Source organism: Enhydra lutris, unplaced genomic scaffold (genome assembly GCF_002288905.1).
Source record: "Enhydra lutris kenyoni isolate GAN:26980312 unplaced genomic scaffold, ASM228890v2 scaffoldscaffold13, whole genome shotgun sequence".
NCBI lineage: Eukaryota > Metazoa > Chordata > Mammalia > Carnivora > Mustelidae > Enhydra > Enhydra lutris.
The window spans coordinates 46,477,246-46,708,716 of record NW_019154097.1 but is presented as its reverse complement, the minus strand read 5'-3'; the positions used below and the strand labels follow the sequence as shown (position 1 = coordinate 46,708,716).

Here is a 231,471-nt window from a genome sequence, read left to right as displayed (position 1 = left end):
TTTTTTTTTTTTTTTTTTTTTTTTTTTTTGGTCTTGATTTTTTAAAGCTAGCTTTGCCGAATATAAGCTTCTTGGTTGACAAGTTTTTTTGTGTGAGAATTTTGAATATGTTACCCCAGCACCTTCTGGCCCCATCTTTTCTGATGAAAAGTCAGCTGTCACTCTAATTGATGTTCCCTCGTAAGTGACAAGCTGTTCTCCTCCTGCTATTTTCAAGATTCTCTCCTGTTTCGACTTTCAGCATTTTTACTGCAATGTGTCTATGTATGAATCCACAGTGTTCATACTATTTGAAATTTGTTGAGATTCCTGGATGTGTAGATTAGGTTTTTGGTTTTTGGTGTTTTTTTTTTTTTCAATTTAGGAAGTTCTCAGCCATTATTTCTTTGAATATTTTTTCTGCTCATTTCTCTCTCTTCTCTTATCTAGTGCTCCCATTATACGTATGTTGGTGTGTTAAATGATGTCCCACATTTCTCTAAGGATCTGTTCATTCTTCTTTGTTCCTTTTAAATCTCTGTCCTTCAAACAGCACTCTCTCTATCAATCTATCTTCAAGTTTACTGATTCTTTTTCCTACCAGTTCAAGTCTACTGTTCTGTCTCTCTAGTGATTTTTTTTTCATTTTAATTATTATAATTTTCATTTTAATTATTATACTTCATAACTCCAGAATTTCCATTTGATTCTGTGTATAATTTCTCTTTATTGATATACTCTATTTGATGCGACTTTATCATCACATCTTGCTTCACCTCTTTTGTTGTGGTTCCCTTTATTTTTTTGGATATATTTATAAAATGGCTCCATTGAGGGTTTCATCTATTAGATCCAATACCTGGTCATTCTCATAGACAGTTTCTGTTACCTGATTTTTTTCCTGATACCTGAGTCATACTTTCCTGCTTCTTTGAATGTTTCATTTTTTTTTTCTTGGAGGCTGCATAATTATAGAGAATAGACATTAGATTTTAGATAATATACTGTAGGATCTCCATATGGTCTCCTCCCCCGGGGTTTGTTACTGTTATCTGCCTATTTATGTGTATAGTGGCTGAATGGATTATTTGTTCCATCCTTTCTCATTCTCAGTGTTTACACTCTGCTGATGCTCCTAAGTGGGTCCAACCATGGATATGCCCACAGTCACCCTAGAATGACAGCAGTTTTGGCAGGGTTCCCTTTGACTGTCTCGTTCCCTGACCACACCTGTCTATTAAGCTCCACTGATTGCTGGCTAATTATTATTTGCAACAATGTGCTATGGCATAAGTTGTTCCCAGACTGATCCAAGCCCAATTTGGGCTCATTTGAAGGGCTAGTTCCGAGGTCAATGCTTGAGGTTTTTTCCTGACCCCAGTAGGGCTCTTTCCAGGTATCTCTTTCCCAGATTCCCTCTGACAAACTAGCCAGCCTACAGTTTAGCCTAATTGCTAACTAGGGAATTAGTAGTTCCCTTTCAAATACATTTTACCACCCCCCCCACTGTTTTTTAGAGCACTCTAGGCTTGAACTTCTTCATACTAAATGAAGTCAGCTCCTTTGGGAAGCGACTGGGGATGCTCTGTTCTACAGTCTGCCTCTTCCTCTAGGTAGAACCTCTGGGCCATGACTCTGGAGCTGGGGATAGGGATGGGGTGTGCTTCTCTCTGACAGGCAGTTGTGCTTTAGGAGTTGAGTGCTTGGGAGAGGGGAAGGGCAGTGGCCTCAGGTCTTCCTGGTCTTCCTCTTGCACGTTGGAACCTCTGCCTTACCAGCCAAGGGAAGGGGATTGGGACCTAGAATTCTCAGTGGTCTCATGCTCATGGCAGAGTGGGGACTGGGCAGAAGTGGCCCCAGAGCAAAGTCTGTGCAACAGATAGCTGGGGGTGGGCTGAGAAGAGCTGGTGTCCTGCCCCTTCCGGGAAGATAGCCCTCTCCCTGGAAGCTGGAGGGAAAGGGACTTCAGTATTCTGGACTGCACTGGTCTGGAGTGGAATTACCATCTGGATGAGCTGGAGGTGGGGGAAGTGTTAGTTCCAATACCATAGACTCTCACTCTTCTCACCAACTTTTAGTAGATTTTCTTGAAGGGATGTTTCTTCATTCATTATATGCCTGTAGGACCATTTCCAAAGGGTCCCTGGGTGGAGTGATGAGCAAAGTCCCCCTCCCACCCCCGGGTGGGCAAGGAGTGTGAGGGAGAAATGTTCTTTTGCTGTTTTAAGCCCCTGAGAGTAGGGAGTTTCATTACCACAGCAAATCTGGCTTTGCAGTTTTCGAACGTGAGCATGCACTGGAATTACCCAGAAGGCTTACTAAACCAGAGTGCCTTACCTCCGGAGTTTCTGATTTAGCAGATCTGGACCGGTGCTAACGAATTCTCATTTCTAATAAGTTCCCAGGCAAAGATGATCCAGGACTCACACTTTGAGAACTGCTGTTCCAGCCATCCTTTCTGACACGCGGAGATAAACAGTAGGACAGCAGTACCGGCCTCCTTGACGAGTTGTAGGGATTACTGCACTAACATCTGTAAGTCATTTAGAATAGTGTCTGGCACACAGGCAGCCTTAGAACTGTTATTAATGTGTCCCAAGGTTTTCTTAATATAAAGATATTCTCAGGTGTTTAAGTTTTAATACTCTTTGGCCTTTTACTGAGAGAGTCCAGATGACTAGACTTCCCAGGATTTTCAGCGGTCTCTTTCTATTCCTTCTTGATCCACACTCATAGCTACCCCAGCTGCTAGGAAAGATAGTCATCGAGGCCAGATTGTTCAGTAGACAGCACGGCTCGCCATGCGCAAAGGTGCTCCAGCTTTGTGACTGTGGTCCTCCTCCGTCCCCATCGGGCCAGGACTCGGTGCTCTCCTTTCTGTTGAACCCAGTACAAGTGATGCTGAGATGTCGTCCCTGTGAGCAGATGGTGCAAAAAGAAAGACAAGAACTGCGCCAAGTCCAGGAGAAGGGGGCATACGTTGCTTCTGCTCTGCCCCCGTGTCCTCCTTCCAGCTGCAGGAGGCATCAGAAGGTTCGCCATCATTCAGGAGGCTGCGGTCCAATAGAAGAAGGTCAGAGCAGAGCCCTTGGCCCTCCTCAGAGGGAAAGAATCGTGGGACTCCCCTAGAACGGACGATGGCACTCCGTACTTTGATGCCCAGGACGGAGCCTGTGCCAGTAACTCAATTCACCCTCCCGGTGGCAAAACCAGTACCACTATTACCCTCCATCTACAGTCCAGGGAGCTGAGGCACAGAGAGGTTAGGTGATTTGTCCAAGGCCACACAGCGAGGTAAGAGAACCAGACTCAAACCCAGACGGTTCTAGAGTTTCTGCTGCTACCGAGTCCCTGCAATGTAAGTGGCGTGTGGACAGGAGGGCGGACAGGCTCCGTCTTGCCGTACCCACTGCTGTCGCCCCAGCCCCCGATGGCTGCCTTACCTGTGGGAGGTTCCCCATAAACATATGTAGGGTGAGTGAGCAAATTCCCGGTTGGAGCTGGGGCGACGGTTGAGTATGTGCTCACCGCCTGCACAAAGGAGGCTCAGAGAAGAGAAAGTCCTCTGAGGTCTTCTGGGGCGTGGTGTGGCCAGAAGCAGTGCCCTTAGGCTAATTAGATGAATTAAGTGCCTGCCAGTCTCTGCCAAAGCAAGAACCGGGGGCGGCGGGGAGGCCGCCAGGCAGGGAGGCAGTGCCTGGCGAGGGGGGGCGGGGCACACATTCCCTCCACTCCCCCACCCACATCCCGAGAGACAGACACCGAAGGCAGCTCTGCAATCATCTGAGCTCAGACACAAGGAAGAATCCGGGCTTTTCCACCATGACCTCGCCAGTGGGCTGTGGCCAGAGACCCAGGTTCAAATCCCAGCTCCAGGGAATCCGCCGTTAGGCAGAGCTCACTATGCAGAGGGAGGGCTGTGAGTGTGCCTAGTTCCCAGCCCTGGCCCCAGGGCCTCAGCCCCCAGAAAGCTGCCTCTCCTCTCCCCAGCCCGAGCCAGGAGTGGGTTTCCCAAAGAGCGGCTGGGACCCTGGTAGGGTGTGATCTTGCCTCAAATAGGTCACTTTTCCAGCCGGTCACTTTTTCCCGCTGTTGCTGACCCAGAGACAGCTGGCAAACCGGCTTGCCCGAGGAGAGGAGGTGGACGGGAGGGCAGTGAGCAGACCGCCTTCCCCCTGCCCTGCCTTCTACCTCCCAGAGCCTCAGTCCTATGCCGGGGTGGGGCCTCGGAGGAGGCCTGGGCTGCCGGCAGAGACAGTGGGCCCGAGACCGCGGGGTCCTTGCTTAAAATGCACTCCCGCCCCACTCCCAGGAGTCCAGGACCTGGCGTCTCCACGGTGAGGAGCTCCCCAAACTGCCTTTGGGACCCCCTGCCCGAGGAGTCTCACCCCAATACCCAACCTGGTTAACGGTCACCCTAAGTTCCTCCTTCCCATTCTGTGTCTCCGTTTCACGGGAGGCCCTGATGGTGTAGCGGGGTGTCCTGACTCGGGATTTTCTGTGGACGGATGGCAGCCCAGCCCCGACCCTTATTCCTCACCAACTCTGATCTTTCCCCAACTTTCCTTGGCCGAGGGTTTGTACTGACCCCTCAGCAGCGGACCTGAGCCAGCCCGGAAGTCAGCAGTCTTGGCCTAGTGGCCGGGGCTGCAGGGGACCCACCCAGCGGCTCCGTCTGGGAGGTGCTCCCCCACCCCCGCCGCCCCCGTGGGGATGAGGGGCAGGTGGCCAGCCTGGTGCCCGGTGGGGAGGAGGAGGTGGAAACTTTGTCCTGATGGTCAAATGAGGCATGACCGGAGGGCGGGGCCTAGGGGCGGAGGGCTTGGCTGGGCCAGCTCTGTTCCACGCACAAGCGTGTGCCCAATGCCATGTGGCTATTTTTACTCCTGCCAAGGAAACAGCGTGATTTATGGGAGGCCTGGTCCCCTTCAGGGCTGTGTTATAAATACACCTGGCCCCACACTCGTTCACTTGGAGAGGAAGCTCGGGCCCTGTCCTGTGTGGCCTCCCTCCTGTCTCCCTCCCGGGCCTCCCTGGGTCGTGCCCACATGGGGCCTTTCTGGGGGGTGTCCTCCCCCTCCCCGCCAGCCCGTGGTAGCTCAGCTTTCGGTCACCTGGCCTCAGTATGAGTGGGTTTATCAAATGCTTTCAGAAGTGAGAGTTGTGGGGCACCTGGGTGGCTCAGTGTGTTAAAGCCTTTGCCTTCGGCTCAGGTCATGATCTCGGGGTCCTGGGATCGAGTCCCGCATCAGACTCTGCTCAGCAGAAAGCCTGCTTCCTCCTCTCTCTCTGCCTGCCTCTCTGCCTACTTGTGATCTCTGTCTGTCAAATAAATAAATAAAATCTTAAAAAAAAAAAAGAAGTGAGAGTTGCCTGGCTCCGATGGGTCAAAGAGGAGAAAGGTTTTGTACTGGGGGTTCGCACTGCCTTCACAGGCCAGCCCAGGTCACAAGAAGGAGAGAGGGGTGCAGGCAGGAGGGAGACAGGCTTAGGAAACGCTCTGCCCCCTCTCCAACTGTGCCCCTCTGACCAGAGCCCCATCCCGGAGAGGAGCGGCCAGACAGAGAGGGCATCCACGTATCTGCCCCTCCCCAGAGAGGGGCCTCTCTGGGCCTGGACCGGTCCCCGGAGAGATCCTGCCTCGGGAGCGTCATCTGGGCTGTTCCATGTGTCAGGTCCTGGGCAAGTCCCTTGAGTTCTCTGACCCTCCAGGTTTTCTTCTGAAAATGGGCACCAAGATGCCTACATCCTGGGTGGACGTGCATGAGATTCAGGCCAGGCCGGACGCACAGGGAGGTGCTCAGGGCCGGCAGCCCAGGTCTGACATCATCATCTTCCTCTGAGAAGCCCTGGCCTCAGGGACCAGAGCCTCGCCCCTCCGCTGTGCCCCGGCGGGAGGCAGGGCTGCCTCCCCTTCGCTCCCTTGGGAACATAGCTCCGTTGCTCCCGGGAGGGGGTCGCTCTGTGTGGCGGCCGCTTAGGAGAAGTCCGTGTCCAAACCCGGCCGAGCAAGGGTGGGTGGGGTCCCATCCCAGTTGCTAGAAGTCACAAGGGGTCCCCGGGGTCACCGCAGGGTGCCAGTCCGCTATGGCTACAGCATTGCTGCCTGACAAGCCCCTCAAAAACCCAGAAGCTTGAAGTAGCGAACATTTTAGCCGAGTCAGCAGTCCAGGGGCAGCCGGGTCACACAAGCCCTTTCCCAGGCTCTGCTCACCTCCCATCTATCTGCACGGATCCCTTTGGCCATAGCAAGTCTCGACCAAGGCCAACTTAAATGGGGTGGGAGGCACACTCCTCCCATGGAGGGGGTCGCCGGGGAGGGAGTGACCCAACGATCTCCTGGACTAACTTTGCCATCTGCCTTGGACCAAGATAGAGGATCCTGGAGATACTCAGGGGCGAGCAGAGGGAGAAGGGACAGATGTTGCGACATCCCTGTGCCCCAGCTCCTTCGAGAGCCTTTGGGCTTCGGTCTTGAGGGTGGGAGGTGGGGGGAAATGCTTGGCTATTCCTATGCTCTGCTCTTCTGCAGTTCTGAGCCTTGTGTGGGGACAGGCCCTGCAAAGAGGAAGAGGAGAGGGGAGGGGATGTCTGATGCCCAACCCCACAGTTGTACCATCTTGAAAAGGAATGAACTTTCCTTCTAGTACCTCCCACCGTAACTGACCAAGGTCTGGACTTGGAGAATGACTCTGAACCGTAGAGTTTCTGATGAGGAAAACAACCCAGACAGGAGGAAAGAGGGCAGGGGTGGGGTCCTCTACTCCCTGTCCCTGGGAATTATGGGAAAGGAAGGGACTGTGGCGTGTGACCCCACCTGGGCCTCCAGGTAGATGGAGAGGGGCTCTCTCGCCCTGCTGCTTTTTGGGACCATGAACGAAACCCCCTGGGCCTAGCCACATCAAAGCAGATACAGTGGCCAACATGGTGAGGCGGGAGAAGCCTGACATAGAGCTCTCCAAGGCCCATCTGAGTGTGTCCTGTGGGAGAGTCCTGGGTTAGAAGCCAGGGGTCAGCTCCGGGGACGGCTGTGATGGTCAAGGTGCCGCTCAGCTGAGGGCGACCAGGCCCAACCCAGGCCTGCATCCTGGGGACCTGCTGACACCAGCAGGGGGCAGCACAGTCCCCTGGGCAAGCAGGAACCCGGACCCTCATCCCTCGCTCCCTGTGCATCCTGGCCGCCCTCTCTGAGCGCAGGGAGGTGTGTGCTACCGTTGGCACCACTGTCCCCCAGAAGAGGTCAGAGCAGTTCACTCTCTTGCTTAACATTCATGGCCAGCCCCTCGCCCGGGGGGCAGGGGTCCACTCTCAGCCTTCTCTGACTCTCTATCCCCCCCAGCCCACAGCTGGCTCCAGCCACGCCAAAGCTGGCAGAGACCTCTAGCTGTCCCTTGATATGCTTCCTCCCCTTTTTCCGTGGCATTTGAACCCCTGAGTTCGAGCTGGACATGTGGCCACCCAGAATAATCTCTTGGCTGTCCTTGTGGCTAGGGTGGTTACAAACCAAGTTCTGGCCAACAGGTTATAAACAGTGTCACCTGTCAGCTTCTGAAAGCCTTCCTTCAAAAAACACTGACATGTATATTTGCTCCCCTTCTTCTTCACCTCCTTCATGCCATTGCCTGGAATGTGGGTGCAATGGCTGGGACTCTAACTGCCATCTTGGGCCAAGAGGTCAAAACCCACATTCCAGGGATGTGTGGTGAGAGCTGGCAAGAGCCTGGGTCCCTGAAGAATTCATGGAGCCGAGCCACCACGTCAGCCCTGACTGCCTCCCTCTGGACTTTTCCATGAGAAGGGGGGCAGAGGACGGGGAGAGAAGCTTCTATCTTGTTGAAGCCACTGCCTTTCTATCCCTGTCACTAACACACTGAAATTCTCACTGTTTCCGGAATGAGCCACATCCTTCCACACCACCAGATCTTTGCACCCACCTTTCTCTTTCCCTGCATTTTCTTGTCCCCACTACCACCTGACAGCCTGAGAAACTCCCATTTACCTTTAAAAACACCCCAGATGTCCTCTTCCCTGTGAAGAAATCTAAAACTACACTGATTTTAGGTCATTCATAAGCCATTTCTTCTCTTTTTACTTGCATTTTATTCTTAAACTCTCAGAGTTAGCTGCTCCCAGTGGCGGGTTCCCCCACTGGGGCTCACCCCAGCCTCAGTGCCCCAGTGCCCCCCGATGCCTGTCTCTCCAGCCCAGCAGCACGCTCCTGGGCAACTTCGTGCCTTTACTCTCCTGGTCCTTCAGGAAGTGCGATTCATCCGTGGGGTCTGGGGGGCGGAAGCAGGGCCAGGGTGATTCTGAGTCCCAATCCAGCCCTTCCTGTCATTCTGTCCCCCTCACACCCACCCTGGGCTGGCAAGAGGGTGGCAGATGGTGAAGGTCAACCCAAGCTGAGGGCAGACCAGGAGGCCACACACCCGGGCTGTGCTGGGAACAGTGCTAGGCGATGGGGGCTTCAGCCAGCGCCGTGGGGGATGGTCCAGGTGTCAGGGCTACAGAGGGGAGGAAAAGGGCACTCCTGGAAAGCACAGATTCCGTCCCAGAACCTTACACAGCCCAGCTCTGGTGGACAGTCTGGGCGTTATTGTTCCAGCCGGCAAAGGGCCTCAGGCAGGTCTACGTCTGCTCCCAGATCTCTGGGACACTGACTTCCAGGGGACCCTCCCTGGAGCCAGCCTTGTTCCTAGCAGGGACGTTGTCAGAGTGCTGGACCCCTCCTGGACAGAGCTCTCCTGCCTCCTCGTGCTGTGCCCAAAGACCAGGTGACCCCGCTTAGAGGACGGGCCCCTGCTCCCAGGGGACAGGAGGGCTGGGCCATGCACAGTGGGCACCCAGCCCGGCCTCAGAGCCACATGTCTTGAGAATAGACAGAGCCCCAGCTCCAGACTGAACTCTGCCCTCTGACTGTGTCTGCATGGGACCGCGCCCAAGTCAGTATGTCGGAGAGAAAACCCATCTGTCCCTAAAGGTTCTTTGTTGTCCAGTTCTTTTTTTTTTTTTTTTTAATTTCAATTTATTTATTTGACAGACAGAGATCACAAGTAGGCAGAGGCAGGGAAAGAGAGAGGAGGAAGCAGGCTCCCTGCCGAGCAGAGAGCCCGATGCGGGGCTCAATCCCAGGACCCTGGGACCATGACCTGAGCCAAAGACAGAGGCTTTATTTAACCCACTAAGCCACCCAGGCACCCCTGTTGTCCAGTTCTTACAGAGAAAGGCGCTGGGAGGACGAGTGTGATGACAACAGGCAGGACGGATTCAGGATCGTCCCCCGACTGGCCGATGAACGGGGCTGTGGGAACCCAAGGTATGCCCAGGTTTCTAAGCACCAAGCCCGGGCAGATGTGATGTCCCCCGTACAGTGAGGACAGAGCAGAGGCAGTGGGGCCGGCAGGGGTGGGAGCCCACAGGAAGCCAGTTCCGGCCCCGGTCAGCCAGAGATGTCTGTGGGACTGACAGGGGGGCAGACAGACGGCCAAGTGGAGACCAAGGTCAGGCTCTCAGGGGGGATGCCCAAGCTCAGAGGCAGGCCAGGTCAGAGGCCTACAAATGACAGAGGTCCTTGTTGGGAAAACCCGTGCTGCCTTGTCAGCGCTCGGAGCGTAAGGGGAAGTTGAGGCACACCAGCAAGGTACAGTCAAGGTCAGGGAACCAGAGGCCTTTTCCGAGGATCTAAAATGTAAGCTCCACACAGGCAGGAGCCCTGTCCCTTATTTTCTTTTTTTTTTTTTTAAGATTTTATTTATTTATTTGACAGAGAGAGAGAGATCCCAAGTAGGCAGAGAGGCAGGCGCAGAGAGAGGGGGAAGCAGGCTCCCCACTGAGCAGAGAGCCCGATGCAGGGCTCGATCCCAGGACCCTGGGATCATGACCTGAGTCAAAGGCAGAGGCTTCCCAGGCGCCCCATGGGACCCTGTCCCTTGTCTACTTCCCTCACCTTGGCCTCCTGGGGAGACTCCTAGATGCTCCCAGGGGGCGCTGGCGACGCCTCCCCCACCCCGAAGTTTCCCCTGTGGCATCAGACCCGCTTTGCCGGCGGGTGCACTGCTTTTAAGGGAAGACAAGTGAAGGCAGCAGGACTTGAGGCTGGAGGAGGTAGGAAGTGGGCGCGCCTGCCCGGCCTTGGAGGGGGGAGGCGGGTAGGAGTGGGGGGGGTGGGAGAACCAAGCAGAAGATGAGGGGGTGGGGGGGGCAAATGCCAGGGGCTACGTGCACCCCCCCACCGCATCCCCGCAGGGCAGGGTGGGCTCAGTCTGCACCCGGAGGGGGGATGGGGCCCCGGAGGACATGGAGGGCCTGACCTTACTCACTCCCCTCCAGGTATGGACAAGCGGGGTGCAGGCCCAGAGTCTCCTACTCCCCAACTCAGGGAGCCGAAGGGACTTGTCCAGGTCAGGCAGCCTGGCAAGGGGCGTGCGGCCCTCCAGGCACCAGCTCCTCCCCAGCACTTTCTGCAGCTGGAGGCCATTTCCTTCCCTGAGATCACAGCCCCCCAAGGTGACACAGCTGGGACGGAGCCCGGGTACTGCCATCCGCCCCAGAACCCTTTCCGCCCGTCAGCTTCTGCGTCCTGTGCCTGGGATCCCCTGCCGGGGGTCCCTGGCTCCTTGCTTCCTCTCTGGGGGCAGGCCTGGGTGAGAGTGGGGACCCGGAGCGGGGTGGGCCTGCGCGGCCTAAACCATCCATGGGGCCTGTTCTCTCGGGGGCCAACGAAACCAGGATGGGGACCCCGCCTTCCGTTCTGCCCCCGTGGTAACACAGCGACTATGGCCATGGGGTTGGGGTTGGGGGAAAAGAAAACCCCAACACCCCGCTTTCCACCCCAGGCCCCAAATTCTCTGTATTTGTTTATTTACCTTGGAAAAGGCCCCACGGCCCAGGCAGGAAATGGGCCAATTTCAGGAGGCTCGGCCAGGCTGGGGAACAAGGAACTACATTGTGCTCCGGGCCGGGCTGCTCCCCACCCTGGGCCTGCCGCGGGAGCCCAGAGAGGGGGATCTGCGTGGGGGCCCGGCAGGAAGGAGGCATGGGGCGGAGGGGCTGCCAGCGCTCCGAGCCAGCCGTCCATGAAAGGGCTTCTGTGCGGGGGCGGGACGGGGGCTGCCGCGTGCCCACCCCTCCTGGGAGAGGACGAGGCAAGCATTTGAGACAGGGGCGGCCCCTTGCTGCGGCCTGGGGCCCTCCTGGCATGACCTGCTGGCTCAGCTTGTAGGGCTTCTGGACGAGCTGCCCACCCCACATCTCCTCCCAGGCAGATGCCACCCTTCAGTGGGGGGATGTCCTGCCCTCAGCCTCCCCTCGTGGTCCCGACTCCTGCCAGGCAGCTGGCCCGACGTCAGGCCTCCCCGCACAGGAGACCGCAGGCCGGAGCGTCCTGTGGTCAGAGCCCTGCCCGGCTGACGAGGGCCAAGCCGGTGAGCAGCCTGATGTCACCAGGGGGGCAGTTGGGGAGGGCTGGCCCTTCCGCAGCTCTGGACTTTTCTACCAGCAGGCTGTGTGCAGACAGGCTGACCCTTCATTCATTCATCCATTCAACACATGGCACACTCCCTTCTTCTCTATCCCTGCAGCCCTGACTTAGGCAGCGGCCCCTTTCCGGGTCCCAGAGCACTGCCGGGAAATGCAGACCTGAGCATGGCACCCCGTCTCTAGGGGTCTTCTTCAGACACTTCCTACTGCTGCCCCCCCCGCCGTGCTCAGGCCCCGGCATACCAGTGACCGGGTGCGGGGGTGCCACGTGGGGTCGGGGTGAGACGGACTTCTCCCACCCAGCACTCGGTGTGGCTTCGGGATGCACATGTCCTTCCGGCGGGAAGAGTCTGAGAGGTCTCAGAATTGAGATGAAAACCTGGAATCTGGGACGGCCCCTCCCACCCCCACGCCATGCCCCCACCCCTCCTGCCCATCGGCGTTGGTCTCCACCTGGGTGGGCAGCCCCACCGGCAGGGACCGGCTCTGTCTCCTCACTGCGTCCACAGAGGCGGGCCGTAGCAGGTGCTCAGCAAACGGGTACGGGGTAAGGAAGCAGGAAAGGAAGGGACGACGAGCAAAGGAAGGGAACGACCAGAATACAAGGAGAGATCACACGGTTCCAGAAGCCTGGGCTCGGTGTTTAAATGTATCCGTTCTCCTGGGGGGCGCCTGGGTGGCTCAGTGGGTTGGGCCGCTGCCTTCGGCTCAGGTCGTAATCTCGGGGTCCTGGGATCGAGCCCCGCATCGGGCTCTCTGCTCAGCAGGGAGCCTGCTTCCCTCTCTCTCTCTCTCTGCCTGCCTCTCTGTCTACCTGTGATCTCTCTCTGTCAAATAAATAAATAAAATCTTAAAAAAAAAAATAAATGTATCCGTTCTCCAGAATCAATCTAGAACTTCAACAGACGAATCTCTAAATCCAATAGGGTTATTTATGGAAGTGGATGACAGAGCTTGTCTAGAGGACAATCAAACAAGAGCCAAGACCATGGCCCACATAAACTGCAAAGACAAGGACCTGCCCTTCCAGCTGTGAAAGCTGAAGTCCACGTTCACAGTCATGAAGCCCACGGGTCCCGCCCATTCCCTGTGCGTGCAGCCGCCGGGGGCACAGCCATGCGTCCCGCTCTGCCAGGAGCAGCTCTTCCCGGGGGGACCCACCAGAACGTCTCATGAGTCCCTTTTCACAGCGCCTGCCATTTCCATCGAAGGAAACTGAGGCCAAAGGAGTTAGGGCTCTGTCTGGCTCAGGGCTCACCTGCTGTATCCCAGGCCCGGTTCTAAGCGCTTGGATCTGACAACCCACGCCGCGGGCACCGTTACTTGCCAGTCCCGCAGGAATACCCCCGCGCCGTGTGAAATGCTGGCCCGTGCTTATAAAGGAGGCTTTGAAAGGGTCCGAGACCCATCACGTGAGAAGAAGCTACCGAATGATCCATGCGCTGAGAGGAGACACAGGGAAACTCCCATTCTGCACACATGTGCGCATGTGGAGGAATGTGAGGGCACGGAAGTTTCTGGAAACGAACAAAATGAGACCCGCAGGGTCATCTCCGCACAGGGGGAAAGGATGGGGACCTTTGGATTTGGCCCTATACTTCATGCACCCCTTTCCTTCTTCGGTGATGAAAGAAAACACAGAGAAACGTGCACAAAATCAAAGTGTCCCCACGGAGACTTGTCATCACAAGAGCACCTGCGTGGGGCGCCTGGGTGGCTCAGTGGGTTAAAGCTTCTGCCTTCGGCTCAGGTCATGATGCCAGGGTCCTGGGATCGAGCCCCACATCAGGCTCTCTGCTCAGCAGGGAGCCTGCTTCCTCCTCTCTCTCTGCCTGCCTCTCTGCCTACTTGTAATCTCTGTCTGTCAAATAAATAAATAAAATCTTAAAAAAAAAAAAAAAAATAAGATGCACGTCTCCTTCGTGGGGCCACACCCTTGTGACCTGTTGCCTGCCAGAGGTCCCACCACCTCATGCCATCACCCTGGCTTTCCGCCTAGGAATTTTGGGGGGACGGACACAGCCTATAAGAAAGCCCCAAACTGGAGACAGCCCAAATGTCCATCAACAGGAGGACACAACTGTGCCAGGCCCGTACGATGGGGCCCCACCCGGCAACGAGAGCAAACGCATCGCGGAGCGGAGCCTCGCAGCCCGGCAGAGGAGTGGCCCAGACGCCATGCCGAGCCCAAGCAGCCAGACACAAAGAGCGAGCACCGCCCAGTTCCATTTATACCCGGGGCAGGAACAGGTGCCGCTAAGCTGGGCAGCGGGGCGGTGGGAACCTCGGAGTGTCTGGCTAGGGGGGACCCGAGGCAGCGCTGGGGGATAGCCCGCCCGCTCCGTTTCTTGAGCTGGGAAGTGGTCACGTGGCCTTATTTGCTTTGTTAATAATTGGTCGAGCAGGACCCACAAGACTTGTGCATTTTGGGGCGCCTGGGTGGCTCAGTGGGTTAAGCCGCTGCCTTCGGCTCAGGTCATGATCTCAGGGTCCTGGGATCGAGTCCCACATCAGGCTCTCTGCTCGGCAGGGAGCCTGCTTCCTCCTCTCTCTATGCCTGCCTCTCTGCCTGCTTGTGATCTCTCTCTGTCAAATAAATAAATAAAATCTTTAAAAAAAAAAAAAAAAGACTTGTGCATTTTAACACAAATTCTATTGCAATAAAGAAAAAAACTATCTGCATGCATCACCTTAATTCCAGTGGGGCCCCCCAGACAGCTCAGTATGTAGAGCTTCTCGATTCATTGTTTTTTTTTTAAGACTTTATTTATTTATTTGACACAGAGAGATCACAACTAGGCAGAGAGGCAGGCAGAGAGAGAGGGCGAAGCAGGCTCCCCGCTGAGCAGAGAGCCCGATGTGGGGCTCAATCCCAGGACCCCGGGATCATGACCTGAGCCGAAGGCAGAGGCTTTAACCCACTGAGCCACCCAGGCGCCCCCCCATTTCACTTTTTATTATAGACTCATGTCTACTCAAAGTTTGCACAGAGCATAATGCTAGGGTTTTTTTCTTAATATATGTGATTATAAATTATATATATATTATGTTCCTTTCTCTTTAAAAAGAGTAAGTCAGGTGCGCTTGTGTGCTCTCTTTCTCTCTCTCTCTCTCTCTCTCTGACAAATAAATAAATACATAAAATCTTTTTAAAAAATACATAAACAACAATAAATACATAAAATCTTTAAAAAAACAGAATTAGGGGTGTCAGTCGTTAAGCATCTGCCTTCAGCTCAGGTCATGATCCCGGGGTCCTGGAATCGAGCCCCACATCGGGCTCTCTGCTCAGCGGGGAGCCTGCTTCTCCCTCTCCCTTTGGCTTGTGTTCCCTCTCTTGCTGTGTCTCTCTCTGTCAAACAAATAAATAAAATCTTAAAAATAAATAATAAAATAAAATAAAAACAGAATTAAAAAGCTCTGCAGGTCAAAAAGTATTTTCATATAGAATATTAGTATACTCATCTTTACGCTCACATAGCTGTCAAACGTAATCTTTAATACTGTTTTTACTGGAGGAAGGGGCCCTGGAAGGCCAAAACGTGTAAGTCACATGGAGCGGTGGTGGCACCTGGAGACAAGAGCTTGGTAGCCCAGAGTCCTGGAGAGAGTGCCCGAGGCCTGTGCACGCATGTGCTGAGTGCGGGGAGGGTGGCATGTGAGCCAAACTGAGCTCCGGCCCTGGGCTGTGCACCACAGGGGAGCCGTCCCAGCACCCCAGAGCACCCGTGTGGCAGCCACCGGGCACGGTTTGCACACATGCCGCTGCATCCAGAGACCGTGTTCTGATCCCTCCTGCGACAGGGCTGCGAGGGGCCTGGAGGCCTCCAAGATGCACTTGGGGTCTACCCTGGGCCGGTGCCTGCAGAAGTGGTAGCACAGGCCCCCGGAGGAGACATGTGGGAGGGGGCGCTCCTGTCCTTCACATGCAATCACCCTGCCCTTTGCCTCTCCGCAGCAGTGAGCCCCTGGGAAGGGCCAGGACCCCGCAAGAACCCCGGGAGGGACGGGGAGGAGGGACGAGCTCCCTGCCTGCGCGGCAGCCCTCCGTGGAAGTGACAGCAGGACGGGGCCTGTCTGGTGGGATGACCTAGGCAGAGAGGTAAGGTGGGACACAGGCGAAGGGCAGGCCTGAGGCCCAGCTCAGCTCTCGGCCTCGATCCACTTGTCTTCAAATGGGGCCAACAAGGTCATGGGTAGGAAAGGGCCTCACCAGACCCAGGGAGCATCGCGACGGGAATCCGAAAGCCCTGGAGCCTGAGCGGGGAGGTGGTCTGGGCCCTGAAGAGGTGGGAGGCCTTCTCTGGGCTGTTGGTGGCGGGGAGCCTGGCCTTTTCCTCCACCCCTAGCTGAGGGAGGCCACGGTCTGCAGTGGCTAAAGTCACGCCTCGGCATCTGACAGGCCTTGTTAGGCTTCTGCCCTCACAGCTGGTGGGGCCTGGAGCCAGGCTCCTGCGTGGGCCGCAGGCCGGGCTGGGGCGGGGCGGGAGACCCAAGACCATCCAGCCTGGAGTCTCCCCAGGCAGGGGCCGCGGAAGGTTGAGGTGAGCCCCTTGGCCGGGAACAGGCTTCTCTCGTCCCGTCCCGGGAGAAGCCCCAGAGGGCTCCCCCGCACCCCTCCCCGCAGACAGCAGCCTGAGAGAGGGTGGGGGTCCCCCGAGCCCCAGGACCCCCTCCACCCCCTCACCGCCCCACCCCCATCTGCGCGGGGCAGGGCGGCAGAGGCGGCAGCGGAGGCCAGGCTGGGGCCTCCTTCCTCCCCGCTCCGCAGCTGAGGTTACTTTTTTCCCCTCTGCTGCTGCTGAATTTCCCCTCGAGTTGGATAAATAACCAGCAGGTTCCAACGTCAACGAAACAGGAGCTCGCGCTGCCGCACAAAAGCGGCTTTCAGTCGCGGCCGGCGCCTCCGGGCCCGTCCTGGCCGCAGCGCAGTGCAGCGGCCCCGGCCCGGTTGGGAATGGACTCGGGACGGGGGCTCCCTGGAGGTGGCGCGCCCCTGTCCCCCCCCCCCCCCCGTGCACTCGCAGACGCCGTGCCCCTTCCTGGCAACACCCCCAAATGGCCTGCTTCCTGCTGCTGGCTTGGTACCCCTCTGCCTCAGGGGCCTTCCTCCTTCCCTCGACCCCAGAAGGCGACCCCCACTTCCAGCACTCACACACGGGTCCCCTCTTTGGATTCTGGCCTGCCCGCAGCAGAGCCCAAGCTTGTCCTTTGCCCCCATAGCTCTCAGCACAGACCCAGTAGTGCACACCCTCCCTCAAAACCATCCCAGGCTCCCCATGGCCTGAGGGTAAATCCCCATCTCCCCTAGGACCCAGAGCCCTGCAGGCTGCCTCCTTTCTCCCTCCAAAGCTTTTGCAAAGGCTGTGCCCTCTGTCTAGAACACCCTTCCCTCTCTTCTCCCTAGACTCCCACTTGGCTTTGAGACCCAGGTCCCGCACCACCTTTGGACGCAGGCCCTGGGGCCTCTCTGTAACCACAGATGTCAGCTGACATCACAGGGGTGCCCTTCTCTCCCTGACTCCCCCCTCCCGTGAGCAACAGGACAACAGGCGCCCAGTCTGGCCCATCCTGTGTCCCCAGCATCTAGCCCAGTATGAGTTGTGTGTGCAAGGAGGCGGTCAGTGAAGGCTTGTTACCAAATATTGCTGCAAAATCACATTAACATTCCACTAACACAAACTGAATGCAAACTACACTGTATTAACCACAGTCCAGCACCTGGGGACTGGGGGACTGGGGAAGGGGGGTGGGGGAGGCGAGGGAGAAAGTACAAGACAACTTTTAAGATTTTATTTATTTACTTATTTGCCAGAGAGAGAGAGAGAGAGCACAAGTAGGCAGAGAGGCAGGCAGAGGCAGAGGGAGAAGCAGGCTCCCTACTGAGCAAGGAGCCTGATGCCAGACTTGATCCCAGGACCCTGGAATCCCTCATTAGCATTATTTTTTAACCCTGGCATTGTTGCTTGCCCTTTGGTCAGTAGCTTGAACTGTCTCTAGGCCCGTTTCTTCACCTAAAAATTAAAATAAATAATAACCAGCTTGTGGGCACCTGGGTGGCTCAGTGGGTTAAAGCCTCTGCCTTCAGCTCAGGTCATGGTCTCAGGGTCCTGGGATCGAGCCCCGCATCGGGCTCTCTGCTCAGCGGGGAGCCTGCTTCCCCCCTCTCTCTCTGCCTGCCTCTCTGCCTACTTGTGATCGCTCTCTCTCTCTCTTTCTGTTAAATAAATAACTAAAATATTAAAAATAATAATAATAACCAGCTCGTAAGGTGTTAAGAGGACTAAATAAAATATAAATTAATACTTAATAAATGATACTTATCTTTAACCGCCTTTTGCACAGTACCGGCCAGTTATTATCTATAGCAGTCACATATGTACGAGTTACTAATATTTTAATGTGTTGCTTCCCAGTAAGACATTTGCACTTTAACCAGAAGACATCATTATCTGCATCGATCGTGGCGATGATCTCACAAGTATGTCCACATGTCGGAACTCACCAACTTGTACACTTCAAATATGGAAACTCTATGTCAATGGTGTACCTCAATCATGCTGTAAAAACTTCACACACCCATTGATCCGTCAAGTTCGTGGGCTCTACGCTATAAAAATAAAACCACAAGCACATTCAGGACTTGACAAACATTTTCTGTAAAGAGCCAAAAAGTAAAAGTTTTCCGTTTTGTGGCCCATGTGGTCTCGGTCGCAATGACTCACCTCTGCCATCATAGCTCAAAGACCAGAGACTCTGTGTCAACCAGTGAGCGTGGTTTTGTTCCAATAAAACTTTATTTACAGAAACAGGCTGCAGGCCAGGTTTGGCCTGTGGAGCACAGTTTGTAGACCTGGAACATAAATACAGACACTCATGGATTCGTGCGGTGATAGAAATTGTAATAGAAGCACCTAAATGTCTATCTAAAGGGGGTTACTGAGTAATTGATAATAATTCCACCCTGTGGGAATCAGAGTGACAATTAAAAAGAATGGGTTGGGGGCACCTGGGTGGCTCAGTGGGTTAAGCCGCTGCCTTTGGCTCGGGTCATGATTTCGGGGTCCTGGGATCGAGCCCCGCGTCGGGCTCTCTGCTCAGCGGGGAGCCTGCTTCCTCCTCTCTCTCTGCCTGCCTCTCTGCCTGATTGTGATCTCTGTCTGTCAAATAAATAAATAAAATCTTTAAAAAAAAATAAAAATAAAATAAAAAGAATGGGTTGGATCCCATGTGTTGACATGGAAAGACATTCGTGACAGATTTTTTTGTTTCAACTATTTTATTATAAGAATTTAAAAATAGAAAAGCAGGGGCACCTGGGTGGCTCAGTGGGTTAAAGCCTCTGCCTTCAGCTCAGGTCGTGATCCCAGGGTCCTGGGATCCAGCCCCGCATCGGCTCTCTGCTCAGCAGGGAGCCTGCTTCCTCCTCTCTCTCTGCCTGCCTCTCTGCCTACTTGTGATCGGTCAAATAAATAAATAAAATCTTTAAAAAAATAATTATTTTAAGTCCAGCAAAATGTTAATGATTGAATCTACACAGTGAGCCTTCAGGTGCTCAACTATAAATTTGGCTTAACTTTTCTGTATACTTTATTTATTTATTTTTTAAAGATTTTATTTATTTATTTGACAGACAGAGATCACAAGTAGGCAGAGAGGCAGGCAGAGAGAGAGGAGGAAGCAGGCTCCCCGCTGAGCAGAGAGCCCGATGCAGGCCTCGATCCCAGGACCCTGAGATCATGACCTGAGCTGAAGGCAGAGGCTTAACCCACTGAGCCACCCAGGCGCCCGGGAGGTACAACTTTAAAAAAAAAATCTCCCAACCCAGAAAACCTCTCCGTAAAGAGAGCAGAGAAAGAAAATGGGAGAGAGAGGAGGAAGCAGGCTCCCCGCTGAGCAGAGAGCCCGATGCAGGCCTCGATCCCAGGACCCTGAGATCATGACCTGAGCTGAAGGCAGAGGCTTAACCCACTGAGCCACCCAGGCGCCCCCCTGTACTTATTTTCATCATTTCTCCATCCATCTACCCATGACCGATTTTTAGGTGAGAGAAACGAGGTATAAAATATATGATATCAGGGCGCCTGGGTGGCTCAGTCAGTTGAGCGCCAAACTTTTGATTTCGGCTCAGGTCATGATCTCAGGGTCATGAGATCGAACCCCCTGGTGGGCTCCGCACTGAGCGTGGAGCCTGCTTGAGATTCTCCCTCTCTCCCTCTGCCCCTCCCTCCCACTCCACTCTCCCATTCTTTCTCCCTCAAAAAAGAAAAGTACAATATTAATTCCATTTTAGTAAAATAAAAAGCAATAAAGACTGCACTGAGCATGTATGTGTTTGCAAAGTCTAGGAGAAAGTATCAAAAGAGGTGTCTGAACTCCTTTTATTTTTCCTTGATTTTATTTATCTAGCAGAGAGAGAAGGGGGCTTGTCACAAGCAGGAGGAGCAGCAGAGGGAGAGGGAGAGGCTGGCTCCCCGCTGAGCAGGGAACCCGATGCGGGACTCAATGCCATGACCCTGGGATCATGACCTTAGCCAAAGGCAGACGCTTAATGACTGAGCCCCCAGGGGCCCAAGAGGCACCTGAACTCTTAATGCCCATTCCCCGAGGGCCGGGTTTGTAAGGAGAAGGCGGACATGATCGTCTTGCTTCTCTCCTCACCTCTAATGCTGATGAGTGGTGAACATGGGGAATGCCCTAACAAGGAATTTTAAAAATTCTTCTTTATGAAGAATGGAACAGTCTCGTCCAGCCCTTGACATCGTCATCAAGGGAAACGGACTCAGAACCAGGGTTCAAGTTTTGGGGAGGTGGGCCCATTCCCCCATTCCCAGAGCCCCGGCAAGCATGTCAGCCAGCCCTGCCCTGTGCACAGGGGTGTGTGCACACACAGGAATGACCGGGCAGGCCCCTGAGTGTCCCTGCAGATGCGTGCGCCTACCTCACCCCTGCCGCCCAGTCCCAGCGCTCAGAAGCAGGTGCATCTGTGGACCTTCCAGCCCCCCCCCACCCCCGACCCCCACTGCCCGCACCAGCAGCAGCCCTCCTGCCGGGCGTCCTGGGCACCTGGAGAAGGGGTGGGCTGAGCCTGCTTCCTCACACAAACACCGTGCTCAGGCTCCAATCGCTACACTTCCCCAGCCATAGGCCCCACCAGCATTCAGGCTCTTCCAGAAAGATCTAGGGGCGCCTTCTCATCGCAGCATGTTTTTCATTCAACAAACATTTATGGGAACTCGCTCCGGGCCGGGCACCCAAGACACCCAGGTGCTTCCAGGCTTGTGGGGAAGATAGGCACAGGTGTGGTGGCCACAGGGCACAGAGGCGGGCACCAGGGCCATCAGGCGGGCGGTCGTCCTGGAGAACGCAGGATCAGAGCCAAGTGAGGGCAGGGCAGCAAGTGTCCAGTGGGGGAGACAGGGGGCCATAGGGAGGACGTGGTGAGAAGGGCCTCCGGGAGTGCAAGCCAGGGAGACGAGGGGTGGGGGGATGAGGAGGAAGGGGTATCCCTTCCCATATGTGCAGGACCCCCAGGAAGGAGCCGAGAGGGGTTCATGACCACCTCGCCTCTGTCTCCGGCCCCTCTGCCCAGCGAAGCAGGAGTAGGGGGTGGGCACCGATGGTAATCCCCCTCCTCCGTCTATCGTCTCCCTTTCAGCGAGCCCTGGGGTATTGTTCCGCCTTTGTAAAGACAGAGATCGAGTGACAAAGCCGGGTGGGTGGGCAGGCGGCCCAAGAGGCCTCTTCTCTCCAGGCAGCATCTGCATGGGGGGAGGGGCCCTTCCACAGCCCCCACCTCTGGCTTCCCAGGAGCAACTGTTGCCATGGTGACAGGCCTGGCATTCCCCCCTACCCCACCCCAGGAGCGCCCTCCCCATTGCCGCTGACAGAAGAAGGGCCCCCAGCCTCCTCTCCGCCCTGCTGGGGGGCAGGGGCACAAAACCCCCTGCTCTTGGGTCCCATGCGGGTAGTGGGAAGCCTTCACCGTCCTCGGCCTCCGCACCCGGCTGGAGCCCCCACTTCCTACCGGCACCCTGACATGGGGCCCTGCTGTCATTCATACACCTCTGCCTCCCCGGGGCGCCAGGCGCACAGAGAAATAAAATGTCCCCGTGGCCCCTGAGCTGCTGCTGGTATTGGAGTGCAGCAGGGGCGGAGGGAGGGCTAACAGCTCCTGAGTCACAGGGAGGGGACAGTGGGTAGGCAAGGACCCTGGGCCGCCGGAGCAGAGCCTCCAGGAGAGCTGGGGGTGGGGGGGTCCCTTGAGAGGTGATGCTGGAGACTGGTGTGCCCAGCAGAGCAGAAGACAAGAGCCTCCTGGGTGCCGGAGATTGGCAGCGTGACCGAGGGACTTGGCATGGTGCTCCCATGGGCCGGGGGAGTCATGGCAGGAGATGGGGGCTATGGCTCAAAGGCCATCCGCTGTCCTCCCCAGGAGCACAAGCTTCACCGCGGGCAATGGGGAACCACTGCTGGAATTCTGGAAAACTCTTATCCCGACCAGGCGGTCAACGCCGGATCTTTTTTGGCAAGATACCCGACATCCTTGGGAAGTTCAGGATCTCGCAGCCGTACTTCTCACGGCTCCGGTGGGCCGGGTGTGAACGAGGCGCTGGGCACCGAGCTGCACGCATCTCCAAGGACGCCCAGTCTTGTGGGGCCCCTCGGAGAGCACAGGCTGGGTGCAGGCAGAGCATGCGCCTTTCCTTCTCCCTTCCCTGCCTCAGCGTGGCTCTGGGTGGCGGGAGTTGGGGGGGGTGCTGCTGAGCACGCCATCCTGAGTCCCCACCACGGGGCAGGTGCCCTTCCTCTGGTGGTGACAGGCAGCCCCACGCAGGGGTAGAGCCTGAAGGCCCACCCTGCCCCTGTCGAGCTGTGTAATCCAAGCAAATATCTTGAGTTTTCCACACCTCAATTTCTCTTCTATAAAATGATGACAGAATCCCTTAGCAGGACCATTATGAGGGGTTAGAATGGTCACGGTGGGAAGTGCCTGGCCCAGGGTCTGTGTAGCTCGTGGGAGGTTCTGGGTCCATCTCTTAGACCCCCTGCGGGGCAGGCCTCTCCTGTGGCCCCTTGTGCTTTAGGTGCCCTGAGCAGCAGCTAGGGCGGCTGGACCGCTGGGGTCTGAGTCTGGGTCTTCCAGGTACCCCTTCCAGGGGTGAAAGCAGACGTGAGGACAGTATGAGGTGGACTCCTAAGGTATCTGTGGGACGTCGCTGTGCAGGCCCCTCTGCTCTGAGGCACAGGAAGGAGAATGGGGCTCTCCAGGTGCTGCTGGGGCGGTGGCTACAGGTTCTCCAGCCAGAGAGGACTCCCAGGGAAAATCCTGTGCCCAGGGAGCTCAGGGGAGGGGTGAAGAAAGTGGGGGGACACTGGGATGTTAAAATGAAGTCCTCCAAATACTATATGATTTCACTTATATGTGCAATCTAAAGACAAAACTCACAGATACAGAGAGCAGATTGGGGGGGGGTACGCAAAATGGGTGAAGGGGGCCAAGAGGTACAAACTTCCAGTGATAAGTAAGTCCGGGGGATGCCACGTACATGCTGGTGACTACAGTCCGTAACGCTGTATCGTACGCCTGAGAGCTGTTAGAACACTGAATCCTGGAAGTCCTCATCGCAAGTGAAAACAAATGTGTAACTATGTACGGTGACAGATGGTGAGGAGACTTAACTGGTGATTAGTTCCCAGTGTAGACACATAGCAAATCACATTGTACACCTGAAACTAATGTTGTGTGTCAATTACACTCTGATTTAAAAAGCCAGGTCCTGGGGCACTTGGCTGGCGGAACCGGAGGAACCTGCAGCTCTAGATCTCGGTGTTGTGAGTTTGAGCCCCACCTTGGGTATAGAGATTACTTAAAAAAAAAAATCTTGGGGCGCCTGGGTGGCTCAGTGGGTTAAAGCCTCTGCCTTCAGCTCAGGTCATGATCTCAGGGTCCTGGGATGGAGCCCCGCATCGGGCTCTCTGCTCAACAGGGAGCCTGCTTCCCTTCCTCTCTCTCTACCTGCCTCTCTGCCTATTTGTGATCTTTGTCTGTCAAATAAATAAATAAAATCTTTAAAAAAAAAATCTTAAAGAATAAATAAATAAAAAGTCAAGTCCTTTACTTTTGAGGGAAGCACTTCTTAAGTCCCTCCCAAAAGTGTCAAGGTGGCAAGCTAGAGAGCAGAGCCTCCCAGGAGACAGGGTGACACCACGTGTCCCCCCACCCCAGCCCAGAGGAGTACAGCAACCTTATGGACCCAGTATAGGGGTGGGGGACGCCTGGCTGGCTCAGTCGGTAAAGTAAGTGATCCTTGAGCCGCCCCCCCACGCCCCAGGTTGCAAGTTCGAGTGTGGGGTCCGGAGTCAGACAGTCATAGATGCTGCACTTAGTATCTCCGGGTTCCTGGGTATGTCCCTCCTCTCTGAGACTCAGGCTCCCCACCTGGATGGAGACGAGGAGGTCATGGGCGCAGTGTGACCCATAAGCCGGACACGTGCAACAAATGAGTTGCTCGTTTTCATAGGATCCTCTGCCTGTGTTGCAGGAAAGGAAACTGAGGCTGAGGGAGGGGAGACAAGTCGCAGGCTGCACTTGAGCTGTCACTGAGTCCAAGGCCCAGGTTTCCCAACGCGTGGAGGCCTCAGGAATGGTCTGCCGCCTGAGGTAAGGAGAGGCGACCCGGGATGAAGGGCAGGGGAACCTTGCAGCTGTCTTGTCGCGGGGAGAGCAGGGTAACACGGGAAGGGGAAGCACCGAGTGTGAGCACGCGGCCAGACGCGGCGCCTTTAAAGCCCGGCGGGGGGGGGCGTGCCCGGCGCGCGGAGGGCCCGCCCCTGGGCGTGTCCGCCCGGCGCCCCGCCCCGAGGCTTGTAGCGGCCGCCCGGGGAGGAGGCGCCGGCTCTGGCTCCGCGGCCGCTCGGCTGGCAGTGGCGGTGGCGGCTCGGCGGGCTCGGCGCCTCCTCTCCCTCAGGCGGCTTCCCTGCGCGCTGCCGGGGCGCCCGGACGCACGCGGGCGGCTCGGCGATGGCCCGCGCCCCGCGACGTGGCGGGCGGGCACGGGGCCGCCGGACGGCGCGGCCCGAGTGAGCCGGGGCCGCCCTCCCGCCCTCGGCCGGGGCCGCCCGGGATGGCCGTGCCGCCGCTCGGCCGGGCGCTGCTGCTGCTGCTGTGGCAGCTGCTGGCGGCGGGCGGCGCGGCGCTGGAGATCGGCCGCTTCGACCCGGAGCGCGGGCGCGGGCCGGCGCCCTGCCAGGCGGTGGAGATCCCCATGTGCCGCGGCATCGGCTACAACCTGACCCGCATGCCCAACCTGCTGGGCCACACGTCGCAGGGCGAGGCGGCCGCGGAGCTGGCGGAGTTCGCGCCGCTCGTGCAGTACGGCTGCCACAGCCACCTGCGCTTCTTCCTGTGCTCGCTGTACGCGCCCATGTGCACTGACCAGGTGTCGACGCCCATCCCCGCCTGCCGGCCCATGTGCGAGCAGGCGCGCCTCCGCTGCGCGCCCATCATGGAGCAGTTCCACTTCGGCTGGCCCGACTCGCTGGACTGCGCCCGGCTGCCCACGCGCAACGACCCGCACGCGCTCTGCATGGAGGCGCCCGAGAACGCCACGGCCGGCCCCACCGAGCCCCACAAGGGCCTGGGCATGCTGCCCGTGGCCCCCCGGCCCGCGCGGCCCCCCGGCGACCCGGCCTCGGGCCCCGGCCCCGGCGGCGGCGGCGGCAGCGGCGGCACCTGCGAGAACCCCGAGAAGTTCCAGTACGTGGAGAAGAGCCGCTCGTGCGCGCCGCGCTGCGGGCCCGGCGTCGAGGTGTTCTGGTCGCGGCGCGACAAGGACTTCGCGCTCGTCTGGATGGCCGTGTGGTCGGCGCTGTGCTTCTTCTCCACGGCCTTCACCGTGCTCACCTTCCTGCTGGAGCCGCACCGCTTCCAGTACCCCGAGCGCCCCATCATCTTCCTGTCCATGTGCTACAACGTCTACTCGCTGGCCTTCCTCATCCGCGCGGTGGCCGGCGCGCAGAGCGTGGCCTGCGACCAGGAGGCGGGCGCCCTGTACGTGATCCAGGAGGGCCTGGAGAACACGGGCTGCACCCTCGTCTTCCTGCTGCTCTACTACTTCGGCATGGCCAGCTCGCTGTGGTGGGTGGTGCTGACGCTCACCTGGTTCCTGGCCGCCGGCAAGAAGTGGGGCCACGAGGCCATCGAGGCCCATGGCAGCTACTTCCACATGGCGGCCTGGGGCCTGCCGGCCCTCAAGACCATCGTCATCCTGACACTGCGCAAGGTGGCCGGGGACGAGCTCACGGGGCTCTGCTACGTGGCCAGCATGGATGCGGCCGCACTGACGGGCTTCGTGCTGGTGCCCCTCTCCTGCTACCTGGTGCTGGGCACCAGCTTCCTCCTGACCGGCTTCGTGGCCCTCTTCCACATCCGCAAGATCATGAAGACGGGCGGCACCAACACGGAGAAGCTGGAGAAACTCATGGTCAAGATTGGGGTCTTCTCCATCCTCTACACGGTGCCCGCCACCTGCGTCATCGTGTGCTACGTCTACGAGCGCCTCAACATGGACTTCTGGCGCCTTCGGGCCACAGAGCAGCCCTGCTCAGCCGCCAGCATGCCCGGGGGCCGGAGGGACTGCTCGCTCCCAGGGGGCTCGGTGCCCACCGTGGCTGTCTTTATGCTCAAAATCTTCATGTCGCTGGTGGTGGGCATCACCAGTGGTGTCTGGGTGTGGAGCTCCAAGACTTTCCAGACCTGGCAGAGCCTGTGCCACCGTAAGATGGCAGCTGGCCGGGCCCGGGCCAAGGCCTGCCGGGCTCCAGGGGGCTACGGCCGTGGCACCCACTGCCACTACAAGGCCCCCACCGTGGTCTTGCACATGACTAAGACAGACCCTTCTCTGGAGAACCCCACGCACCTCTAGGGACCCAGGCCTGCGCGGGGCGGCTGTTGCCTGCCCCCCGCCCCCCTCTGGAGGAGACAGCTGACTAGCAGCTGCCCAGCTGTCAAGGTCAGGCAAGTGAGTTCGAGGGGCCAAGGACCAGGGCGGGGAGACTCTCCTGCTGCCACCCTCAGTTGCCGGGACCAAGTGAGGCTCACTCCCCAGCGGCGGCCAAGGGCAGGGAGTGGGCCTGGCCAGGTCCCCACAGGGTCCTGGGGGAGCATGTGGCAAGGAGGAGGGGCAAAAGGGGGCGTGGTCCAGCAGGGAGTTTATTTAATGATGTAATTTATTGTTGAGTTTCTCTGGAAGCTGTGACTGGAATTAAACCCCCCCACCCCGTGTGGCACTGCTGAGTCCTCCGTGGGCCGGGCAGAGGGAAGATCGGAGGGTGAGGGCCCTGTGGGAGTCTCCCCGGTGGGCAGAGCTGGGTGGGTGCTGGCCTCCTGTGCTGGGCCCAGTTCTCGGGCTCCCAACCGGTCAGGAGGGCGTCCCTGTGGAGCAGCAGTTTCTGCAGAGGTCCCCGTGTATGTGCGTGTGTGTGTACGTGTGTGTTTTCCCCATTTGCCTGTCTCTGCTCCTTTGCCTGAGTCCTGAGTTCCTGTTTTGCAAAGTGTGCCTGGGACGCCTGCTGGAGCCCTCCAGGAATCCCCTGGGAGGACACCTGTGGCCTCAGGGACTCTAACCTGTCTGGGGGCTGTGAGTGGGGCTGCTTTCTTCACTCGTATGGAAATCAGGGCATCGACCTGTCTCCAAGGTTCCCTTGGAGGCTCAGGACCTGATCCCACCTATTTGGGTCCCGCTGTCCCTTCCCAGGGCCTGAGGGCTGACGCTGCAGTACTGTCCTCATTCCATGCCAGGTGTGCTGGCGGCCCCCTCACTCCCTGGGGTCCTCGTCAGGGCACCCCAACACCTCCCCTCAATTCTTTGGGGGGAGTGGAGATGGGGCCAGACTGGTGTGTGGGCATCTTGGTGGCTCAGACAGGGGACATGGGAAGCCCTGGAGTCTAGTGGGAATGGGGCCCCCAGCTCTGGAGGCTGCGGAAGGATTTGAGGTGTGGAGAGCTGCTGTGAGAGATGGAGCAGGTGCAGGGGCGCGCGCACGGCTGCTCCAGGGCACCTCGCACACCCGTGTGTCAGGGGATGGGGAAAGGTACATGTGTGTCTGCGCACCAGGGAAGCCCAGAGCGGCGGGGACCTGCCATCTCTGCCCACTGTAAGGAGTGTGTGGCCATCCCACGGAGACCCTCATCAACCTGGGGCCGCAGGTGGGGGTCAGACCCCAGAGCCCCATCTTGGCCTCTGCTCTAGCCACTGTGACTTCAGCCAGGTGAGGGTCTTTGTCACCATCCCGAGCGAGTCACCATCCCGAGCGAGCACTCTGTGTCACTGCCGGGAGGCCCCAAGGCTCCAGCCTGTCCTCCGAGGACGCCTGCTCCCTGTCAGTAGTAGGGCTGAGTTCCCGAAGCCGGGAGGCTCTCAGGCTGGAGCTCTTTGCCCAGCACCAGCCACCAGTCTCAGCGGGGCAGCGGGACAAGAAAGACACCAACTGAAGATCAAACAGGCGGTGTCAAGTTCCCATGGGGAGTTGAGAGTAAAGGGCTGTCCCTCCCCGCAAGGACTGGCCTTGACCCCCAGGGGAACTCTGGGGGGGGGCGGCGCTGGGCACCTGTGCTTATGCATTTCCTGCATAGCCCGCCCCCCCCCCCCCCCCAAGCCCTCCCCCCCACGGAGCACACAGGAAGTCCTCTGGACTTTTTTTTTTTTTTAAATCAGCAAAGCCAAGCCTCGTCACTCCCTGTGAAGGTCCTTGACTGAGTGATTGCGCTTGTTAAAGGCGACAGGGGCCCGGGGCAGATGGGGGGCAAAGTGGCTGCATTAAACTGGGCTGGTGGGCCGGGTCTGCACGAGCAAAGCTGAAGCTGTCGAGGGGGCAGGGGCAGCAGAAGCCAAAGGAGAAGATTCTGGAGACCAGGGAAGAGAGAGGCAGTGACATGTGTATCAGGAGTGGCACCAGTCCACCCCTGTCCCTTGCCAGTCAGTGGCCAGGGAGCGGTGGTGGTCAGCTAGGTCCTGCCCAGCAGAAACAAGATTTGGGTTTCCAGAACAACAGGGAGGGGAGAGGTGGCCGGTGGCTTCTCAGCACTGGGGGACACTGGAAAAGTCCCAGAGCCTGGAGGGGAGGGAAGAAGGAAACATTGCTTAGAGAACTTTTACAGAAGGCTTCCATTGGATCCTTCTCTGCCGTTTTACAGACAGGGGGAGGCGTGGAGAGCTTGGGGCTGGAGCTCACACGGCCAGGCAGCCTGCGGCCTCCAGAGCCTCTGACCTCCACTGCACCCCGGATGCCAGCGGGAAGGCAGGTGTTAGAACCTAGGGCGGTTTTGTCCAGAGAAACCCCTCCCACAGCAGGGCCTCCCCCAAGCTCCGCAAAGGAAATTCCAGAACCCAGGGGAAGTGCCTCAGAAAACAACACCTGCTGGCCTGTGCACGGGGTGCCCCTGGCCTCTCCTAGCCACGGCCCTGGCGCACATCTGCACACTTGCCCCTGCGGCCTACGCCCAGCCCGCCGGCTGAGCCTGTGTGTGGGAGGCCCGAGGTAAGGGGACTTCTTAGCCCTGACCTCGGTATTAGTTCCACGGAAACGGGGCGAAGTTCCCAGGAGGCAGCGGTGGTCCCTGGCGGTCAGTAGCGGCTCTCCCTGCCTGCTCTCAGCCGCATCCCTGCGTAGTCACGGAAGCAGCACCCTCCCTTCCTGCCCGGCTTGAGTTTCTCACTCAGCGGCCTGCCTGAGGATGCCCCGGCTCCGTGACAATCCAGACCCCACCTCACCGCCACCCCTGACACAGTTCGACGGCCTCCCCAGCGACAGGGTCTGAGAGGGAGGCGCATGGGCAGGACGAGGGGGAGGGCTCCGCTCAGGCCCCCATCTGCAGGGAAAAGTACTCTTTCCCCGTTTGCAGGAGTCAGCCCAGGTCAGGTGGCTCCCGTAAGGTCACACCCTTGGCAGGGAGGCTGATGGTTTAACAGGACCAGGGCGCCCTAGATGAGGAGACATGGCCCCATGGGTGCCATCCTGGGGCACCCTGAGAAACCCATTGGGGAACGTGACTTCGCGGACGTGGCCGGACCCTCATGTCCGGCTGTGACCGTGTAGGAAATGCTCAGAGGTCGCACAGCTCCCTTCCCCAGAGCCAGAGCGCTGGCCACATTGGAGCTGACCTTGGGACAGGTGCCCCCCACCCCACCCCGCTGCCAGCCCCCCGGAGAACTGAAACTCCCCAGTGCTTGGCGCAGGCCTGGCTCCAGGCCCACACTCAGCAAGGCCACAGAGCAGCGGGGGCAGAACCCACACCCAGGGCTTCGGGCTCGCCTCTGGTTTCTTTTGGTTTTACTCACCGCCACCCCAGGTTTGGGTGGCCCGGAGCCAGAGTTCCACTTCTCGGGGGATGGGGCCACACAGTGGGCTCTGTACCATCTCTGAGTTCCACAAGCCGGTGGCCGCCTAGCAGTGACCTACTGCGATTAAGCACTCAGACTTTAACAATTCTCAGCACAGAAAACAAATGAAGACGTAAGTTAAGACTGGCCGTGTGGGGAACGGCTGCAGGGCATGGGAGTTCATGGTTGTCACTTTTCGTGTTGTATGCTTGAAATTTTCCTTCAGGGGTTGTAAAATGTCAGGAGTTGCCCCCAAATTAAGTCCTCAAGCGCTATACCAATGCCCACAGTGAAGTCTTTATGAGCATTTTGCCTGAATTCCTAGAATTCTAATGAAAATTTTGGTGGGAGGGGGTTAAGGACAAGGCCAGGAGAAGCTTGAAGGTCACACGTCAGGTGTCCTCTTGCTCCAAGGGGCAGCTGGACCAGCACTCCGGACTCTGCACGATCCACTCCCTCCCCCCAAAGCAAAGATTGACCAGAAGCGTTTCTTCTTTATAAACACAAGTACATAATGTTTATTTGAAATTCCAATTTATTACAAGTTTACCCTTTAATGGGGCCCTTCCTCCTTAAAGACAATTAGAAAAAAAAAAACAAACAAAAAACAAAACAACCACAAATAGTTCAGGTGTCACTGAAGTGGGAACACAGGAGTCTCACTGCCAACAAGAACAGACCGGCTCTGGGGTCAGAGGCGGCACGCAGTGCCGGCGGCTGGGATAATGGAACTGGAGCATCAGTGCTAAGCCCGAACCTGTGGGAGAAGGGACCGGAACCCCATCCAGCAGCCACTGGAGCAGATCCCCAGCCTCCAGGCAGGGCAGGCGGGGTGAGGCAGGGACCACACCTTGAAGTTCCGCATTAAGAGGCTTCATTCTCAAGTTCTCAGAGCTGCAATCCCCTTGGTGGACATCTTTACCCTTAACTTAAATAGGTACAGAGGAGCTGAGGTGCTCCCATTTTCTAAATTCAAAGCTGATAGAAAAGAAAATTAAACCCTGTTTTGCATTTTTATCAAAATCTGCCATAAAAGGGAAAGACTACGAAGTCCCGCCTAACAGAACGACTAGCGCCAGCAGAAGGGGCCCCGCCGAGCCCCTCTTCCGCCCCCACCGCCCCGGACCGTGCAAGATTCAGCTTCTCGCTCGGGGAGCTCCACATCTGCATCCGCATCCGAGTCCAGAACAGGCTCAGATCAGGCTCGGGAGGAGGGAGGAGGGAGGAGGCGGCTGGAGATGGAGGAGGCAGAAATGGCTGGCAGGGCAGGCAGAGGGACGTCCCCGCCCCGCCGGGTCCCACCACTTGCCCTGCGGAGCCTCCACCCCCACGTCTCCGAAGGCAAGAGGACGGGCTGGGGAGGAGACGGGGAAGTAAAGCAAACACGTCATCATATAAACTGTACTGTACATGTGCCAAGGCAAGGTGACAGGAGTATTTTACAAGATGTTCTTTATACAATATCACTGCTGAAACAAGCAACTTTCGGTAACTAGAAAAGTCAATTTAAAAAAAATTAAACATTTAAATTCTTCCTGCTTTTCTTCTGCTCCCCTAAGAGCTTGTGTCTGGTATGTGGGTGGGCTGGGCTCCAACACCCTCTGGCCAGATCCATCCAGGTGAAGGTCACGTGCACGACGATAAGCAGGGCTCCAGTCTCTACATGAAGTGCCTTAGGTTCTCTGCGGGTTTTTTAGGGGTTTTTTTTTTTTTTTTTTTCAGTTTTTTTTTTGTTTTTGATTTTGAAGGGGTGAGGTGGGGCGGGAGAGGAGCGAGAGCTGTCACAAAGAAGGGGAGGGGTATTCAGGAATGGCTCCAGGACATGTCCCTTTACTCTGCCAAGAGCAACAACTCGAAGAGCACGAGTGTCTCCTGATGCTGGTGAACACAGAACGCGGTACAGCACTCACGGCTGCCGTCACCTGAAGGGGGAGGGGGCAGGACCGGCTTCAAGAAACAAGACTGTGTGTAAATAGAAATTAAAAAATCAACACCGCCTCCCCGTTTGGCCTGATTACCCCGATCCTTCCGTGACATGCTGTCATCCCTCCCCTCGAGACCAGAGGCTTGGCGCTGTCGTGGCGGCCAGAGCAGGAGGGGCCGCAGGAAAGAAGAAAGTTAAAGGATGTGGGCCCACAAGAAAGCCATACCCTTGGCCTCTCCCTGGAAGCTCTCAGCAGGGTTAAGGCGGCCCCCTGCCCACGGGAGCCCTGGCACAGACCACCAGCCCAAGAGCGGGTTCTGCGAAGAGCTCGGCCTGCTTAGGGCCCTCTGGAGAGCTGGGCAAGGCAGCACGAGCCTGGGATGACGGGCATTTCTGGACTCCCTGTGATCTCCTCCCTTCCACATTCTTCTCCATCTTCCTCTCCCACTCCCTCCCACCCTCCCCGGCTCTCTCCGGTCCCCCACCTCCCTTACCAGGGCCCTGCCTCTCTATTTCTTCTGCCTTCGTCCCCTGGACTGTCCAATGGTCTCTGACTCACTGTCCCCTTCATCTTCAGCAAGCCGATCGGGAAACTTCTTGCGTTTCCTGCGGACGTACGGGTGGCCGGGAAGGTGTTTATGCAGCAGAGCCACCAGACACTGTTCTGTCTTCACCGTGCAGGTCAGCACGTGGCTGCCTCGGCAGTTGTAAAGCTCGGCATTGGCAAACACTTGCTTCATGTCGGAGAGAAACTCCTGCACGGAGCGGTAGCTCCCACAGGAACACTTGTTCTGCATTGTCTGGAAGTCCATGGGGTGAGTGATGACGTCGTAGTAATCCTCAGCCTCGTCTCTGGTCACGGGCTCCCTGTGGAGAGGCAGCGAACGGAGATCTGAGCACAGCCTCCAGGACAGACCGAAACCTGTTCTGGGGCCACCACTCCCGCAACGCCCACCCCGCCGCGCATGGGCCAGCCGGCGGCAGAAAAGGCGTGCTGACCCCGGCTGACGTGTGGTCTCTGCCGCTCTGGGGCGGGACTCCCCCGACACTCAGACGCGACCTAAAGGAAGGATCAGGGCCGTCCCTAGGACCTCTGCTCGGCGCCCCCCAGCAGCTGCCTGTCTGCACGCGCGGGGCACCCCCAAGGCCGGTCCTGCTTCCCGGGCCCGAGCACGCCACGCGCACCTGAAGGGCCAGCTGAAGCGGTACTTGACGATCTTGTGGAGGATCTCCTCACACTTCTGCAGCTCGAGGCTCTGCCTCCGCGAGCTCCGCTTGGTCTGAAGGACCTGGCACCCAAGAAAGAGACGCATTATTACAGGTCTAAGGGAAGAGTGGACAGAACAGAAAACTATGTATCGTTTGAAAAGAAGAAAAACGAAAGTTCGACCACTGTCTCGGAGCAGAGATGGTCAAAATCATCCGGCATTCAAGGCAGGGAGCGCGCTCAGCCGGGGGGCAGCCATCGCCCCATCAGCCCCCCGCCGCCCCCGCGGACACGGCAGCGGCTGCCCTGCCCGAGGTCGGCCAGAGAGGCCACCGTCACCAGCTCGCCGGTGAGAGACGGACCTGGGTTACAGGGACCACCGGCAGCCGATTCCGTGGGGCTGCGGCTCTCAGGAAAGCAAGGCCAGAGGTGCGACTCCTCTCCCGCAGCCTCCTGCTTAGCACGTGACCGCTACGCGGCGGAGGAGGAAAGGGTGGGCGACCCCTTCAGGGAGCCATCGATGCTGCGACTCAGCGGTCGGAGCCCCAGGCCTGAAGGGTCGACGAGGTCTGGGCCAGCGCAAGGATCCCGCAAGGCCCTGGAGCTGCCTCACAGCTCGCCCCAGCCCACCCCCAAGCCCAGTTCGCTCGGCCAAAGTCAGTCCGTTTCCAGGAGCTCTTACTGCTCTCTAAAGCCCCAGTGAGATCCAAGGAAATCCACTGAAACTACGCCGGCCGCCGAGCAGAGGGGAGGCGAACACCCGTCCCGCAACAACTGTGGGCAAAAGACCCGAGAGTGCTGAGGCGCCAACATTGCTGACATTCCCACAGGGGAGACCCAGCCCCTCGGAGCTGCGGGAGACACATGGATACTATTTTAAAATCCTTAACGAGTCACAGGCTGCCCATTAACTCGGGGAGACGATGTCCGCGGGCTGAGCGGGGGATGCCGGACATAGCTGCTCCTGGGGGGCTGGGGCCGCCTCCGAAGGGGGGGCCCCAGCTGTTGCCGGCCGGACGCCCGGCACCGGAGTGGGGACTGACCGACCGCCGCGGGGAGGACGGGAATCACTCACCAGCTCCTCGACCTCTGCGTCGTCCACAGGCGGCGCCTTTGGCCGAGACTTCCTGGCGGGATGCGGCTTCTTACCCGGCCGGCGCCCCGGCCTCGCCGCAGCGGGGAGGACGCCCTGCTTGGCCCGGGCCGTCTTTCGAGGTCTCACTAGAACAGAAAACACGGACTTCAGAGCCGACAGGGGATGGGGGAGCACATCTGCGGGACGCAGAGAGCATCTGGCTGAGCAGGGCGACAGCTCCCTTTGGTTGTCCGGCGCTCCTGCCCTTTCTCTCCTACCCCAAGGGGACACTTGAAAGGTGGAGAAGCAGACGCACGGACACCTCTCGGCTGCTGAGGCCCTTCCACGAGCCCCTTGGGAAGGCCAGTCCCTTCGGAACGGCACCTCCCCGCCCCGCACTGCTCACAGCTAGTCCCGCGAACACGGCCTCTGAAGGAGCCCACGGTGAGGCGGCGCAGGCCGGGAGAGGCCGCGTGCTGACCGCTCTGCTGGACCCCGCAGAGCCCGAGTGGGCCTGCGAGTGCGTATGCTCACATGTGAGGTGGCATCTGGCTGGAGGGCAGTTCCCGCCTCCTAGTTCCCCCAAGGAATCCTACACTTGCCACCACCATCTTCTGAGAGCAAAACCAATACCTATTCGAAGTCGTTCTCCGTGAACCCAATTTAAGCTCGGCCCAGTCCTGCTTTCTTGCATTTCTGAAAACCAGACAGTGGGCCAGACCACTGCCATAAGAGCTTTGCCCGGCACCCCCAAAGGGAGAATAAGGAATACAAAGGTCCCCCAGATGACCCGTGTCTCAGGCTGACAACGGGTAGTCCACGTCAGACAAACCAACATTTCTCAATACGTCCCCAGGGAGTGACACTCCATTAGGATTAGCTCAGGGGCGCCTGGGGTGCTCAATCATTAAGGGTCTGCCTTCGGCTCAGGTCATGATCCCAGGGTCTGGAGATCGAACCCTGTATTGGGTTCCCTGCTCAGCGGGAAGCCTGCTTCTCCCCCTCCCACTTCCCCCTGCTTGTGTTCCCTCTCCCGCTATGTCTCTGTCAAATAAATAAATAAAATCTTTAAAAAAAAAAAAAAAAAAAGCTTCTCCACTGAACACATTTTCCCTTCAAAGTAGGGAGGTGATATTTGTACAAAAACAGAAGTATACAGAGCCAGTGACGGAAAGAATCAATAAACAATGTTTCACTCTACTTCTAGACCCTGATAACCCTTCACTGGCTATTTTAAGGTCTCCAAGCTCAAGGCCAGGCAGGAAGAGAGAAGCTGACACCGAGGATGAGACTCAGAATGCTAGAGACAGCCACCAACCTAGGGTCTTGAGGTGGGACCCAGGGAACACCACATCCCCGGTAGCCTAAGCGGTGGAGAAGACAAAGTACTCTCAAGTACCAACACTTCCCGGACTCCTTTGGCAGGTAAGACCCTAGAAACCTTGAGAAAACGATTTCTTAGAAAGAAAACAGTTAACTTGCAATAGGAAAGCATCCACGACTCTGAAAACCAACACAATGAGCACACTGTGACATTCGGGATCTAGTCCCGAACAGGCCTGCACCCCAATCGCTCCCTCCAGCTAGCAGACGAGGTCCCTCCGTAATCTGGGGTTCAGGGACTACGTGTCTCCTGACCCTGGACAACTGCGACATCATGCCAGTGAACAAACGGAAGGAGCCCTCAGGAACGAGAGAAAGGAAGGTGTTCCCAACGGAGAGCCCTGCATGACTGCGAGGACGGTGGCGAGCGTGCAAACCCAGACCGCTCCGGGCTTTAGCGGCGCCCCTGCTGCAAGACTGGTCACGCCAAGCATCTTCTCAGGCTCCCAACGCTCCGAGTGCTATGACCTAGGGACTGTACCATCTCTTCAAAAGCTCATCAAAATCTTGATCTGTGATCTCTTCCCACTAACCCACAAGGAAGGGTCTGGTCTGTTCTGCAGAGGCGGCTGTAAAAGGCCGGGCTACAGAGCTTTAGGTTTACCCAAGAAAATGACTCCTGAAGAATGGCCATTAGAGAGTGAGAGTCAGGGCGCCTGGGTGGCTCAGTGAGTTAAGCCACTGCCTTTGGCTCAGGTCATGATTTCAGGGTCCTGGGATCGAGTCCCGCATCGGGCTCTCTGCTCTGCAGGGAGCCTGCCTCCACCTCTCTCTCTGCCTGCCTCTCTGCCTACTTGTGATCTCTGTCAAATAAATAAATAAAATCTTTAAAAAAAAAAAAAAGAGAGAGAGAGTGAGAGTCAAAGAGGTTAAGTGTAAAGAAGAGCCCCCCACGTCCCCCACGGGCATCTAGTGAGAAACGGATCTGAACCTTCCTAACAACCACCCGAAGCCATGAAGAAACTAGTCTTCTCTTTTCAAACTAGCCAAGCTAGCACCCTGCACACGATGACAAAGAGGAAAGATCACTTCTCTGAAAGCAGCGCTGCAGCAGAAGCCAAGCCCACTGTTAGGAGAGGACAGCAGGCCTAGGCCTTCCTTACCCCCAGTCCCCACTGTCCCCACACCCTGAGTGGCCTGCCCCAGCAGACTCTGCATAGACACATCTGGGGCTTTGAATTCCACTAAATCTCGGCCCGAATGTTCTTAAGACCAAGCCATCCAACCTCCCACAAGGAAGGTGGTTACGTGGCACCTTAAAAATCCTTTTAAAACCACAGCAGTGGAGTCACCCCACAGCCACGACACATGAGAGAGAAGACAGCCCGAAGGCAGAGCTGGGTGGGCGACTACTGCCAACCCGGTCCTCCCAAGCCAGCCTGGAAAACCATGAAGGCAAACGGGACACTTACATCGCAGCCCGGCCACCTCGTAGTCTGCCTCCTCCTCCTCTTCCTCCTCCTCCTCATCATCGCTCTCATCATCTTCGCTGTCCTCAGAGGCAGACTCTTCTGTGTAATTCCTGTAGGGAGGGAAACACATATAGGGAACGTGGTTCCAGGCCCAAGTGGTCCTAAGAAAGGACGCAGTCCCACGGGGAACCCTCGTCACAGACCGGGCAGAGCTGATGGCGAGGAGAGTGAACCTGACTCGAGGCCAGGACTCGGGCCATGGCACGAGCGCCCAAGCGTCAGCAGCAGGCCTCCCCCACCAGGCTCCAAACGCTTTCCCACCTCTCCTCTCATCAACTGATACAAAAACCTATTCCTTTTGTCTCACAAAATCACCCGGATAATGTGACATTTCAGCTATTAAAAGCTGTTCCCAACTCTGGGTGGACTGAAAGGATCAACGGCCTAGACAGGTGTTCCGCCACCTTGATGGCCCCCTTCCAGGAGTGGAACAGCTTGCGGATGACCGTCACATCAAAGCTGTGGTAATCCCAGCTCAGAACAGCTGGTGCAGAGCCCCACCATCTCAGGGCAGTGCGCCTTACTTGGCTCCAAGTGCAGCTGGGGGGGGTAACGAGAGTAACCGGGGAACACTGTTAGATGGGGTCAGGGTCACACAGCTCTGCCCCCTCAGAGACCACGCCAGAGCGCCTACGAGCTGCCCTTTCACCACCTCAAACTGCAACATGGAAACAACGGTACTAACTCGGCAAGTCTCAGGCATCTTTACGAGGCCTCACTGGGATGAAGATGAAGAACAAAGCACGACCCCTACCCTCAGGACACTAACACCCTCGCGGGGAGACAGTCCCATGTCAGGCAAGGTGCACGGAAAGACTGAGAGATGGACGCTTGGCTGGAACAGAGAAAGGATCAACCCGAAGAATGTAAAAACATTTCACAAAAGCAGTGCCATTTTAGGTAGGCCACGGGCCGGTCCCTCAGTTCTAGGGAGAGGGACTACTCCCAGCCAGGAGGCAAGCCCAGCAGGCAAGGATACCCGGGGGAGGGCCTGCAGAGAGCACACGGCAGCGGATAAGGGCTCACAAAAACGGAGACCGGTATCGTGTAAGTCTCAGAAATGAGGCCAGGCAGTCTGGACTTTTCTAGAGGCGATGGAAAGCCTTAAATTTCAGGATAGTGACATGAGCTTATCTTTATGCCTAAACTGTTCTGGTTGCCCCCTCCACAGCTGGATGAACAGGACGGGCAAGCGCTGAGGTAAGGAGCTGAGAAGCCTCCAAAGGAGCCCGGAGGAGAGATGGAGGCGGGCGACCGACAGCGGGGACCACGGAGAGTGGGCAACAGGAGATGGACTCCTGAGATGTCTGGACACGGAACCGGCGTCAACAGAGCATGGAAGCTGAGGGAGAGGAAGATGTCCAAGCCGACCCCAGAGCTCTAACCATGATAAAGAAGGGAAAACAACAGGCATAGGTAAGGAAGGTCATGAGTTCCAGGACTCTGAGCAGGGGTGACTGCAGAAGTCACCGCGAAGCGGGCAAAGTAGAAGCAACGGGAGAGAAATGTTATCTGAGAAGAAGGGATGATGCCGAGATACAGCTCACGTCTGGTAGTGAAAACAGCGAAAACCAGGAATGTCGACACTGAGCTGAAATGAAGTCAGAGCCCTGTGAGCTCCTACCGTAGTAACTCCAATGATCAGGCTCCGTGTGCAAAAGATGAACTTCAACTCCTTAGAATCATTCTGTTTGAATAACTACAGCTTAACTGTGAACCGCCATCTCACGGACTGTTTCCGAGAGAAGAAATTCTCACCGGCCGCGGGAGTTGCGCCTGGCGGTCGCAGGCTGGCAAGCAGGGCACTGCCACTCGCCGTCTGGGACCTCGTAGAGGGCGGGCCTCAGGCAGAACAGGTGGAAGGCTTTGTTGCATTCGTCGCACAAGACCAGCTTGTCGTCCTCACCTGCACGGAGAAAGCCTGTATGACGGCGCTGCCGGGGGCGGCGGCCAGCGAGCTGCAATGAAGAGCCACTCGCCCTCGATTAGCACCACGGGGGAGCAAACGGTCCAGCAGAGTGTTATCCCATTTTTTTCCTAATGCAGTCACTTCTGAAAAGAAATGCAGCACAGGGATGCCTGGTGGCTCAGCTGGTTGAGCGTCTACCTTTGGCTCGGGTCATGATCTCAGGGTGCTGGGATCGAGCCCCGTGTCAGGCTCTCTGCTCGGCGGCAAGGAGTCTGTTTTCCCTACCCCTGCTCGTGCTCTCTCTCACATACACAAAATAAAATCTTTAAAAAAAAAAAAGTCTTAAAAAAAAGAGAGAAGGAAATGTAGCATAAACGAGGCTACTGGTAATTTAAACTCAGGCTTTCTGACTTACATCCCCAAACCCAGCTCGGCCTAGGAGAGGACAGTTCCAACATTTATGAAGCAGCAGCAAAAACCAAGTCACGGCAAGAACGGTCGCTGCTCACCTCCCACTAAGAAATGAACCCCCGTGAAGCATTACATTTACTGCCCGTCCTCTTCCTCCACCCCCGGTGCTTCCCAACTTCTATCTGACATGGTTTCTCTTAAACCACCTGGTGCCAAAAAGGCACAGAACTGACACGACATGGTCACCTCCCTCTCCAACCTTCACTCTAAAACAGCGTTTAGAGCAATGAACAGGTTTTTCACGGGTTTTTCTATCCTTGCGAATTAAACCCTAACCTACCTCACAAAATAACGTTAGCCACCGAGGAGTCAATAGCTCGAGGGCTATTAGTCATGAAGTTTCTTTCACACGGGTTCTAGAAGCTGTGACCATTAAAGAGTCCCAAATGCCCTGCTCTGCAGGACTCGGGCAGTGGGCCCGGCGGGAGTGTGGAAATACTGCCCTCTGCTGGCAGATGTCTTACTTCATGGATGACTACAAACTCCAGGAGATGAGAAAAGAGATTTAAAATTTTGGGTTGGGGGCGCCTGGGTGGTTCAGTGGGTTGGGCCTCTGCCTTCGGCCTAGGTCATGATCTCGGGTCCTGGGATCGAGCCCCGCGTTGGGCTCTCTGCTTGGCGGGGACCCTGTTTCCCCCCACCCTCTCTGCCTGCTTCTCTGCCTACTTGTGATCTCTCTGTCAAATAAATAAAATCTAAAAAATAAATAAAAAATAAAATTTTAGGTTGATTTGTCCCCTGCATAAAATTTAAAGATTGGAGAGATAAACTGCTCTTATCCTCAAACTTAAGGAACAAGGCGCTTGCTTTGATTTACTTCATGTAAAAGAGCATTTTATAGACCTCCGGAAGAGGGTAAATCTGTCCCACTGTACTTCAAAGTTAGGTGCCCGGAATTCTTCAGGGGAGAAAATATCTTTGGAATGGAAATTCTAGTCCCTACTGCACTCAGATAAGCAACACTGATCTGAACATACCTTTCTTTCGACAAACTTTGCATCGAGCATTTTCTGCTGACATATCCCACTTAATACAGGCATCCAGCATCCCAAGCAGAACGTGCATCCGGGAGAAAGTCTGAGCCTCACGGATCGCGGTCTTCCACTTTTCCAGAGCAGATGCGACCTGAACAGAGACCAAACCAGGTCAGCATTACTACAATGACCTCAAGAACATGACACACAGATTTTTCACATAGTACTGACACAGAGCATGCACTGAGCACTAGAGCAGAAGAAGAGGCGAGAGAATGCTGAGTACGCTCCCCTCCTAGAGCCTCTCCACCCCTCACGCATTTATTTTACAGCAAAAATCAAGGCTCATAAGAGTGAGAAAACTTGCCAAAGGTTACACAAAGAATGAAGGCAGGGGTGAGGGGTGATGAGAGACCCGTCTGTACCAATTAAATCCACTTCAGTACCATTTAAAAGCGGGAACACTTACGGAACCCTGTCCTGAGCTAACACAACTCTGGTTAACAAGATGACAGGTCTCTGCAGTACATGCCACAATCCCAGATTACAGGGCCTGGACATTACAGTAAATACCATCTATAATGCATTCGACAACACTTAAAAATATTAAGTACCGATACAAAGCATTCCTTTTGACTTTATCACCAACTTCTAACTAAGTGAAACTTTCAGAGGGCCAGGGCTTAGGCTGACTTCCTTCTGGGCAGTTACTCTCAGCATAATAGACACTTGCCTCCTCCCATCGTGAGAAAATCTAAATTAATTTAGAATGACCCAGGAAAACATAGTTAGAACACAGGAAATATAATCAGGAATTTCAATGATAAAACACAACCCTCACTTCTATATAAAACAGACATTCTAAGGAAAAACAGAAATGCCATTTTAGGATAATTCACTTATTTCTATTACTGTTTCTTTAGTCAAAAGGTGTTTTTTTTAGGTGTTCAAAGTATTTCTTGCCTCAATGATCAGATAAGCATCCGCAGAGACAAATGCCTCCACAGGTGATCATTCTCAGACAGGCAGAAACCACCACAGAGGGGGTGCCGGGGGGGCTCCGTCAGTTCAGCATCTGCCTTCACCTTGGGTCACGATCCCAGGGTCCTAGGATGGAGCCCCACATCTGGCTCCCTGCTCAGCAGAGAGCCTGCTTCTCTCTCTGCCTGCCGCTGCCCCTGCTTCTGCTCTGTCCCTCTCTCCCTCTGACAAATAAAATCCTTAAACAAAAGAAAGAAAGAAAGAAAGAAAAAGAAACCACCACAGAGAAGGGCAAAGGTAAGGGTCAGGCCCTCCCTATAGCAGAGGCTGAGAGAGGAGATCATTCCACCATCATCCACCCTGTGGGGGCCATATGCCTTAACCCGGTCGTGCGTGCAGTGAAGTCCAGGGAGCAGTGCACTGCTTGGGCAACTGGACTAGCTCTAGCTAGCTGACCACCCCGCTGCTGCACTGCCCTGCCCCACGCCAGGCAAAGGCGTCTATCTGAAGTGAGTCTTCCTCCTACAGGAAGGGCTAGTTATGCTGAAGGCCATCGGCTGTAAAACAGAGCTGCCAAGGGACACTGAGCTATTTCTGAAGCTGTGGTGCGAGGGTTGACAGACGGGAACAAAGGCTGCCCCCTCTCTTTCTTCTGGAAACAGAGAACCACAGAGAGCCCTGTGTGCATAAACTCATAAACAACGAGAATACGTAACATAAACACAACAAAAATGAGAGGCTGCTACAACTCTAGTACAATCGGGCCCATTCCTCAACCCTCAGTGCAGCTAGTTCAACACTTGCCCTCAAAACACAGCACAACTGCCTTCCTCCCCGCTCAGAGATCCTCCATCATCTGTGAGGTCCACACCACAGCTGGCCTCAGGGCAGTGGAGAGCCGACATACGCCACCACCCAGGTCCTCTTACTATGTGAACAACCCACATCCCGCCGATGGAACGTGGATTTAGGAATTTTAAGTCCAGTCCCTACACAGAGTGCCTATTTGGAACAGGTGCGCGCGCGCGCAGCTAAAATGAGCTTTGCTGTCCTCTAGTGGACACTCGGATGCACACACATAGGAAAAAGTCCTATCAGCAGACAGTATTGCCTTTTACTTATTTCCTATGAACCATAAGATCTGAGCCCTCAGTAGGGCATCCAGCCTCATTAAAACACAAGCAAACCACCACCAGCACCCGGAGCAGCCAGCGGCTCAGAAGGCTGAGCGCCCAACTCCCCGCTTCAGCCCAGGCCACCACGTAGGCCGTGGGACTGAGCCCAGGTCAGGCTCAACGCGGGTCTGCCGGAGACTCTCTCTCCCTTGGCCCTCCTTCTACACTCACACTCTCTCTCAAATAAATCTTTTTTAAAAACCCTGAAAGGTCTTAGAAGTAAGTTACTTAATCTCATTTTAATGCATATATAGTTTCTATGTTAACAAGTTCAGCTTGTAAAGAAAAACAGTGGTTTTACGTGTATCTGCAGAGCTATACAACTATCAACATAACCTTAATTCAAACACTTTCATCACCCCCAAAAGAAAACCTGCACCCCCACTAGCAGTCACTCCCCACTCTCCACCCCAGCCTACCACTTGCCCAGCCTTAGACAACCACTAATCTACTTTTGGTCTGGAGATTTTCTTCTTCTGGACATTTCATATAACGTGTGGCTTTTTGTGACTGCCTTCTTGGAGCATAATTTTTCTAGGGCACATAATAGTAGCATGTAACAGTACTTTATTTAAGAGTACTTTTCTCCATTGTAAGTGCTGAATATTCTTCCACTGTATGGATCAATCAGTCACATTCTGCTTATCCATTCATCAGGTGATGGAATCTTGGTTGTTTCCTTTTTCTGGCTATCATAAATCACACTGCTATGAATATTTGTGCACATCTGTATAACTTTCATTTATTAATTCTGCCCAAGGTCTCCCAGCAATTTGGGACCAGGTCTCCTTCACATCTCCACAACAGCAATGCTCCTGACATTACAGATACTGGATAATCACTAGCAGTCGGTTAAACCCACCAAGTTATCCACCCAGACCAGCCTAGATTCCAAACAACCTCTAATTTTGAGGGCAAAACATTAGGCACTCAAGATTTAAAAGACCATCCTGGTTTCCCATCATTGGAAAAAAATTCCAAACAGGCTAACACATTAAAACAAAAACCCCACCAAAACAAACAAACAAACAAAACCCACACCATTTTCAAATTCACGGGTTTTTTTTGGTTTTTTGTTTGTTTTTTTAAGACACAGCTTTTAGGAACAGATGAACAGTGGCAACTAAGTTTTGACACTCAACACTAGTGGCATCCAGTAAAATCCTGTGTCTGACAATGCTCCTGGATGGCTAAACACATTATCCTGATGAAAAATTCAAATGCTCCAGCATGTTTAAGTAAAGGCGGTTCCTAGGTAGAAGTGGGTACGACAGAATGAAAGCGAAGCCGCCTTGTATGCAAAGTCACCATGAATCCCTTTACTAACAGGAAAAAGGCAATATCCCATCTTGAAAGGACAGGACAAGGCTTCCGACCATATTCTTCCACAAAACAACATTTAAAATGAAGAAGAGATAATCAGGCTGTCGGGACAAATGCATCCAAAGTAGACAGACAGCCTAACGGAACCCAGGATTTTACCAAATTATACAAGGTCTTTCCCACTTAATGCAAAAAGAAAGAAACAAACATTAAATATTTGAAATCATCTGGACTATTACAAAAGGGGATTCAAGAAACAATCTGCTTCTTTAAGTAAGGAAACGGAGACCCCTGCTGAAGACGGATACTAACGGACTCGCAACCACCTGCCGCCACATGACGCGGGCTGGCCGGGGCCACACAGAACCCTCCAAAGCAACGGCCGGCAGAAAACTTCAGAGCGGTGGCAACGCCAACCTTCGGTCGGGAACTGCAGGCAGGGCATAATGCCACTTTAACAGAGAACATTGTTGAACTACTTAGTAGGCAACCTAATTGATTTTCCAAGAAACTTGTCCATGCTTTCCGTTGGTGTACTACAGGCCTGGGCCCCAACGGTCAACCTGCGCAGCGCTCAGACTTTCCTCCCAATCATACTAAGAATGAAGTCTCCTATGATAGGCTAAAAAGAGGTTACTCTGCTACAGCGGAAAGTACTGAAGAAGAACTTGAGAATTCTATAGCTACTACTTCCCAAGAGAAGAAAATGTTACTGGTAAAGAAATGCCAAGGAAAGATCACATCAAGAAAGAGACTCTTCCAGCAGAGTTAACAACAAAGCCCATGGAGTACTTGGCGAGGCTAAAACTGGTGCCTAACGAGAAGAGACTGAGCAGAGGAGACGATACACCACTGTCTCGGACTCCACCCGGAAGGTGACCCACACGCTACATGCAGCCATTAAACGGAGCACACGGCAGTGAGAAACCAGTCCCAGGAAGGCGCTGACACGTGTCCAGTCTCTGGATCTATGCCAGGAACTACAGACCTTGATCTAACTAAATACTCGCTCTCTGCTCCTTACCTCCCCCTCCAGGACGCTCCTTTCATCATCACGCATCAACCTGGCCTTGGGAAGAAAGGGAACAGGACAACAGTGTACACAGATCTGAGGCGCTTCTGAGGGCGCACTCACTCTGTGTAAACGCCGAGGGCAGGACAAGGAGCAGCTATCAGCGGGGAGAAAGCCAACTTCAGCTCAATCCAACCAGGTCTATGCCCCCTTCCATGACTGGATTAACTCCTGCTTATTCTCCAAACCCCGGCTGACACATCTACCCCTCTGGGGAGTTCTCCCTCCCCTGCCCAGGTGTCCCTCACAGGTAGGCTGAGTCCTGCGCTTTCTCGCCAGGACCTGTCACTCCACCACAATCATCCCTCCCACTCAAACAGGACTCTTGGAGGGCAAGGACTCCTGGCTCCTCCTCATCGCTACAACCTCCAGACTCACCACAGGACTGCCCAAGACAAGCCTTTACCAGCTGGGTGCAAAAAGAAGGAAATAAGGAAAAGGGAGAGAGAAATCACACACAAAGGAAAGGATTCTATGGGATAATGCCTGGGACCTCTCTTAACGCAGTGGTTTCATGTTCTTTTCTTTGAAAGTAATCTTATGCAAAAAGCTAACAGACAAAACAGAAAAAAATGGAGCTGCTAATTATTCTAATAAAGACAAACCAGAGAAGACGTAACGTTCATCAGTAAGGAATCAAGGAGCTGAGAAAACACGGTATCACATAGATCTACATGGACTGAGTGGGGGGAGACACACAGAATATGTTGATGGGTAAGAGACTGCAGAACACGACGCAGATGATTCCATTCTGTAAAATTCCAGTAAAACTATCTTCATAGGTGCCTGGGTAGCTCAGTGGGTTAAAGCCTCTGCCTTCGGCTCAGGTCATGACCCCAGAGTCCTGGGATCAAGCCCCGCATTGGGCTCCTGCTCAGCAGGGAGCCTGCTTCCCCCTCTCTCTGTCTCTGCCTGCCTCTCTGCCTACTTGCGATCTCTGTCAAATAAATAAATAAAATCTTTTTTTTTTTTTAAGATTTTATTTATTTGACAGAGAGGGAGTGATCACGAAGCAGGCAGAGAGAGAGGGGGAAGCAGGCTCCCCGCTGAGCAGAGAGCCTGATGCGGGGCTTGATCCCAGGACCCCGGGGTCATGACCTAAGCCAAAGGCAGAGGCTCAACCCACCCAGGCGCCCCAAATAAATAAAATCTTAAAACAAAACTGTCTTCGTGTGCATATAGAAAACACAGTGAACTATGAAAAGTGAGATTCCTGGGGAGCAAAACTAGGATGGCAGTTGTTTCATATCTTACCTACCTCTCACACTGGATTTACTTACAACGAGCATGTTACTTTTAAAACTTAAAAACCAGGGGCGCCTGGGTGGCTCAGTGGGTTAAGCCGCTGCCTTCGGCTCAGGTCATGATCTCAGGGTCCTGGGATCGAGTCCCGCATCGGGCTCTCTGCTTGGCAGGGAGCCTGCTTCCCTCCCTCTCTCTGCCTGCCTCTCTGCCTACTTGTGATCTCTCTCTGTCAAATAAATAAATAAAATCTTTAAAAATAAATAAAACTTAAAAACCAGAAAACTGGATATCCACTTGCAAAACACTGAATTTAGACACTTAGTCGACAAATACTAATTCAAAATGGATCAAAGATTTAAACGTAAAAGCTAAAAGTTCTAGGACAGGTAGAAAAAAGAGAGGGAAAGACACTGGATGTGTGGCGCTGAATTTGGCAAGGATCTCCTGGATACGACATTGCAAGCAGAAGCAACAGAAGAAAACTGGTGCGGCGGAATTCACCAAACTGGAAAACTTTTGTGCATCAGAGGATGGCATCAACAGGATGAAAAGGCAGCTCACAGGATGGGAGAATGTAGTTGCAAATCATACAACTGATAAAGGATTAATGCCCAGAACATATGAAGAACCTACATAACTCAGTGACAGAAAGACACAATTCAATTAAAAGACCGCTGACTACTCCAAGACACATTTCCCCCAAAGAAGACAAACGGCCGACAAGCACACTGCCCCTCACTAATTATTAGGGAAATGCAGATCAAAACCGTGAACTACCACCTCGCACCCGTCAGCATGCCTGCAATCAGAGAAAGACAGAAAGAGAACGTGACGGGCGCTGGCAAGAATGTAGAGAAGCGAGAACCCCGTGCACCACCGTCGGGCACTGAAAATGGTGTGGCCGCCGCAGAAACAAGGCGGTTCTTGAAGAAGCTAAAGAGAATTACTACACGATGCAGCAGCTCTACCTCTGGGTATAGAGCCAGAAGAACTGAAAGTAAGAACTGGAACAGACAGCCGTACGCCCGTGCTCCCAGCAGCATTACTGGACGTGAGGGCCATCTGGCTGTGACACCGGTCACCCCACAGTTCTCCAGGACGCCTGGCTGGTGCGGCTGGCTGGCTGGCAGTCTCCTCCCTCCCTCACTGCGCAGCCCTCCTGAGGCCATGCACCTGCCACAAAGGACAACCTTCTCCAACACACAGGATCATCCTTCGTCCTTCAACTAAGGGCACACAGCGGCATCCCCTGCTAGAGGTTCCAAACTAACTCTCAAGGCCCACAGCACCGCATCCACAACAGCCAGGAGGTGGAAGGGACCCAAGTGTGCACCACTGGATGAACACACAACGAGGCATATACACAGAGTGGAACATTACTAGGTCCTAAAGGGAAATTCTAGCACATAACGCAACAGAGATGAGCTTTGCAAACATTACGCTAAGTTAAACAAACTAGTCACGAAAAGACATATACGGTGATTCCACTTCTATGTAACACTATTCAGAGTTAGTTGAACCCACAGACCCAGAAAGAAAATGGGGTTGCCAGGGGTCAAGGGGACAGCGAAACGGGTAGTGTAGTCTTTGGTGGGGACAGTTTCAGTCTGGGAAGATGAGAACATTCTGGAGATGGATGGCGGTGACAGGTGCACAACACCGTGAATGTACATAACAACACACGACATACAACAGTTAAGATGCCACATTGCTCCTTATGTGATTTTACCACCATTTTTAAAAATTTATAAACTGCTACCGCCTTTTAAAAAGCCATCAGCCCCGGTAAAAGGGGATGGGACCCTCGGAGACATTGTCCAGCTGTGCTCCACAGACCAGTGTGAAAACCAGAGCATTTAGTAGAAGTGAGGAAAATGAACACCTGCTCAGGACACGGGGCTTTAAGGAGGCACAAGCGCCGGGTGAGCCCATTTAGAATCACAGCCATGCCCCCAGGCACAAAACCCATCTTCGCGAACAACGTACCTCCGCCTCCTCCGCCAGCTTCTTCTCTTCGTCCACCTCCTCCATCTTTGCTGAATCTTCGCTTTGGAGCTTTCTCCTCTTCTGCCTGGGAGCCATGAAGCCTTGGAGAAACTTCTTTATGACGCTGGCTTGTAGGGCAATCACACACTCACCAAAATCCTTCAGTTTCTCTAACGAGATCACCTACAGGAAACGACAGAAACAACAGAATGAACGAAAGGCTGAGGTGACAGGAGACTCTCCCCTCCTCCCCACACCGGGACTCCGGTCACCTCTGCACTACTCTTGACGTGCATTGTGGGGGAAGTTAATCGTAAGGCTGTCCGGTGGCAACTCCCCACCAGTTTCAGCATAAGTTTATCCAAAAGCAACTTCACAGGGGGTTTTCCTAGGAGGTAAAGGTCTTTCACTGAAGCTAACCCCTCCCCACATGTGGTAATAAAATTCTGTATTTACTCAAAATAACGAATGCTGTCTGATAGGGGGAAAAAAGAAGGAAACCATCCTTGACTAAATTCAGATCAATCTGGGCCCCAAACGGGTCACACCACATGAATTTACCTTGGTCCTCTCAGTTCAGTGGGTGGTTTATAGGTTTAAAAGAAGCTGACTACTTCCATTTCCCCAACAATGAGACCCACGGGATGCTGAAACTCACTCTACTTAATTTAGGAAGTTAGGGAGCTCATTCATTCACTCAGCAACCGAGTGCTTACTACGTGCGAACGACAGACTCAGGGGAAAGAAAAACTGAGAAGGAAAATAAACATTTACTGACCCACTACATAGCTCACACACTGTAAGCCAGGTAATCCACTTTCCATACTCGGTGTCATCTAAGCCTCGCATCTATTTTATGCATAAGGACAGAAGCTAAATCACTTTGATCCAAGTCACACTCTTGAATGAACGTTACCTTCTCAGACATGCAAAACATGTCAATTAAAAAAATACCATTTTGTAACTACAAAGAGAAACAAAAAATGATGATAACCCAATGTTAGCAGGGTGTGTGAGCCTGGGTTCGGCACAAAGTAGGCAAATGGTAAATATCTGCTAAATAAACAAAAAAGTAGGGGACCTGGGTGGCTCAGTTGGTTAAGTGACTACCTTTGGCTCAGATCATGATCCTGGAGTCCCAGGATCGAGTCGCCCATCAGGCTCCCTACTCAGAGGGGAGTCTGCTTCTCCCTCTGACACTCCCCCTTCTCATGCGCTCTCTCTCTCTCAAACAAAATCTTTAAATAAATGAATAAACAACAAAAAAAAGTTAAGTATTATATTTAAAACTGGCAAAAATACTTAGTGTTGAATAATTCCTTAAAAGATCATTAGAACAGGAACACCTGGGTGGCTCAGTGGGTTAAGCAGCTGCCTTCAGCTCAGGTCATGATCCCAGGATGCTGGGCTCGAGTCCTGTATGGGGCTCCCTGATCAGCAGAGAGCCTGCTTTTCCCTATGCCTGCTCTGCCTGCTGCTACCCCTGCTAGTGCTCTCTCTCTCTGACAAATAAATACAACCTTTAAAAAAATAAAGTAAAAAATCATTAGAACAATACAGATATTTATATCCTTTTTCTTACAAAATGTACCATGAATTCATAACCAGACTAGTTTAAAAAAAAAAAAAAAAAGAGTGAGGGTGCCTGGCTGGCTCACTTTGTAGAGCCCATGACTCTAAATCTCAGGACTGTGAGATTAAGCCCCACAGTGGGTACTGAGGTTACTTTAAAAAAATAAATAAATAAAAATAAAGGAGAAAGAGGGCGCCTGGGTGGCTCAGTGAGATAGGCCGCTGCCTTCAGCTCAGGTCATGATCTCAGGGTCCTGGGATCGAGTCTCGCATCGGGTTCTCTGCTCGGCAGGGATCCTGCTTCCCTCTCTCTCTCTGCCTGCCTCTCCATCTACTTGTGATCTCTCTCTGTCAAATAAATAAATAAAATCTTTAAAAAAATTAAATAAAAAAATAAAGGAGAAAGAGAAAGCTACATACATAAAATGCATATATAATATGCTAATTCTAATAGCAAAGAAATAAAAATACAAAAGTCTTAACAGTAGAAGATTTATCCTATCAACTCCATGGGCTATTTTATGTACCCCAAAGTGATATAAAGATTGAAAAAAATGGAATGTACTTCTATAAATTGAGAAAAAAGATGCAACCGCTCAAAACATAGGACTAATACACATGGTGTAATGCATATGAGTGATCTGAAAAGACCCATAATTATTAGCGTCCTCCGAGTTACGTGGACTTTATTATTTAAAATTAGGGGCGCCTGGGTGGCTCAGTGGGTTGAGCCTCTGCCTTCGGCTCAGGTCAGATCCCAGGGTCCTGGGATAGAGCCCCACATCGGGCTCTCTGCTCAGTGGGGAGCCTGTCCCCACCCCCCCCGCCTGCCTCTCTGCCAACTTGTGATCTGTCAAATAAATAAAATCTTTTTAAAAAATAAAAAATAAAAATAAAAAAAATAAAATAAATCTTAGAGGCGCCTGGGTGGCTCAGCTGATGAAGGGTCTGACTTCAGATCAGGTCATAATCTCAGGGTCCTAGGATCAGCCCTGTGTTGGGCTCCCTGCTCAAGTGGGAAGTCTGCTTCTCCCCTCTCCCTTTCCCCTACTCCCCCGGCTCGTGCTCACTTGCTCTCAAATAGTCTTTTTAAAAAATAATAAAATCTTAAAAAAACAAAACCAGAAAAGCTCTTTTTGAATAAAGGATCCAAGCCACTTAGATTTTTCTGAATATCAAAGGAAAAGTATCAAATGTACATGGAGAATTTTTGGTTCCACAGGTCTTTTAAAACAAACCCACACATGATTTCCAGGGTCATACGGGGAAGTCAAGAACAATATCAGGGAATAATTCCAGCTGGAGTTTCCATGAGTTACAGATCTCCTAAGGGTGTTTGCTTATGTTCTTACCCGGGCTTCAAATTCCGATGTTTCTTCCACATAACCAAGTCCCCCCTTTTGTAACCTAGTTGCAACTTCAATGAGATCACTACGAAGAAAGTTTAAAAGCTCCTGGTTGCCATCACAGGATTTTAGACCCAAATTTGGCTTCCGGGCCAGATGAATAGAGTGAATTATGTCCTGGTACCTAGAAAAGTTGGGGAGCAAGAAGGGAAAATAAAGAAACTCTGAATGACAGGTCTCATTTCTAGAAGACTTACTCAGATCTTCATTTCTCCTTGGTGATCTCTTTAGTTTTGTGTTTCTTGTACAAATTTTCAAATTTGTCTTATTCTTGATTCATTTGAAAAACACGCTTCTTATTTTTGGTATTTGATAATCCCAGTACCTGAAGTGTCCTGCTTAACACCTAGCTCTCATTCATGGTTCCTGGTCTGTGTGTTTTTTTTTTTTTAACCTTTTCACCATGTATTTCTCGGGATTTTATCTGTGGAAATTCTTTTGAGGCCTGGTTTGAAGCTGGGCTCCTCCAGAGAGAATAACCATTTGCTCATGTCAGCTACAGGAAATGCTGCCAACATGAGACAACTTTAAATCACCTGCCAGAATGCCTCATAACATAGTAAAAATGTCAAAACGGCTGAAATTCTACACAAGGACCTCCAAGTTCACTCTCACATTAAAGACTGACCCGCTGAGTTCCCAGCCACACACTCTGGTGAGACCATAAGCTTCACTGTTGGTTTCTTACAACAAAATGCAAACTTGAGCTCAAGGTCATCTCAGCTGAAGTATACTAAGTTCCCATTTCATTCTTTTTTTTTTTTTTTTTTTTAAGATCTATTTATTTATTTGACAGAGAGAGAGAGAGACCGCAAGAGATGAAACACAAGCTGGGGGAGTGGGAGAGGGAGAAGCAGGCTCCCCACAGAGCGGGGAGCCCAATGAGGGACTCGATCTCAGGACCATGGGATCATGACCCAAACCGAAGGCAGATACTCAATGACTGAGCCACCCAGGCGCCCCTCCCATTTCGTTCTTTTTTTTTTTTTTTTTTCATTTGACAGAGAGAGATCACAAGTAGGCAGAGAGGCAGGCAGAGAGAGAGAGGAAGGGAAGCAGGCTCCCTGCTGAGCTGAGAGCCCGATGCAGGGCTCAATCCCAAGACCCTGGGATCATGACTTGAGCTGAAGGCAGAGGCTTTAACCCACTGAGCCACCCAGGCGCCCCTAAATAAGCATTTTTAATATTATTTTCCTCTGAATACAGCTTCATTGTGTCCCACTGGTTTTCTTGCAAAGGATTTACCTTGCTTTGCAGAATTCGCTTTATTTTCTTCTTTGACGTTATCTATGAATGTGTTTAACTGCCTGTCAGTTAAGATCTCTTTGGACATGTTTAAGGAATTTGTTTCTAATTTTATTGCAATCTGATCAGAGAACATATCCTGAAACTCTCTATTTTTAAAATCCGTTGAGACTGCTTTTGTGGCTAAGTATATGGTTAATTTTTATAAATGTTCAATGGATAGAAAAAACTTTACTTCTCTGTTTCCAACTGGCTTGGTATCATTTTGTTTTTAAATTCCTTTTTTACTGAGGGGCACTGGGGTGGCTCAGCTGGTTAAGCGTCTGCTTTCAGCTCAGTTCGCGATCCTGGAGTCATGGGCCTAAGCCCCCAACATCGGGCTCCCTGCTCAGAGGAGAGTCAGCTTCTCCTTCTCTCTCTGCCCATCACCCTGCTCACGTCTGCTTTTTTCTTTCTCCTTACCCAGCTTGTAGTCTCTCTCAAATAAATAAAATCTTAAAAAAAATAAACTCCTTTTTTTATTGAAATGAGTAACTGAGTGCACACCCTGTAATTTACATCCTTCATCACTTACTTTCTTGTAAAGAGCATATATAACTGTTTTATAAATGTGAACTTCAAATGGTCTATGATACAGTATCCTATCCCCTTGGCTACCCAAAGGAAATACAAATAAGCACCAGCAAGAGAAGAGATAAATAAAGTAGAATCACAAAGATTATACAAATTCCCAGAACAGTATATAGAAAGGAAAATGACAGAACTCGGTTATAAAAATCATGGATGAAACCTGAAATCACCAGTATTTTGCATATTAACTATACTTCAATTAAACACAAAACAAAACAGTATGAAACATGGATGGCTCTATAGTAAAATAATGCTAAGGAAGGAACATTAATTCTCCAAGATTATGTATGCTTGACAGCCTCTATAAAGTTCAAACCCAGAAAAGCAAGATATGTGTTTGGGGTTTTTTTTAATGCTCAACAAAACCAAACAAAGTGTAAGTTTTGTTTTTAACCCTGACAATCAAATATGTTAACAAACAGAAGGCACATCATAGAACCACACTATTTTGTCACTGATATACTGACATTTTCCCTTGTCTTTCTTAATTTACCTGTTCATCTCAATAAGACACCATGATTCTGAATACAATTTTAATTAATTTATGCATTAAGCAGTGGACTAGTATCATGTACCCATCCATTATCATTCACAAAAGTCTAGAAAACTTGCAACTGTAGACTAAATGATACATTACTTCTTCCTTCAATCAAACCCAAATTCAACTATGAAAGCATGCAGTCAGATACTAAAGGTGGCCTTAAACCAAAACCTTGCCCTGGCTTTGACTGGAGCAATGCCTAGAACAGGAAGGACACCAGCAAATCTAGATGTAGATAGTATTTGTTTGGAGCTTTCTAAAAATACAATTCAGTCTTAAACTCACCACTTTAAAGCATACATTTGCAGTGGTTTTAAATGTTGTGGAACCATCAAAACTACCTAATTCCAAAACTTTCATCACCCCAGAAGAAACCCCATACCTCAATCCCAATTCTCCCCTTCCCCCAGCCCATGGAAACCACAAGTCTACTTTCTTTCTGTCCCTGTGGATGTGCCTACTCTGAAAGTCTTACATAAATGGAATCCTACTGGGGACACCTGGGTGGCTCAGTTGGTTGAGTGTCTGCCTTCGGCTCAGGTCACGATCCCAGAGTCCTGGGCTGGAGCCCTGCGTTGGGCTCCCTGCGCAGTGGGGAGCCTGTTTCTCCCTCAGTCCTTGTGCCTCCCCCGCAACTCATGCTCTCTCTCTCTCTGCAATCTCTCTCTCAAATAAATAATAAAAATAAATAAACAGAACCATACGATATGGGCCTTTGTCTAGCTTCTTTGATTCAGTCCGGTTTTTCGTTTCAGCCCTGTTACAGCTATAGCACGTGTCGGTACTTGGTTCCGTGTCGTGGCTGAATTTATGGATGTGCCACGTTTTGTTTATCCGTCAGCTGACGGACATTCAGGGAGTTTTCATTTTCTGGCTGTTTCCAATACTGACAATACTTCTGAATGCCAACTGCCGTGGAACGGCCCTTGTAAGGCTGCCTAACTCTAATGAGGGTCTAGCTCAGTGCATGACACACAGGCATCACTGAACAATCCTGCTGCACTGTATCTACGTGGCTTAAAAATATGCTTTTCCACGAAATAAGTCAATCGGAGAAAGACAACTATCGTAAGATCTCTCTGATATGAGGAAGATGCAAGGTGTAGGGTTTGGGGGGTAGGAAAAGAATAAATGAAACAAGATGAGATCAGGAGGGAGACAAACCATAAGAGACTCTTAATGTCACAAAACAAACTGAGAGTGGCCCGGGAAAGGGGGGTAAGGATAGGGTGGTGGGGTTATGGACACTGGGGAGGGTATGTGCTATGCTGTGAGTGCTGTGAAGTGTGTAAACCTGGCGATTCACAGACCTGTACCCCTGGGGCTAATAATACATTATATGTTTATTTAAAAATTAAAATAAACAAATAATTAATTGATTAAAATTTTAAAAAAATACATTTAAAAATATGCTTTTCCAAATAAGCATGAGTCAAGAAACTCCCAAGCAATAAGAACATAAAAGGGTTACAGATACTTTTTTAAAATTTAAATTTACTGCTTTTACGGATAAACAAATAAGCCCTAAGACATTTATAATACATCTGTTGAAGAGAAGCCGTGAAGAGCAAGATGAAAATCCTTACCTCTTCTCGAGTCTCTCTTTAAGTTGACTTTCTCTTATTCCCTGAGGGTGAAGGCAATTTAGCAACTCATCCAGTTCCTTCTGACTATCACATAAAAACCTAAAAGGAGCAACACAGAATCAGTAACTCTGAAAAATAATTAAATACTAAGAACGGGTCTAAGATTGTTGGTGGAAGTTGGGAGAACAGAATTCCAATCTTGCTCACAAGCAGAACAGATAATTTATTATTTTAATGAGACCTAACGCTAACTTTGTCCTAGGATACCAGAGCCAACGTTTCCTACTAAAATACGAGACAGGGCGCCTGGGTGGCTCAGTGGGTTAAAGCCTCTGCCCTCGGCTTGGGTCATGATCTCGGGGTCCTGGGATCGAGCCCCGCATCAGGTCTCTGCTCAGCGGGGAGCCTGCTTCCCTTCCTCTCTCCCTGCCTGCCTCTCTGCCTACTTGTGATCTCTGTCAGTCAAATAAATAAATAAAATCTTTAAAAAAATAATAAAATAAAATACGAGACAAATTTTATAAAGTCAACTGACACACTTGTCCATATACCTGAGAAGAGTAAACCTACATCTAAAAATTAAAGATAGAAGGTCATTAAACCAAAAGGAATCATAGGCAAAACAGTTAATGCAATCACAAAATAAAAGGGACCCTCTCAAAACCTGTTTCCCTGCCTAAAAGAATATGGACATAAAAGCAAATCAATGGCTATGTATACAATTTATATTCTTCAATTAATAAAGATGAAAATCCTGGGGCGCCTGGGTGGCTCAGTGGGTTAATCCTCTGCCTTTGGCTCAGGTCATGATCTCAGGGTCCTGGGATCGAGCCCCACATGAGGTTCTCTGCTCAGGAGGGAGCCTGCTTCCTCCTCTCTGTCTCTGCCTGCCTCTCTGCCTACTTGTGATCTCTATCTGCCAAATAAATAAACAAAATCTTTTAAAAAATAATAAATAAAGATGAAAATCCTGTATCTACCCCAAGAACATAGACAAACTTATGTTATAACAGGGAAATAAAATTCCAAAGCTTAGAATATATTCTTATAAAAAAAAAAAAACCAACAAAACAAAACTCAAACCTGCTTTTAAAGCAGTAAGTTTACATATCTAAGAAATCAAAATCATACAAAATGATCTTAAAAGATGTAAAGACTGGTGTCACTAGATTAAACATTTTCTTAACATGAAAAAGGAAAAAGAAAGAGCAACCCAATGAATGCTCACGTTACCATAGATTCTGGCCTTGTTTGGGTATGGTGGTCTCTACAGCAACTTCTGTTGCTGGTCCAGGTTGTGCATTCACATTTGCATTTTTGCCTAGGTTTGCTTTCTTACCTAAAAAAAAATGTAAACATTAGGTTAATACAGTAAATACCCAATTCCACATTTTTTAAAAGATTTTATTTATAATTATTTGATAGAGAGAGAAGGAAAACAAGCAGGGGGAGTGGGAGAGGGAGAAGCAGGCTTCCCACTGAGGGGCAGAGCCTGATGTGGGGCTCCATCCCAGGACCCCGGGATCAGGACCTGAGCCAAAGGCAGACGCTTATCAACGGAGCCACCCAGGCGCCCCCCAATCCCGCATTTCAAACCTAAGCAGGACGCAGTGCCAATCCAACAACCAGTTACACAGATACTGCCTATCCAAGCCATCCAGTGTGCGACAGGCGCTGCCTCTCTTAAACAGCTTACACACAGCACCTTCTTTGAGATGCCTGCTGGCTACACAGCTGAACAGCTGCACAGTTCAAAGTTCAGAGTATCACAACTCAGAATCGAGCAGGATGACTGAATAACTTTCTATCAAAGCAAATAATCCATTTGCTCTTTGTACGTGAGGCTTAGCACAAAGGCACAAATGAAACACATAAACTACTATAGACTTACCCCTGGAGACTTCAAAAAGTCAAACACGATAAACTTTTTTCTAAGTCAGCTCCCACACAGTAGGACATGAATACAGATGGATCTTAAGCCAATCTCTGAGGCCTCACCTAACACTGTAACTGGTTCTGTCCCCTGCTCCCTCCCTCTCCCCTTTAACCCTCTGCACCTTCCCTGCACTACAAACACATCACCCTGTTAGTCTTCTGAGTCAAGTGATTTTGAAGACACCGGGCCCTGCCGGGATGAGAACACGAAGCAACAATGCCCACCAGGATGCGCCAGGAGTGCGGGCCCGGAACGCCCATCTTCTCCTGGGAGCTACAACTATGGAGACCTGATTTCTAAGGACACCCATTAAGCTTCTGGAAAACATCATAAAATCAGTGTCTCCTCCGGCTGGAAACTCTCCCCCAGGTCTAAAGGTCCTGACTGTACATTTACCACTCTCAAACATAACTGCCCTTATGTAAGTATTTATGAGCTCTACCAAAACTAGATTTTTCTAACAAAGTGCTGCAACGTAACACTTACTATTATTAACACAGTATAAAAAGGCCTTAACTGTGAAACTTTGGGCTACATATTAATTTCCTTATTTAACAATTTTGTGAGTTTTAAGTTTAGGATAGGAGCGTCTCTAAAATGAAGGAAAACTGCCTTTAAAAAGATTTCTGAAAGAAACTAACGATCTGGGGCGCCTGGGTGGCTCAGTGGGTTAGGCCTCTACCTTCGGCTCAGGTCATGATCTCAGGGTCCTGGGATCGAGCCCCACATCAGGCTCTCTGCACAGCAGGGAGCCTGCTTCCCCCTCTCTCTCTGCCTGCTTCTCTGCCTACTTGTGATCTCTCTCTCTCTCTCTCTGTTGAATAAATCAATAAAATCTTTAAAAAAAAAAAAAAAGAAACTAACGATCTAATACTTGAGAAGCAATCTTCATTAGGTCACAGAAAGCAGAGCTAGCAGGAAGCCTGCAGATCATTTAACCCAGTGGTTCTCCACAGGGAGCCAGGCTGCCTCCCAGTAGACACGTGGCAATGTCTGGAGACACATTTAATTGTGACTATTAGCACTTATTCCACTGAGGCCAGGGACGCTGCTAAATGTGTGACAACGCACAGGACCAGCCCCACCTATGAAGAATGACCTGAGGGTGTCTGCGTGGCTTAGTCACTTAAGCGTCCAATTCTTGATTTCGCTCAAGTTATGATCCCAGTATCATGGGACCGGGCCCTGCGTCGCATTCCCTCTCTCTCCCTCTACCCTGCCCCAACTCTTAAAACAAAAAAAAAAAAGATCTGACCCAAAATGTCAATAATGCTGAGGATGAGGGAAACTGATCTAACCTGACCACTTGGGTTTTCTTAATTAAAAAAAAATTTTTATTTTATTTTTTTTTAAGATTTTATTTATTTGACAGAGAGATAGAGACACAGGGAACACAAGCAGGGGGAGTGGGAGAGAGAAGCAGGCACCCTGCTGAGCATGCAGCCCCGATGCAGGGCTCAACCCCAGGACCTCAGGTTCATGACCTGAGCTGAAGGCAGACGCTTAAGGACTGAACCACCCAGGCAGCCCCCCTTTTTACTTCTTTCTTGAAACAGCATATGCAAATGTTACAATGTTACAAATGTTACACATAATCTATGTTCAATGTATATATGCGCCTCAAAAAAATACATATGCACATTTATAAAATTATACTTATTTATTTTACAAATCAAACACACCCATGTAATCAGAACCCAGGCCAAGAAAAAGAACATCAGTGCCCCTTTATGACTCTTTCTCAGTCACTTATTTTTAGTTATTTGCTGTGTTCCCCCCTCACTAGAACTTTAATTAAATGACATTTAGGACCGTATCTGTCTTGTTTGCTTTCTGGTACCACAAAACATGAAAAACTGGTTGGCACAGATGAGATGCTCCGTACATACTGAATAAATAAATTATGAAGTTGTCTTCTTAGCCCTTTGCCTCAATTCCAGCCATTAAGGTACCTACAGAGAGACTTCCAAGGAAGAGAGATTGGAGACTACTTGTATAAAATCTAATACCCAGGGGTGCGTGGGTGGCTCAGTCATTAAACGCCTGCCTTTGGCTCAAGGTCATGATCCTAGGGTCCTGGGATCGAGCCCCATATCGGGCTCCCTGCTCAGCGGGAAGCCTGCTTCTCTCTCTCCCACTCCCCCTGCTTGTATTCCCTCTCTTGCTCTCTCTGTGTCAAACAAATAAATAAAATCTTTAAAAAAAAATCTAATACCCTAATAACCTAATGTTCAAGCTCGTTATCTTTCCACACTACACCTGGAACAAAGCTCATAACCAAATGTTAGTTTCCTTCCTTCTTCAATGCATTTCATATCTTCCCACCCCACTCAAATACATCTACCTAAGGAGAAAATAAACTTTGCAAAAAGAAAAAGTGACCAAGGAAAGACAGTCCTTACTAATGAGTCTACTCGAGCAGGGTATAAGAACTGATAGATACACATACTCCGGGGACAGTAATCTTCATCAGCAGGGTCCGCACGATCTTTGCGGTGACTGAATCGATAGTCGATGCTGTCATGCACCCAGCCTTTTTCAATGAACAATCCCGGAACTTCATCTGAGAAGAGCCAGTACCTATAAATCACAACCATATGTTAATAAAATAATGACAGATCACGAGCATGGGATGACTTTACTGTTGGGGGAGATGATTACAGAGTATCACTGAACGTTCAGACCCATACAACTGATAAAGTAAGGCACAGAATACCAACATTTTTGAAATATGAGGTTCGCTTCGTATCTATAATTTTTATAACTTCTAGTATTTTCTACTTCAGGTTCCACACAATACACACATGTAAAATGTATTACCATTTCCAATGACCTCTGTTTGGGTTACGTTTCACCCATCATAATAATTTAGGTTTCCTATTTGTGGTATCTTCAAAAACAGGGTTGTGTCTTTTTTTTTTTTTTTTTTTTTTTTTTTGGACACAGAGGGAGAGAGAGAGATCACAAGTAGTCAGAGAGGCAGGCAGAGAGAGAGGGGGAAGCAGGCTCTCCGCCGAGCAGAGAGCCCGATTCAGGACTCGATCCCAGGACCCTGAGATCATGACCTGGGCTGAAGGCAGAGGCTTAAACCCACTGAGCCACCCAGGCACCCCTTCTCTTTTTTTTTTTTTTTTTAAAGAATAGCTTTGTGTCTGGGACACCTGGGTGGCTCAGTGGGTTAAGCCTCTGCCTTCGGCTCAGGTCATCTCAGGGTCCTGGGATCGAGCTCCTCATCGGGCTCCCTGCTCGTTGGGGAGCCTGCTTCCCCCTCCCCTTGCCTGCCTCTCTGCCTACTTGTGATCTCTGTCAAATAAATAAATAAAATCTTAAAAAAAAAAAAAAAAAAAAAAAGAACAGGTTGGTGTCTTATTTAACTGTGTAACTCCAGCATGTGGCATAGAAAACATTCAATAAATGTGTGATAAGCGAGGGTTTCCAAAATCCATAAAAGGAATAGCTTATTTATTCTAAAACTTTAGCGTTTCAAAACTAGGAACAATATAATAACCCTAAAAGGTGACAAAAATTAAGTCTAATAAGTTACCTGTTATGGTTTCGATCTGTACCAATAGGAGTCCTACGCATGACTAGCTTTGCCTTGGCAATTCCCTCCTGGAAAGCCTTCTCAGCAGCTGCCTTGTGCCTTCGTATTCGTTCTTCTTCAGCTTCGCGTTCTAGTTTCACTGATAAAGATCAAAAGAATTAACTAGACTTTATTTCATAATAAGTTCTATTAGAAGTTTTTAAATGGAATTAATTGATCCTCAAAATGACCAGAATGAATAAAACCAGAACAGCCATTTCAAAATAAAACCTATTTCAGTCCTGAGGAATGTGACCGTAATTAAGCTTAGTAGCCTTGGTGGCAAGAAAAAAGACCAGAGGGAGAGCAAAGGCAGGCAAGCACTTGTGCATAAAAGCAATCACTACGTACTGAATACTATCTGGGGAGTTATTCAGCAAGTCACTACTGTTAATGATGAAAAAAAGTGTGGGGGTGCCTGGGTGGCTCAGGTTAAGCACCCGACTCTTGGTTTCAGTTCAGGTCGTAGAATCAAGCCCTGCACCAACTCTCTCTGCTTGAGATTCTCTCTCTCCCGTCCTTGCCCATGCTTGTGCAATCTAAAATAAATAAAATCTCAAAAAGAAAATTTTATTAATTTATTTCTGATCATTCATTATATGGGTTTATTTCATCCAGACAGAAATTTCTCTCAACAAGAATAGCCCAGTAATCTTGCCTTTTAAATTTTTCTATAACTGTAAAAAATTCTGAAACCCAGCACTACTATTTACAACACCAGAATGTGTAATACTGATACTCTACTGATGAGAGAACATCTACATTAATTATGCTGAGAATCTGGAAAATACATCAGTCTAAAGAGGCTACTTTAAAAAATTAAGACACATCTCATTTATTCAAAACCGACATGATACTCACTTCCTTTAACAAAGTTTGCTCTCCTGAATGGAACAAAATGTTCTCAACAGTGCTTACAGCAGAAGTCAGTACAAAGCTAAACAATACAAACAGTAATGGCCAAATCACAATCAAGGAAAAGTTCTTTCTCTTAGGGCCACAAACAAAAAGCCACCTTGGGCAAGTCATCAAAAGACCAAGCTGGGTTCCAGAGGTTACAGCACTGAACTAGATACAAATGAAGTGAACTGACCCTTGGCAAAATATTAACTTTCTTTGTCCCTTATTTCTCTGTATCAATTTAAGAGTATCACATGACCTTTCCTTTGTCCTGTGTTAAAACACACACAGGAACACTTCAGAAACTCAAGGAGAAGTCATTACATTTCAGGTAACATACAGCGGCAGTGTTACATATATACAAAGTTGATCTACATGCTATTTTACTTGGAATGCAATATATGGTCCTTAAAACTGAAACGTATGTATATACAGATGCACAGTGTACCTGTATCCATGTGAAGACATTTCAGTGGACTTAGGTAGTATAAACTAGAATCGGTTTTAAAAGAAATTATTATATATTCAGAAAGTGCTACTAAAGTTATTTCTAGGTATCTAGGATCCAACTTTGACAAATAAATGGTTTTTACCATCTTCACTTTATAAGCTGGAATCACTGATACGGTTGGAAACTACAGCACCGAATAAAATAGTTTAAAGAGGGGTGCCTAGGTGGCTCAGTGGGTTAAAGCCTCTGCCTTCAGCTCAGGTCATGATCCCAGGGTCCTGGGATCGAGCCCCGCATCAGGCTCTCTGCTCAGCAGGGAGCGTGCTTCCTCCTCTCTCTCTCTCTGCCTGCCTCTCTGCCTACTTGTGATCTCTGTCAAATAAATAAATAAAATCTTTAAAAAAAAATAAAATAAAATAGTTTAAAGACCAAAAACCCCAATAAGGGCGCCTGGGTGGCTCAGGTTAAGCCTCTGCCTTCAGCTCAGGTCATGATCTCAGGGTCCTGGGACTGAGCCCCACATCGGGCTCTCTGCTCATCGGGGAGTCTGCTTCCTCCTCTCTCTCTGCCTGCCTTTCTGCCTACCTGTGATCCCTGTCTGTCAAATAAATAAATAAATAAATAAATAAATCTTTTTTTTTTTTTTTTAAGATTTTATTTATTTATTTGACAGACAGAAATCATAAGTAGGCAGAGAAGCAGGCAGAGAGAGAGGGGGAAGCAGACTCCCCGCTGAGCAGAGAGCCCGATGCGGGGCTTGATCCCAGGACCCCGGGATCATGACCTGAGCCGAAGGCAGAGGATTTAACCCACTGAGCCACCCAGGCGCCCCTAAATAAATAAATCTTGAAAAAAAAAAAAAAAAAGAATTTAGGTTTTGTTTTTGAGAAGATGAGTATGTTCTAAAATTGTTCTAAAGTTGCACATACCTGTGAATATATTAAAAAACAATGAGTTATATGTTATAAATAGACGAGTTGTATGGTATATGAACTATTTAATAAAGCGGTTTTAAAAATGTTCAGCTTTGGGGCACCTGGGTGGCACAGTCGGTCGAACATCCAACTCTTGGTTTCGTCTCAGGTCGTGATCTCAGGGTCATGAGACCAAGCCCCACAACGGGCTCTGCACTCAGCACAGAGTCTGTGTTTCTCTCTCCCTTTCCCTCTGCCCCACTGTCTACACTCTCTCTCTTTATCAAATAAATAAATCTTTAAAAAAAAAAATTCAGATCTAATGGTGCTATCAAAGCCCCAAATGTTTATAATCGTACATCGTAATAAGGGAAAGATCCGTATCTCAGTTGGCGACTGCACTGAGGGCTTCAAACACCTTGTCACTCAATTGTTAAAACAATCTTAACGGCACAGGAGGACACTGAGGCACAGAGAGTAACTTGCCCAAAAAACTACAACGTAGTCAGAGGCAGGGTTTGAAACCAGGCCAGCAATTCCCAAGCCCTGTAGTCTTTCCACGATGTCTACTTGTGACTTTGGTCCTTTACCAAATCCAGAGAAGATGCCACCGTCACATCAATCCAAGTCAAACCATCATTAGCTGCAGAAGGCCAGGCTGCACACTCCCACCAAGCATCACACACCCAGTGGGGTCTGGGCTGCCGCATACCAAGATAACTGAAGAGTTACGACAAACAGAGCCTCTACCGTCACCCTGGCAACTTCCTTCCTTCTACGGTCTTCTAAAGGGTCTCCCTTCTGCTCTCAACACAAGCCCTTACCTTTCATCTCTCTCTCCTGGATCTCACGCTCCTTCTTGGCCTGGATGGCGAGCAGCCGCCGGCTCTTCACAGCACTGATCATGTCTTCGGCTCCCAGGTCCACGTGGGGCTCAAACTTCACCACCTCTTTTTTCCTATCCGGTTTGCCTAGGCCGTTCTCCTCTTTCCCGTTTTCCTTGTTTCTGGCTTCCATTTCTTTCCTTTTCTGTTTCTCTGCTCTCTTCTTATCATTCTCTTCCTTCAGGACAGCGAGCCGCTCTTTCCACAGCTCTGCCGACATCTGCTGTCTGGTTTCCATGTGGTCCTGCACCGAGTACGTCATGAGGATGCGGTGGCAGAGAGCAGTCAAGATCTGCAGCTTCTCCTCTGACGTTAGTTCAAAAAACTCCGAGGTCTCCAGCTTCTCTAGGAACTCATCTTGTACCTCATTGTCCTCAAATGGCGCCGAATCCTTATTGTCATCTGCGTCGGAGCCCTCGCTTTCTTCCTGAACGTCAGATCTGCGCAGGCAGAGCCGCACCAGCTCTGAAACAGAATGGAGAGTCAGCGGGATCTCCGACAGCTTCATTCCCAGTTCACCATAGTCTTCTGCTATTTCGTCCTGTAATAAGGTCTGTAAGAGGATGACCAACACCCTGTTGAGGTATAAAAAGCCGCCTTTTTCTGCACTCAAGGCCTCCATGAGGGACACAGCAGTAATGGGGTACTGAGCATCTGGTAAGAGCAGCCCGGAGTAACAGCTCAAGAACTCCACCACCATGGCCACATCCCCAAAGAGCGTGTTGGGCAGCCCTTCAGGGGTATCCACCAGTCTAAATGCTGGAAGGCTTTTGCCAGATAACTCCTGGTCCTCGTACCTCTTCTGTTTTTCTAGCTTCTCAAGCATTTCCTTCTCTCTCCGCTCCTTGGCTTTCTCCTTCAACTTCTCTTTCAGCTCCTCTCGTTTCTTTTTCAAATATTCTTTCCGTTGCTCCTCAGACATCGAGGCCCACCGCTTTTTGTGCTCGAGAAGCTCAAAGCGTTTTTGAACAAGACTTCGCAGCTCTTCTGGGAGACGGGCTCTATCTTCGCTGGAGAGAAGGCGAGCTGTTTTGGAGATAACACAGGACAGGGCACTCTTCTTGTCCTCCCTGTCTTTGTTTTCTTTGTAGTAAGCAATAAGGTGTAGGGCAGCAGGAGGCAGATGTTTGTGGGGTTTACTAGAGGACCTGGCTGTACCCCCAGAGTTCCGTGGGGCACGTGTCATCTTCTGAGTGCCTTTGGCCATATCCAACAGAGTCATCTGCTTCATTTTGGTTTTAGGAGTCTTCAAGCCCTTTTTGGGAGACTTGGAATTACCTGTAGATTTCTGTCCATTAAGGATGCCTTTGCTTCTGCCCTTTGCTTTCAAAGGTTTATCGTTGTGCTTGCCCGACTTCCTGGCAGGAGGGCCCTTCTTGGGGATGTGAAAGTTACTATGGAGCTTGGCGGGCGACATCATCTTCATCACTTCTTCCAAATGTTCTTCTGGAGATCTGGAATTTTTGGAGTTCTTCACTTTGAGCGGCGAGCCATTCAGGGACTTCTTCAAGTGTACATGACACCATAACTTGGGATTTAGGGGTGAACTCAGAGAAGAGTTGTCTGTCTTGGATTTTTTTGAGGGCTTCCTGTCTGGGGATCCAGTATTCTTCCTCTTAGTAGAAGGGTTGAGAGTCATGTACTAGAATTTAAGAACAAGAGCAAAATTAATAAAAAAAAAAAAAAAAAAAAAAACTAATTTGAAGAAGCAACATTAAAGCATCATGTAGGCCCTCTTCCCCAGCTATCCAGGTAAAGCTACAGATTCATTTCTGCCCACAGACACTATGCCCCTGAAGAAACAAAGACATGAATGTTAGCTAATGTTTTGGCCACATCAATACAAAATTCTCTTAATACCCAGACTTAAAAATGTATACTGTAAAATTAGACCTTTCTGCTATGTAACTGGTTTTCTGTTAATATACAGTGCTAGCGATTCTTATACACTTTTATGAAATCTTTGCACCCTTTCCCCAGAAGAAACACACAAAAATTATGCATACAATTTCAGAGTGTGTCCGTGGATCCCAGACTGAGGATACCTGATCTAAATAATGGCAACATCTAAGAAGTTAATCAAGAATTACTCTGATTTGTAAGCCTTTAAACCTCTGTTCCAAGGAACAGTATATCCTTTTAAGTAAAAAGTATATGAAGTTTTTTTGTCCAAATGAAGAAGCATATTTTATTAAAAATACCACAACAAAAAAAATCACTGCTGACAAACAGGGAGCCCTCCTGCCCCTGGTTCCTCAAACTTCCCTTTCTCTCCCCACGCATCAAGAACTCATCCCCATGAATACGTTATTAACTCTAAGCCCTCTACACTCTCAATCTCATACTCTTCTCTTTCATCATCCCTCCCAGCTTTCAAATTCACTCCCTCTAGTAGCCCAACTATAATCCTTCAATCCCGCCAGGACCTTAAACCCATTACTTCAACCACACTTTCCCTACACTCACTTCCTTGTCCTTCCTACCCGCGTGAAACTCCAGTCCATTATTATAATCTGTCTTGCATAAACCTACGCTTCCCTGGTCTCTCCTGCTCTACTACACCGAGCTACCTTTGGCATGCACATGTTCAGCTTACCCATGACTGCAACAAAAGATACAAAGACAGTGTGTGGTCTCCCTTTAAATTCAGAAGCGGGTACCTCAAATGCATCTTAAATGCCACCCAGTGATGACATGGTATGTCCCTTTCTCCATTCACTTCCCTTTCCCCTGGACACACATCTTCTGTCCTCTTATGGAGAATTAGTTAACAGGCTAGAACCAGTCAACTTGTCATAATACCGTTGTTTCTGTTGAAGTGTGTGTTTTAAAAAAAACCCCAACTGCTGATTTTGGAACTTTCAAGAATGTAATTACCAAGAAAAAAAGCTGAACTGCACACTAAATTAAATACTGAAGCAATGAAAAGGTACAGCCAATTTCACAAAAATTCAAAGGAGTAGGATGGAAACTAGATAACCTCCAGAAGATGTGATTTCTGTTACCAAAAGCAACTAAGCACAGAAGGCACTTGGAGACTTGAACCTAACTCGAGGATTCTAAGTGGGAAGGATGAACATCAGAGAAACAACATGGAAGCAGCAGGTCAGCATGAGAGACACTGCAGGCAAGGAAGCAGCTACAGACTATGGAAGACAAAATCGTGAGACCCTTGAGAAAGATGAGGGAAGCAGCACAGCGACAGCGATCCCAGAGAGGACATGGAGGAACACCAACACTGTTGTCAGGCGTGACCAGACAGGCATGGCAAAATTTAGTAAGCTGTACTGCGATGTCAAGGAAGACCGCAACAGTACGGACATGACCACCAGACAAACTCACAGAACCCAGGCAGCACCAATAGGAGAGACCTGGTCTGTGAAGAATGAGCGGGCTACCCCTAACATCCTTCTCCTGGCCAAGTCTCCAACTTCAAAGGCCAATCTGCCTTTTAAGGACTAAGGGAATTACAGGTTATTTTCCTCCAGCTGGCTATTTCTGTTCCCCAATTATCGTCCTGCGTCTTAGCTGACGAAGAGGTTTCATAGTTTACGGAATATAAACAGTATCCATCCATAACTTGGGGGATACTTTCCCCAGAAGCAGAATTTCCTAGTTCTGTTTCGCCACAACTAGATTTCAAAATGTTAAAATGAGTAAGCGAAAATGACTTACGTTGGACTCTCCCTGAAGGGCAATAATGGTAGCAATACCCCAAAGAGACCAGTGTTTCAGGAATCACCCTACAAATCACAGGAGGAGGCCCAAAGCAACCCTGGCAGAAATCAACGACAAATATGTGCCTCTACTAGCCTTGGAACATCTTCAGAGTATAAAGCTGATACTTCTTCTAATGCTCCGGATAACAGACTATATTTGAAGTCATTCTAAAATGAAATTTATCACTAAAAAGGAGACTAGTGTGAGTATGTTTCAATTTTACCACTTATCTCTTAATAGGGTCTATTATAAGGGCCACTTCATAATTTGCTTTTTTTTTCCTGTTTAAAAGTCACTCAAATTATCGTAAGGTTCTTTCAATTTCTTCTACTTAAAGACCATATTATGCAGAAATGATGTAAGAAAAAGCTGGGATGTCTCAGCTACGAGAGGGTCCAGCAACCTATTTTTATGTATAAGGTGTGTTTTTCTTGCCAAACCACACCGCATCATTTTTTTTTCTTAAAAATGAAAGAAATTAACTCACCCAACCCCCTCCCAACAGGCCGGCTCCCCGCTTGAGCAGTCCTTCAGTAACGGGATCATCTCAGCATAGGGCATGCTGGGCGGTCACAGCCAAATGGGAGCCGGCATGGCTGGACTCAGGGGGATCTGAAAAAGTATAAAACCGCTTATGTGCTAAGGGTCTCCCCTATCCCCCAGCACAGGTAATCTACCAGCGTAGTGCACAGGGAGGGAGAAAAGAATGGACATCAAAATAGCAGTACTGTATGTAGGTTTTAGGCAAAGGCCCTTCCTAAATGCTAAACAGGAACAAAATATTTACGAATGACTCAGCAACATGAAAGCCGTTAAGAAAAACAGAGTATACGATTCTATACCTGGCTCCCTGTCACACCTGAAAACAAACCACCACCACAAATAAGGAAAGGAAATCTATTAAGATAAAAATGAAGAAACTTTATTTACAGCAGCTCATTCAGACGCTAAATTTAACTTAACAGTAAGCAGAAAAAACCATGAACTGGAAAACTTAGGCCATCTATTACTCTGATTTTTACCGCACTCTTCTCAGTCACCCAAGGAGCCATGGCAGGAGTTTCAAGGCAACACGGCACAGTGGACTGGCTTCAATCTCCAGGTATCTTTATCAGCCAATATGCAAAAGCTGTTGCCGTAAATCAGGTTTTAAGTGCTTTTAAAGTTAACATAATTTCTTTTTTAAAGTGCTTCTCTAACTCATAAATAAAAATCAAAAGGCAATTTAAAGAAAAAATCTAAACCATGAACACTTGCTTGAAACAACTAGAAGAGATAAACATCTTTAAAAATATAGAATTAACGGGGCACCTGGGTGGCTCAGTGGGTTAAGCCGCTGCCTTCGGCTCGGGTCATGATCTCAGGGTCCTGGGATCAAGCCCCACATCGGGCTCTCTGCTCAGCAGGAAGCCTGCTTCCCTTCCTCTCTCTGCCTGCCTCTCTCTGCCTACTTGTGATCTCTCTCTGTCAAATAAGTAAAAAATAAAATCTTTAAAAAAATATATATATATAGAATTAACATCACTAGTAATGAGGCAAAATTACATCATGTGCCTTCTGATATGATTCACTAAGAAAAACACATCAGTTCTGTGGCATTTCTACCCAAAATCCATAGCCTGAATATAATCATATGGAAATAGCCACAAATTGAGAAGCATCACACAAAAGTCATTGGCTTGTATTCTTAAAAAAATGTCAAGGTTCTTGAAAGACAAAGAAAAGCTGAGAGATGGCTCCAGATCAGAGATCAATCTCCTAACAAAACAAAACAAGGAAACATCATACATGATACTGTATTGGATCCTACTAAAACCAAACCAATATTTTTTTTTGGCTAAAAGGGCAGGGCTGGGACAGTTTTCAAAATTTGTGTAAGGACTACAGATAATTGTTTCAATGTTAACTTCCTGATTTTGCCAACTGTACTATAGTTACATTAGAAAATAGCCTTGTGCTTGGGCTCCCTACGTGACTCAGTCAGTTAAGCATCTGACTCTTGGTTTTGGCTCAGATCATGATCTCAGGGTCATGAGACTTGAGTCCCGCAATGGGCTCTGGGCTCAGCTTGAAGTCTGCTTGAGATTCTCTCCCTTTCCTTCATGTCCCTCCTCCTGCTGATGCTCTCACTCTCTCAAATAAGTAAAATAAAAAAATAAAAAACCAAGAAAAAGAAAATATCCCATATATTCAAATGAAAGGGCCTTCTCGGTGGCTCAGAAAAAAATAATTTGTGTGTTTGAAAAGAGAGAAAATAATTAAACAAATGTGGTAAATGTTAACATCTGGGAAATTCACTTGAAGGTATACAGAAGAAATTCTTCACAGTAATTTGTCTACTTTCGGTATGAAATTATTTCAAAATAAGATGTTCTTAAAGTGCATTTAAAAACCCTATTAAAGCAGTCCAAATTATGACAGGATTCCAAAGCTCTTTAAAAAAAAGTAGTATTTAGTTGTTACATCTCTATCCAAAAGCCTCCCTACTAAGCATTCAGCAACCTGAAATTAAGAGCTCAAACACTGTGGCATGAGTAACAAAACACTGGAGTTGCAATATATTCCACCGAAGAGCAATGAGCCAAAATGGCACATTTCACCTTACATGACAGTTACCACACAAATTCCTTGTAGGTCATTCCCCCAAGTCATTATCCCTAAACTCAACTGTTTTTGCATTTTTTTCTCAACAAATGATACTTAAAGAGATGAATTCACCAGCCACTTACCTATTACACCTATGCTAAACATTACAGAACACAAAATGAATAAGCTCGTTCTCATTTTCAAGTAATTTATGTTCTAAAATTTACAACACCACAAACACACTCTCATCATCACATCAGGCCCTACTCAGGTAACACTCCAACTTCCAAATCTCTAACTTTCTTCTCTCCCAACCTAGGATCCCCTTCGGTCCTTTCCCTAAACTACTGCTCAGAACTTGCTTCCTGAACTCCACGTCTCCTCTCTCTTCACAGGAGCTGCACCTGGCTGAAAACCAAAGGAGATTCTATGAAAACCAAAGAGAAGATGAAGAGAGAAAAAAATTTTTTAAACTTATTGCCTTTGGGAAAGGCAGATTTTATGTGATTAACTTGAATCCTCAATGCATGACTTAAAATTTCCTTTAGATGAGGAAAAAATCCGAAACACTGTTTCATGGTCTACTTATCTGTTTCTTCACTATATTCTGTACTGGCAGAGATACTCCAAGTTCTTTAAGAAAACTACAAATAGGGTGCGTGGGTGGCTCAGTCAGTTAAGCATCTGCCTCTGGCTCAGGTCATGATCCTGGAGTCCCAGGACTGAGTCCCACATGTGGCTCCCCAGGGAGCCCGCTTCTCCCCCTGCCTGCCGCTTCCCTTTTGTGCTTTCTCTCTCTCTGTCTCTGACAAATAAATGAAATCTTAGGAAGGAAAGAAGGAAGGAAGGGAGGGAGGGAGGAAGGAAGGAAACTACAAACAGGAAAAACACAACTTATGTGCAAAACTCAGGTGACAAAATCAGGGAAATGTCAAATAGTACTGGGGAATAAGATTTATTACGTAGAGTGGTATTTTACAAGTTCTCAAGTTCTCTAAACAGAATCACTGTCTTCTTACAGCACTGTAGTCCAAACAAGCTAATACTTCCTAGTCTCAACCTTAATTATAGCCAAATTCTATTAAGTATCTTAAGCCCTCAGTAGAAAATTTGAGAGTAGCTGATTTCTTCAGAAACTCCTTTTCAAGATACAAGTTCCTAAAATTCTAGTCTCTGGCTCCTACAAAAAGTGTGGATCAGCTTTTTTGTTCCAGTAAGCCCCAAAGACCTTTTACCCATAAATAATATTTGGCCTTTCTCTTTTTATTCTTTTTTTTTTTTTCCATGTTATTCATATACTTAAATCCCTAAACTAAAATACATAAAAGCTGTAAGATTTAAAAAGAGGAAAATATGTAAGGACTCAAATGATCCAACAGTCTGAAACTCATTCAGAGATGATTCTGCATGGGATTTTCGTACACTAATCATCATCATCTTATGATAAGATAATAATCATCATCTTATGTTGTAACCACTGAAAGCCGTTATCACAGCTCCAAAACTCTAGAGCAATAAAATGACAAAGAATTAAAATTTTCCCTCAGTGAATAAACAAAATTTAGGTTTACCGAAGTTCCACAGAAACTTTAGTCCTAATCCAGAAAAAAGCCTATTAATTTCTAAATTTTTCCTTTTATGCAAATAAAAATTTAAAGAGCACAGAAAGAAAACGCTTGGTCATGCTGGTCTGGAATAAGAAAACATGCTAAGTGCTAAACTATGGTTGGAGAAATAAAAAATTATTTCTCATTATACTTTTTTTTTTTTTTTAAGATTTTATTTATTTGACACAGAGAGCGCACAGGTAGGCAGAGAGGCAGACAGAGAGAGAGGGGGAAGCAGGTTCCCTGCCGAGCAGAGAGCCTGATGCAGGGCTCGATCCCAGGACCCTGGGATCATGACCTGAACTGAAGGCGGAGGCTTAACTCACTGAGCCACCCAAGCGCCCCTCATATACTTTTTTCAGCAAAATGAACCTAAAATAATTGAGGCAACTTAGTTGTAGGACACCAGATGTGCTTAGTTTTTTTCAAAATGAAAAGGAAAGGGAAAAAACAATCATGGAACTCTGACTTGGTCTTAAGGAATCAGTGGCTCTGGCCCCCATTCCTGCCCTAAGATCAAGGTGAACTATCAGTATGCAAATCAGTAAACTTGCCACAAAGAACAAAAATACTCTCAAAACCTACATAAAAAAAATCTTGGGGCCCCTGGGTGACTCAGTGGGTTAAAAGCCTCTGCCTTCAGCTCAGGTCACGATCTTGGGGTCCTGGGATTGAGCCCTGCATCGGGCTCTCTGCCCGGCAGGGAGCCTGCTTCCTCCTCTCTCTCTGCCCGCCTCTCTGCCTACTTGTGATCTCTGTCTGTCAAATAAATAAATAAAATCTTATTTTATTTCTTACTGAAATAAAAAAGATCTTATGGGAGAAACCCTGAGATGAAAAAGACAATCAGAAATCTGAGGCCAATGTCTTGGCTTTTGTCAGTTTACTTTCTGTTGGTTCTAATTAGACTAGCCTCAGCTTGTGCATCTGGAAAATAAGATTATACTCACACATACACACACTCGGCCCACCCCCACGACCTCGTAAGAAATGTTTTGAAGATCAAATGAGCTGATTGACGGAAAAAAGTCCAACGCATTCTCAAGAGGGAAATGCTAGATTTTCTACTAATCTATCACACAAAGTAATACTCATTTCAAGTCTTTTTAAGGCTGCTGGTGTCTTTGATCATTTTATCTGATATTTAAATTCAGGTTTTTTTTTTTTTCTATTTATACCATACCTCATTCCAAGAAGAATGAAGCAAAAAAGTATGAATTTTTTTTTTAATTATGCAACCACAACTTAAAAAACCATATATTGAAGTAGGGGAGATATTCAATACCAACCCCACATCATCACCTACATAAAACAGACAGATGTGAAAATTTCTGAATCCATTTTCTGTTTTAAAAGCTCACAATCTAATCTAAATGGAGCTACCAGAGAAAACAAACTCATCTAAAAGTATTCTATCTTGCTGTTCAAAAATTAGAGTGACCTTACCTTGTATGGATCAAGTAAAAAGTCACTGAACTTGCTAGGGAGGGAGTATTTCTTCACCAATTCATCTTCCACCACCCACGGTGCATTTTCACCAGTACCGGCCCGTAACGCGTTATGCCGTATAAAGTATCGAAGTATCTCCTTATTTGGCGGGCGTTCTGTGCGAATCAAGCTGTCTGCTGGCACATTACTGATGATCTAGGTGAACAAATACAAATAACTTACCACTGGGTAACAAGCAATTAACTACTGAGAACAAAGATTTATGTTCTCTCCAGAAAAATCAGAATCCCCTCTATAAAATACGGCTACTATAAGCTAGATGAAACAAAAAGAGGAATTTTCTGAGACAGAATGTTAAACACATCCCTACGCAATTTATCAGTATGTATCAAAGTCCTAAAAATGTGCATATCCACTGAACCAGCAATTCCTTTTTTTTTTTTTTTTTAAAGATCTCATTTATTTGAGAGTGAGAGCATGAGTGGGGTGGAGGGGCACCGGGAGAAGGAGAAGCAGACTCTGAGCACATAGTCTGATGTGGGGCTTGATCCCAGGGTCCTGGGATGGAGCCCCACATCAGGCTCTCTGCTTGGCAGGGGGCCTGCTTCTCCCTCTCCCACTCCCCCTGCTTGTGTTTCCTCTCTCACAGTTTCTGTCAAATAAATAACACCTTAAAAAAAACACAACAATTTAGAAGTAAATGGACAGTCATCACCGACTGCTTATAAAATGAAAAAAAAAAACCCCCCCCCAAAAAAAAAAAAAAAACAAAACAGAAGGGAAAATTACGTAAAGGTACATCAGCAATGGAATCATTTTTTAAATTAAAATACATCCATATAATGAAGGCAACCATTATATACATATAAATATATGTAATATACTGCACGTAACATATATAACCATAAAATATATTACCTATAATATATACAACCTTAGAGGAAAAACATTTCTTAATCAGGACAAATTTATCAGAATCATCTAGGGTGTTATTAAAATGCAGATGTTTGGGCCCCAAACTTATTGAATCAGAAGTATCTCCGGCAGCACAGCCTAGGCATCTACATCCTTAGTAAATTCCCTTGGTCACTATCATACACCCTACAACCTGAAAACACTGTTTTGGGAAAAATTTAATGACATCACAGATGTTTACTGCATACTAAATGAAAAAAACCAAGCTACAAAATAGTACATACAGAATACTCCTATTTTTATTTAAAAGCTAACCACCGGGGGCACCTGGGTGGGTCAGTCAGTTAAGCATGCAACTCTTGGTTTCAACTCAGGTCACGATTGCAGGGTCATGAAACTGAGCCCCATGTTGGGCTCTGAGCTCAGTGTAGAGTCTGCTTGGGACTCTCTCCCTCTTCCTCTGTGCCCCCCCAACTCCACCTCTCTAAAATAAATAAATAAATAAATATTTCTTAGAGGTGTGCACCTAGCATACTGCCTTCCCAGGCCCTTCGCAGACCCTTTTTTCTAGTTGGATTTTGTTATTCTGTGCTTTTCTGTCTCATCTCTGCAACTGTGTCTCCCAGGGGACAGATGGACTTCTTTGTCATCTTCACTCTCCACCCCCAGAGAGGAGTCAGAGCCATAACTCAATCACCCAGCCCCCTCCAAAGAGTTGAAGTGCCATGTGATAGTCTCAGAATGTAGAGGACTCTGATGACCCAGATAGTGTCCTCCCCATCCTCTGATGCCTTTGGGGCCAAGGCAACCATTTTTGCTACTCTCTATCCCCTCTATGGCTTCCACACTTTAACATAAAGATGAGCACTAGCAACTGGCCTGTGGGGATACAAGGATTCTTTGTATCTAGGTGGACTGATCTGTCTCACAAGAAGTCATATAGTCATAAAGGAGAATTCCTCTCTCCTCTCCATCTTTTGCTCCAAAGGAAGTAACAAGAGGAGTCCACAATTAAGGATTAGAGCCCCTATAATATCTTCCTATCAGAGGCCTGCTCATCTTTTTCATTCCAACCATCTACCTTTCCCCTGTTGAATGCAATAAAACTCCATGACACCAGCAGCTGTCGCTCTTTAGAAATTGGTTTTCTGACCATGTGGCTGATGTATCATGAGCAGTATGGTCTTCATTTTGTTGCTTCTGTTTTCCTCTTTTTTGTTTTATTAATTAATAAAGATCTTGTGTATTTAAAATATATATATATATATATATATATTTTTTTTTAAGGTGTATCATGACTCTGGATCAATAAATCAGTAAAACAAAGCACTAAGTCATTTTAAAGGTATTTACTATTTTAGATTAGTAGCTTCACAAATTCCTTGTAAAAGCACTGATTAGAACTGACTCAGTTTCTGAGTTTAAGTATATTACAAATTGCTTTATTTTTAACTGGGAAGAGCTATTACCTGGGGAAAAGTCCTTAACTGCTGGGAACTGATTCTTATTTTTCAAACTCAGCTTGAAGCTCAAATGCAAATAATTTTTATACCCTAATAATTCATATTAAAAGAAAAAAAGCATGCTATCTCCTAGAGAAAAAATACAATTTAACTTAAGGTCATAATTACAAAGACTAGAAAAACCCTCAGAATTGGTCGTAAAAACACATTCACTCATATTTTTTTTAGCACATTTTCTCCGAGAAAACTAGCCCTACATTTTCTGAAGTTTAACATTTACTACGTGTAAAAGGTTTAATACAAAGTACCAACTAACCTTATCTTCATTTTGTAATTTCACATCGTATTTGTGAGGCAGAAATTTTGGTGGAGCCCATTTCCTTTCTCCTTTTTTTAATGAAGTAGGGAGTTTTCGTGGAGATCTACGTGCTCTGTCATCTAATCAAATCAATAGAAAATTAGTGAAAAAAACAAGTCTTTAATTTCATCCATTCATTCATTACTCATAATCTTAACGAACACCTACTCTATGAATTATAAAATCCTTACCTCAAGCAGATAGTCTATGAGTCTACAAAAATTACAGTACAATGTGATAAACTACTATGACAGACTGATACAGAAAAATACAGTGAGAGGAAAGAGAAGCAATGTCTAACTTGGTCTGGAAGAAAAAGTAAGACTCGTTTATAGACTATAAGCAACGAGATGAGTGACTATGATCTAGACTGCAGTAAAAACTTCAAACCAAAGAGTTAAGAAGGGGCCAAATTACAAGTAATTTGTTTTTGTTTTGTTTTGTCTTAAAGTAGGCTCCATGTCCAATGTGGGGGCTTGAACTTGAACTCACAACCCTAAGATCAAGAGTCACATGCTCTACTGACTAAGGCAGCCAGGAGCCCCAACAATGAATGCCATTTAAAGAGATGAATGTGTCTCGTGGGCACTAAGGAAACAAAGGATTTCCGTCTAACTATGGTGTGAAAGATCACTACTATGAAAAAATTAAACACTTTCTGCAGTTAGAAAATGAATGAAAAGGTCAGCTGAGACTAAAGATTGGGAATCACAAGAAGCAGCACTAAACATCTGAATGAATTTAACTGGAATGGAGGTTCAAGAGGTTCAAGTGGAGAGTCAAAAGGCATTTAGAAGATAGATTGGTAACCAACCAGATGTGGAAATGCTAACAACTTCCAAGTTTTCTGCTTTAGGGACCAAGATGAGGGGGATCATTAACTGAGTAAGAGAATGTTGAAAGAAAAGCAGGACACGGGGCACCCGGGTGGCTCAGTGGGTTAGGGCCTCTGCCTTCAGCTCAGGTCATGATCCCGGGGTCCTGGGATCGAGCCCTGCATCGGGCTCTCTGCTCAGCAGGGAGCCTGCTTCTTCCTTTCTCTCTGCCTGCCTCTCTGCCTACTTGTGATCTCTGTCTGGCAAAGAAAGAAAGAAAGAAAAGCAGGACAATTCTTGTTGAGGTACCTTGGGAAGATAACATAAAGAGTAAGATGAACAATTTAGCCTTACAGGTGTTAAATTTAAACTGCCCAGGATATACACGTGAAGTCTGGGTCTAGAGGTAAGAAGCTAAGCTGACGTGGGTCTGGGAATCATCAGCCTTTATAGAGATTAAGAATTTAAACTATGGGCAGGAATGAAATAGAACAATACCCCTGTACAAAAAAATTAAAAGGAGGCAGAACAAAATCCTATGAAAAATAATTTAATGTCGGAAAAAAGTGTGTAACTCTTGATCTCGAGGTCATGAGCTGGGAGTCCCACGTTAGGCAGAAGACACTTAAAAACAAAAAACAAATAACTCCTCCTCCCAGAAAAGTAGTTAGGAAACCCAGGGAGACTATGGTATCAAATAAGCTGAAAGATACAAGAGTGACCAACAGTGTTGGTCTGTGTTGGTCTGCTGGAACAATAACGTAAAACACAAAGGAGAAATTAGTGAATTCTACAATTAGGGAGGTCACCTATTAATCTTGTTGGGAACAGTTTGAGGAGTAAAGACGCAGAAGGTACATTGTAACAGCATAAGACATAAACTTATGGTCAGAAAGTGGAGACGACATTCTCAAGAATCTTACCTTGAATAAGAAAGACAGAAATGGAAAAGGATCAAGGGAAGATATGCTTTTGTTTATAGAAAATGAGACTTTGTTTATAATCTGAGAAGAACCATTAGAAAGAGAGTTTAAAACACTGTATAGTAGAGGGGCACTTGGGTGGCTCAGCTGGTTAAGAGTCCGACTCTTGGTATCAGCTCAGGTCTTGATCTCAGGGTCGTGTCTTCATGCCCTGCATTGGGCTCCATGCTGGGCATGGAGCCTACTTTAAAAAAAACAGCGTATGGTAGAATGATAAAAGTTTACCCAGCCCTTGAGAAACTAAGAGGGAACGGTATTCACTTTTTTTTTAAAGAGTTATTATTTATTTATAAAAAAGAGAGAAAGAAAGAAAAAGCGCCCAAGCAGGGGAACTGGCAGGCTTCCCGCTGAGCAAGAAGTCAGATGCGGGGCTAGGTCCCAGGACCCTGGAATCATGACCTGTGCTGAAGGCAGATGCTTAACTGACTGAACCACCCAGGTACCCCAGAGGGAATGGTATTCAAAGCACAAGTATCTTGGCCAAGAGAAAAGAGTGCTCCCATCTAAGAGGGAGAACAGAGTCCTACGAGGGAGGTTAGGAACACAAACCTGAAAAATTCTTGCTTCCCTCCACAAAGTAAAAGAAAAGGTCACATGATTAAGAAAATATTTTGCATAGTAGAATTTGCCTCTCATATTTCTATGGAAATTCTAATGAATTTTCCCCTGAAGAAATGCAAATATACCATAACATTAATTCTAGTAGCCCACCTACTACTCTTATCAACATAGTAGCAATAACATTACATCCCAGTAATTAAAACCTGCACTTAGGGCACACACTCTAAAAAATAAGCCAAAGCCTAAAACCAGCAGATCCTGGTACACAATGCTTAAGGTGTAAAACTAACAGCTGTACCACATCACGGGTATTCCAATGATCCTCATTCTAGAAGAAAAGAAGTGTTAGAAGACAGATCTGCTAACACCTACCCAAAACAACCAAGCCAAAACAGGAAATGTAACACACATATTATAAAGCTTCAGTGTCAAAAGGAGAGAGAAACTGAAAAACGCAGACATTAGCATTCGTAACACAGTAGAGAAGAAAACAAAACTGCAGCATCAACGGCGAGAAGGGAGCGGCTACACGATCTCCAAAGCATCCTTGGGACTGGGTAAGGACGGCCCTCTAAGACCATCTGCACATATCCCAGACCCCCGGAGACACAAAACAGAATGGAAGGCACACAGCAGAACATTTTAATGTAATATTCTAATTCAAACTTTGTGACAGTTAAAGAATGAGGGAAAACTGTTTAATCCTCGAACAGTCACAGAGAAAGGGACTGATAAACACACACTCTGAGTGCTCCTATTTTTGGAGAGAGAAGGGATCTAGTCAAATTCCTTATTTACACAAATTTAAAAAAATAATTATAACAACGAAGCCCTCAGAGGCTGAAAAGTCTCCCCAGTAAGCAACGTTTCAGTTTCTCAACTTTGAAAACATCACTGGTTAAGTCTCCAGGTCCCTAAAAATTATTTTTAGTGTTTCACAATTCTGGCAGATCCCGTCTGAGAAGGACCTGAATTACAGAATATAGACAAAAGAAGTATCTTAAAAGCACCACACTGGCTTATAATATGAAAAGAAACAGAAATTAGAATGAGCCCCTCCTACGCCAATCCCCCCGCTTCCACACTTACTTCCATATATCCAACTTAGAGAAAAGGAAAGTAAACCTTTCTTTCCCATCCTGGGTAGACAGGTGCGTGCACAGATTTCTAAACAGCCAGAGGTAATGACTTCCCAATGGTCTTAACTGTACAGGGAGATTTAAATATTTTGTGTGTGGGGGGGGTGGATTTAAAATCTTAATTCACTTGCTGAATATTTTGCTTTCTGAATCATAAATGAACAAAAACATGTCTAGCTATCTACAAAACTCAAATCCTAATCTAAGTGCAGGAGAACTCAGAAAGATTTGTGTATAAAATAAACAGAGTAGCACAACTCACTAAGGAAAGCTAGCATCATACATACTAATACTCTCTCTCCTTCCTTCATCCTCTTTTACAATCGCTTCCTTCTTCTGATGATCCTGAGGAATCTGACCCGAGTTCTCTTTGTCGCTGGAGGGAGAGTCACAGGCACCATCCGATTTCTTCTCAGCGGCCTCTTCATCTACTTTTTCCAAAGGATGAATCTTCACAATCCTCACCTTGAGCATTTTTTCCTTCCCAACCTATAAAGGAGACGGGCAAGAATCAATGATAGTAAGAACCAGAAAGCTAAAGATGTTTAGAATTTATTATCTAATATCCATCCCACTTCACCTGACAAAAATTCACTGAAACTCTGAAGTAGCCAAGTAGTGAATTTTTTCAACTTCATTTCTAAGACTTCTAAATTGAAACAGGATACCTTAAGAAATAAAATGACCACCATCTAGTTCATGATTCACACACCAATGTCCTAAGGCCAAAAGGCAATCACTACACTAACCTGACATATATGTAAAATACAGTTCAAGAATTTCCATTTTTAAGAAAACCAACTCTACAGGAGCATCTGGCTGGCTCAGTAGGAAGAGCACACGAATCGTGAGTCTGAGCCCCATGTTTGGTGCAGACTGCTTAAAAATAAAATCTCGAAAAAATTAATAAATTTCAACTATACATATGGCTATCCAATTATTCTAGAATCACGTTTTGAAAAGACAATCTTCACTTAATTATCTTTCTACCTCTATCAAAAATCAGTAGTTGAGGGCACCTGGGTGGCTCAGTCGGTTAAGCATCCGACTCTTGATCTCAGCTCAGGTCTTTATCTCAGGGTTGGGAGTATCAGCCCCATGCTGGGTTCCACATCAGTAGTGTGTGTATGGATGGATACGAGTCTATTTCTGAATGCTACTCTGTTAGTCTATTTCTGAATGCTACTCTGTTTCACTGATCTATCAGTCTATCTTTATACCAACTGCATATAATCTTAACCAAAATCAGACAGTATTATACCTAACTTTGTTGTTCTTTGTCAAAGTTCTTTTTGGCTGGGCTCTGCATTTCCACACTAATTTTTTTTTTTTAAGATTTATGTATCGGGGGGCCCCTGGGTGGCTCAGTGGTTTAAGCCTCTGCCTTCAGCTCAGGTCATGATCTCAGGGCCCTGGAATCGAGCCCTACATCGGGCTCTCTAATCAGCAAGGAGCCTGCCTCCCCCCCCATCTCTGCCTGCCTCTCTGCCTACTTGTGATCTCTGTTTAATAAATAAATAAAATCTTAAAAAAAAAAAAAAAAAAAGATTTATGTATGGGGCGCCTGGGGCTCAGGTCATAACCCCAGCGTCCTGGGATAGAGACCTGCATCAGGAGTTCCCTGCTCAATGGAGAATCTGCTTCTCCCTCTCTTTCTGCCCTTTCCCCCAACTCATGCTCTCTCTCTCACACACACAAATAAATATACAAGATCTTTTTCTTTTTAAGATTTTATTTATTTATTTGACAGACAGAGATCATAAGTAGGCAGAGAGGCAGGCAGAGAGAGAGGAGGAAGCAGGCTCTCTGCCAAGCAGAGAGCCCGATGTAGGACTCGATCCCATGACCCTGGGATCATGACCCAAGCCAAAGGCAGAGGCTTTAACCCACTGAGCCACCCAGGCACCCCAATATATAAAATCTTTTAAAAATAATAAAATGAAGATTTATTTCAAAGAGAGAGAGAATGCAAGCCAAGGAGAAGGGGCGGTGGAAGAGGAAAGTCAGAGGAAGCAAACTCCCCCCCCCACTGAGCAGGGAACCTGGCGGAGGGTTCCATCTCCCCACCTAGAGATCACAACCTGAGTCAAAAACCAAGAGTTGGGGGCGCCTGGGTTGCTCAGTGGGTTAAGCCTCTGCCTTCGGCTCAGGTGATGGTCTCAGGGTCCTGGGATCGAGCCCCGCATCAGGCTCTCTGCTCAGCAGGGAGCCTGCTTCCCTCTCTTTCTGCCTGTCTCTCTGCCTGCTTGTGATCTCTGTCAAATAAATAAATAAATAAATAAATCTTTAAGGGGGGGACCAAGAGTTGGACCAAGCCACCCAGGCACCCTTCCACAGGAACTTTACAATCAGCTTGACAATTCCTACAGAAGAGCTGCTGGCATTTTATTATTATTTTTTGAGCATAGTTGAAAAGCTGCTGGGATTTTATTGCAATTGTGGTGAATCTACACATCAATTTAGGAAGAACTGATATTTTAACAATACTGAGTTTTCCAGCCCACGAGCAAAGATGTATCTATCATTTAAGGCCCTCTTAAATTTCTCTCAGGAACATTTTATACTTTTTAGTGTATGGATCTTGTGTATCTCTTGTCAAATCACTCCCAGAATATTTCACGTGTTTTGACATTACCATGAATGGTTGACCTTTCTGGGAGCCAGCGTGGCTCAGTCGGTTAAGTGTCTGCCCTCAGCTTGGGGCATGACCCTGGGTCCTGGTTCAAGTCCCACATCGAGTTTCCTACTTAGCAGGGAGTCTGCTTCTCCCTCTGCGCTTCGCCCTTGCTCATGCTCCCTCTCTCTCAAAAACATACAAACAAAAAATCTTTAAAGATACTGATCTTTCTAAATTTTAATTTCCAATTGTTTGGTTTTTCTATTATTTATCTTGTATCCTGCTACCCTGCTCATAAACTCACTTATTAGCTCTAGTAGCTTTTATGGGAGATTCTAGGAGATTTTCTACATAGACAATCATGCTGTCTGCAAATAAAGATAACTTTATTTCTTCCTTCCCAATATAGATGCCCTTTATTTCCTTTTCTGGACATACTTACTGACTAAAACCACCAATACAATGTTAAATGGAGTGGAACAGCAGACATTCACTCTTTTACCATTAGATATGTTGTTAGCTAGAGATTATTGTGTAAACACCCTTTATTAGACTGACGGCTTTTCTATTTGCAGTTTGTTGCGTTTTTATTAGAAACTGATGCTGGATTTTGTTGAACGCTTTTTGTGTATAAAATGAGATGACCATATGGTTTTTCATCCTGTTTATAAGGAGAATTATAAATTTATAACAACTTTGCATTTGTAGAATAAACCCCACTGAATTATGATAAACTGTCCTTTTCCTAGTGCTGGATTTCATTTGCTAAAATTTTGATTAGAAAATTTTGCATCTGGGGCACCTGGGTGGCTCAGTGGGTTAAAGCCTCTGCCTTCGGCTCAGGTCATGATCTCAGGGTCCTGGGATGGAGCCCCGCATCAGGTTCTCTGCTCAGCGGGGAGCCTGCTTCCGTTCCTCTCCCTTTGCCTGCCTCTCTGCCTACTTATGATCTCTGTCAAATAAATAAATAAAATCTTTAAAAAAAAAAAAAAAAGAAAGAAAATTTTGCATCTGTGTTCACAATGGGGTTTTGTGAACACAGACTTTTTTTCTTAATGCATAGTTTTTTCTCTTTAATGTGCTTATACAGTTTTGGTATCAGGGTAATGCTGACCTTACATAATGAGTTCCAAAGAATTCACACCTCCCTCTCCTCTTCTATTTTCTGATAACACTTGTATAGAATTGGTATTGTATCTTCCTTAAATGTTTGACAGAATTCACCAACGAAGAAGACATTTGGGCATGGAGTTTCATCAAGTTTTTTGTTTTTGCTTTTTTAATATTTTATTTATTTATTTGACAGACAGTTCACAAGAGCACCTATTAAGGTTTGTATTATTTGTTGTTGAATGGGTTTTGGTAGTTTGTATCTTTCAAGGGATTTGTCCACTTTAGTTGTCAAATTTATTGGTGTCAAAAATGTTCTTAATATTCCCTTATTACCCTGTCAATATCTGTAGACTATATGTATCACCTAATTCTTCATGTTGGTTAACTTGTGTCCCTTTTTTTCCTGGAATTTTGGTTGGAGGTTTATTAATTTTATTGAATTAGCAGGTTCTGGTATCGCTGATTTTCCTGTTTTCTATTTTACTAATTTCTACTTTGATCTTTACTAAATCCTTTCTTCTTCTGTTTTCTTTGATTTAATTTGCTCTTCTCTTTCTTATCTCTTAAGGTAGAATCCAAGGTCAAACGCTTCGAGACCTATTTTTTCTAAAAAAAAGTTGTCTGGTTGTTTAGCGCTATACATTTCTCCTAACTTCTACCGTAGGCAGCATCTCATAAATTCTAACACCAAAGGGCTCCCTTGCCATCTAGATTTTGTTGAGTTCAACCCACAGGAAGCAAGAGCAGAAAATCAGATGGATGGTAGAGGAAAAGTGATGTTGGGGTATTTATTCCCTTGACTGTCTCCCTAGAAAATTGGTTACATCTTACTACAAAAGTACTCTTCTATAACTACACACTCTCTTCTCGTTGCATACCCACTTGCTCCCTTGTTTCTTTGGGGTTTACAAGTGGTGGGCTCTCTACTGTTGGAAACAATCAGGTACTTAACCTGTCCTTGACAGTCTTCCTTAACTGAGATCACACTGTTGTCTATCATCCATAGTCCCTTAATTCAATTCAGTTCAATTCCACCATTTGAATATGCCATCTGTTTCCTGCCAGGACTCTGACTAATGTGAAGTATGTGATTAAAACCCACAGACGTTACAAATAGAAAAAGAACTAGCTAGGAGCTCCAGAGAGTCAAAGTAAATTAGGGAAAAGAACAAGAACTTTGGAACCACACAAACAGACAAAAGTTTGAATCCTTGTCCCAACATGTAATTACTGGCTACTGTTAAGCTACTAAGCCATTCCCCTCCCTACTTTCTCTTGCCAGGCTGCCTTTTTCTGAGGCTTTTAAAAAAAATCAGGGGGAGGCCTGGGTGGCTCAGTCAGTTAAACGTCTGCCTTCAGCTCAGGTCATGATCTCGGGGTCCTGGGATGGAGTCCATATCACACTCCCTGCTTGGCAGGGAGCCTGCTTTCCCCTCTCCCTCAGTCCCTCCCTACAGCTCATGCTCTCTCTTGTGCTCTCTCCCAAATAAGTAAAACCTCAAAGGAAAAAGAAAAGGCGATATTCACTTTCCCAGCCCCCGTGCAGCTCGGGACGGCTACACAGACACAGTCTAGCCACACCACAGTAAGGGTGAGGGTCAAGTGCATGCTTCTGGTGAAGTTTTCTTACGACACTCAGGTAGGCACTTTCTCACTCTGAACACAGTCGCGAGTTCACAACTGAGAGGCAACAAAGCTAAGGACACAACTCAAAACCCTGAACAGAGCAGAGCAGAAAGACAAGAAGTACAGGTCCTTGACAATACTACCCAGCCTCTATCCCAAACCTGGTACCACCTGCCCCTACGACTTGCTATGTGAGACAATTAAAGGTCTTCACTGCTCAAGCCAAGACTACTCAAAGTATGTCCCCAGAGTGTCGTCATCACACCCCGCAGCTGGTCAGAACTGCATACTTTGGGGCCCTACCTCTGACCTTCTGAACCAAACTGTCAGGGAATGGTGCCCAAGAATGTATCTTCAGAAGTCCTCCAAGTGATTTCATTGAGGCTCAAGTCTGAGAAGTACTTGACACTGCTAGTCGGCTATTTCGTTACATACAGCTGAAACCATTCTTAACTAAAACATATCAATCTGGTGACACCTGGGTGGGTGACTCAGTCTGGTTAAGGGGCTGCCTCCAGCTCAGGTCATGATCCTAGGGTCCAGGGATCGAGTCCCGCATCGGGCTCCCCGCTCAGCAGAAAACCTGCTTCCCCCTCTGCCTGCCACTCCCCCATTTGTGCTGGCTCGCTCTCTCTGACACATAAAATCTTTAAAAAAGAAAAAAATCAATCTGAACAAGATATTTTAAGTTTTTGTTTTGGTTTTTTTTGAGTGATCTCTACACCCAACAGAGGGCATAAACTCATGGCCCCAAGATGAAGAGTCACATGCTCCACCAACTGAGCCAGCCAGGAGCCTTACCTAAACAAGCTATTTAAATATTTGAGCCTGACATGCAACATGCACCCAGTGTTCACAGCAGCAACAGCCACAACAGCCAAACTATGGAAAGAGCTGAGATGTCCATCGACAGATGAATTAAGATGTGGTGTGTACACACACACACACACACGCACACACACACAATGGAGTATATTACTCAGGCATCAAAAAAGAATGAAATCTTGCCATTTGCAATGACGTGGCTGGAACTAGAGGATTAAGTGAAATTAAGTCAGAGAAAGGTAAATATCCTATGATTTCACTCACATGTGGAATTTCAGAAACGAAACAAATGAACATGGGGGAAGGGAAGGAAAAATAAACTCAGACAAAATCAGAGAGGGAGACAAACCATAAGAGACTGTTAACTACAGGAAACAAACTGAAGGTTCCTGGCAGGGCGGTAGGTGGAGGGATGGGGTAACTGGGTGATGGGCACTGAGGAGGGCATGCGATGGAATGAGCACTGCGTGCTCTATGCAACTGATGAATCACAAAAGTACCTCTGAAATTAATGATACACTATATGTTCATTAAATTGAATTTAAATTAAAAAAGAAAAATAAATTTAAAAAACTGATAAATAGGTGAGCTTGTTTACCACCTCGACATTTTTTGTGCACATTCTGCAAGATATTATGGCAAAGCAATCAGCCCGATTTCCAGTACATACAAATATTTAACAAATGTTAGTCCCCTTCCTCCTGAATCTTACTTTAAGCTTTCAAAGGATTATACAGGGATTTCTTTAGTGTTAGGTTTTCACTTTAATCATTGCTACCCTGGTACTATCTGGACTAGAAAATTAAAAAACAAATTTAGTTTAAAAAAAAAAAAAAAAAGAGGAGCACATGGTAGCTCGGTAGGTTAAGCCTCTGCCTTTAGCTCAGGTCATGATCTCAGTGTCCTAGGATCGAGCCCCACCTTGGGCTCTTTGCTCAGCGGGGAGCCTGCTTCCCCCCCTCTCTCTGCCACCTCTCTGCCTACTTGTAATCTCTGTCAAATAAATAATAAAAATTTTTTAAAAAAGATTTTATTTGTGAGAGATAGAGCATGTGAGCAAGAAAGAGTGCACAAGCGGGGGGAGGGGCAGGGGGGCAAAGGGAGAGGGACAAGCAGACTCCTCACTAAGCAGGGAGCTGGACTGGGGACTTGATCCCAGGACCTTGGGATCATGACCTGAGCCAAAGGCAGACGATTAAATGACTGAGCCACCCAGGTGCCCCAACAATTACCATAATACTAACATAATGTTAAACATTCCCAACAATGAATACAGTTCTAAAATTTGTTATATTCCTACACTATAGTTCTAACAGTTCCTTACAATATCTGATACTAAGTAAAGCAGACTTCAAACGTAACAGTTTTACAAACAGAACCACACTCTGTGATCTATGCTGGAAGCTCTAATCTTAATGTATGGCTAGTGAGTCAAATCGTACCCCCAAAAAAATGGGCTTACCTCAAAATCACACTCTTCTCCCACAGCGTATTTTGTCATGATCTCCAACCAAGCAGTATCTACTAATTTCTCTAAAGAGGCTGTGTTATGGTGAACCATTTCCAGAACAAGTTTCTCATACCAGGCCGGGAACTCCTCCTTCAAACTAAACAAACATGTTATTAGTTACCAAGAAAATGCAGAAAAACCTATCTAGAGAATTAATTCAAGTTAGTGCAAACACTTCTTTGGCAAATATAAGCAAGCACTGGGGAATACAAAGCTTTAAAACCATGTGGCATGCAGGACGAAGGCGGAACTGCTAGGAAGCTCTGTCAGATGGGCCTATCCAGGTTAATTTTCTCATCTGGAAAATAAAATTAATAGGCACATCATCTGTAAGGCTGAACATTTTCCCATTTGTTTATATAGGAGATTTTCCTTTTTAGGTGTGAATTATTTACTTGTATCCTTACCCCCACCCTTTTTTTTTTGCTAGAAGCCCAAATCTTGATTCTATTTGTGTTAAGTCTCAGTCAATTTTTTCCTATGTATTCACATTCATTAAAAGGTCTCACAATACCTTGTGAGGTATCTAGAATTTCCACTTTATGAATAAGGGAAATAAATCAGGAAGGGTTAACATGATGGAACCAAAACTTGAACCCAAAGTCCTTGCAAAAGTAAAACAATGAAGTACTACTTTTCACTTAATAAACTAAAAGAAGAATTTTAATTAACATACCCAACAGCAACAAATGAGGAGTGCGATGTGGCACTCATGCACTGCAGACAGCCTATCAGGCTCACAATCGTAATACTCCCAGTCTTCTGTGCTGTTTATACCCAAAAATGTTCCTCGAACTGACTGCTAGCCTTAAAAATCTCTTATCATACTGCCTTACAATTTACCTATGGAGTTAGCTGCCATTCCCCAGTCCAATCAACAGAAGTCTCTCTGCCTTCATTAAGGCTGTTACCTTTGTCCTTTCCCTACCATGCTCCCTCCCAGCTTAATCACCGCCCCAAGATGCCCTCAGACTTCGCTAACTCCATGAGGCCTCTCCTGGCCCTTATAAAAGCCCGCTCTCCATCAAGCCTCCCAGTCACCAGGATTCGAAGGTCACTATCCACAGTTACTTCTGGGCAGGGAGGCTGGACAGTGATGTTCAGATCTTTAGATCAACTCTGTATCGCGCACATTCTTTTTTTTTTTTAATATTTTATTTATTTATTTATTTGACAGCGAGAGCAGGGGGAGAAGCAGGCTCCCTGTGGAGCCACCCAGGGGTCCCTGTATATTGCTTACATTCTTATAAAAAGTACGCATAACTTTTATAAATGGAAAAAACGTGATTTCTACTTTGAATAAAAACTGTAAAACCATACATTTTCAGTAATCCCTCCCATTACACCCTATATTCTGTTCACTATCAAATCACATAAAACATACCCCAAATGTGTTCTTTAGAACGTCCCTCTGCTGTAATGGCTTCTAAGGTCAAGTGAATTTGAAACCCACAAGGTTAAACCAAGCTACAGTTTCTTTACTGGAAATCTTCTGAAAACCTTTAATATGCTCACGTGTTTTATGATTTTTCAAGAACAAAGTTAGTAGAGTTTTTCCAAAGTTAGGGCTAAAAACCCTCTTTTCAAGAACAATTACAGAAGCCATCTTATTAGTTCTATTCCCAATAATGCCATGACTCTCTATTTGAATATTATCCCAAGGAAGCCTGCATCAACTTCCATCTGCTCGTCCTTCTCTAACTCACCCTATACACTGCTTCTAGATTAATCTCAAAGCCTTACTCCAATCTTATATTTCTCTCCTGTCCAAAAATTATTGTTGTCCTACTATTCACTAAATTAAATACAAATATTTGTATTTATGTCTCATCCTGTCTTCTATAATTTGGCACAAACTATCCTGTCAAGTTCACCTTCCTCAAGAAGCCCCAAGAAGGGGTGCCTGGGTAGCTCAGTCGTTAAGCATCTGCCTTTGGCTCAGGTCATGATCCCAGGGACCTGGCATCGAGCCCCACATCAGGCTCTCTGCTCTGGGGGAGGCCTACTTCTCCCTCTCCCATTACCCCTGCTTGTGTTCCTGCTCTCACCATCTCTTTCTCTGTCAAATAAATAAAATCTTAAAAAAAAAAAAAAAAGGCAGCCCCATGAAGTTTTCCCTAACAACTCCAGGTTGGTCCCTAGCCTCTAAATTCCCATCGTTTGTCTGCATATAGAAAAGCCTACATTATTCACATTTTGAAACTGAATTCTCTTACTTATTCCTAACAGTGTTTCACTTGATTCTCTTTGGGTTTTCTGGTACACAATCATATTACAAGTAACAATCACTGACTTGCTCCTTAGTACTCTTCATACTCTCTATCGTAGGTCACTGGTCACCATTTTTTTATTTACCATGAATTTTCATCACACACATCTTTTTGTCTCAAAAAGACACCCAGAAAAGGCAGCATTATCTCTATTTGCAAAGAGCAAGCCGTAAATGCTTATATAGTGCAGAGGATAGTGCCTAAACACCATAACCAATTCCTGAATAAGTCAAACATGAGACCTGCCCTCAAGAAGTCTACAAGCTACTATGAGGGCCGGCAACAGCCCATGGGCCAAACTCAGCTACCCACTAGTTTTTGTACATAAAATTCTCTTCTATTTACAGCCATTCACATTCATTTACATTTTCCCTATGGCTGTTTTCACTGTACTATGTCAGAGATGAACAGCTGAGACAGAAATCACGCGACCCACAGACCCTAAAATATTTACTAACTGGCACTTTACAGATAAGGCAGGCTAACCCCTGGTCTAATGTACAAAACAAAATATATACATAAATTACACTAATCCAAAATGGAACAATGTAAGTGACCAAGCAAAGAAGGAACAAACACCAGGTTAACGGACCAACAATTACTAGTCAGTTATGAAGCCATTACTAGAACCAGGTGTCAACTGAACCTAGGGCCTTCACACCAGCAGAAGAGTAGAACAGTATCAGATTACTCAACCGTATGCTCTCTGTTTATCTGCTATCAAGAGAAGTCAATGAAAAATCCACAGAAAAAGCTTCTCTTCCCAATTACTAGAAGAGTTGTTTTATTATCACCCCTGGTTTCATGTATCTTTTGCATGCTCCTATGCCCCAAATTGTTTTCTTTGAGGGAACACCCAGATGGGTAGGTACTCTGAACACAGACAGGATTTTTTTTTTTTTTAAGATCTTGTTTATTTATTTGACAGAGAGAGACCACAAGCAGGCAGAGAGGCAGGCAGAGAGAGAAAGAGGAGGAAGCAGGTTCCCCGCTGAGCAGAGAGCCCGATGTGGGGCTCATTCCCAGGACCCTGGGATCATGACCTGAGCCGAAGGCAGAGGCTTTAACCCACTGAGCCACCCAGGTGCCCCATGGATTTTTTTTTTTTTTTAAGATTTTATTTCTTTATTTGACAGAGAGAGATCACAAGTAGGCAGAGAAGCAGGCAGAGAGAGAAGGGGAAGCAGGCTCCCGCCAAGCAAAAAGCCAGATATGGGGCTGGATCCCAGGACCCCGGGGATCATGACCTGAGCCGAAGGCAGAGGCTTAACCCATTTAGATAAACTGTCTTCAAACCATGTATTTATTTTTGATAGCTACTGAAAGATTGTCCTAAAATTTCAAATGACCACAAAATAAAGAAATCTTTCTAAATGGCTGACTCTGTATTACTTCTAGATTATTATCAACTTCCTTTGCTCAGAACCACATTTCCAGGGGTGCCTGAGTAGCTCAGCTGGTTAAGTGCCTGACTCTTGATTTCGGCTCAGGTCAGGATCTCAGGGTTGTGAGATCGGGCCCCGCCAGCCCCACACTGGGCTGTGCAGAGCATGTAGCCTGCTTAAGATTCTCTCCTTCTCCCTCTGCCCTTCTATACCCCTCATGCATGTACTCGCTCTCTTTAAAAAAACAAAGCAAAACAAAACCTACATTTCCAGAGTATTGTCAAGGTAAAAGAATAGAGCAAGAACACGCAAGAGCCTGGTAAACAGCTAAGTAAGTGTATACAACTATATATTCCATGTACTTTGTTACCAGCAAAATGCCACTAGGCAAGGGCACTAAGACACCAACACACTGTACTCGTCTAATACAGTCCAATGTATGCCCATAATTTTAAGTATGGTTTTACTGTCAATACTCCCCCCTTCCTAGTAATATGAAGATGGTGCTAGAAGAGCAATGCTTTTATTACTTACAGTTCAGCAACTTCCTGTTCCTCCTCCCAGGCCTCCTTGTGTGTTAGCTGACTGCTTCCGGTACTCTTACATGTCCAAATGCGCTCACTGTACCTTTCCAGGCGGGCCTCATACTCTCTGTTAGCGGTGGCTCAGGAAAACGATATTCAAGCAACAGAGACAACTTATCCACATCCATAAAATACTTTATAACATAAAGAAAAAACTACAGCATCCTTTCTATAACATACAGCATAAAAAGCTAAAATTGAAATTCGAGTTTTCAAGTGGCAAATCCAAATAAAATGATTAAAGCTAAAGAATGACTAAAATGGTTTGTCATGGTTTTGTTTTACAAATAAAATATTAGTATTGTAGGGGCACCCGGATGGCTCAGTCGGCAGAGCACGCAACTCCTGACCCTGGGATTGCTGGTTCGAGCCCCACACCGGATGTAGAAATTACTTAAAAATAAATTTAAAAAATTAGTATTTTGTTATGAGATTTCTTCACTTCACCTGTTTCATCTTAATAAGACTCCCACAGCACTGAAAATTTATAATATAAAGGTAAATTAAACACAAGTCGTAAGGAATAAGAATTTAAGGTATGTGGAATTGTTACACAACTGAGATGGTCAGCAAGCTTGAGTCTGCTCCATGGAAAGATGAGAGACAGGACTGCCCCAGTCTCACAGGCAGTCTGGAATAATCCTGCGCATATACTAATGATCCATTTACTAGAAGCCATCCAGTCTACCTCAGAATCACCTGTTGGTTGGTCCTCAGAGTTTTGTTTTTGTTGTTGTTTTTTTTTTTTAAGATTTATTTATTTATTTGAGAGTGGGAGAGAGTGTGAGAGGAGAGAGGTCAGCAGGAGAAGCAGACTCCCTGCTGAGCAGGGAGCAGGATGCAGGACTCGATCCCGGGACTTCAGGATCAGGACCTGAGCTAAAGGCAGTCGCTTAACCAACTGAGCCACCCAGGCGCCCGGTCCTTAGAGTTTAAAAAATAAATTCCATAAAGCCCTAAAAATAATTTTGATACCATATTTACCCAGTCTTTACGTTGTCTCCAATAACACTACACTCACAAGTCGCTTAAGAAACGCTTGTTCAGTCTTTCTAAGGCAGATGAAGAGATCGGCCTTTAGTTAGCGCCATATAAATGGTAACTTTCCACACCCATCCCGACTAGAATTCACTCTCAGCCAGCCACATTCAAATTCAAATGACAACTAACTAATCAGGCACAGCAACAGACGCTACCAAGAAAATAAACTGATACCACAACTACGGAATTAGCCGCCAATCTCTGTACTTTCCAAGTGACGCTTTTTATAGTAGTTGACATAAATGTATTTAAACAGCCGGTCTGCAATATTACCTTACAACTAAACAAGTAATTCATTGTTTATATATGAAGATTCTTTGTTTTCCAGGGTTAATGATCAGTGAAAAGACAGAGGACAGGGAAAAATCCAGAAGTAATCCAGAAACAGTAGTTTTAGCCAAGAGTATAGCACCTTCCCTTACTGTACCTTTCTCTGGGTCTGCCAAAAGCAAAACAGTAAGTCTATTTTCCTGGGGGCGGGGGGTACTATTATTTAAATGACTGAACAAAAGAGCAGTACCACCAAAAGCCAGGAGGCAAGCATCCATATAATATTACGTAAATTCAATCTCACTGAAAATTTATAAAAACTTACAGGCAGGAAACAGCATGCCTTCCACAGCGACATGATCGTAACTGATCAACAAGAGAAGTTTGTTTTCTGGTTTTGTCTATTTCCACTGGGGACGGGGAGGTAAAATAATGACAGAAACAATCATTAAGCAGACTGAAACATTCAAAACGTCTGATAACACTAACGCAGTATTTACTTACACTGAAGAAATTCACTGGGTGATCACAGAGAATGTGAGACAAACATGTCCTAAAGAAAGAATTTTAGCTTTTGTTATTAGCTGTTATTTTTAAAGGCAGGAATAATGTGCCCAGTCATCCTCCTTTGATCTAGACCTACAGGGCCAGCTACGTGGTATCACCCGGATGCCTCAATGATACCTCCAATCCAACCTTTTCTTATTACCCCTTCCCTCCCTCCTAAGCTTGCTCCGTAACAGTGATTCCCACTGAAAGACCCTGGTGTCCAAGTCAGAAACCAAGGAATCCTCCTCAGTTCTTCAGTCCCTAAGTGCAACCGCGCACTTACTGCTCAGTTCAGTCCTTCCTCTTCCACAACAGAGCCATTATTCAAATTCAGCTTCTGAACCTCACTTCTCAGCTAGCCAAAACATTTTTAAACATTTTAATTGGCCTCACTGGTAATCCTCCTCTGGTCTTTTATGCTTCTCACCCAAACATCCTTCTTCTCAAATGTATTTGTTTTTAAACCCAGTTCTTCTTCCTTTAAAATCTCATTTGCCCGCCGGCCCCTGAAATGCAAATATATTCACACTGGGAAGCAAGCCTCTGGCTCCTACAGGACTGAAAATCACTCCACCAATCAAGATTTTGTTGAGCAAGTTCCATGATTTTTATTCTTTTTTTTTTTTTTAAGATTTTATTTATTTATTTGTCAGAGAGAGACAGGGAGAGAGAGCAAGCACAGGCAGACAGAATGGCAGGCAGAGGCAGAAGCAGGCTCCCCGATGAGCAAGGAGCCCGATGTGGGACTCGATCCCAGGACACTGGGATCATGACCCGAGCCGAAGGCAGCTGCCCAACCAACTGAGCCACCCAGGCGTCCCGATTTTTATTCTTTTAAGAAAAAAAAGGGAGAAGCTTTTTTCCTCAAATACGTATTTAAATACCAAATTTTTTTAAGGATTTTTTTTTTTAAGATTTATTTATTTGTCAGAGAGAGTGAGCACAGGCAGACAGAGTGGCAGGCAGAGGCAGAGGGAGAAGCAGGCTCCCTGCCGAGCAAGGAGCCTGATGTGGGGATGTGGGGCTCGATCCCAGGACCCTGAGACCATGACCTGAGCTGAAGGCAGTTGCTTAACCAACTGAGCCACCCAGGCGTCCCTTTTTTAAAGATTTCAATCACCCAGGCGCCCCTCAAGGCAGTTTATTATTATTATTATTTTGAGATTTTACTTATTTATTTGACAGACACAGATCACAAGTAGGCAGAGACACAGGCAGAGAGGGGGAGAAAGCAGGCTCCCTCCCGAGCAGAGAGCCCGATGGGGGGCTCGATCCCAGGACCCTGAGACCATGACCTGAGCTGAAGGCAGAGGCTTTATTTAACCCACTGAGCCACGCAGGCGCCCCTTAAATACCAAATAATTTTTTACTGATTACGCTTTTGCAAACCATAAAAGAGCTTCCTACTCTGAGACTTATCTTTCTCACCTTCCTTTGAAAATTCACTATCAGAAGAGCATTCTCATTCTGGGGGACTGACTGCATCCATTCCCCTAACTTCAACTATTACCTATCTGCCAAGAATTTCTATCACCAGCTCAGTCTCCTCTCTGAACTCCAGGCCCCTAGAATACACCAGCAATACAGACACCTCCATTCCGATATATGCACAGCAACTCAACAGAAGAACTTCCAAACTAAACACTCACTTCCTACCCTCCCCACCCATTCCCAGGCAAAACTAAAAGGAAAAAAACGACTAGCCCCTCTTCCAGCCCCCTCTTCCAGCGTTTCTCTTCTTATCTGAGAATGACCCACTAACCAAATGACAACCACAACATTATCCTTGTTTCCTCCCCAGTCACCAAATCCTATCAAATCTACCTAACTTGGGCGCCTGGGTGGCTCAGTGGGTTGAGCTGCTGCCTTCGGCTCAGGTCATGATCTCAGGGTCCTGGGACTGGGATCGAGTCCCTTGTCGGGCTCTCTGCTCAGCGGGGAGCCTGCTTCCCTTCCTCTCTCTCTGCCTACTTGTGATCTGTCTGTCAAATAAATAAATAAAATCTTTAAAAAAAAAAAAAATCTCCCTAACTTATTTCTGAAATCTACTGTACTCCTCAAGGGGTAGTAAATTTGTGCAGACCTCCAGACCTGTGGCCTGGTTTACTGCATAATGGCCTCCCTAGTTTCATGGCCGCTTGTCTTCAGGCTGCAGATCCATGCTCAACACGGCAGCCACAGACAGCTTCCTAAGAGTCAGCGTCTACCCTGCTCGGATTTATAAACCACTTCCCATAAACTTAAGACAAAGACCAAATTCCTCAACCTGTCTGCCAAGGATCTATGTCCAACCCCACTTGGCAGTTCTATCTCCATTCCCACTTCTTCACTCCAGCTACAGAAAACCTCTTCCAAGTATTAAAATTCAAGAACCTTCAAATTCACAAACTCTTCAAAAAGCACAGTCCTCTATTCTTTATCCAACTACAACATTCTGCTTATACTGTAGATCTCAACTGAGAAGTAACTTCCCCCAGGAAACACTCCCTGAACCCTGAAATAGGGTAGATTGTACTCTTCTTTCCACACAGTCACCTCTGTTCCAGAAAAAGGATTCTACTTCATCCTCTGCCCTGTGGCTTGCAAGGCCTCAGACAGGAGTAGTGCCCATCCCCCACCCCCTCCCCACTGATGCTAGGCTCGGCCACATGACTTGCTTCGGTGAACAGATGTGGACAGACAGGAGAGATGCCACCACCAAGCAGCTGAAAAAGCCATCCTGGTGTTCTCCAGGTCTTTTGGCCACTAGAAAAGCACGTTGAGAGACAAGGACTGCTCCTTCAGCCTGGGTCCTGGAATAAGAAAAGTTATGTCTGTCCTCTTTTTCACCTTTTTTTCCACATGTGGCCACTAGAAAACCTTTAATCCCACATGGCTCACATTGTATTTCCTTTTTTTTTTTTTTTTAAGATTTTATTTATTTATTTTTCAGAGGGAGAGCGTGCATGCACAAGCAGAGGGAGCAGCAGGCTCTCTGCTGAGCAAGGAGCGTGATGCGGGCCTCGATCCCAGGACCCATCAGGACGGTGCTAAAGGCAAACATTTAACCAACAGGGCCACCCAGGCGTCCCCCACCTTTTTTTCTTAATTTTATTTATTTATTTGGCACATTATGTTTCTATTGGACAACACTATCTACCTAATAAGGTTTACATCTAGGAATCAATGAATGCCCTCTAACAATAAAAATTTTAATTGACTAGTCATCTAAGATTAATCTCAAAAGTTCAAAACTAGAATTCCTACAACCTCAACATTGGGTATTTTTAAGTTTATGTAACTCTGTTCTGGTTATTACCGGAGAAAGAACGAAAAAAAGTCAAAATCAAGAGGAAAAAAAGCCCATTACAAGGATATTCGGTCAGCTGCCTCTAAATCCTATTTCAGATTTTAGGTTACCAAAATAAGTCACTTACTCTCAAATAACTACTCAGAGCAAATGCCAATTGAGGTTTTCATGTTCCAGCCACTGTTGCACATATAATTGCAGAGAAAATGTCAAAGCAATTCTCCAAAGGTTGTGTAAGTTATAAACGACAAGATATTCTCAAATCCTATATATCTCATTATGCACCTACTTTTTCGTGATTTCAAGAGCTATCTCCTTACCACAATATGCTGCTTCTTTGTTCTCTTTAGCCTTGTAAGGACTGTTTCTTTCAATAAAGTACTTGATAGCCTGAAAGGAAGTGGCCCAGAAAAGTATGGAGGTTAAACAAGTATAACTATAACCCTCAGAGTTCCATGTGAAATGACAAAGCACCAACTCAAAATCTGCTTTTTATTTTGTCTTTGGAACAGTCTTCATCAAGTGAAAAGCAACTCTCACTTAGTGTAACTTTAAAGAAATTAAATTATAAAAATCAACATACAAACTCACTATTCCAACGTCCAGTAAAAAATCCTGGCTAGCAACTACAATTTAACTCCAACTCTTAAAACATGCTCTACTCACTCTTGCCTACTGCCAGATTAACTGGGTTCTTACAACCCCTCCTCATCACACCTTTTAAAAGCTCTCATATATTGAGGCTACAAAGATTACTTGAAGCAGTTGTTTCTAAGCTTTAGGGAGGAGGACAGTTAAAGCTATACAACAAAAACACCAGCCTACAGCAGGCTGCGTGTAGCTTCCGTTCCCCCTCAAAACCCATCTTGCTTTAGCCACTGTGATTATCCTGTTGTCAGATAATCTCATCAAGAATGATTCTGATAAAGTTAATCTCACCAAGGAAGATCCAGTGTTCTGCCTTAGGACTAACCCAGGAAGCAACTTTTGTACCATAGATTCAAAGCTGTAATATAATAAACATAATCATCAATGTATAAAAAACTCAGTCATTAAATGTGTGCATCATTCCTAGCTACCACTGTAAGTTTAATGAGGAGGGACAATAATGCCTTCAAAGAACATACCAACACTCACAGCGTTAAGTTAATAAAACATCTCACTGATTTGCTATTGCATATACATGCAATCAAAAGTAAATGTTAGGAGAAAATTAAAGTATCAAATTCTATTAAAAACAGAATTGTAAATATAAATTAAGAAGCAGAAAGAACATACTTCAAATGCAGCTGTTAACCAACCACATACCTGTTCTCTGTGAAATCACTAAGAGCCTAATAAATATAATAACCTGCGAACCACACAGTACAATTGTTTAAAAGCATCCTTGAAGTGCGTGCACTTGTAGAAATTCCCAAGGAAGCAATTTCCCCCTCATTATGCAACGCAATTTAAGAACTCCTTTGTTAAAAAGGGTTCTAAATACCAGCATAGGAGATTTTTTTTAATGAAGAATTTTTTTTTTTAAATACCTAACTCTTAAAAAGTTTCAGGTTTCCATTTTCTATTGTCATTGTTAACAGAACCTCCTCCAATACAGGACTACATTTCAATGATTTCAGTAAAGAATACAAAAAGGCCAGGGCTGCCAGTTCTAAATTAACCACCTATAACCATTTTTTACATGGCTCAATACCTACCAGACTCTGAACTTGTCTCTACCGCGTGTTTCACATGCTACACTAGAACCAGACATGAAAAATAAACATCTGATAGTATTAGTGAGTACCCATCAAGTGTTCAAAAAATGGTATTTAAATAATGTTTTAAAAGGATATGGCAGATTCCTACAGTAACTTTTTTACCCCACCGATGTTTTTAAATATCTCAAAAAATTAAAATAAGGGGCGCCTGGGTGGCTCAGTCGTTAAGCGTCTGCCTTTGGTTCAGGTCCTGATCTCAGCGTCCTGGGATGGAGCCCCGCATCCGCGCCCTGCTCCATGGGAAGCCTGCTTCTCCCTCTCCCACTCCCCTTGCTTGTGTTCCCTCTCTTGCTGTGTCTGTCTCTGCCAACTAAATAAATAAAATCTTTAAAAAAAAAAATAAACAAAAATAAAAATAAAAAAGGAGGACACCCTTAGAATAATGCTGTGCTCAGCAGAGGTGCAGTACTTCTCCAAAGCTTTCTGAAAGTCCTAACAGGACAAGAAAAAGAACCGCATTACCACCTGAACCCGTCCCTGAAAGGCACCTCCCCTCAAACCACCACAAGGAACTTGCCTTCTTTTCTGGATCTACTTATAGGGATAAGGTAGAAAATGCACTGCATCCTACCCCTGACTTTCATCGTTTCAGTGTCTGACCTTTAACAAGTCAACCTCAACCCTCTGGGCCCACCTGGCAAAGGAGGCAGGAGAACCTGACCATCCCCGAGATCCATTTCAGCTACAAGATGCTACTGCGGCTGTCTTTCTCCAAGAGCCTTCCTAACAGCACGGGCCCACTTTCCGGGTCCTTTTGTACGTAAACATCCAACTCCACAAACCGCACTGGAACAAGAATGAGGTTATCTTGTACAAGACTGCATTAAAGAGAGGATCAAAGAGACATGAAATCAAATGACATCGCTCGCATGGGCGCCTCCTCCCATACGGAGGGCAAGGAAGCAGAGAGAAACTAAAAAACCCAACGCTTCCCAAGGAAAGGGCTGATGAAACTCCGTAATACAGTGGCCTTCGGCCTTGAAGCTTTGTCTAAAAAAAGCGTGATTCGGGAATCTACTTTTTTTACACTGAAGCTTCAAATCCGGCATCCATAAAAGAAAAAAAGTAAATCAAAGTCATACAACGGAAAGACCGAGCTTGTGCAAGGAACCTTCAGCCATCAGAAGAGGGTGCGTCTTCTGGAAAACACCAGTCTCCCATTCCTGAAATGCAACATGAAAACTTGAAGCATGCCTCGGTGTTTGTCCAATGCGTGCCGATCGCCTCTTCGGCCGTCAGCATTTCAGACCTGGGCGAGCCGGGGAAGGCAGGCTCCTCCGAGACAACTTTTCCTTGCCCTTCCCCTAAGTCTGGGAATCCGCTCTTGGTGACGCGCCTCACGGTCTTGTCAGCTCATCACCAGCCTCAGGTCTCCACTCCGGAGGAGGGGAGAAAACAAAACACAACACAAGAGCCCCCGCGGAGATCCGGGTAAAAACGTACAAAAAAAAAAAAAAATCTTGCACAAGCCGGATCACGAGGCCGCGTGGGTACAATTTCAAAAACTTAAGTTGAAGGTTTAATTTAAAAGGAAAGAAAAACGCAGCAGAAGGAAAGCCGTCTCCCGTCCGTGCTTCGGGCCTAAAGCCACCCGGGGGCAGGGGCGCCGCTGGTCGAAAGCGAGGCCCGGGGACAAAGTGCGGAGCCAGGGGAAAGGATGGAGGGCGCGGGGCTCCGGGCCGGCCCGCGCCCCCACCCCCGCGGAACGGCGGGCTCGAGCTCCGGCTCGGGATGCAGGCCCGCCGGCGCCCGGCGCGCTGACAGCTGCCACCGGCGCTGGCTGCGCGGCCCGCCCGGCCCCGGCGAGCCCCCCGGCCCACCCCGCCCCACCCCGCCCCACCCCGCGGGCGGCCCGGCGGCCGCGCTGGAAAGGATACTCCCGGGTGCGGAAGGCCTCCTGAGTGTGCGCGATGGTGAAGAGCGGCTCCTCGCCGGGAAGGGGCTTCACCAGCGGGAAGGGCTTGCGGCCCAGAAGCGGCGCCATCGCGGCGGTGGCAACGGCGGAGACTGCGGCCCGGAAGGCGGCGGCTCCTCGGCGAGCCCGCGGCGCAGCACTAGGCCCCGCGGCCCGGAGCGAGCGCCTGGTTCCCGGGGGTGGGGTGGGGGAGGGGAGGGGTGAGAGGGCGGCGCGAACTCGGCTCCCTCAGTGCTGGCGCGGCCGCGCGAGGGCCATGCAACGGGACGCGAGGACACGGAACTCCCACGCACACCGCTGCGCCGCCCGGCAGCCTCCGGCCCAACCTTCGCTGCGGGTCCCCGCGTTCGGCAGTCACGACTCCTCCTCAGCTGCACCGGAGGAAATTATTGAAAAATGGCGGGAGATTCCCCTCCTCCCCCCCGCCCGGCCAGCGCACACACTAACTTGCTCCCCTGTGGCGCCGGTGGCGAATGCTCCAATAGGCGGAGAGCTGATCAGGGCTCACAGTCTATTGGCTCAGGGGAGCTGCCGCTCTGGCGCTTGAGTCCCGCCCCCTTTCCCGGCCGTGTAGTTGGGTTGCAGCGCACTAGAGGGCAGTATGAAGAGGTGAAAGGTCACGTTATGTAAGCGCTGTTGTGAGGCCTAAGGGCCTCCAGCGGCGGAGTTGAAAATGGGGGACAGCGGGGGACTGAAAGGCCTGGAATTCAAAGAGGTCAGGCTAGAGAAGCCCCTTAACATATACAGACACTGCGCCATCTGTCACCGACGGCGACACCGACATCCGGGCACTACTGTCCGTGTGGTGCGCCGGAGGGGGAGGGGGAGCGCGCGGCCAGGGGCTTTGTCTTTCCACTTGTGCTCCGCCCCCTCCTTAAAGGCGCCGCGCTCGGCCACGCCCGGGGATGCGCGGGTGGGGCGGAAGGGAGGAGGCGTTGGCGGGAAGAAACCCAGGACCGTATCCCCGCGAAGGTTCTGCTGAAGGACCGCTGGAGCCTCAGTATTGCTCACCCCAAAGTTAACTTCTGGAAGAGAGTGAGGTTGAGACCTGGGTATGAGTATGATGCTTGTTTTTAGGAGCTTGGCGGAAAAAGATAATAGACAAGCTTCTTTGGAAAAATATATTCAAGGGCGTACCTATTAAAAATATACCCATTAATTCGGGTAGCCTTTGCTGGCACTTCCAGCGTTCAGGGCCCTGTACTGGGAGCTGCAGAGGAGAGAAAATGAGAGCCTGCCCTGAGCAAATAAGAGGCCCAAGTAGGACAGGACTGTGATCCTGGCTCTGCAAAGTGCACAGTAGGAAGTCAGCACTGAAGGCCGGGAGAGTGAGGACATTCCAGCCGTTTCTCCAAGCAGACTGCACCACGTAGTGCTCCATAATTCTCTCTCTAGTAAATCCTCCCCTTTGGTGCAAAGATCACTGACCTCAGAATGTACCTACCTTCCAGCCTGTCCTTGAACAGAGCTAGACTTTGAGGTGTCCCTGAAAGCCGTGGCACATGCCAGTGCCAGGCCCTTCTCTCCTTCTCATTTTGAGGTGAGAGTATCCCCCCTCCCCCAACCCCAGTAAAGTGTTAAGTTCCAGGTCAGACACCATCGCTATGGAGGCGCCTCTGAACCCTTAGCAGAGATGGGAGAAATGTCCTTCTTCAGTAGTCTTTTCTTCTAGGAGGATTAGGAGCAACCTCAGAAGACAGAGCATTTGAGTTGATTGTGAAAAGATAAGTAGCGCTTTCCCTAGGCAGAGAAATGAGAGATGTATGTTCTCGGCAGAAGGAGCAGCAGGGCCGAGTTGGTAAATTCAGGACAACAGACCTAAAACTTCAGAGGTGTTGAGGTGGAAAGTATCAAGAGATCAGAGTGGCAAAGGAAGAGATCACCGTGGTCACAGCGTGTGATGCTTGGAGTGACCACTTAGAAGGAACCCAAATGTAATAAGATCATGGGAGACAGATTCGAGAGGCACATACTAGGTGACAAATGGGATGGACACTTGTAGGACCAGGTACCTAACAGGAGATGACACACAGAGTAAGGACTCCAAAACATTAAGAAACACATTTTGGAAAATTTTGTTATTTCAAAAAAAGCTCCTAATTGCACATGAGAATAGGGACTGTAATCATTTCAGGGCTTGGGGCCACCATAGGCTAGAACCCAGCCCTGGTGTTGGTGAGACAGAGATCTAAAATGGGAGAATCGGGGGGTACCTAGCTGGCTCAGTTAGTAGAGCATGCAACTCTTGATCGCAGGGGGGTCATGAGTTCAAGTCCCACCTTGGGCGTAAAACTTACTTAAAAATAATAAACAAATTTAAAAAGAAAGAAAAAAGTTGAACAGACTAAGTTAATGTAACTATCAGTTTCCTGCTCTGATATTTTTGTTGACTCCTCTTGTAGACAAAACTCTACTGAGGGGCGCCTGGGTGGCTCAGTGGGTTAAGGCCTCTGCCTTCGGCTCAGTTCATGGTCTCAGGGTCTCAGGGTCCTGGGATCCAGCCCCGCATCGGGCTCTCTGCTCAGCGGAGAGCCTGCTTCCTCCTCTCTCTCTCTCTGCCTTCCTTTCTGACTACTTGTAATCTGTCAAATAAATAAATAAAAATCTTTAAACAACAACAACAAAAACTCTACTCAGTTTGCTCTTCCTGTTCAGTCTTCAAGCTCTTGACCGAGCAAGGCCCAAGTTGACTACTTCCTTCTAATTCCCCAACTGCCGGAAATGTACTTTTTTCTCCTCTGGGCATCTAAATCCCACACTTCCTAATGCCTTTTCCCGATTGTTCCAGCCCGCATCCGCTTTCACTAAATGCTCAAGGCTTCTTAAAATTGTAATTGTAGCGAAATTCGTTGTTTTCTTTCCCAACATTTGAATAAACAAGTTAATAAAAAGGGGGCAGAGATTAAAATGTGTCGTTTCCGGGTATCTGCACCAAAGCTTCCACTGCTCCAAGTCAGCTGTGGGTGCTTTGCTGGAAGAATAAGACTGTCTAGAGAAGCACAGCTCATTTCTCTACGTGGATCTCCGCTGGGTAGTTTTAGGACATGAGCTCAGTCAGCAAGATCTGTTTCTGTGGTCTGTGTCATGGGGACTTGTGCCCTGCCACATAACCCTCCGCCATTGATTCAGACACAAACCCTTGCTCAGACAGTTCCAGCTGGTCTTTTCCTCCCTGTCCCGTTGGATCTTCAAACTCAAAACATCCCAAACCCACAATCTCACCATCTTCTTTCCCTCCATCATCTGCTTTATCTGGATGGTTTTCATTTCTGTTTAGTGCCCCACTCACAACCTCACAGGCTCAGGCTTGACTTCTCCAGCTCCACAGCTACAGGGTCAACCAGATAATGTCTATTCTACCTGCACGAAATCTTGAACTATCCTTTTCTTGCCATCCCCACAACATCCTACTTCAGGCCTTTATTATTTCTGGCCCAACCTTACTACTATAATGACTTTCTTCTTTTAAAATGTCTTAATTTATTTTTTTTAAGATTTTATTTATTTATTTGACAGAGTGAGATCGCAGGTAGGCAGAGAGAGAGAGAGGAGGAAGCAGGCTCCCTGTGGAGCAGAGAGCCAGATGCGGGGCTCGATCCCAGGACCCTGGGATCATGACCTGAGCCAAAGGCAGAGGCTTTAACCCATCGAGCCACCCAGGTGCCCCTAAAATGTCTTAATTTATTTTTAAGTAGGCTCTATGCACAACTGAGCCAGCCAGGTGCCCCTCTTCTTTTAAAATGTTTTAAACTACATTGAAATTATATCTTTATAATGGTAAAATGAGCATAGTTCCCAAAAGGAAACATGTAAGTGTACTTTAAACAACATATGCTTCTACAAAAAGCAGCCATGGGGAACTCTCCCCCATGCACTTCCTGCTCCCTCAAGCATCCATTTTCAAATTGTTAAGCTGTGTTAAAATTGGTAAAAGGTGGGCACCTGGGTGGCTCAGTGTGTTAAAGCCTCTGCCTTCGGCTCAGGACATGATCCCAGAGTCCTGGGATTGAGCCCCACATCGGGCTCTCTGCTCAGTGGGGAGCCTGCTTCCCCGTCTCTCTCTGCCTGCCCCTCTGCCTACTTGTGATCTCTGTCAAATAAATAAATAAAATCTTTTTTAAAAAAATGGTAAAAGGTAACTTCATTTAAAATGGAACCAGAAGGCCAGAAGGGGGAGCTCTCACAATTTAAGACTGGTAAATTGCTTCTTCTATAGGAAGAAGCCCATACTTCACTACCCCGTCAACAGGAAGAAAGCTTTCCTACTCCCCCAGCAACAGCCAAGCCAATGAGAGAGTCAGCATTCAGCCAATGAGAAGCCACCACACTTCCAACTCCCAGTTTCCACCAATGGGCTTGATCCTAATAGCCTTCCCAACTTCTCCCTTTTCTCCATCAAGGTTTCCTCTTTGTTCTGTAGACATGCCTATGGTTTTGCTGTAACCTGTGGGTTCTGAATTGTGATTTTCTATTCCTGAATTAACCCATTTTGCTGGTGAAATAAAGGACAGTTTTGTTTTTAAGGTTAAAAGCTATTTCCACTAATTTTTTGCCTCCATTTTCTGAATATTTCTGAACATATATGTTGCTGTTTTTTTAGCTGCTCAGTTTTAGTATTAGCTGCCGACTTTTCTTTAATGGAAGATGAGGACATAACCCTCTTACATTCCCCCAAACCTCACACACGCGATCACATTCCAAAAATAATTGTTGCAATTGGTTAAATCACTATTCACTGTAAAACTTATGATTATGTATTATTCAGATGATCCACATGGTGGACGGATCACATTTCCTTTCTTTTGTCTTTGCGGGTTTGCTTCAGCCTATTTTTCAATTCATTTTCTATGTACCGATCACCACTCTCTCCCTGAACTGGTACAACTCTAAGTGTCCTCTCAGTACGTGCACACCTATCATATGTTCCAATTTGTCCCCCCCATGCTCTTTCCTCACAGTGGCATCTGCACACTACAATCACTCCCCTGCTCTTGGCTTTCAGTGGTTGGCTCCCTAAAGCCCACAGAGTAAAACCAAACTCTTTGGTCTGGTCTTCAAGCTCCCCCCAACCCTGCCCCAGGATCTGTTTTCAATCTTTCTACCACTTCCCTTGAACCCCCTACTCCAGTAAATTAGGTTTATTGAGGTTTCTAACCAACTGAGCCCCCCAGGTGCCCAGGTTTATGTAGGTTTCTAAATACATTCTCCAGTAAAAGGATCCAGGGCTCCTGGGAAAAGGACTGGGGCTGGCAAAGGTCAAGGTGAGCCAGGAACATTGTCCCTGAAAGTAAGGAAGTGCTCAAATAGTGATGGGGACACATCAAAAGGACACAGGAGCCAGCAGGAAGGGATTCCTGCTGAATCTGGGACAATTTGAACATTTTTAAAAAATGACAGCAACAGATTGTGAACACATTGAATGTAAAGGGAAACCATGAGCCTGTAGTAATATTCAGAGAGAAAGGAAGGGAGGCAGAGAGGGAGAGAGAGAAGTGTAGAGAAGGGAAATCTGTTATCTACTGAAGGCTGCCAGTGAATGAATGTAGAAAGATTTAGAAAACTCACCACTTTGCAAACTCCAGTGAAGTAACTGATTCAGAAATAGATCATCAGTGGATACTGAAATCACTGGTCTAAATGAACGGTCTAAAATTATCACCCCCCAACAGATTATTTATGTAAAAGTGCCCTGAAGGTGGGAAGGTGTGACAGACACCTTAGCCAAATGATCAATCTTGGCATTATCAAAAATGAGAGAAGAGGACAATGTTTCTCTTGATACAGGCAATGAAAAAATACGTATCGCCTCTGCAGTATTCTAACCAAAAAAATTTCACCTGAAATCCTTAGGGAAAAAAATAGTTAAAAGCAATTTGTGAGACATTTTACAAATAACTGCCTAGACCCTTCAAAAATATCAATGACGAGAGACACCTATCCACCCACTTCCAAAGGAAGGCTCTAAAAGGAGACTAGGGGCGTCTGGGTGGCTCAGTTGAGCATCCAACTCTTGGTTTCGGCTCAGGTCACGATCTCAGGGTTCTGGGATGGAGACTAGCATCTGGCTCCCTACTCAGCAGGGAATCTGCTTGTCCCTCTCCCGCTATCCCTCCCCCTGCTCATGTCCTCTAAAATAAATAAAATCTTCAGAAATAAATAAAGAGGGGCGCCTGGGTGGCTCAGTTGGTTAAGTGTCTCCCTTGGGCTCAGGTTATGATCTCAGAGTCCTGGGATCGAGCCCTGTGTAGGGCTCCCTGCTCAGCAGGGGGTCTGCTTCTTCTCCCTCTCGCTCTGCTGTTCCCCTCGGTTGTGCGCTCACTCTATCAGATAAGTATCTTGAAGGGAAGAAGGAAAAAAAGGAAGGAAGGAAGAAGGACGGACAGATGGACGAAAGAGATGTGAGAGCTGGATGCAACGGATTGGATTCCGGGTCTGGGGATAGGGGCTAGAAGGAACTACTACTATTATTGGGAGAGTTGGGGCAATTTAAATATGTTCATATTAAATACGATGGTTGTATCACTGTTAAATTTCTTGAGTGTGATGGTGATACTCTGGTCCTCTTGAGGAATGTCCTTGTTCTTCGGACATACGGGCTCAAGTATTCGCGGCCTCAATTGTGAGAATGGCAGCCAGCTATTTTCAGGTTAATTCACCCACCTCACCCCACCCCAAAAAAGAGAAAGAAAAAAAGTGTATTGAGATGTAAATGTGCCAAATGTTAATCATTGGTGAGTCTAGATGAAGGGCAGAGTTTACTGAACTATCTTTTTCAGCTCTCTGTAGTTTTGAAAAGTCTCAAAAAGTTGGAGAAAGGGGCGCCTGGGTGGCTCAGTGGGTTAAAGCCTCTGCCTTCGGCTCGGGTCATGATCTCAGGGTCCTGGGATCGAGCCCCGCATCGGGCTCTCTGCTCCGCAGGGAGCCTGCTTCCTCCCCTCAAAAAAAAAAAAAAAAAAAAAAAAAGTTGGAGAAAATAGAAACCCAACTCCCTGGTGACTCCCTACACATAATCCCGTGCTTCCTGGACTCCATTCGTTAGGTTAGCCCGTGCTAACCTGCCCCGAGTGGTCTTTCCTCATAACCAGAGAACAGTTTTCAAGGCCCAGCCACCTCTTCTGTAAGCCTTCTGTGATCTCAAAGCCTCCAGGTTTTCCTCTGGACCCTCAGAGTCCTCTACCTTCTCCGCCCTTGCCGTGGCACATGCTCCTGTCTCTTTTCTCTACCTCACCAGACTGTAAGCTCCGGAAAGGCAGACACCTGTCTACCAGTTGTATTTTACATACAGAGAACCCAGACTACACTTGCAACAAATATTTGTAAAAAAGATGCCGTTTCTCAGGATGGCCCGAAACCGAGGCGTGGAGGTCTGCTCCGGCGGCCTCAACTTTTCCGAACTCCCACATTCTCCTGGGCAAAATCCGAGCTCTGCTGCTCTTCTGTGCTTACTCGTATTCAGTGAATTTAGTTCGTGGGCTCGTATCTATTTTTCTTAATAATCGAATGTGCCTATGCATCGGGCCTACTGATTTTCAGAGAGAGTTTTCTGAATTATTTGCAAATAATCTGCAGTCATTGCTTGACGCTTCCTCTTCTCTTTTTCTTCTCTAACCCTTACTTACTCCCATCAAGATTCTGGGATGCTGCTGGAGACTGCTAGCCTGGTTTCTTAGAGTATCAGTGAGGGGCGGTGCTAAAGTGGAAGTCAGCCAGAGAAGAGGATGGTTTCCGGAACATCTTTTTCATCATCCCACATGCTCCTTTGTGGGCTTCACGCCAGCACCTATACTCCACTGCGCTCTAGGAGGTTCTAGGCAGGTCTACTCCCTCGCCAGGTGGTCTCCCGAGGAACAGGATTCCTGGCCTCTGTGTGATGACTGCACAGTATCGTGAATGTACTTAGTGCCACTGAGCTGTGTACTTCCAAGTGGTTAAAATGGTAAATTTTATGTTACGTACATTTTACCACAATATAAAAAAAGTAAAAAAAAACATTCATGAGTGCCTCCTGAGGACCTGGAGACACAGCAAACATTGGCTGAATTCACTGTACACAGGGACAGAAATATAAATCAAGACTGCATGACCACTTCAAAGCGGGTCTCCAAATCATTTCTACCAGAAGATCCCTTTGTGGGGCGCCTGGGTGGCTCAGTGGGTTAAAGCCTCTGCCTTCAGCTCAGGTCATGATCCCAGGGTCCTGGGATCGAGCCCCGCATCAGGCTCTCTCCTGCTTACCCCTCCCCTCTCTCTCTTTGCCTGCCTCTCTGCCTGCTTGTGATCTCTGTCAAATAAATAAAATCTTAAAAAAAAAAAAAAAAAAGAAGATCCCTTTGTGGGAGTAAGACAATTGGCAGGCCCTCAGCCATCCCCCCACTAGCTCCTGCCCCCAAGAATGAAGCACTCAAATACCAACAAAACATATTTCAAATAGTTTAATTTTAAAAATATTCTATTCAGTGCTAAAATATGTCTTCACTCACTGTTGCCCATTTCCATTTTCTTAAACTTTTTTGAACAAAAAATAAAATCACAAAGTTCAATTAAACATGCAAATTTCAAAGAAGAGGGAACTTTCTAGAAAGTCTGAGCTGAAGGAGTACTGTTGGTGGGGGATGGGTACTGTTCTCAGAACTTCAAATCCTCGCTGGGGCAGAGTCTGTGGCAGGAGGCAGGGGACCGCAGCAGGAGCAGGGGATGCTGGAATGCAATGTACAGGTGAGAACCGGGGAAAGCTCGGTGTGTGTTGGGGGAAGAGGATGGTTACAGCAGGGCACAAAGGACTGTCAGCAGCTGGAGAGCCCATGAGAGGCAGGACAACTCAGGAATGGGCAGAAGTGCCAGGACAGCAGGAAACTTATACAGACTTTCCTGCCCTCGTGTAGAGCCCATCCCTTCCCTCCAAAGTCTCTACCAGGCCTTCTCCAATGGCAGCTTACAGGCCCCTAGCCGAATGGGAAAGTTCATGAAAGTACAGTCTCCACTCAAGTTCAAGTAACCTAGGCACTCTCTTCTCTAGAGGGCACCTTCCACATCTCTTTCCTCCTGTAGAAGCGCCAGCAGCTCAGTCCAGAGGTCCTGGAGCAGAGACTGCTTGCTACCTGGAGGTGACAGATGGACCTTGGGATGGCTGACGGTCCAGCCTGCTTGGGGTGCAAAAAAGACATGAGTGCTCCTCTTCTCAGGAGCAAGCGGACACAGGTGCCAGGGACGGGAAGATGATGCTATAACCCCAAGTCCCACCTTCCAGCCCTGAAGGCTCCTATGTGCAGGCTCTGGACCCCAGTGCTTGCCCTTACCCCAGCAACAAAGCACGGCCAGAACCAGAACGCAATAAATAGAGGCAGGGGGCCCGGAGGCGGAGCGCGCTGGGGTGGTGCTAGCTATCTGATACTGTCTGCGGCGCTGTGGGCTGGTCCCCACAGAAGCGTTTCAGGGGCGGGGCACCGGAGTCTTCCTCTTCCTCCGCAACCTAGGAGCAGAGCATGCAATTAAAATAGGGCCTCCCCTCTCTACTAGAACCTCCCATCCACCCTAACTGCAGCTCAGAAGCCCACCCGCAACCTTCCTGCAGACAAACTTCTTCTCCACCTCATAAGCGGACACACCAGTTTCCCTTGCTGCCTCCGCACCCTATGTTCGATGCTATAAAGTCTAATTCATATCAACAGAGTCCCTTTTTTTAAAAAAACTGGAAAACCCGGAGCGCCTGGGTGGCTCAGTGGGTCAAAGCCTCTGCCTTTGGCTCAGGTCATGATCTCAGGGTTCTGGGATCGAGCCCCGCATCGGACTCTCTGCTCAGCGGGGAGCCTGCTTCCCCCCTCTCTCTGCGTTCCTCTCCCCCTACTTGTGATCTCTGTCAAATAAATAAATAAAATCTTTTTTAAAAAAAGCAAAAAAGCTGGAAAACCCAAAGTGCTCCTTACCTGTGTCTCTAGTGGAACTGGTTCTTCCTTCGTGAGGGTGGGAGGTTCATCAGCGACTTCTGAGGCAGGCAGGGAGGGCTCTGAAAAAGCAGCAAGGTGAGGGGGGCCTGGCTGGCCCAATCGGTTAAGCATCTGACTCTTGATTTCGGCTCAGGTTGTGACCTTGAGGTTGTGAGATCAAGACCCATGTCAAGCTCCACATGGAGCCTGCTGAAGATTCTCTGTCTTGGGATGCCTGGGTGGCTCAGGTGGTTAAGCCACTGCCTTCAGCTCAGGTCATGATCCAGGGTCCTGGGATCAAGTCCCACATCGGGCTCCTTGCTCAGCAAGGAGCCCGCTTCTCCCTCTGCCTGCTTGTGTGCTCTCTCTCTCTGACAAATACACAAATAAAATCTTTAAAAAAAAAAAAAAGTTCTGTGTCTCCCTCTCCCTCACCCGCCCCTCTAAAAAAAAACAAAACAAAAACAAAAAAGGCAGCAAGATCAGTCCAACTGCACCAGCAAGATCAGTCCAACTGCACGGCCTCCTGCCTCAGGCTGAGGGAGCTTCCCTAAGCACCACGCTGGTGGAGGCCAGCACTGGCTGGGGAGTCAACACATGTTATCAGAAGAAATGCGCAGGATACAGTGGGAAAAGCATCATTTCCGAAGTCAGGAGGCATGAATCTGGAGACCTCGGTTCCACCAATTACTGGCTATGCGACCCTGGACAAGCCATTTAACCTTTCTAAGACTCCACTTCCTCATCCGCACAGCAGAGGTTACACCTGCTATGCCCCAGGGTTTCAGCGCAATACACCAGGCATCGATGGGAAAAGTGCCTCGCACAGAGCCGGCTGCTCGGGCATGCTGCTTGTTCCCTTCTTTCATCCCGCGAGTAGGGAAGACACAACCATCCCCCCCAAAAGCCCACACTGTTAACAAATGGCTCAAGGCTGCCAGGCCAGAGGCACCTTCTCTAACCTCTTCCTCCAAAGAAAAGAAACTTCAAGAGTACAGGCCCCTCCAAGACACTCGTCCTGGGCCAACTGCGACTCACCCTCGAGGATCTCCTGGCCCAGCGTCGGGGGCTGGGAGTCGTCTGTGCGGAAGTCAGAGGTGTGTGCTGGGCTCAGGGACTCACTCTGCTGGGGGCTGGGGCTCGAGTTGGTGCTGCTATCCACCTTGAGTTGATAGACATCGGACACCGAACTCTGGTTGCTGTTTTCATCTGAAAACCAAACACAACAAAGGCAACAGCTGAGAGCAGTCATTTTTCTTGGGAGGAACAGTTCGCAGCAGGGGGCCTGGTGCCTCCTCAGGCAGCCATGGGCACAACCAAATGGAATGATCACTGCCTGGATGCCCCCTGAGCCAAAGGCAGACAGACAAAGGTAGGGCAAACGGTCACCAGTCTGAGTTGAATAATCTAAACATTTTCTCTTTCACAACATACATTCTAAGCACCAGAGGCAGCCAGAATCTTTAGGGTTATGCAACATTTATATTTCAGGAAGGTCAGGATGGGCTTGGTAATCCCTTCTTTATTACCCACCAATTAGAGTCTGGACGTGGTATTTTCTTACGTCCAGTGGAAGGGAGGGACGCAGCTGTGCCCTCAACCTTTCTCAACACGGGGTGTGTAGAAAACGCTAAAGTCTGCGCAGCCTTCTTGGCTATCTCAAGGAAGGTGGTGGTACCGGCAGGTGGTCACACAGGCCCTTCAGCGGCCCGGGCGCCACCTGACCTCCTCGAGGACCGAGAAATTCCCACCTGGGAAGGTCTGTCTGAAGGCTGCAAGTCACCACCTGACGTCAATACTTAGGAGGCAAAAACTCCCTGCCCTCCCTCCCCTCCCTCCCCTGCAGCAGCTGGTCCCCGGAGCTGACCCATCCTACTGCTCTGACATCACCTCCGTTCATTCCTTCCACTCCTGCCACCTTAGGGCAGGCCTCCGGCTCTCGCCACACCCCGACCGCCCTTCCTTCAGTCTCCTATCCTCCCACCTGTACTTCACACCGTCACCAGGGTGATCACTCTAAATCCTTCCGTGGCTCCCTGCTGCCCGAAGGTTACAATCCAAACTCCGGGGCTTCCCCAGGGCGGGCACAGATGGCCCTATCACAACCTACAAAATCTCCTCTGACCTCCAGGCTCACTGCCCACTGATCGTCCACACTCGAGCCTGGGCTCCAGCTGCGCAGACTCACGGAGACCCGCTTCACACACAGGTGTCCAGCAGGACTTGCTCTCTCCAGTCTTCCCGGAAAGCGCCAATACAGAGCACTGTTCAGCTCAAGCACCACGTCCTCTGTGAGCCCTGTGTCCCAGGCTCCCTTGGGTAGAAATGACCACCTCCTCTATCACATTCCTGTTGTATCGCACGCACACCCACACTCATTATTTTACACGCTAATTTCCTTCTATTACATGCTGTGCAGGCAGGCTTTGTGGCTCGCTCGTCCTGGGATCTCCAGTGTGCTACCCAGTACCTGGCACACAGTAGGAGTTCATCAAATGTTCAACGAATGAAAGGAATGGGATGGTGGCCAAATTGCGGAAACGGTGCTTCATACATCTCCCAGAGCTTTGTGATTACTGGACACCCCAAACATAGCTAGAAAACCGTTCCCTTACATTCCCCTTCCTCTATCATACTCGCTGACCTTGGGGGCCTGGGGGAGAGCCGGGGAGTGGATACCTGCAGGCTCCCAGTCTTGTTCCAAAGGGAAAATCGTAAGCCCTTTCTAGTCTTACTCCCACAAAGACCAGGATCTTCTACGCTAAAACAGAAGCAGCATTTTACTAGAAAGAGAATAAAGCTCTGTCACTTTTGAGCTTAGGCAAACACTTCTTCCCTGAGCATCAGCTTCCTTCGACAGGGCTGATGATAAGCGCCTGCTTTACGTCACAGGCTGAGGTAAGGATAAAAACAAGAAGCTCAAGGGCAAGTCCTTCTGAACAGCAGCCACCACCCAGGTGTGAAGGTAGTACGGGACCCGCAGGGCCAGCACAGGCGGGACATTTACTGAAGACTGATTCAGAAGGTGGAACTTGGCTGAAAGTGGACAGGAGAGGCCCTGGCTTCGGGCGGCCTACTCCAAGGCACTATTGTAATAAAACACACCATCTGAAGAAGAGAGCTTCTGAGCCAGAAAACCTAACACGGGGTCTGTCACTTACTGGTTATGTACCCTGAGATACAGAACTTCACCCCTCTGAGCCTCGGTTTCCCCAAATGGAACACGAAGCTCCGATCATCTGCCTTGCACGGTTGTTGTGAGGCTTCAAGGAAAAGACTTGATGTAAAGTGCCAGCAAGATATCAGCAGAGCAGCAGGCACTGAAGGGACACGTGGAACTATTCTTCCCGTCATTAATGGGTTCAGATCTAAGTGCTGCTTTTCCTGCAAGGAAGACATATGGATGCAACTCACCCTGGAATTCAAGAAGAAGAGAGGAATTGGCTGAGGCATCAGAGGGAAAGCCATTAGGTTCCCGGGCTGCTGAACTGTTCGATTTTGACTTTTCTTTCTAGAAAAGGAAAAAAAGAGGAATGTGACAGAGCCAAGCAGGAGACCCACAGAGAGGGAGAAGGGTGCTGTGTGAGACACCACAGAGGTCTGGATTAGGACTGAACAGGAGTAACGACAACAGTGTGAGAATTTAGGACCCAAGGAATAACAGAATCCTGGATAAGGTGTCCCCAAGCCTCAGGGTCTCTGCTCTTTCTTGTAAAACGGATCCTGCCGGTGCTAATATCATGACTCAGAAGGGAGAGGCAGACACACGGGCTTCCACTAGCGCTCCCTGTGGTTCTCTTCTGCTTTCTGCCCTGAGCAGAATGCTCTATCCCACCCATCCTCATGTGGATGGAAGAGAAATACAGAGAACCCATTTGAGAAGGATTCCTGTTCTGGTAGCACAGCAGGAAAAAGGAAAAATGGGTCTCTGATTGGACCCAGGAAGGAGTCGCTTTATACGTAAGGCAAGTAGGGACAGGACGAAGAGGCCCCACTAGCCTGATTACTGACCAGTGAAGCCATCCACCCGGAATGACCACCCCATGGGCGCCTCTGCCTCTAACACCATTTCCGCCAAGCACGATGTAAGTTACAGACGTGGGGAAACACAGGGCAAAGGTAAGCACTAGCTTGCGAGGAGTGAGCCCTAAGGAAAGGAAATGAATCCATCCAAACATTTCCAAACGAGAGCACCCCCAACAGCCCGAAGTTGAAATCTGGGAGAAATCTCAAATTTACTAATTTATACTTTTTATACATGTCTATTTATTATACATGAATCTAATTTTTGTTACTCTCAAACCTGCCGTCAATCAGCTGCACATTCACGAACCACTTTCCCTTTACTTTTTTCATATGCAGACATGATTTTAATGCAATTACACTTCACACTTAACCACAGAAACTACAAAAACACAATTTAAAAAAAATTATCTATTTAGAGAGAGCACGTGCTTGAGCGGGGCAGGGGTCAGTAGGAGAGGGAGAAAGAATCCCAAGCAGACTCCACACTGAGCAGCAGAGCCCAAAGTGGGGCTCAAACCCACGATACTGCAATCATGACCCAAGCCGAAATCAAGAGTCGGACACCCAACCAGCTGAGCCACCCAGGCGTCCCGCTGAAAACTCTGAAATATACACTACGTGGAGTTTGTGTCAATCTGCTCTCTGGTCAGTGATGTCCCATTCCCTCGGATCCTTCCCACTTCTTCACCAATTTGATTGTCATTTCCCATTTTCCTAATCTGGCAGGTCTATACTAATTCCTTACAGGATGGCCCTCTACCACGGACTGCTGGAGGGACGATAAACTCAGAGGCCTGAGCAAAAACTGGGAGAAGCCCTTGGGAGACAAAGGGAGCTGGGTCCCAGGCAGGGAGAACTGGAATTAGGCAAGGGCCAGGGGCTTACATGTGAGAACTGGGTTAGGGAGGGGAAGGACTTTCTACCAGTGCCCGCGACTCCCCATTCACAAGCCCAAGAGATTTAACTGCCTGACCTTTGGCCCCTGTGGGTAATGGCACCACTAGAGCCAGGACTGGATGATAAATCAAGGGTGGTAGCGGAGTTGCCCTAACTTCCACCCACCAGCTCCCTGGGGCTGGCAGGGACAAGGAAGGACGGCAGCTCCCAGATAAAGGCAGCACCTGGAAGACTGGTACTAGGGAGCTCCCTGGGAGGGAGGGGAAGAGGGAGTAGGGGTGAGGGAAAGGCTGAATCCTAAAGCTCACCCAGTGACCTAAATTCACCAGGAGGAAGGAAAACCACAGCCCGGGCTTACATCCTCCCTCAGCTACATATCGCTAACCAAGGCAGCTCAGAGTCCCCAGGGAATAAGTAATAAGTGCACAGATACTGGGTATTTACCCGAAAGATACAAACGTAGTGATCCGAAGGGGCACGTGCACCCGAATGTTTATAGCAGCAATGTCCACAATAGCCAAACTATGGAAAGAACCTAGATGTCCATCAACAGATGAATGGATAAAGAAGATGTGGTATATATACACAATGGAATACTATGCAGCCATCAAAAGAAATGAAATCTTGCCATTTGCGACGACATGGATGGAACTAGAGGGTATCATGCTTAGCGAAATAAGTCAATCGGAGAAAGACAACTATCATATGATCTCCCTGATATGAGGGAGAGGAGATGCAACATGGGGGGTTAAGGGGGTAGGAGAAGAGTAAATGAAACAAGATGGGATCGGGAGGGAGACAAACCATAAGTGACTCTTCATCTCACAAAACAAACTGAGGGTTGCTGGGGGGAGGGGGGTGGGGTTATGGACATTGGGGAGGGTAAGTGCTATGATGAGTGCTGTGAAGTGTGTAAACCTGGCGATTCATAGACCTGTACACCTGGGGATAAAAATATATGTTTACAAAAATAAAATAAAAAAAAAAAAAAAGAAAGAAAGAAAGAAAGAAAGAAGTGCACAGAAAACACTAGCCAGACACTGGAAGAAACAAGCTCCATTAAAGACAATAAATAGAAGAAGCTATACTAGAAGAAGGAGGCTAGGAAGACATGAGAATTTAAATAAAACAGTAAGTCTCGGGGCGCCTGGGTGGCTCGGGTGGTTGAGCGTCTGACTACTGATTTTGGCTCAGGTCATGACCGCCGGGTGATGAGACTGAGCCCCTCACTGGGCTCGGGGCCAAGTGTGGAGCCTGCTTAGGATTCTTTCTCTCCCTCTTCCTCTGCCCCCTAAACCCCACTCCCCCCCAACTCAGGTGTGGCACTCTCTCTCTCTCAAAAAAAATGAAAAAAAAAATTAAAACATAATCTCCTCAGAAAGATAAGGATGCTGGAAAGTTGTTTTGAAGAACCACCAGTTGAGGAAATTTGGTATGGTTAATGTAATTGTTGAAAATAAAAATTAAGTGACCGAGTCTAGTAGCAGAAATAGGTACAGCTGAAAACAAGCAAAACCTTGGTTGAGAAATCAAGAGTACATGAGAAAGAATGAAGAGATGAAACAAATGAGAAGAAAGGGAAAAATAAAGAAGCTAGATATCAACATCACAGGATAGTCTTACAGAAGTCCTGGGAGAGCAAAGACAGGGAAGAAATTCTAGAAGTTTCCAGGAATGCAAGACCACCTAGGAAGAATCCAGAAGAATTAGTGTGACGCTAGATTGTTCAATAGCAACACCAGAAGCACAACAATTGAGCAATAGTTTCAAAATGCTGAAGGAAAACCTAGAACTTCAGACGTGGGTAAAATGATCAGTTAAACATAAAAGTGAAACAAAGATATTTTCAGAAGTAAAAAGATATTTTCAGAAAGTTTTCCCCACAAAAGCTCTCTCTGACAAAACTCTTGGAGGATATGTTGCAGCAAGAAAAATGAATCTAGGAGAAAGCAATGATAAAATAGGTGCAAAGAGTACATAATACGTAACATTTACTTTGTCTAAGCAGTGACTAAAACAAGAAACTTCTCTAAGAACTGAAATATCTGATCTGAAATTTCAGTCAAAACTGAGGACAGGGGGCACCTGAGTGGCTCAGTGGGTTAAAGCCTCTGCCTTCGGCTCAGGTCATGATCCCAGCGTCCTGGGATCGGGTCCCACATCGGGCTCTCTGCTCAGCGGGGAGCCTGCTTCCTCCTCTCTCTCCGCCTGCCTCTCTGCCTACTTGTGATCTCTGTCTGTCAAATAAATAAATAAAATCTTTAAAAACAAAAAACAGATAACAAGATAACAATGACATAATCGTGTAAATACATCAAAAACAGTTTCAAACAAAACATGACAAGTGACTCATCAGCCGTCAAGCAGCAAATATATCAACGATTCCACACACCCTTCTCAGAAACATAATAGGACAAACACACAAAAAAATAAGCAAAGATACACAAGATTTGGGTTAACATAATAAATGCTTCAATTGTTTAATTCATACCTAGAGAATATATTTGTTTTAATCACAAGTGAATGGTCTGAAAACCAATCATGTACCAGATGAGATCACAAAAAAAGTCCCAATAATCCAAAAGAATATCCTATTAATTCAATAAAATCAGTACACCAATTTTAAAAAGATAGTTAAAACATCTCACATATCTAGAAATTAAAAATCATTCTATTAGTGCTTGCCTTGGCAGCACATATACTCAAAAAAATAGAAAAATCATTCTATTAAATAAACTTTTGGGGGCGCCTGGGTGGCTCAGTGGGTTGAGCCTCTGCCTTCAGCTCAGGTCATGATCAAAGGGTCCTGGGATCGAGTCCTGCATCGGGCTCTCTGCTCAGCGGGGAGCCTGCTTCCCCCTCTCTCTCTGTCTCTCTGCCTACTTGTGATCTCTGCTTGTAAAATAAATAAATAAAATCTTTAAAAAAAAAAAGAGTATCACAAATAACTACACACCAGCACACGTGAAAACTCTTGATCAGTGTTCAAGGTGTCACCGGCATTGGAACGGGCCAACTAATTCCTCGTTATACAAGACTGAGCCATCCACTGCCAAAAGTTTAGCTCACTGGCCAACTAAAAAGTGCCCTGCCTCATTTCTAAATATAACTGCAGAAATGAAGAAAGGGGAGGACCTAGCACTGAACCTTATTAAAGAACCAATGGCCTATTTGCAATGGATAAATTTGTAGGAATACATACAAGGCAAAATAAGTACCAAAACCAGAGAAAACCAAAACGCATCAATCACCATTAAAACTACCATGATGGTAATGAAGGTACCAGAAAGTACTAAAGATGACTTCTACCAAACTTTCTCATTTTACACCAGTTGTTCTAGAAATCAAGAGGGGAAATTGCCTAATTTGTTTCAGGAGGCGAATGTAATCTTAATACTATAAAAAGGTAAATAAAGATAGGATAATAAAAGAAAATCTAGACCAATTTCACTTATGAACCAGATGTAAATATCTTAAATGAAATATCTGTGAATTGAACACTGCATTCTACGAGGGGGAAAGAAAGCCTATCCAAGTAGAATTTCTCTTATGCATACAAGAATGTAAAAGTTTCAACATCAGAAACTTTATTAATATAATTCACCCTACTAAAAGATAACAGATTAGAGGAGGAAAATGGCATGGACATTTCAGTAAATGCAGGAAAGGCAGCTAGATAAAGTCCAACATCTATTCATAATTTTTTTTTAAGATTTTATTTATTTATTTGACAGAGATCACAAGTAGGCAGAGAGGCAGGCAGAGAGAGAGGAGGAAGCAGGCTCCCTGCCGAGCAGAAAGCCCCATGTGGGGCTCAATCCCAGGACCCTGGGACCATGACCTGAGCCGAAGGCAGAGGCTTTAACCCACTGAGCCACCCAGGCGCCCCTCTATTGATAATTTTTAATAAATTTAGGAAACTAAAATGAGAAGGGAATTTTTATTTTGATAAAGGCTATTTTCCAAAAAACCTACAGCAAGAGAGAAAATTTGTCCTAGTTAGTATTAGTAAATACTAAATTTAGTATAATTTAGTATAAAATATATACAAATCAATATAATTTGGTATAATTTAGTAGAATAGTATAAATAAAAATCTCTCTAGCCCAGGACAAAATAAGTAACAAAAAAGAGAATGGAGAGCTCAAAAACAGATCTAGATATGAATATGGCATACAACAGAGATGACATCACAAATCGAGAGAGAAAGTGAATAGTAATAGTAAACAGTATTAGGGCAAATAGCCATCTGTGTAACGGAAAATTAAAATTAGATTCATATCTCCACCATTAAAAAAAGAAATACAGGGACGCCTGGGTGGCTCAGTTGGTTAAGCAGCTGCCTTCGGCTCAGGTCATGATCCCAGCGTCTTGGGATCGAGTCCCGCATCGGGCTCCTTGCTCGGCAGGGAGCCTGCTTCTCCCTCTGTGTCTGCCTGTGCTCACTCTCTCTCCCTCTCTCTCTGACAAATAAATAAAATCTTTTAAAAAAATTTAAAAAATTAAAAAAGAAAAAAAGAAATACAAAACATAACAGGAGATGGAGATGTTCTTTATGACCACGCAATGTAGAATAATTCTGAAACAAGACTCAAAACGCAAAAACCTTAACAAAAAATTGACTAATCTGACACAAAAAAATGAAAGGCCTATTACTGATAAAGTTATCAGACAGGCGACATGTCAGAGATACCTGCAGGGTAACAATCTGACCCGAGCTTTCTGTATCTAGGATATCAACGAATCCATGCAAATCACAAAGGTAAAGACAGGAAACCCAATACAAAAGTAAGCAAAAGAAATCAGAGAAGAGGATATGTAAGTGGATAAAAAGGAAATCTGAAGAGATGAAATCATCCACCTCATGACAAGTAATCAGGAATACGGGAAATAAAAAAGACAACTAACGGGATGGCAGGACTGATCGTACCATATGCCCGTGAAGTCGTAGAAGCGGGAAGGCCCTGGCACTCCTGGGGAAGTGTACTAACTACACTGGTGCAGCCCTTCTGGGGCGAGATAGGGCAACAGCTGTGTTTTTGTTTTGTTTTGAAGATTTTATTTTTTTATTTGACACAGAGAGAGCACAAGCAGGGGCAGCAGCAGGCAGAGACAGAGGGAGAAGCAGACTCCCCATTGAGCAGGGAGCCCAACATTGGACTTGATCCCAGGACCCCAGGATCATGACCTGAGCAGAAGGCAGACGCTTAGCCAACTGAGCCACTTTGGGCAGCAGTTATTAAAAACAATTGGTATATACACCCTTCATAGCACTCCCACTCCTGGGCATTTACCCCACAAGTCATCCAGAAGAATGCTGTAAGGTTTGGCCACTCTAGTCATCTGTGCTCCCAAAAAGCTGGAGGCAACACACAAAAACAGACCCACGCTCAGACACTTGAAATATGGCAAAGGGGCGGGTGGTGGCTGGGTGGCTCCGTTGGCTGGGCATCTGCCTTTGGCTCAGATCATGATCTTAGGGCCCTGGGACTGACCCCCATGTTTGGCTCCCTGCTCAGTGGCGAGCCTGCTTCTTCACCTGCCGCCTCCCCGGCTTGTGCTCTCCCTCTCTCTCTCTCTCTCTCTCAGATAAATAAATAAAATCTTAAAAAAAGAAAGAAAGATGACAAAGGTGGCTCTGTAGAGTGGGAGGAAAAGAACAGTCTTTTCAATAAATGGCACTGGGACAAATGCACATCCAGGTGGGAAAAAATGAAATCGGGCTCCTACTTCAAAATACACAAAAATCAATGCCAGGTGTGTTGTAAAGGGAAACTGAATAATGAGCTTGTAGAAGACTATATGGAAGATTAACTCTGTGGCCTCGAAGGAGGAGGAGAATTTAAAACATTTCAAAGTATTAACTGTAACAGAGAAGATTAATTATTTTGTCTACATTGAAATTAGCAACTTCCGTGACTCAAGGCAGCCTAAAGAAAGTGCAAAGGCAGCCGTGGAATGGAAAAAGGTCTGCCTAGTACAGGATCAATAAAGACTTTGTGTCTAGAACACAGAGAATTCCTACAAGTCATAAGGAAGAAACAAGCAAATGGATGAAAGAGGCACTTCCTGAAACAGGAAATTGGAGAGGTTCAATCCTAAACGTTGAAAAGGTGCTCAATGTTGTTAGTAATTACATACTTAGTCACCAAGTTAAAAGCACAAGTTCTTTACATATAAAAAACAATACCAACTGTTCATGAGGATGCGGAGTCATGCAAACTCTCCTATTTCTGGTGGGAACAGACTGGTGCCATCACTTTGAGAGTTTGGCATGAACTACTATAGGTCGACACAGGCAGACTCCGAGACCCAGCAATTCCACTGCCAGGAACACATCCTAGGAAAACCCACATATCTGCTGACCCACATACTGAATAAGAGTGTTCACAGGAGCATGATTCCTGCTACCCCAAAATGGGAACAACCCAAATATCCATCTACAGGAGGACCTGAGAGGTAAATCATGGTACAGGCCTATAATAAAATTCCACCCAGCACTGGAGAGGGACAAATGGCTCCAAGGACAACATCGATCAATTTTACAAACATTACACTGTGCAGAAAAAGCAAGACACACGAAACAGATCATTTATGATGCTGTTTATATAAAGTTAAAGAAGTGTTTATAGGGACCCCTGGGTGGCTCAGCTGGTTAAGCGGCTGCCTTCGGCTCAGGTCATGATCCCAGCGTCCTCGGATCGAGTCCCACATCGGGCTCTCTGCTTGGCGGGGAGCCTGCTTCTCCCTCTGCCTCTGCCTGCCACTCTGTCTGCCTGTGCTCTCTCTCTCTCTCTCTCTCTGACCAATAAATAAATAAAATCTTTAAAAAAAAAAAAAAAGAAAGAAAGAAAGAAGTGTTTACAAATGAGTAGAGAAGTGGTAAGAGAAGCAAAAGTAGGAGAAAGACCCTTGGGCCAGGGAGGGGAAGCTGGGACGAGTCCAGCAGAGGTCTCTGGGGAAGTTGGCAATGCTCTATGTTTTGACCTGCGTGATTTTTACCAGGGTACTAGCTTTATGTTTCTTCCTTATGCCATATATTTACGACTTACGTTCTTTTCTGTATGTGTTTTATTTATTTTTAAAATGTATTTATTTAAGAGAGAGAGAGAGAAAGTGAGAGAGCACGGGAGGAGAGAAGGTCAGAGGGAGAAGCAGACTCCCCATGGAGCTGGGAGCCCGATGTGGGACTCGATCCTGGGGCTCCGGGATCATGACCTAAGCCGAAGGCAGTCGATTAACCAACTGAGCCACCCAGGTGCCCTCTGTATGTGTTTTAAATTTGAGCTTTTTGAAAACAATTTGGGAACACATGTTGGAGACAATCTGGGTGTTTACCACGCAGGGAAGGTGTAGGTAAATGTGGTCACTGCATGTAAGAGAACACAATGCAAGATGCAAAGGCAGTAACTCTATTTACAGTTACAGAAACTCGGACGGTTCTCAAAAACAAGGCTGAGCAAAAGAAAAGAAACAAGTTTTCAGCACAATGCTCTATAAATTTTAAAATACAAATACCATGCAATGCTACGTGTTTTTCTTTCCTTCTCTTTTTTAAAGATTTATTTATTTGAGAGAGAGAGAGAGAACACGTAAGAGCGCACGAGCAGGAGGGGCAGAAGGAAAGGGAGAGAGAATCTGAAGCAGACTCCACAATGAGTGCAGAGCCCAAGGGGCTCTATCCTCCCCACCCCGGGGTCCTATCTCACCACCCTGAGCTCACGACCCAAGCAGAAACCAAGAGTTGGACGCTCAACTGACTTCTGCACCCATGTGCCCCAGCACTATGTAGCTTTCAAGAATACACTGCTATCCACAAAAACCCAGGGAAGAGGGATTAGAAAAGTATATACACACATAAAGCACGTATGATACACTATAGCGGATAGCTAGTCAGGTAAGAGCAGGAGTCAGCAAACTTTTTCTTACAGTGCCAGATCAGAAATATTTTTGGCTTTGCAGGAGTTTAGGTCTTATGGCAACTATTCGACTCTGCCGTTACGACTCAAAAGCGGACACAGACGATGAGGAAACCACTGGGCATAGCTGTGTTCCAATAAAACCATATTGACAATCACAAGGAGCAGGCCTGGGCTGTGGTTCAACAAGCCTTGGAAAAAAAGGAAGGGGTTAAGAAAAGGGAATAAAGGGGGGAAATAATACAGAAAGAGAGGCTTTGCATGGATCAACCACCTTCAAGGGTGCCTTGAAGTACTTTCAACTCAATTTTGGGAAATAAATTCCTTTATAATTAAGAGACAACCAAGGAAAGAACCAAAGGAAATAAACGGTACCTTTTTATTGTTTTGATTTTCTTCCACACTTACCTCCTTGCTGTCTGTCACAGGAACCCATTTAAATATCCTAAGGGACGTGTCACCCACGGTCACCCACTTTTTCTCCCTGAAAGAAAAACACTTCTTAAAACCGATAATGAAACAGATTTTTTGCTCATAATGTGATTTGCTACTTCTCAGTGGATCATTCCTTCAATCTTTTTAATATTTTTTTAAATTTAAGTTTATTTTATTTCAGTCATGTCTACACTCAATGTGGGGCTCAAACTCACAAGCCCAACATCAAGGGGCACATCCTCTCCAACTGGGCCAGTTAGGTGCCCCAACTTCCTTCAATCTTAAACATCTTCTAAACTTCTTTCCATCGAATTATACCTATATCCTACCTTGCAAATCATCCCTTCCAGCAGACTTCCCTATCAAATTCCTTTAGCTCTGAACCCACTACTTGCCTTTTCTCAGTGTACCAAAGCCCTTTTTACCTCACACACTACATCTGTACTGAGTACCAGCACATTTTCACACTCAGGTATCTACCTGGCATTATTTCTTTATTTTTCAAAAAATAATTCAGGGGCACCTGGGTGGCTCAGTCTGTTAAGCCGCTACCTTCCGCCCAGGTCATGATCCCAGGGTCCTGGGACTGAACCCTGCATGGGCTCCTTGCTCAGTTGGAACCCTGCTTCACCCTCTCCTCCCCACTCATGCTCTCTCTCACTACCTCTTTCTCTCTCTCTCAAATAAATAAAATCTTGAAAAAAAATTAATTTAATTCCACTAATATTTATAAAACCCTATTACACAAGGCCCTATAGGAGATAAAGAATGTATTAGATACGGTCCCACATAGCAGCACATAGGAATAAAAAACTAAGTAAGGACATCATTGTGATACATGGTGATAAGGAATTTAAGAAGAGGGGCCCCTGGGTGGCTCAGCGGGTTAAAGCCTCTGCCTTCAGCTCAGGTCATGATCCCAAGATCCTGGGATCAAGCCCTGCATCGGGCTCTCTGCTCGGCAGGGAACCAGCTTCCCTTCCTCTCTCTGCCTGCCTTTCTACCTACTTGTGATCTCTGTCAAATAAATAAAATAAAAATCTTTAAAAAAAAAGGGGGGGGTGGAGTGAGAGAAACTTTAAAGCATCAAATCATTATAGCACTTATTAAAAAAAAAAAAAAGGAAGTTGAGAAGAAGGCTGAAAGACTGGGCTATGGCATGGAAGGAGAGTTCCCAGGACCTCTGTGAAACTGTGGTGGAAACAGGATTCCACTTAGAAATAATTGCAGCGGGGCACCTGGGTGGCTCAGTGGGTGAAGCCTCTGCCTTCGGCTCAGGTCATGATCTCAGGGTCCTGGAATCAAGCCCCGCATCGGGCTCTCTGCTCAACGGGAAGCCTGCTTCCTCCTCTCTCTCTGCCTGCCTCTCTGCCTACTTGTGATCTGTCAAATAAGTAAATAAAACCTTAAAAAAGAAAAAAAAAAGAAAGAATTGCAGGCACAGGACGGGGTGCTTCCAAGTCTTACACTGGTTTCTGAAACCTTAAAGCAAAGACTGCTTTAAGGTTTTATCTTACAGAGAAAGCTACATTTGAGATAAGCCTTAAAAAAATTAAGGCTAAAAGAAATTTCCCCCATTTGGGGACATGCAAGTGACATTCTTGAGTAAGGACCAGATAATGGGACAAGCAGAGTTGGGGAGCCAAAATGTTTCAAGTCCAAATGTGAGGTTACAAAAAAGGAAAGAAAAAAAAAAAAAGAAAAGAAAAAGTAACTGTTGTGAATGCGGATATTGATTATGCTGTTCAGCAAATAGAAAGAAGAATGAACTACAGACTTAGGAAATCAAAATCAATTCCTGGACAGACCATTTCACTTCATCCTTTACTCAGCGAATACTACACATGACCCTGTGCTAGACCCTGGGCACACAGGCAGCAAGGTAGACAGACCCTAGCTTCACAGAGCCTCACTCCAATCGGAAACAGACATCAAACAACTCATTTTGTAGTCACTTAATCATTAGGTCTGACCACATCAAACTGCCCCTTCTGTTAAGTTAAAAAGTCAAATACAGGAAATGTCTTACAATTCAATCTAATACAATTGTGGAAAATTCTATGAAGGGGACCTGATTTAGATTAGGGATCTTGAAAGGTGTCCCTTGAGAAAGCAAGTTTTATGCAGAGCCAGGAGTTAACTAGGCAAGGAGGAAAAAAGGGTAGAGGATGTCAGGCAGCATGTGGCTCCAGCTGAAAGATGACAAGAAACTCCCAGAAAGAGGGCAGTTTGAGGCCAGTCTGGTGAGATGGCAAGGACCATCTGGTCTTTAACCTAAGATCAAGAAGAGTCACTGAAGCCTTGTTTCTACAGCAGGGGAGTGCTATGATAATATTTACTCTGGAGAAAAGTGAAATCACTCTGGGGGCTCCTGGGTGGCTTAGTGGGTTAAAGCCTCTGCCTTCAGCTCAGGTCATGATCTCAGGGTCCTGGGATCCAGCCCCGCATTGGGCTCTCTGCTCAGCGGGGAGCCTGCTTCCTCCTCTCTCTGCCTGCCTCTCCGCCTACTTGTGATCTCTGTCAAATAAATAAATAAAATCTTAAAAAAAAAAAAAAAAAAGGTGAAATCACTCTGTGCAGTGTGAGGAATGGACTGGGTAATGGCGCAAGAGCTGAGCTCCCCAAGCAACCTAAGAGTTCCAGGAGAGAGAGGATGGTCATCTGGCCTAGGCGGCTGGGGGCTGGGGGCTGGGGGCTGGGGGGGGGGGGGATCCGCGGGTAGAGATTGCCAAAAGAGAAAGGTGTGGTGGTTCTTAGGTTTCACCAAAAAATCCTAGAAGGATTAGATTTGAAGGTAGAAAAAGAAATCATTAATTATTTAACTAATATAAAACCCTTATATACGAGATAAGGAACTTGTGGGGAATTGAACAAATAAACAACCCCCCCTCAAAAAACCAAGGTAATGATGCCCCCACAGGGGGTGGAGGTCTTGGAAAGGAAGGCTTCCTGGAGGGAGCTAACCCCTAACTGGGCTTTAAAGCTATGACTCGGAGTCAGCCAGAGAAAAGGGACTGGAGAAGTCGGCGCAAACAGCGGGCTGTTAGACGTGAACGTCATAAATCGTCGGAGTTCCTGGTCCAAGACAGGCGGGCAATCAGCCCGGCAAGGAACACGACAAAAGCCGTTTCCAAGTGAGGGCAGCTCTCGACTCCCTCACCAGCTCGCAGCACGAGCCTGCCCCGCAGGCTCCGTGCGGCCCAGCACCGGGGGAAGACAGGGGCTCCGAGGCCGACGGCCACGCCGGCTCTCGGGGCAAATTCCGCGAGCCGCTCTCGCCAAACTTAGAACTGATACGTAGAGTGCCCGGTCCGGCCGGCGGGAACCCCCCCGGACATGTCAGCTACTACAGCGGGCAGCTCGGAACGCGAAGGGCTCCGGAGACCCGCGACGGCGGGGAGGAAGCAGCGGGGTCCTGCGTGCGGTCGAAGCCCCGCAACCCCTCGCGCAGCCGGAAGCCCGCAGCCCCGCCGGGAGACGCGCGGCCCGCGGGCAGGTGGGCGGGCCCGCGAGCCGGGCGACCCCCTGATTGGTGGGAGCCGGCGCGCCCTCTGACCTCACGCCGACGCGAGCTGCGCCCTCCTCCCGCCCTCTCGCGCTCCCCCCTCCCCCCAAGCGTCCGCCAGTCGGCTCCCACCCCGCCAACCAGTCCTGCGCTCCTGTGGGCCTGGGCCGGCGACCCCGCCGGCACCCTGGGGTCCGACCCCTCACCATTTCCGCACTTTCTCGATGGCCGCCATCACCTTCTTGATGTCGTCCTTGGCCCGACTGCGGGTCTCGGCTCGGACCGACCGGCCCGACATGGCGGCAGCGGGAGCGGCGGGGGCCGGGACACTGCTCCCAAGACACCGGGAATCGCGCGCCTCACGCGCCGCCGCCCGCCCGCCGCAGCAGCGTCACCGCGGCCGTCGCCCCCTCCGTGCGCGCGTGCGCGAGGAAGCGCGCGCACCCGCCCGCCTCTTGGGGCTCGAGGCCTCAGCGCGCCTGCGCGTCCCGCCCCGGGCGGCGCTCCCTGGGCACCCTGGGAGTCCCCTTGGTCCCCAAGCAGGCAGGGGTGCGCGGCCGGCGGGCGGCACGTGCTGCGGGCAAGGCGAGGTGCGAGGCGCTCCCAGTGGGGTCCCTAGCTCTCGGGGGTTTGGGGGTTGGCACCTTGGTCCTCTGGCCATGGTTGCTGCCTTGACTTACGTTTTATGCCCTTGACCGTAACGGGTGCGCGGTTCTGTTGCGTCTGGTCTCCAGCACCCTCGCTTTCCAGATAACACTGCTGGGCTCCAACCGCAGAATTTCACACCTTTCTCAAGAATGCCTCCCGAACTTTGCACACACCTGTTCCACAGCTGGAGTTCTCGCATCGCTTTACCTGGTGAACCGACCACTGACCCTTGTAACGTCCAGATCCGACTCAGAGAAGCCCTGCCCTGATCTCCTCGGGTTCCACTTCGCTCTCTACGTCCTGGTCTGATTTAATCCGGTGCCTGCGTTGTCCAGGGCGATGTGGTCAATGCTGAGGACAAAATCTGGGGTTTTGCCTTCAGAGAGCTTCCAGTTTGGAAGAACACGCCGACCAGAAAACGGGCGTTTAAAATGTCGTTTTATAAATGATAGGGTCAAGTAAGTTCAAGGTGCTATGATAACCCTAATCCACATGAAGGGGGGGGGGGTCCAGGGGCTTTTGGGAGAATAGAACCTTAAAGCTGACCTCTGAAACTAGGGTACGTGCGGGGCCTGTGTCCACACGTTGTAGAACATGCTCAATAAATATTTGGGTGAATGTTTCATTTTGAGTGCAGCTCCCTTGCTCCCTACCCCCCTCCGCCCCACAGGCATTTATCAATGCCTGCGGTATTTAGGGAGGGTCGTATAGTAACTGCCTCAGGAGATACAAAGGAGGCAGGAGACCCTTTGCATTGATTGATTGGTAGTGGCTACTTCTCCGCCCTCTAGAGAAACTTCCTTCAGTGTGCCCCAGAGAAATGCCTAGCTAATTCTGAACGTGACACAGTCTCTATGTTCAGGCTTTCGTGACTGATGGACGTTGCGATTTGACAGGCACATGCTGTCTTGCTCATGAGAGGCCCGGGAGTAACATCTGCCTGACGGAGGACTGGAAGAGCTGAACCAGCATGCTGGAGAGACGGGATGGTTCTAGAACTAATGGGATCAAAGGTGGCACATCCGTTTCTCAAGCCCTGCTTATCTAAAACAACTCCGTAAGTACTGCCTGAGCACCTGTTGCAGCTCAATGGCATACAGGACGCTGTGTGATGCCAAGATGAGTAAGACACTCCCTGCCCTTGAGGTAGGGGTAAGGAAAGCAGGAGGAAAAGACAGCACAAGGCAGAGCACGCTAAGGGTCACGAAAGAGGCGAGCTCTCTAGGATTCTCCAGTCTGTTCACAGATTCCCCTGGTGTAAGCACACGGCTCAGCAGCCCCGGGCAGTTAGACCCATCTTCCCTCTCACCCTTGTCCAAGTGCTGGCCAGCCTCCCCGCTGACGTCTCTTGCCTCCGGCTTCTCTCTACTCCAAGGCCCGCTGCTCCTTCCAGCAGTGAACAAGCATCCTACACCCATCTCTCCTCCAGCCCACCCTGCTAGTCAGCCACCGTCCTCCCCTGCCCTGAACACCCAAAGAGCTCCCTGTTTTCTGCCCACATTTGTCTACCTAGCCATATTCCCCACCTCATCTCTACTGGAGCTCTCGGCATAAGAGAATGATCAACATGGGTACCTATCAGCTTCTCCTGCCGGGCCACACAAATGCTCTCTGTTGACGTCCTTTTCTTTAAAAAAAAAAAAAAAAAAAATGTGGGGCGCCTGGGTGGCTCAGTGGGTTAAAGCCTCTGCCTTCGGCTCAGGTCATGATCCCAGGGTCCTGGGATCGAGCCCCGCATTGGACTCTCTGCTCAGCAGGGAGCCTGCTTCCTCCTCTCTCTCTGCCTGCTTGTGATCTCTGTCTGTCAAATAAATAGATAAAATCTTAAAAAAAAAAATTCTCTCCCTCTAAAAATACATTATATGTTTATTTTAATTAATTAATTAATTAATTTAAAAAAAGAATTCTTTCCCTCTGCCCCTCCTTCTGCTTTGTCTCTAAAATAAATTAATTAATCTTTAAAAAAACTTTAAAAGTTGCATCTTGATATTTTCTTGGTAAAAGCCCTGTGCTAGATGCTGAGGAGGATACAGAGATGAGTCAGCCCAGAACTTCCCTTGGGCAATTTGCACTCAAGGCAGTGAATTATGCTCTCAGAGTAAAAGCTACAGTGGCCTACAATGCCCCAAGTGTCCCCACACCTCTTCACCTCCTATAACTCTACACTTTGCTGTCTCTGCTCCAAACATACTGGCCTTCTTTGTTCATCTGAAAACACCCAATAAAGCTCCTGCCTCAGGGCCTTTGCACAGCAGGCGCCCCTTACCCGAAACACACATCCCATACATATTTCATGGCTCACTCTCTCACATCCTTTGGATCGTTAGTCAAATATTACCTTCTCAATGCAGCCTTTCCTAGCCACCTCTCAAAGAATATAGTATCCACCCCTCTACTCACTATCCCCCTTCCACAATTTATTTTTCTCCAGAGCATTTCACCCCCTGAAATACTATTTTTCTTGTTTCCCTTGTGTATTATCTATCCTCTTTTCAATAGTTCTGGGAAGGCACTACATGGTCTGTTTCATTTTGTTCAATGATTATCCCTAGTAGCATCTAAAACAGAGCCTGGGGATGCCTGGCTGGCTCAGTCAGTAGAACATGTGACTCTTGGTCTCAGGGTTGTGCGTTCAAGCCCCACGGTGGGTGTAGAGATTAGTTAAAAATAAAACCTTACAAATAATAATAATAAAACAAAATAGGGCCTTGTTTTCAGTAGGTGCATGTTACATATTTGCTGAATGAATGCCCAGCCTCAATGCATCCTCTTCCATGAAGCCTTCCCAGATCACTCTGAGCAGGAGGAAGGATGCCTCCCTTCCCTGAACCCCCACAGGACCCTGAACTTACACTCAGCATCAGGGATTTCCAGGGCAGGCAAGAGAACCCACCCTGAGGACCACATGACACTGGGTATATGTCCTCATATATTCCTGAAGATCTATGTTTAACCACAGTTGAAAGTTCTTGTACTTGTTCATTTGCTCCTTGTGATATGCTGTCCCCGGAAGTGTCAATCTTGTAAGGGCCGGGACCCTGTGGTCAAGTTCACCATTACGTCCCCAATGCCTAGCACAACACTTAGCACAGGGAACGTACTTACTAAAGAGAGACTGGAAGGATGAATAAATGAATGAATGAATGAACACTATTCTTCCCCACAGGGCCCACATCAGCTGCGCTCTCCCTCCCTGCCCTGTCCACGTGACCTATGGAGCACCCCGCTTTCTCTGTCAGAGCAATGTAGCCCCACTGCAGTGCTCAGTCTCCCTCAACCAGCCCCCATGCCCAAGGCTCAACACGCCTGGGATAACCATAGCTCCTATTAATTTATGTTTTTTTTTTTTTTTTTAAAGATTTTATTCATTCATCTGACAGAGAGAGATCACAAGCAGGCAGAGAGGCAGGCAGAGAGAGAGGAGGAAGCAGGCTCCCCGCCGAGCAGAGAACCCGATGTGGGGCCCGACCCCAGGACCCCGAGACCATGACCTGAGCCAAAGGCAGCGGCCCAACCCACTGAGCCACCCAGGCGCCCCTTAATTTATGTTTTTAAAGATTTATTTATTTTCGAGAGCAGGGCAGGAGCAGAGGGAGAGGGAGAGAGAGAATCCCAAGCAGACTCTCCACTGAGTGTAGAGCCCGATGCAGGGCTCGATCCCATGACCCTGAGACCATGACCCGAGTGAAACCCAGAGTTGGACACTCAACCACCCCCCAGACCCCCTAACTACAACTCTTCTAAAATTCTTTCTGTGGCTCCCCATTGCTTCAGTTCAAAGTCACACTGTAGCATTACTCAGGTCCCCCAATATGACCCTGGTCACAGGGAAAAGAATGCCGAGAGACAGAAGCCGGGGCCGGGCCACATACTTGTGTCACGGCTTTGCATAGGTCACCTAACCGCTCTGAAACCCAGTTTCATCTTGCTTTTTATTTTTCTGGGAAATGAGTTCACCAACAACAGCCTCGTCCCTCCCAGGCTTGTGCTGAGGACCCGGTGAGGTGGGGACTGGATGAACTTTGTAAAACTACGAAGTGCCTCGCAGGCACGAATACCTTCCAGTTTCCGGTGCCTGTATTCGGTTTCAGCTAAACAAGACCTGCTCTCTATTTCCTGCTCACCGTCCTCCTTTTGAAATACCCATCTTTCTCTTTTTTTTTTTTTAAGATTTTATTTATTTATTTGACAGAGAGTGAGAGAGCACAAGCAGGGGGAGCAGCAGAGGCAGAGGGAGAAGCAGGCTCCCTGCTGAGCAGGGAGCCTGATGCGGGACTCGATCTCAGGACCCTGAGATCATGACCTGAGCCAAAGGCAGACACTTAACCAACTGAGCCACCCAGGCGCCCCAAAATACCCACCTTTCAAGACTCTGCCTCCTACACAGTTGCTCCCAAAGCGTGTAATCCCACCCTTAATCAGACCCCCGGGGCACCGAGTTCGCACACATGAGCCCTCTCTTTTTATTTTACCTCCCAAAGCTGAGCTCCTTGCATGGCTGCTTCAGCGGAGGGCAGGGCTCAAGGAAGCTGGGATGCCCACTGGTTCCAGTCTAGAGCCCTGGGCGTCCGTCACCCACACTGGCAACTGCGAAAACCTGTTTGAAGACAAGCCTTGAGGAGGAAGAGCCTGAACTCTGCGGGAGGTCCTCTCTCTCCCCTCCTTCCTGGGTTGTGTCCAAAGCCCTGTTGAGAGAGATGACAGAGGACCAGGATCGGGGTCGTCTTTCTGTGAAAGGCACTTGGGAGCTATGCTCCTTTATAAGGCCACAGAGGCCCAAGAACCAGTCCTAAGGAGTAAGGGAATCCTATAGGGGGTTGTGAAGGACTCCACGTGCCTTTGCGAGCAGGGACAGTGAACCTTCTGGAATTCTTTGAGAGCTCGCTTGTATGGGCTAAAAATGGAAAGTTCAGTGAGGGCTTCAAAACATTCCCAGATGGTGGGTCCCTCACACATTGATAATGAGCAGGAAGTGAGAAACAAGGAAACAGCCAGGAGGGGAGAGCTGTGCGCTGTGTGAGCTCTCTCCATCCCCGCTCCCAGCCATCATGGCCGCTCATCTTGGTGGCGGCCCTCCCCGACCTAAGGCAGAGGACTTAGCACTCATTTAAGATCTGATCCATCAGCTGGATCTGAAAGACACGATAGCAAATGAGAAGGGGGACCATTTTGTGGACGGAAGGAAAAGTGATGATGCTGTCCAGCAGGCACCAGGGCGTGGGTTGCTGAATCTTCCCGCATCACCCTGGCCTCTGGATGCTTTGTCGCTGATGAGGAACGCCCCGCCCCCGTTGCTCCATCCACTGATTCAGAATCAATACAGGAGACAATGGTGGTGGGTTCCAGGGATCCTAGAAAGTCTTAGAGAGACCGACGGAGCCAAAGCAGGTCTCTGGAGTCTGAGGGGTCTGGTGGCTTGAGGCTACCCCCACCCCACCCCAACAGCATGGGCACAAAGCCTTCTTGGTAGCTTGCTTTGAGTTCCGATTGTCTGGACATGATGGAGGTGAACCCCAATCCCAGAAGGTACCCAGGGTGGCTACAAGCCTCTGAACCCCAGGGTTTGACCTTCGGATGCTGGAGTGTAATGATCTCCTCCCTCAGGAGCAATGAGCCCCTGGGAGAATCACAGTTGGGTATGAACTCACAAGATGTTGTCATCTCAGAAAATAATGGAATGATTTCATTCATTCTACTGGCAGCACAGTGGCACGGTGGAGGGGTAAGTGGAGGCCATGGTGGGCTCAGGAACTGTTGAGCACCAAGTATGTGTTCATCACCGTGTTAGCCAACAAATGTAGCGAACACTCACTCGCTTGCATGGGTGCGCTAAGAACAGAAGGAGCTACAAAGATGGGCTCCTAAGATGACAAAGTCCCCGCCCTCGAGGAACTTGCCTCTGGATGGCAAGGTCAGAGGCAGGGGGAAGGTGACACCAAGAACAACCTCGAACCCTAGACTCTGTCCCAGGGCTGAATTCTTAACTTGCCACTTAACCTCGACAAACCTGTGTGTCCATCCGCCACAGGGGGTAATTGCTACCTCACCAGGGCTGCTGGGAGATGAACGAGGAAGTGTAATGACAGGTTATTGTGAATGCTTGCAGCGGATCACGTGATGGTCTTGCTGGTTTCGTAAGAGTGCGCCTTCGTGGTAGAAAACAGACAACAGCGGACTAAAACTTTACGTACCCTTCCCCAAGATATTAGCCTCTGAAACACACCTTTACCAGAGTAGCTGTAATTAGGAAAACACATTGATGCACAAGATGCAATCCCGGGCTTCAGGTGTCCCAGAAAGATCGGCAGACGAAAGAGTGGGTTTTCTGCACGCTGCTGAGGGGCTGGGTGCAGGCAGTGGGAAGAGCCCAGTGCCCCTGGGAGAGCGATCAGAATGAGCGAGGGGCTGGGGTGAAGAGGAGGAAGGGGGGGGTAGTCCCTGGGATGTACCAGCAAGCCATTAGGATGAGAACTCCGTCTGAATCCTTCCATGTATTGTGTGGTTTAAAAACCTACAAGCCAAGGGGTGCCTGGGTGGCTCAGTGGGTTAAAGCTTCCGCCTTCGGCTCAGGTCATGATCCCGGGGTCCTGGGATCGAGCCCCGAATCAGGCTCTCTGCTCAGCGGGGAGCCTGTTTCCCTCCCCTCCTCTCTCTGCCTACTTGTGATCTCTGCCTGTCAAATAAATAAATAAAATCTTGAAAAAAAAAAAAAAAAACCCCTACAAGCCAAGCTCTATTCCTGACCCTCCTCTTAAAGCAGCTTCAGGTTCTGGGAGTTCGAACGCTGTGCCCCAAACTACAGGCTGGTTAAAGGCTTCTGCATTCCTGGGTCAGGTGTGGAAAAGGCCCCTTCTGACAGGAGGTGTCCAGAATGAGCCCCCAGGTGGGCATTCGGGGAGCCTGAGGCCCCAGAGGCAACTGGGGAAGGTTCCAGGGAGGTGGCAGTCCTTTTATTCAGCTGACTGGCTCTCTGTTGGGCAGTGAGAATGCCGAAATGAACGAGACTTGTCCTCCTGTCCTCCAGACGGTCAAAGCACTTGGCAACACAATGTGGGGCAGAGACAGAGGAATGTTAAGTCTTGTGAAAACCATGAGGGGCCATTAAGTTAGTCTGAGGCTATGGGAGGAAAGCAGTCTCCAAAGAACTCCTGAGCGAGTGGAGGTTGGGCCCGTGTGGCCGGGTACATGAGCCGAAGGACTTCTGGGGCCAAGCAGGGAATGGGATAGCCTGTGTGGGCCGCTGGCTGGTTAACCGTAGCTTTTCCTCTGCTGAGCACAAGCAGGAAAACACTCACTTGTAGGAACAGAACATGCCCAGGGGCAAGGCCCTAGCGTCTGAAGAATATTCCAAACCAAGGCAGAAGAGTAAAGGGCAGCGCCTCCCATGCTTTCGTATAGGAATCCCCTGTGAGCTAATTTTGGAGCTAATAAAGAACAGAGAGGCCCAGGGCTGCCGAAGCGGGATAGGACCTGGGACTTAGTGTTTATACCCCGGTCCCGGGTGATTCTGACACTGGCCACAGCTTGAGAACCAAGAACGTGAGCTCTGGACACGGATCGCGTGGAGTTGAATCCCAGCTCAGGCATGCGCTGCCTCGGTGACTCTGGCAATGCTGTGATAGGGACATTCTAATTTAGTAGAATTAGAATTAGAATCTAATTAGTAACTATCTCAGAGCTGCCGTGAGGGTGGAGGGAGTGGTTACCAGCACGGCACTGAGAACGGGGTCTGGACTAGAAGTTGTACGCTGGGAGTGGTACCCCTTATTCTCAGACCTGTTTCGGCTGTGGCAGAAGGGGGCCACTAGAGAGGACAAAAAAACTAAAGGGATTAGAGGGTAAAACACAATATTCAATATATTTAACTGAAATTCTTACCAAAAAAAAAAAAAAAATCAGAAAATCCTACTCAATTAGCAAGCCTACGCTACCAGCCAGTGAGCAGTTTGAGATGTTTGAGCGAGAAACTGGGCGCCCATGTTGCAGAGAGAGCATTCACAAGAGGAGGAAAAGCTCTATCAGTCTATTAGAGAAAGCTGGGGTGCTCAGCCCCCCGTCACCCCGTGGCTTCCTTCCTGACCCGTCGGCTTGATCCTGGAGCGTGATGGAGGAATGATGAAGGTGTGGATGCCTTCCACAGAGGTGCTCTGGCTGCAACTCCTCTGTGGGATACTTGGCAGAACTTAAAGGGGAGACTGGAGAGGCAGGAATCAGGCGCCAGGTACCGGTGAGTATGCAGGGCTGCTTTCACATACCCAGAACTTCTAGAAGACATACATGGCTGAACCCTGACAACTCCCAATACTCACTGTATTTCATGTCTTTCTTTTCTTTTTAAAGATTTTATTTTATTTGACAGAGAGAGATCACAAGCAGGCAGAGAGACAGGCAGAGAGGGAGAAGCAGGCTCCCCGCTGAGCAGAGATCCCGACGTGGGGCTCGATCCCAGGACCCCGAGATCACGACCTGAGCCGAAGGCAGAGGCTCAACCCACTGAGCCACCCAGGCGCCCCTGCATTTCATTTCTGATGGGTTGAGAGCTTAGCTTAGGTTAGGGAACTTGAAACTACAGGCAAAACACCAAGGGTGGTTAACAAGGCTAACAATGCTGGATGTGGGCCAAGAGGCCTCCTTCTGGGGGAACCTGTCCTGGCCTCCTCCGGCTATGTCCCTCTCCATGAGGCACAGGATTTGCGGGACCAGGGAAATGGGGACACTCAGCACTTGTGTTCCCATCTCACTCACCAGACAACAGTTCAGGTACCCACCTCAGATCTTGGAATCCTTGTCCAGAATGACCCAAGCCTGCTTCCAAGGCCTACCGGAGCCTCTCCCCTGGGGCCATTTTCACGATGGCGCTGCCCCATGGTACACACCCTAAGGCCAAGTGCGGGCGGGTGGAGGGGGTAAGAAGTCATGGTTTGCAGCAATATGATGACACCTGGGAAGTGTGCGCTGGGGCTTCCCTTGCAATGTGGCCAAGACCCAGGTGGGAAGAGAAGAGGCCTAGACCACGTGGGGTGGGGGGGAGCGCTGTGACAGCACACTGTGGCACAGACTGGACTCAGAATTCTAATTCAAACTCGGCCTTCCGGAACGTTATGTCTCGGTGAGGAGGGTGGGACGTATTTGGGCTCAGCTTGGGTTTTTTAACTTTGAAATCTTAGGACGTGGCGCGGGAATCTCCATTTGTATTCCTGCTCCTGGCTTTTACAGATGTTGGGGATGTGCCTGATGGCTAAAGGTATGTACCAGAGAGGCCACTGAGACACTGGGGTGTGCCATTGATTGTATGCCTTGGGCGGTTTAATTCTAATAATACCGATGTTAAGACCTTTCGATTGCAAGTAAGAATATCCAATTCAAACAGACTTCATCATAAATAGGAATTTATTGGTTCTTGTAACTGTCTGGATCCCGCAGCCTCACCGGCATCCTCAGCATGCGGTCTCTGCCTCCCTGTGTTAGCTTCCTCCTAGGGCAGGACTGCCCATTGTAATACGCCTAATCCTACTTACTAAGCAGTCCCGTGGAAAAGTAAATCTTTTCTAAAGATCTGGCAAGTCCAGGGACCTGATGATCGGTTACATGCCCACCATGGAGGGTCTCCGTCTCTCTCCTCTAAGTCGTGTGGATTGTGGATTAAGAGTTGGGGAAGCGTAGCTCACCAAATGAAAATTAAGATGTGGATGCCGCGAGGCCGGCTGAGGCAAAAACAATAGTGGGTTTTGGGGGATCAAAGGCTTAGTACTCAAGTTAGCCGCTACTCGCGTGATCAAGAAAATACGGATGAGGGACGCCTGGGTGGCTCAGTGGGTTAAAGCCTCTGCCTTCGGCTCAGGTCATGATCTCAGGGTCCTGGGATCGAGCCCCGCATCAGGCTCTCTGCTCAGCAGGGAGCCTGCCTCCCCGTCTCTCTCTGCCGGCCTCCTTGTCTACTTGTGATCTATCTGTCAAATAAATAAAATCTTTAAAAAAAAAAAAAAGGAAACGCGGATGGACTCAAACCGGGTGTGCGTGTGGGAAAGTGGAAACCAGGCTCATTCTCCAGCAGCCCAGAACTCTGGAATCGGAGTTGGCAGCTTGAAGAAATGGGAGACGTGGAAATGCCCTGGCATGCTTAGAAGCCACAGCGGAATTTCATACAGCAATCGGGCCTTCAGTTGCTGTGGCCAGTCCTGCAATGCCAACCCGTGCCCCTCAGTGCGCCTCTGCCTCGAGAGCGGGGTAAGGAACCAAGCCACGCTCACCAACAAGACGCCGCCTCTGGTAGAGAAGTACATGAACCCCCAAATTACTACGTTTCTAGATCTGTGGCCAATTGGGGGCAATGTTCGGTCTACCTAACGCTGAGATGACCCACTATCACTGATGACTCGTGGCGACAGTCTGTGCCTCCTACCCCCATTCACCTCTGATTACAGGGCAGTCTTGCAGAGGAGCCTTCCTACCTTGATGGAAATGGACCAAGGCTATCAATAGGCCTTTAATTGTGCAGTTTTGTGGTTTAAATACCATGTTCTATTTTTGATGACTGATAAAAATAGGCTATGTACCACCATGTAAAATATATCCCTGGCTTTTTATTTTGAAAAATTGCAAACCCACAGAAGTTGAGATAGTAATTCTAAAATATTAATGCTGCCTTCACACACAGAGTTTTCATCAGAAACACACGGCAGCCTCTGCTCTGTGTTAATGTCCAGATACCTTCTTCCATGCTGAGAAGAGGAGCGCCCTTGACATTAGTGACATTGTGAGAGGAGCGGTGTCCCCGGGAAGTCCTGAGGCTTTTCCCGCTTCACTTGTCTCATGAGACACTCACGGCCCTGCAAAACCCTCAGGACAGGATTCATTCCCATTTTACAGATGAGGAAACAAACTCAGAGAGCGGCCCTGTGATCTGTCTGCTCAAGGTCTCAAGTCAGTCAGCGACCCGGCCAAACCTGGAGCCAAAGACTTCTGACTTCAGTAACTCAACATACGATGCTCACTTGCCTCCTGGATACACAGTGAGAGTAAAGCCAGAACCAGACAGATGTGCAAAGAAGTGTTTTAGCCTCGTTCTTCTGACACCCTGAAAGCAAATATTCACTGGGATCCATGGACATAGCATTATAAACCAGAAGTCTGTTATCAGGAGTATAAAACCACAAAGGACATTGAGAGGGACAATGCACACAGGGGGCATCGACATGTCTGCTAACCGGCCCCCCAGTCTGACTTCAATATTTACTGAGTGCTTACTCTGTCCCTGGTATTGTGCTTGGGATACAGAGCAAATAAAACGGACAAAGATCTGCCCTTGTGGAGCTCACATTTCCGTAGCTTAATGAACAATCCAGAAGCTCCCAACGAGACTGGTGGGCTGCATCTGGCCCACGTTAGTGTTCTGTTTGGTCCGCACAGTGTTTAATTTTTGTCTTTGTCCAATAAATCGCCAGCTTCTAGCTTCTCTCAAGCAACTTCTGCTGGATTCCTGAATAATAAGTAGCGGCCACCCTTCTTCTCCCTCACCCCGGACCCGGGCCCTCAGGAGATCACTTCAGTTTCCCCCCATTTCCCAGCGTCTTGCACTCGGGCCAGTGTGGCCCCATGCATGCATCTGCGTTTTCCACTTGACCTTCCTAAGTATTCAGCCCCAGGAGCAAACAAATATCCAAACAAGATAATTTCAAGCCAGCATTAGGTAAATACAAAACAAATAAAGTAAGCTAATGTGGCAGGTGTGATATGATTGGTGGAAAGGGCTACTTCAGACTGGGTGGTCAGGGAGGGTTCTCTGTCAAGTGTAACTGGACAGAGGACTGAATTACGACAAGCATGACAAGTCGGCCAACAGCAAAGAAAAAGGCTTCCAAGCAGAGGGCACAGCTTCTTGGGACAGAACTTGGCCAGATCTCTAACAGCAAGGTTGGGGTGGCTGGGTGAGTGGTAACGAGATCACAGAGGAAGGAAGAAGCCAGATTACATAGGACCTTGTAGGCTATGACGAGAATTTTGGATTTTATTCCAAGTGCAATGGGAAGCCTCTGGAAGGTTTTTGCTTGGGAACAATGTGTCCTGATTTACATTTTCGAAAATCACTCTGCTACGTAGAGAGTGACTTAACGAGGCAAGGGAGGAAGCAGTGGGACCTGTGAGGAAGCAACCTTCTCACAGTCCAGTAGGTGACAGCGGCTAGGACCAGGATGATAACAGAAAAGATGGAGAGAAACAGATTCAGGATATAATCTCGAGTCCAACCAAAAGAATTTTCTGATGGAGTGGAATGGTAGGAGCGAGAGTAGGCTGGAGGGATTAATGAAAAAGAGAGTCCATCATTAAGGATAACTCCAAGGTTATGCCTCGTTCAAATATTTAGGAGTTGGGGATATGTGGGGAGGCCTCTGTTTTAGGGAAAGAGACAGCAAGAACGTGATTTCAGATGAATGCATTTTGCCAAGATTCAAGGCTTCTGGATCCTCGTTTTCCTTCTCCCACAACCAAACGGTCTCAAATCCAAAACATCTGAACTTCGAAATGCTGCATATCTTACCAACTCTGTCCCTTTAACTTCAGATCCATTGCCTGTGTCCTGATTCAGTCCTCTCTCGCCTTGACTTTCCTAGCAGCCGTCTACAGCTATGAATTAACTGGGAGAAAGCGCTTGATAGCCATTTGCCCCCCTCCCATTAGCCATGACTGACGGCAGGAATCATGTCCTGTTCATTTTTATCTCCAGTGCCTGGTGCTGTGCTGGACACAGAGCGGACGCTGAAATACAGGACAAACTGAAAACAGGATGTAAACCTTGAAAAGAGGAGTCCAATCCTAGAATCCTATGATTCCTCTACCCAACTCAAAGCAGAACCAGATACAACATGTATGATCAAGTTCCAGAAACTTAGCCTTCCCAAGGGAATGTATTTCTTTCCTTTCATTTAGTTTCGAACTCCACTGAGTCCCACTTTTACCTGGTTGCTAGTAAGTGAGATTGGCCAACAGGCAACACACATTAGTACTCTTTTCCACATCGAGGGACTTTATACGTGCATACCTTCACAACACCTCTATAATAAGCAGGTCGAGAGAAAATCTAATGTCCATTTTACAAATAAAAAAACTGAGGCACAAAATGGAATCCCTTAATTCCCCTTCAATGGAGGTAGGAGCTTCGCCTGAATTAAGACTAGCCCTTCCTTGACACCACAGCACAGCACAGAGGAAAATACCCCAGGCTCCCACCCCTGCCAAGACCACTGGTTAGTACTCAGGTGTGCCCTAGGTTTTGCCTCCACAATTACAAACTCCTTTGGGTACCAGGGTGTGATGCCACAAGGTCAAGGCCATGTCTTCTCTCTCTCCAATTTACTCCTTCCCTCTGTGCCTGGTGAAGACAGATTCCTCGGGCCCAGGAGAAAGAGAAGCACCTTGGTCATTAGACTGGGGAGGTCAAGTAAGGCCAGGAGTCACAACCGGCAAGGAGAGAGAGAGATCAAAGTAGGCAAGAATAGTTTCAATGGGGAAAAGGGAGAGAGGAGCCACCACTGAGAAAATCAGAATTCTCCTTTCAAAAGGTTCCCAGCTGGGGGTCCCTGGGAAGAAAGGGCAGCCACGGTGGCAGCAGCAGGCCAGATCCTTCCTGCCAGACCCTCCCAGAGTCATTTCTTCAAGGCGCCCAGGCTTCTCAGAGCCTCCTGGGCCTGGGTCAGCTGCTGCTGCAGCCTCTGGCGGGTGCTCTCGTTGGAGGCCCGCTTCAGGAGGCCCTGCATTTCCTCCACCACTGCCCGGTGGCCAGGGGTGTTGTGGAAAAGCCGCACTGCCCGGTCCCCACAGGAGGCCAGAAGCCGGCCAGTGATGTCAAAGGACAAGTCAGTGATACACTCCCCGTGGACCTGCTCAAAGCTCTCCTCCTTCTCACCCCGCCGGGTATTGTAGAGATGAATACTGCTGCCACTGGCCAAGGCCAAGACCTGGGCGTCCGGGGAGAGTGCCAGGCGGCACGGCATGGCACTCGCCACTTCAAAGCAGCCTGTCCTCAGCAAGTAGGGATCCTGCTGCTTCTTGTACTCCACGTCTGTGTCCCACAGTTTCCACGTACCGTCCTTGGAGACGGAGGCCATCCTGCAGCATGGAAAATCACGGCTCTAGCCCCAACACACCCTGAGCGGGGAGGGCACCAGGATGGCGTGAGGGGCTCCAGCTAGGAAGCCAAATGCACTGCCAGGCCTACCTCCTGCTGAAGCCCGGGCACTCTACCCACTTCAGAGCGGCAGCAGAGATAGGGAAAAGGGCCCTGGTTGCCAAGAGGGGCTGAGAGGCACCGGTAAGATGTCAGAGAGGAGGCACTCACCTGCGGGAGTCATTGGAGAAAGCGAAGAAGTGGACGGCCGCAGAGTGGCCCTTCAGTTCGAAGGCTCGCACGACCTCCTGGAAGTCGCTTTTCTTCCCAAAGCACACTTCCCAGACTTTTACATCTGGGGTGAAGCCACACGAGGCCACGAACCTGCCACACAACCAGGTTCCTTTACAACTTCACTTTAAGGGCATCTCATTTCTGCCAACCTGCTAAACCTCATTCCTGGGAGAGTTAATAATCTTATGCGTAAATAACACCATGTCTTTTAAAACCGCTTTTATACGCAGGACTCAGTCCATCTTCATAAGGTATGTAATACCCCCAGCCCAGCCTTCTAAAAACTACAGATGAACAGAGACTAAGGGCTTGGCTCTAGGCGTCCTGATTCCACACCGTACGCTCTTTCCACTGTTTGAAGCTGGCTCTCTGCTCTGTCCCTGGCCACAACTTCTGCCCACCCCGGATGCCAAGTCCCTCCTTCCTCACCGGCTACAGGGGGAGATAGCAGCATGCGTGTTGTTCATCTGGTTGGTGTTGATGGTCGACAGCACATGACCTTTCAGGTTCCAGATGAGGATAGTCGTGTCACTGGAAGCAGTCATGATGAACTTCCCTGAGAGAGCAAGGACCAGGGGGGTGGTGACATGAACTGGGGTCAATGACCTAACCAAGCGTCATTCTCTGAGGGGACACTTACAAAGACCTCTGCTGTCTCAAATCTCCATGCTCCCCTCCTAGGCCAAGGGTCCCAAAGATAAGGATTTTGCTCAAGACTGTGGGTCTTACCTGCCTGCGTTGGGGACCTGCTGTGGCTCTGGGACACCAGGGGAGCCCAGAGCCAGAGACCTTTCGTCACACTAGAACCGAGCGTAACTCTCAGGCAGCGCTAACACATTCAGCAGGTAACTGATGCAATTTCTTCTAGTCTTACCCTCTGAACACCTCTTACCCGTGTCCGCGATGCCAATGTTGATGACGGGTGCCTTGTGCTTTTTAGGAAAGTCCTCTGGGTTAGCTGTGAAGGTATAGCCTCCATCCTCTCGCTTGGTCATCTTGAAGACACGAAGGGTGTCTCCGTTGGCCAGCCAGACGATGAAGGCCCTAGAGACAGGTAGCAGACAAGGCACTCGTTCGTTTGGAGGCCTCTGTGTGCCAGGTTCTATGCTAGGCTCTGAGGAAAACCACGGTCTTCCTTCTTGCCCCAGTCAGCCCTGCAACTTAACCCCTTGGTTCAAAACCTCTTAACACTCCTCAGAAGATATGACTCTCGTAGCTTTGGCTCCTTCAGAGTTTAGAAAAACGTTATAATGGCTTCCAAGATGACTCTGGAGCCAGGCCGCGTCTGGTACTTCCCAAGGAGGAACACATCATCCCCTCTCTGCTTCCTGGCTGTGTAAAATGCAGAGACCTCCACGGATCCCTAGGCGGTGCTCAAGCTGTCCGGATCTGCTTTCTGCCACGCCCCAGGGAGATCCAGGGTCCCCCCCGCCCCACCGCTATCCCAAGTCAGGTGTGGGAAGGACATAAAGCCTGGGGCTGGGCTTCTGCGGGCAGAGCTGAGTCCTACCTGCAGTCGGGGCTGAAGCGCACCAGGGTGGCGTGGTCCAGCTCCACGTTGGCTCTCATGCTGCGATGCTCCCGCTGCAGGAAGTCCTTGGTGCTCCAGATGCGGACGGTGCGATCGTCTGCGCAGGTGGCCAGGTACTTGCCATTGCTGCTAAAGTCCATGCAAGATATGTTCCCACTGTGGCTCTGAGGGAAGGGTTGCAGGAAGTATGAACAGGGACCCCTTGGGAAGATGGGGTCTGTTGTCTGGATTAACGGCAAGCTGGTGATGGGGTGTCGTGAGGAGGGACGGGATGGGGCATCCCCACGGATTTGGGTCAGAGGCAGAAGAGTCTGTCACGTGCATAGAATACTAGTGAGGGAAAGTCTGCGGGGGGGAGGAAGGGGTGTGAGTGTGTGTGTGTGTGTGTGCACTGAGCACGGGTGCCCATGTACCTTCAGTGCCCCGGCCAGGAGGCGGTGCGAGAAGTTGTGCTGTTGAGGCTTCTCCTTGCGAATTCGTTGATACTGTTTCTGCTTCTTGGATCTCAAGGACTTGTCAAGTGGCAATCCATTTGCTTTTTGGCCTATGAGGAGGGGCCGTGTCATGTACCCATTCACTCGCTCACTCGGCCCTTCTGACCATCTGTGATTGGCCAGACGTTGAGTGCAGCAGCAAGAGGTGACCAGACAGGGTCCCAGGCTTGAGAAGGGACAGTGATGTGGGCAAACTGGGTTTGGGATCAGACTGGGTTTGGACTGTGTCTGTGCCACTGAGTGATCTGGAGACACTGCTTGCTGTTAGTCCACACAGCACCTCAGTGCAAATCAGAAAAGGCGCCCTCTCTGGGCCCGCACAGCTCAGCGGGTACACGGCACAGCACCCAAGTGCAGATCACCGGCCAGACATCCCTAGGTAGGGAAAAACCTGCACCACCAAATCTGGTGGCCCCGGCCTTGGGCAAGTTGCTTCACTGCTCTGGGCTTTCGTCTCCTTAAAGAGAAGAGAGGATTACTCCACACAAGAAGCCACGGAGGCTCAGAGGACTCCCAGAGAGCACTCAGGGATGAGAGGTAGGGAGTGGACACCTGTGGAGCACCAACCCTGTGCGCAAAGGGCGCCAGTCCCTTTTGCATAAAACAGCTATTTCCGCTGAGAAGCAGGCCAGGTGCAAAGCTGGCTTTGTTAGATCACTGCAGATGCCCCTCAGTTCCTACAGGAAATACAGCGACTGAGCCTGTGCGCGGAGACCACCACAATCTGCCCTCTCCAGCCTTGTCCCACCTGCACCCTCGGCTCCGCTCACATCAGAGTCCCATCAAACGCTCTTGGAGAACCGCCTGCCTTCATGCGCGATGCCTTTGCCAGCGATGCGCTTCCTTCCTCCTTGGCCAAACGGACACATCCATCCTTCAAGACCCCACGCCACGTGCTTCCTACTCAGAAGATTTCCTTGACCCCCCCCCCCCGCCCGCAACAACAACAACAAAAAACAGGGCTGACCACTCCCACCCTTGGGTTTCCAGTCGCTAGGACCGACCTCCTCCCTGAAACCTACTACACTCTATTTTTCGCTTACACTTTCGGGGGTTCTCCCTTACGCGAGAGCGCGCTCCCTAAAGGAGCCCCCCCCCCCCGCCACCACCTATTAAGAACTAGTCGGGAGCGCTTACAAATGCGGGTCCGCCTCCCCTCACCCCTCCCCGCTTTCCTGAAATAACGAGCTAGTGGCGCGCTGCAGAGTTTGCAAGCTCGCAGCAGCCCCGGGGGGACGCGGAGGCGGAGCGGGACAGCTCCTCGGCCTCCGCCACCGAGACGGCGACAGCGCGGGACGCAGCCTGCAACTGCGGGCGCGACCAGCCCGGCGAGCCGCTACCTCGTCTCGGGAAGCGAAGCTCACTTCACCAAAGGAGAAACTGAGGCCCCGGGGGTCCGCGGCACCCCTGCCCGGCCCAAACCGCACGTCGGACCACGGGGAGGTCCCCGCGGGTCGCCCCCACCCGCCCCGCCCCACTAACCCGCGGACCGGCTGCACGTCTCCTCCTCCGCGCGCAGCCACCCCCGCGCTACCGCCGCCGTCGCCATCAGGGCCAGCAGCCCGAGCAGCAGCGACAGGCCCATCAGCTCCGACATCTGCGGCAGCTCCATGCTGACAGGCCCGCTGCCACCTCAGCCTCCCACGACGCGGACGCCAGCACGCCTCCGCGGGGCCGCGCACGCACGCGGGGCGGGGTCTGGCCGTTGGCGCGACCCGAGAGGCGGGATCTGGCCGTTGGGCACCCTGGGGGCGGGGCCCGACCGTTGGAGCGTCCGAAAGGGCGGGACTTGGCAGTACCCGGCTCGCGGGGCGGGGCCTGAGCGTTGGGGCGTACCCGAAGGGCGGGGCTTGGCCGTTGGTACGTCCCTCGGGGCGGGGCCTGATCGTCGGAGCGTTCCGAGGGGCGGGGCTTGGGCCTTCCGGGGTTTGACTGCGTCGCCTTCGCGGGTCGAGGGCTGGGTTTGTTGGTTCTGCCGAGTCCTCCTGAGCAGTTTACTGATAATCGTTTGCTAAAGGCGCTGTTCCAGCCATCACCACCGTGGATCCTTTCGAGGAAGCAACACAGGGATGAGGTCGTCTGGATGGACCAGTGTGTGCCAGGACCAAAGACAGAAGGAAAATCAGGAGGCGGTTGCCAGGATCCGAGAGGGAGGTGATAAGGGTCTAGACATAGGGGTGGCCTGGGGAGTGGAAAGGAACTTGAAAAGATTTTTAACGAGATAGATTTATTTTGAAATTAGAGAGTCGCAAGGAGTTTGGGAGAACCAGCAGGAAGGTTCCCCGTATACCTTTACCGGGTTTCCCCCAGGGGTGACATCTCACGTAGCTGTTGTGCGATATCAAAACCCGGAGACTGGGGATAGGTCTACAGAGCTCGTTTTGATTTAACCAAAAAGGAGATATTCGGGGCGCCTGGGTGGGTCAGTCTTTAAGTGTCTGCCTTCGGTTCGGATCATGATCCCAGGGTTCTGGGGATTGAGCCCCGCATTTGGGCTCCCTGCTCCAAGGGAAGCCTTCTTCTCCCTCTCCCACTCCCCCTGCTTGTGCTCCCTCTGTCCCTGCCACATAAATAAATAAAATCTTTAAAAAGCAAAAAAAAGGGACGCCTGGGTGGCTCAGTTGGTTAAGCAGCTGCCTTCGGCTCAGGTCATGATCCCAGCGTCCTGGGATCGAGTCCCACATCGGGCTCCTTGTTCTGTGGGGAGCCTGCTTCTCCCTCTGCCTCTGCCTGCCACTCTGTCTGCCTGTGCTCTCTCTCTCTCTCTCTCTTTCTAAAAAAAAAATAAAAAAATAAAAAAAAAAAAAAAAAAAAAAAAAAAAAAAAAAAAAAAAGGAGATATTCTGAAAGACTAATTGATGGGGTTTAAATTCGACCTGCTTGGCTGGTAAAGAAAGGTTCCCAGAACGGAGCAGTGCCCCACGGGCCTCCCAGCCCTGCAACCCAGAGTAAGTTGAAATACCAGGGTCAGGGATTCCAGATTCAAAGGTTTCCATGCCCACCAGGGAACGTCTCCTGAGAATGCATGATCTCGGGCCCTTAGAAGGGACCCTCTAAGGAGAAGGGCTGTGCAGAGAACAGGTGACAGACAGACCGGTAAGCTTGATGGAGGGCATAGATCCAGTCAGAGAGCAAATGGAGTGTGGCCTCATTTCCTTCCCTTTTGTCCTTGGGGGTGGGGTGGGGTGGGGTGGGGTGGGGTTGACATTGACTCATCTGTGGGCAGTGGGGTGGGACAGCTGGGGGTGTCCAGAACATCCTTGGGCTTTTTCCTCCTTAATTTGCTATTTAGAACTATAGGACTGGCCATGAACCACTGTATCACCTAGAGACAAAGCTGTGTTTTTTTTCCTAGTTATTCAAGCAATCTCTACACCCATTGTGGGGCTCAAATTCATGACCCCCAGATCAAGAGTCAGATGTTCTTCTGGCTGAGCCAGCCAGATGCCCCGACAAAGCTGTGCCTTTAAGAACTTCATTCACCAAGCATTTTGCATATGACATTCATTGATTGGGAGCTTTGCCTTTCATTTAATCTCCCATTCCCATCCCACAGATTAGGATAGTAATGCTCTAGGAAGTGCTCATTAAGTGACTTTGCAGAGATCGCATGGATAAAGAGTGAACGTGGGGACACATGCAGGTCTGTGACTCCATAATCTATGCATGTGGGGGACAAGGAGAAGAAAGAGTAGGGCTCTGCGGAGAGCTCAGTCAAGACTATAGGATTCCCACATCAGGAGTTAGTTGATTTTTCTAGCGGCCTTTAAGGCCAGTGATGCTATGAAATTAAACAAATGAAGAAAAATTAGGCTCAGGTCAGGTGACTTACCCAAGGTCAACAAGGAAGCAAGAGATACATCTCCTTGGGGTGGGTGGTAAACTGGGGTGGGCTACACTCCAAGACCCATCCTTCTCCTACTTCGCCACTTGGTCATGATAAGGTCTGCCTCTTACCCGCAGGAGTCACAGCGGGAAGCCAAGGTTAGCTTGTGGAAGGACAACCAGTGACAAAGCAGGATTTGGGAAGGCTGGGCAGATCAGGGAGGGAGCTCTCTACCCATGGGTTTGTGGGGGGCAGTGAGACTTGGTTGTATGGGCTGCAGACCAGCATCGTTGGAAATGTAAATTCTTTTTTTTTAAAGATTTTATTTATTCATTTGACAGACAGAGATCACAAGTGGGCAGAGAGGCAGGCAGAGAGAGAGGAAGCCTGAGCGGAAGGCAGAGGCTTTAACCCACTGAACCACCCAGGTGCCCCGGAAATGTAAATTTTTAGACTCCATTCCAGACCTGCTGACTCAGAAACTCAGGATGTGCCCTCCCCGCCCCCCCCCCCCCCCCCCCCCCCGCAATCTGTATTTTAAAAAGCCCCGGGGGGTGGGTGCCTGGGTGGCTCAGTGGGTTAAAGCCCCTGCCTTCCGCTTAGGTCATGATGCCAGGGTCCTGGGATCAAGCCCCGCGTAGGGCTCTCTGCTCTGCAGGGAGCCTGCTTCCTCCTCTCCCTGCCTGCTTCTCTGCCTACTTGTGATCTGTGTCTGTCAAAAAATAAAAAATAAATAAATAAAAAATAAGCCCCACTAGCTGATTTTGATGCATGATTCTGATGATGATTTAACTGATTTAAATTTATTATTTATTATTTAACCAATTTAGCACACTGATTTAACCAACTTGAGCTCCAAACAGGTGCTGTTTGCAGCTCAAAGCATCTTCTCACGGTGCTTCTTAACCTTGGTTGCCCTATTGGAATCGCTTTAAAAATGCTGGTGGTCGAAGCTTCCACGCTGAGGGCTTCTGATTTAATTGGTCTAGACCAGACCTGGTCGTGAAGACTTTTTAAAGCCTTTCCAAGTTATTCAGGTGCACATTTAAGTTTGAGAAGCAGCTGTCAGGGATACAGCAGACTAATAACATGGCTTATATGTAGAAGGGGATGTTCTCTTGGACCAGGGCGGTGGCTGTGGGGATGGATGCCTACGAGGTCACCTGGCCAGGCCTTGGTAACAGGTGCCACAGGGCGGTGGGAAGTTGGCAGGAGCCCAAGATGACTTTCCAGCTTCTACAAGTGTGTGGATGGTGGCACCCTTCCTGGGGATGGGGACACAAAGAGACCAAGTTTGAGGAGGGAGACTGTGGGCTGTGGTCTCAGAAATGATGAGTTTGGGTTGCCTGGATGGCTCAGTTGTTAAGCGTCTGCCTTCGGCTCAGGTCACGATCCCTCAGTCCTGGGATCGAGCCTCGCATCAGGCTACCTGCTCGGTGGGGAGCCTGTTTCTCCCTCTGTCTGCTGCTCCCTCTGCTTGTGCTCTCTCTCTCGTGCTCTCGCTCTCTCTCTCTCTCTCACTGTCAATTACATAAATAAACTCTTTTTAAAAAAAGAAAGAAATGAGTTCTGCTTTGGTTCCTTCAAGGTAAAGGGAGCTGTGAAACACCCAGAAGGGAGGGGTCAGGGTGGCATTTGGATATGTGCTTTTGATACAGAAGAGGAGTGGATCCTTGGCAAAGAGGCCAAAGGGAATGCTATTGCCCAGGGCTTGCCACAAAGTGAGAAGGAAGTGTGCCAGGAAGGGCAGTGGAAGATTCCCACAGCAGACACTGGGAAGGCACTGCCAGGGAGGAGGGAGAGCCTGGAGAGAATTCTGGATTCAGGAAAGGGTTGTTCTAGAATGAGACCCAAGCTGGGGCGACTGGGTGGCTCAGTCAGTTAGGTGTCTGCCTTTGGCTCAGGTCATGATCTCAGGGTCCTGGGATCGAGCCCCGCATAGGGCGCTCTGCTCAGTGGGGAGCTGCTTCCCCTTCTCTCTCTGCCTGCCTCTCTGCCTACTTGTGATCTCTCTCTCTTTGTGTTAAATAAATAAGTAAAATCTTTAAAAAAGAATCTTAAAAAAGGATGAGATCCAAGGGCCCAGGGGAAGGCAGGAAGAGCACTGCAAATTGGTCATTGGATTTGGCAATGAGGGAGTCAAGTGACCTTAGTAGCATCGAGTCAGTGTAGGGGTGAGGCTGGGGTAGAAGTGGGGAGGAGGAGACCAAGGACGGGGTGAGTGGGAGAGGAAGAGAAAGGGAGCGCAAGTGTAGGTAGCCCTCTCAAGGCAAAGTGGCATCTAGTGGGGCAACACAGGGTCAAGGGGATGCCTCATGGGGACCTTCCTGGAGGTGTGTGCATGGGGGAAAAACAGCAGAGCACGCAGTTAGGATTTTACCTCCTAGAAAGCCACTTCAAACCTCTGTCTGCAGCGACAAAGCACTCCACGCCCGGGTGCCCCTGTTCCCTGCACCAGAGAGAGCGCTGGCTAAAAGCGGAGACTAGAGTCCAGACAGTAACCAAGCAGCCCTGGGCTGGCTGACCTCTCTGTGCCTCAACTTTTCATCTGCAAAATGGGGATTATGAATAATTATAACTTTTATAGTGCTACATGCAAGTCACTGTTTTAAGTGCTTTACACTTACCCTGAAATGCACTGGCCTGTAGAGGTAGATGGTAATACGTAATAAGTGAATTAACATACACACATAAGGTGCTTACAATAGTGCGGGGCATGGAGTACACATTAGATGAGTGTGCAGTTAGTAGTTATTTGTGTTGTGATTCCACACAAATGAGGTGGAGTCAGTGGCCCCAGAAGCACCTACGGAAGCTTGAATCAGCTCCGAGAGGAGAGGGAGCCAGCAGCAAACAGAATCCCCAGCGCCCAGACCATCGCCTGGTCTGCGGCGGGCCCTCAGAAAAGATTTGTTCAATGGCTCAATACGAGAATCAATGAAATATTGGGGCCACTCACCCCAATTCCCCATCCGAAGTACCAGTTCCTTCTAAGACGTTCCCACCAAGCGGCCACCCATCCTCTGCTAGCACATCTCACCTAATGGGAAGGTCACTACCCCCAGTGGCAGCACCTTCTCCTTCTGGATGGTTCCATCAGAGTGCCTTGTCCCTTCTACTCTACCCCTACGCAAAACCTTCCAGTGGCTTCCAGCTCGGAGGAAAAGCTAAGGTCCTTTCAAGGCCACCTCCCACTGCCAACTGGTTCTCTCTCCATCCCAGAGTGAGACACACTGACAGTCCCCAACAGTTTTTGGTTTTATTGGCAAGAATTCTTTACAAAATCTATACACACGCATTCACATGCACACAAGATGCCTGTCCCTGGTTTGGCTACCCCCCAACCCCCGCCCTGCTCTCTCCTGGGATCTGACCTTCCTGGCATCGCCCAGGAATGCCATCCTACAGCACCCCACTCCCCACTGGGCGGCCAGCGAAGGAGCCGAGAGTGGGAACCTCCTTTTCTGCCTCTCTGCTGAGAAACAGAGGCCTGTGTCCTAACGGGGTGGGGTTGGGAAGCAGGGAGCAGGGTAACAGAATTGTCCCCCTTCCTCCTCCAAGCTCCTTGAGTTGCCAGCTTCGGTTCTAAGGGTCACAGCTGCTAAGGCCTTGGGATCATCATCTGGTTGAATCTTCTCTAGGCCCATTTTGCAGACTAGAAAATGGAGGTCTCAAGAGACAGCATGAGTCTCCCAGGTCACAGTGTTCATCACTGGTCGGGCAGCGACTTGGAAAGTCGGTCTTCCTGGCTTTCAGGAGGTGGAAGAGATTTGGGCCCTGCTAGACCCTCAGGACAGGGGACAGCCGGGGCCCGGGGCAGGAAGGGAGTACCCAGATGTTGTCCCTGGAGCCCACACCCAGGGAAAGCAACTCCGGGGCAGCTGAGTGAGTGGCAGTGTCCGGCCGGCACTATAGCGGTTTGCCAAGGGTGCCCTCTGTGACTGCCCGCGTGGCTTGCTCGGGTATACGGCCTGGGTCTGTCAGGATACTAGTAGATGTGCTCAGCTGGCGGAGAGAGTTCAAGACAGCTGGGGAAACAGAATGAGAGAATGAGAGAGAGAGAGAGAGGGAGGGAGAGATACCTCCTGGGGTCCAGGGATGTCCTCTGGATGCTGAAGGATAAGGAAGGGATACGAGCTGGCAAGACCATCAGCCCCTCCTAGGACCTCTGTCTGCAGGTGTCCTGGAGGCTGGAGGACCATCCGGGGTATGTGGTGGGGATGGCCAAAACTCAAGGCTATTCTGAAGGCAGGCTGGACCTGCGGTCTGAGCCGAGTGGACATTCCTGGATATTTTGGTGGTGGGCAGAGGGGTGTCTCACGTACTTGGCCGGAGAGCGGGCAGGGAGCAGTACTGGTCCAGCCAAGCCAGTGAGGTCTGGCGGAGGCTCTGTAAGCTTGCTGTGGACACCATCCCGTTGAAGGACTCGAACAGAGGCCGAATGAGGACGCTGAACTGGGCCCAGGTCAAGGAGCAGGCCTGCCGATCAGCCAGTCCTCTCCCCCAGCTCACGCGGAGCCCTGACTTCTGGGCCAAACCCGGGGAAGGGCCTGGCATGGTGGCACCTTGAACTTGGAGGCCTCCTGCTGCAGCCACCCGCCCATCCTGCCACGGCCTGCCCGGCCCCTCTGTATCCATCTCCTGGGCTGCACTAGCCCCCATCCCTGAGCATCCTGCCCCGGCTCAGCCAAGAGCTTGACCAGGTAAGGGAGTGAGACGTCCCACGCCTTCTTCAGAACCCACGCCACTCAAGCCCCTCAAACTCGAGGTTCTCCCAAACTCCCCTTGGGACATTCTGTGGGCAGGGCCGTGCTCCCCTCAACCAGGGGCTCCTCCCTCCGTTTCCCTCTGCTCCCAGGGAGTCCCTGGGCACTCCTGCTGACCAAGATGTCAAGCCCCTGGAAGGAGGGGGCGGAACCTGTGTCCCTTCCCCCGGGTGCAGCTTGGAGCCCCTGCCTGGTCAGTCGGGCCAGACAGTGGGGTCTGGCCACGGTGTCCCTCCCCTCCCCCGCCCCCCCTGCTGGCGGGGGGGGGGAGGATACCACCCAGAACTTCCAGTTATGCAGCGTCCGGGTGCGAACGTATTCATCAAACATGTCTCGCATCTGGTCGAAACGCTGGTGTGTGATGGGCACCCCGGTAGCAGGCAGTTGCTGCTGGCACAGGCTAGGGGGCAGGGGGCCGGTCAGGGCTGGGGAGTCGTGTGGCACGCCCCCTTGCCCGCGGCACCCACGGGTCCCCCCCATGCCCTGCTTACTTGATGGCGGCGTTGAGCTCCTCTATCTGGTCCCGTAGCTGCTGCGCCTCCTCCTGCATGGCCGCCCGCTCCTGCTGGAGCATGGCGATGTACTCGGCCGTCTTCTGCAGCGTGGTCGCCTTGCTCACCTACGGCATCACCAGGGTGGGCTCAGGTGCTGGTGGTGGCCCCCCTCTGGGGCCCACTGAGGCACTGGGTGGGAGGAGGAAACTGGGTGTCCAGAGGGTCCTGGGAGTTGGTCTCAGGAGGTGGGGGGAGGGGGGTTGTCGACCAAGGAGCCCTGCCGGTTCTGGGGGTGCCGGCCTGTGCTGGAGGCTCACCTTGAGGCTGGGCTGGGCGCTGAGGGTGCTCACCAGCCCATGCAGGGTGTCAAACCCCAGCTTGATGTTGAAGCGCCGTTTCTGCTCCGCAGAGATGTGGGTGATGCGCCGGCTCTCAGTCTTGGGGGGCAGATAGTGGGGTGAGCCTAGGAGGGAGCATGGAAGGGCCTCAGGGTAGCAAACAGATCTCGGGGTAAGGGCAAGTGCCACCTTGTTGTTGTCTGGACGGCCCCGGCTTAGGATGGGTTGAGGGGGAGAGACGCAGACACTCAGAGTCCCTGGGCCCCGTGTGGAGCTGAGGTCCCCAGACAGCCGCCGCTCACCACCTGTGGCAGGGACAGACACCCACAGACAGACCGACACAGGGGAGAGGGTCCCATTGCCCTGTCCCTCTCGTCCTGGCCTCAGATGTAGTCCCCCTTTCTTCCTTCCCCTTTCTCCATCCCCGGGCATCCCCCCAGCCCTGCAAACCCTCTTTACCGCTGTGCGCTGGGGGTGAGAGCCGCTCCGCTTTGGGGACAATCAGGGGCCTGGGAGGGGCCAGTGCAGCGGGGCCTGGAGGTGGCCGGGGCGGTGTGGGGGCTGGGGTCGGGGGTAGGAAGGTGCAGGGAAATTCAGGGGCCGTCTCCTGCTGGGGTGGAGAAGGGTGGAGAGTTGGGGCAAAGCCCGGGCCCACCCTCGCCTCCCAGTGCCCGCCATCGTACCGGTGACCCTGAGGACCGGAGGAGGGTGCTGGACACAAGCGGTGGTTCCAGGGTCTGCTCGGGCTTAGCTGCGGATGGGCAGAAGTGTGAGGGCCACCAGTCATCTCCGTCATCTCCCCAAACCCATCCCTCCCTTCCAAAAAAGCCCAATCCCCTTTCGGGGTCAGAACCCATGTCTCTAATTCCTCTCCAGCTCCCCACTCCCCCAAGCTGAGCCTGAACCTGCCCCTTAAATATTCACCCTCTGCTCCCACAGGCTCCCCACTGTGCTCTCCCCTCCGTGGACCCAGTTCTGGCTCTTCCCATCTCACCTGCTGTGAGCAGCTGTGTGAGGCAGGGGTTGCTGCCCCCGGCAGTGGCAGTGGGGTTGGCAGTGGTGGGGGCCAAGGTCGGGGGGCTGGGCTTCCGCCCTCTAGGGGATGGGGCGGGGGACCTGCCTCTGGGCCGCATACCTTGGGGCACTGGGAAGTGGGTCCCAAAAGGGGGCTCCAGATATCCCGAGGGCAGAAGGTCTATGGGGAAGGGGGCAGGGGCCGGGCCTGGACCTGGCTGTGGGGTGGATGGGAAGGCAGTGGGAGCAGGCAATGGGGACACTCCCGGGGCGGGAGGGACAGTGGAGAAGGGGAATCTGGGGGAGAAGAGAGGCTCCTCCTGCAGCAAAGCAGGGGCCCGCGCCATGGGAGGGAAGGTAGGGGGCGGACAGGGCTCTAGGCCAGGCCCCTTGGCAAGGGCAGGGTATTGGAGCAGGGGTGGGGGGACTGGCGGGGGTGGGAGCTTGGGTTTGGGGTCTTCGGGAAGGAGGAAATCAGAGTTCAGGAAGGCACTGGAATCCAGGGGGCCAGGGCAGCTGCTCCGGGCCTGGTTGGGGGACAGACAGAGAGCAGGGGAGAGAGCTGGTCTCGGCAGCCACCCCCGCAGCCTCTTGCCCTGGCTGAGCTCTGGACTGGGCACTGAGAGAGACAGGAGAAATGGTCCCTGCTGTCCCCCCCTCCCACACACCAAGGGAGATTGTGGTCTAGTGAGGGGAGGGAGTAGAACACACTCACATGCGCAAATTAGGCGCCAGAAGAAGCATCAGGCTTCCCGCCCATCTTTTCATTTGCCAGATGATGACTCCATCCAGCCACCAGTGCATCCACGTACCCAACCATCCTCCATTCACCTGTTTGTCCTCTCACCTATCTCTCCACAAGCCGACCAGGTTTTAACCCATTCGCCAATCTATCTGGCCATCTCTACTTCATCCATCCGTCAACCCATCCCAAACCTCTCCACCCATCCACCGTGGGTTCCGTGGCCTGCCACTTCTCCAGCCGCCAGCCTGTTCATGGACCCGCCAAACTATCCATCCCCAAATCCATCTACCAGCCCATCCATCCAACCGACCACTCTCCTATCCACCCAGCCCCATCTACAACCCCCCTATCCATTCACCAACACGCCCCTCCATCCACACACCCACTCGCTGGCTCACTAGCTCAGTCACTGGGCAACCATTCACCCAATGCTTGAACTCCGCTGGGTGAGGAAGGCTTAGCTCTTTCAGCGAGGGGCTCACTGCCTGGTTGAGGAGAGAGACCTCTCAACAATGAGCTACAGGAGCGCCCGAACCGTCTGATGGCAGAAGCAGAAGACATCAGACCGAGCAGCAGGGAGGCGACCTCCGAATGGAGCCCGCAGGTTCCTGATCCAAAATGGCAGCTTCGCTGTGTCCTAAGCCCTCGCACTGAGCTTTCTGTCTCCCTGTAAGCTCCTTGGTGCTTCCCCTCCCATCTGGCTTGCCCTCTTCGGGTCTCTTCTTCTGTCCAAACCCAAACATTCACTCAGTCCAGAACCTCTCCTCCTCCAGGAAGCCTTCCATAAACAACCTGGTCCTCAGTGGTGTCCCGCTTCATGCCCTCCCCTCTCCCCCATCCCCTGCTGCCTTCAGCCTCCCCTCTACAACCACCTGGTCCAATTCTGCTTCACGAGGGTCCTTCCTCCTTCCTCCTGAGCTGAACTGCTCCCTCTCAGAGGGCAGAGATGGGGGTCTCTCTCCCCCTCCGGTCCCTCTCAGTCGACCAAGCACAGGACTGGGCACTCAGGAAGTAGCCCATCTCCCAGACACGGGCAGGTGAGCTCGGCAGGGCTGAGTGGAGAGGGGGCAGGAGCTCACCTGCAGGCGGTTATGCCCTGAGAGGTGGCTCACGCCTGACGAGGCAGGGGGCACCTCAGAGCCCAAGATCCCACTGCTGAAGAAAGGGTCAGCCATGGGGCCAAAGCTGGGGGGCTCCGGGAAGTGTGAAGCCGTGGGCGTCGGTGGAGGGCGGTAGCTAGTGAAGAAATCTGTAATTCGGACACACAAGGCATAGCAGTTAGGGATAGGGCCAGGCGTGGCTGGAAGCAGTGGGAGGAGAGTGGGCCTCATGCCCTGTCCCCAGGCTGGGCGGCCTGGCTGGCAAGGAGGTGGGGAGAGGCGGGGGAGGGGGGGGCTTCGACAGGAGATTGTGAAATTGGGAGAGTTTCTGTCTCACTCAGGGGAAGCAGCAGAACAGAGGTTTGGGTGCGATGGGTTTGCATGCAGGCCGGCAGAGGCTGTGGGGGGTGAGGAGGACCCCGGGAAACAGTCCTCCCGCTCATGGGGTCCCCTTCCCCATCCCAGGCCCAGGGATTCCCCTCTCCCTCCTGTTACCAGCTCTGCTGGGGCCACATGGAAAGGGGCAGGGTGACAGAGAATGCCAGGGAGGGAAAGGGGTGGGGTGCGAGGGGCAGAGGTCCAGGATAGGGATGAGCCCCAGGGTGATGGGAGTTCTGGGGGTGAGCTAGAGGTGAGTGGGGTCAGGAGGTCAGCGGGTCTGGGACAAGTTGGTTTGTGGGAAGGTCAAACAGGGTCTCAAAAGCAGAGCCTGGGAGTGGGCCGAAGGGCTAAGGGGCTCAGGGCGGGGGTCAGAGGGTGGGCTCGGAGTGGGGGCAGGAGTGAGAGGGGGCTGGAAAGCCTGGAAGAGGGCTGGGAGCGGGCAGCCAGATTGTCTGAGATGCGGGTTGTGTAAGCCCAGGCTATTCTGGTTTTGGGAAGCAGCTGCCTGCGGCCTAACCACATCCCGGGCCTGGACGCCGCCCGCCCACCCGCTCCCTTCCGGGCACCTTTCTCTGACCCTGGCCAGCCTTTGGTCTGAACCAGCTCCCAAGGCCTCCTGGTCTGGCCCGACCCAGCCCCACTGGCCTTGGACAGGCCCTGGCTCCCCCCAGCCAGGAGAGCTGCTCAGGCCTCTCTCCCAAAGGCCGCCTTGAAGGAGACCCAGGATTGAGACAGATGAGCCCACATCAAAGCCAGAGCCTGAAGAGGTTAAACGCTGTGTGTGCCTCTTCTATGAGTCTGGTGCCCATGTGTCCTGGAAGGCTGTCGCTCCTCGGCTGTCAGCGGGTGACCTCATGCGGGATCCATCTCCATGTGTGTGCCCCGGTCTCCCTGGCTCTGTCTGAGTCCTTGTGTGCCTGCCTTGATGTGAGGCCCTCTGTGTGCGCTCGAAGGCTCTGTGCCGGGTGTGTGCGTCTGTGTGCGTGTGTGTGTGTGTGTGTGTGTGTGTGAGCGCGCGCGTGCGCGCTCTCATGTGGGTCTTTCCTTATCACCTGCCGGAAAGGATCTTCTTATCCTACCGCCTCCCTTAAACGGAGGGACTGGGTGACAGAGGGTGAGTGGTCACAGATCCTCTATCCTCCCAGCCTCCAGGGACCGTGGGCCTCATCACTAGGCCCCTTGAGGCCTAGACTCAAGAACCAGCCACACAGGGGGCCTGCTCCCCACTCACTGCTGCTGCCTCGTCCCCAGTACTCTGTAGGGCTCACGGGGTTCCCAGCCCAGTCACCACCAAGCCCCTGCCATAGTTTGCCCTCAGCTGTCCCTTCCCCCTTGAGAGAAGTTGCTTCGTAACCCTAACCGGCCACCCACGGAGCCCTAGTGCCCCCAAGCTTCTGTCCCGCCATTGACCCACGTCCCCTCCCTGACACCCTCTCCTGCTCCAAGCCATGCCCCTTCCTTGAACACCCCTCCCAAGCCCCCTCCCTCCGTACAGTTCCCGCCTCTCTGAGTTTCCTCTCAAGTGAGGGGCTCTGGGGGACAACGAAGGCAGCAGCCCGGGTGGCCTTGGTGCTTCTGGCCCTCCCTGTGCATGGAGGGCCAGAGGGGGCCACCCTAGCTGCCACCTCTGCATGACCCACATCCCCTACCTTTGGTTACCCAAGCTCGCCCCCACTCCAGCAGTCATCCTGGATTGAGAGAAGTGGTTTCCTAGCCCCTGACTTGGCCCAGAGTCCAACCTGGAGAAGGTTTCCTACCTGTGGTGGGGGTACGTGTGCCCAGACAGGACCGCTGCCCTCCCAGACTGGTTCGCTCTCTGGGTACTGCCATCAACACTTCTGCCCCCACGGCCCCCACCCTGCCTGGGGCTGAGGCAGGGGTGGGGGTGGTTCCTCATTCCCTGGTTCCCACCCCCCCTTGACTGACAGGCCCAGGACCCTATGGGGAAGGAGTTCAGGGGTCATGGAACTAAGCCTTTATCCCAGAAAACCTCTTCCTACCCCCTGGGCCTGGGCTGAGACAAGCCAAGCCTCTAATAGGAGTCCCCCGAAAATATGATGACTGGGACAGTCTCACAAGATCTCCAGCTGAGTAAAAGAAGCAATGTCAAGCAGAGCCTACTGTGAAAACAAAAAGAGACATTTGTCCACAGATGCCCAAGCAGACACAGGTATCTCTGGGAGGACACAAGAAACCAGTGACCTAGCAGCCCTGGGGTCAGGAGACAGAGGCCCAGAAACATGTTACTTAAAAAAAAAAAAAATGCTTTACAAGATATAATTCCTGGAATTTTCTTAAAAACAATGTAGGAAGGAGAAGTGGGTGAGGCCTCCATGACACCAGACCAACCAAGGGTGGATACATTTTGAAGTCGGTGATGGTTGCAGGAAGGTTCGGTGAACCACTCTCTCTCTACCTGTGTGTGTGTGTTTGGAATGTTCCATTTTATTTACTTAAAGATTTTGTTTATTTATTTGAGAGAGAGCGCGAGTGGGGTGAGAGGCAGAGGGAGAGGGAGAAGCGGACTGCCCGCTCTGCAGGGAGCCCAATGACACTGGGCTCGATCCCAGGACCCTGGGATCATGATCTAAGCCCAAGGCAGACACTCAACCCACTGAGCCGCCCAGGAGCCCCTGGAATGTTCTTTAACAGTTTTTAAAGGGAATTATGTCAATTAATAACCGGGCCCCCCAAAATCAAAGTCCCTTTCTCTCCTGAGACTCCACTACTGTCCTGGGAGCTGGCAGAGCCTGTAGCTTCCATGCCCTTGGCCTTGGCGCCCGCCCAGGTGTCCAGTCTGGCCCTGCTCTCACCTGAAGCTACATCAATTGCATCCCAAATCCGGACAAAGGGAGTCCAGGAAGGTCCCTCAGAAATCACCTGGACCATCCGTCCTCCCAGAGAGGCCTGGGAAGGGCCCGGAGGGCTGGTGGTCGTCCAGGAACTTTCCTCACACTGGCCCGTCCCGCCCACCCCACCCAGCAGGGGGCGCTGCCTCACCTGAGATCTCCATGAAGTCGTCCAGGCTGGGCTGCAGAGGCGTCAGGTCTGGCTGGATCATGTCAGCATTGCCCACGTAGGCTGGAGGGGGCGGGGGCGACGTCAGGAGCCGCAGGCGGGGTGGAGTGGGGGCCGCCCACCCCTGGCCATGCTTCCTGGGCCGCCTGGCTTCTCGCATGCCTCCCCTTCCAGGTGCAGGCCCTTACCGTCTTCAGGGGGCAGCTGCAGGGGCGCGGAGCTGGGCTGCGTCATGGTGAAGAGCGTGTCGGAGATGTCGGACAAAAAGCAATCGAGGTCGAGCAGCTGCCGCCCGCCAGGCTCCTCCTCTGGGCCCCCAAGCAGCACGGGCACCACGCTGGAGAAGAGCTGCTCGCACCATCGCTCTGGTGGCTGCCAACCCCCTTCGGCCTAGGGAGACGGAGCCTTCAGCAGCCACCAGAGGGACACAGGGGCCTCCCACTGGGGGATGAAGTGGTCAGCGGGTCGGAAGCTTCTGTGTGCACGGCCCTCCTCACCTCTCTCTTCAGGACGCACTTTGCTGCCCGGAAGGCTTAAGGTCACCCCATTGGCCTCTAACTACTGCCCCCAGCAGAGGGTGCCGGATGGCCCGCTGAACAGATAAGGGTCCTCCTCCTGCCCCTATACTTTTCCCTGCCTGGAATCCCAGTTCTTAGGGACTTCTGTTCCCCGTGCCTCCCACCGTTTGCTGGGCTTTGGGTCTCCCCACCACTGCGCTCAAAGGTTCCCCCACCTCCGGGGAGAAAGGCTCTCGAGGAACTAGAGGACAGAGACCACACCCACTGCCTTGGTGACCCGCCCTTGCCCAGTCCACCGCCTTACCCACCCAGAAGGAAAGCTGTCAATTCTCTGGGTCCCCAGATCACCCACCTGCTTTAGGGTCAGGAGATCCCCTTCCCTGGTGGATTTACGGAGCTGCAGGAACACACAGAGGTGGACGCTGGATCGCTTGTCCTTCTGCCATCACTGCCCGCCAGGCCTCCCCTACTCACAAGCTCCCCAGGACGAAAGGGATCCCCATTCCCCCTCAGGAGCTCCTGAGCGCTGGGAGGAAAGGAGGCGGCGAGGAGCCTCTGGGCCACACGGTGGCGCTGTCGAGCTGGGTCTTCCTGGGAGGCGGGGTCGGGGGTTGCAGGGGAGTCCCGCCCGGGCTCTCCCAGGAGAGGCGGTGGCCCGCAGCCCACCCCCGCCCCCGACCCCCTACCCCCAGCACTGACCCGCTTCTTGTAGTAGATGCGCCACTTGTGGTACTCGCGCATCACCACCTCAATGCGCCGCTTCCAGTAATTGCCCTCCAGCACGACGGCCTGGGGAGGGCCAGGGAGGGGGCTCCGTGAGCGGCGGGCGCTGACCCCAACCCGCACCCGATCCGCATCTGGGCCGCTGCTCGTGTCGCGCGCTACAGGGGACCCGACGGAGGGGCCGGGCTCGGCAGGGAGGCAGGAGGTTCCCCGGCTCAACTACCTCCGGTTTCCGGTGCTCATCAGCCTCAGGCCCCTGCAGGGGGGTCACGAAGCCACACACGGGGCTCTTCCTCCGCTCCACATCTGAGAGAAGGGGCTCAGGTCAGGGGGTACCCGGCTTCTTCACCTCCCACCCCAAGGGGACTTGGCCTCCAGAGCCACACTATGAATTCCTGCTGGGCTTCAGATGCTTAGATAAGTGCCACCTCCTCCAGGAAGCCTTCCGGCTTGCTCTGGCCTACCCAGAGCTCCCTCTGTTATGGGATCCTGTGAAAGGAACCTCCCACGCCTCCTCTGCCTTCCTTGGGAGCCTAGTAGGTGTGCAGGGCTGAATGGGATTGTGGAACCACAGGAAGTGAGCTGCTCCAAGAAGGTCAGACAGGCAGGCCAGGGCCTGGAGCCCTTGGTCTCCTTCCTCAAGCTCCTGGGCACTGCCCAGTCTGATGCCAGAGAACCACCCCTTGTCCCCTCAGGCCACCTAGCTGAGCCCTTTCTCCACCCCCTCCACTCCCTTTTGTATCTCCAATCCAATCTCTCTCTCCCCAGGCTCTTTCTTGGGGGCCCAAAAGTACCTTTCAGTCTCCCCTTCACCTCCCAAACTTTCCCATCTTTTGCTACTCTAACAAGCTAATCTTCTCTTTCAGTGCTTTGCTTTGCCCCCAGTTCTGGAAGAGTTGTCATGAGCATCTCCATTCCTGGTCTCCACTTCCTGTGACCCAGCACCTGACCCCACTGCCTGCCCAAGGCCCTCACCCACCCCGGGCCCAACCTCCTGGACCTCACCACAGAGCATCCCCAACTCCTCCTCCCTCCGCCAGGGAGCCTTCCCTTGGTTCTCCTGCCTCCTTGACTATTTTCACTGGCCCTTCTCTGAGGCGTGCCCCCAAACCTCTCTCCTCTTGCCCCTTTCCAGCTGCAGACATTTTCCAGCTGCCCATAGACTCTCAGGATGTCCCAAAACTTGGGGGGGGGTTGAATTTTTTTAAAAAGGGGGGGCTGTCCCAAAACTTGACACTCTCAGATGTCTGGAAATGTCCTTCCCAAGCCTGTGTCTCTGCTGGAGAGCCAACACTGCTTCCCAGTCATAGTAACTACCCATCGACCCCCAGCATTCCTGTTGAACCGGGGACTAATCATCTCACGCCTGAGGATGTGTGATATTTCGCCCATTGTCCCCTCCCCTCCATATTCTGTCACCGACCCCCCAGGGTCTGGTGCCCTCCTTCATAGGCTCCACCTTGAAAGCCAAACAGCTTCCCTTCCACCACAGCCTACCCTCTGGTTTTATCCTACACAGAATGTCCTTCCCTTCTCTCCTCTGCCTCACCCACCCCTGCCCACCCATCAGGAGAGCCCAGGGCAGTCCCTCTTCCAGGAAGCCCTCCCTCCTCTGAAATCCCACAGTCTTATCTGCCTGGCTCTCCACTTGGCCTTGGCCGGTTCTCTGCATGCTGGCCTCCCTGCCAGGAGTAAAAGCAGGAGCTGTTGCCCTTTGGGCTCAAATCGCTGAACCTGGCACACAGCTTGGCACAGTAGGGCTTCCGAATCCTGGGACCCCCACGCAGTGACTTTTCCCACCTCAGCCTTCAGCAAACTTCCTCTGGGACAATTAACAGACAAGCGGGACTACCCGAACATGAATATCTGGGCTCATTTACAAAGTTCTGTCCTAAAGGACAGTCTGCAAAATAATCCCCATGGGATTAGGGCAGGGGGGTTGTCCTGGTGGCTGAGCGTGGCTTGGAAAACAAAGGGTTGGGCCCTCTCCAGAGGCCTGGCTGGACCTCCCCTCCCCAACCCCGGTGACCCTGTGCTCTAGACAGAAGGGCAGTGACCACGTGGCTCCTGGGGCTGGGGCAGGCTTTATTTAACACTGATAAGCTCATCCATTCAGGAAGCCACCTAGCCCCTTGCACCTGTGCTGGGACGGATGCCGGAACAGGGGATCCGCAGGTGAATCAGAGAACTCCCAGCTTAGTTGGAGAGATAAGGAAAGCACACACATAGCATGAGCTGATGCAAGGCGGGGAGCCTGCCCACGAGAGGGGCACAGTGATCTGGGAGCTCAGAGGACACCAAGATGATTGGGGGGGGTGGTTAGAAAGGAAGGGATCTTAGAGGCCAGGAGCCTGCAGAGGGATGGCGGGTACGAGGGGGATGAGCCAGGCAGCCCTCCATCTGTCCCCACTCCTCTCCCTTTCCCGAAGCCTACCTTCAAGCCCTCAGGGCTCAGGGAGAAGGGGCTTGCCTTGTGCTGTCGCTGTTATCACAATAATATTATCACCTTTGGGGACCCCTTGTGTGTGTCAGCGGTGGGGTGAGATATGAATGATCTCACTGGAAACTCAAGCAAGCCTCAGAGCAGGACCTACTGTTACTCTCTCTCCACAGATGAGCGATCCTTATTAGGGAGGCTGGGGACTTTCCCAAGGTCACATGGCTTGGTTGGGTGGGGGAGTGCATCCTAGAACTTAACTCAGCTCCCTCTCTCTCTGACACAGACCCTGAGTGCTTCCAGCAACTCGGACAATAGCCAGAGACGGGGTCTGTCTGTCTGGGTGAGGATCAGAAATTTCTTCTGCAAAGAGAAAGGCTTGCATCCCATCCAGCTTTGTGCGGGAAGGGTAGGGAGTGTGGGGTGGTGGGGGCAGTGGTGGCAGTGGCTGTGACTCCTTCTGGCCTATCAGCTTCCTGGTTAGGGTAGGGCCCGGTCCTACGTGTTCTCAGGTGACCCGGTCCTACGTGTTCTCAGGTGACCCATCCCACGTGTTCTCAGGGGAGGACTGGAAGCCAGCCAACTGGGAGCAGTGGAAGGAGCACTGGGCTCAGAGTCGGAGAGCCCTGGACCTCCAGCCAGTCACAGCTCTGTTCCTTTTATGCTCCATGACCCTGAACAAGTTACTGGCATTCTGGGCTTTACTTGTTCATCCATAAAATGGGGGTAATAATACCTATCTGCCAGCGTTGCCAGGAAGCCTCAAATAAGATGGTTTGTGAAGTACTGGGCGCCAGAGATAAATAGAAACCAGAAACCCTCCCTCCCCCCCGCTTGGATGGAATCCAGGGGACCCGGGCAGAGAACACTGAATATGTTACCTCCCGGGCTGTGTGTTCCCAGCTCCAGGTAGCCTTTGATCCTGTAGCAGGACTTGGCTGCTCTGGACAAGATCCCACCCCACGGCTGACTGGGCTGAGGCAGCTCAGCCTCTGCAGCTTTGCCATGGTGGGTGGGTGGGGCTCGAACCCCCAAATGAACGACTGTGACCTTCTCAAGGGCATATCAGATTCAACCATCATTTATTTAGCACCAACTTCGTGCTGGGCCCATTCGTCCGTGTAATCCCTGGGCCAACCAGGAAAAGTAGGACTGTTGGCCTTATTTTACCGATGAGGAAACAGATTCAGAGAGGTTAGTCACACAGCCTGCGGTCACACAGCCAGCAAGAGCAGAGACTGGGTAGGAAAGCAGCTCTGGGCAACTCCCAAGTCTTCAGCCCCCTCCAGTCTACCACATGGCCTCTCTGGCCCCCCCCCAACCCCCAGACTCCATGGGGGCACCTGCTGGGAGTTCAGTAAGGACTTCAGAAAGGCTGGGGGAGATCCAGGCAAGATCCTTATTTTCCCTATTTGCAACGTGATGCCACCGGCCCAGACAACATCCCAGCACCTCTTTCCACCCTGGCATTTGACGCACTGTCTGACAAGGCGGATGCAAGGCAGAAAGGGTCTCGAACTATCCTGCAAATCTCTGCCCATCTTAGGACTTCCAAGGGGTGACCCCTGCTGTGCCTAGCATCCCCCGAGACCCTCTGGGGGTCAGATGCTGGCGCTGGCCCCTAATGGCCACGGGGGTTTCCTGGGCACCCCCCACCTGCAGCCCCCCTGCCGGTGAGGCTCACGGTGCGCACTCACACTGGATGTACCAGGCCCTCCAGATGGCGTTGTTGAGGCGGATCTTGTCCCGGCAGAGCAGCTTGAGGCCTTTGAAATTCTTCCACTTGGGAGACACCAGCTGGCCGCTGTCAGAGGGAGAGGGCTGGGTCAGGGGGGTGGGCAAGGGGAAGCTGGGGGGCGGGGTGCTCCTGCAGGGCTGGTTCCCTGCTCTCCCCATGCACTGGGTACTCACTCATGCTGGGCCATCTGAGGGGCTCCTCCCCCAACCCTCCCTCTTACCTGCCTGAAATTCCTACCCCGAGAGTCAGACCTTCCTCATAGGTCCCTGCTAGGGCCTGCTAGGGAGGGTTCACAAACCCATTGGCAAACTGAGTGTCAGGAAGGTGCAGGGCCATTCCCAAGGTCACATGGTGGAGATGCACTCAGGCCCTGTGGCTTTCTTTCTATCAGTCTCACTGGACCCCATCAGCCTCCAGGGGATGGGGAAAGGTATGCCTGGGTGGGGAGGGAGTCTCTTTGCCAGAAGTGGCCACCAAGCAGCCAGCTGTTTCCTTTTCACTGCCATTCTGGCGGCTGCCCACTCCAGTATCCCAGGATGGCGATCTGGGCTGAGATGCAAGGGGTGTCCCTTCTCAGGGATGTGTGTAAGACCGTAGCCATCAGGCTCCAAAGGAAGACAGCTGGGATGTTGGAGCGGTGGGCAGTGAGGAGGCAGCACCCCGATCCCAACCCCTAACCCTGGTCCTAATCCTAGGAGTCAATCAAATCCACGAGATGGAAGGGCCCTACACAGGTGAGGGGATTGACTCCCAAGCTCAGGATGTGCTAGACACAGGCCAAGTCTACCACCGCTAAGGAGCTGACCGACCTAGGAGGACAAGATCCTCAGGGTCTAGACCCCCACTGGTCCCTCTGTTCTCCCTCCCTCCTCCTGTTCCAGCCCGCTCTGGCCCACCTTCTCAGACTCTGCTCACATGGGAGGCTGAGGCCCCAAGACTTAGTTTTTCAGAACCCCAGGCCTGCTTTCTTCCAAGGCTTCTCTGTCATCTTGGGGCTAAGGGGGGGGGTGGGGAGCGCCAATCTGGCTCCCACAGCCCCTTAGGAGCATGGGTCACTGGGTCCCCTCTCCTCTCTGGTCTCCAAGCTCCTATGTTTGTTTTCGGGTAGGGAGGCGGGGAAGGACTGCTACCCTAGGGTACCACAGGCCTCATTACCCAAATAGAGTACATAGCCCATGCCTGCTGGCTGGCCCCCTCCTTCCTAAGTTAGATAAACAACATCTGTCTAGTAGGGAGACTTAGATGGGATACACTGATACCTCCTGGGCCAGCTTCTTCTGTGGCACCCCCCGGGGGGGGAACCTCTGAGTCTGTTGCCCCACCTGTATCCCAGCAACCTCCTAGCACTCTGATCACCCGGGGCCCCATGCCCGGCCTGCCTGCCCTCCCTCCGCTTCCCAGCTGAGGCTATGATGTGTGTGGCCAACACAGTGTTTTAGGGAGATGAGACAGTGACAACATCCAAGGCCAGGAGGAAAGCCATTTTGCTTGTGCCGGGCTTGCTGGGTGGGAGGGGAGCCGAGGGGCCCGGCCCAGAGGAAAAAGCCTGGCACCAGGGTTCGAGGGCTTCTCATGACCAACAGAAAGTCTGGGAATCTTGTGAATAGCTTGGAGAAAACCTAGGACTCCTAGTTCAGCCCGACTGACTCCCTACCCCTTACCTGGTCCCCAATCTCCTTATAGGACTTCCCCTAGAGTTTCTCTGACAGGGTCCTCCTTGCTCTGTCCTGGATGCCAGGCTTTCCATAGCTAGCCAGCTCTGACCATGAACAAGTGTTTTTATGGAACTTCCAGAACCTGTCTCCCTGGGGCTTCCACCCACAGAATCGTGAACTCTGGTTCTCCTCCTAGAAGGGAAGTCCACACTGCCCTGCCGGGGATGAAACTGGCCTTTCATCCCGTCCTCCTGGTCAAGCGCCTCTAGACCCCTTGCCTTGCTGTCCTTTCCCATCCAGTCAGTCACTCTCTCAGGTCACCATGGCTTCCCCCATACTCTCCCTTCCTTTGGCCACCCATGGTTTGGGGTTGGGTGGGATGTGGTATAATGCAGGAAGTTAAAGTTGGGAGCAGGTGAGAAATGGGGCGCCCTGGGAGAGCCTGGGGAGGAGGGGTGCCCACATCCGGTGTACCAAGACCTTAAATGCCCTCTCCCAGTGGGTCCCGTGATGTCCCAGGAGGCGGGGGAAGGGAAGAAAGGGACGGGAATTTGAACTTTCCACATCAGTCCAGCGCCCTGGACGGTCAGGTTGCAACATGACCTGGGCCTGGGGCCAGAGCCTGTGGGCCAAGGTTACATCGCCTCCAGCCAATGGGGTCTCGGCTGCGCTGCCGCCGCAGCTGGGGGTGGGCAACACCCCCGCAATCCCCACCCCAGCCCTGGCTCCCGGTCCGAGCCTCAGGGCTGTTCTGTATCCAGCGGTTCTCAGAAGGGGAGGAGGCACCGCAGAGGAAGAGGAATATTTGCACAGAGAAAAGATCAAGGCCAGCCGATCCCCCTTTCACCTCCGCGGTTTTCGGTTGATAATTTATCCTGGCCCCTCTGCTCCTGGGAACTTTGCTCCAGGGCACTGGGCCAGAACCCGGGTTCGCGCCCTCCCCTGGGACGCAGGCGTGGAGCTAGGGCCGGGCGCGGTCTGTACTCTCTGCGACGCACCGAGCGGGGGTCCCAGGCAGCCTTAGGCGCTCAGCGTAGCGCGGAGACCAGGGTAGGCGAACCCAGGCCTCCCGGGCACCAACCCCCACGCGGCATGCAGCACCCCCTGCCGGGCAACCGCTAGGGAACTCTGCCAGCCGCGTCCTCCTCGGGCGGCCCGGGGCACCCTCCATCTAGCAGGTCAAGGACACGTGTCCCGGCAATTGGGGAGTACAGGGTGGACGAGAGACTGGGTTTCGAACGACGTTGGCCATGAGTCCGGACAGTCACGGGCGTGAGGAGTGTCGCCTGAGTGCAGGAATGAAGTGGGTCTGGGCCAGGTGTGCTGGGGAGGGAGCGGAGGGCCGGGGTGGTCTGGTGGATTGGCCCCAGCGTGGAGGGTAGGGACGGCTTAGGGTCCTGGGCGCGTGAGGGGTGCCCTGGCATTTCTCTGTGGGCAGAGGAGCCGGGACAGGCCTATGGCGGTCAAGGTGGAGGGCAGGCTGTCGGCACCCGGGGAAGGGAGTGGAGGTGGTCAGCAAAGGGAACCTGGAGGGGCGCGCTCCAGGCGGAGGCCGGTGGGCTGGGCCCGGGCCGGAGGACGCTTGGGGCCGGGGCAGAGGGGTGTCCAGGATGTGGTCGGAGTCTCCGAGAGCAGCCGGGGACCAAAGTTTGGGGCCAGGTCGGGTGTCCGGAGCCCCAGCGCGTGGTCCCGCCACGGAGGGCCGAGGCTGGCGGGCCCCGGAGCCGCCCTCACCTGTAGGCCAGGCTCATGCACTCGAAGAGGCGGGTGAGTGTGGGGTCGATGCTGCGCGGCCCGAAGTCTGCGGGCCCCGTGGGCCCCTCCTGGTCGCGCCGCCGGGTCAGCGAGTCGCTGTGCGGCGACGACACCATGAAGTGACCGCTGTGGATGACCTGCGAGCGGAGCAGCCCGCCAGCGCTGCGCCGAGTACTCGGGTCCTCCGAGTCCGTGTCTGAGTCCGAGTCTTGGCTGGGGACGACCCGCGGGCCGTGCAAGCCCGCGGCCAGACCGGCCAACGCCCGGGCCATGGCTTTCGTCGCCGCCGCCTCGCCGGGGCTCGGAGGAGCCGCGGGCACAGCCAGCGAGGCCCGACTGGCCTCATTAGCATGACCCCGCCCCTCCACCGCAATAGGTCGCTTGAGGGGCGGGGCCCCTCGGGGCGGGTGGGGCGGGGCTTAAATTAGCATAATCAAGGCGCTCAGTGTGAGCGTCCGGGTCCCGAACTACTTGCAGATCTGGAGTTTGGAAGGGGAAGAGGTCCTTGTGTCCCCACCCGCCTTTCCTTTTGCGGTGCCCCTACTTCGGCCGAAAGGGGTCTTAAGAAGAGCTGATTACCAGGAGCTCACACCTGAGCCTGAAAGCGCCTCAATACCTGGGGTTCCTTGCCTCCAGGGGCGCCCCCCACCCTCGCCCCGCATGAAGCCCTTCACCTACCTACACCCCTCCCTCCCGCCCTCTCTGATCTCTGGGCTCACATTCACGCCCTCTCGGTCCTGCACACGACTGGAAGCACCCACCTCTCAGAAGTCTTGTGTGGCCTGGCCCACGGGAGGGTCTCAGCACCCCCAGTTGCCATAATGATCATCACTACACCTGCACAGAGGCCCCAGAGGGTTAATGAGTGTGAATCCAGCGGTGATGGCTGACAGCGGGCAAGGTGGAGCCTTGTCACCCTCCCCTGGACATTCCCCAGGCAGGCCACCTGCTCAGGAGCTCTGGGCACCCCCTTTCCCCCCACCCTGAGGTCCAGCTCCTGTTCCTGTTTCCCTTCTCTCACCCTGAGAACCCGAACCGGGGTGTTTGGTCTGGGAAACTCACACTATCACCTCACTGCCCCTTTAACAATCTTCAGAGGTGGGATTCCCGACCCACGTCAGGTGGTGCCACCAAAGTTCTCAGGAGTGGAAACACACTTGAGTATTTACAGAGAACCAGCCAAGGTCTGGAATTCCAGACTTCCCATCCAGGGCTATCTCTGGTGGGGGAGGGGAGGGCTAGAGGCCAGTGGTGGAGGGTGTGGCCTAGGTGTGGTCACTGGAGGGAAAGAGCGGGAGGTAGTCAGCTGGGGGCTGGAAGCTGGGAAGAGGTTCCCTCAGAGGGCTTTCTTCCCGCCAAGGATCCTGAAATCAAATGGCAGGACCCCCGAGGGGCCCTGTGACCATCTGAGATGCTAAAATGATGGCCCCAGGCTGTTCACAAGCCCGGCTTTCCATCCACCCTCCCAGGTCCCTTGGCCAGGTACCCTCTGTCCCTGGCAAACAGTGGCTTCTCTGTCCTTGGAGCCTCGGGCGGGGCGCTCTCCTCCCCTGTCTCCTGCTGGTTTCTGCAGGAGGTGCATTCTCTCTGCTCATCTCAGCCAAATCTGGGGGCCTCAGGTGCCCACCTCAGCCTGCCTCCTCTGGAGAGAGAGCCATTCCTAAGTGGCTCTTTTGGCATTCTTGGCATAGAGAAGGACAGAGTTGTTACTTATCCCTTATGTGCCTGACTGGCTTTGCCCCTGGGCTGTGGGCCTGGAGGCAGGACTGTTCCTCTGGTGTCTGAACTCCCAAGCTGAGCATGGAGGGACTTGGGGAATGCATGACACTAAACAGAGCTGGTACCACTGTGGGGGGCAGGGGTGGGACGCGGGGCCTCCTCTCCCTTGGAGACTCCTAGCTTCAGGGACCCAAGCACCCCAACAAATCTCTGTCTATGGGGGCTCTTTCTCTCTACCTGTAAAATGAGGCCCTTGAATTCAATGTTTTTTTAGGATTCTTTTTTTTTTTAATTTATTCATTTATTTGACAGAGAGAGAGAGAGAGATCACAAGTAGGCAGAGAGGCAGGCAGAGAGAGAGGGAGAAGCAGGCTCCCCGCTGAGCAGAGAGCCCAATGCACAGCTCCATCCCAGGACCTTGGGATCATGACCTGAGCTGAAGGCAGAGGCTTTAACCCACTGAGCCACCCAGGCGCCCCTTTTTTAGGATTCTGTCACTGTTAACACCCTTGGTTCTGAGTCTCCCTCTGGCCTTCTGTCCCCAGGATAAAAATCTCAGAATTGTCTCCTGTGGTTTGAGACTTTCCTGCAGCTTGGGTCTCAGTAGGGTGGATTGTGTGTGTCACCTCTTTCCCCTTCCTTTCCCTAGACATCAGTCGGCTCTCGACAAGCATCTTGTACCCTGGTCTTGCCCTCCTTGGGGCCTGATAATTCCTTTGGAGGACTAAGTCCTGAAAAGCCAACCCCTCTGTGCATAATTCAGAACAAAACAATGTGACATTGTACCCTAAGTGCAAGGAAGTTCACAAATTCTGTTTCTTCCACAACGACAACTTCAAGTAGAAAATATATTTAGGGGCGCCTGGGTGGCTCAGTGGGTTAAGCCTCTGCCTTTGGCTCAGGTCATGATCTCAGGGTCCTGGGATTGAGCCCCAAACTGGGCTCTCTGCTCAGCAGGAGCCTGTCCGCCCCCCCACCACCACTGCCTGCCTCTCTGCCTACTTGTGATCTCTCTCTCTCTCTGTGTCAAATAAATAAAATCTTAAAAAAAAAGAAAGAAAGAAAATGTATTTATATATACATATATCCACTACTATTTTTTTTTTCCCAAAAAAAAAGGAAAAGTTTAAACACTCCCAGCTTGGTGCACCTGGGTGGCTCAGTGGGTTAGACATCTACCTTTGGCTCAGGTCATGATCTCAGCGTCCTGGGATCGAGCCCCCCATCAGGCTCCCTGCTCAGTGGGGATCCTGCTTCTCCTTCTTCTGCTCCCCCCACCCCGCTCATACATGTGTGTGTGCACACGCACTTGCTCTCAAATAAATAAAATCTTTAATAAATAATAAATACTCCAACCTTGCTGGCACCTTGAATGCATTCCTCATCTGCCTTGTCCAGCCTCCCCCAGTCATCGTCCCTTAACTATCCTGGAGTAAGTGATATTACATCCATTTTACAGTTGAAGAAACAGGCTCAGGGAAGTGAGATACTTGCTTAAGTTCCCATTGTGAGAAAGGGCAGAGCCAGGTCTGATTCTGAAGTCCCGGCTCCTTTACTTTTGAGGCTGCCTTTCTCCCCTCTTAAATACGATTCCAGCCACAGCCAACTGGAGAAGTCAAACCAGCTGTTGGCAGGGGGGACCTGCTTGGCATGCCTGGACGTGGGCACAGGCAGTTCAGGGTACCCTTGCCCAGAGGATGATGCAGGCTTGTGGGAGCTGGCCTGGCTCCCCCTCGTGCTCCCTTCCCCCTCTGACCTCTGCCACCCACATCCAGCATTCACAGCCTCTCTCTACAGCCAAGTCTTGTTCACAGCCCACGGAGGTCCAAGACCGTGGTCCCCATCGGTATGGGAAGCCCTGGCTGGCCAGCGATCCCGCTTGACATCACACCTGCCCCTTGTCCCAGCCTTAGTTCTCAGGATCCTTGCCCCAGACTGCCCCTCCTCATCGGGAAAGTTCCCCCAGACTTAAAGGGCCACCTCCACCTCCAGGATCTCATTGGAGGTGCCACAACCCTCTTCCAACACAACTTTTAATTACATCCAGAGCTGCCTTTTCAGGGAGGGGTGCACATTCCTCCCTGTCCCACTAGATGGCGAATGACCTGAACAGGAGAATCATCGTTTATATCTCTCTATAGACCATTTTCCTCCCAGTGCAAATGTGCAAATGGGATTTTGTCGAATGGATGAGTTTATACTTCATCTGTCTACTATGTGTGCTCTGTCCATCCATCCATCCATCCACACACACAATGACATCATCCATACACACACACACACACACACACACACATACACACACGCGCGCGCGACCACATTCACTAAGTGTATATTACATGCCTGTTGCAGTACTAAGTAGTTAGCTTTTGCAAGAGTTCAAAAATACAGAAAAGCAAAGATTTGGCACCTGTAGTATCCAAAGAGATGGAAAGTAGCTCAGCAGCTGCCAGGGGTCGGGAATGGGGGAATGATTGCCAATGGGTATGGGGTTTCTTTTGGGGGTGAGGAAAATGTCCTAGAATGAGACAGCGGTGATATTTGCATAACTCTGTGACTATACTGAAAGCCACTGAGAGGGGCGCCTGGGTGGCTCAGTGGGTTAAAGCCTCTGCCTTCGGCTCAGGTCATGATCTCAGGGTCCTGGGATGGAGCCGTGTTGGGCTCCCTGCTCAGCGGGGAGCCTGCTTTTCCCCCTCCCCCACCACCTGCCTCTCTGCCTACTTGTGATCTGTCAAACAAATAAATAAATTCTTTGAAAAAAAAAAGCCACTGAGAAAGGGTGAATTGTATGATCAATGTATTATATCTGCGTAAAATTAGGCACTTTTAGACGTTATTCCATTCCTGGTTGTCCCCTCAGTTGTGTGTGTGCGTGTGGATATGTTAGGATGGTCATGGCCATTTTACAGAAGCGGAGACTGAGGCTCTCCACGGGCGATTCAGAGTGCTTTTGTGAGAACTGACCCTAAACGGCTAATGTTCAGATTAGGACCCTACCCTAATCGGTCTAGGGAATCTTCCTAACAGCTCAGAGAGCTGTTTCAACTCATTTCAACTCGTCTCGTACACAAGGAAACAGGCTCTGCCGAAGGTCACAAAGTAAGAAGAGAGCTGAGATTCACACACGGTCAATCCGAAGCTGGCCTGCCCAGGAGAACCTCCGTTCTCACGTTAGAAGAACCAGCGATGGATCAGTGCTTGCTTTGGCAGCGCATACAGAAGGACCAGCCATCGTGTGGGAGGACGTGGTACCAGCAGAATTTCACCTGTGCCTCCGCCAGAGTCACTTGGCACAACCCCTTTGGAAAACTTTCTCGGTACCTGCTAGAGCCGAACACGTGTGTCCCTTATAACCCAGCAGGTGTACATGTGCACCAAAAGACAGGCACGCGACTATTTGTACGCATTATTCTCATCAGCTCCGGACTGGGAAAAACCCAAAAGTCTATTACTGGCAAGTGCAAGTGCAAGTGCAAAATGCAAGACAGAATAGCCACGCTACGGGATATTAACGCAGTGGTCGGACTGAACCCCCGCCAGCCGAAGGAAAGCGTATGGACGCATCTCATGGACCATACGCTGACCAAAGAAAACTGACATGGGTGTGTACATGCTAAAGGCTTCACTTTTTTAGATTATTTTTTGTTTTTTAAAGATTTTTATTTTTTTATTTGTCAGTGAGAGAGAGCATGAGCAGGGGGAGTGGCAGGCAGAGGGAGAAGCAGGCTCCCCGCTGAGCAGGGAGCCCAATATGGGGGCTGGATCCCAGGACCCTGAGACTGACCTGAGCTGAAGGCAGACGCTTAACAACCGAGCCACCAAGCATCCCTGTAAGGCTTCATTTATATAAAGTTCCAAAAGAAGCACGTCTGTGGTTTATGAGTCAGGGGAGTGTTTAGCTTAGAGGTGACAGGAGGGATCAAAAAGAGGCTTCCTGGGCTCCTGCTAACGTTTCCTTTCTGTATCTGGGTTCAGGTTACACAGGTGCGTTTTCGGTGAATATTCATCAAGCTGGACACTTATGATCTGTGCACTTTTTTTTTAAAGGTTTTATTTATTGGGGCGCCTGGGTGGCTCAGTGGTTAAGCGTCTGCCTTCGGCTCAGGTCATGATTCCAGGATCCTGGGATCTAGCCCCACACTGGGCTCTCTGCTCAGCAGGAAGCCTGCTTCTCCCTCTCCCATTCCTCCTGCTTGTGTTCCCTCTCTCGCTATGTCTCTCTCTGTCAAAAAGTAAATAAAATCCTTAAAAACTAAAGATTTTTTTTAATTATTTGAGAGAGAGAATGAGGGAGAAAGAGAGGGAGAAAGCAGAGGGAGAGACAAGCAGACTCCTCCCTGAGCAGGGAGCCCAAACCAGGGCTCGATCCCAGGACCCTGAGCCCATGACCTGAGCTGAAGGCAGACGCTTAACCCACTGAGCCACCCAGGAGCCCCTGATGTGTGCACTTGAAAACCTAGTTTGCATGTGTGTGCTCAAACACACACACGCGCACACACCCCGTCAGTCACTCCCACCTCTGAATCACCTTCGAAGCTATTTTTTTTTTTTTTAACCTTCGAAACTATTTACGTGAAGCCTGCCCCAGCTGGGGGTAAACTAGGGATCTAGGTGTGGGGAGGGGACAGGTGGTGCATAAAGTCCAGAAGAGGATGGCAGGGGATCACTGAGTGGGTTGAAGAAGTAGGTGATGGAGGGATGGACAAGAATGAGAAAGAGGAATAGAAATGTTTTTGCTGTAACAGATTTTGCCGTAGGGTCATCCAAAAATATAATCCCAACATTACCTGTCTACCAACAGAGTAGGGAAAAGACGAGTTGCCCCGCCCACATCATTTCTGCCTTTTCCTGGTCTGGGAGGGGGTTTTAAGGCTGCCTGGAAGCAGTCAAAGTGCTGGAGAAGGAGAAGTTTCCAGAGAGAAGCCCTCACCGGTCACACCACTGATTTCTGCCTTCCTAGCTCTCCTGGCACATCACCGACCCCGTGCCCCAACCCCTCCATTGGTTGCACCCCAGGGCCCTATGGAAATGGCTCCCCTCTCCTCTCCACTCTTCAACTGTACCCATCAAAAAGTACAGGGTCAGGAATTAGAGTCTTTAATTACTTGTTCTGTGACCTCAAAGAAGTGACTTAACTTCTCTGAGCCTGTTCCCTCATAGATAACAAGGAATCATAATCCCTGTTCTTCTAGTCTCCCTGAGCGACAAGAGGAGAGAAGCATTTAAGGGTGCTGGGCTCAGGAGAGACTGGTGGTTTCGTTGGCTAAACTTTGGGCAGGCTTTGGAAGCACAGATGATGGGCCAAGGCCTTGGCCTTGGGAAGCTGGATGATGGGGGGAGGGGGACACAGAAGGAGAAGAGGAGGGAAGAAGACCCGAGAGAGACTGAAGTGGGCTGGGGCTGAAACTAGCCTCATTGCACGTTCCCCCAGATCCCAGGGACCTGGACCGGTTCTTCTAGAACCATCTGGGGAAGCCCAGGCTGACCTTCTGGCAGATCTCTTCTTCTTCCTGTCCTTCCTCAGTCAGAGATATTCTGGGACAGGCTCTGCATCCCAGCTCCCTCTTTGTCTGCTGGTTTTTTTCCAGTTGCTTCTCTCTTCCTCTCCTGGGCCTTCCCCACCCCACACCCCAGCTTAGTCCAGCCTGGGGCAGGAGCTCATGGGAGGCTGCCCGCCATGACGTCAGCCTTGGGTTCAAATCTCTGCCCTGCCCCTGGCCATCCATGAGAACCTCAGCCGGTCAGGCCATGCCATAGAATGGGGATGAAAGTTCTCGCCCTGCCCCGCTCTCAGGGAAATGAGATAATGACCACGAAGCCACTTTGGCCAAGGGTATGTGTCGTCTACCAGAGCTTCTCAAACTACCCGCAGCCCAAATGAAATGGGCAAAGGGCCCGCTTTTATTTTTAATCTGCCATGGATGTATAAGTAGGCAAGACACGATAAAAAAGTGAGTTATTAGAAAAATTCAATTGAAGGAATAAAGAAGCTAGAAGCCCAGTGTTTTATTATCATATTCCACAGGTAGCAGATGGCTATTAGACTGATATGTTTTCTAAACACTTGCTTTCAAGTTATATATTTATCTGGTTGTCAGGGCACCTGGGTGGCTCAGTGGGTTAAAGCCTCTGCCTTCGGCTCAGGTCATGATCCCAGGGCTCTGGGATCGAGACCCACATCGGGCTCTCTGCTCAGCAGGGAGCCTGCTTCCCCCTCTCTCTCTGCCTGCCTCTCTGCCTACTTGTGATCTCTCTCTCTCTGTCAAATAAATAAATAAATAAATATCTTATCTGGTTGTCAACTGGAAAGGGAATCTGGGACCTGGCGGTAGTCCACGGGTCCCACTTCAGGGAGCACTAGTGTAGAAGCCTCAGTGCCCACTGGAGCTGGGATTGGGGGCAGGGCCGGGGTTGGGGAGCACAGCAGCTTTGCAGGCTATGGACCCCCGTCCTGACTCTGGCCCCTTGAATGATTTGCCTCTCTGTGGTTCCCCAGCCCTGCCTTCACCCCCGTTGTTCCCTCCCAGAATACCTTCTCCCCTCTCTGCATGTCTGATGCCCACTTTGTCTTTCAAGGATGACCTCAAGCACACCTTCTAGAAAGCCTGCTCTGACCATGCTCCCCCGCCCCGCCATGATGCAAGTCAGCCCTCCCTCCACTGAACTTGCACAGTCCCGGGCACTATTTCTGCCGCTCTCTGAGTCTCTGGGGGGCATGCCTCGGTCTCCCATGCTGAGTTGCTTGGAGGCAGGAATCCAAGTGTCTGAACATCCCCCCGGCAGAACTCCTGCACCCCTGGTGTAACTGAGGGCATGATACCAGCAGACAGTATGTGTGCCGAGTGGGCAGCTGAGGGGGCTCTTGGGTCGGAAACAGATGAAGAGATGGAAGGTTAGGTAGATGTACAGGTAGAAGGAAGGGTGGACAGATGGACAGACGGCAAATGCTAGCAATCGTCGTCATCGTTAAGTGTAGAAATAGTAAAAGGTAGCTAAGAAGCAATGCTGACTTGAGAAGAAAGTTACAGAACAATGTGCAAAGCCTGATCTCATATGAGAAGAAACTAATTACAGTGAACACTCACATGTGAAAAGGGAAGAAAAGTCAGGACATCCAGCCACCAAACGATGACACCGGTGGTCTTTATGGGAGGTGGGAAACAGACATTCGCTTGTAAATTTCCATAAATGTTCAAGTTGCATAAGCCCTCTGCATTACTTTTGAAACGAGAAAAAAAATTCTCCAAAAAAAGTACAGAAAATAAGATGAGAGAGTAGAGCAGATGATGGCACGGGAACCCCCTCCTTTCTTCATAAGGACCCCAAAGTTCAGAATCAAAGCTGTCTAAACAAAAGAAAAAGGGTTCCTGATTGGCTAACCAGGCACTGGGGGCGGGGAAGGGACAGCCTCCCACCCCAGCTCCTGGCAACACTCTTTCTGATTCTACGCAGCCTATGGATGCCATAGGGGACATTTTCTCTTTAGGGCACAAAGCTCAGGGGCTGGGCTCATCAGGTACCTGTGGGTCATCTCGGGCAAACCATTCACCCTCTCTGGGCTTCAGCTGCCCCACCCCCCACAACATGGGCAGAAGCAGTCTAGCCTCCTAGGTATGTTATGAACAGCTAGTGGGTAGAATCCAGTACACAACAGTGCAGGGATGGGGCGGGGGGTACAGCCAAGGAGATGAGGTTCTGCCAAGAAGAACCATCATGCCAAGAGTCTTCTCAGTTTACAAAAATGTTCCTGGCCACCGTTTACCACCGGACCATTTTTACCCCCAGAGAATACTATGATTCATGTCCATTCTGACACTCTCTCCTGGGAGTTAGCATCCAGCCCCACGAGTTAAGGGCTCAGACCCACAAAACTGGCTCCATTTCAGACACCAACGTCAAGTTCAGGTTACTACGTGGACTTCTGGCCCACTGCCTGTAAATCAGGGCATCCCGGCGCCCCTTCTTCAGGTAGTCCAATTTGCTAGAGAGGCTCACAGAACTCAAGAAAGCACTTTGCTCACGTTTGCCATCTTTATCATAAAGGATACGACCCGGCAAAGCCAAATGGAAGGGAGGCACAGGGCAAGGATTGGAGAGTCGGGGGAGGGGGTGCAGGGAGCTTCCCTGCCCCCACCAGGTGCCCCACCCTCCCAGTGCCTCAATGTGTTCACCGACCTAGAAACCCACCGAACTCCGGCATTTAGGAGTTTTTCTGGAGGTCTCATGAGGTAGGCATGATTACGTCATTGGTTACTGGTGATTGAACACAATCTCCAGCCCCGTTCCCCTCCCTCCGGAGCGATGGAGGGTGGGGCGGAAGTTTCCGACCTTCTAAGCCCTTCTAATCCCACCTTGGTCTCCCTGGTGACCCGGCTTCTACCCTGAAACCGTCAGGGGCTGTCAGCCACCAGTCATCTTGTTAGCGTACAAGAGACACTCCGGGCTCTGGAGTTTCCAAGGGTTTTGGAGGGTTTTCGGAGCTGGGCGCCAGAAACAAAGGACAAGGACCAACCTTACACTGCTTAGGAGTTGTACATACCCGCTGCCTGTAAGCTTGGCCTGTCAGGACTGGACTGAGCTGTGGAAGTCAGCAGGGGCAACAGGCTCCTGTTATTTGAGGAGGAGGGGGCTCAGTTTGGAGCAGCGGATTGTATCAGGCCACCTGTCGTGTCCCATCAGTGACAAGCCAGGTCCTCTGCCTCCCAGCTCTGGCCCCTCCACACTGCACTATCAGAGCCTTACAAGAGAAACCCCAGAAGTAGAACAGATACTGTGTTAGTCTACCCATTCTGCAGGTGAGGACACAGAGGGCTGGTGAGCAGGTGCGCCTTGCAGCAGAGTCTCCTTCTTCGTAGCTGGATGGTATTTCTGGCCACCTCAGCGTGCCAGGGTGGGTCTCTGCCTGGTTGTTCAGAGTCAGCCCCGGGAGAGTAGAATGGGGAGTGCCTTGGAGGGTGTGGAATGATTGTCAGGGGGCTAGGAGCCCCCCTGGTCTTCCTTAGACCCCTGGCCTGCTTGGGGAACATCTGGGTCAGACGACACCCCTGCCATCCACAGCTCCCTGGCGCCAAGGCATGGGGACGGGGTGTGGAACGTGGTGCTCAAACCTGCCCCCCGTGTGACCTTGGGCTCCTCTCTGACCGTGACTCCTATACAAGGAAAAATGGTGCCGTGGGCTTTGAACGCTGGTTTGTCACCTTTAACATGGGTGTGGGGATGTGGTCAGTGGTCAGTTTACCTTACAGGATTGTCGGCAGAATCAAACGACGGGTGTGACAGCCAGTGGCAGGTCCATGAGTGTGGATTTCCTTTCTCCTTCCCTCCTTCCTCTCCCACCCCTCCATCCCTGCCCTTTCTTTTTTTCCTTCGTGCCTAGCGAGCATTTCTGAGCACGGTGTTAGAGAAAGAACCGGGTGCTATGGGACAGACGATGTGGGGACCACCTCCCTCAGGGGACTTGGGGATGGAAAAAAAGCTTCTCAGACCAGCTGTGGGTAGCTGTGGGAGTCACACCAGCCCCATCAAGGCTTCGGGTCCCTGGACTGACAAGGAAAGCGGACCCAGGGAGGCGTATCTCTCAACCAGGGTCACCTGGCTGATGGGGCTGTGTGGGCCAAGGGCTGGTGAGACTCCCAGGGCTACCCAGAATTAGGGAGGCCTGGGGATTCTGGGAAGGACCTAGCTGGGTCAGATGATGACCCAGGTCGGCTTAGCCAACCTCAAAGAGGAAAGGCAAACGTGAGCAGGCTTGCTCCAGAAGCTCAAAGTTAAGGAGCAGGAAAGGCAGGCGGGGAGGGAGAGGTGGGGGCCATGTGGACCCCCATGGGCATCCATGAATCTACCCCTTCTGACGCAGAGCTTGCCCACAGCTGCCGCCAACAGTCCCCGGGAGCCCACTTAACCCCAAGTGACAGACGAGCAGAGTGAGGCCCAGAGGCGACAGTGGGAGCAGAAATCGGAGTTTTGGAATTAGGGTGCCTTGTTCTGAATCGCAGCCCAGTCATTTCCAGGCTGTGTGACCTTGAGCCCGTGCCTTGACTTCTCTGAGTCTCTGATAGATCTTTATAGATGAGTTTCCTTATCTATAAAGTGAAGATAACATCCCTTCTCTCTCAGGTTATCAGGAAGAAGGAAACAGTGACAGAAAATCGCAGTGGCTGGCACACAGTAGGTGCCCAGCAAAATTCAGGCCCTCCTTCCCCCTTCCCAGCTACCCTGGGCTTCAGGGAGCCTCTTTTCCCTTCCTCGCCGGACTCACACCTGAGCCCAAACCCCTTCGTCAGTACTGATCAGGGAGTGAGATCTGGGCTGATGAGGGCCTCTACCACTTGCCTTTGCCCCCCACAGAGCCAGCAGCAGGGCCAAGGGCAGCCTCTGGGGGAGGTCCCAGGTAGGGCTCCTGCCCAAAAGGAGGAAGTGGGCTTTGGGACAGGTGCGGTCCACGGGAGCCTCGAAAACACAGCCTCTCCCACCTCCACGCCGCTTTGCGTTTGTCAAATCTCATTTTGCCCTCCACCTCAGTTTCCCAGTGTCGCCTCCCCTGGTGCCTCACACGAGTACACACAGGACAGGCCAGGGGATTTCTGTTTACAGCTCTCCAAGACCCCAGGGGGGCCCCTGACCCTGGCCCCCTCACCTGGGCCCAGGTCAAGTCCTGATCCTGAAGCCTGAGTCCTGAGCGTGATTCCAGACTGAGTCCTGGCCTGGGGTAGATCGTGTCCTTGGTGGGGGACGGGGGTGCAGCCAGAAGGACCCCTCTAAGGGAGGGGAAATCCTAGTTGCTGCAGCGAAGAGCTCCTCAGTGGGACTCTCCTCCCTCCTCCAGGAGCTGCCCCGTCCCAAGGCTTGGGAGTTGAGCCTCCTTGGGGCGAGTGCGTGAGCCCGATGCTCAGGTTCCTGGGCCTGAGATCCCCAGGCCTCAGTGCTCCTCCCCCTGGATCTGGGGCTCCTGGGCAGGAGATGGGCAGGCCAGATGCAGAGAACAGAAGGAGACACACCTGGACAAGATGGAGGCCTGGGCCGGATCCCCGGCCCCACCCAATCCCTGATCCAGCTGACCCTGGGATATCCTCGCCCTTGCGACGACAGACCACAGGGACCTTGCTTGGAGAGGCCTGCCCTGTCCTCCAAAGCATCCTGGTGTCCGGTTGAATCCTGTCCCTATCTCCACTCCAAGTGACCCAGAAACAAGTTTCCCCATATCACAGCGGGAGAGCCACGCCCAGAGAAAGGAAGTGACGTGCCCAAGGTCACACAGCCGATGCAGACAAGAACTCCAAACTCCTAAAGCCAGGCCAGGCCTGACCACAGGTTCTTTGCCCACTAGGGTGCCCTCAGGAGACATTGAGGTGGGGAGAGGGTGGCTGTGAGGCAGAAGGAAGGCCTGGGCTTCCTGGGCCGGACCAGTGGGAGTGCCCTTTGCCGCTTTTCTAACTACACCTGTTGGCTGGACGTCTGGTGGTCACGAATGCGCAGGGCTTCCCAGCCACACAGTAACCTCTGGCTTCTCCCTGCCCAGCCAGGGGGAGCTCTGAGCCCTTGTTCCTGGTCCTAGGGCCCACCTGGGGCCAGCTTCTCATGGCACCCACACCTGTCCAGGGCAGAGGGTGCAACTGGGAGAAAGAGGGCCCTCCCTCCTGCCTCCCTCTTGCCTCCCTTAGCCCACTCTCAGCTCCCTGGAGAGTTCCCAGACCACCATTCAATCCTTACCCAGCCCATGGGACCCCAGGAGGCCTTGGGAACCTGGGTGCACCTGGTAGAGCCGGCAGGATGAATTCCCAGATTCTCAGTCCTGAGCTCTCTCTGGGGTCTGAGCTAGCCTCCTCCTCCTCCTGGCTGCTGGGCCAGGACAGGTACACAAGAGCATTAACCCCAGCAGCCGCGGGGAGCCAGAGAAGTGTCCCTCCCCCTTTGACACGTGCAGAGACAGGTCCAGCCTGGGGGACGATGTGACTCCCCCTGGGCCAGGCACCTGCACCCACCTGATGCCCTCCTCGCCCCTCACCTGGATTCTGCGCGATCCGCTGGCGGGGTGGGTCCCAGGCAGCGCCACAGGGTCCGCTAGGGCGGAGTCCGGGGGCCCCGGAGCCCCGGGGCTCACGCGGGATGCTCCCGGGGCCACGGCCGACAGCGGCCGCGTCTTCTCCGCGCCAGCGGCAGAGGGCTCTGTGCACTGCGCCCTGGGCCCGGCTTTTAGCAGCGGGTGTGGATGCGGGCACTGCTCGGCCCCCGCCCGCTCGAAATGTCCTTTGCCCCTTGATCGGGTGCCTCCTTCTCTCCTTAGCACGTGGATGGCAGCCGCTCACCCGTCTGGCTGCCTGTGGGACAGACATGGCCCGGGACGCCGGCCCAGGCGCCTGCCAATCCCTGTCTGGGACCTGCTCGTGCCCGCTCACCTTTAACCCCCGTCTTCCCGGGGGGCTTGATGCGGGGCTCCCAAACCGCGGTCTGGGTTTGAGAAGGGAGGAGCCACAGGTATGGGGCCCCAGCCCAGGTGGGCATAGACGGAGGCTGGGACTTCGAGGCTAGCTCCCTGAGCCCCAACCCCTGTGGGAACCTCCCTCCCCCCTTTTGGGCTCCCATCCGACTCACCCAACCCCATTCATTCCCCCAGTGCCAGCTCCATCTCGGACCCCACCCTGAGCTCACTCTGCCTCCAAGCTCCCTCCCTCTCCTTGATTTCCCACGACCCTCAGGAGCACCCCCTACCTTCCCTGGGCTCTCTTCCCCTCCTTGAACCGCTCCCCACTCTCTCTGGACACACACAAACCCTTCTCCACTTTTATGAATCCTCCCCCTCCACAACCTTCTGCTCTTGCAGAGTTCCCTTTCCCTCTTGACCTCCTTCCTCTCCTCCTAAGCCTCTTTCTGGTGCCAGTTTCTTCAAGTGCGAGATGGGAAGCACGGTGGAGGGGATGGCCGCGGTCTTGGGCTTTCACATCCAGGAAAGGCAGAGGAAAGAAGTTCCTCGAAGGAATCCAATCCAGGAAGGCTTCCTGGAGGAGGAAGAGGTCCATGGTTCCTCTGATGCTAAGAAAGGAAGGAGATGACTTTGATGGCTTCTGGTGACTGGCTCCCCTCTCTTGATGGAAGCTGGGGAGACATGGGGGGGGTCTTCTCATTTAAGAAAATCTCCTGAAGATAAACAGAACGCATCTCCCCCTTCAAATGAAGATTTTCTAAAGCAAGGGCAGGGTCTCATTTCAACTTGATAAATCATTACTTCTAGCTGATGTTTGCCCAGCATTGACTACTTGCCAGGGTCCGGCCTACGCTTCTTAAGCCCTTTGTGTGGGTTAAGTCATTGAATTCCCTCAGGGACTGGATGGGATGGATATTTTCTCCCCATTTTACAGATGAGGAAACAGAGGCACAGGGAGATTCATAGAGGTGGTAGGTGGCAGAGCTGGAGTTTGAGCCCGGATGTCCTGGCTTGGCACCTGGTGTGTAATAGATCTTTTGCTGGGGGGCCAGGGGCTGGGAAAGACGACCTAAATGCTGTTCCTGGTCTCAGGGGACCTCTAGTTTAACAGGGAGGCATGGAAGAGTCTTTAGTGACTCTGGTACAGGTCTGGTCAGCATCTAGGCTATGACCAGAAGTGGCAGGAAGGAAGGACTGATCCTACCTTTGGAGGAAGAGGTATGTATGTGCTAGGCCAAGGTCGGTTCTTCAACAGCTTTTGATCAAGGCATGGGGAGGAAGGGCATCTGAGATGGAGGGACCTCTTGGGCAAAAGCAGGGGAGGTTTGGAAATGCATCGTAAGGTCGGGGGGGGGGTAGTCAGACGTCTGGATTGACTGGAAAAGGGTCTCTGGGTCAGGTACGAGACCGGGGAAAAGAAAGAGACAGAATCATGGAGGAACACAGATGCAAAGAAATGAAGACCAGCAGAGAGATAACAGGGAGCCATGGAAGAATGATGAGCAAAGGCAGAACCAGGGGCTTTGCGGAGATTGTGGCAAAGAGGGAAGCAGGGGCTACATGGGGGTGAGTGCCTCAGCCCAGGAAGGACAGCGCTGCCTGTGTAACTGACCTGGGGGGGAGGTGAACCAAAGACTTGTGGAGCAGAAGGGACAGTTTGTCACCATGATTTCTTAAGGGTGCTTCTCCAAAGGGTGTGGGTCTCCTTCAGCTCTGGATCCAGCCCCAGAGCAGGACCAGGAGAGAACTAGCATGCTTGTAAATGTCATGTGAATTGCATGAAAAGGATTTGGGGCTAGATGGAAGATGCGGGGCTGAGAAAGTCTTTCCTGGTTTGAGCCTAACTGCCGGGCAGGATGCTAACCCCCCCAAACCAAATAAAGGGGTGCCCTAGGGGCTGACTGAGCAGAGCTCGAAGATTGGGGGTTGGGGGTTGGGGGGGTTGTTGATGACCAGCAGACTGTTGTCTTCAGGATGACAGGTGAAATCTATGCCTCCCAGGACGAGGCAGGTGGGGAGCTGACTCTTGATCTCGGGGTCGTGAGTTTGAGCCCCATGATGATTACTTAAATAAATAAACTTTAAAAAATGACCAAGAGTACATGAAAAGATGTTCAGCCTCATTAGTCCTCAGAAAAATGCAAATCAGAATCACGAGATCCTATTTCATATCCACTAGGATAATTATAGTAAGAAAGATAGACAATACAGTGTTGGCGAAGGAATTGGAATCCTCCTCCTTTGTTGGTGCAGGTGAAGGGTGGCAAGGCTGCTTTGGAAAGTGGTCTGGCCTTTCCTCAAAAAGGTTAAACACAAAGTTATCATATACCCACTCACTGGTATATAGCCAAGAGAAAAACACACGTCACCTAAAAACTTGTGTGTGAATGTTCATAAGAGAATTATTCATAATAGCCAAAAAAGGCAAACAGCCCCAATGTTCATCAACAATGGACAGATAAACAAAATCATGGTGTACACAGACAACAGAATATTATTTAGCCTTAAGAAGGATGAAAATCGGGGTCCTAGGATCGAGCCCCAAGTCTCTGCTCTGCAGGGAGCCTGCTTCCTCCTCTCTCTCTCTGCCTGCCTCTTTGCCTACTTGTGATCTCTGTGTGTCAAATAAACAAATAAAATCTTAAAAAAAAAAAGAGGAAAATTCTGTGACCCGCTAAAACATGGATAAATCTTGAAGATATTATGCTCACTGAAATAAAGTAATCACAAAAGGACAAATATTGTAGGTTCCACTTATATGAGCTCCCTGGAGCAGTCAGATTCACGGAGACGGAGAGGAGAAAATAGTGGGTGTCAAGGGCTAAGAGGAGGGGAAATAGGGTGTTCGTATTTAATGGATATAGAGTTCCAGTTTGGGAAGATCAACAAGTTCTGGGAATGGATGGTTGTGTTGGTCACTGAGCAACGTGAATGTGTTTAGTGTCACAAGGTGTGTTCTTAAAAATGATGAAAATGGTAAATGTTATGTTATGTATATTTTACCCCCCCAAAAAATCAGAAGGACTTGTGTAGTAATAAATACTACATTGTGAATGAATTGTTTTAAAGATTTATTTTATTTTATTTATTTGACAGACAGAGATCACAAATAGGCATAAAGGCAGGCAGACGGCGAGGGGGGGGGGGCGGGGGGGGGCGCAGGGGGAGGGAGCAGGCTCCCCGTTGAGCAGAGAGCCCCATGCTGGGCTCGATCCCAGGACCCTGAGACAATGACCTGAGCCGAAGGCAGAGGCTCAACCCACTGAGCCACCCAGGCGCCCCATGAATGAATTTTTCAAAAAAAGATTTCATTTGGGGTGCCTGGGTGGCTCAGTGGGTTAAAGCCTCTGCCTTCGACTCAGGTCATGATCCCAGGGTCCTAGGATCGAGCCCCAAGTCAGGCTCTCTGCTTGGCAGGGAGCCTGCTCCCCGCCCCCTACTTGTGATCTCTGACTTGTGATCTTTGTCTGTGAAATAAATAAATAAAATCTTTAAAAACATAAAAAGTTTTTCATTTATTCATTTGAGAGAGCATGTGAGAGAGAGCACAAGCAAGAAGCCGGGAAGCCAGACACAGGGCTGGATCCCAGGATCCCAGGATCGTCACTTGAGCCAAAGGCAGACGCTTAACTCTCTGAGCCATCCTGGCGCCCCCAGTGTAAACGAATCTTGAAAACATTATGTTAAACGAAAGAAGACAGGGGCACCTGGGTGGCCCAGTTGCTTGAGGGACTGACTCTTGATTTTGGCTTGGGTTGTGATCTCAGTTGGGGCAGGAATGGGGAGTGATTGCTAATGGTTACGGAGTTTTGTTCGGGGGTGATGGAAATATTCTAAAATTGTGCTGATGTACCCCAAATCACTGAACTGTACAAATTGAATTGTTGAATTGTATGGCATGTGAATTATATCTCGATAGAATTGTTTTTGTTGTTTTGTTGTTTTGTTGTTTAAAGAGGGTAGCGATTGGGCTCTTGGAGAATAATGAATTTAAACACTGAACCAGGGAGCGGGACCATGAAGATGAAGCGTCCCCTTCGTATAGTCAGCGCCGGAAGTTCATGACCGATAGTAGGTACCCTGTAAATTAAAAACGAGGGAGGGGCACCTGGGTGGCTCAGTGGGTTAAGTCTCTGCCTTCAGCTCAGGTCATGATTTCAGGGTCCTGGGATCGAGCCCCGAGTCAGGCTCTCTGCTCAGCAGGGAGCCTGCTTCCCCCTCTCTCTCTGCCTGCTTCTCTGCCTACTTGTGATCTCTCTCTCTGTCAAATAAATAAATAAAATCTTAAAACAAAAACAAAAATGATGGAGTGTTTCCAGAAAGAGAAACACATCCCAGCTGCTGTTTTTGGAGCACTGACTAGATATCAGGCATCATGCAAGACACATGTTAGGACACATCCTTCAACTACCCATTTTACAGATAATGTAACTGAGGCTCAAGGAATGAAGGCATTTACTCTTGGTCACACAAGAAGTGGCAGAACTCAGAAAGGGATCCAGGTCTGTCTGACTCCACGTCTAAAAATAGACCCTAAAAATTATTAATTTTATATGAAAGTTTTCAGACTTTATTTTATTTTTAAAGATTTTATTTATTTGACAGAGAGAGACAGAGCAAGAGAGGAGAACACAAGTAGGGGGAGTTGGAGAGGGAGAAGCAGGCCTCCCGGCAAGCAGGGAGCCTGACTCGGGGAGTTTTCAGACTTTAATAAAAATATAAAGAATAATACCAGGTGCCCCCACTAGCTTAAGAAATTGAACTATCGGGGCACCTGGGTGGCTCAGTGGGTTGAGCCGCTGCCTTCGGCTCAGGTCATGATCTCAGGGTCCTGGGATCGAGTCTCGCATCGGGCTCTCTGCTCGGCGGGGAGCCTGCTTCCCCCTCTCTCTCTCTCTGCCTGCCTCTCCGTCTACTTGTGATCTCTCTCTGTCAAATAAATAAGTAAAATCTTTAAAAAAAAAAAAAAAAGAAATTGAACTCTCTCTCAATGCTATTGAACTTCCTTTGATCTCCTCCCTGATTCCATCCTCCTTTTTTTCTTTGCTAAGGAATTTTTTTATTTCTTTGAGAGAGAGAGCATGAGCAGGGGGAAGGGCAGAGGGAGAAGCAGACTTCCCGATGAGCAGGGAGTCTAATGTGGGGCTCGGAGCCTAATGGGGGGCTCGATCCCAGAACCCTGGGATCAGGACCTGAGTCCAAGGCAGATGCTCAATCCACTGAGCCACCCAGGCTCCTCCCCTCCATTCTCCTTCGGCCAGACAGCCATGCTCCTGGTATTTGGTATTTCTTGTTCCCACTTTTACTTTGTACATATCTGCAAGCAATAGGAAGTATAGTTTTGCATGTTTCTAGACTTTGTATAAACAGCACCGCAGGGAGGAGGTCTCTTCTCGCTCAGCGTTGTTTGTGGATTCACTGAAATTGACAGGGGTAGCTAAAATTTGCTCGTGTCCATTGGTATTTAGTACAAAGAACTGACCGTATGACGGTTCCCTGGTTCCTTTGCCACTCTCCGGGGCTTGGGCGTTCGGATTGTTTCCAGTTTTCTGTTACGACAAGTAGAGCTACTGTGAGCGTTCCCATTCTTGTCTCTTCGCCCAGAGGACCAAAAATTCCTATGAGTTTGTATTAGTTTCTTATCGCTGCTGTAACAAATTACCAAATTCGTGCCTTAAAACCCTGCGAATTTGTTATCTTACAGGTCTGGACAGTCAGAAGTTCAAAATGGGTTTCACTGGGCTGAAGTCAAGATGTCGGCAGGGTCACCCTCCCTCCAGAGTCTCGATGCATTTCCTTTCCCTTTCTGGCTTCTAGAAGCTGCCCTCTACTCTTTATCGTGAAGCTCCTTCCTTCATCTTCAAATCCAGCAACACAGTGTCTTCGAGCTCTCTCTGACTTCGGCTCTCTGATTCCCCTGCTGCAAGTCTTCTAATTCTGACCCTGCTGCCTCCCTTTAATAAGGACCTTTGTGATGACTTTGGCCCACCTGGGTGATCCAGGACCATCCCCCCACCCATCTGGAGACCCTTAATTTAATCATATCTGCAAAGTCCCTTTTGCCTCGTTTTTGTTGTTTTGTTGTTTTTATTTCTATTGGACTATCTGATACAGACGAGTCCCTTTTGCCTTGTAAAGTAACACACTCACAGTTTTCTGGGGTTTAGGCTGTGGACAGAGGGGAAGAGCTGGGTAGTATGATAGGGGGTGTCTTTGAATCGTGAGCTTGTCAGACTGCTCTCTGGAACGAAGAATCGATTCTCTCTCCCACCTGCAGGGCATAAGAGCGCCTGTTGCTTCCCACCCTCACCAAGACTTGATGTTATCTGACTTTTTAATTTTCACCAGCCCAACGGCGATGAAATGTCTGGGCTCTGACCGCAGTGTGGTCAAGAAAGAGATGGTGGTCAACGGTGAGAGTAGCCCTGGTGGTAAGGAAGTGGCCGATGACCTTGACTTTGAGCACTGCCCTGGGAGTGGTGAGAGGGGAGTGACGTCAGCCTGAGTCAAGGAATAAGGAGGGTGAGGAAAGGGGCAGTGAGGGTACCGGGGATGTCTTAGTCTGCTCGGGCTGCCGAAACAAAATTCCACAGACTGAGTGGCTTAAACAAGAGACTTTTCTTTCTCATACTTCTGGCGGCTGGAAAGTCCAAGATCAAAGTCCTAGCAGCTGGGGCTTCTGGTGGGAGCCTTCTTCCTGGCTTGCAGAGAGCGACCTTCTTGTGTCCTCGAGAGAGAAAGAACTCCAGTCTCTCCTCCCCGTCTTATAAGCACACTAATCCCATCACGGGGCCCCAATCTCACGACCTCATCTAAACCCAATCACCTCCCAAAGACCCACCTCCAAAAACCATCACACTGGGGGTTCGGGCTGTGACATATGAATTTGGGGGGAGGATACACAAGTACTCAGTCCATCCCAAGTTACTTCAAAATATTGGGGGTGGGGGCGCCTGGGTGGCTCAGTGGGTTAAGCCTCTGCCTTCGGCTCAGGTCATGATCCCAGGGTCCTGGGATCGAGCCCTGCATCGGGCTCTCTGCTCAGCGGGGAGCCTGCTTCCTCTTTCTCTCTCTGCCTGCCTCTCTGCCTACTTGTGATCTCTGTCAAATAAATAAATAAAATCTTAAAAAAATATATTGGGGGTGGTGGTGAAAGGAAGGGGGCCGTCTAGAGGCAGAGATGAAAGGTGAAATGGCCAGAGACAGGAAGCGAGACATAACTACTAGACTGGGCCAAAACATCTCGGGGGAGGCAGGTGGAGGGGAGACCCATAGCGAAGGTATCTGGGTTGGCTTTGGAACAAGGGGGCTGCTCTTCCTGGACGCAGCGGGGAAGGAAGGACTCCAGGGCAGATGCAGAAAAAACCCAAAGTGGTGAGGCAGAAAGTTGGTGGGAGCTTCTCCATGGGATGGGCGGCAGAGTTACCTCCTGAGAGGGCAGGAGCGGGTGCGAGGGTCTGAGTGTGGGGGAGGTTTACGAGATGTGTTGTTGGGCGGCTTCAACAGAGGGTCCACTGAGCAAGGGGGAGGGGTGACTGGCAAGAAAGAGGGGACGAGCTGAGGCAAGCGTCTCCCATGGGATCTAACCAGTGCCTCCTCGGGAAGCCCAGAGGAGGAAGAGGTAAAGCAGGGCAGGTAGGGGGGCGTGTCTAGGAACACTCTGGAAGCTTAGAGGAAATGGTGGGTCCTGAGGAGGCAGAACAGAACTAGGGAGATCATAACCAGGAAACTGGAAAGTGCAGAGGTGTTCTTGCTAGTGGCCAGGACCTGGGTGGAGAGACAGCAGGGACTGTAGGAGCCCAGAAGGGAGGGGCGCACAACCCACCCTGGAGAGGGAGAGACAGCTTCCTGGAGGTGGTGGTCTTCCAGCGGAGTCTTGAAGGGGAAAATCAAATTTCAGTTATCATAAACATGTGGAAGGGGGTGCCTCGGTGGATCAGTGGGTTGAAGCCTCTGCCTTCAGCTCGGGTCATGATCTCGGGGTCCTGGGATCAAGCCCTGCATCAGGCTCTCTGCCTACTTGTGATCTCTGTCTGTCAAATAAATAAATAAATCTTTTTAAAAAATGTGGAAGGAAAACTGTCGTCAGAGTCTGTCAACAAGCCTGTCCTACTCGACTCCATCAGGCACCTCTCCAATGGACGGCCCGTTTTGTCTCTCCTTCTCACATATCTCTGCCATGCCCAGGGTGCACTGGCTGGTTTGGGAAACTCCTTGGCAGATGAAGTTCTCTCTGGGTTCATTGTTTTTTCTCTTCAGCTTCAGAACTCCTATTCATCCCTCAAAACCCAGCTCAAATATCACCTCTGCTGGTGTCTTCCCCCCACCCGCCCCACCCCCACCCCTACCCCTCGCGAGGCTTTCCGACTATCCCGGTCCCACCTCCGCGCTTTCTCAGTGCAGTGAGTTGGAACAAGCTCCAGTCACTGCTGCTTGATTTTTAGACAAGTGACTTCATCTCTGAGTCTGTCTCCGGAAGATAAGCTACCTGACATCACGTGGGAATCACAAAGGAAGACATCCCGTGGTGACACCTGCCATTCTCCCTTGCACGAAGGGAAGTTGAGAATGTGACTCTGCCTCAATCCGAGAGCTCTCTGAGGGCAGAGACCATGTCCCCGCGGAGCCTCGCCCAGTGCCCGGCATAGAGAGGCACCACGTGCTCCGTGCACACTGCACAGGCAGGAAGAACCGAGCCCGCCTATCATGTACCTGTAATGAGACTTTGGGGAGATGACATCATCTGTGTGCATCTGTTTCCCCCATCTCTGGCAGAGATTTTACAGAAGAGAACACTGAGTCTTGGGGCGGTACATGGCTCGTCCGAGTTAGCAACAGGGCAGAAGCTCCCGGCGCCCGGCCAAACGCGGGAGATTGTTGTGCGAATCCAAGGGAGGAATGTGAAATAGCCCTGCAAACTGTAAACGCCTGGGGTGGGAGCGTCCGCGCCCGGGCGGGGGGGGGCGGGGGGCGGGGCGTGGTGAATGACGGCCGGAGACCGGGTGCGGAGACTGACGGCTTCGGGTATACCCGCCTGGCGGCGGGAGGATGGCTTTGCCGCGAGCTTTCGGGTGCGGGAGGCGCGGCTCTGCCCGGGCCGCCAGGGGTGCGGCCCGCCCCCTCCCGCCCCACCCCCAGCCCCGGAGCCGCGGCCCCTTTAAGAGCGGGAGGGGCGCCCTCTGGCGGCGGAGCGCCGCGCGCGGCGGGAGCCAGAGCCGGATCCCGGAGCCGGAGCGGAGCGGAGCGGAGCCGGGGCGGAGCGGGCCGAGCGGGCCGAGCCAGCAGCCGAGCTGGGGGCGCGGGCGGGCGGCATGTACCGGGCCCGGGCGGCGCGGGCGGGGCCGGAGCCCGGCAGCCCGGGGCGCTTTGGGATCCTCAGCACCGGGCAGCTCCGGGACCTGCTTCAGGATGAGCCCAAGCTGGACCGGATCGTGCGGCTCAGCAGGAAGGTAGCGCGGGGGGCGCGGGCGGGGGGCGCGGGGTACGGGCCGCGGCCTGCCGGACCTGCCGGGCGACCGAAGGGCCGCGCGGGCCGGGCCGCGGGGCCGCGGGAACCTGGCACGTCCGAGTGGGCCCCGCGGAGCCGCCCCCGGGGAAGGGGGCGCCCGGAGCCGGCCTGGGGCTGGTGGGGCGCGGGAGACCCAGGGAGGCGCCCGTGCACCCCCGGGATGGCCGCGAGGCGTGTCCTCCAGCGGATGCTCCGGGGAGGTGTGTTCCGGGGACAGGGTCTGGCTGTGTTGTGGGGGGCCCTGTCTCGCACACCCACGTTCTGTAGGGCCAGAAAGGGGAGGCGCCTTCCATAGGGGAGAACTAGGGGCCTGTTTGACACCTGGGGGGACCTCTGGGGGGGCGTCTGCATTCTAGGGGTGCCGGAGGGGGCTTTGTGGCTTCCGTTGGGGAGGGGGACTGGAAGCTGAGGCGTGTATTCCGTAGGCCACCATAAGACAAAGTTGTATATTTCACGGGAGATAGGCCCGGGCTGCTTGTCTGTAGGGGGTAGAAAGGAAAAGTGTCTGTTGGAGGGAGGCAGACAGGAGGGGCCTGTGCATCCTACAGGGGACAGATGGAGGGTAGTGCGTTCTCCAGGGGCAGGGAGGGGGGCTTGGCCCTCCGACAGACAGAAGGAAGAAGCATTCTCAAGAGCCAGGAGAGAAAGGGGGTCTGCTTTCTGCAAGAGGAGGAGAAGCTGGGAGCAGGTGCTGGGGATCAGGGAGGAGAAGGGGGTGTGTATCCTCTGGGGTGTGGGGATTCCACTGGAGGGCAGGAGGAGGGGTGCAAAGGGAAGCGAGGGTGGCTTGAGGGGGGTACCGTGAGGGGACAGGGCGAAGACATCACTCTGGAGAGTGAGAGCAGGGGGGAATGTTTTCGGCACACACACCTGAGGAGGAAGCAGAGACAAAGGCCTGGAACAAGAGGGAAGCTGCCCATGCATGGAAAATGGGACAGAGGAGGGCGGGGGACTCCTCAGGGACCTGAGCAGACATATTAATTGAAAAATTAAAAATTAACTAACATTTGTGGAGGCGGTCATCGTTTTCCTTACTTGGGCTCACAACAACCCCGAAGGTAGCTGTTTTCCGCTCACTTTGTATAAGAGGAAACTGAGGCCCAGAGAGCGAACTCAAGGCAAAGCCCCGTCCAGGCCTCTTGGAGTCCCTCCACCTGTTAGCCGGCCATCCTGAAGGCGGGGTGCCTAGGGCTTGGCCCTTGAGCCCTGTGCCCTGGGTCGGGGGGGCAGTTAGGGGGATCTGGGCAGATTCCCTGAGTGGGCCTCCCGGCTCTTCTGGCAGTTCCAGGGCCTGCAGCTGGAGCGTGAGGCATGCCTGGCCTCCAACTACGCACTAGCCAAGGAGAACCTGGCACTGCGGCCCCGCCTGGAGATGGGCCGGGCTGCCCTGGCCATCAAATACCAGGAGCTTCGAGAGGTGGCCGAGAGCTGTGCGGACAAGCTGCAGCGACTGGGTGAGGGACACGTGGGAGAACCGCCTGCGATGGGCGCCGTTGGCTTTCTGGCTGGCTGGGCTTGGGAAGGGCGAAGCTCTGAAGGGCAGGTCTTGGGCAGCCCTCCTCCCTGGCCAAGTCTTGGGGTGCCGCTCCTGGAACACTGAGTTGGGGAAGTGAGCAGTCCAGGAGTAGAACTGGGTTGGAAAAGCCAGAAGGGGGCTCTGAGCAGGGGAAGAAAAGCTGCCCTGGGGTGCTCTAGGGGGCAAAGCCTCTGCTTCCTCTTTTGCGCTAGGACTGGGGCAGACCCCCTGGGGTAGGTTCACAAACTGATCCCATGGGCAGGACCCTGAGGCACCAGAGAGAAGCAGAGAGTCACACGCAGGGTCAGGGAGAGTCAGGATCAGGCTCTGGGTCTCTGGCCTGGCTTGTCTTGGGTGACGGGCCCTGAAGACAGGCGCTCTTTACTCTGTCCCTCTGTGGCCTTCAGAGGAGAGCGTGCATCGCTGGAGCCCCCACTGCGCGCTGGGCTGGCTGCAGGCTGAGCTGGAAGAGGCCGAGCAGGAGGCTGAGGTGAGGGGAGGGGCCGCGGGGCTGGGGATGGCCGAGAGGGAGACCCAGCCTATCATCGCCCCCCTCCTTCATTCTTACACTGCAGCGTTGAGAGCCCCTCCTCCAGGAAGCCCTCCCTGAGTGCCTGGCCCCAGGAGAGCCTGCTACTCTGCTGTCCAGCTGTGTACCTTGGACAGCGAGGCTCATCCTCCCCAGCTGTGAATGTCTCAGCGTAGGACAGTGTAGACTGGGTCCGTAGAGGAGCTGGGACGAGCTTCTCCGTGCTGGGTTGGGAGCACAGTGCTCAGGGAGTCCCAGGAGGTAGCAGAGGGGGGCCTTGATGAGAGACACCTAAGTTTACTCCAGGTGTGTCCCCATCTCTGATTCTGTCTCATCTTCCACCCAGCAGAGGACATGCGTCTCCAGTCCCTTGGCAAGTCCCAGGCAGGCCCAGGCTAGAAGTCAGGGGCCCCATCTCCCAGCCGTGGGGTGGGCGCCCCTGGAAGAGATTCGGGGTGAGAGGGGGAGAGGTGTCTGGCGGGGCTCTTCTCAAACTGTCCCCGCCCTCCCATCCCAGGAGCAGATGGAGCAGCTGCTGCTGGGCGAGCAGAGCCTGGAGGCCTTCCTGCCCGCCTTCCAGCGCGGCCGCGCCCTCGCCCACCTGAGGCGGACCCAGGCGGAGAAGCTGCAGGAGCTGCTGCGGCGTCGGGAGCGGTCAGCCCAGCCGGCCCCCACTGCTGCCGCAGACGCCCCCAAACCCTTCCCTGCCGCAGCCGTCCTGCCCACCGGGGCCGCCCGGGGGCCGCCAGCAGTGCCCCGGAGCCTGCCTCCCTTGGACTCCCGCCCAGTGCCCCCTCTGAAGGGCTCCCCCGGGTGCCCCCTTGGCCCAGCCCCGCTGCTGAGCCCTCGGCCCTCGCAGCCAGAGCCCCCCCACCGGTAGGATCCAGGGAATGGCCCCCCAGTGGGGGGCCCAGACAAACTTGATCTGTGGCTCCTCCTCCTCCCCCACTGTTTGGGTGGGGGGAGGGGCAGGCCCCTCCCCCTGGCCTCAGGCAGGCCCTGGCCCTGGAGGCTGAGCTGGGGAGGAGGGTCACCTAGAAGATGCCCAGAGAGAGGCCGGAGGTGGGGTGGGCAGGGTGCCTCTGGCGCTGAGGAAACGCTGCCTTTTTTTCCTCCCTGGCTGGGGCCTCCAGGGTAATGGGCCAGCTCCAATGAAAGAACTTTCCTGCTGGGGGCCCCCCCGGGAAGGTGTCTGCTTCCCCCAGGGGGCATGACTGCACCCTTCCACTCCACTGGGCAAGCACAATGCCAAGGCCGACAGGAGCGCTTTCCATCACGTCCTGCTCCTACCTTTCCCCAGTTCTGGGGCCTACCGCCTAGGAGCCAGGTGGTCAGGCCCCAGCTGCGGGGCCAGGGACACCATGGCCCTGGGGCTACTCTGTGCCCCACTCCCGCTCCAGACCCTGGGCAGGGTAGGCCAGGGGCTCCTGACCTGCACCGATGCGAGTGGGCCATCCCCAGGAAAGACCATTCTGTATTTTTCTGTCCCCGTCTCCTTAGAATGGAAACTTTTTGAGGGCAGGTCCTTGTCTTTGTATGTTCTGTCCCCAGCCCCCCCTCCCAGGGGCCGTCAATAAATGTGATGATGAGGATGACGATGCTGCCCGACTAGTCTCTGCTCCCTCAACCAGCCACTCTGCTCTCGCAGCCTTCACACCCGAGCTCCTGCGATGCCCTCCCTTCCTCTCTGCCCATCCAAAGCCCAGCTGTCCTTCAGGTCCAGCACTGCTGCTGCCTCTTCCATGAAGCCTTCAAAGACTACCAACCCATGGGAGTCTTTCCTAACTCTTGTGGCCAGAAGCACACTCTGCTCCATCACTGTTCTCCAACCGCCTCACCTGTATGCACCTTCTCTTCCTGGGTTTGTTAAGCCCAGTCGGGATGGTACCTATTCCTGCTCTGGCCTGCTGAATGACCACCTCCCGTGAGGGGTGGAAGGGATTCTGTGAGGCTGAAGGTCATGTTTTCAGCTAGGGTGAATACTCGGTAGCCAGCTTAGGCGATGAGGGTGGGAGAGGAGGTTGGGAGAGCGGGAACAGGCCCTGGGTCAGCTTAGGTCAAGTCTAATGAAATGCAGTTTGACAGGGAGGCCTGGAAGGTCTGGCAAACAGGAGAGGGCAGGCAGAGTGCTATAGAAGTGAACGTGATCGTGGTCCATGGGACAGAACCATCTAGAAAAAGGAAAGTATTGCATTGGCTCTATTCTTCACTCAAGTTTTATAGTGTAGGACGGACTCACCCCCGTGACAAACCACCATCGTTGGTCTCCTGGGCATGTCCCTAATGCACACAATGAGAACGGGGACTGGGACTAAATCCCACAATGAGGAGTTGAGAGCCATCTGAGATACGTGTGATGATTAGCCTCCGAACCCACAAAGGGCTAGAGGTGTAGAGCCAGAGGTCAGAGTCAAGACCGGTAGGTGGAAACCATAGGATGGATGGGGTCCGTCCACAAAAATGAGCGAGCAGTGCCCATGTGGAGTTGTAGAGATTTCAGCAGTGGTCGGAGGAACTGGCCCATCTGAACTTTCCAGAGCCCTTCAGGTCTAGACAGAGGTATGCCAGTTAGGGGTGCAGTCAAAGCTTGTGCAGAGTGTCCACTCGAGAAGGTCTACCCCACACTGGCCTTGGTTCTCCTGCTATCCTTGCTGCTAGCCCCTGAGCTGCTGGAGGCTGAGGGACACCAGAATCACAAGGTACCTGCCTGACATGAGACAAGACTGAACTGCTTTGAAGACCTCCCACATTCTCAGCACAGCCTAGGGCAGGCTGGGCCCCTCTTGTCCTGGCTTTCCATAGCTGGGCCTTGCTTCCAGGGTTGTGGATTTGTGACCAAAAGGAGAAAAGGAGTTGGGATTGGGCATGTCTGAACCCTCCTCCACTAGCGGGAATTGGCAAGCAGCCTCTGGAAGGCAGAGGCTAATGTGCACTCCCTAGTCATTCAGCCTCCCCACCCCAGGACAGGTAAGAAGAAAAAGGAATGACCAACCCCAGGGGACGGGCTGGGAGGGGAGAAAAATATTATTCAAGCAAACCAGATGATATCTTTCTGCGGGTCTTACATCACTCACCTTCCTTAAAGAGCTCAAACTCAGTTTTAGAAGGGTAGGGAACGAGGCCTTTTAGTGTTCAGCTGTGGCATGAAAAAGACTTGAGGCTGGTGGGTATGGATACCAACAGAGTGGAGTGAGCTCAGTTCTGGGCCATGAGAAAGTCTTTGAGATGGATGGTTAATACACTTCATTAACCCTCATGCTTGAAGTTACATGGAATATTCTGGAAGGCTCTGGAAGGTTCCAGCCAGTCTGGGCTCTTCCTCTGCCGCTTGGCAATTTCTGGAACTTTCTGTTTCCAGGTTCCAGGACCCCAGGGAATGTCCCTGAGCTCAATCCTCTGTGAGAGAGAACCTGAGAGTCTACATCAAGGGGCCCCTGAGAAAGGTCCCACCTATTACAAACCACCAGGGCTTTTACAAACCAAAACCAAAAAGTTGTCCAAATAGCAAAACTTCTATCCCTTTTTGTAAAAACAAAGAGTTCCTACCCTTTTAAGAAAGTCTGTTATGTACACATCCTTGTTTAAGAATCGCTATCTCGGGCATTATCCTAAGCTTCCCCCCTTATGTCTGAAATATAAAACATAATCGAGGAGTGCGGAGGGACTAAGGCTTATTGGATCAAGCAGGCCTGAACCGGAGTGGGCTAAAATCTTTACTACTGAACTGTGGTGTGGTCAGTGCAGAGCCAGGGCTAACAACTTGTCCCTGACTTCCAAGGCTAGAAACAAATGGTTCAAGCTGGACTAGCTGTTGGTTTCTTCCAATTTATACAAGGATTTTACACAAATGATAGAGGGCAGGAATTGATGGTACCTGCCTTTGTCCAGGGCCTTGCCACTGCTATAGACATCTCAAAAGATCCTTCTTGTCTCACAGGAAAATAAGGTTTAGACTTACTTACGCTTAGAGCGTGAGCTCTCGTAACAACATCCGTTGTCTGCAAGCTCAAAGGGTTGCCGCGGCTAGGAGGCTCACAGCAGGGCAAAGCTGTCCATTTCCACAAAGAAATACACCCTCTCCCGTTTTTGGGAAAAAATGCACGGTCCCTTCTTTTTCCCTTCTTGATAGACACGGAGCATAGAGAGCATTTCTCTATTATGAGCAAAATGGCCAAGTGTGTCGATCAAGGCCTTTTACACTTCCCCTCTCTGGGTGGGCGTGCCGCGAACCCGGGAGCCATGTCCTCCCTAAAAGGCAGATGTTAACAGCTTTTCCCAGGTGCTAGTACAAGTGTGGAAGTGAGCGCAAGGGCAGCAAGTTTTCTCATTTTTTCAGAGAAGTCAGAAATCTAGTTTTTTATATAGTCTCCCATTTGGAAAGTTGGCTGAAGTTTTTGAAGACGTTGTGCCAGCCAGAGTGAAACACGGTGTACAGGTTGGCTGTGTGGCCTCTGGGACCACGAACTGCAGCCCATTCTTGGTCCTCCTGAAACAGGTCTTGCCTTGTCTACCAGAAGCCCCCTCCCAGAACTGAGGGTGCGAATACTGTAGGGGCCAAAGCCGGATGGGAGGGAGAAGGCACAGGACCCCAGCCGTAAGAGATAGATCGCGTGACACCATGACCATGACCATGACCTCGTAGCAAGTGCTCTCTGCACCTTCTTCTTGGGGATGATGGCACTGAGCGTTCTCAGTATATCCAAGTTCACCACGAGGACCCAGATTCAGGTCTCGCGGTCATCCTCACACACTAACAGAGGGACCCCCAACTGCTTTGCACAAACCCTACGGCCACCAGGCCCACAAGCTGGCCTGAGAACCAAGGTACTGAGGGCAGGCAAGGCAGGCCTTCTCCTATGATCCTGATCATGGCAGGTGGCAGTGTGTGATCTTGTCACAAGGCTGAGGCATGGAGAAGAGGTAAAGACCAGGATAGAGCCCACTTCTCTAGGGCACTGAATTCAAGACAGTGGATTGAAGGAACACCACTACTTTCTAGCCTCTCTTCCTGCGATCTGGTGACCTTCCAGAAAGGTCTGAGATATGCCACCTTCACCCTGAGGCCATTTCCCCCAAAACAAGTATGGTGGCCATTTACTTGGGCTCCATCCTTGGTGCTGAGGCTTGCGACCATAAGGACTGTGTGTGTGCGTGCATTACGTTATATATTTAATGACCAAATGGACAGCTCACTGGTCTAAGGGAGGTTATCTGTATTCATCTTGGCTCATGCTAGGATCATTACAGAAGGAAAGGTGCACCAAGTGAACAAAATGCCAGAACCTCAGAAGGGAAGCAAGAAATCCTACTCCCTCAGCGCTGGGATCTGTAAAGGATCAGTTACCCAGCAGTTAAAAAATGTAACAAAGGGCAAGGTTTGGCTCAGGAGAAATAAAGTCCTGATCGAGTCCAAAGACAGTATCAGAACTGCCTACACAAGGACACCTTTGACTACGGTCTTGTCCATGTCTCCCTGTTCAGGACTCGCGTGAGTGGCTCTCACCGGCATACTGTACTTGCCCACTCCAATGAACTGAGGCAGGCTGGGCTGCTCTTACCCTTCTCCTGTCCTAGGTCCAACCTTCGAGGGAGTTTTAGTTTGTGATCAAAAGGAGAAGAGGGACTAGAGTTGAACATGTCCGAGCCTTCCTCCACTATCTGGAACTTGACAGCAGCCTCTAGAAGGCAGGGATAATGTCCCCGGCCTGGTTCAGCCTCTCCTCCGTAGGGCAGGTAAGAAACTGAGAAAGGAACAACTTAGGGCCATCTTAGGAGAAGGGGGGAAGGTGGGAAGGGGGGAAATATGATAGGAACCAGTTTGGGGATCCTTCAAAAAGTCTCCCACACATCTCCCCTTCCATAAAGGGCCCAGACTCCATCTTAGGGAGAGTAGAGATCACTCTGGGTTAAATAACAAAAATGAAAACAAAACACCTGAGGCAGGCAGGATGGCACTGTGAGAATAGTGTGAGCCTGGTTCTAAGGCCTAAGGAGAGTCACAGTTGGATGATTAATGAACTTTATTGACCACCCTGCCTGGAGTTGCATGGAATGTTCCAGAAGTTTCATAGGGTCTGCCCCTCCCCCAACCTTCTGGAACTTCCTACATACCTCCGTGTTCTGGGACCCCAGGGAATGTTTTTAGCTTTGACATTCACGGACAGAACACAAAGTCGGGGGGGTCTATATAAAGCCACCCATGAGAAAGGTCCCAGCTATTACAGACCCCTAGTGCTTTTACAAATCCCCAAAGAACCCCAATCCCTTTTGATAGAAACTCTGACAGAATCATGCCCCAAGGACACTCCCATTATTCCTCCAGGTGCCTGGTTGCAAACCACTGCTTTCTGGCACATTCTACCAAGCCGAACACTTCCTGTTTTTTGTATTCCAAGAAAGACTTGTTTTCCAAATATGAAACACAGTAACATTAAATGTTCTCTCTAAAAGTACATCTGCCCCTCCCCCCAAACCAAGGCTAACTGAGCCTACCAGGTCTGAATCCAAAGCTGGCTCAAATCTTTACCACTGAATCGTATGGTCACAGCAAAGTCCAAAGATTTTGCCCCAACCTCCAAGGCTAAAATCAAAATCATTTCTGAGACACCAATTTGAACTAGCTGTGGCCTTATCTTAATTATTAGGATTTCTCAAGAGCAGCTCTTACTAATATACCAAGGCACCGCTGGCTTGGGTTAGAACCTACACTTCCGTCCTCACTCTTGTGGTAGATCTCTTGCAAAGGTTTTCCTATCCTACAGCTTTACGCTTAGCCCCAGTGCATGAACACCTGAGCAGCTGAACTCTCACAGCCCCCCTCACCTCCCCCACCCCACAGCACGATCAGGGACACAGAATCAAGAGCCTGACTACCACAGCTCCAGCCAAGTGGTGACCAACTGCTTAGCTCAACTCAGAAACTGAGAGAGAAAAAAGCCCCAGCCAGCTCTGAATAAAGAACCAAGTTTCCACCACATGCCTCCTCTCCCTTACAAGTACCGTCGACACCACGCTCAAGGTGCCAGGTTTCAAGGACTTGACTTGGGAGGTTAAACAAGAGGACAGGCCACCATCCCAGTTTGCTGGATTCAAGTTTCCAGTTTGTTGCTGTCTTTCGGGGAAGGGACAGTTAGCAAGGGGCAGGCTGGCCAAGGAATGACCAGGAGACAGGCACACTGTCCCAAGGATAAACTTGACTCGGCTAACATCACGTTTTAATCCCTGAACCCATTAGAACTATGGATAATAAAGTGTGACAGACCTCAAGAGAGCAAGATGATTTGTTCCTCTGTGGTCATGCCACCGAGCAATTTCTCTGAGATCATAGACAGGCACTCTGGTCCCTTATGCTCTGTGACCTTGCTCTCCCGCTCCCACATGGCACCAGCAGAAGGGGGAGTGGGGCCTGGCTGATCATCCAAGAGTGGCAAGGTTTCCAAAGATCCCATTCTTACCCTACATCAGGTCTCACCTGTGGCTGGGGAACTCACAGAAAGACAAGGTTCGTACAACCCCAGAATTTTTCTTTTGGCAGCCAACAATTGGTCACATGGCACGGTTCAAGGTTACACAGGCGCCCCACAGTAGGAACGTGGGGCAGGAGCAGACAGTGCTTGCCCCGAGCTTTACAATAAAGCCAGAGCACGTGTTCCAGAAGTTGACAACATCAGGAAGGCAACCTCTGGAAGCAGGCACCCAAGGGACTCCAGAAAACCCTTCACTCTCGGGCTTTCGGGACTCTTCTTCTCGGGGTCTCTTTCTTGGGCATCGAAAAGCCTTCTTCCCTGGACCGTAGGGGTGGGACGTGCAGGTGGATGGCTAAGCTGGGTGGGCGGGGAAGAAGAGGGGGTAGGCAGCTCCTTCGCACCCCAGCAGAGGTAGACTACGGAAGGCAAAGGGTTCAAGCAGACAGGAAAGGCCATTTTCTCGGGGCTGGCTGGGGGCGGCTCCCCTGTCCTCCTCCTCTCTCCGATTAAAAACGAAAGCCTATGAGGACGAAGGCTGTGAGGAGAAGGAACACAAAAGTGTCTCGGGTCTCGTCCCAGCGGAAGCCCTTCTTGGCCCGGTCCTCCTGCTGCTTGCGCAGGGCCTCTCGCCGGGCCCGCTGGCGCCGCTCGCGCTCCAGCTGCTCTCCGTAGTGCGCTTGGTAGAAGGCGTCGAAGTTGAACATGGTGCGGCTGGCGCCCGCCGCGGCCTGACCGCGGTCGTGGGCCCAGGAGGCAGGTGGCCGGGCGCGGGGCGAGCGGTCATCGCCGGCGGGCCCCTTGGAGGGCCGGACATCAGGTCCGCGCAGGTCCTCGTCGCTGAGCAGGCCGCGGTCATACTTGCGACGCAAGGTGGCACTGCCCAGCACCAAGTAGGCCTGGGAGATGCGCGTGAAGCGCTCGGCAGCCTCGGCGCTCCCCGAGTTGCGGTCCGGATGGTAGAGGAAGCTCTGCCGGTAGTAAGCTGCCTTGATTTGCGCCTGCGTGGCCGTGGAGGGGACGCCGAGCAGCTCGTAGAGCGCGGTGCGCGAGTATGGGCGATCGCCCTGGGAGTAAGTCCTCGCTTGTAGGCCCAGGCCGGATCCCGGGTTCTGTGGACCGGTCGGGACCAGCCACAACCTCCACAGTAACCGCCGCGAACACCTTAGATCGAGCTTGGCTGCCATCTTGGATGGGACATGCGGGCGGTGCAAGACGAACTGGCCAATGGGAGGCGTGCGTTGTTCGCAGCGCGTCCGCTCTGTAGCCAATCGAGTAAAACCGGAGGCGGGGAGAGGGGCGGAGCATGCGTGTTAAGAGGCGGGCGTGGGGCCGATGATATAAATGGCGGATTTCCGGGACGCCAATTCCAGTCTCGAGGCTGAGGCGTGGGGATGGCGTTTCGCAGCAAGAGGCCGGAGCACGGCGGGCCCCCGGAGCTGGTGAGAGGCTTTTGCTTGGCGCATACCCCTCTTTCCGCCGGTGGGGCTGCCGCGTCTTGATTTCTCCCCTACTGCTCTTCTCTTTTTCTCTCCCGCAGTTTTACGACAAGAACGAAGCCCGGAAATACGTGCAAAAGTAAGGGGAGCCCACATGTTCGCGGGGGGTCGGGAACCGGCAAGTTGACCCAACAGCGGGCATGGCTGGGAAAGCGCGCAGGATTGGGGGGCTTCGGGGGAAGGGAGGGACAAGGACTGATTCCAGTTCTGGACAGTGGGGAAGTCAGCGTTAAATAAAGCTCGGAATCCTCCGGGCCTCCGTCAAGTAGCGTTGAAATGGGGGTGGATGCTGCGTGCTGTCTCCTGGTGGTTTTCAGAGTTTCAGGTGACCGCTTGTTGGAAGCGCGGGGTAAAATGGGCAGGGGCCGTGGGTGCTGCTGAGGGGAAGGAAGGCGTATTCACAGAATGTCTGTAGGTCTTAGGTTCTCGAAGAACTGCGGGTGCGGGGTCCGCAGGGGGCAAGAGTGGAGGGCTAGAACAGGGACCCGCAAGCCTTCCTTTTCTGATACGCTGCTGTAGAGAGAACTGTTCTCTGCTCCCGTTTAAATTCGAGCCCAAGATCCAGGAGGTCGGCAGAAATCTCTGGCCCGGTTGTCCTTATGCAGCGGCGTAAACTTTTCTCCCCCTGCAAAACTCTGTGGGATTCTCTCTCCTGGTCTTGGGGTAGACCCATCTACTAGAGACCTGGTTTTTCTTAGCGGTTGTCATCGACTGAACTAATATTCAGTTTGAATTACTTAATATGAAGGAAATGGACGTGTTGAAATGTTTAGAGTATATTGGGTTAAGGCAGGCGTGTTATCAGATATATGGGGTTGGGTAAACTATTACTACAGTTAATTTTACGTATTTCATTGTTATCAGGGTCCTACGTGGCCTGCACTATATGTCTCGTAGACAATAGGATACAGGTTTTTTTTTTTAAAGATTTTGTTTATTTATTTGACAGAGATCACAAGTAGGCAGAGAGGCAGGCGGGGTGGGGGGGGAGACAGGCTCCCCACTGAGCAGAATGCCCGATGCGGAGCTCGATCCCAAGACCTCGAGATCATGACCTGAGCGGAAGGCAGAGGCTTTAACCCACTGAGCCATCCAGGCACCCCTGATAGAGACTTTTGTTGTGCACTGTTGACCCTTACGCAACAGAGCAACTATGGTGGGTAATGCTTCCAGAAAATGTGGGGTGGTTTTGTTTTTTTGTTTTTTTTTTTAAAGATTTTATTCATTTGACAGCGCAAGAGAGGGAACACAAGCAGGGGGAGAGGGAGAAGCAGGCTTCCTGGAGAGCAGGGAGCCCAACATGGGGCTTGATCCCAGGACCCTCAGATCATGACCGGAGCTGAAGGCAAATGCTTAACGACTGAATTGCCCAGGTGCCCAGAAAGTGTGTTTTTAAGTAACAACCACATCAGAACTTCACTGAGTTGAAAATCCCCAATGATTAGTCATTGAGCTTGGTGATTTGTTCCCTTCACATTAACATTGCGACTGGTTGAGTCATAATTAGTGTCCCCAAAAAAACTTGTTGCGATATATGGGTTTGGGGAGTCACTTTTATTTATTTATTTATTTAAAGATTTTATTTATTTATTTGACAGAGAAAGATCACAAGTAGGCAGAGAGGCAGAGAGAGAGGGGGTGGGGAAGGAAGCAGGCTCCCTGCTGAGCAGAGAGCCGGATATGGGGCTCGATCCCAGCACCCTGGGATCATGACCTGAGCCACCCAAGCGCCCTGGGGGTCACTTTTAAATAGTTCAGTATGGTGACAGGGAAAGTACCTCAGGGGGATTGTTCCTTTTCCTCTTTGTCTGCCTTTTTAAATTTTTTTTTCCCTTTTTTCTTTTGCTCTGGGTGATGTTTTAGCTCAGAATTTTTTAATCACTTGTTTGTGTTTTTTGCCTTCCCAGCTCACGGATGATTGATGTCCAGACCAAGATGGCTGGGCGAGCTTTGGAGCTCCTTTGTCTGCCCGAGGGTCAGCCCTGTTACCTCTTGGATATTGGGTGAGATCCTGGGGCCCAGTTCAGGTTGTCCAGGTGGCGGTGGAGTGTCTTTGCTGCTCACGTTTTTGAGCTCCCGTTTGTGTCTTCCAGCTGTGGTTCTGGGCTGAGTGGAGATTATCTCTCGGATGAAGGGCACTACTGGGTAGGCATCGACATCAGCCCTGCCATGCTGGGTAAGTCTGTCCTGCTTAGTCCTGGAACGGACTGCTCTTCATGAGTGTGGAGCAGTGGGCATCGTCTGTTTCCCTGATACTCTCTTCTTCCATGTAGATGCGGCCTTGGACCGAGACACTGAGGGAGACCTGCTTCTGGGGGACATGGGCCAGGGCATCCCCTTCAGACCAGGTTCCTTTGATGGATGTATCAGGTGAGAAGAGTCTTTGCATCCTGCTTTTAGTCCTGCAGGTCGGTGCTTCCCAAATTGGCCGTGCTGCAGTTACCCGGGATACTTAAAAATACACATCCCCAGGTTAGACCAGTGTCCCCAGTTATGTCGGTTTTTTTGGTATTTTGAAGCTGTCTAGTTCTTTGATCATCTTACGCTGCCAGGTTCAGGTACTTCTGGTATAGATCCTCTGTCCACTTGGGGGTGGGGGGGAGGGGTGGTCTTTTCTCACCTCCAGGAGCCATTTTGTAGGCGCCAGCGGCCATCTTGTCGCTTTCTTTTTGAATAGCTCTGCAGCGGAGAGTGGCCCAGAATTTTCCAGTTTCTTCGGTGGCTTGGCCCTTTCTGGGTTGCCAGGGTGAAGTTTTGGACGTTTACGTAGTATTTTGATAACATGAACATTGAAATGACTGAAATGTGAAGTTGTTTGTCTTCTGTGGTCAAGTTTCGTTGAATATTTCGTGTGTTGTGCTGTTGGTGGGGTGGAGGTAGGGGATAAGGAAGGAGTCATAACCTTAATCCTTCCCTGGGGGGGTGCCTCCTCCTGTGATTGTGGCCTGAGCAGTGGGGATCTGGGTGAGCAGGAAAATTTGGATTTGAAGATGTTTTTTAGGGTTAGGGATTAGTTTACATCTGGGAACAAGACTGGGGAGAAACCATGTTTCAAGGACGGCAGTGGCTTTTTAGTAATGATTGGGTGAGATGTTTTAAGCTGCGGAAAACCGAAGGCAAGCAATCAGGTCTTTATGTTTGAGGAGTAAGTTGTTGTTTATTGTTTTTCTAGAGATGGCGTGACAAACTTCTTACTTTTTTGGCATTGCTTACATGTAGGACATGGTACCAAACGTTTGTGGGGTTTGTGGAAATATATAGCTTTTAAGACTCTCCATGGTGTGTTAGGCGCTGTAAGACATGGCCCACACAACTAAACACGAAGTCGAGTGTGGAGTGTGACTGGGGAGTCGTGGAGCCCACCACAGTGGTGAAGAGAGGCCAGAGAACAGGGAAGCCTTTAGAAGGAGGAGGGGTTGGGTTGGGCCTTCAAGGCTCTGAGGAATTTGGATAATCATGGCGAGGGTTTCTGAGCGAAGGAACAGTGTGCACAAAGGGACAGAAGAGGCCAGGGAAAGGAGTCTGATAGATCGTGTGGGAAGAATAAGGAATTTTTAAACTCTGCTGAGAAGTGTGGGCTTTATTGAGTAGTCGATGGGAAGCTGGGGAGTGACAAGATCAGAGCTATATTTTGGGAAGATTATTTAAAAGGAGAGAAGCGACATTGTTGAAGAAGTGAGGCAGTGAGGGGCGCTGACCCAGGAGAGAGGTAGAGGGAAGTAAAAGCCGGGACAGGCATTTGGATGGACAAGCGGGGTTTGGGGTTCTGTGGATATGTGTGTGCACAGCAGTGAAGGGGGACCTACCTGAGAGGGGTTTATAATAGGCGCTCGAGGCTTTTAGGTCTGTGATGGTGAAGACGCCGAGTGAGTACAGTTAAAGGAGCCGATTGAGGAGGATGAATGAATGAGTGTGTTTGTGTTAAGTATTATAAAGGGGTTTTCCCTTGATCAGAGGAAGGGAATGAAGGGGCAGGTGGCAGAGAGCCTTGACATGCTGTGTAATTTTAAATCCGAGATGCATGGAGAAACAAGGTTGAGAAAATACTTGTTCGGACTAGCTGCAAGGAAGTCAGTGCTGACCTGTTCACCCTTTTCTGTCCTGTTGTAGAATGGTGAGCTGGAGTGGATCTGCACATGCCCAGAAAGAGAACTGTGGGCAGGAGGGTTGGGGCTGAAGGATATGCATGACGTTAGCGCCTCAAAGAGGCGGTGGAGGGAGCAGCGCGTGTTGGTCCCTCTCCTGACGGCGTCCCTTCCTTTCTCAGCATTTCTGCTGTACAGTGGCTCTGTAATGCAAACAAGAAGTCGGACATCCCTGCCAAGCGCCTGTACTGCTTCTTCTCTTCTCTGTACTCTGTGCTGGTGAGTAGAGATCTCCTCCCAGTCTGGGCTGGCTGCTTATCCCTCCTGCAGGTACTGACGCGCTAGGAATAGCCCTTCAGATGGGACCACAGGACCCAAGAAGGGTGACAGGACTTTACTATGGTTACTTCTGTCCAGGTCTTTAGTCTTAAGAGGAAAGCTGAGTGGTCTGACATTCCTAACGAAACATAGAAGATGCTGGTATCAAAATCTGAGACCGACCACCGTTCCTGTGTCCCCACTGCACTGTATTTTAATCGGAAGTTGGTTTGGGGGCATGGAGTCCACAGAGCGAGGACAGAGACTTCGTGTTCAGGGCTCACAGTGTGCCCGCATCCTCTGACTCCCACCCCTCCCTCCCCTACTGCTAATGCTCTGATGGGGAGCGGGGTGGTGGTTTATCACGGAGCCTTTATTAAGCTTTACCTTGTCCTCGTAACTGATAGTGTTGATTTCACTTGTGTTACAGGATTAGAAGATAGTTTGAGATTTTTAAGTCCGAAAAATGAGTTCTTTCACTTTTTTGAACGGACGTAGGTATTTCTTGGTCTCCTTCATCTCCCCACCTCATCCTGGTTTTCCTAGGATGGGTGGTTTTGCAGGCGGCCGGCTGGGCTTGTGCGGCATGTGGTTTCCATCATACACGCGCTGGAGTTAATCCGAGGTTCTGGTGGCCTTTGTGTTTGCCTTTCTGCTGAAGTGGTTTCCCTCCTGTGTGTAGCCAGCTCCCCACCCGCTACATTTCAGGACTCTGCTCAGGTGTCCCTCAGAGCGGCCTTCCTTGAACCAAAAGTAAACCCAACAGTCTCTTGGCACTCACCGTTCTTTGCTGTAATACTCTTTTTTTGGCACTAAATCAGGACTGTAAATTGGCAGCCTTTCTCACTAAAACGTGAGCTCCGCAAGTTCCAGGGCTCACTCTCTTCCCAGCTTGTATCCCAGGCCCTAGGAACAGTGTCGTGTAGCTAGTGAGGCTTCAGATGTTGAGTGAGTCAGGAGCGAAGCGTTGGGCCCCGAGCCCGTGGTGTTTTTGTAGGAGAGTGATGTTTCTGTCGCTTGCAGGTCCGTGGAGCCCGGGCCGTCCTGCAGCTGTACCCTGAGAACTCAGAGCAGGTGAGCCCCTCGGTTTCTAGAGGGGCAGGGAACGGGGGCACCCAGAAGCTTTCCTGCTCCCCACTCACCTGCCCTCCTGCTGGGAGGGGACAGAACAAGGAACCTGTTGCTGACTGGTAGGGGAACTAGGGAGCGAGCCTCTGAGAGGGGTTCCTCTGGCCCCTGATGCCACGTTTTATGACCCGTCATCCTAGGGAAGAGCGTAGTGGTGTCTGGGCAGGGGCTTAGGATAAGGATGTTTGTCTTCCCACAGACACGTGTTACAGTTAACAGGTTAGTTCTGGTTCCCGTAATCAAGGGTACAGGAATTGGGGAGGATTTGAGAGGACAGCGAAGCTGTCTGTTCTGTGGAGTGTCATCCGTGGGGCTGAGGAATAGAGGCACAGATCCTGAAAGACAAGCGGGGAGCTGTCTCCAGTCCGCACGTGAACCAGTTTGCCCTCCTTGTTGGTGGCCTTTCATCCCTGAGATGGGAGCGGGGGAGATGGGTCCCTGAGCTAGAAAGAGCATTGGGGGGATTGTTGGTTCCAGCCTGCCTTTTCCTTTGTGTAGCTTTTGGGGACTCAGTGGGGAAGTCCGATGAAGACATTCAGTTTTCCTGGGCACAGTCCATCCTGGGGGCGGACTGGCTTCTGCTCCCCCAGCCTCTGGCCTGACTCGCCGCTGTTCTCTCCTCAGCTGGAGCTCATCACGACCCAGGCCACCAAGGCTGGCTTCACCGGTGGCGTGGTGGTGGACTTCCCCAACAGCGCCAAGGCCAAGAAGTGAGTGCTGGGGCCTCGCTTGCTGCCCGCGCCCAGAAGAGAGGGTGTTGGGGTGATGAGCCGGCCAGAGGCGGGCGGGGCTGGGTCCCCAGGGCCGTCACGTTCTGCACCTGTGTGTGGGAGGGAGGGTGCCTGAGGACTTCTCCCCAGCACCCTCCCCCCAAGAAGGCTCTCTGAGCCCAGCTCTCACTCTACTTTCTGGTTTCAGGTTCTACCTCTGCTTGTTTTCTGGGCCTTCAACCTTTCTGCCAAAGGTGAGGGACCCAGAGTTTGCAGGCTCGTGGCCTTAGGATTCTTTACTTGTGGGGCTGAGCCCTTGGAAGGGCTTAGGCCTGGGTGGCCCGGCCTTTTTGGGGTGGGACAGGCAGTTGTGGAGCCCGCCAGGACGATCTAAGAGCACTTTGGTCCCCGCAGGCCCTGAACGAGAGCAATGACGAAGAGGAGACCAAGGAGTCCGAGTTCACGAGTGAGAGGTAAAGCAGTTGCGCGGGCTGCCTCGGGTGCGGGAGCTCGCGGCCCGGCAGCCGGGGCAGGAGGAAGGCGGCGGCGCTCCGCTGTCACGAGGTCTCTCAGGTCCAAGTGGGACAGTGGCACCCCAGTGGTGACACAGTGGGAGCCCTCCCAGGCCTGAGCCTGCCCCCGCCTCAGGCTGGGCGGCTGGGGCCCTGCTGGATGTCCCCAGACAGCCCCGTGGCCTTCTTTCTGCTTTCCCTCTCCACATGAGTCGCGGACGCCCCCATCCCCTCTCCCCTGCATGCTCCTGTCCACTCTGGGCCCCTTCCCATCCGCGCGCACACGTGCTGCGCAGTCTGTCCCGAACCGCCCGCGCCCCGCCCATGCCCCGCCCCTGCGCGGGAGCCCCCCGTGGGTCCGACGTCACACCTGCCTCTTGCGGCACCGCCGAGCTCTCTCACTCCTGCTCCCCGCCCCGCCTCCGGTCCTTGCCGGTCACTGTGGTCAAGGCCACAGCAGCCTCTGTCCTGCAAGCCGGTGGCTGCTGCCCGGTCTGCGCGCTCCTGTCCTCCAGACCCCCTGCTCCGTCAGCGCTGACGCAGCCTCTCGCTCCCTTGACGCTCACCTCAGCCGGCCCCCGCCTGCTACCCCGGTTTGGTCCTTGGCTCGCTGGCGCTTCCTTCTCCGAGCACCCTGGGGCGCCCAGCATGGACCCCTTCTCTGTCTGCTGCCTTGGCCTCCAGCCCTAGCCTCCTCGCTCCAGATTTCTGCCTGCGGGTTCGGCCCCGCCTCCGGCCGCCGAACAACCCCCCGAGTGTCCGTTCCCGACTTCGCACGTGTGTGGGGCCAAGCCAAGCTCTGGTCGTTCACCCCAAGACTCCCTCCCTCCGCCCTTCCCCTTCCCCGGTCCTGTCGTTCTGACGTCCGCTCCAGCCAGTCCTTCGCGTCCTGTAGCTCCTGGCGCCCGTGTCTGTCCAGCCGGCGGCCCCTCCCCAGCCCGCGTCGCCTCCCCAGCCCGCGTCGCCTCCCCAGCCCGCGTCGCCGCCGCCGCCTTGCCTGACGCAGACACTGCCGCGCAGGCCTCCCTGCCCCTTCGAATTTCTCCTCCACACCGCGGCAGGACGAGTCCTTTCCTTTTCCCTTCATTTTCTACAAAGGGCGATTCTGTCTTGGCACTTTTCTAGTGTCCTTGGTTGAGTTCTCCTTACCCTCATTCCCCTCCGCCTTCCGCTGCTCGGAAGCCCGCACCTTTGTTTCCTGGGTGGTCGGGTGTGTCCCCACCCGGAAGGAGAACCCGGGGACCGCTGGCATGTCCCTAATGTCAGAGCAGGTCTGCTCAGTGAGCGGTGTGCAGGGTTCGCTGGCCGGATAATGGATGGTAAGGCCGCAAAGGTGGTTCTTTCTTTGTTGTGGTTGATGGGAGTGAAAAGCCCCAGGGTTTTTAAGACCGATATTTTTAAGAGGAACGATGGGCGAGAATGAATGAGTTTGGAAGGCCGCAGTGCCGAAGAGCACGGGTGTGTCCCTGTGTCCGCCACAGACTGGAGTCCTCTGACCCCCTGGAACACCCCCCCCCACCCACTGTGATCGGTTCCCTGAGCTTCCTCAGCCCATTCCCACGGGGATCTGGGGGGCTCTCCGAGATGTGTTCTGCTCTGTGGGGCCCGCCCCTTGCTCCCAGCGAGCGGCGCCCTCTCCCACCTCACAGAGGACCCGCCCGTGCTTCAGCCCCCTCCGCCCACCGCACGGTTCCCCTTGTCTCTCGCGGTGTCTACAGACGACACGTGCTAACTCAACTTCTCGTCTGCTTCCAGAGCAGGGAGAGCCCGCCGCCGGGCAGCGCGCTCAGCAGAGCGAGTGTGTGCTCGGGCTCGGCGTGGTGTCGGGCATGGAACGGTCTCCAGTTCTGCAGGTCCTCAGCCTGGAGTGAGGGGCTAGCAGGAGGCCATCGTCCTTGGGAGAATAGTTGACGCTTCTCCCGTCCCTGTAGTTTCTGATCGTTCTCTGGCTCTGACGACAGTCCCCCTGTGGCATTTGCCGCTTCCGACCAACTTTCCTCTCGGCACCTTTGGTCTGGGGCACACACCGCCTCGTCTGCCCAGACAGCTCCCTCCCGTCGTTCCTTCTGTGGCTCACGGCTGGCGCCCCAGCTCGTCCTTCCCCCAGGCTCCCACTGCGTGGTCCTGCCCTTCCAGCCCCCATGTGGCAGGTGCCTCCTGGTGTGCACTTGGTGCCTCAGGCTCCTGCCCCCCGGTCGTGGGCGCACTCCCGTCTTCTTTGTGCCCCTGCCTGCACACGCCGAAGGGTCTAGGTTGCTTTCTGTCCCTGCCCCCTGCTTCCTGAAGGGACAACACGCTCACTCTTTGCCCATAAACCAAGCAAGATTCTGAGATACTTTTTTTTTAAAGAGTAGTTTTTTTTAACGTATTTATTTGTGTATTGATATATGTAAGTGTGTGGAGAGCGGGAGCGGCAGGGAGGGCAGAGAGAATCCCAAGCGTACACACTGAGTGCGGAGCCTGAAGTGGGGCTTGGTGTCAAGACCATGACCTGAGCCAAAACGAAGAGCCACGTGCTCCACTGGCTGAGCCATGCAGGCGCCTCAGATTGGTTGGTTTATTTATTTTTTATTTTTGTTTTTCTAAAGATTTTATTTGACAGAGATCAAAGGTAGGCAGAGAGGCAGGCAGAGAGAGGAGGAAGCAGGCTCCCTGCGGAGCAGAGAGCCCGACTTGGGGCTTGATCCCAGGACCCTGAGATCACGACTTGAGCCGAAGGCAGAGGCTTTAACCCACTGAGCCACCCGGGCGCCCCTAATTTTTTTTTTTTTTTTTTTTTAAGATTTTATTCATTTGTCAGAGAGAGTACACACAAGTAGGCAGAGAGGGAGGCAGAGGCAGCGAGAGAAGCAGGCTCCCCGCTGAGCAGAGAGCCCGATATGGGGTTCGATCCCAGGACCCTGAGATCATGACCTGAGCTGATGGCAGCGACCCAACCAACTGAGCCACCCAGGCGTCCCTTGTTTATTTTTGATGATTCCGACTTCATTGTTAGGTGAGAACAGATGAGAAGTAGTAGCAGACGGGTTTTACGGTGGACTGGCCCTCAGGCAAGGAGGGAACGAGGGCTTCTGACGCGCAGGATCCCACTGGGCGCCCTCCCCTTCTAGTCCTGGGCGCACAGGACTCTTCTGTCCGCTAAGCTTCTGCTCCGTCCTTTCAGAGCCCCCCTGCCCCGTGGTGCTGAGGTCTTGGTGCTGCCCCACGTTCTGCCTGTAGAGATACCCACTTACCTCAGCAGCCGTCTTGTTCTTCCCAGACTCTGCTTTTCCTTCCCGTGTCGCTCCCTCAGCAGCTGCTGGGCCTCTGCACGTACTCTGCCTGGTGTGGCTGGCCCCCGCCATGGCCCGGTCGTGGGCTCTTCAGAGCTGAGGCTGGCTCTCAGCCGCCATGGGGCATCCCCGGCTCGTGCGGTCAGGTGATCAGGGAATGGTGGTTGCGCAGACGGCGAGCAGCCCTCCGTGGCGGGAATTCTTCTGGAATCCACTTGATCGCAACTGCCGGGTGGGGATGTGGTTTGGGGGGGCAAAGGCTCTCCCTGTTCTCAGGGCCTCTCTCCCACAGGGCTGTGTGAGGGGTCTCTTTTCTCCTCAGCCAGGGCTAGAGGCCAAGATCAGTCCTGGAGGGTCATTGTCGGGGCTGCCTCAAGCTGGCAGCCTCGTTTTCCGGCCTCAGACACCTGTAGCTGCTGGGAGCCCCCACGTGGTCTGTCCCAGGCGTGCTGACCCACAGCCACACGAGGGGCTCAAGTGGCTGCACCGGGGACGGGGCCTCTGGCTCTCCTAGGATAGTGCCAGGCTCTCGGGAGCCGATCTGCGCCTGTGTTGCCCCAAAAGTAGCGGGGCTCCGTGCCTTCCCCAGTAAACACACCGAAGCAGATAGTTCGCTTCCACAGTCACGTCTGGGAGGGAATGGGGGGCTTCTCCCCGCCTGCTGGCTTTCTGAAACCGCTTCGGCCCCCTGGGAAGATCAGTGGGGGATGGGGGGGGTGTAAACGTGGGGATTTCTGTGGTGGAAGGGGCGTCGGAGGCCACCCGGCTTGGGGAGGAGCCACGTGGTGCCCTGCGTGGGTGAGCCTGGGGCCAGGCCGTGCCCTCCATCCCCTCCGTCCCCTCCAAGCGGTATCTCCCGCGCAGGGTCCCGTACAGGATGGCCAGGCGCGGGTTGGTGAGGAAGAGCCGCCAGTGGGTGCTGGAGAAGAAGGCGCGCCGCAGGCGGCAGGGCAGGTGAGGGCCAGGCCAGGCTGCTGGGGAGGACGGGGTCTGGGCTGCTCACGGCTCCCTTGCATTTGTAGGGGTCTTGGGGGTTCTTTGGTCCTTGTTTTCTGAGACTGGGCTCTTTCTTGCCACAGGGAGGTCAGACCGGACACCCTGTACACCGGCCGCAGGCGCAAGCCCCGCTTCTGAGGGGCGAGCGGGGCATGTTGGGACGGCCCGGCTGTGCCCCGTTGTCGTGTGCCTTGTCGCACGCCTTGTCGCATGCCGGGAGTTCTCTCTGTTGAAGTGCCTCCTTCGTCAGCTGACAAGATACTGTTACAGGAAAGTTCTCAAGTTCTAACCATTGTTGTTCACTAACAAAAGTTTTTGTTCTAAAAGCAATAAATGATTTTCCGTGGAACTGTGGCTCTGGCATTTTCCAGCTCCGACCCTAAAAGCATTTTTTGAGTTCCTCCACTGGTCAGGGCTACTGCCTGATGCCCCGGGTCCGGCTGAGGCTTGAAGAACTTTCAAGCGTACAGGGGACACAGGACTCCATCTCTGGCCGCTTACCCGGCACAGGCCGATGAGGGGAGGTGGGGCCGGATGAGAGCATCTGTGGGACCCGCTGACCTGAGGCCATCGCCCAGCTTCCGGCTGCCCCTGGGTTAAAGGCCTCATCCAGCCTGTGGCCTGGGCTGACCTTGGCCTTGAGCTGCTCCAACTGCTGATTGGCCCAGCACGTGGTTGCCTTTGGGGCCTGAGCCCAGTGGTCAGAGGGAAGGCGATTCCTGCCCTGGGTTGCGGGGGGCTCTGGGTTGCTTGTGACTTGTGGGAAAAGCAGGGGGAGGGGAGAACTATGGACCCACAGTACAGAACGCGGGCATCAGGTTTCCAGCAGGAGTGGAGACGTTCAGGCCGGGGTGGAGGGGCCTGAGGATCTGGAGGCTGAGGGAGGACGGGGGATCCTCTGCCCGAGTCCCTCCTTCCTGTTCATGCTCTGCACGCTGAGCCCTAAGTTCTAAGACGGGGACAGCGACAAATCCAGAGCAGAAGCAGGGTACAGATACAAATGTTTATTCTACATAAAAATTTCACAAAATGGGCAGCTGGTTGTACCAAGACCTTTGGTGAAAGGGGGTGAGGGAGGGGAGGGAAGTTGCTGTTCAAGAAGGCAATACAGACGGCGGTCACAGTCACTGGGCAGGAGCAGAGCGGAGGGGAGGCGGGGCCGGCTGCGGCCCTGCGCCTGCCGCACGCACTCGCATGCGCACGCCCGGCCCGTCCGCAAGGGGGCAGGCTCTCGGGTGGGGGCACACTTCTGACTGGAGAAGCCCCGAGACGGGGAGGAGGGCGGTCCGCCTCCCTGGCTGGCTGCGGAGTGCTGCATCCCGGACACCAGACACCCACGTGGCATGTCCGTGGGGGGGCAGCAAGGGCAGGACGTGACTGTAGGTCTGAGGTGACGTCTGACTTTCCAGGGCACAAGAGGGCAGGGACCCCTGTCCCAAACATGCAACACAACGATGGCTTGAGACCCTGACAGGCCTGCCGGGGAGGGTGGCTGGCCCAGGGTGTGGGCTTCGGCTAGGGCAGAGGCCCGGTGGGCCCCAACTGCCTCCTGAGCTCGGAGGGTGGCTGGAAACCAGGCACCGGACGACCTCTCTAGAATGTTACTGGGGTCAGGCATAGCCCGGAGGGGTTGCTCCTGGGGCTGGAGGAATGTGGGAAGGGAGGACGAGGCAGCTAAGACCTGCTGGCCTCTGCCCCTAGGCCGGGGAGGGAGCCTGGTCTTGACCAAGCCAGAAGCCACCTGAAGCCACCTGGCCACGACACCCTGAGCCTCCCTGGCAGTGATGAGCTGTTAGAGGCTTAGAGCTGGGCTGTCTCTCAGGGCCACCCCTCCCCTGACCTGAAAAGCAGCACCATGTGGCCAGCTGGCCCCCACCCCTCAGGGGGCTCGGCTTTGGGGGACAGCTGGAGAGAACAGAGGTCAGGGCGGGATGGGCCGTTGACGAGGCAAGGTTGGGGGTCTAGCGAGCGCCCTGGTCCCGGGAGAGGGCAGACCCTGGGCTGGACTGGGACTGCGGGCGGCAGGGGAAGGGGAGCATGGCTATCCTGGGCAGCGCGACCCGGGAGGGGTGACGTGGCCTGGGCCAGGGCCCGAGTCTGTTCCCTGTGGACCTGCCCCCACCCCACTGGCTCCTCGGTACAGACACACACTGTCACAGAGATCATGCACACGACGGCTCAGGGCAGGGGGTACGGAGGGCCCTACGGCCGAGAAAGGAGCGGTACCGGGTGGGAAGGAAGGGGCTCCGAGCCAGAAGGCGGCGGCAGCCAGCGGGCCTCCTGAGGGCAGACAGACTGTCCCGAGCAGAGTGGCAGGTGGGGTGGCTTCTACCCGAAGATGCCTCCGAAGGTGGAGGCGATGACGATGCCCAGGACCACGCAGCAGATGATGATCATGATCTTCTTCTGCACGGGGCGGGCGGGAAGGGGCGGCCTCAGACTCGGGGGAGGCTCGGGGCCGGGGCACCCAGGGAGAGGGGTCCCTGAGCGGGGCTGAGGACTGGGGGCCCGGGGCACAAGGATCAGAACTGGGGAAGGTGCCGCCTGGAATGCACCCAGGGAGGCAGTGGCTGTGGGGAGCTGAAGGCCTCGGGGTCAGGGCTCCAGTCAAGGCAGAGTGGGGAGGGCTCCGCGGAGGTCCCCGGGGCTCCGACGGGCAGAGGGGGCTACTGACCCGGCGCGCCTTGCTCTGGTACTTGACGGCCTTCTTGGTGTCAGACACGGCCCTCTCCACATAGTCCACCGAATGTTCCACGTTGTACTCAATCCTGTCGATCATCTCCCCCTGCAGGGCCGGCGCCCGTGAGCTCCAGCCGGCCCCCTTCAGGGTAGGACTCTGGGGAAGCACCCTGAGGTCAGAGAAATAAAAGTGGGGGCGTGAGGTGGGTGGGGTGCAGCCTGTCACCTGCGCCCCTCAAGCCAGGCGCCCAGCGAGGGCCTGGGCCATGCAGTTCCAGCCAAGGGGGTGCAGACCATGCAGAGGGTGCTCAGCCGGGGCCGGGAGAGGCAGGGGGAGGCAGGGGCAGGCAGGGGCGGCAGCGGGTGCTCGGACAGGGTCCCGCTCCCTCCTCGCAGACATGCGGGTTCCACCCCGCTCCAGCTGACTTCAACATCCAAGGATCCCTGCCTACGCCCATAGCCCTCCTGGGCCCCATAATCTGGTCCCAGCAGCCCCCCAAGGCCGCTCCCACCAGGACGCTGCCCGAGACAACCACCAGCAGTGCCGTGACAAGCGGCCGCGCTCTCCCAAGTCCACTGCCCCTGCTGGTGTCGCCATGGACTGCGCCCCAGCAGCCTCCTGGTGGCCTCCCGGCTTCCTGACTCAGCTCACACCACACCCACACTTCAGGGAATCCAAGGCCAGCACTCTGTCTGCCTCACCTTCACTTCCCACCGAGCTGCAGCCGCAGCCGCACCACCTCCTCAGTGAGCCCAGTTCTTGCCAGTCTCAGGCTCTGCTGGTCCCGCTCTTCTCACCCCGGGAAGTCCTCCAAGCTCAAATGCCACCTCCTCAGAGAGGCCTTCCCTGACCACCCCCATCCAAAGCAGCCACCGCAGGGACGCTATTACGGTGTTACCACCTTAAGTGTGGCCCTGGGACTAGTAGCAACGGCCTTGAGCCTGTTAGAAACGCAAATTCTCCGGCCCCCTCTCCAACCTACCAATCTCTGGGAATGGGGACTAGGAAACCTCCAAGCCCCTCCAAGTGATTCCTGGGCCCTTTTCGAGTTGGAGAACCCCCGCTCTATCTCACTGCCTCCTGCTAACCTCTCCGGAGCACCCGGCACAACCAGAGAACATTCCATTTGTCACTCTCTTCTGTTGCCCTTCCGCCCCACAGACATTAGCTCCAGGAAGCAGCGCCTCCCAGCCCCGCTGTCCTAGTCACTGCTGTTCTTTCGGCTCCCTGGGAAGGCAGCCGTCCACTATGCCCCCGAGACAAATGGCTGGTGAGCTGGACAAGGCTGGGTGGGGGGCCATGCGGGGCCATGCGGGGCCTTGTGGGCCAAGCAGATCCATGCAAAGGACCGAGGGTCCTTCGGGTGGGCCCGGCCCCGGAGGTGGTTTCAACAGCAGGGGGTGAGTTACCTGGAGACTCGGTCCCTCCCGGGCAGGGCAGCATGTCAGGCAGAGAGGGTGGGGGTTAGTGCAGCCCTGGGGGCTGCTGGGGGCCGGCGGGCCGAGGGCCGTGGGCCCGGGCTCTCACCTGGCTCTCCACAAGCATGGCCATGTCCATGAACATGTCGTGCAGCTCCCGGATGCTGTTCTCCAGCTTGATGATCTCACTGTGCCGCGTCTCAATCTCGCTCAGGGCCTGCTTTGAGATGCTGGAGTCCATGATGATCTAGGGGGTGGGAGCAGTGGGCTGGGACCTGGGAACCTGCCGCAGGGGCAGGGCGGGGGGCCTCGGCCAGGACGGCAGGCGGAGGGCGAAGGCAGCGAGGATCGGGGATGGGTGACTGCTCCCTCCCAGCCACAGTGCTCTGCCACTTCCTGCTGGGTTCCTGCTAGCTGTTACTTGATTTCTCTGGGACGACTTCTCAGCGTTAATGTGAGGCCCCCTGTGCCCACCACATAGTCACCACCCAGCAGCCTTGTAGGGAGGCCAAGTTGACAGCCCCCGAGGACCCAGGCCTTAACCTCCTTTCTCCCTTTCCCCGTCCCCCACCCTCCAGTCAGCCTCCCAGAGAGGGCAACTACTCCTCCCTTCTCTCCTGGAACCCACAGCCCCTAGCTGCCTTCCGCTCTGTGGGCTGCCTCCTTCGGGAAGCCCCCGCTGCTCAAGCGTCACTTAAATGTAGAGACGGCTTAAGGGCACCATGTCTCCCAGGAGAGGAACAAGGCCCTGAGGACGGTGGAAGGAGCCCCTGGCCAGTGGCAAACTGGAGAAGCAAGGAAGTGGACCCGACAGAGGAACCAGGAGACGGTGGTCTTCATTCTACCTGTGCCACTAGTATCTGTGTGGCCTCAGTCCGGTCCCTTTTCCTCTGGGACTCCGCCGTCCCTGAAATGGGCCTCTCAAGGTGGATGTGTGCACAGACTGCCCAGGCCCAGCACTCTGCACACACACCAGGGGTCCCTGCCAGGGGTGCGGTGGGGTGGTGGTAGTGGTGGGAGGCTCGCACTCACCCCGGAAGCAAAGATGGCTGGGTTTCCGCTCTCCAGCATGTCCTCCAGCTCCTCGCTGGTCGTGGTCCGGCCAGCTGTGAGCAGGGATCGCACTGAGTCCTGCACACCTGCAGGGTTCGGCCCCAACCCTGCCCCGCCCCCGCACTCCCCTACCCCCCCCGAGCTCACTGATCTCCAGCTGCCTCTGGATGCGCCCCTTGCAGCGCTCGCGGTAGTCACACTGCGTGGCGTTGTACTCGGACATGACCTCCACAAACTTGCGGGACAGCGTGGAGTGCTAGGGTGCCACATGGGGGTGCAGGTATCAGGCCCAGCTCCACACAGCCCCAGGGCCTCCAGCGCCCACCAGCCCACGCTGGACACCCGCCAGTAGCACCTGTGTCTTTCGGATCCTCAGGTCCGCGGATGAGCGGTTGAGGCCTTCCTCCTGCTCGATGCTCTGCTCGATGCCTGGGGGCACAGGGGGACGCTGAGCCATGACGTGTCCGCCTCGCCACTGTCCTGTCCCTCTTGGACCCACACACCCAGGCTCTGCTCCGGATCTCCCCTGGGGAGGGTCTAGTGTGGACTGGGCGTTGGGGGGTGGTCACAGGAAGCCGAGGGAGAGGATGCACCAGACACTGGGGGAGGGGTCGTCAGGGGCCCATCTGGGCGCGCTGCGGGTTTCGGCGTGTGCACATATGCGCACCCGTGAGGCCTCAGGCACACCGCAAGCTGTGTGTGTGTGTGTGTGCGTGTGTGTGTGCATGTGCGTGTGCGTGTGTGTGTGCGCGTGTATGTGCCTGCTGCGCACTGGGTCTGGTGGCTGCCTTCTGCTCAGGAAGGTTGTGCGCCAGCAAAGGGCCAGGCGGGGAGTCCCTGGTGGCCCCAAGCTGCAGGCCCTCGGTCCCTGGGCCCGTGCACCTCTGCGCTCCCACAAACACGGTGCTGGCCACACCCTGAACCCTCTTTAGCTTAAGTGGGGGACAATTCCCAGAGTGGAGCCCGGCGCAAACAAGCCTGGCCAGGGAGCAGTGGCACCTCACGACGGAAAGCAAGACGTAACGGCCCCTCCAAGCTAGGGAGACCCGTGGGACGCGGAGGGAATGGGCCCGGCGCGCCCCTCCACCTCCAGCCAGGGCCCGGATGGAGCCCGGACTCACTCTTTAACTTGGAGCGAACTTTGTTTGCGGTCTTCTTTATGTCGGACATGAGCTCCTCCAGCTCCTCCTTCGTCTCTGGGAAGGTAGAAGGGGTAGAGGGTAGACGCCCGGGGCGCCCCCACTGCTACCTGACAGGCTCAGCCCCTGGCACAGGGGGCTCCGTCACGGGGCTCCGGGCAGACCCTGGGTCCCGGGTCTCCCCCCTGGTCCCGGCTAAGGCTCTGCCTGCCCCTCCGCTCCTGGGCCGGGGCCGCCCCAGCTGCAGCCTCACCCCTCCGTGCTGCCTTCCAAGGAGCCTCCCCTCCTCCTTCACTGGCTCTCCCGCCCCCTGCAGATAACAGATGGGTCTAAATTTAAGGCAGAAATAATTGTGGAGCAGCTGGCGATGCTGGAGTTGGCGCTGGGGAACACTGACTTGATGCTTGCCTGAGTCGAAAGGGGGGGGGCTGCGGGCTCACCTAGAGTTACCTGGCAGCTCTGGGGGGCCGGGGGGGCCAGACGTCCAGCCAGTAGAGGGACCGAGCCAGGGGCCGGGGAGGCTGAAGGAAGCCCCCAACAACAGAGCACCCAGGGTGGGGCAGACCTTCTACTGGGTGCCCTTTCCCAGGTGCTGAGCTCAGAGGAGACCAAATGCTGGACGCCTAATTGGTGGCTGGGGGCACGAGGCACCAGGCCTGGATGGGAGCTGGCGGAGAGAGGCTCAGAGAGCCCTGGGGCAGCAGGTGGCCAGTCCTGTAACAGTGAAGCTGGGGAAGGCCACAGCCTGGTGTTTCTGGCCCTTGCTCCAACTGGAACCTCTCTCTAAAGCTGGCAGAAGCCCTGGGGGTTCCCAGCTTGTTCCACCCCTGGCGAGTGGTACGCTGGCCGAGTGGGGCCAGGTGGGTGCTTCCCTCTGGGGTGCTGGTGACAGCGCCCCAGCCTCAGGGCAACCCCAGGACTCTGACTTCCTGGAGAAACCAGGCCCAAGCTCCTGGGTGAGCCTTAGTTTCCTCTGGGGCTGGGCCCCTCCTAGAGGGGGGGGTGGGAGGAGCATTTACAGCTGTTGATCGGTTGGGGGGTACCTCCTAAGTAGGTCGTGAGGTAGGGGGCTTCAGGGAGTGGAGGAGGGTGCCTCTTTCTTACAAACAAAAGAAACTTGGTTATCAGCTGCTCTGACATCTCTGCCTCTTTTGCTCAGTCCCAAAACAGCCCAGCCCAGATGGCAGCCCCCAGGGAAGGCAGAGCAGGCCTCGGCCTGGGGAAAGCCCCCCACTCGCTGCCGTCCTTCCCGGTGGCTCCTCGGGAACTGCTCCCTCTGGTCTGGAACCCTTACCGGGGAGCCCCCTGCCCTCATCAGCGACCGCTGGCCAGTCCTGACTGCTTGGCTCACAGTGGCAGTTCCGAACGGGTGGCTACTGACTGACGCAGGGACACCTTGTGCAGAAGGTGGGACAAGAGGAAGGAACTGGCGTCTCTGTGGCCCCACACTCGGCCTGTCCACCAGCAGAGGAGGGCCTCAGCTCTTTCCAGCACTCTGCTCCAGTTGTCAGCCGCCTTCCGACCCTCAGCAGGAGGGACCCACACAGGGACACACCCAGACTCAGACACACGCATGCGTGAAGACGTATGACATCACACGTTGCTACCTGAGACAAGTCTCTGGGGAGAGGGGCAACGCGTGATGGCCATACTGAACACGGGCCCTGTCTTGGGGGGGCCCCCCCTCTCTTTCCCACCCATTCCTGGGACAGTCTCCCGGCTCCCAGCAGACTCATACTGCTTTCTAAGTGTCTGGCCCTGGGCTAGCTCAGCTTGGCCCTGGCCTCGGGTTCCAGTGCACTTTGGGGGCTGCGGAGAGATTTCTTCTGGGGGCTTGAGGATGCCTGCAGGCCGGGCCGAGGGGCCAGGGATAGGGAGACACAGCAGGAGACCACACGCAAACCCAGCCCTAAGGGCTTCCCCTGGGCCATCCAGGGCCGGGACCCTCCCCCTTGCATTCTTGGGGCCCCCTGGGCTGGAGGGGTGGGGCAAGGAGGCGAGCCAGCAGGAGCAGTGTACACCCGCTCAGATCACAGGCCTGGGCGCCCGCACTATCACCGCCTCCCCAGGGCCGAGGGGAAGGAACCTCGGACCTGCGTGCTGTCAGCCCGGCATAGGGCTGGGCAGTCACCAACACCTCGCCAGGAACTGCAACAGGAGGGTTGGGGGGCCTGTCTGGGGACAGAGTGCAATGCAGACACACAGAGGCTCCCTGTGTGCAGGAGAAAGGTGACTTCCTGGAGCCCTGGGAAGGCCCGGCTCCGGGGTACCAGTGGCCAGGTGCCAGGGCTGCTAGCTCCTTCCGGAAGCTCCTCCCGCTTGGCCGACTCGCCCTCCCACGGCGCTGAAGCTCGGCGCGGCCATCTGCTCCCCCGGGAGGCTCGGGAAGGGGAGGGGCTGGGCAGAGAGGCTTCCTTTTGAGCCAGGCAGCACCCCCTGACCCAGCTTACCTGGCCCAAGGTCGGTCCCCCACTCCATGCCAGCCTGGGTGGAGACCCGGGGCCAGTGGGGATACTGGGCACCGACCCCTGCCCCGGGCCAGCTGCGTTCCCTGGAGCTTTCCACGGGGCCCTCCCCACACCGGGCATGCCCAGCAGCGCGGGTGCTGGGGATCCAGAAGCCCCTCCCCGGCAGGACGCTGCCCCCTGGTCCTACACACTCACTCTCGTCGGGGTTGGGGGAGGCCAGGATGGCGCTGTGCTTCCGCTTCACCTCCTCCACGTTCTCCGAGATCTTGTCGATGAAGCCTCGGATCTCCTCCACCTGTGCACCAGGGCCTCGGTCAGGAGGAGACCGGGGAGGGCGCTCTCGGGCCCCGGGGCTGGACCAGACTGGGGCTGGCGGTCCGGTTCAGAGGGGCTGGACCAGGCTTCGGGTGGGGGTGTGACATGGGTCCCCCCGCCTCCAAGGTCTCCCGGTGTATTCGAGGGTGTGGGCTGTGCCGGCTCCCACCTGTTCGAAGAACTCATCCATGAAGCCGTCCCGGTCCACCGTGACAGTGACATCGTCGTCATCGTCGCTGTCCTTGGCCTGCGCGGGCGTGTGCACACGTGAGTGGAACTGCAGCGGCCCCACGGGGTCCCGCCGGGCCTGGGACTGCCAACTGCCCAGCATCCACATGCAGGAGGCTGGTGGGCTCAGCTCCGGGGCCCTGACTGCCACCCTCTGTCCTCAGTCCTCTTGGCAGGGACAAGGTCTGGCTGTGCCCCAGCTCCCAGCCACAGTGAGACCTGGAGGACGCCTGGGGCCCCAGCGTAAGGACAGAGGCCCTGCCTCTCAAGTTGGTGACAGGGCCCAGTCTCTACCTCTAGGCCAAGGACTCCTTCCCCTGCCCAGCTGCTTGCCCCTTTTCCCACAGAACCGGGGCCCTCCCGACACACCCCTCACCCTAAGGGGCAGCTGGAAACGCCTGGCCCCCCAGCCAGCGGCCCCAACTCACGGACCTTGCCTGGGACACACTGCCTAGAAGCCGGCCTTCTCTACTTCCCAGTCCCGATGGGTTGTTGTTTTTTTTTAAGATTTTTATTTATCTGACAGAGATCACAAGCAGGCAGAGAGGCAGGCAGAGAGAGAGGAAGGGAAGCAGGCTCCCTGCTGAGCAGAGACCCAATGCAGGGCTCGATCCCAGGACCCTGAGATCATGACCTGAGCCAAAGGCAGAGGCTTTAACCCACTGAGCCACCCAGGTGCCCCCCCCCTGCAGTGGTTTTAATTAGGATGGAGCCCAAAGTTCCCAAGCTCCTTTTTGGCAGGGGGTGGGGGGGTGGGGGGGCAGTCCAAGCGTGGGAGGCCTGGGTGCCATGCCACCCATACCTGCCTTGGAGAAGGTAGGCTGGCTCAGACTGGAGGGCTGTCCCACAGTGCCTGAAGCAGGCCTGGGAGATCCCGGCTGTGCGCAGCCCTGCAAACCCAGCTCTCCCTTTGTCACGCTTGACATCAGACCTCCATCCTCTTTCCCTTCAGGCCCAGAGCTGGGCCCCACCAGCCTGAGAGGCCAGTCATGTCGCTTGGCTCGGGGCCTACCCTAGGCCCCACCCCACCACCCTGGGAGCAGCCGGACAAAAGCCACCCATAATGGGGCTGAGCAATTACACCTGTGACTCCCAGTGTGCCGGCCGCGCTCGTCACTGTTCGCCTTACACGCTTCCGAATCGCTGGGGGCAGCCCGCTCTGCTGGCAAGGGCAAGTCCCCCTCCACGGCCAAGGCCAGGGGCCCCTCACACTGGGGTTATCAGGCTTGATCACACCCCTTCAGCTCTCAGCACCCACGGGGAGGAGGTGTGAGCGGGCTCAGCGCCAGCCTTCACCTTGGTCCGGGCCAGGGACCGGGCAGTCAGGGGTTGAGGGACGGTGAAGCTGGGGGGCCCAGGAGGCTGGGCCCAGCTGGCCTGCTGAGGAGGGACCCAGGTTCTGTGCCCAGCATAGTGACTAGCTGAGGGACGTGCCCTCTGAGTCCCTTTGCTCCTGTGTGCAGTGGGGACAGGGACACCTGGCTGCAGGGACAGAAGGCTGAAGAAGGGTGGGAAGGCACAGCATGTTCTGTAAAGGGCTGTGCCCCTGGGGCTCTCGGGGTCCCACTGCCCCCCCAGAGAGGGACCAGACAGCAGAGGGGTTGGCTGGGAGCTTTATGGAGGCGGCTCTCACAGGCCCCTCTCATCAGGAGATCACACCTCCTCCCCCAGCAGCTAAAATAAATCCTTGCTCCCACAAGTGCCTGTGGCTGCTACCCGGTGGCCCCCTCCCCCCGGCCAAGCCCACCTATAGACAAAGAGAATCTAGAAGCCGTTTCCACACTTTTGAACTCTGCCAGGAGCAGGACCTAAGCTAGAGGAGCACTCCTTAGGGAAACTGAGGCAGAGTGCAGTCTGGAGGAGCCCAGTTCCCCCTCCGGGGCAGCCTGCTAGGTTGGGAGGTGGCCCCAGGAACTCCTGCCCTTCAGTGGCCTGCCCTGTCTTTCTTGGCATCTAGAGAAGCAGAGGGATGGACAGGAAAGGACAGAAGGAGAATGTTCCAGGTGCTCTCCCAAGAAGAGTAATGACCAGCTAGGGCCAAAGACAAGGGCATCAGAGTTTCCAAAGACAAGAGCCGTTGCCAGAGACCCCTGGGATCTGGCCTGCTGCCTGGCCGGGGCCCCGACTGCCCGCCCATCCGTCAAATAAGGATGGATCTTCTCCAGCATCCAGCAGCTCCGACCTGCCCCCTCCATGGCCTCCCCAGAAATCTGACAGCTGGAGTCGGGGAGTTTCTCCCACACAGGGTTGGCAGGAAGGACACTCACGCTCTCCCCCCTGGCCCCCAGGCCATGAGGGCAGAGCTGAGGAAGGGGACACCTGGGGCCAGGGCCTGACTGGGGCTCCCAGGCTGGGGTACACCCCAAAGGTGGCATTCGGATTGGCCCCAAAGCCGCTCGGAGGACTGAGGGCCTGAATTTGCAGCCCGGGTCACAGCAGTGGTGACTCCAAGCAAAACCTTGAGGGGATTCTCCATGGAGACCCCTTCCTTACCACGTCCTGGCGCTTCCTCCTCCACAGGACTTTGTACCCACTGCCCCTTGCCACCTCACTGGCGCAGCCTGAAACTGGACCCTGGTACACCCCACCTAAACCATCTCCCTGCCTCCACAACTCACCCGCTGTCCTCCCCTGCCTCAGTGCAATTCCCTCAGCCTGGAATGCTGATTCCACAAAGCAGACATTCCCACCATCCTTTGATGCCACTCCTTCCAGAAGCCTTCCCCCAGGTCAGTATCTCGCTCCTCTGGGTCCCCACACAATGTTCACATCTCTACTGGAACCACAGCCATGCACTGAAAAGCCACCTTGGCCTCAGCTTGCACACCTTCTGTGATGGTGAGCTCACTAGGCTTCCCCAGGCAGCTCTGCCTACCTTGGGCTGCCCCAATTGTCCCTTTATTGTGGCCCTAAGCCATGAAAAACCTGTTGGTGCCCTTTCCCTCGGCTGGACTTGCTAGAGATCTGACGGCAGCATCCACACCTTCCCTGGGTTCTTCTCCTCAAGCTGACCATTCCCTTCCCCTCACATCCCTCCCGGGACCCTAAGTTAAGTTGCAACCCCTGCCCCAGACTTGTTTGGTTCAGCCTCTGTCTTCTTCTGCGGTACATGATATAAACTCATTCTGTTGTTGATTGTGGTCTAAGTGGTACCAAAGAGCTGACCCATCCCCTCCCTCTTTTTATGTGGTCTACCTTCATTAATGCAACCAGACATCAGTATAAGTGATCATACAGCACTTCCTGGCCAGAAAATCCCCAAGCCCTGACCCACCCCTGTCTACTTGGTTGGATTTTAGGCTCAAGGGAAGGACTTTTTTTTGCTTAATGTCTTCATTTGTTCTAATCCTTGTTCCACTTTGTGAGAATCTGATGGCTCATGACTCTGGGGCTCCCTGCAACCTTGTCCATAGCTAAGCCGGAGCCCTGTGGCACTTTTCTAGAGACATCCTCCAGATTAACTAAGATCCCAGCCAAGTTTCACTGGACACTAAATAAATGACAAGCCCCAAGCCCAGACACACTTGGACCCAAAACGAAGTAGGAACTGGGCTGGCATGTCCTCGTGTCCTGGGGGTGGTCAGGGCGGGCATCACTGACACGCACCAAGGGAGCACCCAGATGGTTTAGAATCATGAGGACCCCAGCTCCCTTGAAAACCTGCTAGCCCTCTATGAGTGACAGTCACAGCACCAGAAAGAGGGCTGGACTGGACTGGGGACTTGAGGTGGCAGCTGGAGCCTGGTGGGGGTCGCAAGCATCTTTAGGATAAACCCAGCCCATCATCATATGAGCAACCTACCGGCCATCTGGCCCAAACTAGGTTCTGCCTCATTCTCCTGAGCTCCTCCTCTGAAACCCCCATTCCCAAGGGTCCCCCCAAATCAGAAACCAGGGTACATCTACTTTCTTCCCCTTCTCCTATCCATCCAACATTTACCTTGTTGCGGTGTTCTTTTCACTGGGTCTTAAACGTGGTCCAGCACCATGATCCCTTGGAAGGCTTAAAAAAACCCAAAAACCCAAAACCCCAAAACCCCAAAACCCGGCTTCCAGGATTCTACCCAGAGAGATGGAATCAGAATTTAGGGGTTTGGGGCTGGTAAGGCTAAGTTTTTAAAAAGCCCCCCGCCCCGGGGTTGAGAACCAGTGGTCTGATCTTTCTCCTCTCTGATAGGCTCTGGCCTCATGAGGCCTCTGGGACAAGCCATCCAGGACGAAGGCTGCCCTGGCCAGAAGCCCTGCACTTCCAGAGAAGGCCAGACAGCCCTGGTGGTCTCTGCTGGCAGAGGCCCCAGGATTCCGGGATACCTTCCTGGAAACAGAAGTGTGATTCCTCTAAGAGGTTGGGAGGCCAGCAGCCTCCAGGCCCGTCCCTGGGGATGGATGGCGTGAGGCCAGCCCCTGTGTTGATTCATTCCTCTGGAGCAGGAGTTGGCTGTTGTCTGCCTCGCCTGGAGGGCTAGTTTTTTTCCCCTTCTTGTTTTTAATGACAAATCGAAGTCAATACCACTAGAGCAGAGAGACCCAGCGCTGAGTCAGGGGTACGTGAGGCCAAACCGGGTCTCCAGGAAAGAGCCCCCCCCACCCCCATCTGATCCCTTCACCCTCTCCCCATCTGGTGTCTGCTCTTCACCTCCAGATCCTTGCCCCTGACTGGGGGCCCCAGGGCAGCTCCAGGAGGCAGCCTCCACCGGTGGAGAGGAGCCGGCTTCAGCTCCATACTACCCTCCTGCCCCAAACCACAACATACCACGGGACCTTCAATAAACCCCTGGCCCTTTCCAGACTTCACTTTTCCAATCTGTGAAAGAGGAGGTTTTCCTATCTGTGAAAGAGGAAAGACTAGATCATCCCTGAAGATCATTCTGGCTGCACCCCAGGTTTCTTCTGGAAGAGAAACCCACTGTTTCTTCTGGGAAACCCCAGGGAGGTAAGGGGAGGGAGGAGGCCTACTCTTATATCCCTAGTCTTCCACTTTGCAAGGCTGATCTGGCCAGGTGCACTGTAGGGATGAAACGGGCAAAGAGAGATTAAGGCAAGAACCTGCCTGGTGTTGCCCAGGACACCAAGTCTCTTTTCTCTCAGCGAGAAAGTGGGAAGGGGTGGGCTTCCCCACCCAGGCCTGCCCCCAGTGAGCAGGCATCAGACCACCCTCCATTCTCTCCTGGTTGGGCATTCCAGCTTCTCTGCCTTTACTCACATGGGTCCCTCCTCCCAGTTCTATCCAACTCCCTCTGGGCCACCCAAGGTTCCCTTCTTCCGGGGTCTGGCGGCCCCCGCGCTCCCTCCTCTCTGTCCTCCGGCTCCCGCGGCAGGCCCCAGGTCCTGCATGGGGCTCAGCACGAAGATAAATAACCTCCTGGACCCAGGAAAGGGTGGGTGAGCTCCAAGATCTCAGAAAAAAAACCAGGAAGGCCTCCGAATAGGGGGGAAGGAGGCAGCAGCATGCCAGGTGGGGCTGCCCGGGGTGGGGCATCTTGCCCTAAGTCTCTCTGGTTCTGTGACCCTGGGCTAGTCCTTGCCCCTCTGAGACCCCTGGGTGGCCCTTCTGATCTCTGAGGGCCCCCGATGATCCCTTTGCTCCGTGTGCACAACCACAGGACAAGCTGCGTGAGGAGCGGATGCTGGCGAAGGCTGGAGGGCTGGGCCCGGCCTGCAGAGCGCTGAGGAAATGCGCCAGCTCCTTCCCCAAGTGTGACTTTTATAAATAAGCTCCCTTTGCTTTCCTTCCAAATGTGGTGGCGTTGGATGTGGAAGGAGGAGGGGAGGTGGGAGAGAGGGCTGGCGGGGTGCAAGGCACTGGCCCGAGCACCACCTCTGTCCAGCCCAGCCTGCACACTGGCCTCTCGGTTCCTGGGGATTCTGACTCCTGGGGTTCAAGGTCTCTCTTAAATATGGAGTCAGACTCAGGTGACCACCCCTTGCCTTGAGAAACTGGGCTCTAGGTTTTCTTATCTCTCCTTTTACAGGTGGGAACCCAACACCCAGAGGGAGACTTGTGGGAATGAGAGGTTCCCCCAGACTAGCTGTCCCACCCCACCCTGTGTGGGCTCCTGCGGGCTGCTGGAAACCCCCAGGGGGCAGGACCACCCGCCAATGAGGACAGCAGCCTTCACTGGCTCTGAATGCCTGCGGGGTGGGGTCCAGTGGAGAAGCCAGGCCTCGCCATCTAAGGGAGCCCCAAGGCTACTGTTTATGTATATATGTGGGGGGATGGGGGTGAGGGAGTCACAGAGACACACCCCAGAGCAACAGTCCTGGGTTCAAACTCCCTACAACCCATGCCCCGCCCCCACGGGCCTCCAGTCCCCGCCAGGCCTAAGTCTGACTGTCTTTGGGACAAAACCCCTTTCTGCTGTCCCTTTTGAACTACCGGGGGTGCCATTTGCTCTCTCATGCCTCAGTTTCCCCTTTAGGAGAGGGGACGAAGGCTGATGCGCCAGACAGCTTGTCACATGTAAAGGACTGTGTTCCCCTGACCACTTGGTTCCCACATACACTCCCGTCTGACCCACCAGGCGTCCGAACATCAGCAAACGCACCGCACAGCCACTCATCGCTGAGATAACATTCTTTCTGACTCAACACAGCACAGGAAGCTTGAGGGCAACCGCAAGGGCTGGCGGGGGAAGTGTTTAGACATCATATATGACATGAGGGACCATCTTCTTCCTTTGAAATCTCCTGAGGTTTACCCTGGGCGTTGGGCATGTGGCCAGGAATAAAAGGTCTGTTGGCTGGGGGGGGTCCTAGTCAGAGCAAGGGGGGAGATGTAGGCAGGAGTACAGGTCCCAGCTCCAGACTGCCTAGGAGACAAGACTGGTACAATGGAAGAGATGGGGCACAAATGCAGGGAGCCTCTGGACAGACAGGTCAAGCCAGGCTCAAAAACCCAAAGTACACTTGAAACTTTCCATATGAGGACCTCGTTCTCTGGATCTGAGTTGGGTAGCAGAGGGAGGGCTCAGAGGAGCCCGTGAGCTAGCTGCCCCCCACCCCAGATCAGCACTGTGGGCAGGGCACCTGCCAGCCAGCATGGTGGTTAGCTAGGGGATCCGACAAGCGTCAGCTTGGTCTAAAGTCCTGATGCCCCCCTCCCCACAGGCAGGCTTCATTTCCTTCAATTCCCCCACATGCCCCCCAGGCTTGCCATCTCTAAGGGCAGAGGTGAGAATGTCCTCATAAATGTCAGAGTCCAGGGGAGACAGGGGTGAAGGGGTAGGGTGAGTGAGGAGCAGGCGGCAGGGGTCTCAGTCAGGGCCAGGAGAGGGTGGGCTCAGTCTGGTCAGAGCCTTTGCGCATCCTCTTACTTCCCCCAAACCCCGCCCCAGGAGCCACACCCCGGGGGGCCCCGAGACACAGGTGGAAAAATAGGTTCAGGCTGGACTCAGACCAGGAACTCCGGAAGACCTCAAAACGCCGCGGGCCGGGGCTGCCAGGAAGCCAGCGAGGTGGACCGGGGGCGAATCCGACCCCTCAGGGACTGGGGCGGGCACCTAACCCCGAGCGCGACGGGGGTGGGGAGCCACAGGTGATGGGAGCTACAGGTGACGGAGGCGGCGGGGCGCCCCGCGGGACAGCGCCCGCCCGAGGGGCCCGGCCCCACCCGGCGGCCCGGTTTCCGCAGCGCGCCCCGCCGCTGGGCTCTGGGCAGGGGACCGCCCCGGCCCCTTCCCACTGCGGTCCCGCCCTCTGCCCACACCCGTGCCGGGGGACAGGAGGGTCAGTGATGCGGCACCGTGGGGGGACAGAGACGGGACCGGCTCCGCGGGCCGCGGGCGAGGTCAACCTTCCGTCCCGCCGCGGATATCCGGTAATAGCCCTCCGACCCCCTCAAAACAAGGGGGCGCGGGAAAGTTTATCCGGGACCCGGGGCTCCGGCCGCCAGCCCGCGGGCCCACGGCGCCGAGCTCACGCGAGCCCGTGACAGCCAGTGGGTCCGAGGGGCGGGACCCGGAAGGGGGTCGGGGTCCCGGGCTCCGCGCCGCGCCCTCCCGCCCGGCCGGGGACGCAGGGGGCTATTGCCCGGTGGCCGCCGAGGCCGCGAGGGGAGCGGCCGGCGCGCGGGGCGCGGGGCGCGGGCGGCGAGCGGCGGCGCGCGGGGGCCGGACTCACCGTGCGGAGCTCCTGGGTTCGGTCCTTCATGCTCCCGGGAGTGGCAGCGGC

At 51.8% G+C, this 231,471-nt stretch overlaps 9 protein-coding genes across 25 annotated transcripts; 3 read left to right on the top strand and 6 right to left on the bottom strand.

The window, feature by feature from the left end:
• The first annotated feature begins 24,584 nt into the window (after window positions 1-24,584).
• On the top strand, window positions 24,585-26,384 carry LOC111146438 (frizzled class receptor 9). Its single transcript, XM_022501995.1, has one exon. It carries the CDS (start codon window positions 24,585-24,587, stop codon window positions 26,382-26,384), a length of 1,800 nt encoding a protein of 599 aa, XP_022357703.1.
• A 5,156-nt stretch (window positions 26,385-31,540) lies between these two features.
• LOC111145522 (bromodomain adjacent to zinc finger domain 1B) lies at window positions 31,541-100,227 on the bottom strand. Of its 8 annotated transcripts, XM_022500421.1 has the most exons (22): window positions 98,758-99,529; window positions 97,300-97,366; window positions 96,681-96,750; window positions 92,848-93,075; window positions 91,162-91,291; window positions 86,925-87,069; window positions 79,569-79,770; window positions 75,742-75,863; window positions 73,045-73,242; window positions 63,626-65,327; window positions 60,498-60,636; window positions 59,403-59,533; window positions 56,251-56,356; window positions 55,018-55,116; window positions 50,962-51,139; window positions 48,038-48,220; window positions 40,259-40,406; window positions 38,660-38,807; window positions 36,842-36,951; window positions 34,047-34,192; window positions 32,950-33,053; window positions 31,541-32,631 (listed from the first exon to the last, which is right to left on the bottom strand). In XM_022500421.1, exons 4-22 carry the CDS (start codon window positions 92,861-92,863, stop codon window positions 32,274-32,276), a joined length of 4,365 nt encoding a protein of 1,454 aa, XP_022356129.1. In that variant the 5' UTR covers window positions 92,864-93,075; window positions 96,681-96,750; window positions 97,300-97,366; window positions 98,758-99,529; the 3' UTR covers window positions 31,541-32,273. The 8 variants fall into 8 exon arrangements, with proteins under 8 accessions (XP_022356129.1, XP_022356125.1, XP_022356126.1 ...); XM_022500417.1 differs by lacking the exons at window positions 92,848-93,075; window positions 96,681-96,750; window positions 97,300-97,366; window positions 98,758-99,529 and adding an exon at window positions 100,001-100,227 and having other exon boundaries at window positions 31,541-31,787; window positions 32,259-32,631; window positions 91,162-91,278; XM_022500418.1 differs by lacking the exons at window positions 92,848-93,075; window positions 96,681-96,750; window positions 97,300-97,366; window positions 98,758-99,529 and adding an exon at window positions 100,001-100,227 and having other exon boundaries at window positions 31,541-31,762; window positions 32,259-32,631; window positions 91,162-91,278.
• An 8,236-nt stretch (window positions 100,228-108,463) lies between these two features.
• Window positions 108,464-127,113, bottom strand: LOC111146304 (BCL tumor suppressor 7B). Of its 2 annotated transcripts, XM_022501798.1 has the most exons (6): window positions 126,950-127,113; window positions 123,212-123,287; window positions 113,376-113,472; window positions 111,000-111,170; window positions 109,962-110,041; window positions 108,464-109,507 (listed from the first exon to the last, which is right to left on the bottom strand). In XM_022501798.1, exons 1-6 carry the CDS (start codon window positions 127,039-127,041, stop codon window positions 109,415-109,417), a joined length of 609 nt encoding a protein of 202 aa, XP_022357506.1. In that variant the 5' UTR covers window positions 127,042-127,113; the 3' UTR covers window positions 108,464-109,414. The 2 variants fall into 2 exon arrangements, with proteins under 2 accessions (XP_022357506.1, XP_022357507.1); XM_022501799.1 differs by lacking the exon at window positions 111,000-111,170.
• A 13,756-nt stretch (window positions 127,114-140,869) lies between these two features.
• Window positions 140,870-145,459, bottom strand: LOC111146085 (transducin beta like 2). Its single transcript, XM_022501466.1, has 7 exons — window positions 145,297-145,459; window positions 143,734-143,864; window positions 143,300-143,484; window positions 142,682-142,833; window positions 142,219-142,345; window positions 141,727-141,879; window positions 140,870-141,497 (listed from the first exon to the last, which is right to left on the bottom strand). The coding sequence occupies exons 1-7, from the start codon at window positions 145,424-145,426 to the stop codon at window positions 141,035-141,037; spliced, it is 1,341 nt and encodes a 446-aa protein (XP_022357174.1). The 5' UTR covers window positions 145,427-145,459; the 3' UTR covers window positions 140,870-141,034.
• Window positions 145,460-150,893: 5,434 nt separating this feature from the next.
• LOC111146312 (MLX interacting protein like) lies at window positions 150,894-168,594 on the bottom strand. 4 transcript variants are annotated; one of them, XM_022501811.1, is made up of 17 exons: window positions 168,302-168,594; window positions 164,872-164,978; window positions 160,961-161,043; window positions 160,714-160,803; window positions 160,367-160,411; window positions 159,685-159,886; window positions 159,479-159,559; window positions 156,077-156,246; window positions 154,233-154,779; window positions 153,922-153,989; window positions 153,698-153,848; window positions 153,428-153,543; window positions 153,218-153,337; window positions 152,898-153,025; window positions 152,683-152,806; window positions 151,966-152,095; window positions 150,894-151,668 (listed from the first exon to the last, which is right to left on the bottom strand). In XM_022501811.1, the coding sequence occupies exons 1-17, from the start codon at window positions 168,592-168,594 to the stop codon at window positions 151,550-151,552; spliced, it is 2,574 nt and encodes an 857-aa protein (XP_022357519.1). In that variant the 3' UTR covers window positions 150,894-151,549. The 4 variants fall into 4 exon arrangements, with proteins under 4 accessions (XP_022357519.1, XP_022357521.1, XP_022357520.1 ...); XM_022501813.1 differs by having other exon boundaries at window positions 152,898-152,968; XM_022501812.1 differs by having other exon boundaries at window positions 153,218-153,331.
• Window positions 168,595-191,776: 23,182 nt separating this feature from the next.
• Window positions 191,777-195,607, top strand: LOC111146073 (VPS37D, ESCRT-I subunit). The gene is made up of 4 exons (XM_022501451.1): window positions 191,777-191,914; window positions 193,256-193,427; window positions 193,897-193,979; window positions 194,536-195,607. Exons 1-4 carry the CDS (start codon window positions 191,777-191,779, stop codon window positions 194,896-194,898), a joined length of 756 nt encoding a protein of 251 aa, XP_022357159.1. The 3' UTR covers window positions 194,899-195,607.
• Window positions 195,608-201,457: 5,850 nt separating this feature from the next.
• On the bottom strand, window positions 201,458-202,668 carry LOC111145556 (DnaJ heat shock protein family (Hsp40) member C30). The gene has a single exon (XM_022500485.1). It carries the CDS (start codon window positions 202,666-202,668, stop codon window positions 201,991-201,993), a length of 678 nt encoding a protein of 225 aa, XP_022356193.1. The 3' UTR covers window positions 201,458-201,990.
• Window positions 202,669-202,852: 184 nt separating this feature from the next.
• LOC111145555 (BUD23, rRNA methyltransferase and ribosome maturation factor) lies at window positions 202,853-214,350 on the top strand. Its single transcript, XM_022500484.1, has 12 exons — window positions 202,853-202,923; window positions 203,022-203,059; window positions 204,888-204,983; window positions 205,074-205,156; window positions 205,254-205,350; window positions 207,248-207,344; window positions 208,407-208,457; window positions 209,136-209,221; window positions 209,430-209,475; window positions 209,636-209,694; window positions 213,870-213,959; window positions 214,085-214,350. The coding sequence occupies exons 1-12, from the start codon at window positions 202,876-202,878 to the stop codon at window positions 214,137-214,139; spliced, it is 846 nt and encodes a 281-aa protein (XP_022356192.1). The 5' UTR covers window positions 202,853-202,875; the 3' UTR covers window positions 214,140-214,350.
• LOC111145554 (syntaxin 1A) lies at window positions 208,471-231,465 on the bottom strand. Of its 6 annotated transcripts, XM_022500482.1 has the most exons (10): window positions 231,421-231,465; window positions 223,244-223,321; window positions 222,955-223,054; window positions 220,274-220,348; window positions 219,508-219,581; window positions 219,300-219,408; window positions 219,132-219,205; window positions 218,209-218,346; window positions 216,676-216,786; window positions 214,996-216,407 (listed from the first exon to the last, which is right to left on the bottom strand). In XM_022500482.1, the coding sequence occupies exons 1-10, from the start codon at window positions 231,448-231,450 to the stop codon at window positions 216,330-216,332; spliced, it is 867 nt and encodes a 288-aa protein (XP_022356190.1). In that variant the 5' UTR covers window positions 231,451-231,465; the 3' UTR covers window positions 214,996-216,329. The 6 variants fall into 6 exon arrangements, 5 of the variants coding, with proteins under 5 accessions (XP_022356186.1, XP_022356190.1, XP_022356187.1 ...); XM_022500478.1 differs by lacking the exons at window positions 214,996-216,407; window positions 231,421-231,465 and adding an exon at window positions 208,471-208,897 and having other exon boundaries at window positions 223,244-223,530; XR_002640478.1 differs by lacking the exon at window positions 231,421-231,465 and having other exon boundaries at window positions 216,676-216,850; window positions 223,244-223,530.
• Between the last annotated feature and the right edge of the window lie 6 nt (window positions 231,466-231,471).

Bases quoted from the DNA above. Each gene is read 5' to 3' on its own strand.
- LOC111146438 (XM_022501995.1), top strand. From the start codon at position 24,585: ATGGCCGTGCCGCCGCTCGGCCGGGCGCTGCTGCTGCTGCTGTGGCAG.
- LOC111145522 (XM_022500416.1), bottom strand. From the start codon at position 100,107: ATGGCGCCGCTTCTGGGCCGCAAGCCCTTCCCGCTGGTGAAGCCCCTT. The intron at 51,140-55,017 runs GTAAGGATTTTC...CAACTTTTCTAG, and splicing joins AAAGAGAGACTCGAGAAGAG to GTACCAGGACATAATTCACT. The intron at 32,632-32,949 runs GTGCGCGTGGCG...GCCTCTCCACAG, and splicing joins CGCTTCAGCTGGCCCTTCAG to GGAGCCCGTGACCAGAGACG.
- LOC111146304 (XM_022501798.1), bottom strand. From the start codon at position 127,041: ATGTCGGGCCGGTCGGTCCGAGCCGAGACCCGCAGTCGGGCCAAGGAC. The intron at 110,042-110,999 runs GTGAGTCGCAGT...CTGCTTTTTCAG, and splicing joins GGGCCAGGAGATCCTCGAGG to AGCCCTCCCTGCCTGCCTCA. The intron at 109,508-109,961 runs GTAAGGAGCACT...CTCTGCTCCTAG, and splicing joins CAGTTCCACTAGAGACACAG to GTTGCGGAGGAAGAGGAAGA.
- LOC111146085 (XM_022501466.1), bottom strand. From the start codon at position 145,426: ATGGAGCTGCCGCAGATGTCGGAGCTGATGGGCCTGTCGCTGCTGCTC. The intron at 142,346-142,681 runs GTAAGAGGTGTT...TTGCTCTCTCAG, and splicing joins CATTGGCATCGCGGACACGG to GGAAGTTCATCATGACTGCT. The intron at 141,880-142,218 runs GTGAGGAAGGAG...GTTGTGTGGCAG, and splicing joins GCTATCTCCCCCTGTAGCCG to GTTCGTGGCCTCGTGTGGCT.
- LOC111146312 (XM_022501811.1), bottom strand. From the start codon at position 168,594: ATGGCCCGGGCGTTGGCCGGTCTGGCCGCGGGCTTGCACGGCCCGCGG. The intron at 153,990-154,232 runs GTGAGATGGGAA...GCCCATCCGCAG, and splicing joins CACACAGCTGCTCACAGCAG to CTAAGCCCGAGCAGACCCTG. The intron at 152,096-152,682 runs GTATCCTCCCCC...ACCTGGGCCCAG, and splicing joins ATAACTGGAAGTTCTGGGTG to TTCAGCGTCCTCATTCGGCC.
- LOC111146073 (XM_022501451.1), top strand. From the start codon at position 191,777: ATGTACCGGGCCCGGGCGGCGCGGGCGGGGCCGGAGCCCGGCAGCCCG. The intron at 191,915-193,255 runs GTAGCGCGGGGG...CTCTTCTGGCAG, and splicing joins TCGTGCGGCTCAGCAGGAAG to TTCCAGGGCCTGCAGCTGGA. The intron at 193,980-194,535 runs GTGAGGGGAGGG...CTCCCATCCCAG, and splicing joins AGGCCGAGCAGGAGGCTGAG to GAGCAGATGGAGCAGCTGCT.
- LOC111145556 (XM_022500485.1), bottom strand. From the start codon at position 202,668: ATGGCAGCCAAGCTCGATCTAAGGTGTTCGCGGCGGTTACTGTGGAGG.
- LOC111145555 (XM_022500484.1), top strand. From the start codon at position 202,876: ATGGCGTTTCGCAGCAAGAGGCCGGAGCACGGCGGGCCCCCGGAGCTG. The intron at 205,157-205,253 runs GTAAGTCTGTCC...TCTTCCATGTAG, and splicing joins CATCAGCCCTGCCATGCTGG to ATGCGGCCTTGGACCGAGAC. The intron at 209,695-213,869 runs GTAAAGCAGTTG...TCTCCCGCGCAG, and splicing joins TCCGAGTTCACGAGTGAGAG to GGTCCCGTACAGGATGGCCA.
- LOC111145554 (XM_022500478.1), bottom strand. From the start codon at position 223,411: ATGTGGATGCTGGGCAGTTGGCAGTCCCAGGCCCGGCGGGACCCCGTG. The intron at 219,206-219,299 runs GTGAGCTCGGGG...CCCTGCTCACAG, and splicing joins CCAGAGGCAGCTGGAGATCA to CTGGCCGGACCACGACCAGC. The intron at 208,898-216,675 runs GTCAGTAGCCCC...ACCAACAAGGAG, and splicing joins ACCAGAGCAAGGCGCGCCGG to GGCAAACTGGTTCACGTGCG.